General features: G+C 41.4%; 3 protein-coding genes across 3 annotated transcripts in view; all 3 read right to left on the reverse strand.

The window, feature by feature from the left end:
• The window catches only part of CDX2 (caudal type homeobox 2), a 20035-nt gene extending 13425 nt beyond the window's left edge, over nucleotides 1–6610 (reverse strand). The window contains exon 1 of the mRNA XM_089685840.1: nucleotides 6063–6610. Within this exon, the coding sequence (XP_089541966.1) occupies nucleotides 6063–6489 (427 nt within the window). The 5' untranslated portion in view covers nucleotides 6490–6610. The remainder of the gene's footprint in view (nucleotides 1–6062) is intronic.
• Nucleotides 6611–47828: 41218 nt separating this feature from the next.
• Nucleotides 47829–85063, reverse strand: URAD (ureidoimidazoline (2-oxo-4-hydroxy-4-carboxy-5-) decarboxylase). Its single transcript, XM_089685772.1, has 2 exons — nucleotides 84847–85063; nucleotides 47829–49002 (listed from the first exon to the last, which is right to left on the reverse strand). Exons 1-2 carry the CDS (start codon nucleotides 85019–85021, stop codon nucleotides 48650–48652), a joined length of 528 nt encoding a protein of 175 aa, XP_089541898.1. The 5' UTR covers nucleotides 85022–85063; the 3' UTR covers nucleotides 47829–48649.
• Nucleotides 85064–106689: 21626 nt separating this feature from the next.
• On the reverse strand, nucleotides 106690–227775 carry FLT3 (fms related receptor tyrosine kinase 3). The gene is given in 26 exon segments (XM_089685776.1): nucleotides 106690–106773; nucleotides 106776–106805; nucleotides 108767–108872; nucleotides 108959–109058; nucleotides 109141–109252; nucleotides 112573–112695; nucleotides 113900–114021; nucleotides 118240–118367; nucleotides 122049–122202; nucleotides 123441–123551; nucleotides 126714–126818; nucleotides 128296–128428; nucleotides 128528–128628; nucleotides 130114–130289; nucleotides 132717–132828; nucleotides 140124–140230; nucleotides 144196–144364; nucleotides 151879–152032; nucleotides 152618–152742; nucleotides 159406–159563; nucleotides 165833–165944; nucleotides 171341–171456; nucleotides 173944–174146; nucleotides 178337–178446; nucleotides 179914–179996; nucleotides 227747–227775. Coding segments are annotated over 26 exon segments (3063 nt in total).
• Between the last annotated feature and the right edge of the window lie 13991 nt (nucleotides 227776–241766).

A 241766-nucleotide genomic window follows, 5' to 3' on the forward strand; every position in this document is an offset into this window, starting at 1 on the left:
CCAATTAGCACCCAGGACATTTGAAAACCACAATTTACAGCACCTCTCAAGCATGCTGATAAATGGGATTGTACCTGCATGGCAGACCCTTATTTTTACCCAGAATCCAGCAGGATACTACAATTACCCAACGAGATTTTAAATAGATTTCCCCACATACATACAGATCTTAGGAGCCCAAAGGTTTCCTCCTCACCTGAATGGAGGCTGATTTACTAAAGTGTTTTAAAAATGTTCACACAATGTTGTGAGTCACTTCAATTATCAAATCATTTGAAAACAAAAAAGAAAAACTGTTTACTTATTTTTATCTGCGCATATAATTAACATGAACATTCACACAATTCAGTAATGAAATATTCTCAAATTCTTAATCAGCCATTTTGTTATAAAATGGGTTCTCTTGGAATAAATTCTCACCTATGGCCTTATAAAAGAGACAAATCTCTATTGCATTTTACTTATATTCATTTAGATATCTTTTTGTTACACGTTTTGTTTAGTCATTTGGATAATTTAGGTGTAATTTCGTTTTTTTACGAATGTTATTATATGATCAGGTTGTATACAATCTATTTGTCGATATTTTAGCAGTATTAGTTTATAGTTTATATATTATAATAGAATCCAAGTTATCAGCTGACTGTTGTTTTAGCTATGAAACAGTCAAATTCGTTTATCTGGTAGCAATTTTGTATTGTGTATGATCAACTCATGCATTTTTATATTACGGTGTCCGTTTATGAACCAGCAGTAATAGATCGCTGCTCAGTTCTCCGGCATTCTCGGAGAACACAGTTCTCCTGTGAATGCAGTTTATGAAGCAGTTCTCCGAACAAAGGGAGAGCGGTCTCCAAACGCTGGAGAACGGTCTACAAACTCTGAAAAACGGCTCATTTTACTATAATCTCGCGAGATTACAGTAAAAGATCAGTTTACTAAACAGAGGTAAATTATCGCTGCTTAGTTTGCGGTCCCTCCGATTCTCCAGCTCTGGGCTGGAGAATCTGGAGGGAGAACACAGATCTCCAGTGAAGGGCTGACATGATCTCCTGAGTGTCATAAACTGTGAATGACCAGAGAATAGCTGAGATCTGTTGAATCGCAGCTATTCTCTGTGTCATAAACGGAATCAATTAGGTATTTTCATTTTGTGTTGTTTATTGTATGTGTTGATATTTAGTAATGTACTATTGTATATATGTATTAGTAACTTTAATTATGTGTTGTTTATTGTATGTATTGATATTTAGTAATGCATTATTGTATATATTTATTAGTCATTTTAAATATGTGCAGTTTGTTGTATGGATTGATATTTACCCATGCACTATTGTATATATGTATTTGTCTTTTTAATTATGTGTTGTTTATTGTATGTATTGCTATTTACCAATGTGCTATTGCATATATTTGGTAGTCATTTTAATTATGTGCAGTTTGTTGTATGGCTTGATATTTACCCATTCACTATTGTATATATTTATTAGTCATTTTAAATATGTGCAGTTTGTTGTATGGATTGATATTTACCCATTCACTATTGTATATATGTATTTGTCTTTGTAATTTTGTGTTGTTTATTGTGTGTATTGCTATTTACCACTGCACTATTGCATATATGTATTGGTCGTTTTAATTACGTGTAGTTTGTTGTATGGATTGATATTTACCAGTGCACTATTGTATATATGTATTTGTCTTTGTAATTTTGTGTTGTTCATTGTATGTATTGGTATTTACTAATGCACTATTGTATATATGTAATAAACTTTGTAATTCTGTGTTGTTTATTGGATGTATTGATAATTCCCAATGCACCATTGTATATTGTAAGTATGTGTTGTTTATTCTATGTATTGGTATTTAGTAGTTCACTATTGTAAATATGTATAGTCTTTGTAAATACTGATTTTTAGCGATGCACTGTTGTACATATTTAAGTAATGAGTGTTTGTCAATACTTGTAGCTGCTTTTATTTTTATTTGGGATTGTGCTTGTTTTATGTATGTTGTGGTGCCAACGATGTTATTATGTGCAGCTGCATGGAAACACAAGTCACCCAAAGCTATATGTAGCTGTATCAGGTCTATATGGCATTTTGTACTGTTTTTTTGCCCTGTCGCAGCCATGTCAGCTATGTGGTGCTATCAGGAACTTCTAGTACCTGTCTTATCTGATCTAGAAGGTGTTTAATGCCTGCCAGGCTCTCTGATCACATAGATCTTAACAAAGCTCTACAAAGGCCCCCCGTGCAGAGACAAGCAGGATCAGAGGGAACTGGGCAGTGCTAATGAATGGAGGACACAGCCTCAGACAATGGATTACAAGCAGAGCTTATCAAAGAGGAGCCTTTAGAACATACATTCTGTTTGAATTACCTTCCACTGTCGGCCTCAGCTTTCATCCCCTGGCTTTTCACATTTACATAAGCAGCGAATTCTCAGGCACAGGTTTGAATAACCTCCCAACATATTCAAATGGAATGGCATGTAAAATGTCAGTGAAATATGGCTGATTTTCTTGTTGGCTTAATAATGCTCCTCTGTCTCAGACCCCCCTAGGGGAATTTACTGTCCCAACTTTCAGGAATCATATTAAAATACTTTTACAACCTGTGTAGCTCTAATTGTGACGTCACGACCTACCACATTTATAGATATTACATTGCTGATTGTATATTGAAATACATAAGAGATTATACTAAAGGACATAAACTCACTATGATTAATGTAAGGATGTGTTCACTTCATTTGTGCAAGACAGATTCCTGTACTTTTATCAAATTTCCTGCACATGATTAAGAACTGAATTGTATTCCCACATATTTACTAAAACTGGAGAGTGAAAAATCTGGTGCAGCTGTGCACGGTAGCCAATCAGCTTCTAACTTCAACCTGGAAGCTGATTGGCTACCATGCACAGCTGCAACAGATTTTTCACTCTCCAGTTTTAGTAAATCAACCCCACAGTGACCATTCTCTACTCCTTTAGTAAAGTGACACTATACTTACACCTATACAATCCGTGGATCCCTAGTATGGGGCCCTAGATACAGTACAGGTATTGAAATATATCCTCTAAAAATGTTTTGTTTTATTTAAATAAAAAATTAAGACAGCATTTTGCAAATAGTTTTTTACGGGTTTTTTTTCCAGCTGAGAGTAATTTGTAATCCAATCAACATAAAACATACATTATGAAATCTTATATTTCTGCTCTAAGAAAAGCAAAAAAAAAAAAAAAAACGAAAACCTATTGAAAAAAAAAAAATACAGATTAAAAAGAATAAAAATAATTAACACCGAGGTGTGAAGTGTGTTTCGTACACGGCAATACATTTTCCTCTACAGCCAACATAACCTCATTAGTTGATATACACATATATATATATATATATATATATATATATATATATATATATATATGAAAATAGTTCTGGAAATATATGGTATATGTAAAACTGAATAATTGCACAAACTGAACTTAGAAGCTGATTGGCTACCTTGCACACACACATATATATATATATATATATATATATATATATATATACCATATACCATATATTTCCAGTATAAAATATGTATATATAGGGAGAGAGATGAGGAGTGAGATCTTGTTAAATCTATCTCTCTCTATATAGATAGATAGATAGATAGATAGATAGATAGATAGATAGATAGATGGATAGATAGATATAGATATAACAAGATCTCACTCCTCTCTCTCTACATATTTTATACTGGAAATATATGGTATATATAGCTGTGTGTATATATATATATATATATATATATATATATATATATATATATATATGTGTGTGTGTGTGTTCAAGGTAGCCAATCAATTTCTAACTTAATTTTGTTCAATTATACAGTTATATATACCATATATTTCAAGAATTATTTCCAATTTTATATATATATTTAGAGAGAGAGATAACATAGTTGAAAGTGTTAAAATGTGTGAACTTCTTGCCCCTAACTGGTCTAACCAATCCTAAAAGATGGAAAAAGAGAGAAATCTTGTGATATATATATATATATATATATATATATATATATATATAAAGTATACTATATTAATATGAACTATATACTTTATATATATATAAAGTATACTTGTGGAAATAATCCTGGAAATGTATAGCATACACAACATTATATAAATAATGACATTGCTGTGATCAGGTTGCTCTTAGCTGGTCAATCCCTGTAGATAGGCGAATATTAGGAAGGCCTGCGCCACAAATCTTTCTTTACTGCCATGCTGTCTGTCCTTTTCCGGTCCCCAGGAAAGACAATGGGATGCAAGGTGTATATCAAAGCTATGCACACATGACAGATGGGTCTCCGGAGAATTACAGCCTGTCCACTCTTGTCTGCAATCAGCCTGCAGCTCCAAGGGGGCATTACCATGACAAGGGAGCGGGCGCCTGACTTTGTCGCCTCTTCAGAGGACATCAGAAAAGAAAAGTTTACACCGAGCCCTCAACTTTCCCTTCACCGCCCCTCGACCTCCACCCCCGACCCCCACCCATCACCATCAAACAGCCTCTTATCGCAGATGGGACAATGTGATCCCATTGTGGGGCAGGTTGCGAACACTTTTACATTTAATAGAAATTCTATATGGCCCAGATCCAATGTGTCCAAAGAAAGGGAAGCCTGGCACTGTTTACTGAAGTGTCCGGCACATCTCTATACTTTGTTCTCTTCTGTAAGACAATCAATGTTCTTATCGCCCCCACAGGTATCACCATTTATTCAGAATACAATCCACCTATTTATGTCATAGGCAGCTGATAAGATCACAGAGGTCCGCATTGCCCGGGGTAATTATATCCGCATCAGAAATATGGACTTTAGCCTGTTTGATGTGAGAGGCACCACATCAATCGTCCAGTCCCGGTCTGCCAGGATTGTGCAAATTGCAGACTGGAGGAAGCCGGCGGCTGGTGTATGGGGAGCGGGGGATACAAGTGGGGGGCTTGTCCCTGCAAATACCTGAGCGGACGTTATGGGTAACAGCACCATTCTGCTCTCTACATCACCTATAACATCAGCAATCACTAGAGCATGCTTGGCAGAGCCAGAAACCGAATCCTCCGGCTGATATCTGCTCTCAGCTTTATTGGCTCACATATCAGCTTAATGAGTCAGAAACGAATGTCAGCGGTGGGGGCCACGATTCATGACATTCTAATTGGTTATAAAATCTTTAAGTACCTTATAAGCACAGGACAAGAGATTTCTCAAGTGTTTTACTGGCCTGAAAAGACTGCTGAGCTGGAAAACCCTCACTGTGTGTTCAATACATGATATCATCCACCCATTACCTGCAGGAGGGATCTCATTACTACAACATAACATGACAGGTCTATCGACCTATCTATCTATCTATCTATCTATCTATCTATCTATCTATCTATCTATCTATCTATCTATCAATACAGCATATCCTCTCTCTTTCTTTCTTTCTTTCTTTCTTTCTTTCTTTCTTTCTTTCTTTCTTTCTTTCTTTCTTTCTTTCTTTCTTTCTTTCTTTCTATTAATAGCCCCAACAATACAGCATATCTATCTATCAATCTATCAATCTATCTATCTATCTATCTATCTATCTATCTATCTATCTATCTATCTATTAATAGCCCCAACAATACAGCATTATATATATATATCAGCAAGACTTCATATAGATTTATATATTTCAGCCTTATATTTTTAGATGATTTATGTCTATGTATCTCTCTATTTATGTATCGCTGAGATTTTAGCTTTATATATGTCAGCATTGTAAGCTATTTTCCTGTCAATGTTTCCTATATATGTGTTTGTCTTCGTCTGAATTACACGTGTAATAGTATAACTGATCCTTGGTCAGAATACATAAGAGTAAAATACAGGAGAAATACATCAATACAATAGTACGCCATTGATTCTGATTTGCATTATACTTGTGTCGGTAAATGGATTAATATGTATAAATACAAATACATTGATATGCAGAATCTATATATGAAATATATAATAGGAAGAGAAGAGCTGTGCCTTACCTGGGGTGCCCTGTGTGCCCGGCTTCCTCATCCACTCATAGTGGTGCCTCCTGTGGCCCTCTGCCACCCCTGGAGAGACTGGAGGCTGATGCCCAGCTGGTAGCACCCCAACACAGGGTGGCCCCTGGCCCTGTCCAGTTGGGTAGTCAGGCACAGGGCTGTAGCCCAGGCTGCCCCCTGGAGAAGGATTGATGGGAGTATGTCCTGTTGAGTAGGCAGTGTGGCACCAGTCCTCCCTGGGGGGCCCATAGGGTGTGATCCAAGGTGAGGCTCCAGAAGAAGGTGCTGCAGATTCTAAGCTCAGTCCGGGGTACCCCCCATAGTCAGGGTACTGGGGGGCAGTGGGGTAGTTCTGGATCCCAGGGTGGCCTCTCATAGATCCAGGGTACATGCCAACGTCCTTATCTCGGAGGTAACTGACATACATGATGGCAGCTGGTTGCCAGCTAGCTGCATACTGCACTCATCCCCTCTGCACTGTGCTCCTTCCCTGCTCTGCTCCTGGACGGCTCCGACTCAGACACTCCTAGACATGTCACTCCATTGGCCGACACTCACTGTCTACAAGGCTCTATTAGTAAGAGCACACCAATGGCAGGTGACGTCAGCGCCCCACGGAGCCCCCCTTGTCACCATTTGCATGTGGAGGGAGATAAGGAGAGGGCAGCGACCTGATCACACAGAATACTCCAGTCTTTATTGTTTAAGAGCTTCCTCCTTCCATGACAAACCTCTGCCCTTTACCCTCCAATCACGGGTTCAGAGAGCTCAACCTGTCCACAATCCCAGGGCTGGCCCCAAAAACAGTGCCAGGGGCCCAGGGAGGAGAACTACAGAGCCCAGCCTGCCCTGTGCCCCACTATGGGCATATAATTCATGGTATATATTTATATATGTATCTATAGATGGGACTGCAAGGCCTCGTCATAGTAGATTGTCACTGGAACTGCACATTACAAGAGGCACTTTACATCCACATGTCATATGCAGAAAGGGATGTATATATATATATATTATTTCTGTCTAAAATGTACATACAAGTTGTCTCTCTTTCTTTCTTTCTTTCTTTCTTTCTTTCTTTCTTTCTTTCTTTCTTTCTTTCTTTCTTTCTTTCTTTCTTTCTTTCTTTCTTTCTTTCTTTCTTTCTCTCTCTCTCTCTCTCTCTCTCTCTTTCTTTCTCTCTCTCTCTCTCTCTTTCTCTCTCTTTCTCTTTCTCTTTCTTTCTTTCTTTCTTTCTTTCTTTCTTTCTTTCTTTCTTTCTTTCTTTCTTTCTTTCTTTCTTTTCACCGTTAAACCATTTCTTTGCAAGTAGAGTTAAATATTTTTCATGGGGACAGATTTGGTTCTGGTGATACATATGAATGGTGATTCTATTACTTCCATCCTCAGCAGGCTTATAGATTTGCTGGGTTTCTATGTATTTCAATTGTCGGCAAATTAGAAATTCTTCGGAGATGTTACATACATCAGGGATGTAATGCTGATTGTACATATTGTTATAGACGGGTTCCCCTGAAATGTGTACCGGTGATATACAGAGATATGATTGTTTAGCCTGTCATGATTCATTTTCCTATCATAAATGCAAAGTGAAGGTCAATATTTTCTTATAGTAACAAATAACTGGGGCACATCTATATTTACTACTACTTGTAATTGATTTTTGTTAATATTATTATTATTATCATCATAATCGTCATCATGTATTTATTATTTCTTCTTCTTGTTTGTTTATTATTATTATTATTATTGTTACTACTACTATCATCATCATGTATTTATTGTTCCTTCTTCATGTTTGTTTGTTATTATTATCATCATGTATTTATTGTTTCTTCTTCTTCTTCATTTTGTTTTTTTATTATTATTATTATTATTATTATTATTATTATTATTATTACTACTATCATCATTATGTTTTTTTTATTGTTTCCTCTTCTTCATGTTTGTTTGTTTATTATTATTATTAATACTATCATCATCATGCATTTATTATTTCTTCTTCATGTTTGTTTATTATTAATATTATTATTATTGTTAATAATAATAATAATAATAATAATAATAATAATAATAATAATAATATTTTAACAATCACATAATTGAACCTTATCAGTGTTGTGTAATGCAGGGACAAGATCCTATATATATCTAGCCTGTTCGTCGTTAGCCATAATTTGGGATTTTACTTCGACGATCTATAGATATGTGACATTGTGACATTATTGAGACCTGGAAACAGCTAGTTTTGTTTCCTAGGGACGTTCCGAAGATTGGGAAACAGGTAAGTACTAGATATGAATAAATATTACAAGAGAGGCCAATACACACAATTTAAACCCGATCTTTCAGACATGTCACATACTTGATGATGAATCTTGAAGCTCCAGATATAAAGGATTACATCAAGCTATTGGGTGGAATCCCTCCATGCTTACCATAATCTTATCTCTCTTCCAGGACAGAAAGTGCCTAATGTTGCCTAAAAGTAATCGATTTATTATAGACAATCGGTCTAATTTTGCACATTACATTAGTGACTGGTATGAGAATATCAGCAATAAGACCCGCTATACACTTATCTGTAAGAACTATGCCCAATCTATTGCCAGTTATAATTCTGCCCTTCCTATATTACAGTCACTATTGTGCCAAATCAAATGTATTATTGACATATTATAGAGGTGTCTTTGATCCACGTTGCCCATAGCCCAGTGTAGTTTCCTCTAAGCAACAGTACCTAGAGGAAACTACACTGTGTATGTATAATAGGTATACGATATAATAGGTATAAGATATAAAAAAAATAACAAAATAATTATATATATATTTATTTAGAATATATACAATAATTATAGCTGATGGTGTATTATTTCAGAAAAAAGGGTGTTTATTTTATATAAATTCTCTTTCACATGATTTAGCACTCTCCATCAAATGCTTCTCATTCACATTCCCACCTGCAGCCAGAAGTACAACGATTAGTTATGTTCTACAATTATACATGGGAGACAATGATCATGACTGACACATATCGATTACTGAGACACACATTGATAGAATTCATCACAGAAATGTTCCAACATGCTAGAGATTAGGTGTTGTTTATCCATAACTATTTGTAAACTAAGCTATGAAAGCTATGCAAAATAGAAAATGTGATTTAAGTTAAAGCCAGATACTGATGGAATTTGTGAAATGTTCCTAGAGATGACCTTAAGATGTATTTTCTGGGCGGACCCAAGAATACTAAGAATAAAATTCAAGTGAGTACCGATAAAAATCTATTGGTATGTCTTGACTGAATTTGACATTGTACTGATCAGTACAAACATACTGACATTTGCTACGTAGCTGAGCACAGCCAGTAATATATTGTAACCAGCCATACTGACTAGAAGAAAAGTGAGAGCTTTAAACTATATTTAACCCCAATCACTGAAATCTATAAGCTGATAATAAATGTGAATGTCATTTTAAAAGTAATTTTCAATGTTTTTAAACCTGCAGTTTTCATTAAAATAATACCTGGCAATCCTGACGTGAAAGTTCAATATAGGCAATTCCTATTATAGGGTCCTGGTACAGGGTGACCACTTTCTGTCCTACCTCCTAATAGTGTTCCTGTGTTGTCACTTTGTTATTCTTTTGATGGAGTGTATGCAGGTATGAACTACTCTTGCCACCATCAGGAAATCTGCCCTGAGAAAGAGAGTGTATGTAAACCAGAGTTAGCTGTAAAGAGGCTGCAGGAGATCAACAGTTCTGAGATGCAACCAAGAATTATTATTATTATTATTATTATACAGTATTTATAAAGCGCCAATAGTTCGCTCAGCGCTGTACATTACAAAGGGAGACAGAACATGTGACAGAACAATACCAATACAATGCAAAACATGAGGGGATCGAGGGCCCTGCTCTTTCGAGCTTACAATCTAGGAGGGAGGGGGTGGTGGCACAGGAGGAGATAGCTGTGGGGGATGGAGTGGTTGGAAGAGTGGAGGAGGTCGGCAAGTTAGCAGGGGGTGGGGTAGGCTTCCCTGAAGAGATGGGTTTTCAGGGTGCGCCTAAAGGAGAGGAGAGTAGGTGATAATCTGATGGGTTGGGGCAGGGAGTTCCAGAGGATGGGTGACACCCTGGAGAAGTCCTGGAGGCGGGCATGGGAGGAGGAGACCAGGGAACTAGAGAGAAGGAGGTCTTGTGAGGAGCGGAGTGTGCGTGTTGGGCGGTACTTGGATATTAGGTCAGAGATGTAGTACGGGGCAGTATGGTGGACAGCTTTGTACGTCAGCGTTAGGATTTTGAATTTGATCCGTTGCGCAATCGGAAGCCAGTGGAGGGATTGGCAGAGGGGGGTGGCGGAGACAGAGCGGTTGGAAAGGTGAATGAGTCTGGCAGCCGTGTTCAGGATGGACTGAAGAGGGGATAGCCAGCGGCGAGGCAGGCCAGTGAGGAGGGAGTTGCAGTAGTCGAGTCGTGATATGATGAGGGAGTGGATGAGCTGTTTAGTGGTTTCTGGGGTTAGGAACGTGCGGATTTTGGCGATGTTGCGGAGGTGGAGTCTGCACGAGTTTGTTAAAGATTGGACTTGGGGCTGGAAGGATAGGTTGGAGTCCAGAATGACACCCAGTACTCTGGCCTGCGGGGCGGGTTTGATGGTAGCGTTGTTGGATGTGATGGAGAAATCAATGGGGGGTGGTGTCCGGGCTGGGGGGAAGACAAGAAACTCGGTTTTGGAGAGGTTCAATTTAAGGAAGTGGAGCGACATCCAGTCTGATATGTCGCTCAGTAGGTGTGTGATTCGGGCTGAGACCAAGGGGGTGAGGTGGGGGGTTGAGAGATAGATTTGTGTGTCGTCGGCATAGAGGTGGTAGTTGAAGCCGTGAGAGTGTATGAGTTGGCCAAGGGAGGAGGTATAGATGGAGAAGAGAAGGGGCCCGAGGACAGAGCCTTGAGGGACCCCAACAGAGAGGGGGAGTGAGGGGGAGGTGGTAGCATTATAGGTAACGCTGAAGGAGCGTTGTGACAGGTAGGATGAGAGCCAGGAGAGAGCAGAATCTCTGAGGCCAAGGGAGTGTAGTTTTTTGAGGAGGAGGGGGTGGTCGACTGTGTCGAAGGCCGCAGAGAGGTCAAGGAGTAGGAGCACTGAATAGTGGCCATTAGCTTTGGCGGTTAGCAGGTCGTTGGAGAGTTTGAGTAAGGCAGTTTCGGTGGAGTGTAGGGGACGGAAGCCGGACTGTAGGGGATCGAGGAGGTTGTTGTCGTTGAGGTGAGAGCATAGGCGGGTGTAGACTAGGCGCTCGAGGAGTTTAGATGTAAATGGGAGCAGGGAGATGGGTCTGAGGTTGTTCGGGTCATTGGGGTCCAGGGAGGGCTTTTTAAGTATGGGGGTGATGTGTGCATGTTTCAGAGGGGAGGGGAAAGTGCCTGAGGAGAGGGAGAGATTGAAGATGTGGGTGAGGGAGCGTAGGATGGAGGAGGAGGAAGGTCGTAGGAGTTGTGAGGGGATAGGGTCGAGGGGGCAGGTGGTGAGGCGGGCATCAGAGAGGATCTTGGAGACTTCCTCGATGGTAGTAAGGTCAAAGGTGCGGAGTGTTGGGGGAGCTTCAGTATGAGGAATGTAGGGTGGGGTGGAAGAGGAGGTCAGAGCAGTGGTGGGGCCGTGGGAGAGGGGTGATGAGGGGGTAGCTGAGTGAGGGTGAAGGGGGTTGGAGAGAGTTTGAGCAGCGACGAAATCCCTGCGGGTTAAGTCGAGGGGGAGTGGGGATAAGGGGGTAGCTGTGTGAGAGGGGACAGGTTGAGAGGGCGTGTGAGTTGCGGCAATGTCCTTGCGAATTGTGTCAATTTTGTTTTTGAAGTGATTGGCAATCTCAAGGGCAGTGAGTGAGGTGCTGGGTGGAGGTGGGGGTGGAGAGAGTAGAGAGTTGAAGGCAGAGAAGAGTCGGCGAGGATTGGAGGAGAGGGCCTTGATGAGGGTCAAGAAGTAGGCCTGTTTGGCAGCATGGAGGGAGGAGGTGTAGGTGCGGAAGGCAGATTTGTAGCGGGTGAAGGCTTGTTTGGATTTGGTTTTGCGCCATAGTCGCTCCAGGGCACGACTTTGTCGTTTGAGGGTTTTGGTGTGATCAGTCTGCCAGGGCTGGAGCGGTCGGGGTCTGATGTTGCGTGTGGTTAAAGGCGCTAGTGAGTCAAGGGCTGTTGAGAGCGCGTTGTTGTAGGCGGTCAAAGCCAAGTCGGGGCAGGACAGGGGGAGGATGCGGTCGTGGAGTTGATCAGCTGCAGAGTGGAGGGAGGCAGGATTAAGGTTGCGGAGGTTACGGCTGGTAGTAGTGTGACATTTGGAGGGGTAGGCGTTGGAGGACGAGGAGATAGAGAAGGTTATCAGGTTGTGGTCAGAGAGAGGGAAGGGGGTGTTAGTGAGGTTGTGGGGAGCGCATCGGTTGGAGAAGACAAGATCAAGGATATTTCCGTCGGAGTGGGTGGTGGATTGTATGCACTGTGCAAGTGCAAAGGAGGAGGTTAGGTGGAGGAGACGGGCTGTGTCCGGGTTGTCTAGGTTGACAGGGATGTTGAAATCCCCAAGAATTATGGTGGGTAGCTCAGAGGAGAGGAAGAAGGGTAGCCAGGAGGAGAAGTCATCTAGGAAGCGGGGTATGGATCCAGGAGGCCGGTATATCACAGCAATCTTCAGGGGGGTTGGGGAGAATAGTCGGAGGCAGTGGGCCTCGAAGGAGGAGAAGGATAGGGAGGGGGGGTTTGGAAGGACTCGGAAGGTGCTCTGCGGTGACAGGAGCAGACCAACCCCACCACCTTTACGACCGTTAGGCCTGGGTGAGTGGGTCCAGGTGAGACCTCCGTAGGAGAGTGCAGCAGGGGAGGTAGAATCAGTGGGCTGGATCCAGGTTTCCGTAATCGCTAAGAGGTTGAGGGAGCGGGAAACAAAGAGGTCGTGGATGGCGGTAAGCTTGTTGCACACCGAACGGGCGTTCAGGAGTGCACATGAAAATGGGGGGGAGATTTTAGGGAGCAGGGGGACAGATACTAAGTTGCGGGGGTTGCAGTAGGACGTGGAGGTGGGAGGGTGTTGAGCGGGTGAGGGAGGTGGAGGGCCAGGATTCGGGGAGATGTCCCCCGCGGCTAGGAGGAGGAGAAGGGTGAGAAAGGTGGCATGGGAGCAGGATGTGCAGGAGTGTGAGAAACTCCTAGTGGAGGTGTTGGGGTCAGTGGGAGAGAGGAGTAATAGGAGGAGGTGGTGGGTGCCATAGAGGGGTGAGGGAAGCAGTGAGGACACGATATACAAATGTTTGGGAGGGGCAGAGGGATATAGTGAATGGAATTTGGGAACGGAGGAGAGGAAAATGAGAAGGAGGAGTGGAGGAGACATTTTGGGGAGGTGAAGAGAGCAGTAGTAGGGAGATGATAGCAGTGAGGGGGAGATGTACAGGTTGTGGGGTGGAGCAGAGGGGTAGAGAAATGAGATTTGGGAACAGAGGGTAGTAATATGATGAGAAGAGGGGCGTATTATATAAAGGCACACAGAGTGGGTCTCAGGCATGTAAGAGGTTTCCCAGGGTGTTTGCTTGCAGTCTTCCAGCATGCAGTAGAGCTTCTTACTGTTGTTGTGTCTTCCTGCTGCTTGGGTTCTCCTGCTTTAGTTCAACTGCTGCGTTTAACTGCTTCTTCTATGCACTCGTTCGAAGCCGCACTCAATCTGAATGATAAAATGAGAAAACAGTATATATTTAGAATTGGCAATTGTTTGCAATGCACATTTTTTGGCTTTACATCTATAAGTGTGAATCCAGTCTATATCATTTTGTTTCCTGACTGTGATGTTTCTATACTTTCTGAATCAGTAACCTAGAACAATGATGCAGTCCAGAAAATATAGAGTCAGAAACCAAATATCAAAACTCTTTATCTGTGAACCTGTTCTAGGTCAAAGACACAAAGGGGTTGGTTTATTAAAACTAGTGAGTGTAACATCTGGTGCAGCTGTGTGTGGTAGCCAATCAGCGTCCTTAAAGTGTTACTAAACCCACAACAGTAAAATCAGTCTGTATATGCAGTAAAGCATGCTTGCTAAGGGGTTAATCCTCTGCAGTGTTTAAAAAGGATGTTTGATCCTGTCTTCTCTGATCCTCCCCTTCTTCTACTGTCCCCAATCCATCTGCTGATAGAACAGAACCTTGGGGGCAAGCTGCACATGCTCAATTTGGTGTGTATTATGAGAGAGTTTTTTTTTCCCTGGGAGAATGCATGTGATCAGCACAGAGTCAATCAGTGCTGTCCAGACAGAGGGTCAAGGGTTATGCAGCCTCATAGGATCAGGGAAGAATGAAAACTCCTCCTACAAGCTTTAACCAGTGCCCTGTTGGACACTGATAGACAACACAAGACTGCTCCAACTGCTGAAGAGAACAAACATTTAGCAGTTTATATGTACTCTTAATTGCATTTCCATGTCCTGTGTACTGTGCTAGACCAGATATAGTGAATGCAGGGTCCTGGGTTTAGTAACACTTTAAGCTTATTCAATTAAAGCGGAGCTCCACCCAAACAGGGAAGTTCCAGTTTAAGTCTTTGTCCCCCGCTCCTCATTAAGGTTTGGCATCTTTGGGAAGCAGGCACCCGAATTTAACTGGTACCCGCTCTCACTTCCACTGCGATCGCCTAGGTGATCGGAAGCGGAGGTTGTCCTCTACCCCTCCCTCCCTGTAGTCTTCTGGGACACGTGACAGGTCCCAGAAGACTACGGGGCCATTCACAATGAGCAGCACTTCTCGCGCATGTGCAGTGGGCACCCGGCTGTGAAGCAAAAGCTGTCACAGCCAAGTGCCCACGCTGAAGATGCCGGCACCAGGGAGAGAAGATGGCCGGTAAAATCAGTGGAGAAGACACCACTGGACCGAGGGACAGGTAAGTGGCTGTATTTTAAAAGTCAGCAGCTACAGTTTTTGTAGTTGCTGACTTTTTTTTTTTTCAGGTGGAACTCCGCTTTAAGCTTTGCCAATAAAACCTGGAAGCTGATTGGTTTCTATTCGGAGCTGCACCAGATTTTGCACTCTCCAGTTTAAGTAAATCAACCACAAAGTACTGGATAAGGATAAGGTCTGGGCCCACTGCCGCCCAATTAACAGTGACCAGGGCATTCTCTGCCCCACAGCTACACCTACACAAAGCGGCGGGGGTGATCATGTCATCATTGACCCAATATGTCTACAAGTTCGGACCAAACCCAAGCTCATCTTTAGGCAAGAGGATCCACATGACAGCCAGGCTATGAATATTTATAGAGACAATGGTAGTCTCCGGGGGCGGACTGACCATTTGGAAACTTGGGCACTGCCTGAGGGCTCGGGGTCAGTAGGGGGCCCCATGAGATGCCCCTGGTACCTTTTTCATAGGCTTTTTTGAGTTTGGGCAAGGACACAGGGGCCCCCTGATCCCCTATTTTCCCGGGGGCCCCATGAGTTGTCAGCCCGCCCCTGGTAGTCTCCATGGGGTTGATTTACTAAATGCAAAGAGACTATGCACTTTGCAAGTGCAGTTGCACTCTGAAAATGTATTTGCAGCAGATCTTACTACATGAAGTAAAATTTCACTTTACAACTTAGAACATCCAACTACATTCAAGGAATATGAGAAAAACAGTACTTTTGCTTGCACATGATTGGATAATAGAAGTTAGCAGTGCTCCCTCTCATTTACTAAGCTCTGGAGCAACTGTACTTGCAAAGTGTATGGTCTGTTTGCCTTTGGTGTATCAACCTCCATGTCTCCCTCATGGCAGGTAAGAAGTGTGAATTTAGATCATTTAGTAAAGCTAACTGTTTTCAGGTTAATGTACTCAGATAAGAAAATCTGTTACTATTATTTAACAAAAATATCAATGCACCTTAACAGCCAGAAAGTAACACTTTATAAAACCGAGCAGCACGGCACAAGATGGATGTCGCCAATTGTTCTTGGCTTGTTTTGTAGTTGAATCATTCAATTTCACTTCATTTTGATATGCTGGTAGTTTGGATATTGTCTAAATTAGCTCTAGTATGTGTATGTATGAATGTGAGTTATGCCTAGCACACACGGGCCGAATGTCAGGTGGCATCGGCTGGTTTAATAGAAATCAACCGACATTCGGCCATTGTGTATGTATGCCAGATGGTCCGACAGAACAACAAAACTAGTAGTGTGTACTAGGCTTTAGGGACCTTAGATTGTACGCTCCTTGAGGGTAGGGACTGATGTGAATGTACAATAAATATGTAAAGCTCTACGTAAATTGACAGCATTATAAAAGTACCTATAATATTATAGAACAGGGGACTCCAAACTTTATAAACAAAGGGCCAATTTACTGTCCTTCAGAATTTAGGGGGGCCAGACTGTGGCCACTGGGAGAAGAAAATGTCCTGGCATCAGTGCGAGTAAACAATGCCTCATCATTGTTATTAATGGGAAATATAGTGCCCCATCACTGGTATCAATGGGAGGAATAGTTTCCATTGTTGGTGTCAGTGTGAAGAATCGCGTCCCATTGTTGCCGTCAGTGGAAGGCATAGTGCTCCATCATTGGTGTCAATGGGAGGAATAGTGCCCCATCATTGGTGTCAGTGGGAGGAATAGTGCCCCATAATTGGTGTCAGTGGGAGGAATAGTGCCCCATCATTGGTGTCAGTAGGAGGAATAGTGCCCTATCATTGGTTTCAGTGGGAGTAATAATGACCCATTATTGGTGTCAGTGGAAGGAAAAGTGCCCCATTATTGGTGTCAGTGGGAGGAATAGTGTCCAATCATTGGTGTCAGTGGGAGGAATAGTGCCCTATCATTAGTGTCAGTAGAAGGAATAGTGTCCAATCATTGGTGTCAGTGGGAGGAATAGTGCCCTATCATTAGTGTCAGTAGAAGGAATAGTGCCCTATCATTGGTGTCAGCGGGAGGAATAATGCCCCATTATTGTTGTCAGTGGAAGGAATAGTGCCTCATCACTGGTGTTAGTGGGAGGAATAATGTGTCATTATTGGTGTCAGTAGAATAGTGCCCCATTGTTGGCATCAGTGGCGGGAACTATGCCCCACTGTTGCTTACAGTGGGGGGAACAATGCCCCAAGAGCCAGATAATAGCAAGCAAAGGGCCACAGTCAGCCCCCGGGCCACATTTTGGAGACTACGTTTATAGAACATTGAGAACCACTGGGCATATCTCTGCAGCTAAGAAAAGGACCTGATCAAATAAAGGGGGGAGTAATTATAAAGAACTACTTTCCCCTCACACATGGGTATGAAACTTTTGATCTCTGAGCTAATTAATGTTAACAAAATCCTTCTAGTGTAGCTGCTACATAAAAGTTAAAAAATAAATTGTTGCAAAGCTTATTTTAAACACTTTGTAGTGCAAATATGCACTACATTGCGGTGCTGCAATTTATTTATAATATTTGTATACAATTGACCTGATTGTCTTGCCAGCAGCTATTTTTCCACTTTTTCACTATTAGCGCAGATTTTTTTGTTTCTCTTTGATCCAAATAAAGTATTTCTAACAAATCTTGATATCTTTTATCATCAATTCTATCCTGTGTGATACACACATTGACACATCTGAACAATCAGAATGTGAACAAAACAAAGTCTTTTCAACAAATCTCTGAGCCTTCTTCCAATAATTCAACTCTATGTGCCAGCAACTCCTTCTATATTGAAAAACCATTTTATTTGCCCTTCTATTATGGAAAGGCAAATGCACTTGTGTATATATACTTCCCCAGATTAGAGATGAGCTCAGGCACCCTCTGAACTCATCAAAGAACTAAGGTGTCCGTTTATGAACCAGCGATAAATGATCGCTGCTCAGTTCTCTGGCATTCTCAGGAGAACACAGTTCTCCTGTGAATGCCTTTTATGAAGCAGTTCTCCAAACGAAGGTAGAACGGTCTACAAACGCTGGAGAACGGTCTACAAATGGTGGAAAACGGCTGATTTTACTATAATCTCGCGAGATTACAGTAAAAGATCAGTTTACTAAGCAGAGGTAAATTATCGCTGCTTAGTTTGCGGTCCCTCTGATTCTCCAGCTCTAGGCTGGAGAATCTGGAGGGAGAACACAGATCTCCAGTGAAGGGCTGAACATGTTCTCCGCTGATCTCCTGAGTGTCATAAACTGTGAATGACCAGAGAATAGCTGCGATCCTCTGAATCGCAGCTATTCTCTGTGTCATAAACGGACACCTAAATTCAGAGGATGGCCAAACTCATCTCTGCTCCAGATGGAACACTCTGTCTACCATTAATCAAAGGCTTGTATGCAATTAAAAGTGACCATGTATTTACTTTAGAGTGTTACTAAACCCACAACAGTAACATCAGTCTGTATATACACTAAAGCATGCTTGTTATACTCACTGTGGAACGTAAGGGCTTAATCCTCTGCATAGTGTAAAAAGGCTGTTTGATCCTGTCTTCTCTGATCCTCCCTTTCTTCTACTGTCCCCAATCCATATCCTGAGAGAAAAGAGCCTTGGGCAAGTTGCACATGCTTAGTTTGGTGTGTATTGCTACAGAGTTTTTTTTTTTTCTTGAGAGAGTGCATGTGATCAGCACAGGGCCAATCAGCACTGTCCAGATAGAGGTCAGGGGTCCTGCAGCCTCATTGGACAATCAGGGGAGAATTAAATTTCCTACAAGCTGTAACCAGTGCTCTCTTGGACACTGATAGGAGTCACAAGACTGCTCTAACTGCTGATGAGAAAAGCAATTTATATTTACTAAAATTGTTTCATTTCCATGTTGTGTGTACTGTGGGAGACCAGATATAGTGAATGCAGGCTCCTGGGTTTAGTAACACTTTAAATACTCTTTCTTTTGGAGTATTTCCTTCATTTAAAAAAAAACTAAACATCTGTGCACAAGATGAAAACAAAGGGAAAAAGCCTAAAAAAAGCTATTGCAGCCACCACATCTAAGAATTGGTAAGCAAGAATATAATAAATGTTTGCTTTTGGGTTTATTATCACTTTAGTAGCCCAGTACAGACATCTGCCTCTGCTGTATTTTTCTCAAAAAATTATGATCTACAATGCCCAACAGGACATAGAATAGTGATCCAGTCATCAAGAGCAGGAATGCTTGATGTGGAGCTGTCATTAAAATTTACACAAATCACATGGCGTATTGTATATACAGTACAGTATGTATACTGTGTATTTGTTCAGTTGTGTTCAACTCGCTGCGATTCTATAGGCCATCTTTCTGGGCACCATATCTGAAATGCTTAATAGCCTTTTCCATAAACTTTTCTTGGAAATTTTTTTTACAAGGTAGGTCACTATATCTTTCCTCAACCCTCCCCAATTGCTGGGCTTGGTAATGGCATGCAGAATGTGATAACACGTTATTACCCAATTTGTACACATATCATAGTGTCAAGTTCAGTCAGGAGCCCCTTATTCATGTCTTTGGAGTATGACAGTAAACCAGAACCCACTTGGACACAGAGAGAGAATGTGCAAATGTCAGATGCAAACTACGTACTGCGAGGCAGAAGTTCTAATCACTGAGCCAATGTACCTAGTGGTGTATTTAGGATTTGTGCTGCACTAGGCTGTCTAGGGTGGGCATTGCTTAGGGCAGGGGTCTCCAAACTTTCTAAATAGAGGGCCAGATTACCATCTTCCAAATTTTAGGGGGGCCGGACTGTGATCAATGGGATTAGAAAATATCCTGGTGTCAGTAAACAATGCCCCATTATTGGTATTAGGGGGAATCTCCTAGATTGTAAGCTCCCAAGATCAGGCCCTCCTATTCCTCTGGTATTGAACTGTACTGTTGCTGTATTGTCTCCCGTTATATTGTAAAGCGCTGAGCAACCTGTTGGCGCTATATAAATCCTGAATAATAATAATAATAATATTAATAATATTGGTGCCCCATTGTTGGAATCAATGAGAGGAATAGTGCCCCATTGTTGGTATCAATGGGAGGAATAGTGCCTCATTATTGGTGTCAGTGGGAGTAATAGTGTCCCATCATTGTTTTCAGTGGGAGGACTAGTGCTCCATCGTTGGTGTCAGTGGGAGGAATAGTGCCTCATTGTTGGTATAAATCTGAGGAATTGTGCCGTATCATTGTGATCAATGGAAGAATAGTGCTCCATAGTTGGCATCAATGGGAGGAATAGTATCCCATTGTTGGCATCAGTGGTATAAATAGTGTCTCATCGTTTTTGTCATTGAGAGGACTAGTGCCCTATTGTTGGTGTCAGTGGCAGGAACAAGAGCCAGATAAAAGCAAACAAAGGGCCGTATCTGGCCCAAGGGCTGCAGTTTGGAGACTATTGGTTTAGGGCAGTGGTCGGCAAGCCGTGGCTCGCGAGCCACATGCGGCTCTTTACAAACTTAAACGCGGCTCTTCTGTGTGCCGGGCACCCGCTCCCCTGCCTCCTCTCGGGCGGCCGCCCCAAAGACAGGACTCTGCAGCTGTCAGGATGTAGGCGGGGCAGCCAGGATGTAGGCGGGGCAGCGTGACGAACTCCTCTCCTCTCACAGTCCGCCCTGAAGACCAGAACGGCGCGGGAACACGGCGAGAGGAACGCGCGAAGCAAAGGTAAGTGAATTGAGACAATATGGGGAATGAATTACTATAGGGGGGATGAATTACTATAGGGGGGATGAATTACTATATGGGGGATGAATTACTATGGGGGATGAATTACTATGGGGGATGAATTACTATGGGGGATGAATTACTATATAGGGGATGAATTACTATGGGGGATGAATTACTATATGGGGGATGAATTACTATGGGGGATGAATTACTATATGGGGGATGAATTACTATATGGGGGATGAATTACTATGGGGGGGATGAATTACTATATGGGGGATGAATTACTATGGGGGATGAATTACTATATGGGGGATGAATTACTATGGGGGATGAATTACTATATGGGGGATGAATTACTATATGGGGGATGTATTTTCAGTTTTAAAAATGTGGCTCTCAAAATAAATTTCAATCGTGGTTTTGGCGAGATTTGGCTCAGTTGGAAAAAAAGGTTGCCCACCACTGACCTAAGGCTATGATTGTGATTATGACGATACACTGTGGCCCTGATTAGCCCTTTGCTTACTGGGCCCTTATACCCCCTTCATGACCAGAGCGCTTTTTGCAATATATGCAGTGTCGGATTTGTTTTAAATGTTGCAATGGTTTTGCGGCTCCCAGTCTTTTTTTCCCTCTCGGAAACGGGTCCAAGTGGCTCTTTATGTCTTAAAGGTTGCAGACCCCTGGTTTAGGGTAATGTGATCAAGCTCTTATCTGATTTATGTGGTATACATTCTGTGTGAGTTTTCAGTAAAAACAGTTCCTGTTTGCACCTAAGCTAGTGGGTTTTTTTAGCTCTTGGGTGTAATTCCCGCTATAATCCCTTGTTTCTGTGTTCCAGAGGTGAGGAAGCGACTCTCCAGCACAGACACCCAGTTAAGGTGTCAGGAGACCGTCACAGCATATACTCCTGCCAGCCAACATAATCAGGAGAGTATTCATTCACAATACTCACAAAGAGAAGGGGAAGCTGCACACTGTTTAAAAGCCTTGTACACATTTATTGACTGCAACAATATACAGACTGTTCCATTTGTTATCAGACCTCCCAACATGTTTTATTCCATACAGAGCTCACTCATAGAGCCTATTCATAATCAGGAGAGTGACACCACATTTTTCTATTTTTATTCAGCAGCTTCCTGTGTCACCTGCCAGCTCATTGGCCAGGAGGATTATTTTTTTTTTAAAGCAGTACCTTTTTCCCTTCACTTAGTGGGACTGTATTCAATTCAATCCTCCAATCACATCCAAGGAAATACTTTTAATTATTTTTTTTCATTTGTCCGCACATGAGTGGGTATTAAGAGTAAGCTTAGCCAAAAAGTACTAGTTTAGTAAATCACCCATGCAGAATCAGCAGTGTGAAGGTATTGATTTTTTGTGCAATGAACAGAAATGTAACTCAAGAAGTGGCAAAGTTGAAACAGAAAATAGTATCACCTGTCTGGTTATACGGTGTTAAAAGGGTGCAGGAATCTTAAGACTAGCTGAACAGAATTACATCAGGCAAAGCACTTCACATATATGTATTTTAACTGTGAATTTTGTTGTTTGGCTGGAGTCCAGGTGTAAGGGTTGTATCTCGTCTTTAGTGCATATATTCACTGCCTTTGCATATTTACCTAGAAGAAAAGTAGAGATGTCCGAAGGCAAAATGTACAACACTTGGTGAAATGGCCATGAAACTTGCAAAGTGATGCAAAATTAAAGTCATAAGATTTTTTTGCATGAAACATGCAAAGTATTCAAATCAGGTCTTGTAACAGACAGCAAGGACTTGTACTAGTACTAGCTAGTACTTGTCTGCTAGAGTGTTTTTACTTTTTACTATTTTTTTTTCTCAAATTTTTGTTTTTTTGCATAAATGCCCATACTAAACATCTATGCCAGTTAAGAAAGAAAAATATAAAAAACTGGCTTTTATTTGGATTGGGTGCTTAAAGTAAACTAAGCACATAAGATGAAAGTTGTCTGCACGACTGTGTTTTCAGATGAACTAATGATCTCTCTTCTGTGGTGCTGGCTGACTCCTGTAGGGGAACACTGATAGTAGAGGTTAGAAAATTGCTCAGGGCCATGTCACAGTCTTGGTGCTTTCGAAAAGTTAATGACAGCACAACTGATAGAGCTTGCACATAAAACTTTTAACTTGGAGAAAACAGAATGACAACATTGTATTATTATTATTATACAGTAGTTATATAGCACCAACAGTTTGTGCAGCACTTTAAAACATAAAGGGAGACAGTACAGTTACAATATAATACAATACAAGGGTAAATTAGGGCTCATGTACACTGCAGCTGATAAACTCACATGTAGGAGCTGTTCAGTGGTTTTTTCAGCAGCCCCTGAACTCACCCTAATGTTTTCCTATGTGTCCATGTACACATCTTCGTTTACAATAGTTTACCAGCATTTGAGTTTACAGTCGTTTTTTTTAACGCAGAAAACTTGCGTTCAGCAGTTGATTTTATCAGCGTTTCAAACGCTGAACGTGGCAAATCGTGTTTGTAAATGTTTGCATTTGAAATGTTTTTTTTAACTCTTCCAGCTCTAGATGCTGTCCAGAGCCTTTTTTCATCATTAAAAGTGCATGCAAAGTGGTTTCAAGGTACTCAAATGAACAAAACACTGAACACTGGACCTCTCCCACCCTTGGAAACAAAAGATATGTTAATGACTATTCACACCTCAAATTCCTCATGAAGACCCCCTGCATGGTGGCCTTAATGACTCACTCCAGCAGACACCTTTACCACCCTTGGAAACAAAAGAAATGTTAATGAGCAACTCACACCTAAGCTAATCTCAACACGTAGTGCTGTCTCTGCTTCTACGCTGTGTATTTCTCTGAAACAGTCTGAAATAGTTAATAATTTACCACTTTTCAGTGCATTTGGGAGGTTCTCCTGTGGTTATCTTTAAAAAACGCTTCTAAACGCAAATGCACATAAATGCGTTATGCAAACACAGCTAAATAGAGGTTTTTTAACCTACGTTTTCCAGCAGTCAGTTTCCATCGTGCAGAAGTGTCCCGTGTACATGGGGCCTTATTCATTTCAGGTTGAGTAGCATTTATTAATGCCCTGTATGATAAAGGGGTCAGTTAACTTTTACCAAAACATTGTGCAGGTAAGGGGTGCCTGTAGATAAAACAAACTGTCCAACTTTGGCCATTTATGCACCTCCCAAAGCCTGGATGAAAGACTCCCAGAGATGGCATCATCCCATCCTGCCTTGTTGCTAGGATGTTGCTAAGACATCCCAGTCTTTACTACTCACCCCCACCATCAGAGGAGTGAGCTGTTTCTCCATTTCAAACCCCCCTCACGTGCGCACTCTCTCCCCAATCATAGTAGCTCTGAACGCAGCGGTGCTGTGACAGAGGACGGGACCAAGCAAGTGTGGTGGTTTGAGAGCATTTTTTACACCTGCGATGATGAGGGTGAGCAGTAGCAGCTGGGAATGTCTTAGTAACATAATAGCAACATAGTAGGAGGGGGAATTACCATCTCTAGGAGTTTTTTGGCCAGACTTCTGGATGTACATAAATGGTCCAAACCCATAGCAAGGGCATTACCCATCTTTAGTGAAAGCTGCACAGTTTGTTTTTATTTACAGTTGTCCCTCACCTGCACTCAGTTTTTTGGTAAAGGTGAACTAACCCTTTAAGCTGTATTCAGTGACCTTACCTGCTCTGTGCAATGGTATTGCAAAGAGCAACCCCTTCCCTCCTCTTTTGGAGCTCCCCCATGACACTCTCAGCTACTCCTCTTCTGCGAGTGACCCCATAGCAAGCTGGCTGCTATGGGGGCACTAGTGTGGGCAAATTCCTGAGCTGGGCTGTGTGCGTCCATAGACACACACAATTTGGCTTGAACTCACCCCCTGCTCCCTCCTCACAGGATTTAATTGACAGCAGCAGGAACCAATGGCTCCTGCTGTTGCCTCTGTGCCTCTGATAGCAGGGAGAAAGACAGGTACTGCTGCAGATGGGCACAGCGCTGGATCAATACAGAACACAGGAAAGTAATTAGGGAGGGCGGGGGGTGGGGGGAAGAGATAGTGGAAGTTCCTTTACCTTAATGCAGGAAATGCATTAAGGTGAAAAACATTTTGCCTTTAGAACCACTTTAAGGCAATTTGCTGAATGGAAATATTATGTGTGCAATATACACCAGTTGTCCCATCATCCTTCCTTCAAGATTTTAAATGTGCAGCAGTGACAAGCTGCACCTGGTAGATGTGTGGAGGAATTGGTGGTATTTATGTGTGAGCAATTCTAGTGATAAGAGACCACTTACTTTTTCCAGTTGCTTTGGTGATCCTGCCAGTGTGACATGGCCCTAAGGTTCCACTGGGGTGGGCCATACAGGCAATGTGTGCCTACTATCTCCAACATAAATAGGAATGCTTGGGTGAGTCCAGTTTTGATGTGTATAGAGAACCCTCCCCCCCGGGCAGAAGTGCAAAAAGAAGGGCTAGATTGTGCCTGCAAACTTTTCTATGTTAATGGGGACCCTATGCGAAAATAAATAGCATTACCATTATTTTATAGATTTATGTGAAAATTAAGAAGTGATGTACTGGTAAAGTGTAATAAAGAGCTCTCTTTGGAGAGCTCTCTTTGCAGGTATGCAACAAGTCCCATGTGAATGAGCCCCCTTTCAATGCAGAGAATGTCTTTTCTCCTGGTTCAAGGAATCTTCATCTTCCTTTGACCTTTAGATTGTAAGCTTCATGAGCAGGGCCCTCCTATTCCTTCTGTACTGAAATGTATTATAATTGTACTGTCTCCCTTATATTGTAAAGCGCTGCACAAACTGTTGGCGCTATATAAATCCTGTATAATAATAAATAACTGTGAGGAATGCCCCTTGCTCAGTGACAAACAGTGCACAAAAGCTTTACCATAGATTTTTAACTCCATTCAGAATGTATGTTTCAGTTTTTAATGGTTACTACCAAGTTAAACCCCAACCTGGCTTTATGTATCTCATAGGTACGTCAGCACCATGATATCTCCACCACAATTTCTACTTCTGTTTAAGTGTTGCATCCTTTATAAAGCCAAATTATGGTGTTCTACTCCATGTGGATTTTACAGAATAGAATTCGGCTGTGAGAGTTTGGAACCACCATTATGGCTTTGGGGAAATTGATGAAGAGATGAACAATAGTGGAAAAAATCCAGTGGGTAACCACCCAAACATAAAGAGGTGGATTTACTAAATCAGTCTAAAAATTTCAGCACATAAGGCATTGGCCTTCAAATTTCACAGGCATCTCATACTCTGTCATATGGACACAGCATTATCGATATACGTTGCACTTTAATTTACCAATGGATATACAGATATTGGTTGGAGATTATCTACTTTTCATATGAAAAGTAGACTTTCATTTTAAAACAAAGTAGCTGTTAAAATACTTTTTCCTAATGTCACTTGTATTTATTGTCTTTGCATTGTACAGGGCACTTTATTACAAAGATATAGACCATTCCTGCAAATTTATTTTACAAAAACTGTTACTGTCCTTTTCAGCCCTTTGTGCTTCAATGGGTAAGGTGTCAACTTTTTCCACCTATGTTAGCTCACTGGAGGCTGGACCACTGATAAAAAGAGATACTGTATTGTACAGAATGTCAAGTGAACAGCTGGGTCTCCAGACATCAGGGGGTTGATTTACTAAAACTGGAGAGTGCAAAATCTGGTGCAGCTATGCATAGAAACCAATCACCTTCCAGTTATATTTTTCTGAAAGCCCAATTAAACAAGCTGACACTTAATTGACACCCCTGTGTGTCCATTGTCTTCTCAACCCCCTCTGTAGTCCTAGCCTAGAGTTGAAGGTCTTTGCTTGATCTTATTCTCATTGGACTGAAAGTCAGCATTTCTTCATTCCTGTCCTATAGGAAATTTCTTTTACTTTGAGTCTTTCTTCTTCCATGCCTGAGGCATTAAGCGTTATTCTGAAGGATTCAACTAAAATTACCATATCCAAATATTGCATGCTAATAAAAAGGAACTAGCACTCTGTCATTGACATTGTACATAGTCCTGCCTATTCATCCTTGTTCTTTCTTTCTGTCACTGAAAAATTTGACTGCAGCCATATAGCTTGATTAGGGTAGTGTGGGGGTTTAGGATTTAGCAATGTGACTACCAAAAACATGGAATTTGGAGAGCACCATAATGATCTTTCAAAGGGGCCTCATTAGTTAGCTTCCACTAATCATGCTCATTTAATCTCCTATCTCATAGAATAGAACTGTACTTGTTTTATTACAGCCAGCAATTCATTTAGATGTTTAATCTGCTTTTATGCTATTTTCAGTGCAGATCTAAATACATCACATCCACATAAATTTTCTCATACTGGCCTTACACACAAAAAAATAGAAATGATCAAATTCATCAAGGAAAACTATAGTAATCCCTGCTGTACAAACTACTGGTTTTAGGTTGCCACAATGTATCCAATTATTTTTGCCATTTTAAACTGGCTAAAAGTGGTTACACTTGAGGGAAAATTGTCTTTTGTACAGCCATAATACGTCTTCGGGTACCCCTAACATGATTGGTATATTGTTCTGTGAGCCCGGAGAGCCATCCGGTTGCAGTTCCTAGAACAACCTGGGCGTTCTCAACATTTCTGTTCTGTCATAACCTACCTATTGACCTTTTGGTAGCTTTATTTAGATAGTGGAATGATCTTTGGAAGTTCAGGTATAACCTGGCCAGCAAACAATAATGATGGCCTTATGTCTAGCGAACAAAAGTGATCTACAAGCTTGAGATGTGGCCTTGCATTGACCTCAAAACTGTTGCTCGAAGATCAGAGACTGGCCAAACCACAAGTGGACCTCTAGACTGTACTCCTTGAGATCCATCCTGATATATTGTGAGGGTTTGGAGTTTTAAACATCTCAATTGTCTTCCAGTCTCGTTGAACATGGCAACAATTATTTGATGTGTATGGAGTAAATAAGAAACTTATCTAAGTTTATTGATACCAAAATCTGTTTTTTGTAAACCTAGCTAAAAAAAATCACAAAAGGCTTAAGATCAGTTTATGAAAAAGAAGAGGGTTTATACTCACCTATACAGCTGCCTGTACCTCTGTTCAAGAGATACAGCTACAACTGAAGAATTTACACATTTGACACTTCGGATGTTTGCACCCCTTCTTGGTGCTCTCCACTGACCTCTGCGTCACTAATTTGTCCTGTACTGACATTGGGGCGTATGGGAGGAACCACAGAGAACCAGACATGTGACATTCTCAGTAGTGTGTTGGATATGAAGAGGCTGATGCAAGAAAGCAAAAATGAGCAATGTAGTAAGTGAGCACAAACCATCCTTTTTTGCAGGTCATGATTTTTTATATTATCTATCTATCTATCTATCTATCTATCTATCTATCTATCTATCTATCTATCCCTGCATCCATCATCCTATAATCTGAATATGAATGACCATACATTGTTTAGTATTTACAAATTAACTGATTTTAATATAATTTGTGATTATCAGGCAGAATTGGAGTAAAATCGATAGTAACAAGTCCACATGTAACCTCTTCAGTTTTGATATGAGACTAGTATGCAAAAAAAAACCCAGACTATGATTTGTCCAATATTCTCAACATGTGTATGGGGCTTTAGACCACATATACAAGTCTCTGTTGTCATTTTCTTTGATATAGAGAGAAGGTAATGAGCACTCAGCTACACATGTGCTCCATCATAAAATCATTCATAAGAGCAAAATTTCACTGGGTGCTAGTGATGGTGCAATTGCAATGATATGCAAGTTTTTATAGCATAGGGAATTGTTTGCATTACACATATATAATTGGGGGTAAAGGTTGATAGTGGTTTAAAGACAAATCTGAAAGTGCAGATGGGAATCCTGTGATCTATCTGAATATGTTCAAACCTATAGGTGAGAACCACAGACCAGCTTCCTAAGTTCTAACTTTGGATTATCAATCTACAAACAAATCAGTGATGCCCAATTTTCAGTTATATTTTCAGATGTTCCGACCCATAAGTAAATCACCAATTGTGGGCAGCACAGTGGCTAAATGGTTAGCACTTTGGCCTGGCAGTACTGGGCTCATTGGTTTGAATCTCAACCACAGCACCACCTGCCTGGAGTTTACATGTTCTCCTTGTCCCTGTGTGGGTTTCCTCCAACACTCCAAAGACATGCTGTTAGGTTAATTGGATCCTGTCTAAATTGGCCCTAGTGTATGAATGTGAGTTAGGGACCTTAGATTGTATGCCCCTTGAGGGTTAGGGACTGACATGGATGTACAATGTAAAGCGCTGTGTAAATTGACAGCACTATATAAGTACCTGAAATAAATAAATAAATAAAGAATTGTACTGGCTATTTGTTTAATTCTATACCATTAAGAGGTATTTATAACATAAACAAGGGAACTATGAGAACACTATATTTCAGAAGAGGTACATAGATTTATAATTAAATAAAAGCCTGCTTTAAAGTGAACCTGTCAGTACAAAACCAGACTGCACAAGTTGCTTGTACATACTACCTTCTTGTGGAGCTCCAGGCCTGGGCATACCAGATTAAACAGGAAATTGGAGCAATTGGAGCTCTAGCAAACCTAACATCTCATGATATAATGATATTGCTGATCAAATGGTCACTAAGGTACCCATAGTGGAACAGAATGGTGTGCCAGTCTGACTTGGAGTTGAGGTTAAAATTTGAATTTGAATTGCCCAGGTTTGGAAATCCCAGGGCATTTCAATTATATTTTTCTGCAGCACATGGCATTTAAAAGCATCTTTAAGTGCTTCCTTTAACTAAAATATGCCGGTTTGTTCTACTTATCATGCTACATAATGCCAACAGTGCTAAACTGTCATTACTTAACTCATTACTGCTATTCGTAGCCTGTTTCTGTGTTGCAATCAGAGACACTCCATGGTAAGGAAAAACCACTGCATATGCCTATATTACACCATTTGGTGGTCTATTAAGAATACTTTGTAACATGAAATGCGCTTCCATTGGTTTTCAGTGGTAACATCAGAACCACTGCAAATTGTATTACAGAATCAACCCCATATAGGTACTCTTAAAATTTCAGCATGGAATGTTCTATAGGAATCTGCTTCGGGATAGCAAATTACTTTGGACACTGTTAGTGCACACCAGATGCATCAATTTACATGTATATTATTATTAAGTATGAAGATGGAAAGACCCCGATAAAGTTGTGTTTTAAAGTAAACACCTCACCCATACCTTAATGGAAAATGGCAATGAGTTTTTTCAATGTTTGGCATAAATAAACACACAAGGCAACAAGTAAGCTAACAGAGAAAGGACGTATCTTGCTGAAGCTCCAGTTCTATACAAACATTGTGGAAAAATCCTTTCCTTGTTTATATTGCTGCAATCACATTTTCAACATTTTTTAAAGCAGCCATAAAATTGCCAGCAGTAACTTGTGTCTTGGGCCTGTCCTCAGTATATTTCTTAGGATTTGTTTGTTAGGTGATGTATGTGATAGAATGTACAACTGTGACTACATGAAGACACATTGCTATTGGAAGTGTGAGTGGATAATTATGTTTAGATTTTGGGAAAATAAGCGGATAATAAAAATGTTCATTGGGGTGTATTAGTTAAAGTAAGGTAGTCAGTTATATTGTCTCATTTATAATTCACCTATCAAAAAAATTGAACGATTGCTTAAAGCAGTATTAAACCCACAAACAAACATGAAATAAATTGCAGCTTACCTATTCCCAGAAGTAGTAGCTGTATTAATTTTCTGTTTTTGGACTTTCTACTTCATTTTCACCTGATGATCTAGCTAGTAAGCTGTTCAGCAAAAGTGTCGGTTAGAGGGAGGAGACAAACCATTTAACACTCACAGGAGTGCTTACAATGGTCAGCTTTTTTCATTTATGTAAATCCTTTATCCCAAAGGAAAAAAAATTGTTGCTGTAACTATACTCACCTTCACTTCAGCGCTGCAGTGTTGTGAAGCTCCCCAAGGCTGCTGACATCATCATCTGGTCTGCTTCTGGGTACCGATCCTAAAGTTTCACTTTGAAAAATGAAAATCGTCTTTAATTTGTTGACCCAGTCTATCTATCTCTGCTAGTGCATCTGTCAAACTCTCCCTAAACTGAAAATGCAAGGTGTCTCAGTTGCTCATCCTTCCAGATTGGAGACACCCCAAGACAGGAAGTGTGTTACTGTTCAGATCACCAGGTGAAATTAAGGAATACCACAGATGCCAAGTTCCCACATGATAGTATAGGAATAGTTTCTAGTTCTTACCGTTCAAAAGAAGTTGAGTGGTGATTGGTAGTAACAGCAATCATATTCAATATTGTAGCCCATTCCTCTTTAACAAATACTGATTTGCCATATGGTACCTGAGAGTTAAAATCAGACTTGCAGTGGAATGCTTGTTCTGTAAACTGATGGCTACTAGTGGAAGGTACATAGGCCGGCTTACAGGAGAGTTAAAGATTGGGTGTCACCATTTATTCAGTATGGCAATGTTCATGAGTAACAACACAGGAGGTAAGGCATTATCATGGAGTGACACTCCAGAAAAGCATTGTCACCCTCTTTATGCTATGCGGTCATACAGCAGTACATGGATCATAAAAGTTAATTCTGTTATGTTCCTCAGAGATAAAAAAAAATATAGAAAACTTAAAAGAATAGCAAAATCAGCTCCTAGTGCTGACATAATATAAAATAATTTATTATGGATTTACATATAAAAAAAAGAGCTGAGGAAAATATAATGAAACATAATAGAATGGTTAATTTATACTCTGATAAACGTTGTTCTTATCTGAACATATCCCTATGCAGTGATGACATAGAATGTACAGCAACCACTTAGATTTCATTTTGATGACATCAAATCAATGAAAGGCAAATTTTAGCTACAACTTTAGCCTTAAAGAATCAGTCCAGTATTCATAAAGTTATTCACTTTACAACTTTATTTTGTGGTGAGCATGTTCAGGGGTGTAGACCCTATGCCCAGTACATGTGCTGAGTGCTGAGTCTTTTCCTTAGTGCCAGGTTTTCCACTGAGGGCCATATCCTCCACTGCTTACTAGATCTTCTGCTAAGTACACAGTCTTCTACTGAGTAACAGGTCTGTGACTGAGTGCCAGGTCCTCTACTGAGTACAAGATCTTCTGCTGAGTGCTAGGTCCTCTAATGAGTCCCTGTCACGATCAGGGGTCAAGCTCAAAGACAAGTTGCTATAGCAGTGGAAAATCTTACCTGAAATCAGCAGAATAGGTACACAGGCAGGTCACCATGGCGGAGGAGTGGGATCACCCGAGGTGCAGAGTCTAAGTACCAACCGGTGTTCACCAGAGCTTCTAATGGCGGAGATGGATTTGGCTGTGTGTTAGCACCAGGTCACGGTCCTCGGGATTGCACCACCAGGAGGTGAGCAAGTGGAAGTCCAGTAGTGTATAAACAGGTAAAGATCAAATGGAAGCGTGCTCAGTAAACAAGCCGAGGTTGGTAAGGAGCAGTCGCAGGGTGGGATCAGGCAGAAGCATAGTCGAGAACAAGCCAAGGGTCAATAACGAGTGTAGCAAAAATACGGATAACAGCACAGATGATAAGGAGCACGATACTGGCTGAAGAGCACAATAATCTGGCAAACAGGATGTGCAGAGACATGGCTTATAGCAGGAAGTTCATGGGAGGAGCAAGGGGTTCAAGGTTCATGATAAACAAGGTCAAGGTAAGATCATCCAAATAATTGTCAAGGAAGCTGTCCAGCATACCAGGTGGCTCAGCAAGAAGAAACATTGCTACTCACCGCAGAAGGCCCAGGTTCGGACCCAGGCTTTGACAGCTAGGTCCTCTACTGAGTGCCAGATCTTCTACTAAATGCCAGGTCTTCTACTGAGTACCAGATATTCCTCTGAGTGATAGGTCCTCTACTAAGTACCAGATCTTCTACTGAGTGCCAAGTCCTCTACTGAGTACCAGATCTTCTACTGAGCAGGTCCTCTGTTGAGCATCAGATCTTCTGCTGAGTGCCAGGTCCCCTACTGAGTATCAAGTCTTCAACAAGCTGCTGAGTCTGCTACTGAGTACCACATCTTCCACTGAGTTTTCTATTGAGTGCCAGGTCCTCTATTGAGTAGCAGATCTTCTTATGAGTCGTAGATTTTCTATTCAGTATTAAGTCTTCTACTGAGTGCTGAGTTGTCTACTGAGTGCCAGGACTTCTACTGAGAAGTAGGTCCTTTACTGAGTAAAAGGTCTTCTACAGAGTGCTAAGTTTTCTATTGAGTGTCAGCTCTACTACTTAGCGTCATGTCCTCTACTGAGTACCAAATCTTCTAATGAGTAGTAGGTTCTCTGTTGAGTGGAGGCATGGAGGAGCTCAGCTATGAGGAAACATTAGTGGAACTGAATTCTCTCTTGAGAAGAGGAGATGAAGGGGGAATATGATCAACATGTATAAATACATCAGTGGTTCATATAGTGAACTCGGTGTAGAGTTATTCACCCTGAGGTCATCACAGAGGACAAGGGGGCACTCTTTACGTCTGGAGGAAAAGAAATTTAATCTCCAAACACGGACAGGTTTCTTCACAGTAAGAGCTGTGAAAATGTTGAATAGACTCCCTCAACAGTTGGTTCTGGCCAGCTCAGTGGATTGCTTTAAAAAAAGGCCTGAATTCTTTCTTGGATACACAGAATATAACTGGATACTAAAATTTATAAGTAAAGTTGATCCAGAGAATATCCGATTACCTCTCGGGTGATCAGGAAGGAATTTTTGGATCATGCTTTGCTGAGTTTTTTTGCCTTCCTCTTGATCAACTGTGGATGTAGGATTATAACTTTTTTTTTTTAATGGTTGAACTGGATGGACTTTTGTCTTTTTTCAGCCAGACTAACTATGTAACTATGTATGAGATCATCTACTAAGTGTCAGGTCTTCAAAGAAATGTTGGTTCTCCTTTGCATTAATTGCTGCCTTTTTTTCATATATGATCCTCTAAACAGAAATGTTTTCATTCTTAGCTGATCTTTGGTTTTTACATATAGTTCTGCCAAAATTTAAAATCAAGACTTGATTTTAAATTTTGGTGGTGTCCTTTCATCAGTCACTTCATACAGGGTCAGTATAGCATTTGCATATAGTCCATGGTGGTGTTGCATTTATGAAATAATATACTTACAGATGTATTTTCACTACAGGTAACTTGTTCTGTATCTAGGCACCTCTGAAGAAGAGATTCTATGTTTGTCTCGAAACGCTTCAGGTGCTCAGTTACTGTTGATTTGGACTCTGTTTCCAAAATTGTACATCTGATCTATGACTGATGTAAAAATATTTGACTGCCTATTCTTTGTTGTGTGATTTTATATCTTTTGTATATTAAAATGTATTTTACTATTTTATAATTTGTGCCTATATGTGCCTTGAAAGTCCCAAAGAAAGAGGGTTAGTTTTTGATCTTTCTTTAAATACAGTATATTAACCACATTTACTGTGTGCTAGTCCACGGATACTAAGTGTGTGATTAAAAGATACTGTAACTAACAAATAGACAGTTTAAAAAGTTATAAGCACCACAGTGATTTAGTTTGGATTTACAGGGTTGCTTTCATTGCTCATGAAATTAAAATGGAGAAGATCCACAGAACTTAAAATGGAGAAGATCCACACAACAGCTCCTAGTACTGTCAAAATATAAATTAATTTATTATGGGTATACAGATAAAAATCAAGATGAAAATTTAAAGAAACATAATAGAATTGTTCTGATAAACCTTTTTCTTAACTGAACAAATCCCTATGCAATGAGCAATAAAGACATACAATGCAGGGGCGAACTGACAACTCATGGGGCCCCCGGGCAATAGGGGATCATGGGGCCCCTGTGTCCTTGCCCAAACTCAAAAAGCCCATGAAAAAGGTACCAGGGGCATCTCATGGGGCCCCCTACTGACCCCGGGCCCTCGGGCAGTGCCCAAGTTTCCAAATGGTCAGTCCGCCCCTGCATACAAGGTACAGTACAGCAACCATTTAGATTTCACTTTATTATTTATTACAGGTACTTATATAGCGCTGTCAGTTTATGCAGTGTTTTTCATAAATATATTGTACATTCACATCAGTCCCTAACCCTCACAGGGTGTATAATCTAGGTTCCCTAACTTACATTCATACATACACATACCGGGGCCAATTTAGACAGATTCCAATCAATGTACCAGCATGTCTTTGGAGTGTGGGAGAAGACCGGAGTATCTCTGGAAGAATAATGGTGAGTGCCACACAATTTCTTTGTTAATACTTCTTTTGCCTCTGCCCAATTTTCCCTTGACAAGACTGGATCTTCAATTAGCCCAGTTGCATCATCAACAGATAACAGATGTCTGCAAAAATAATCATCATTAATGCAATTGTGTGTAAAAATAATCATCACGTGTCAATAGTATGAAAAAATGCATTTTTAAAAATTTACACCTGAGTACTTATTGCATATAGCTAAAAAAAAGAATCATCATTAGTATGGAATAATTTAGATTTTTGTTAATTTCAGACCTGAGTAAGTATTTCATATGAGATTTGGAGTGGAAGGATATATATATATATATATATATATATATATATATATATATATGATGTTATTGTTACTGTATTGTACTTAGAGATACGGCTTGATTCAGCTCTTCTGCATGCCCTCCCCATTAAACCTCTTCTACCTATTTAAGAACAGGACATTTTATTTTTTATTTATGCTGCTTCGTAAAAGGCTTCATAAAACAGACCTGGTTGTGAGTGGTGCTCCAGACATGCTGCAAGCCCTCCATGCCTCTGTTGCTACCTATCTCTGGAATGACTGATGCAGCACTTGCCATCACTGTGTGTCTAAAGGATGAGGATTTTTTACAGTAAATTTCACATTGCTGTTATATTTCTGCATCTAAGAATAGAATTTTATAGGCAATGCAATCTCCATATATTTGGTGTTAAAGTAAACTTGTTGTGACAAAGCAAATAACACTGCAGGTGTGAAGCAGACAGCCTACGGCGCCAAACCCTCTTTTTACAGTTTTGGCTCAGCTTACTAAAGTTCTGCTGGAACCCCCAGAACAACTGAAACTTTCAGGCAGGGGTAGATGTGCACACTCCTTCCCCTATCCCATAATGCAGTGCTTTGTGCCTACCTCTACCACTGGACCTGAGCACTGTCACATAGGGGGTTATTTACTAAAATGGGAGAGTGCAAAACCTGGTGCAGCTCTGCATAGAAACCAATCAACTTCCAGGTTTTATTGTCAAAGCTTAATTGAACAAGCTGAAATCAGAAGCTGATTGGCTACCATGTAAAGTTGTACCATATTCTGGGTGCTCCGGTTTTAGTAAATCTACCCCATAGAGTTTACATCATGCACTGTGCAAATGTCAACTTTCAAAAGAATGGCTCCAGCAGCACATTACAGAGATGGGTTTGGACTGTAAAAGTAATATGTGATGCCATGAGGTGAGTACTATACAGCCTAATATTACGTTGCTTGTCTTAAAGTAGACCTTGCAGTTTTAAATGAAAGAAAAAACAAGAACAGAAAAAGTAATTATAAATGCATACTCTACCCTCGGATTATGATCATGATGATTAGGCAAAGGTGATATTATTATCCTTCTAGGTAATGCTGAGTACCCCGAATCATGCGAGAAGATGATCCTGCACTGGTCAGCAAGGTTTGATAAAACACTCTACAAATCAAATTTAGTGTTGAACTGTAGGCAAGCAAATAAAGATTCTAAAGCTTAATTTTTTAAAATAATAAACATGTCATACTTACCTGCTCTGTGCAAAACAAAATGCCTTGATCCTTATTTTCTGGGGTCCCCCGCCAGTGTCCCTGACTCCTCCCCTTGGACGAGTGGCACTCATGCAGGCTCAATCCTGAGCTACGCTGCCTGTGTCCATAGATTATGGAGAGAGACGCAGGTCTTGGGCACAGCGCTAGATAGAGACTGGGCTCAGGTAAGTATAAGGTGGTGCTGGGGGGGGGGGGATTTTTATAACAGAAGCTGTTTTTACTTTAGAACCCTTTAGAACCTCTTGAAACAGAAAACTAAAACATACATTCTTCACTGTAGTGAAACAATATCGTTTGGTCACCAACCCACCGCCAATCTGCTAAATTGATGCTAACCTTTAGCAGTACAATGATGTCGTCAGTCTGCTCACGCTGCTCTCTCGTCTTGTCAAAACGCTCCCAATGTTGGAATGACAGCACTGTGCAATGTAGAAAAAGCAACCGAACTGCTAGGTACGGCTTGCACTGGCGGTCTTCGGCGCATGCGTGCTGCTTCTGTGGCACTGCGTGCGGCTAACATCATCTGTGCAGGCTCATTTAGGGTGAGCATATGCCGCGCCATCTTGGATTCGGCGCGGTGGGAGTTATCCAGTGCGGTGTGGCGTGCCTTTTGTATTCCCGGCAGGTATTTTGGAGTATTGTTTTTAGTTCCCCTCATGTGGGATGTGTCAGCTCTATCACTATACTGGCTTTTTATTGTTATTATTATCCTTCCTATAGATGATGCCTAGGAGTATCTGGGTGCAGACCTGCTGTGTTGTCGTATAAGGATACCATATTAGGGTTGAGTACTTTAACCTCCCTGGCGGTATTCCCGAGTGTAGCTCAGGGTAAAGTTTCAGTACCAAGAGCGGTAACCCCGAGCTACACTCAGGAATACCTTGCAGCGCTGCTTCAGGATCTGTTCTTCTCTTACCTTGTCCAGCGCTCCTGCGATGTCCCTCCTGCAGTGTCCCCTGCAATGTCCTCCAGCAGATGCCGGCATCTGTCTTCTGGGTTCCATCCCCTGCGACGTCGGGACGTACGGGGACGGAACGGCGGGAAATTTGAAAATGCAAAAAGTGACATTCACTAAATTCACTAAAATCACATAGTAAAACATTACTGTATCAAAGCATTTCACATACATTTTGTCCCTAGTGATTTGTCCTGTGCCCTGCCTGCATTATTACTGTTCTTTCTGCCTGGAAACTGAGAAACGTTCATGGTATCCAAAAAGCATCCCTTTAGGTCAAAAGCGGTTTTAGACCGGCTAGAGAACAGCGATAGTAAATTAGAATTACTTGCAGAATTGAGTGATGATTCGTGGGGAAATTTGTGATCAGACACTGAAAACGATTCTGCGACTTTGATCAGTGATGTGCGAACATGGCACTATATTTAAAATTTCAGTGTTTTTGGTTTGATTATATTATTGAATTAAATTTATTATTATTATATTATTATTTTTTATGATTATTTATTAAATTATAATTTATGATTTCGTGTTTCAAATTTTAACATACCTGGGATGTTTACTAGACTCTTGTTTGGACAGATTTCAGAGAGTTATTCCTAAAAATTACAGGCCTACAATAAAAAAAAAAACATATTTCCATGAAAAAAATTTACCGCTTTGAGCACAGAAATATGGACATAATCAGACCGCTAGGGAGGTTAATATATACTTTAATATATACTGATTTTGCTCTCCCTTTTCCCTCATCTGTTTGAGGCCAGCTACCCACTATTGCTTTGTGTTATAGGTAATACATCTTGATTGACTACTATTATCATTGGCCAGTCACTTTGCCATCTAATTTGGCTTTTCCAGTATATGGGTATACCTGGGACCCTGGTTGGACTGGTATAGTGTATGTTACTGTGTTACTCTTGCTGGCCAGATATGCAGGTGGGTTATATTCTTGATCCCGCTTGATATGGCAAGTACACCAATTTTGATTACTCGATCCCATTAATATTTGGCTATTTTGCAGGCCCACCAATGTCTTAGTCATCTGTGTTCCTCTCCATGTTTTTGTGGATATATGGTTGTTTTGTCCCTGCTGGAAGTAGACAATCTATAGAATTACCGTGAGTACTGGCCAACTCAAGCCATATTGGTCTTATTCATGTTATTTTGAGATACCCTTGTCATTCGGTGGTACAGTTTTATACACTTCCTATAAGAGGATTCCTTTATACTACAACTGGCTTTCGAGTTTTTGATTGGCTTGCTTCAAGCTCTGGTCTCCTATGTCCACCCTCCAAGCTTCTGTGCCGCTCATCTGTCCTCTCCACGTAAGCTCAGCCTTATTTTAAACATATTTTTTTCTTGTTGATCTTATGTATATTTATGTTTGTTTGTACATTCATTTTGTATTTTCTTTAAACATGCAGTAGCACTATTCAACCACATATTCAAGCTACGGTCCTGAAGAAGCCAAATGCACAGGTGAAATGCGCTGACCATATTTTAATGTATGCATATTGTTACTATGTGCTTAGTGTTAATTTTTTTTATATACATGAGGAGGGCATTGTGCTAATAACTACAACCTTTTTTGCTCTTGTTCCCTCTTTTGAGGGGTATGTCTGTACTATGTGTCCTATCATGAATATATGACTCTTTTATGTCAATAAATGGTTATATGTATTTTATTGTGTGGTCTCTTACTGCGCCCAAAGAATCCAATGCCTTTGTCGTACTTAGCAGTTTCTTTTTGTTCTGTATCAGTAGGATTTGGCACCAGGAAGCGTTTTTGGTATTTTTTTAATCACTGTGCAATGTAGTAGAGCTAGCTCACAAAACTGCACTTCTGTCCCAGTGCTGACAAAAACAAGAATACATGTTCCCTGGCTAACTCTGGTCTCAATACAGTTTGAGTCATAAACCAGAACAAGCATATAGCAAATACTGTATAGCTAAAACATGAATGAACTCCGGATCTGTGCACTTGTTCCAGGTCAGGTGTGGTCAGCAGTGCCATCAGAAATATTTCTCTTACTACATGTTTTCTATACAGAATACTAGCTTTCTGCCTCCCCCAACTGCTTATATTCCTCTTCTCCCACAGATGCTGAGATAATACACTGAACTGCACATAGTACGCCACAGGCAGTTGACAAAGAGAAAACTAGCTAGCACACGGGTGAAGGAGTTTTTTGGCAGAAGAATCATACAATTTTTGGGAGGCATTTTTTCTATAAGTTGAACTTAATGGACTTGTGTCTTTTTTCAACCAGACTAATTATGTAATTATGGAATCAACCGAAAAGCTCCTACCTAATAGCAGTTCATGTTCAGCTTTAACTTTCTCCAACTTGAACACTTAGAGCACTTTCACACTACTGTGGAGCAGTAATCATGCACTGAAGGTGCAGCGCTGCTTATCCATGTATTTGGAGTGGGTTAGCTGTGTCTCGCGTGTTTGGTGCATTTTCTGAAAGCGCATCAAAACTCCTGCATGCTGCATCTTTGGTGCACTTTTAGAAAGTTCACCAAACATGTGGGACATATTCAAACTATATGGGAAAGTGCTGGTAACCCACTCAACCAGCACTGCACCCGCAGTGTGGGAAAAACACACCTTGGTAGTATGAAAGGGATATTTAGCCACTTCCCAACTGCTCTATACCAGAAATACTGCTACACGGCGGCACGGGTGCGCAAAATTACGTACAGTATATATATATGTGATTTTGCATTTCCACCATTCGCGGCTGTGGCTGCCAATTACCGGATCCCAGCCGGTAATCACTCGCCGGCGCCCGGTGATTTCCAAAGATCTAACAGTTCTCCTCCCTGTCAGCTTGGGCCCACTGTCCTGGATGGCTGTGCACAGCACAGCCATCCAGGGCAGTGTGATTACAGTGTGATTACACTGACATCCCCAGTGACACCAAGTCAGTTCCTCGCAGTGTCAGAATGTCCACAGCAGTTCTGGTCCCACTATAAGTTGCTGATTGCTGCCATTACTAGTAAATGAAAAAAATAAATAAATATCCCAGCATATATACCGCCATTTGTAAACGCTATAACTTTCACTTAAACCAATTAATTTACACGTATCGGGATTTTTTTTAGCAAAGACATGTAGCAGAATACATTTTGGTCTACATTTATGACGAAATTTGATTTTTTACAGTTTTTTTACTGAACATGTTTAATAGCAAAAAGTGAAAAATATTGTTTTTTTTTCAAAGTTGTCGGTCTTTTTTTTTTATAGCGCAAAAAAATTAAAATGCACAGGTGATCATATATCAATTTGTGGGAAAAATCTCAATTTGTGGGAAAAAGAGGACATAAATTTAATTTGGGTGCAGAGTTGCATGACCGCGCAATTGTCAGTCAAAGTAACACAGTGCCATAACGCAAACAATGGCCTGGTCAGTAAGGGGGGTAAATCCTCTGGAGGGCAAGAGGTTAAGTGATTGTGAACCTTTATTATTCTTTTTTTAATAACATACTTGTTATACTTGTCTGCTCTGCTATACTTCTAGCAGTCCTGATCCTTCTCTTCTGGGGTCCCCCACCAGGGTTCCTCCTTGGCAAGTGCAACGTAGGAAGCAGCTTCCTATGTGGACACACATGCAGGCTCGATCCTAAGCCGTGCTTCCTGTGTACATAGGCACAGTCAGTGCAGCTTGGTCCCACACCCCACTTACTAGTCACAGAACCATGGCTCTCCAACACAACACTGGATCAAGATCAGACTCAGGTAAGTATAGGGAAGGGGGGGGGGCTGCAGCACAGAAGGGTTTTTACCTTAATTCAGAGAATGCATTTACCAAAACCCTAAAACAAATTATTATGAAATACCTTCTCTAAAGTTAGAGCTTAACACACAATCCCCTCCTACTCTAACACTTAGCCTAATGTCTAAATAAAATGGGGTTCATTTAATAAAACTGGAAAGTGCAAAATCTGGTGCACCTCTACATGGTAGCCAATCAGCTTCTAACTTCAGCTTATTCAGTTAAGCTTTGACAATAAAACCTGGAAGCTGATTGGTTACTATGCAGAGCTGCACCAGATATTGCAAACTCCAGTTTTAGTAAATCAACTCCACTGTGTCTAACATCTAAAATAATCCTCACCACTAATCCCTGGTCATTCCTTACCCACCTTGTCCTGTGCTAGTAGTCTATGCTGTGATAACAAGCTGTGCTGTGCACAGGGGCGGATTGACAACTCATGGGGCCCCCGGGCAATAGGGGATCATGGGGCCCCTGTGTCCTTGCCCAAACTCAAAAAAGCCAATGAAAAAGGTACCAGGGGATCTCATGGGGCTCCCTACTGACCCCGGGCCCTCGGGCAGTGCCCGAGTTTCCAAATGGTCAGTCCGCCCCTGTGCATTGTCAAGATAGCAGAGTAAAAATAAGCTGATCCCTTAGTGGCTAGATCCCTAGGTATACCAGTACCCATATGTATATAGTCCAACCCTGACATCAATTGACATGAATACCTGTTCTTCAAACAAATCTGATGTCCCTACTACAATCATGCCTACTATAGAATTAGTTTGTGCCGTAGCCAATTAACCAACCAGTATTTTTTGGGAGTGCAGATAGAAACCCATACAAACACAGAAAGAGCATACAAACTCCATGCAGATGTGTCCTTTGAAAGATATAACCCAGGCAGAAGTGGTAATTACAACCAAGAAGCTGATGGAACATCAATGTATAGACACGATTTTATTTGCTACAGGCGTTTTCAAGCCCTGACCTGGGTTGGTGCTCTTGATTCCAAACCAAAACTATCTGATTTATTTGGTTTCATTGCAGCACAGCAGCTAAGTGAGTTTGCATGTGAGTGAGTTTCTTGCCTTGCAGCTCTGGGCCTTTGGTTTGAATCCCATTTGGGATAATATCTAAATGCACTTTGTATGTTTTACCTGTATGCTTTCCTTTCCTCTGTGTGCACCAAGAATATTGATAAGTTCATTAGGTTCCTTCAGAAATCAGTCACATGCATGTGAATGCTGTAGGGTCATTAGATTGTGAAGTCCAGGGACCCACGTGAAAGGCGCCGACAGTTTGCTCAGCGCTTTACATTATGGTGGAAGACAGTACACAAGACAGTACAGTAACAATACAATTCAATACAAGAGCAGGAGGCCCTGCTCCTTGGAGCTTACAATCTAAGAGGGAGGGGATAGTGGTACAAGAGGTAATAACTGTGGGGGATGGAGTGGTTGGAAGAGTAGAGGATTCCAGTATTAGCTGAGGGCGGGGTAGGCTTCCCTGTAGAGATAGGTTTTCAGAGTGCGCCTAAAAGTGAGCAGAGAAGGCAATAGTCTGATGGATTGGGGTAGGGAGTTCCAGAGGATGGGGGAAGCCCTGGAGAAGTCTTGGAGATGAGCATGGGAGGAGGAGACAAGGGAGCTAGAGAGTAGGAGGTCTTGTGAGGAGTGGAGAGTACAGTTTCGGTGATAATTGGAGACAAGTTTGGTGATGTAGTTTGGGGCAGTGTTATGAACGGCTTTCTACGTCAGTGTTAGCGTTTTGAATTTTATCCATTAAGCAATTGGAAGCCAGTGGAGGGATTGGCAGAGAGGGGTGGCAGATTCAGAACGGTTAGTAAGGTGGATGAGTCTGGCAGAAGCATTCATGATAGACTGAAGTGGGGATAGCCTGAGGTGAGGTAGGCCAGTGAGGAGGGAGTTACAGTAGTTGAGGCGTGGTATAATAAGGGAGTGAATGAGTTGCTTAGTGGTTTCCGAAGTTAGGAACGGTTGTATCTTGGAGATGTTGCGGAGGTGAAGTCTACATGAGTTTGTCAGCGATTGGTCCTGGGGCTGAAAGGACAGACTGGAGTCTAGGATGACACCTAGTACCCTGGCTTGAGGGGAGGGACTGATGATAGTGTTCTTGGTCTTGATGGAGAAGTCGGGGGGGGGGGGTCGCGGGATGGGGGGAATACTAGGAGCTCAGTTTTGGAAAGATTGAGTTTGAGGAAGTGGAGTGACATCCAATCCGATATGTCACATAGTAGGCTTGTGATACGAGCGGAGACTGAAGGGGTGAGGTGAGGGGTAGAGAGATAGATTTGTATGTCGTCAGCATAGAGATGGTAATTGAAGCCATGGGAATTTATCAATTGACCAAGGGAGGAGGTGCAGATGGAGAAGAGAAGGGGTCTGAGGACAGAACCTTGAGGGACCCCAACAGAGAGAGGGAGTGAAGAGGAGGTGGCAGCGTTATAGGTAACACTGAAGGAGTGCTGCGATAGGTAGGAGGAGAGCCAGGAGAGAGCAGAGTCTCTGAGGCCAAGAGAGTGTAGTTTTTTGAGGAGGAGGGGGTGGTCAACTGTGTCAAAAGCCTCAGAGTGGTCGAGGAGTAGGAGTACTGTATAGTGGCCATTGGTTTTGGCGGTTAGTAGGTTGTTGAGTTTGAGTAGGGCAGTTTCGGTGGAGTGTAGGGGGTGGAAGCCAGACTGTTGAGGATCGAGGAGGTTGTTGTCGGCGAGGTGGGAGCTCAGGCGATTATAGACTAAGCGCTCTAGGAGTTTAGAGGTAAATGGCAGCAGGGAGATGGGTCTAAAGTTGTTCAAGTCGGTGGGGTCCAGGGAGGGTTTTTTAAGTATGGGAGTGATGTGCGCGTGCTTTAGAGGGGAGGGGAAGGTGCCAGTAGAGAGGGAAAGATTGAAGATGTGAGTAAGGGAGCGTAGGATGGAAGAAGAGGGTGACCGTAGGAGTTGTGAGGGGACAGGGTCCAGGGGGCAGGTAGTGAGGCGGGCTTCTGAGAAGACCTTAGTGACCTCTTCAGTAGTATCGAGTTTGAAGGGGCGAAGTGTTGAGGGGCTTTTGGTGTAAGGAATGCTAGGTGGGGTGGAAGTCTGAGCAGTGGCGATGTCCCTATGAATTGCGTAAATTTTGTTTTTGAAGTGGTTAGCAATCTCGTGGGTGGTGAGTGAGGTACTGAGTGGAGGTGGGGGCAGAGAAAGTAGAGAGTCAAAAGTAGAGAAGAGCCGACGAGGACTGGAGGAGAAGGTATTATTGAGGGTAACAAAGTAAGCTTGTTTGGCAGCGTGAAGGGAGGAAGTGTATGTTAGGAAGGCAGATTTATATCGGGTGAACGCTTGTTGGGATTTGGTTTTACGCTATAGTCGCTCCAGCGATTTATATGTTAGAGCAATTTAAATACAGGAAAAAAAATATAGGTTCACAGATCACAGAACAATAGGCAGTTGTTACATTCCTTTTTTTAATTCTTTATTTAAGATTATTGTAAAGGAACAACATATGATTACATTAAACTGTCTCTCAAGATGCAGCTGAGAATCAACTAAAACATACTCTTAGTCATAACAGGGATATGACAGAAGAAAATGTACAACATTACAGAACACGACATAGCATTGATACACTGTCATTTTGACTAAGACACATAAGGGGAGATTTACTAAAACTGGTGCACTCAGAATCTGGTGCATCTGTGCATAGTAACCAATCAGCTTCTAACTTCAGTTTATTCAATTAAGCTTTGACAATAAAACCTGGAAGCTGATTGGTTTCTGTGCAGAGCTGCACCAGATTTTGTACTCTCCACTTTTAGCAAATAACCCCCTCTGGTTGCACAATGGGAAACCTCTACGGCTCATATCGGTCATAGCACAACTCACACCTGTGCTGGACAGTTTCTTTCAAAAATTAAAAAAGTGTAGAAGTAGGAAGGATAGGAAAACAACCATCAGCCTTAGAAAAATGTAAAAACAATGAGAGGTACATTGGAGGACTATGGGGGAGGGGAAAGGGTATGTAGAGGTTCCAGTTTTTATAACAATCAGAAAGGTGAATTTGGAAATAGCAGTATCTTACTAACATTACCTTAATAGGGTAGACCCATTTATGCCAACAATTACTTCTTATCTAAGGCAGCCCATAGATGATACAGTTGTTTTCGTTCAACCTGCAGGTTGAAAAAAAATGACTCAGTTCCCCCATCTACACATTCAATGTAGATGGGGGAATCCTCTCTGTTGTAATCTGACTGATTGGCGAAAATCCAACAGGCTGATTGTACAGAAGCTGATTTGTATATCGACTTCTGTAAAACCATCCTGCCCATGCAAGGAATTCAATTTGGCTGGTCCTTGCTGAACCAGTTGAATTTTGATCCCTGTATGGCCAGTTTAAAATACAGAGATGAGTATTTATTTCTAATATATAGAAAGATGGAGAAGAATACATTTCTGTCTACATGCGTAAATAATAAAAAAAAAATCAGCTCTCCATTAAACAGCTACGTTGCTAAAATATAAGGTTATACGTTTGATCCTTAAAAGTGTTCATTTATCCAAAAATATTACTACCTTAAAACATACTGTATCTCCAGCCCATTAATCTAGCTCTTCTCTCCCTGAACCCACCCCCCAACTACACATTGTTTTTAAAAATGAATTAAGTGCATACTTGAAAGTAGAACAAAAGGCATTTTTCCTTTTGGATAGAGTAAGGAGGATTATAACCCATGCCAGAATTTTTAGCCATCTGTGTCCCATTGGGGAGATTTCCCTTCACTTCCTGTCCCATAGTCAAATTAGGATGTGAGAGGGTGAATCTCCCCAATGGGGATACAAACCTGACAGGGGTTCCAATCCCTCTCAATTCCCTTAAAAAAAAACAACAAAGCTTGGCCTTTAGTTATACTTCGATTTCAAAACTCTTCTGTCCAGTCTGAGATGTCAAGGGACATTTTTTCTTGTGGTGCTGGAGATCCTTACTACATCACTAAAGGGTGCTCATGCAGTGACATATATTTGCTGATTTTACAGTAAAGAATTTACAGGTTTTATTTCTCTGGTTTTTTTTTACCAGTTGTAAACACGTTTGCTGAGCTGGAATATAAAAGGGTGCAGCAAGGATAACAATATAAATGCACAGGAGAGGGTTAACTTAGGTATTTAAACATCCTGGCCAAACTGCAAACTTTGTCTAGCCTTGGCCCATTCATCTGGTGTTGTCCAGTCCCCTCTAAACAAATATGTATCTTCTAAGTAAGTTTCCTGTGTTTCATCTGAAATCTCTCACACCGCTGGTAAGATATACAGCTGGTTATTTTTTCCATTGGTTATATTCTTTCTATATTAACCTATAATTGTTTGAATAGTGATATTTCAGATGACAAAAAGTTCTCCAAAAAACTCAAGATTTGTAGAGCTCGCAGAAAGAAATATTGAAGATAAAAATTGGGTAAGAAGAATAAATGTATATTATCATTGAAATGACCATGGGACTTACTGGTATATAATTATAAAAAAGCAATATGCAAAGTACTGTTTTTTTTAGCAACCAATAAACAATCATCCTCAGTTTATCACCAGAATGCACTCATCAATGTAAATTTTCAAATACTGTATGTCGAGTTCAACATTTGAATGACCCAATTTCTTATTTATTTTGGGAAATAGTAAGAAAGGCTAAAATGATTATAATGCTTTTGTTTTTTTAATAACATATTTGTATACTTACCTTCTCTGTGCATAGGGTTCCCCAAGTCACAAGGGGACTTACCAGAGAGATGCTTTTTGTGGTAGACCATTTACCTGGATACTCATTTTTGAGTATTATGACATCCCAGGCACTGTATCAGAGCGTGTGAGTATCCAAATTTCTTTCTTATGCTGGCCATATACAGCATGGCTCTGATTTCAGCTTATTCCTGCAAAATCAGCTGAAATTAAACCTCGGGTGGCCCTGTAGGCACCACCTGGCTTGACAAAATTCAGTGTAAAAAGTTATGTTGCTGGGCATAAAATTCTTAGCTGAACATTGACTGCAGCCAATCAGATGTAGGCACTGTTCAGGTATTCTGACAACCACAGGAGAAGCAACAGTCAGAATACAATAGCCAGCAGGGAAGATTTATTCATTACAGCTATCTGTTTAGCATAGATGGGGGAATCTATTGATTTCCGTTGTTCAAACCGTAGACCATAAACTATTCTTTTTTTCATTCAGCCAGTGGGCAGAATGAAAAAAAAACACAAAAAAACTAACAGATTACTTCATCAAGGTGGATGGAGGAATTCCCCCTCCCAGCAAATTGGCTGCAGCCACCAATCAATGGAAAATTTTCCAACATGTCCCTTTGACAAAGGTCGATCAAATGGTCAAATTCTGTCAAGCAAAGACGGCCACACATTCCTGCTGAAATGGTAAATTTTCAATCAGTGTATAGCCAGCTTTAGACTCTCTGTATGTCTGAGTGCTGAAGACACCCTTACCTGCTCCTCATCAATCTGCCATAAATAAAAAAATACCATACATTTTCTTTTCTTTTTTAATATGTTTTATTGCTATTGTCTACAAATACAGAAAATACAGACATAATCAGAGAAGACTGCAGATATATAGTAGTCTACTATATATGCTTAGGATTAAATTTTAAAATTCAAAGACAAGGCAATTACACATAAGAGCATGTTAAATTGGAGAAGGGATTCCCATCTCACTGTTCTGCACTTTCCCATAAGATCTACTTAAAACATTTTGGAACACTTATTCACCTATAGGTAGGGAAACATACAGAACCAATTTTACCATACTTGTCCACTATTTAGGAATGTGCAACAGACCCCTGGTCATCAGATCTTAGCAACCTGGTAAAAAATGAAGTAAGCATTCCAGTTCCTCACTTCAGAGTTGAAAATAATATCATTTTTTCATTATGGGAGTAGCTGTTGAAGCTTCTATACTTAAGTGTGGCAGGATCTAAATAATGGCCAACATTAGAGGTCTGCTAAACAGGGGATTATTACATACATTATAAAGAAATCACTGTCCTTCAATACTTTAAATATATAAATGCTTTTCCCGACCTCCAGCTCAGCATTTAACACCGGAGAGAGAAAGATACAACCTATGTGAAACTACAATTCCCAGCATGCGTGAAAAGGGCAATAAAAAGTTGGGATAGGGCTCATCAAGTGACTACAACAGCTTTGATATACAAAACACATCCAGGTTTCAACATATGTTTCAGTGTAATTTTTTTTTTTTAATGAGTGTCATGTCTAAGTATTATATTTAAGTATGGATTACCAAAAAATTTATACTATTTGATTACACATCAAATAAAACAACAAAATTACAATTTTGTAGGTGGAAGAACACCTTTACTCAACTCTTGAACCCTCAAATGACAAATTTTTTTAACTTCTTCAATGCCCTTTTGAAGTTCTTGCGATGGATCATTTTGAAGGCGAGAGCGCAATGCCTCCATAATTTTATATTTATCTGACATCTTAGCACATATTACAAAGGGAAATCCAAACTTGGTCTTGTATTGAGAATTTAGGAGGCCAAGTGTTTCCCGTTCTCCACTTGTAAGGGTGGTGAGACCGGCTTGTCTTTGCTCCTGCTGGGATTCTATTGTTAATGATCCACTTGTTAATTCTCTCCCAGCCAAATCAGGATGACATCTCAGGATACCTTTTTTGCCTATATAAAAATAAAAAAATAATTGAAAAAATGGAAAAATCTGGTGCAACTTTTCACCTGATGAGAGATTTTTAGTAAATAGTGTCACAATAGCAAACAACAACAAAAAGGTTACACTTTATTGAGTGCTACCAGTAGGGCTTTTGTTGGCAAGGTTGTGATTATATGGCAATAAAAACATTTGGTCAGTACACTGGGTAACTAAGAGAATAATGTAATAAGCTTGTGGAATTTATGGCTTCCCTCAAGCAGGGACAAGATAAGAACTTTAGGATATTTCCAGTCTTTTCAAGCTGAACTCTGCAAGTCTTTGATGTGTCCCAGCCTACAGAGCTGGTCTATTCTTATGCCGGGGTGGTTGGTGGAAGTGTCCTGCAACCATTGTTAAATACAGAGAAATAATTTCTAAGGTGACTGTTGTTTTTTAACACTGTCCAAGCACACGGAGGGGGTGGGTTGTAAGCTGGATGTCTAATGGGAAAGCTCAACATTTCTATTCCAAAATGTTTTTTCCTCTCTCCATATATGTATTAGAACCCAATGGGTTAATTTACTAAAGGACATAGGCTGTCCACTTTGCAAGTGATATTGCAAGGAAAGTTGTACTTTGCATGGGAATTTTCCCAAAAGCTTAGTCAATGTTGTGAAATTTCACTGCTAAACTAATTTTTGCTTGAACATGATTGGATGATGGAAGTCAGCAGAGCTTGACTTCATTCACTAAACTCTGTGGAATATTCTCTTGCAATGTGCAACTTCCCCAACAAAGTGAACCGTCTATTTGCCTTTATTAAATCAACCCCAATAAGTGGAAAAAGTGGACTTATGCCAGCCATAGAAAGCTTGATATCTCAATTGACAGATAGATTTCTATAAATTTTTTAATCATCAGAGCTGCGGACCTCATTGTGTTATGCTGATAATGGCACACACTTGTTACTTCTGAGAAAAGGACAGGGATCCACTCAGGGAGATTTTATAAATGATGCCAGTGACTGCCTAATACAGTACGGTTCAACAATGGCTGGTAATTTATTTATTATAAGTACTTATATAGCGCTGTCAATTACACAGCACTTTTACATATATATATATTGTACATTCACATCAGTCCCTAACCCTCAAGGGGCGTACAATCTGAAGTCCCTAATTTATACATACTAGAGCCAGTTAACCTACCAGCATGTCTTTGGATTGTGGGAGGAAACTAAAGTACCCAGAGGAAACCCACACAGGCACAGGGAGAACATGCAAACTCCAGGCAGGTGGTGCTGTGGTTGGGATTCAAACCAACATCGCCAGTACTGCCATGGGGAAATGCTAACCACTTAGCCACTGTAATCACCATTGACACTCAAAATAAAGAGCTCTACTTGTGTTGGCTATCTATAGTCAGCTTTAAACCAAATACAAAAGGCAGACATGCCCAAAATGCAATTGTCAACTTTCCCATGTGCAGAACATATAAAAAATGATATTTACAAATAGGCCAAATTAAAAGGATCCAGACAGCAAATGCAACGAGAAGCCAGAAAACACCTCTCTAGGTCACTATAGGTATACTTCCTAAAGGATGTGCAGTGTAACCTATTACTTGTTTTTACTAGTTTCGTGTATCACCAATCACATTCAAATATCAAATAGACAAATCTGAAGCTGATTGGAGGCTTTGAGAAATAGTACTGGTGTTTTTTAGTTTTCTGTTTCAGAGACAGCTTATATGTTAACCCCTGTGTATACTTATATGATTGTAGTAAGGGCATTAAACTGTCAGCTCACCTGGGTTTTGAAGCAGTTTCAGGATTTGATGGTGCTACATAGGTTAATCAATTATGGATCATGTTCATTTGTGCATGTTAGGAAGATGTACTCATGTACACCACGTGAAACTCAGTTATATTAAAGTGATCCCTTTTTAAGACTGAAGAAGAACCCAGCAGGAACACCATATGACATTGGGATCATAGAGAATAGCTTAGATGTCACAGTAACAAGACTGAATGTGCTGTCCTATTCCCTAACCAAAATATATATGTGTCATTGGTACACCTTCACCAGCTTCAAAGCTATGTCCTATGTCACATAATATTCCACAAACATTACATTTGTTTGGGGACTGTTACCCTTCACAGGGTATCTTCATCATGGCATACATGACATATGCACCCCTTAGCATCACTTTAAATACTTCAGCCAGTCTAACCCAAGATTAGTTTAATATGGCTTTGACCTGCCCTGTCTGTGACTGGAGCAACAACACAATGTTGAGGTTATCTGCTCTCTCCTGCTGTCAGTAAGCTGTGTGCACAAACTCCATTTTTGAAGATTGGTGTCCGTTTGTGAACCAGCGGTAATAGATCGCTGCTCAGTTCTCCGGCATTCTCGGAGAACACAGTTCTCCTGTGAATGCAGTTTATGAAGCAGTTCTCCGAACGAAGGGAGAACGGTCTCCAAACGCTGGAGAACGGTCTACAAACTCTGAAAAACGGCTCATTTTACTATAATCTCTCCAGATTACAGTAAAAGATCAGTTTACTAAACAGAGGTAAACTATCTCTGCTTAGTTTTCGGTCCCTCCGATTCTCCAGCTCTGGGCTGGAGAATCTGGAGGGAGAACACAGATCTCCAGAGAAGGGCTGACATGATCTCCTGAGTGTCATAAACTGTGAATGACCAGAGAATAGCTGAGATCTGTTGAATCGCAGCTATTCTCTGTGTCCTAAACGGACACCTTAGTTTCTGTTTTAAAAAAACACCCTAATTTCGCCTTCCCCAATGACTCCAATACATTAACCCAATATGGCAACATACAGCTGAAATTTCCCAATTTTGCCAACATTTTAAGGAAATTAAACTTTTTGGTTTGTCTCTCTAGTTCTACTTAAAGAGAACTAGGGAGACAAACCAAGAGTTTTGTACTGAAACACGGCAGTTTTTTAATAACTGTAACACATACACAAGGTTTAGGGGTGGTTCTAGGGTCATCAAGAAGGTAAAATAAAGTGGCCTGTTGGGTTAAAACTCAATTTGGGCTGCCTGACAGTTTAAGCCAAAGGTCACCTTACCTTAGAATGCATGGCTAGCATATAGCAATGTGTATACCGTGTGATCCAGCAAGATTGTTCACAATTTTATGTTGCTAATTGGTTAACATTATTAAAATTATATACAAAGAAAAACACACAAACATAAAATACTGCTAAATAACTAATTGAAGGGTGATGTGAGGAGGAAATGGAAATGAAGGTTTCTCTGTCATTACATGCTGACTGTACAAGCTCAGGATTGTAGACACTGCAGGGCGATCATGATAAACAGGATGCCGGGACTGTAATGTGCCTGGAGCTGCCTCATGTTCCATGTAACTCTTTGATATTCATATACCCAGCAGCCCTTTACACACATTGTTCTACTATAAGATCCTTTCCCACACATACTCAGATATAAATTTCGAAAAAAGAACATATCCAATATAGAATGTAAAAACATTTGCCAGCATACGGAACCATATCTGTTCTAGACATCCAAGAGAGTGTATACGGATAGGCTGTGGATTAACGGTACACACGTTCCTGAAAAAATTTGGTTTTGAGGGTATAGTTATAGACTTGGAGGGTTGGTCTGTCATGGCCTAGGAAATGGAGTTCTAAAGAATTTGATAAACACTAGACCATTTCTGGTAACCAGGGAGGAAGATATGGTATTTGCAGGGGTGGACTGACCATTTGGAAACTTGGGCACTGCCCGAGGGCCCAGGGTCAGTAGGGGGCCCCATGAGATGCACCTGGTACCTTTTCCATAGGCTTTTTTGAGTTTGGGCAAGGACACAGGGTCCCCATGATCCCCTATTGCCTGGGGGCCCCATGAGTTGTCAGTCCGCCCCTGAGTAGTTGGTGAGTAGAGCTTCTAGATCAATGTAGACCTAGAGATGAAACACAAGCTATAGGAAGATATATACTGTATATTAAAACAATCACATTCTTGAAGAAGTCCCATGATCTGTGACGCACCGCGTCGGAGGATGGAGTCAGGTGATGTCACTTCCGGTCACGGCCGAGACCAGAAGGTGGTATTTTTTCTCAGCTTGGAATGCAGATAAGAAAGAATTTGTAATTTTACATGTGAGTGGAATATGTTTGCTCTGTTAGAGCACCTATTGAGCCATATGGAGGGTTGATAACTACTCGATTAAGAGGCATACAAGTGGGAAGAGAATGATATCCAGAGTGTGGGGTTATATTTTTAAAGCGCATTTGACCTTTATGTGAATATGGGTCTCAATTTGAAGTGAGCAGCCAATCTGCACATACGGTGGAGCACAATTTTATTTAACACAACGGTGACACCAATTGGGAATAAGGACTGAAACAACACAGATCTTTGCACACATGTGGATAATATATTTATTTGTGTGGACTGAATATATAAGCAGTTAAGTATTTACTTTGTCAGCACAGATTTCTTGTACATACACACAGACTGTATATTTGTGGTGTGGATTGCATATGATTTTTATATTTAAGAATTAATTATGAGCACAAATTTATTTATATGGGCCTATCAGGGGTGGACTGACAACTCATGGGGCCCCCGGGCAATAGGGGATCATGGAGCCCCTGTGTCCTTGCCCACACTGAAACCACACCCAAAAAAGCCTATAAAAGATACCAGGGGCATTTCATGGGGCCCCCTACTGACCCGGGGCCCTCGGGCAGTGCCCGAGTGCTCTAATGGTCAGTCCGCCCCTGAGGCCTATACACCACGGGGATGACGGTGTATGTGGGACATGTTTTTGTATGTGGTATATTTATGTTGTATTTATTAAGTGCTTATTTATGAGTTTATCTATATTATTTCCATGCACATTTATGTTATTTTTGCTCAGATGAAGTATGATTATGGCACTGAATTATCATATACACAGCTAGTGTTTTTTAGTATTGGTTAATATTAGATTTGCAGCACCAGGTTGTGGTGTCAATTTTACTTGAAATATTACACACATTTGGTTTGATTGCGCTGCACCAAAAAATTAGGTCTATATACTGTATATTACTTTTTAAGTTTTATTGATGAGTTTTTTTGGATCTGTTTAAGCGTGATTTCATCTTTTGGTCATAATCATAAATACAGCTGATTTTAAAAAAAGGGGAATTGATAGAAAAAATACATTGACACTATTGTTTAGCACCAAGTAGGACCTCCTTTTTTTGGGAACAACCTGAAATAATTGCTTCCTGTAGCTTCTGGTTAGACCTGTACAGCATTTGGGACATAGTTTAGTCTATTCATGTATACAAAACATGTTTGGGCTATATATATTTGGGATGTCTTGCTTGAATAACCTGCTTCACATTATTATGCCACCTTGCAAATGTATATTTTTTAGACCCATTAGATTTGGCAAAGCCTGGTGCCTAGAAGACGCTGGTGATGTGAGAGCCATTGTATTTGAGCCCCCCTCTCTGGGTACTACATATAGGCATTCATATGGCTTTCCATCAAAATAACCAAAGGCCCACATGCTCATTGCCCTTGGTAAATGTAAATGTAATGTAATGTAAATATCAATCCAAAAGTCCATTGAGCCTAACTGGTGTCTCTTTGGAGGAAGACATATTAAAAAAAGGGGCAGCCAATGGATTGACTGGAATTTGTGGATACATTCTATATGAGAATTATTAAATGAGACCAGTGTGGAAGTATACAAATCTCACACTAGGTGGATCAGCTCTAGACATAAATTACTAATACAATAGCTAACCTTCCCTAGGATTCTTTGATTAATCCAAAAGCCTTAGGTGCAATACATCTTCCTGGAACGACACCCAGGTCATCTGAATCCTAAAATTCTCTTTGTGAATATCTCAATGGTTTCCTAACAAAGACATCTATTAGTTTTTCATCTGTACAATAGCTACTAGTATATAATCTAGTAGAATAATTATATCATTACAACCATTTATTTTAAAGGAACAAAAGTTGAATTTGAGGGGTAATTTAAAGTAAATATAGATAAATTATTTGTTTTAGATTCTTACGTCAAGCTTTCCCCTTTGTACCTAAGCTTCTGACATTTTATCTGAGACCTATGCCTGTCTATGACTGGCTTAACCGCTTATACGCTGCCCTATAGCAGAAATACTGCTACAGGACAGCAAAGGTGAGCAAAATCACATATATATAAGTGATTTTGCATTCCCGTGCCGCCATTCATGGCCATGGCTGTCAATCACCAGGTCCTTGCCGGTGATTACTCGCCTGCATCGGGTGATTTCTGAGGATCTCTGACAGGGAGGAGAACTGTTTTGTTTACAGTTCTCATCCCTGTCAGCTCGGGCACACTGCTTTGGATGGCTCGCACAGCACAGCCATTCAAAGCAGTGTGATTACAGTGAAGCACACTGACACAGCCCCCTAGTAAAACACTCTCAGCACACAGTTAACCCTTTGATCACCCCTCAAGTTAACCCTTTCCTACCCAGTGCCATTAGTACAGTGTCAGTGCTTTTTTTTCTTTTTAGCACTGATCACTGTATTGTTGTCACTGGGGATGTCAGTGACACCAAGACAGTTCCCCCCAGTGTCAGAGTGTCTGCCGCAGTCCTGCAGTCCCACTATAAGTCGCTGATCACTGCAATTACTAGTAAAAATAAAATATTAAAAAAAAATCCCAGTATATATACCACTGTTTGTAAATGCTATAACTTTCACGTAAACCAATTAATTTACACGTATTGGGATTTTTTTTTAGCAAAGACATGTAGCAGAATACATTTTGGCATAAATTTATGATGAAATTTGATTTTTTAATTTTTTTTACTTGACATGTTTAATAGCAAAAAGTCAAAAATATTGCTTTTTCTCAAAATTGGCAGTCATTTTTTTTTATAGCGCGCAAAATTAAAAACGCACAGGTGATCAAATATCACCAAAAGAAAGCTCAATTTGTGGTAAAAAAGGACATAAATTTCACTTGGGTGCAGCTTTGCATGACCGCGCAATTGTCAGTTAAAATAACGCAGCGCCGTAACGTAAAAAATGGCCTGGCCAGGAAGGGGGGGGGGGGTAAATCCTCAGGAGGGCAAGTGGATAAAGTTGCCCATACAGAAAACTAAAAATCACACTAACCTAATCACTGCATTATTGCTCTTTCCACAAAGCTATTAAATAAAAAAATGAAAACTGCTTTTTGTAGCCCCCCTACACCTAAATGAGCATTTACCCAGGGGCAGACTGACCATTTGAAACTCAGGCACTGCCCGAGGGCCTGGGGTCAGTAGGGGGCCCCATGAGATGCCCCGGTACCTTTTTCATAGGCTTTTTTGAGTTTGGGCAAGGACACAGGGGCCCCATGATCCCCTATTGCCCGGGGGCCCCATGAGTTGTCAGTCCACCTCTGCATTTACCCCTTACTGTGTGGGCGAAATCCTACTACAAGGAAGCATTTTTCTTTCCCTGGTGTTCAGCTTTAAAGAGCCCTTGTCACAAACTTCACAAAGAGCTGAAAAGAATTGCAGAAAAAAGGCACATAAAAGGTAAGTATTTAAATTTCTTATTTACAGTGTTTTCCTTTCTATAAATTATTTTATTCACTTATAATATGCTCTGCACTTGCTAGAAAATATGACTACTCCAGAAGAGTCAATTCCCTAGTATAGCCCCTTCCTCTTAGCAGCACTATCTTTCATTCTGGAAATGTCTAATTACTCTATGTGCTGGCCCAGCTCCTCCATCCCTCCCTTCACCTGCCTACATAATCTTTTATGTAGCTGCTGTTGGAGGAATGGAGGGAAATACTATAGAGTGCCACTTGAATAACAGCTCTGAGTCTGCTGACATCCCATCCAAGATGGTGACATCCAGCAGTAGTCTCAGAGCTTTTGGATGTCTACACAGTGCAGGCTTGTATAGATAAATAACATGCATCAAACTTATTCAATCCACATATAATCATAAGGGAAGATATTTTTTTAAATGAATGGTCCAGGGACAACTGTTGTGAAAGGATTAGGTAGATTTCCATTGCTGACCTCTCCTGTTGAGAATTTGATCCCTGGCTGTCATGTGATGCTTTGGCTTCAATACTTTGAGACAATGAATGGTAACAAGCATAGGGATAGGAAATTCTGACACTTTTCTGACACTCCATCACAACGCCTTGTTCCAGGTCTGGGACTGAGTGATTTGAAACCAGAAAGATGCAGAGCACCCTCTTGGAGCCCTCTTCTCAGTTCTGGTGGATACATGTCCTGCTCAGATTGGCAGGAATGGTGAGATTTATTAGTGGTAACAGCACTTACAACCCACCTCAACATAAAAAGTGTGCCACCGCAGAGGATGATGCCTGAATTCACTGCAGGTGAAAGAGCTTACTCCCCCCATGGAAAAGGCAGAGTCACCAGATATTTATTTTAAAAAATGAATTAGCATTTGAGAAAACAAAACCTGGAAATTCCATTTACTTGTAAAGCAACTTTCCTATATTGATTTTTCCAGCTGTTATACTTTAAACTGTACATTCTATTGTGCTTAAACACACTTCAGACAAATTGACATATAATTATAGAATGTATAACTTTCCATATTTTTAAATAATATCATTAGTGACCTAATGAGCAGGTGCATCTATGTGTATTATTTGCACTGCTTTTTTCTGTTATACTCATGAGGGGCTGTTCACTTCTCAGTGCAAAGAGATCTACAGATTTCCATACTGTCCAGCCATCTCTTCTGCTCTTTTTGTTAGAAAAAAAAACCTAAAAAAAGGATATAGAGGATCTGATGACAGTATAAGCATAGTCTTACTATACACATTTTCTTTATCCACCTGTTTGGTAACCGTACCAGGGGTGATGGCTAACTCATTTTAAACACCATCAATTTATGCAGCACTTTACATATATATATATTCTTCATTCACATCAGTCCCTGCCTCCAAGGAGCTTACAATCGAAGTCTCTAACCAGGGGCGGACTGACAACTCACGGGGCCCCTGGGCAATAGGGGATCATGGAGCCCCTGTGTCCTTGCCCAAACTCAAAAAAGCCTATGAAAAAGGTACCAGGGGCATCTCATGGGGCCCCCTACTGACCCCGGGCAATGCCCGAGTTTCCAAATGGTCAGTCCACCCCTGTCCCTAACTCACATTCACACATACTAGGGCCAATTTAGACAGGAGTCAATTAACCTACAAGCATGTCTTTGGAGTGTGGGAGGACACCAGAGTACCCAGAGGAAACCATGCAGGCACAGGGAGAATATGCAAACTCCAGGCAGGTAGTACTGTGGTCGGGATTTGAACCGAAGAGCCTAGTGCTGCTAGGCAGAAGTACTAACCACTTAGCCAGTGTGCTAATCACCTTTCACTGATATGAACTTCCAGATCTAAGAAAACAAAGTGTGATTGTCGGGCCATCACTACAGTACAAAACATATAATTGATGCTATTCCGTTGTAATAAATAACAGCCATAAAAGATCAATAACAGATTTTAAAAAATACAAAATTAAAACTATTAATATGAAAAAGATCACATTTTTATTATTACGTCTTACTTTATTATATGATATACAATGTGTTTTGGAAAGTGGGGCATTTTAAGGTTTGTTAACTGAGCATATTGCACTTTGTGTTCCATGAGATTCTGTATTCCACCATCTGGAGCCAAAAGACTGGACTCATGAATTACAGACAGCACATTCCAGACTCTCTGGTACATTTGGGTCATTAATATGGAAGAAGAAGAGAACCTATCCTACAGGATGTTGTCTTTGCCTTTCTCCCCTTTCATCCTCCTCAATTCTCCTCCTCTTTTGTGTGGCAAGGTACTTTCTCTTCATTCTTGGCCCTCCTTGCTGCTCCTCCTCTTCCTAATCTGTGACTGATTCTTTGGAAACAAGGTCTTTGCTTTTGTGCATTCCTAATTTGTGTTATTCAACCTGCTGGGAACACCTTCCTGCAATTGATGGAGTGAATGGACAGGCAAGACAAAGTGAAAGAGATGTTGACCTAGAGTCAGGTTGGTTTAGTCAAGGTCTTCTCGGGAGATAACTGATTAACCATTTCAACACCGGGCAATTTTACACCTTCTTGCCCAGGCCATTTTTCACGTTTCAGCGCTCTCATACTTTGAATGACAATTGCGCGGTCAACAGCGTCATCATATAACTGGCATGGCGGTGAACAGGGACACTGACTGGTGATAGCATGAAAAAAATATATATATATATTTTTTTTTTTTTTAATTATTTTTTATTACATTTTGTTTTGTTTTTAAGATTTTTTTTTTCATATTTTACTATGACCAAAGTAGTACAATGTTACCATAGTAACATTGTACTACTTTGGGGAAGTGATCAGTATTTTTTTTTTTTTACACAATTTGCTTATAGCAAAGAATTACTTTGCTATAAGCAAGCATTTACCTGAATGACATCGATTCATTCAGGTTTTTTTTTTTTTTTTTGTGTGCTTAGCTGTGATTTGGCCACAGCTAATCACATGACATGTGCATGTGACCATTCACAGCTAGACACTACTATACAATGGATGGCATGAATGAAGCCATCCATTGTATACAACTGTCATGTGACCTGCTGTGATTGGTCACAGTAGGTCACATGGTACCAGCAACAGGGGCCGGTACTCAGATCTGTCATCGGCCGTGTCTGAGGTACACGGCCGGTGATAGATCACGCCGCTGCGCGGCTCTGCAACCGCGCAAACTGCGCATGTGCGGGAGGACGCCAAATGGCGTACACCCCGGAAAGCTAATGCATTTTTGCAGCCGCCAAACGGCTATAGGCCGGGCGGCTAATGGTTAAAATATAAATATTTATCTGCAGAAGGTTGTAAAGTATTTGCTGAGGAGAAAATGGTGAGAAAATAGGATGGTTTCCTTTGTTAACAACCAAAGATGGTTACAGACAATACAGAATGATCAGATGTTTTTGCAAAATCTGTCATCTCCTGATGTCTTCTGGTGCATCTTCATACCCAAAGTCAATGATCAAGTTGCATAATCGTTCCTATTTGGGATATGGGAGGGGAAGACATGGCTTCAACAAATACAGTGTCAGACAGTATTTAACCTGTCCGATCACTGTTTCTCCCAAGACCAGTCAGACAGGAATCCCTCAGGCTGCCCCAGAGACACAAAATTGCCACCCAATTGGGACAAAAAAAGAATTTGCATAGCTGAATGGGTTATGTGTGCATGGATGCAAAAATGGGGCACTTAGTGACTGGGGGCTGCAATGTCTGCCACAATTAATATTTCAGATTTTCTCACTTCTTGGACTTACTGTAGCTCTGAAGTTTGGATGAATGAAGAAATTCAAACATGAGCTTCAATTTTAGAATTCAGTGTTAATGTGTACAAGAGGATACGCACCCAGCCATTTTGGACATTTGTTTTATAATGCATGTAAGAGGTATGATGAGCTTAGGTTATAATAATACTATGACCAGCCAAACTAGTAAATTAAAAAATTATTATCATCTCAGTTTATGGTTTTCCAGCATGCAGCTGTGGTGAAAGGTGCCACATTCCATATTGTACAAAACATTGATAGATATTCCAAACTGTAACATGGATTTTTAACCAGTTCCCTATTGAGCCAATTTTGTAATTTCTCTCTTACATGTAAAAATCAGTATTTTTTGCTAGAAAATTACTTAAAACCCCCAAACATTATCTATAATTTTTAGCAGAGGCCTTAGAGAATCATTTGGTGGGTTTTGCAATTTTTTATGCCACATGGTATTTGCACGTTTTTTCAAATGCTATTTTGTTTTTAGAAAAAATACACATTAATGAATTTTATTTTACACAAACACTATATAATGCCTATTTTTTTTTGTCAAAATATAAAAGATAATGTTACGTTGAGTAAACAGATACCTAACATGTCATGCTTTGAAATTGCATACACCTGTGGAACCAGGCCAAACTATGATAACAAAAAAATCCTCATAGTTGACTCTTTAAAAGCCTTTACAGATTACCAGTTTAGAGTTACACAGAAGGTCTGGAGCGAAAATGATTGCTCTCGTTCTGACATTCGTGCCGATACTTCACAAGTGTGGTGTGACCACCGTTTACATATGCATGTGGCCAGGGGCGGACTGACAACTCATGGGGCCCCCTGGGCAATAGGGGATCATGGGGCCCCTGTGTCCTTGCCCAAACTCAAAAAAGCCTATGAAAAAGGTACCAGGGGCATCTCATGGGGCCCCCTACTGACCCCGGGCCCTCGGGCAGTGCCCGAGTTTCCAAATGGTCAGTCCGCCCCTGCATGTGGCACTTACGTATGCATTCGTATTTACATGTAAGCATGGGGGGAGGGGGCGCTGTAAAATTTTTAAAAATTATTTTCATTATTTATTTATTTCAAACTTTTTTTTTTACACTGTCTCTTTATTTGTTTTTATCAACTTTATTGCTTTCACAAGAAATGAACAACATTCCTTGTGAAAGTATGGGCCATGACAGATCCTCCTCTGGCGTCCAGTGCAGCCGATCAGACACAGATCTGTCTGATCAGCTGCTTAACAAAGAGTTGAAACCGGAACTGACAAAATCCTTGTCGCTTCCAGTTTTCGGGGTCACAGAGATGGAGGAACAGAGTCAGCGTAGTGCTGCCATCACAGCCAATTGGAGTGGTCCTGGGCTCTGTGATCGGACAGGAGACTCCGGGAAAGGTGGTGGGGGGGGAAAGGGGGTACACAATTTTGCCACTCGCACAAGTGATCAAGTGGCTGTTCAGCCAGTTAAATCACTTCTGCTGAACAGAGAATTATGAGCAGAACATTTTGAGACTGGGATGATGCCTGCAGGTGCAGGCTTCAATCCGGTATGTCCACATCAACCCGAAGACATCATATGATCTCCTAGGGGGGGAAGGTTGTCACAGGAGACAATTCAGTCAACATAAAAATAAATTTTACAGGTTCTTTTTACCTCTATTTAAAACTATTAAAAATGTATTTAAATCCATAAAAATAAAAGTCCTATACAAGAACTTTTCACTCTACGCTACCACATCACTATGTCAGACAGGTGTAAACATTACACATAGGTTCTTCAGTTCAGAGCCCACAATGTGGAGAGTGCGCACTCAATTCAGCTTTCTGAACAAAGTTGTAGTAAGATGTTTCTGATTTTATTAAGAGCATTTGCCTATATTATTATTATTATTATACAGTATTTTTATAGTGCTAAAAGGTTTGCTCAGCGCTGTACATTATAGTGGGGGACAGTACATGAGACAGTGCAGTAACAATACAATACACGAGGGGGTCAAGGGCCCTGCTCTTTGGAGCTTACAATCTATATCTTATAAAGTTCCAGTCTATATGGAACTGTACATATTTGAATATCATGTCTATGATATATCAATGTCATATCTATATCATGTTCAGGGGCGGACTGACAACTCATGGGGCCTCCGGGCAATAGGGGATCATGTGTCCTGGCCCACACTCAAAAAAGCCTATCAAAAAGGTACCAGGGGCATCTCATGGGGCCCCCTACTGACCCCGGGCCCTCGGGCAGCGCCCGAGTTTCCAAATGGTCAGTCTGCCCCTGATCATGTTTATTGTGATTGCTCATCCTATCTATATTGTATGTTTGCCATGGACTTCTCCCTTTCTCCACAATATACTCCTGAGGAATCAGCCATTAGTTGTGAAATGCGTTGAGTTAGCCACCTTGTGGTCTCTGAACTATGAAGCTATGTTCAATGTGTTCACACCTGTCATCACTGTTACACAATGACATAGTGGCATGGTAGTATGAAGTAAAAAGGTCTTGTATAGGACTTTTATTTTTATAGTTTTATATACAGTAAACATATATTGATTTTATATAGAGGTGCAGTAAACTTATGTAAAATTTAATTTTATGTTGATTGAGTTGTCACCTGTGGTGCCTTAAAAAAATATGTTACTGTATAGAACATCTATGTATTCCCAGTTAATGGTTATATATAAAAACTTCCATCTGACTACTCGCTAAAACTTTCATGCCTGGCAACATTCAAAAGAAGGAAAAGGTCATTTGCTAACATCTGTAACTTATGTATTGCTGAAAGAAACTCAAATGAACAGCTCAGTGACTTTGGATTAGAGGTATACAACCTTATCAAAATAATCTTCATGAGCAATTTGTCCCTTACGAGAGAACCTTAGTAACCCACATATTCACAGCTGCTGAGCAAATGATGCTTGGAAATCCACCAATCAGAGCTTTGCAGAGGTCAGGAACAGACTGAATGGTATAATGGCAAATAAATGTAGCAATTACAAAAAACTTCCCCCAGGTCCCATTTATTCAGCAGGGGGCCAGGAACAGGAACAGGACTATTTATTGTTTTTTAGGCACAGGCGGAGTAACTTATTAAAGTTCCAGCCTCCTCTTCTATGTCAATCCACCGGGGAAGGCCAGAACTTTAATTTACAGTAATTCTTGGGATCAGGATTTATCAGGAAAGGCGCATACATGTGCGCAGGAGCATTACTTTGAACTCTGCTCATGACCATAATGTATGAGCAAATGAGCGGGCGCATGCACATACGCAAGTGGGTGCGCATGCACATCTACAAGCGCGCACATGCACTAGGCATGCTATTGAAAGTGCATTAGTTGCCTGGATCATTGCCATTTGATCTACTACTTTTCCTGTGCATCTGCTACCTGTTTCAGTATTGACACTCTGCTGCCAACCTGATCTGCTCTTGACTCTGCCTGAACCCTGCCTGCACTGTTTCCTTGAAGAAGAAGATTTCTCAAAAATAGTATTCTCGGAATATGAGAAGACTATACCCAAGCTGTTGCTATGATCACTTATCATTTTAACATTTGTTTGTGTCATTTTTACCGGAAGTGATATAATATGTGACAATAAAAATTTTATTTTTATAAATGAATAGTCTGCATGCTTGTAAAATCCAGATTCACTATATATTACATTAAACATTGCCGACCCCTGAACTATGCACTTTACCCACCCCAACCCTTGCACTTTGTATGTTACCCACTCCTGACCCCTACATTATGTAAATTACCCACCCTGACCCCTGCACGCTGTATATTACCCACTCCTAACCCCTGCACTATTTACATTACCCACTCCCAACCCCTGTACTATGTACATTACACACTTGTGAACCCTGTACTATGTACTTTAAACACTGCTGACTCCTGCACTCTGTACATTCAACATTGCTGACCCCCCCTCGAACTATGTGCTTCACTCACCACTGACTCTTGCACATTGTACAGTACATGTTCCTGACACCAGCATTTTGTGCATTATATACACATATTTGACCTCTTCCTGTGATCTATACAAGACGTAACCTCTTCAGGACTGCCTGCCCGCATTGTTCTGTGGACGGCCAGCTCCTACAGGCACAGCAAAGTACCTGTACATTGCTGGCCTCTTCTGGGTACAGAGCACATGCACGCCCCCGCTTGTCATTTATATAATATATATATATTTTATAATATTTATATTTATATAATAAAAAATTAAAAACCCAGTGGTGATCAATTACCACCAAAAGAAAGCTCTATTTTTGTGAAAAAAAAATTATATACATTTCTTTTGGGTACAGTGTTGCATGACCGCGTGTGCTATTACCAGTTAAAGTAGTGCAGTGCTAAAAAGCATAAAATGCTAAAATGTCTTCCCAGTGCACTGACTGTGCACACCACCGCCTGCTTCTCCGTTGGCTGTCTGTGGGCTGGGGGGGTGGGGTTCATTCTCTAGCCCTGTCAGGTAGGCTGTACAGGGCCCCATGATTTCTAATAGTGGCCCTGGAAACGATACTGACATAGTGGTCAGCAGGTAACACCACAGCACACTGGGGGAAATGCAAGCAAAGGGAAGCAAGGTTGCAGTCTATGGTGGAGAAACTGGTAAATATTATTGTCTATTTATCGGATGCTTGCTTTCCTTTTTTAATCACTCGCCCCCCCAGAGGATTTACCCCCCTTCCTGAAAAGGACATTTTTTGCATCATGGCACTGTGTTACTTTAACTGACAATCACGCGGTCATGCAACGCTGCACCCAAATTAAATTTACGTCCTTTTTTCCCACAAATTGAGCTTTCATTTGGTGGCATTTGATTGCATGTGCTTTTTTATTTTTTGCGCTATAAAAAAAAGACCAACAATTTTGAGAAAAAAGCAACAATTTTTTTGACTTTTTGCTAGTAAACATTTTAAAAATCAAATTTCAGCATAAATTTAGGCTAAAATGTGTTCTTCTACATGTCTTTGCTAAAAAAAATCCCAATACATGTAAATTAATTGGTTTACGTGAAAGTTATAGCGTTTACAAATGGCGGTATATATACTGGGTTTTTTTTTCCATTTTTACTAGTAATGGCGGCAATCAGCGACTTATAGCGGGACTGCGGTGGGCATTCTTACACTGGAGGGAACTGACTTGGTGTCACTGACATCCCCAATGACAACAATACAGTGATCAGTGCTATTAAAAAGCACTGACACTGTACTAATGGCACTGGGCAGAAAGGGGTTAACATCTGGGGCCATCAAAGGGTTAACCATGTGCTGTGTGCTGTTTTACTGTGTGCTGTGTGTGTGTGCGCTTCACTGTAAGCACATTGCTTTGCATGGCTCTGCTATGCAAAGCCATGCATAGCAATGTATAGGAGCTGACAGGGGAGAGAACTGTATTGTGGACTTACAGTGCTCTCTTTCTCTGTTTGTAATGCTCCTTGATGATTGACAGCCGAGGCCACAAATAGCGGCTTGCGCGTGCCCCCTTCCCGGAAATGCAAACTCACGTATATATACACGTGATTTTGCGCACCCGTGCTGCCCTATAGCAGTATTACTATAGGGCGGACGGGAAGCGGTTAAAGTGAATTGCTTTAAAACCTCAATAAACTCTTTGTAAAAAAAAAACTCAAATAAACATCAAAAAAGGAACTTCACTAGGGTGTGCGAAAATTAAGTCAGCAGCTATAAATAATAAAGCTGACTTTTAAGACAAAGCTACTTACCAACCCATGACGTCCAATTCAGGTCCTCATACTGAAAAATACTTCCAATGTACCTGAGCTACAGGCGTTCTTGCAAAATGTTTCTTCCTCATTATGGGTATAGTAATTCTGGTCCTCATACCGAAAAATACTTCCAATGTACCTGAGCTACAGGCGTTCTTGCAAATGCGTAAAAAAATATCGTGATGAGTGATTATGGGTGGCAGAGGAAGTATATGTTAGGTGGAGGCCTTTAAGTGGTTTCTCCTTATTTTATTTAGTACTTGAGTTATGTATTTTCAGCAGTGGGGTAGATGAGTTGGTTAACATTCAGTTTCTAACAAGGCATGAGCTATGTTAATTACACCTGTGCATGTCTCTAGGTAACACACTACTTGATAACAGCTAGCAGTACAACCATTCCGGCGTCACTAAGCATAATCAGACTCTTATAGGTGACAGACAGAATTTTATTCATTTTATACAACACCAATAAATTCCTCTGCACTCCACTAGCACATAGATCATCCACAACAGTTCTATTCATGTGTCATACATTTCTGCTTCCTGAGCCTAATTTAAAGGGTAACTCCGCTTTCGTGGGAAAAATAATAGCAAATAAAAAAACATATGTATAGCTTATACAATTGTGACACAAATCATATTATAATTTAAAGCTATTAAAAATATCTTTCCTTTTCAATCGCAGAGCTGTCATTTTCTGTAAAATGTACTGCAATATGGCTACCTGGAGGCGTTCTGTACACAGATGGTGTACAGAACAGCCCCCAGAAATGTCATTTCTTTTATGTGTGATTGGCTCATCGATTTTCCCAGAAGTCTGCACTAAAATACAAGTCAGATTTTTTGCATCCTCTACAACAAAATGTCATTTTTGGGGAGATACTCCCTAAGGGAAATCACATCCAAAGGGATGCAGACCCTGCCACTTTCCTCATTATACAGGCGCATCAGCTGGTAGATGGTTATGAAATCACTCCCATTCACATTCTCTTTGCACACAGACACAGGCAAACAAACAGCTATTTCTTCAAAATAACAAAAAGTAGGAATATGCAACAAAGTTTGTAAAATCCTTACAATGTACATTGATGACCTAGAGAGGAAGGCTTTTTCTTAACAAAAGTGGAGTTACTCTTTAAGTCCAATACAATTAATTTTCTCAAGTGAGACCCATTAATGTACACATCCTTGCTGACGTAGTGGCACAGGGTCACACGGTCACAGGATCAGACAACCAAAGATACATACTGCAATTTTGTTAAAGCTGAATTCTGGGAATTACACAAAAAACACCATTGCAGTGGTACCCCCCCGCTTCCACCACACTGCAAGTACAAAGACATATTGGCAACACATATGTTCCTGGAAACGTCTGTAAAGTAAGTGGGTGCTGCAATGACCACTGGCTGGAGACTGGGAACGGCACAGAACAAGATATATGTTGCCAGCACTCCGAAAAAAAAATGTCCAATAGTTTTATAAAAGGGTCACATCACAGTGTACAAGAGTGCCATATTGGAGCCATGCAGGACCCCATGCAAGACCTCCACACTGCAAGGGTTAAATACTTGTTAAGTTTAGGGGTAAAAGCTGTAATATTTACCTTCCGCCATGCTGTGTGACCAGTCTCCTAAAGCCTCTTCTCTAAGGTGCTCTGTCCAGTGGTTGTACGGTGACATCACCATGTACAATGCAGGAGTGATAGTCCTTCATTGTATGTGGGGATGGAGCCTTGGAGAGAAGAGATGAGCACTTGAAGTCTGCCAGAGCGAGGAATAAGTGGAATTGTGCACAATTTTTCCTCTACTCTAAGACTTAACAAGCATTTAACCCTTGCAGTGCTTGGGCGGGGGCCCACTGCCATGATTTTCAGCTTTAACCATGATGTTCAGCTTCAGAAAGTTTTACCCCCTTCATGAACCGGGCATTTTTTTTGCTATTCAGCACTGCACTACTTTAACTGACAATTGCTTGGTTATGCAACACTGTAAGCAAATTAAATTTATATAATTTTTCCACACAAATAAATCTTTTGGTGTTATTTGATCGCCACTGGGCTCTTTATTTTTTGCAATATAAACAAAAAAAGACCACAAATTTTGAAAAAACAATATTGTCTACATTCTGTCATAAAAAATATCCAATAAAATCAACATTTTTTCATAAATTTAGACCAAAATATATTCTGCTACATATTTTCGGTAAGAAAAATCCCACAAAGTGTATATTAATAGGTTTGTGTGAAACGTCTACGTATAATGGTATATATATTAGAAAATTGATTGCCTTTTTTGAGGCCAGAAATGGCTGGGCAGTACAAATACCCCCAAATGACCCATTGTGGAAAGTGGACAGTCAGGTATTTAGTAAGAAGCATGGTGAGTTTTTTGAAGTTATAATTTTTTGTCACAATTTTTTTGAAAATGAGGAAATTTAGTAAAATTTGCTCTCTTTTTCACAATTTTTATTTAAACATACTATCACCAGTGCAGTACATCATCATCATATGACTGGTGTGGCAGTGATCAGGGACACTGACTGGTGACAGTATGTTTAAAAATTGAACAGAAAACTATTTAATTTTTTAACATTTTTATTTTTTTTCCCCTTTTCTTTATTTTACATACTTTCAGTAGTTTACTTACTTATCAGTAGTAACACTATACTACTCTGGGGGGATGATTAGGGATTTTTTTTACACTTTGCTCTTACAATGAAGATTGCAGCAACAATGTTTTCAACTATCATGAATGTGTTACATTTATGACAGCGGTGATCACTAGTGATATGTGATTGGCTACAGCTAATCACACGGTGCAGGGTGCTGTGATTGGCCCACGTATCACGTGATAGCTGTGGGCCAATCACAGCATAGGAAACACAGCTGTTATGAATGAATTAATCACATGATCACTGGGCCCTGAGTACCAGGATCTGCAATCTGCAGGGGGGTGGGGGGGCACGCAGCACCCCTGAACTGGAGCAGACAATATGACATACATGATTTTGCCTGCACGTTCTGCCTAGACGCAGTATATGTATTGAGGCTAGTCGGTAAAAAGAAATTATAGTCCTATTACCGTAACTTTATGATGTGAAAGTGAACAAGATCAGACTGTGATTTGGTCTAATTTCTGTAAATTTTTAATATGTCTGTTTCAACAGAAACACGCAATTTGCACCTAAAGCAGACCTCCACCCTTAAAAATACATTTTTCCTTCCCAGTTGCTCCCCCTTCCTCATCCATATTTGGAGATTGTCCCCTTGCTTCTGCAAAGTTATTTTAACCTTTTCAGTGCTGTGGTTCAACACATCCTCCTTTCTGGTGAGAATAATATATACCCCTCACTGCCCAGGAGGTAGTGTGTTACTAAGAAGCACCTGTGAACTGCAAGTTGCACACATGATCCTGTGCCCTACCAGGCATTGGGACTAGTATTGGAGGACCTGGCATCTTATCTGATCACGCATGCACATGGCTTAATGGATGTGACATGTTTCACCTGTTTTTAGGGTAGAATATGTAACACATTCCCACTCCTGCAGCAGCTCGGCGATCTGAGCCCTCTGTGTGACAGCAGTATAGGGAGAAGTTTCCCGTACCAGCTGTCATTTTTTATAAAGAGCCCAGCCAGGACTCTGCCCACACGGCAGTAACATTCATTCACAGAGTTCTGTAAATGAATCAACTACATCCTTTGCGGATGTCAGCTTTTAGTTCTCAATGAAAAAAAGATCTTAACTGTAAAAAATGTGTATTTTAAATTTTTTTTAAAGACAAACTTATCTTATAACCTCCTGCAAAACAACCTGACAAAATCAGCGGGCATGATTGCGCATGGGTGGGAATACCCGCTCATGTACAGATGTGCAGATGTGAATCAAAACTCCCTGATGAAGCTGCTTGATCTGCTGCGTAACGCGTAGGGGAGGGGCTACGACGTCACTCGGCACCCGTGGATGTCAAGTACACTCTGAGTGCGGCGCACATGCAGTTGAGTTACTGGATTTTAACCAAAAGCGCTTGTTTGTTTTATAAAATGTGAGTGCAAGTGGGCACACATTAAAGCTGTTAAATTTGTAAAGGATAAGGCACCATGTCTGTGTTTCTTTCTTGATGAGGAATATCTTGAGGAGGTGTTTGAGCAGCAGAAGGAGTGAAGGATCCCAGTGGGGATAGTGGCATGAGAGGAAAGCTGCATTGGAGAAGCAATTGGGAGATATCCACCACTACTGTTATAGTGCAATATACGGTTTAAAAGTTCCAATAGCGAACAAAAGATGGTTAAGCCTTTAAATAGGCTTTTAAGCAGGTGAGCACATAAGTAAAGCTTTATAAGAAGTCACCGGGAGTTTCAACTATTCACCTTGGATTTATTTGGGTGTAGTCACTTTCATCACCAGAGACTCATTTATTTATTTATAATTTTTTGGAATATTGTTTTTGATCACATTATCACATTATCACTTTGATTATCAGTAGAAATTGTTATATTTTTGTACCAATATAATTTTGTTTTATGTATTTGTAAACACGCATATAATTTGCAATTTTATCACTATTAATTAGGAGCGCGGCACATACTTTGTTTACTGTTGAATGGTTTATACACATTATTGGAGTATGTGTTTGGTGCTGGTGATCCTTCTTTTAATTTAAATTAGTGGCTCACAAGTTATTTAAATTATTTATTTTGACTTGTCAAAAACTGTTGTTTTGTTTTTCGTTCAATAAAAGATTTTTTCAAAAGTCTGACGTATTTATTTTTCCACAATTTAACCCTTCAGTGAATGGATAGGGGTTCAAGTACCCCTTATTCATTCACAAGGAGCAGCATCAGGGTGCCCCCTTATTTAAAGGGGTACCCTGATGCTAATGAGCTCCCTTGCCCACAGACCCCACAACCACCAGGCCAGGATTGTGGGGAAGAGGCAGTTGTCCCCATCGGCATGGGGACACTGTCCCCATGCTGAGGGCACGTAGCCTGGTAAGCCGCAGGGAGTGGGGGAAGCTCATTCACCCCCCCCCCTTTCCATGCCTGTGTTTGGATCAAGGGTCTGGTAGGAATTTAGGGAGGACCCCATGCTCCCCCACCTTTTTTGGTAAGTGGCCTGCTATGGCTTTTAGGGGGAACCCCACACACTTTACAAAAAAAAAAACAATTACTGTGGAGTCCCTCCTGACCTTCCTACCAGACCTAAAGGGTTGGTATGGATTAGAGGGGGGGACCCCACAATGTTTTTTTTTCTTTTAATGTCATTTAAAAAAACTAAAATTCTGTCCTGCTGCAGCAGCTTCTATACATTGTACAGATGTGCAACTTTGCAGGTAAAGGGTACCTTACCGGGTACCCCCCAGGCATGATATTTGAAGGATTTTTTTTTTTACTTTAAGCAATAAAAAATGACTGCCTCTTTCAAAATGGTACTTTTTGAAAATGTTTTTCACTGAATTATGTCCCTCAGGGCAGTACCCGAGTCCCCATACTCTTTTAATGGCCAATAACTGGCATATAAGTCTTTAAAATGGGCACTTTTGAATTTACAAGTTCAAGTCCCATAGACTTACATTAGATTTAACGTTTGCGATTGAACATTCATTAGGTTCAAATGTTCATCTGCGAACTGAACAGGAGGGTGTTCGGCCCATCACTACATATCAGCACACTTAGGAGGCACTCAAAGGATGAGGATGAGGGAGAAAAGGGTCAGGGCAACAATTTCAGAGGACAAGGTTTCTCTATATTGAACCAATGTAACTTAGTAAAGCTTTCTAGGTGACAGCTTTCCTCCTGTCCCATAAGTGTGGGGTGATTGATAATGCACTCAGAAAACCACTGTGCAGCACAGCATTTTTTTTTTATTTTTTTTTTAGATTACTTGCCCTTATGCAATAGTGGAAACTTTAGTGTTGTGCAAAGTCCAACAAGGGAGACTTCAAGCAACGATTCCTGGGAAAAGCATGCAAATAACCCTCTCCAAAAGGAAAAAGGACTTCTAGGAAAACACTATTTTTACATGGAGGAAATAATTTCCTACCTTCTTGGTTTTTAAAGCACAAAGTCCTGATTTACCATTGAGCAAAGCAGGCACCTACCTCTGAATACAGGCACCAGAGGCAAAGAGACAGATTTCCCTTTATAGTCATTGGCCACAAAACTGTTTTACAGCTCTGTTCTACTGGTGTTGCTGCCATCTTTCACCAAGCATTTTTGTCTACAGAGGCAAAGGTGTATTTTGCTGCCCCCCTCCATGTCCTCCCACCACCCCCCTTCCAACTTTAGAACTTGACAATGAAGGACACTTCAGGGAAAAGTGACCAGCGGCACACATAGGGTGCTGCTGTAAAAAGTAGGTGTGGCCACAGACTATAAGCATTGTCACTGTGCCCCCCCATCTCTGTGCTCCCCCTGTCACTGTGCCCCCCATCACTGTGCCCCCCATCACTGTGCTTGCACTATCACTGTGCGCCCATCATTGTATCCCCATCACTGTGCGATCCCTGTCACTGTGCGTCAAACACTATGCACCCATCATTGTATCCCCATAACTGTGCTATCCCTGTCACTGTGCGCCCATCATTGTATCCCCATCACTGTGCTAACCCTGTCACTGTGCGCCCATCACTGTGCGCCCATCATTGTATCCCCATCACTGTGCTCCCCCTGTCACTGTGCCCCCCATCACTGTGCCCCCCATCACTGTGCTTCCACTATCACTGTGCCCCGTCACTGTGCCCCATCACTGTGTGCCCATCATTGTATCCCCATCACTGTGCTCCCCCTGTCACTGTGTGCCCATCACTGTGTCCCCATCACTGTGCTATCCCTGTCACTGTGCGCCCATCACTGTGTCCCCATCACTGTGCTATCCCTGTCACTGTGCGCCCATCACTGTGTCCCCATCCCTGTGCTATCCCTGTCACTGTGCGCCCATCACTGTATCCCCATCACTGTGCTATCCCTGTCACTGTGTGCCCATCACTGTGTCCCCATCCCTGTGCTATCCCTGTCACTGTGTGCCCATCATTGTATCCCCATCACTGTGCTATCCCTGTCACTGTGCGCCCATCACTGTGCTATCCCTGTCACTGTGCGCCCATCACTGTGTCCCCATCACTGTGCTTTCCCTGTCACTGTGCGCCCATCACTGTGTCCCCATCACTGTGCTATCCCTGTCACTGTGAGCCCATCACTGTGCGCCCATCATTGTATCCCCATCACTGTGCGCCCATCATTGTATCCCCATCACTGTGCCCCATCACTGTGTCTTATAAATCTGAATCCCCAGCAAGTGGCTGAGGATTCGGATTTCACCGCCCCTTAATCCCAGTGCCCCAAGGTGGCTACGTTATGCTGGCACCGGCCCTGATCTCAGCTGCAAAGTCACTTGACACTCTCAGAACAGCCAGGACCTAGGTCCCTGCAGACTATACTACTGTTAACCAGCACAGCCTGGTCTGGGACCCACCCCAACCTGTGACAGGTCACTGAAAAATCAGCAGTACCCTGATGAGGTCATTACTGTGTTTCTCCCTCCCATGTCCTCCAACAGAGCTGTAAGGGATCTGAATATAATAAATGGTTGCTTTTGGGCTTAATACCGCTTTAAAATTGATCTAGCTCAAGCTGGACAGAGAATAGAATGGCTAAAACCTCCATCCGGGTTTTGTTTTTGCCATATTTGTCCTTTTGGTTTTGTTTTACTCCACTTGAACATGTCTTGAAGACACAACAGGAAGTGAGAGGAAATCTCTACAAAGTGAGGAGAAATTCACCTCTACTCCTGTTCTTCTAACGCAACATTTTGAATTTTCCATCACTTTCAGTGCTGACCACTTTCACCCAGACACATAAAGAGAGGAAAGCTGGCCGTAGATGATTCATTTATTTTTTTGCTCAGCCAGCAGGCTGTAGACATGTGCAATACATTTCATATCCAAATTCTGAATCACAATAGTAACAAATGTAAACAAATCCTTCAAAATAACAAAACTAAATTTGTCTGAAATAACAAAATTTTACTTCAATTCGAATTTGAAAACAAATATGAAATGCAAACACATTGCGATTCTTTGATATGAAAAATTCAGTACCTGCATTCAAATAAAAAAATTGCAATTCAAATAAAATTTTTCCTAATTTGGAAAATTTGAATCAAATTCGAAAATGAATAAACAAAATTAAACAATTCCGAAATTTTACAAATTTAACTAAAGTAAATTAATTAATTAATGAATCAAAACAAAACTAAGTTTTTTCATTTAGCACATGTCTAGTGGGCTAAAAAAAGGAAAAACTAACGGGCTCCTCCATCTACACAATCAAGGTGGATGGAGGAATCCCCCCCCACAGGGACATTGTATTCTGACAGCAGGACTCCCCACTCTTAAAATACACAGGTCAGTGGCTGCAGCTCCTGATTTACAAACGTTTTCCAACATTCTCGTTCCACAGAAGTTGATCTAAAGTTTGACTTCTGAAAAACAGGGACAGTCACACATGGATTAAAATTAGAGTCCCTGCTGAGTTGTTTATGAATGATTGAGAAACACAAAACCAAGCACAGTGGCTAAATGGTTAGCTCTTCTGCCTGGCAGTACTAGGGTCATTGGTTCAAATCCCAACCACGGCACCACCTGCCTGGAGTTTGCATATTCTCCCTGTGCCTGTGTGGGTTTCCTCCCACACTCCAAAGACATGCTGGTAGGTTAATTGGATCCTATCTAAAATGGCCTTAGTATATGAATGTAAGTTAGGGACTTTAGATTGTATGCTGCTTGAGGGATAGGGACTGATGTGAATGTACAACATATGCAAAGCACTGTGTAAACTGATGGTGCTACATAAGTACCTGCAATAAAATAAATAAATATTGCACCTTACCAACCATTTTTTTTTAGGTGTTTTCCCCTCTGCTTTCACCTGGTGATCTGGCCAGTAAAACACCTCCTGTGTTAGAGTGCCCCCATTCTGGATGAAGGAGCACAGGGGCACCTTTGGTCAGCAGCATGTACTAGCAGATTTGTATACATAACAAATTGAAGCTGAACTCCAGCTAATACTTTATAAAATGTTTGTTTTAAGGTTTTACACAGATAAATGAAAGCTAATCATTGTCAGTAGTATATGGCTTGTCTCAGCCCTCTAACTGCTACACCTGCAGGGCAGCTTGTTCTGTAAAAAAAACTAAAGACTTACTGGCTAGGCCACCAGGTTAAAACATAAGAGAACGCCTAATAAAGAAAACAAGTTCAGCCATCAAATCTAAGAACTGAAGAATTGGTAAGCTGCATTATAATAAATGTTTGCTTTTGGATTTAATAGTGCTCCAGTCTTGGCACCCATGGCATGCTGAGATTGTACACAAAGCTAGCAATAACTCCCATCACTGTCATACATAACAGGGAGAAATGGGGATTCATACCTTCATGTAATGTAATTATTGGGCTTCATTTGTGCAGAGAAAGAGCAGCCTGCTCCGGGGTAAAATCTGCTCTCAGTCAAATATTCAGTTCAAAGCAGCAAAAACAAATAGGACCCAGACAGATATTAGGCCACTTCACGCACAAAGGTTAATTGCTGTTTTTGGTGATCAGCAGAGCAGACTGGAGAGGCAGAGCAGTGTCTTATCTCTTTCAGATATTACATACAAGACATACATTCTACTTATCGATGTTTGAGAGGAAAAAAGAAAAATGGCTAAATATAGCTAAATTTATTATATTGGAAAACTAAAGAGTCTGTCCACCTAAACATGATATTTGTAGTTATAGCTGGAGTCTGGTCATCTGAGTTCACACTGGCAGTAAAGTTTACCACTCCTCTGAAGAATCATGTGGGGTGGATTGCTTTTCAGAGGTAGCTTTTCAGAGATTTATAGTTAAGGAGGCAATACTGCCACCTACTGAATGTTTTTTTTCTTACTCCATGTGGCACATGGTTACATTGCAGTCCCATTGACTTCAACAGGTGCCACTAGCATGCAGAATACCGGCCAAAAAAAGGAACATGCTGAGTTACAATCACCACACCACAAGGCACTACACCCACGGCAATATGGATGGACCTGAGAAAGCACTATATAAATCTGCAGGTAGGCAGTCAGGGGACAGAAAAATGCCGATCACCAGTGTGAATGAGGCTTAACTCTCTGACTTCCTACATGTTTTGTGTTCTCCAACAGTAACATTTCTTTGCCCAGAAATGTGATGTATATTGCAGCTTACCAATCATTAGATATGGGGGTGGCATTGTTTTTTTTTGGGGGGGGGTTTCCCCTCTATTTTCACCTGGTGATCTGGCCAGTAACCCACCTCCTGTATTAGAGTGCCCCCACTCTGGATGAAGGAACACAGGAGGCACCTTTGTACAGCAGCATTGTCAGATTTAAATATACTAACAAATAGAAGACAAACTCCTGTTCACACTTTATAAGCAATTACAGCAGTTTTTTTCCATTCAGAATAAAGGTTTTACATGAATAAATAAACAATGATCGTCATAAGCACCCCTATCAGTGGTCAATGGTTTGTCCCAACCCTGTAACTGCTATATCTGTAGAAAAACAACCGACTTACTGGCCAGATCGCAAGGCAAAACTAAAGGAAAGAAAGCATAAAAAAGAAAACTAATGCAGCCACCACATCTAAGAATTGGTAAGCTGCAATATAATAAATGTTTGCTTTTGGGTTTAATACTGCTTTAACGGCTTGCTTTCAGCCTATTGGCTGATATGCAATGCCAGGAGTGAGCTTCCTGATCATGTGATCTCTGTGATTGGCTATCACATGATTGGGAGTCTGTCCCCATATCCTGACTGTAACAGTAGCCATGAATTGTGGGTGACAGCTTGGTCATTGTGCTGAGAGCACCAAGTGAGCATGCTGCCAGTACAGATCAATGGATGCATATATGCAGCAGCCTGGCATTAAAGCCTACCTCTATGGTGCTGAATTTACAGTATGTGTAAGGCCACTGTCAAGAGGTGTTCATGCTCAGAAACGCGTCACACAATGGAGGTGACGTCATAATGCCAGAATGCTGCAATCCAGGGTGAGTTTCAGTGAATGCCACTGAGTGATAGAGGTGCAGGCCAGACTTCCTCGCCCCACACCTGCCACTCACCTAGTCTTCCCCAGCTTCTACTCTTGGAGATTTGGTGGTCACATCACCATTGGTTGTTTGATGAGCCTGTTATCATACTTTACCATGTGAGTTGCCTGGTTTTAGTTCCATTAAAGTTACTTAAAGTCTACACTTAGAGGTGCAGTTCTCTTCCAGTTCACTGTCAAGAGGGGGACTGTTTCTGTTCATGTGGCACCTGGGAGTTTTGAAGCTCCTCCTGTTTCATTTTACATAAAAAAGTCTAAAAAAAAAAAGTCACAACGCAGCAAATAAATCGGAAACTTCAGTCACAGAGGCACTAACTAAGTGGACACCAATAATTTGTCCTCTTTGAAGCTCGCTAAGCTCTGACATGACTCCCTATTACTAGCAGCACATGCAGTGAATGACAAAAGTGAGGCTTCCCATCTGTTAGCTAGGAGTCTCATCACACAGCGGAAGCAAAAGAATGTTACATCAGTTCTACTCTCAATGCGAAACGTCGTCACTTTCACATCTGCAAATCATGTAGTGTTTCCATTTTTTTAAGTCTAACCCCGTATACCAAGTGTAAGAAAAATAAAATGTCATATATTTTGCAGCTTACCAGTCCTTAGGTTTGGTGGCTCCAATTACTTTTCTTTTTTCATGATTTTTTCCCCTTTATTTTCACCAGGCACTTCTTTGAATAATACCTTCCTGTCCCTGGGCGACTACATTTTCATCTTTACTGTATCAATGGAGGCTGCCACAGTAGCCATCCAGGCTGAAGTACTTCAAACATGAAACCTGCCTTTATTTGTCTCCATTATGTTACAGTTGAAGGGAAAATTCTTTTTTTTTTGTTTTTGGGTTTAGATATGCTTTAAGACACATGGATATTCGTGATCGTATTTATTTGCGATTACTCTGAAAAATGTCACATTTCAAGGTGAACTGATGGATGCAAGCTCTGCTTCTGAACTAAACGGTTGTATCAAACCAAAAACCCTGCTTTTAAAAATATCACAAAAGTATAACAATACACTAGACTAGGTATGTCTCCCTGAGCCACTAGTGCCACCTAATGGAGAGTCAGTGCCTAATATGTGTTGTACTGGCTTGACAAATGTACTAAAAGTTACAGTACAGAAAATGTTGAATGTACATAGTTACATAGTTAGTCTGGTTGAAAAAAGACACTTGTCTATCTAGGTCAACCAATAAAAGGAGAAAAAAATTATACAATCCTATATACACAATCCTATATCCACAGTTGATCCAGAGAAAGGAAAAAAATACCCAGAAAAGCATGATCCAATTTGCTCCTGTTGGGAAAACATTCCTTTGTGATCCCCAGAAAGGCAATCGGATATTCCCTGGATCAATTTTACCTATAAATGTTAGTATCCAGTTATATTACGTGTATCTAGAAAAGAATCTAGGCCTAAAAGCAATCTACTGAGTGGCCAGAACCAGCTCTTGAGGGAGTCTTTTCCAAATTTTCACAGCTCTTACTGTGAAGAAGCCTTTCCATATTTGGAGAATAAATCTCTTTCCCTCCAGATGTAAAGAGCGCCCTATTGTCCTCTGTGATGACATTAAAATGAACATCTCTACAGGAAGTAGGCATGGATCCAAGGAAAGTAGCTGATGCCCGATCAGCGCAATGAATACTACAGTACATTTACAGCAAAACCAAGAAAAAACAGCCCAGGGCCTAGTGCTAGTATTTGTCAGCCCTGGTGATGATAACATCAGTGTTAATGATACTGATGGACTCTTTTCCAGGAATTCTTGGACATCTGGTATAAAATAATACAAAAAGGGCAGCTATCTTATCAGGGGGGGACTGACAACTCATGGGGCCTCTGGGCAATAGGGGATCATGGGGCCCCCGTGTCCTCACCTACACTCAAACCACACCCAAAAAAGCCTATGAAAGGTACCAGGGGCATCTCATGGGGCCCCCTACTGACCCTGGGCCCTCAGGCAGTGCCCGAGTTCCCAAATGGTCAGTCCGCCCCTGTATCCTTTTGATAATGGGGGTTGATTGGGTTCAAACCTGCAATTATTTATTGTACGATTCAACCAATGGACAGAAGCAGCATGCATGTAGCCATATCCTGTCATGCCCCTGCAATGGTTTTCCTCCCATCCATATTCAGTGGGATTAGACTAATTGGGGGAGATTTACTAAAACTGGAGAACTCAGAATCTGGTGCAGCCGTGCCTAGCAACCAATCAGCTTCTAACTTCACCTTGTTCAATTAAGCATTGACAATCAAACCTGGAAACTGATTGGTTTCTATCCAGAGCTTCACAAGATTTTGCATGCTCCAGGTTTAGCAAACCTCCCCCATTATTGTCCCTTACAGACAATCATTGGGTCAATGCAGTTTGGCCTATATTGAATGTGACCCACCTGCATAGACTAGTGACAGTGGGGTGGATTTACTAAAGACAAATAGACTTTGCAGTTGCACTCATTTTTCCCCAGAGTTTAGTAAACTTGGTATATATCTTCTGATTTCCATCATCCAATTATGCCCAAGCAAAAACATTGTTTTTTTTCCCCTTGCAGCTGATTCTTTACAAAGTGGAGCTTCACCACAAAGCCCTGAGGAAAATGAGTGCAACTGAACTTGCAAAGTGCACAGTCTATTTTCCTTTAGTAATTCTATCCCAGTGTGCATCATTTTATTTGTTTTAAGTTTTCTGTGTTCCAGCTTAACCCTAGGTTCACATCTGTGCGGGTGGTGCCGCTGCGGATCCACATGAAAATGCGTGCAGTCGCACCACCCGCACCACCCGCACAGAGAATTGTGGATCCGCGGGTGGGTGCCATTAGTTCTAATGACACGCCACCTGCACTGGGAAATGCAACCGTACTGGGAATCGAGGTTCCAAAGAAGTGCAGGGACTTCTTTCCCTGTGTGTCACGAGCACGGGAGTCCATTCCAATGAATGGGCTCTCGTGCCCGTGCAAAACGTGGCCCGCCCGGCCACATAGATGTGAACCGGGGGTAAGAGATTCCCCTCTCACCCTGTCCTGGAGACCATACAGGAAATGAAGGGACATCTTCTAAAGAAGAAAACAAATGTAAAAATCTGACAGAAGTTCTAACACTTCCAAACTGAAACCAAAACATGAAACAAACGTTCGGATGGAGTTACACTTTTATCATGTCATACAGGTGAATATCAGTGTTTTTTCCACAAAACTGCCCTGACAAAGAGTGCTAGTGAAGATTAGAACAACAGACAAAAAGATCTGAACCTTGTGACTCCCCAAAGACTGATTTTGAAACACAGATGCTCACAGTATAATTGTCTGTCACTGAGCTACAAAGGTGTCCATTTATGAACCAGCGGTAATAGATCGCTGCTCAGTTCTCCAGCATTCTCGGAGAACACAGTTCTCCTGTGAATGCCGTTTATGAAGCAGTTCTCCGAACGAAGGGAGAACGGTCTACAAACGCTGGAGAACGGTCTACAAACTCTGGAAAACGGCTCATTTTACTATAATCTCGTGAGATTACAGTAAAAGATCAGTTTACTAAGCAGAGGTAAATTATCTCTGCTTAGTTTGCGGTCCCTCTGATTCTCCAGCTCTGGGCTGGAGAATCTGGAGATAGAACACAGATCTCCAGTGAAGGGCTGACATGATCTCCTGAGTGTCATAAACTGTGAATGACCAGAGAATAGCTGAGATCAGTTGAATCGCAGCTATTCTGTGTCATAAAAAGACACCAAAGTTACAAGAATTTACAAAGTTGCCTACAAATGAGGATTTCTACACTTTATAAAATGAGGCAACAGTGACATCTTGTGTTCATTTTGGTGTATTACAGATATAGATCACACGTGTATTTTATGGCTGGCTACACACTGAGCTAGGTGTTGCTAACTTCCAGCAGTATTTTTTACTGGCAAAACATGGAAAATTTACTGATGGAGATAACCTGAAAAATGACAATAAAAACTAAGACAATCAATCTTTAAACAGTATAAACACAATATGGAAACACTGACAATACCCATAACAAGTAACTTGACCGGTTTACACTTACAAAAGTCAGCAGAGCATGACATGTTTTCAGCCACTGATATTTACAGATAGTTGTAAAAAACACAGATTTTTGCTGATGGTTGACAAGCCTGACTAAGGTGCAGATATACTGTGATGGGAGTTGGGTTGGAACTTGTTTGCCAGATCTGGTTCCTGAGTGTCTCCAGCAGTTGAGCTCCACCTCCAAGCTTGCACCTAAGAAAATCTCAGACCCATCTATGGGCAGCCCAGGAAACCCCAGATTTGACTTCAGGGCTGTGCCAACACCCCAGTTCTGATTCTAGTGCTGCGCCAACACCCCCAGCTCCAGGGCTGCCAACTCTGGCTTTAGAGCTGCTCAAATACCGCCAGCTATAGATCCAGAGCAATTCTGGCTCCAGAGCAACTCCAACACCCCCAGATCTGACTTAAGGGCTGCTCCAACACTCCTAGCCCCAGGGTTACTCCAACAACCCCAACATCAGTTCCAGACCTACTCCAGCGCCCCCAACATTGGCTCCAGAGCTGCTCCAAACCCCCCAGATCTGGCTCCAGCGCTGCTCCAACACCCCCAGCTCCAGATTCAAAGTTCCTCTAACATCCCCCAGCTCCAGGGATGTGCCAACACCCCCAGCTTTGGCTCTACAGCAGCTCCAACACCCCCAGCTCTGGCTCCAGAGCTGCTCTATCAATCTCAGTTTTAGATTCACAGCTGCTTCAATACCTGCAGCTCTGACTCCAGACCTGCTCCAACTACTCCAGCACTGACTCCATGGCTGCTCCAACACCCCCAGCTCCAGTGTAGCTTCAGCACCTCAAACTCCAGTTCCAGAGCAGCTCCAAAAACTCCAGTTCTGGCTCCAGAGCTGCTCCACCACCCCCAGCTCTGAATCCAAAGTTACTCCAACACCCCCAGCTCTGGATTCAGAGCTGCTCCAACAACCCCAGTTCTGGCTCCAGGGCTGTTCCACCACCCCCAGCTCTGAATCCAAAGTTACACTAACACCCCCAGCTCTAGATTCAGAGCTGCTCCAACAACCCCAGTTCTGGCTCCCGAGCTGCTCCACCACCCCAAGCTCTGAATCCAAAGTTACTCCAACACCCCCAGTTCTGGCTTCCAAAGCTGCTCCAGGGATGTCAACACCCACTGGTGTTCCAAAATGATTTAGAACAGCTCTGCTTAGCAGAGACAACAGAGACAATGCTCAGCAGTGCTCCAATATCCCCAGCTCCAAGTCCAGGGCTGCTTCATCACTCCTATTTCTGGATCCAGAGCTGCTCCACTACCCCGAGCTCTGAATCCAAAGTTACACCAACACCCCCAGCTCTGGATTCAGAGCTGCTCCAACACCCCCAGCTCTGGCTCCAGAGATGCTTCAGTGCTCCAAATAATTTAGAGCAGTTCTGTTCAGCTGCTGCTCCCAAAAGAAATAGAAGCTACATGCTTTTTTCTTGGTTTGTTTAAGAAAGAAACCTAAATTTGTATAGATGCTTCAGCAATACTTTGGGGTTCACCATATAAAAGTAAAGTCTTGCCCTGGCACCTTATGGCACTTGCTGTTCTGTAACAAAGTTATTTTATAATGTTTGACTTCACTACAGGTTTACTTTTATTGAATACAACTGTTTCATTTGTGTAAGTCAAAACTTTCTTCTTAAAGGGTTGCTTGCAGTGAAAGGCGATAAAGAAAGTATAGATTTCGCATAAAAGAGGGTTCCCACTCGAATTGGAGAATCATTTAGGATAAAGTAGGAGGAGATGTTATTGGCCAGTGCTGCCCAAGGGGTGTTGATTGGACTTCTACTTAAGTCTGGCTGAGGGGTTCCCAGTTCAGGGCTTACAGTTTGTCTGTGACTGGCACAAGTTTTGTTCAAATTATAAGGCTGCAGCACCTCTGAACGTCTTTTCTCCTGGTAAGAGAGGAGCTGCTTAAAAATGCAGTAAGAGCGCATACTACATACACATATTTGCACATTGGAACCCCGTTAATGGATTCTATTGGCCAGAATATTGGCGATGTTATTTTTTCTGCCTCTAAACAGACTACTAAGGCCTGCCAGACACCATTGATCGGACGAGAGAGTCCCATACACCCAATAACTAAGTGAACACTGACAATTTCATCACATCTGCTATCTACCTGCTGTCTACCTGCACATAGTTGCGGACATTACACATAGTCACCCCAGTTTGCGGCCTAGTTCATTGGAACATGTTTGCATTACAGTCTCATCATCCAAGCTGACCGCAGGACGCACAGCTGCAGGCCAGAATACAGCAGTGCCAGCTGAAACAACAATTTACCCTTCCCAGGTGAATGGGATTGCTACTACTGTTGCTTTTGGCCCTTGTCACCCAGAGAGAGTTGGTCTTGCTCACAGACCCTTTTACACTTCACCACTTTGAATCTGTCCTTGTTTAGTGCCTCAAAGGGGACCTTACATCAGTTCACTACCATTGAGAAGAAAAGTACTTTAATAACTATCATCTACACCTTAGAACATCTTCACACCAATTGGGACCCAACTAGCGTGCAGAAGACTACATATTGTTCTTAAAATGACATTAGTTGATTATAGACAAGAGCTTTCTCCATTTTAAATCTAGTCCTTGCCACTAGATTCAAAAGGACCTGCAGTGAGCTTATTTGTTTATTGATAGATGTTCTCTTGCTGTGGATTCAACAGTCACCTCAGATTGGAGGCAGTGGATTATTTCTGAAATTTGTTTTTAGAAAGAGGCTGAATAGCAGCCTGGGATGAGTCAGCCTGGGATGAGACAGCCAGGTTACTCTAGGTCAGGGACTGAGGGCTCTGCAGATCAGTTCCTTGATACCTCCCCCTGCTCTAGAAACTTGAGAAGCTTCTATAAGGCAATGGGTGGGGGTGAGGAGAGGCAGATCTACATGTCTGGGGGATCTTGACCGATTATCAAGCAGGAGGCTTGGCATGGGGTCAGGACAGCCCTCAGATATGATTGAGCCTGATCAACAGGAAGTGGTCAGTGTGTGTTGGGTGGAAGATGGAGTAGAGGCTGGAGTGTGGAGCCTGGGAGGGGGCCCAGGGAAGGGACCTACCTACAGGATGGTCCTGGATGAAGGGATCTCCACTGTTTCACCGTCTATTAGGAGGAATAGCCTGAGTAGCAGGAAAGGAGCCAGCTGAGCAGACATCCTGAAAGCAGCCACCAACCCATAACAGTCGGCAGCTTCTTAATTCCCTTACCCAGGGAATACCCTTAGTACTGCTGGGTGAGGAGGAGGATAAATCTGAGGTCTGAGGAGAGCTCACAAAGAACAGACAGATTTTGCTTCTTGTCCATAGACTTGTACATAGTTGATAAGGAGTTTGTCCTCACAGCTCTTAGTTCCTTGGGCATCCCATGCATCCCTCAACCCCATCCAAGTTCAATACCCCTTAATAAAATCACAAAAACAAGATTCAGAAGAAGTTGCGTGTTGCCTAGCTGTCCAAGACTGTAGGGGGACCCAAAAAACTTAGTGACTCCTGGGGATGTAGTGCTTACATAAAATTGGTGAATTTTAAACTCTGATATCAATGTTATGTTGGCTTACCCACAGATAGCAAGTATTAAATACCCCCTGCTCTAGTGTGAATAATCCCAAACATACATAAAGTGCAAAGTAAAGAGCACAATCTTACCAGATGAAGGTAGGGAGTCAATAAATTCATACACACACTCTTCTATCTCGTTAACACTGGAAAATGGATGATTAGACCACACAGCTGCTGTTATAAGTGGACACTTCTCTATGATGTTCCCAAATATATCCAAAAACTCCTCGTAATCCATGCCGTTTACAGCTTGTATATCCATTCTGGTAGTCCAGCACCAACAGAGAAGACAGATATGCAAGTACAAAACACTCCAGTAGAGACAGGTTTAGAAATGTAGTTAATAAGTTCACTTTTAACTGATTACTGAACCGTGAGGCCAGTGACCTCAAACTGAAATTTTTTGCATGTGAGCGAAGATTCGCATCCACTGAAAAAGTGTTTAGTACAAAAAAATTAGATGAACACAGCTTCAGGCTTTCCTCTGCCAAAGCCAAGAAAACAGTTATGTGGGAACTCTTGAGTAGGGATCAACTTAGCAGTCATTACTGGGCCAATGAGATGTGGGAGGAAGGTTCCTCACCCCAGAGCTGTATGTATAGAAAAGGTGATCCTGACATCATTGTGACATCATGTGCCTATCAAGTTCAATGATACCACAAGCATCCCTATCCCTTTGTGTATATGCACCTGCTGGGCAGAGAATCTTCTGTCCTCAGCTCATTGGCCTTCCAATGACAACTAACTTCCAGGTTCAACCAAAATTGGGTTAGGATTGGACCCAAGTCCTAACCCAAGCTCTTCCCTAATCCGTAATAGCAATGAGCTTTGGTTCAGGCTGACCCAGAAGTTAGCTGTCATTGCCAGGCCACCCACAGCTCATTGGCCTAGCGATGACCAGTTCCAGATTCAGCAAAACTTGGGTTTGGACCTAATCCAGGCTCGAACCCAAGCTCATTACTGCTCCTGAGAGGACAGCTGTAAGCTTGATCTGTTAGTTCTGAGGTGCTGCTAGGTGTAGTTATCAGAGTGTTATTATACTGATTATTTTTAAAGGTGAAATAGCTGTATGTGAAATGTTTGATGCACTTTTGTTCTTGTATTGTTTTTTTTGTTCCTATATACAGTAAGCATGTTCAATGGTTTAGTTCTCTATGCACCATGATCATTGTGAATGTAACTGAGACAGTCCCTCATTCTCTGTTTACATTTAGCATGTTTATTCCAGCTTGTTGTGTTTACCTTTTTTTACTAAAAAAAATCCAGTTTGTTGTGTTTGCCTATTTTTTACCAAATATTTTCCAGTTTGTTGTGTTTGCCTTTTTTTTACCAAAAATTTGGCATCTACTTCTAGCAATACGGCAGTTTTACTCAAACGTTTCAAAGAGTAGTTCACCATTTTTCCAACATATCAGTTAATTCTTTGTTGCAACAAAAGGATGATGAACAGACTTTCAAAAGTGGTGTGAGAAGAAATGGCATATTAATTTCTTTATATCACGTGATATTTCTGTTATGGCTAACACTAAGGTGTCCATTCATAAAACAGAGAAAAGTCATGATAGCATTTAATGTGGCTTATTAAAACTGTGATGAGGACATGCTGTTCTCCACTTCTCATTCCAGCACAATGAGAAGCGGCCAGTGAATGTCATGCAAACGCACCCATATTAAAAAGGTGCGATGTATGGATCTGACTGGCCGTTTGTGCAAATTTTCTCCCTTTTCTGCTTCTCCACTTCAGAGGTGGTAAATAACAGTGAGAGAAGAGATGTGATGGGGAAGCATATGAATGAATTTCTCTGCCTCTTCTCTCACTGCTCGGTAATCCCAGAAGAAGATAGAGCAGGATATATATGCACATACAGTATAATACATATAGTAAAGAACTATTAATGAATGACCATTTGTGAATAGCTAGTTAAGCTTTTATTAATATGAAGATATTTCTGTAATACTTATACCTGAGTGTTTTAGCCAGTATTATTATTAACTTTAATTTTGATATTTTTAACTGTTAGGCCTCGGTCATACATGTGTACTTAAGCAAACACCCAGGTGAGGGCCATGTTTTCTTGCACTGGGGTGCACAGATGTTCCATGCATCACTGCACAGGCAGCCCAGTGCATTTCAGTTTGGATAAAGCCACTGCATGGACACAGCCACTGCTTCAAATTTAAGAGTGGGGTGGGCGTGAGTACAGGTGCATGTATGTGTGGGTTCCTGTGTGTTCGGGGATTTGCATCCGCACCCACATGGATGTCAAATTGGGAGCAGCAGCTGTGTCTGTGCAACCACTGTGTTTAAATTGAATGTGAAGGGGACTGCCTGCATGGGAATACATGGAACACCTGTGCACCCCAGTACAGAAAAAAAAGCCCTTGGACGGGCATATGCTGAAATACACCTAAGTGAATGAGGCCTTCATTTTCCTATCTCTATAGTTTAATTTTCATTGAGGAGTTTAGCTGCCTATAAACTGCCCATAATCTTACAAGATCTATTATTATTATTATTATACAGTATTTATAAAGCGCCAATAGTTCGCTCAGCGCTGTACATTATAAAGGGGGACAGAACATGTGACAGAACAATACCAATACAATGCAAAACATGAGGGGATCGAGGGCCCTGCTCTTTCAAGCTTACAATCTAGGAGGGAGGGGATGGTGGCACAGGAGGAGATAGCTGTGGGGGATGGAGTGGTAGGAAGAGTGGAGGAGGTCGGCAAGTTAGCAGGGGGCGGGGTAGGCTTCCCTGAAGAGATGGGTTTTCAGGGTGCGCCTAAAGGAGAGGAGAGTAGGTGATAATCTGATGGGTTGGGGCAGGGAGTTCCAGAGGATGGGTGACACCCTGGAGAAGTCCTGGAGGCGGGCATGGGAGGAGGAGACCAGGGAACTAGAGAGAAGGAGGTCTTGTGAGGAGCGGAGTGTGCGTGTTGGGCGGTACTTGGATATTAGGTCAGAGATGTAGTTCGGGGCAGTATGGTGGACAGCTTTGTACGTCAGCGTTAGGATTTTGAATTTGATCCGTTGCGCAATCGGAAGCCAGTGGAGGGATTGGCAGAGGGGGGTGGCGGAAACGGAGCAGTTGGAAAGGTGAATGAGTCTGGCAGCCGTATTCAGGATGGACTGAAGCGGGGATAGCCAGCAGCGAGGCAGGCCAGTGAGGAGGGAGTTGCAGTAGTCGAGTCGTGATATGATGAGGGAGTGGATGAGCTGTTTAGTGGTTTTTGGAGTTAGGAACGTGCGGATTTTGGCGATGTTGCGGAGGTGGAGTCTGCACGAGTTTGTTAAAGAGTGGACTTGGGGCTGGAAGGATAGGTTGGAGTCCAAAATGACACCAAGTACTCTGGCCTGTGGGGCGGGTTTGATGGTGGCGTTGTTGGACATGATGGAGAAGTCAATGGGGGGTGGTGTCCGGGCTGGAGGGAAGACAAGAAACTCGGTTTTGGAGAGGTTCAGTTTAAGGAAGTGGAGCGACATCCAGTCTGATATGTCGCTCAACAGGTGTGTGATTCGGGTGGAGACCGAGGGGGTGAGGTGGGGGGTTGAGAGATAGATTTGTGTGTCGTCGGCATAGAGGTGGTAGTTGAAGCCGTGAGAGTGTATGAGTTGGCCAAGGGAGGAGGTGTAGATGGAGAAGAGAAGGGGCCCGAGGACAGAGCCTTGAGGGACCCCAACAGAGAGGGGGAGTGAGAGGGAGGTGGTGGCATTATAGGTAACGCTGAAAGAGCGTTGTGACAGGTAGGATGAGAGCCAGGAGAGAGCAGAATCTCTGAGGCCGAGGGAGTGTAGTTTTTTGAGGAGGAGGGGGTGGTCGACTGTGTTGAAGGCCGCAGAGAGGTCAAGGAGTAGGAGCACTGAATAGTGGCCATTAGCTTTGGCGGTTAGCAGGTCGTTGGAGAGTTTGAGTAAGGCAGTTTCGGTGGAGTGTAGGGGACGGAAGCCGGACTGTAGGGGATCGAGGAGGTTGTTGTCGTTGAGGTGAGAGCATAGGCGGGTGTAGACTAGGCGCTCGAGGAGTTTAGATGTAAATGGGAGCAGGGAGATGGGTCTGAGGTTGTTCGGGTCATTGGGGTCCAGGGAGGGCTTTTTAAGTATGGGGGTGATGTGTGCATGTTTCAGAGGGGAAGGGAAAGTGCCGGAGGAGAGGGAGAGATTGAAGATGTAAGTGAGGGAGCGTAGGATGGAGGGGGAGGGAGGTTGTAGGAGTTGTGAGGGGATAGGGTCAAGGGGGCAGGTGGTGAGGCGGGCATCAGAGAGGATCTTGGAGACTTCTTCGATGGTAGTAAGGTCAAAGGTGCGGAGTGTTGGGGGAGCTTCAGTATGAGGAATGTAGGGTGGGGTGGGAGAGGAGGTCAGAGCAGTGGTGGGGCCGTGGGAGAGGGGTGTAGATGGGGTAGCTGAGTGAGGGGGAAGGGGGTTGGAGGGAGTTTGAGCAGCGACGAAGTCCCTGTGGGTTATGTCGAGGGGGAGGGGGGATGAGGGGGTAGCTGTGTGAGAGGGGACGGGTTGAGAAGGCGTGTGAGTTGCGGCACTGTCCTTGCGAATTGTGTCAATCTTGTTTTTGAAGTGATTGGCAATCTCAAGGGCAGTGAGTGAGGTGCTGGGTGGAGGTGGGGGTGGCGAGAGTAGAGAGTTGAAGGTGGAGAAGAGTCGGCGAGGATTGGAGGAGAGGGCCTTGATGAGGGTCAGGAAGTAGGCTTGTTTGGCAGTATGGAGGGAGGAGGTGTAGGTGTGGAAGGCAGATTTGTATCGGGTGAAGGCTTGTTGGGATTTGGTTTTGCGCCATAGTCGCTCCAGGGCACGACTGTGTCGTTTGAGGGTTTTGGTGTGATCAGTCTGCCAGGGCTGGAGCGGTCGGGGTCTGATGTTGCGTGTGGTTAAAGGCGCTAGTGAGTCAAGGGCTGTTGACAGCGCATTGTTGTAGGCGGTCATAGCCAAGTCGGGGCAGGACAGGGGGAGGATGCGGTCATGGAGTTGATCAACTGCGGAGTGGAGGGAGGCAGGGTTAAGGTTGCGGAGGTTACGGCTGGTAGTAGTGTGACATTTGGAGGGGTAGGCATTGGAGGATGAGAAGATAGAGAAGGTAATCAGGTTGTGGTCAGAGAGAGGGAAGGGGGTGTTAGTGAGGTTGTGGGGAGCGCAGCGGTTGGAGAAGACAAGATCAAGGATATTACCGTCGGAGTGGGTGGTGGATTGTATGCACTGTGCAAGTGCAAAGGAGGAGGTTAAGTGGAGGAGACGGGCTGTGTCCGGGTTGTCGAGGTTGACAGGGATGTTGAAATCCCCAAGGATGATAGTGGGTAGCTCAGAGGAGAGGAAGAAGGGTAGCCAGGAGGAGAAGTCTTCCAGGAAGCGGGGTATGGATCCAGGAGGCCGGTATATCACAGCAATCTTTAGGGGGGTTGGGGAGAATAGTCGGACGCAGTGGGCCTCGAAGGAGGAGAAGGATAGGGAGGGGGGGTTTGGGAGGACTCGGAAGGTGCTCAGCGGTGACAGGAGCAGGCCAACCCCACCACCTTTACGACCATTGGGCCTGGGTGAGTGGGTCCAGGTGAGACCGCCGTAGGAGAGTGCAGCAGGGGAGGTAGAGTCAGTGGGCTGGATCCAGGTTTCCGTAATCGCCAGGAGGTTGAGGGAGCGGGAAACAAAGAGGTCGTGGATGGCGGTAAGCTTGTTGCACACCGATCGGGCGTTCAGGAGTGCACATGAAAACGGGGGGCAGATTTTAGGGAGCAGGGGGACAGATACTAAGTTGCGGGGGTTGCGGCAGGACGTGGAGGCGGGAGGGTTTTGTGCGGGTGAGGGAGGTGGTGGAGGGCCAGGATTCGGGGAGATGTCCCCCGCGGTTATGAGGAGGAGAAGGGTGAGAAAGGTGGCATGGGAGCGGGATGTGCAGGAGCGTGAGAAACTACTAGTGGAGGTAAAAATGGTAAAAATGTAACTTCTAAACATTTCTACTGCACATCTTCTGAACAGAATGAGACCCTAGGACAGAACCCCAGGTAAAAAAAGCAGTCTATCTCTCCCCATGTGGCTTTAAGCCAACCAGAATCAAACATTTTTGATTCAGGATGGCTTAAAGTGATATTAAAGGCAGATTTTTTTTTTGTTTAAAAATTACAAACATGTCATACTTTCTTGCTCTGTGCAGTGATTTTGCACAGAGAAGCCCCTATACTCCTCTTCTCAGGTCCCCCTGAGGCACTCCTGGGCCCCTCCCCCTGCCTAGTGTCTCCATACCAAGTAGCTTGCTATGGGGGTACCTGAGCAGGCTTGCTCCTGAGCTGCTGCACTGTGTGTCCATGAGCGTGCCTTGAGGGAGACCTGAATGAGCCAAGGCTCTCATGCACATTGCTGGATTGAGATGGGGGTGCTCAGGTAAGTTTTTTTTTTGGGGGGGGGGGCTGTTGCACACAGAAAGTTTTTTACTTTCATGGTTAGAATGCATGAAGGTAAAATCATTCTGACATTAACAAGGCCTTTGACACTTTGTCCTGGCCTTATCTCATGTCGGTCCTTCACCATTTTGACTTTGGTCCCTTGTTCTTGCATTGTATTTCTTCGCTATATACTGTACGTCCCCCCCAAGCAAAACTCAAATATTACGGTTTTGAGTCCCCAAAGTTCCCGATTGGCAGGGGAACTAGACAAGGGTGCCCACTTTCCCCCATACTATTTATTTAGCTTTAGAACCCTTGGCAGAAGCCATTTGTATGCATCCTGATATTAAGGGAATGGATGTAGCTGGTTCTCAGCATAAGTTATTTCTGTTCGCTGACGATATATTCTTGTCAGTTACGAATCCAGGGGTTACTTTGCCAAACCTACTTGCGGTTTTGGATTCCTTTGCAGTTCTCTCAGGCCTCCATGTCAACCCGGCCAAATCTAAGGCTGTGTCGATTACCCTCTCACCATCAATGTTGGTGACTCTGAAACATTCATTCCCTTTTCAATGGCTTTCGGCCTTGCTGTATTTAGGAATCAAGCTCACTCCGACTTACGATGGACTTTATCAGGCTAATTTCCCCGCTGTCTTTAATGATTTGACAGAGATGTTGTCCTCTTGGTCTCACTATCCGCTTTCATGGTTCAGTAGAATCAATGCATGACTTATCTTCCCAAATTATTGTACATGTTTTGAGTTCTACCAGTTCCTGTTCCCTCACTGTCACAAGTTAGCTTGCAGCCTCTTGTGCATTTATTTTTACCTCCTTGCTGCTCTTGATTTCTTCACATGTGTTTGTCTGTGCTCACTGTGGGTGTCCTCTGCTATTCCCTGGGTTTTATGTCCTTCCCTTTCATCACTTCGTGGGCCTCCTCCTAACTGACTTGTCTATAAAAGACATGCTCAGTATGTCCTACTTTGCCTGAGCAACTTCGTGTTGTTGGAGCTCCCGCTGTGAATCCTATATTGTCTATCTGTGTACTGACCCCAGCTTCGTTCCCCCGGCTGACCTTGCTAGTTTTCCGCCTGTCCTGACCTCGGCTTGCCTATTGGATTCCCTGTGCCTTCTCCCTTGCACCCTGCTCCCGCTAGCGGTCTCCTCCACCTCAGCTGGGTGTACCTGGGGGCCGCGACCTGGTCCCAGCCTGCTGGGGCTTATATTCCATGCCCTGGGGAACCCCAGGCTGTGGATCTATAGAGCTCACTACCATAGGCATTGACAGTTTGCTCAGGCCATGAACTCTTCGGAGACACCACAGCCTGTCTTGGAATAACTTCAGGCTTTGGCGCTGAGAGTCGAGGTCTAGCAGGCCTTCCAAGAACAAATCATACACTGTCTGCAGTAACTCTCCTCCCGGTTGGATCAGCTACAGGTTGTGTCCACTTCCTCACCCTCTGTTTTGGCCCCGGCTCCGGCTGCTCCACCTTCCGCTGTTTCCCCAGTGGAACACTGTCCTTCGAGATTCCAGCTGCCTCCACCGCCTTACTTCTCTGGTGATCCCAAGGCTTGTCAGGGCTTTATCAATCAGTGGTAAATTCTCTTCAAGCTAGCAGCCCACCATTTTTCTACTGATCGTGCTAAGGTGGCGTATATGATTTTTCCTCCTATCTGGTGAAGCACTGGCTTGGGTCTTGCCACTGTGGGAGCGACAAGATCCAACTATTTGCAGCCTCCCAGTCTTCCTGCAAGCTTTCTGTAACACATTTGATGTGCCCGGCAGAAGTTCATCTTCCGCAGGAGCTCTTCTTCGGCTTCGTCAAGGTAGCAGGACTGTTGGACAATATGCAGTTCTGTTTTGCACCTTAGCCTCGGAACAGGCATGGAAAAATGAGGCCCTCTCTGCAACCTTTTGGCAGGGTCTAGCAGACCATATTAAGGATGAACTAGCTGGAAGAACCATACCCACCTTCCTGGATGACTTGATTGGTCTTAGCATCCAGATTGATATCCGCTTCCAGGAGCAAGATCTGGAAAGGGCTCTTCCACGTCACCCTCCAGTGGGTTCTTTTGCTCCTGTTTTCCAGAAAGTGCCTGATCAACTTACCTCTGCAACCATACCAATGTCTGAAGAGCCTATGCAGTTAGGCCGAACACACCTTACTCCACAAGAGCGATCGCATCGCCTAAGATTTGGTTTTTGCCTTTACTATGGGGCTGAAGGTCATATAATTAAGTCTTGTTCTGTCCGCCCACATTGCACTGTGGCTGAGGCCACCACCTCTTCGATGCTTCCTCAACATTGCTAAACCTTACAAAATGTTTCTTGTAGTAAGGCTGCTCCCCTGCCTACTCCTATTGCGGGCCCCCTTCCGGTGCTGTCCGCCTCTAGTTCCTTACCCTCTTTGCTGCCCAAACCTTCAGTCCCTTTACATAATGTGCAGCTTAGAGCTCCTATGTTGCTACCTTCTGGATGGGTGGAGGTCCCAACATCTGTGACCTCTGTACCATCTGAGTTTCCAGATTCATGTGCTCTGCCTGTGGAGACCCCAAAACTCCCTTCAGCTGCTTTGGATCAAGCCGTGGTTTCCACATTAGTATCTACTGTGCCTTCTGTCCCCTGTCCTGCCCCCATACACCCTACTGTGTCCTCTGTCCCCTGTACTGCCCCCATACACCCTACTGTGCCCTCCCTGGCAGCCTCCTCACCAGACCCTTCATTCTGGTTATTGGTGTCTGCTCCAGCCCAGTTTCCTGGCGTGTGTTCTCCTATTCTTACTCCTTCTGAGGCAAATATTTCCAAGAGCTTACATCTGTCAGCTTCTAAGTCCTCATCATCATTCTTCCCCAATAGCAAGTACTTTGGATCAGTATGAAGTCAAGCAAATCTTGGATTCTAAATTCATCAGAGGGAAGCTCTTGTATCTAATTGACTGGAAGGGATATGGTCCTGAGGAGAGGTGTTGAATTCCTTCTACTGATGTTTCTGCACCCTGTCTGGTGGAATTTTTTCATCAGAAGTTTACCCTTAAGCCTGACCTTAAAACAGTGGGGAGACCTTGTATGAGGGGGGGTACTATTACAAGTTAGCTTGCAGCCTCTTGTGTGTTTATTCTTACCTCTTTGCTGCTCTTGATTCCTTCAAAAGCTCACTACCATAGGCATTGACACTCACATATCCTGTGTAGTCATCAGCGAAAACTCCTGTCTTTTATTCGGGGTTCCACTTATCTCAGAATTAGCAAACAAATCTTATTTGCCTATAAGACTGAGGGTGGGTTATCTGTCCCGAATCTTCAGGCTTACTATTTAGCGGCCAATATTGCCCCCTCAGCCCATCTTCATGCATCTCTCAAAATCCCCTTGTGGGCTACTATAGACTTGATGGATTCCCACCCGATACCACTCCCTTCTTTGCCGTGGCTTCCTCCTATTCATCGCCCTTCATTCCTTAGTCCGACGTTGATGCTTACCCTTCGACTTTGGGACTCTATTAAATATTCCGCTGGTCTAATTTCTGCCCACCTGCTGTTACTACGTTTGCTACATAATCCATTATTTCCCCCGGGTTGTGACAATTCCAGACAGTTTGCTTGGTGGCTAGCCCATGGCTTCTACGATGTACATTCCTTGCTCTCTCCCAGTCGGATACTTACCTTTGAAACTCTGCACTCCTCTTATGATATCCCATTGCGGGAACATTTTGGCTACTTTCAGCTCCGTCACTTTATTAACACATTAATACAGGCGCATTCAGGACTCCACAGGTTGACCCCTTTTGAAAGTTATGCAGACATAGACCCCATGCTCCGGGCTTAATCTCTCTGGTCTACTCTGCCATTATCTCTTATAGAACGCCTCCGATTTGTTCTTATCATCAGCATTGGCAGTCGGAACTTGGGGTCACTCTGGATCGGCAGGATTGGTGGATTATGACCCAAGCATTATCTAAATGTTCTAGAAATGTTACCATTCTAGAAAATGCCTATAAGGTTCTTTAAAGATGGTATTACACACCTGCTCGTCTGACTCGTTTTATCCCCACATACTCTCTGACTTGCTTTCGGGGTTGTCAACAAATAGGCACCATGGTCCATATTTGGCAGACTTGCCCCAAGGTTTGCAGATTGTGGATCAGGGTTTATGCCCTTCTCTGCACTATGTTTCACACAGACATTAAGCTCAACCCATATGAAGCGCTCTTATTTAAACCATTAGTGGGTCTACTTCGTCCTGAACGGCAGCTGACATCGCATCTATTCATGGCTACCAAACTGATGATCGCGAGGGCTTGGAAGACCCCCCTCCTCAGCTTCGGGGCTGTCAAAAATTGGATGAACTTTATAATGGTTAATGAAAAGCTGACGGCTATACTGTTAGACACCCATACAAAGTTTCTCGCCAGACTAAGTGCAGTAGGAATATAACAGTTTATTGCACACAAGATTATAAAAACTCACAAGAAGCGGGTAGATATCAGGCATCAATATATAAGGAGGAGGATGTCATCTGTGCTGCACCTCACAAATGGATGGCTGCAATGCCAAGGTGTTTTACGGCGGTGATGCGTTTCTAGGCAACCTGCCTTTTCATCAGACCTGGTCTGATGAAAAGGCAGGTTGCCTAGAAACGCATCACCGCCCCCTTGGAGGATTCCCAGCAACGTCCTGAAGTCATTTCCTGCCCGGCGGTCATCTTGGATGTGCCTCAAGCTGGCTCCTATACCCACGCTGATGTGAGAGATCAGCAGTGCCTGCCCTGGATCCCGGTTCTTATCTGCGCCGCGACTCCCGGTTACTGCGCCTGCCACCTCGCTTCCTCCTGTGGGACCCGCCTACAGCGCCAGCCGTGCAACACCTTGGCATTGCAGCCATCCATTTGTGAGGTGCAGCACAGATGACATCCTCCTCCTTATATATTGATGCCTGATATCTACCCACTTCTTGTGAGTTTTTATAATCTTGTGTGCAATAAGCTGTTATATTCATACTGCACTTAGTCTGGCGCACTTCTCTTTCTTCTCCATTTACCACAGAGTCCGGTTTACTCTAGAAAGTGCAAGCCTCACGACGGTGTCTACATTGCAGCTTTGTATATATATGTATACATATATATATATATACCATCTATCTCAATCCAGTACTGTTTGCATTACAAGTCTTTTTTCCCCTCCTTTCCCTCCCCCCCTCCCCCCTTCCCTTTCCTCACCACTAAAGCTGCATCATTTACTTGTTGTCCTTTTATTACTAGCATATATGATTATATATCTTAATTTCTGTTTACTGGATTATTTTGTTTAAGATTTGCTGAGTGAACGTTATATCCACTACAAATTCTCTTGCGCCAATTGCATTTTTATTTTTGTCTTCCATACAAAGTTTCTGCAGACCTGGCGTCCCTGGCTCGATGTAGCCCAACCGTCAAGATTTGACCAGTCCCGTTTGTTGATATAAGATTTACTTATTTTTTTCTCTTCTTCCGTCACGGTCCCCCTGGAGGCCTTTATTTGTTTTATTGTCCTTTGTCTCCTTTCTCATTGTTCCTCTGTTTCTTTCTGCTTAGCCTGTTCTTATGATATTTGTGCTGATTGTAATTTTTGTCTTAAGTGCCGTACCAGCAATACTATATCAACATGTCGGACTCCATTGGGAGTCCTGAGTATAGAGTACCAATATGCATTCAGCGAGGCTCCATATTCCATCTTCCCCGCCTTCTGTATGCAGATTCAGTGATAATCTTTTCTTATAGTTTTTTATCTGATTGGTCTCTAAATGTCTACCATTTTTGCAACTTATTGTTTTGTTTTCCCTTTTTATATAATGGCACTTGTGTACTAAGTTTATTTTCATTTCTATCCATCAGTACATACTCTGTATTATTCCTCAGAAAACTTGTATGTTTTATTCCTGTTGGTCAGTGCATCTGTTTTTGACTGACTCTCTGATGTTATCTATTCTGCAATAAAATTCATTGTAAAAGAAGGTGAAATCCTTCAGCCTTTACAACCACTTTAATGCCCCATGGGGACATACTATATAGAACACTTTATTAACTTGGGGTTCTTTTCTAAGGGTCTCATTCATTTGTTATTGGTGTTTTTGGTCATATCCACCACACCTTGAATTCAGGTGAGCTGGTGGCAAGCCATTACATACTTGAAATGTTGTATCATTTGAAATGTGTAAATGTGGGCCAGTTTGGACCTTAATAAACGGACACCTAAATAATTAGACCCTTTCCATATGGGCCTGTTCACATCATTGCAGTGCGTTACATTGCACATCACAGCAGATCAAAACTCATGCATGCACATTGTGCTGTATGCATAGCAGTGATGTGTTGAGCAGCCCATTCAAATGATTTAGGATCCTGCTATAAAACAACCTGTACCTGGGTATGGAGGTTGGGTGAGGGAAATTACAATGGCAGACCAATAGGAAGGCTCCACAAATTTGGTCTGTAGGTTATATCCTGAATTGCAAGCCCTATCTCTGAAGGCTGTCCCTATGGGAAGAAGATGGACCATTGCTCATTGCATCCAATAAAGAAAACCTCTGAGTCTGTGGGCAGGTGCTGACCTTTTTTTTTTATCAGACATGTGATGTGCTATGCTCTCTGCTCATCCTTTAAAAAATATAAATCATGATTCTTTGCTGTTAGATGAAAAAAAAGTTTGGATTTTGTGTCTAGCAGGAGAGACTTCTACAACATAGGCCGTATGTAAGAAAGTCACAGCAACCATGGGGATTTAATAAGGCATTATATTTATTGCAAAATGCAGTAAAACATGTACAAAGTTCTGGTTTAGCTTATTATTACTTTAAGTGCAATACATGGTAAATTATAGCAGTGCATAACAAGGAGAATGTAAAGCAGTATTTCCCAGACAGTGCTTTCCACATTGGAAATAAAGTAACAGGTTCTCTTTAATCATTTCTAGAGAATTATTACCTTTCCTTCACAATCTGATACTTTATTCAGCCACCAGAGGCTACGAAAGCATCCCTGTGTAAGCCCCAACTTGCTCCAGTTAGAGCTTACACAGGGCTAAGGACTCTTTCCCTACCACCATGTGACAGGGCTGGGCCAATCACTAAGCACTGTCAGATGAGAGAATAGGGAGCGAGTGACATGCTTCTCCATAGCTGAATGTACTCGGTGTTTTCTTCATTCTGAGATGCTGAATGAAGAGACTGGGAAGTGAGAAAAAGGAGGGTGTGTTCTGCAGGAGAGGGGACTGTTGGTTTGCCCTTAGCAGATGCCATTACTCAATCCCATAAAAGAGCAACTACAAGCAAACATACACAACTGAAATGTTAACATATAGATAGAGATGTGTTATAACCTGCTGATAGGCCAGAAGGTGTCAGTGTGCTCCTTCCATGGTCCCTGCCTCTTTCACATTGGTGATGACACTCCCTAGTATGAGCCATCTGAACCCACCAGCACATAGAGCAGACTAGCCTATTGCAAGTCTGATTTCAATCTACGAACTGAGCTCTGTTTATATATGCAGACTCCAGGTTTGTCAAGCTCATCCTTGCTTCAAATATAAAGTTCAGTCACAGATGGGATAAATAGGCATTTGGTAACTTTGGAACTCCCCTTTTGCATACTTGCAGGGATTTCACTGAATCCTGAAACGGCAAAGCATATATGAGGAGTCTCAGAGCTTGAACCTTCCTTCAAAGACAAGCTGGCAGTGGCAGCATTTCTATTGTTAACCTGAGAGGTACCCTTTGAGGTCACAAGGGTATGTTGGCATACTTAGTATATAGGAAACACAAACAGAGAGGGCGCAAATGCCTAGAGCATTATCTTTAACACTTTATTAAGTAAAGGAAGATAACAATATATACTCACAAGCCCAATAGGCTGATAGTGTGTAGAACACACAAAGCACTAAATACAAGCGTCCACTATTCAACTCCAACTCCAACTGGTGGATGGATGACTGAGCTAGTTGACGCGTTTAGGGGAAATGGCCCCCTTCCTCACATCTATGGCCTCAGAGCTATGAGGAAGGGGACCAGTTCCCCAAAACACATCAGCTGGCTCAGTCATCCATTCACCAGTTGGAGTCTGATAGCGGACACTTGTATTTCGTGCTTTGTGTGTTCTACATGCTATTCAGCCTATTAGGCCTATGAGTATGAATTTTTATCTTCCTTTACTAAATAAAGTGCTAAAGATAATGCAGTAGGTGTTTGGCTGTATTTTAAAAGTATTTTAAAAGTCAGCAGATACAGCACTTACCTGTCCCTCAGTCCAGCGGTGTCCTCACCATGGCTGGTTTCACCGGCCATCTTCTCTCCCTGGCACTAGCATTTTCAGTGTGGGCACCTGGCTGTGACAGCTTTCGGCTTCACAGCCGGGTGCCCACTGCGCATGCTTAAGAAGCGATGCACTTTGTGAATGGCCCCGTAGTCTTCTGGGACCTGTCATGTGTCCCAGAAGACTACAGGGAGGGAGGGGGGAGGACAACTTCTGCTTCTGATCGCCTAGGCACTCGCAGTGGAAGTGGGAGCAGGTACCTGTCAAATTCCGGTTACCCATTCCCCCCCCCCGGGGGGACAAAGGCTCAAAGCGGAACTACCCCTTTTGGGTGCAGCTCCACTTTAAGCTTGCTATGGTGGCCACTCTGGGCCATAGAAACTGTGCACATGCTCTCTTCTTCTCCAAATGAGCACAGTAGTGGGCTCTCTAGACTGTTTAAACTCCATGCATGCACAGTGTGCTCGCTTCTTCTCTAGTTGAGCTCTTGTAATGTCCAGTCTGCTTTTCAAATGGCAGAAAGAAGGAAGAATGAGGGGCCCCCCACAGCTGCATGTGTAATGGAAAGGGGTGCAGCATTTAAAAGAGGAGCAGGTATGAATTATTCCAAAGATATGGACTTGAATACGGAGATTTTTTGAAAATCTTGCTGAAGATGAACCTACACTTCAAAGCCCAATTCCAGCCAAAATGTTTTTTTTAAGTAAAGACTGATCCTCTGTCAAGTTTTTATTGCTGTCATCCTGCACACATTCCTCCAATGCTGATAAGTAATTAGGCTCCTGGCCTACAGTGGTGGCACAATAGACTGAGTAATGGAACCTTAAAGTATAATTAGAGACAACACTTTTGTTTGTAGTTTTGGATAGAGCGAAGAGGGGTTAGAACATCTGTCAGTTTTAACCCTTTGAGGACCATAAGATTACGGAATGCCAAAAGAATCAATTTTTTGTTTTTAAAGTTCGCACATTTCAGTTGCTGTAACTAAGCCATTGGCAAAAAGCTAGATCCATTTGTTGATAAGAACTAATATTTTGACTCAAACCAAAAAAAAAAAAGTATTTTAAGTTCTTAATCAGATGATACAGGCAATTAAAAACATGGGACAAATACGTCCCTTGGTCCTCAAAGGGTTTTAATTGCTGTCTGTGCCCCTGTTAAAGAGATTAATCCTCTCTATTTGTCCTGTTTATTCATTACCATTGAAAGTGAAAGTAAAAGAAAATCCAGAATCATGGTTTGTCTCCAGGAGAGTAATAGAGAGTATATCTTCCAATAAGGACACTGGTTCTGCTGACCTGGGGGTCCCCAAGTAATTTTCTTAATTTGCAGGGATTTCCTCTCACTTCCTGTTTAGCTATGGGACAGTAAGTGAAGGGAAATGTCCGCAATTGCACACAGATGGCAAAAAAAAAATCAGACAGTGCTTATAACCCTTCCTTGTTCTATCCAAAATGAAAAAAAAAAAGTTTTGCTCTAAATTCTACTTTAATACATCCAGATCTAGGAAATTTCACTTACCCAAAAATGCATAGTACACACAAGTGAGTCAGACATTGCCTGTCTGCTAGACATCCATCTTGTGTTTACTACGCATCTTTAGGTATATAGAAATTTTCTTACTGGATTCTGAGCATTCTGACAATTTTCTGCTATTGTCTATTGCAGAAATTCCCTCTTGCTTTCTGTCCTGGAGATAACCTGGCACACAGGATTGGAAGTGAGGGGAAAGTCCCCAAAGGGAATACTAAAGGTAATAACCCGCTGCAAAAGGTTAAAATAATATTCTTATTGCTGTTTGTGCTTCTATTGGCAAAATTTCCCCTTACTGTACAGGGCAATAAAAAACCCAGAGCTTTATTAGAAAAGTGTGTCCCTCCTTTTGAGCTACATTGGTAATGAAAAATGTTCTCCCGGAGCAGGAACACTCTGAGAAGTCAGCTTCCCAAAACTGCTACATGAGTATGGCATGAGTTTGGTGAATATATACAGGTGTACCAGAAGATGAGACATCTAATTTTGAAGTAGTAAAAATACATACAATATAAGTAGCAACATCAAAATGCTTCATTCAATGAGAATTATCAAGCATCCTAAATATGACACAAATGATACACAGTAAACATATTCTTTCAGTTCTTATCAATAAAATCATTAGGCAGAATTATCATACAGATACATGGTATGTATTGGGTCTATTGTGCAGTGCATACAAGGGGTCCATACCATGGCTGCATCTAATACAAGGTCTATTGGCAGTCATTGTAATGGACCTTTAAAGCAGAACTGCAGGCTAAAGAAATACTGTTCACCCACTTTAGTACCAGCCAGTGGTGTATTTTGTTCATGTTCTGCCCTAGGTAACACTAACAATGGGCTCCCCTCCCTCCCAGGGCCCACGGCCCACGCCGCTGCTACCACAGTCCATCGCCGCAATCCTCCCTCCATCCCCACACCGCCCCCACCACCCAACACACATCCACCTCCACCCCTGCCGTGACCACCCGATCCACCAGACTAACCTTTAGATACAAAATGAAATAAGCAGCCAGCCATTCCTGCACCCTCCAGCAGAGTGCAGCCTCCTCAGGATCTCAAGGCGGAGCTGACAAGGTCCCCATCCCTCCCACTCGCTTCCCTTCTTCTGTGGGGCAGTACCACCCCCCACCCCCTGAAAATGTCCGCCCTAGGCAAACACCTTGATTGCCTTGTGGTAAATACACTGCTGGTACCAGCCTGTATATACCTCTTCATTTCCAGGCCATTTATCAATTTTCAGTACTGTGATAGTTTGGTTGCCAATTACTAGGTCATGCAACACTTGGTCCAACTGCATTTTATATCATTTTTTTTAGATGGATAGAGCTTTCTTTTGGTGATATTTAATCTACATTTTTTTTTATTAAATATAGAAAAAAAGATTAAAAAATCTTTTAAAAAAACTTATCTTACTTACTATAAAAACATATTGAATAAAAATGCCAGGGAACAGTACAAACACTCCACAAATTACCCTTTTTTGGAAAGTAGACACCCCAAGGTGATCTAATTTTTTGGCACAATTTTCCTTCCCTTCCTCTGTTGTGAGAGGATGGGGAGGACTCTCAATTATAAACACTATTGGTCATCACAGTGATCACAAGGTAAAGAGCCACTCTGATCAGCTCTGTGCATTGTGTCTGTGATCTGAGCCTTAGATCACAGCTGTTCACAGGCACACTGTCCAACCATGTGTGTTTTTTTAAGTGCCATTTATAAGCGGCACTCCAGAAATATACATCCACTACTCTACTACCTCTGTATGTATTAAAACAGCAAAGTTGTTGAATACATATTTCCTCCAGGTTTGTGCACTAATCCAGAGCAAAACAAATCCTGTATTTTACCTCTATGCAGAAGTTTTATGTAACACAGACTGGTTACAATCCTACTTTTGAAAGCCTTTAGTGGGTGGATCTGCTGGGTCCCTCCCTCAGATCTGCTCTGTGCACAGGCCATATGCAGCTTAGTGATAATGTCAACATTTCTTTTACAATTTTATTAACATTTATAAAGTTTGTAGCTAATGAGCATATTTAAATCAAAGGTTTTGTGCCCACGGTTCTCTTTTGTGTATTCATGATGTCATGTGTCCATGATTCAGCAAATAGTTGGCACAAACATTTTGATGCAATTAAAAAGAATCACTTTGTAATCAATGTGTATTATCACATTATCTAAACACTGATAGTGGACCTTTACTCTCTCAATCAACATTAACTATGTTTAATACTGGAGACTGGCTGAAGACTGTACTGTCTACAGTTAACTCCTGCCTTTGAAAACCGGACATTCAGGGAATAAGCAAAGAGAAAGCAGGAACCAGAAGCAATGAAAGTTGTAAACTAGATGTGCTATGGTTAGAATTTTAACAAATGGTTTACTTGGGAATAGTTATATTATTGAGCTCATTGTTTTAGGCTAAAAAATGCCTAAAATAATCATAATAATAATATAATAATAATAATACTAAAAAATGCCATTAAAGTAATACTACTTTAATGGTAAAACATCCATAATAAAAGTGTGTGGATATGGTCAGAGGGTAGGGTTTAATATGTTGTTAAAGAGGATGTGTCACATTCAGAATACCTTATTTATCAATCAGTTTTATGTAGATTATTTATTTTTCTATATTTTTCCTTACTCTTTTTATATAGAGATATGGCCTGGCTTACGGCTAAGGGTCTGGGTTTTGTGTCTGTTTAAAAATTCCCTGCCACATGTTTTCCACAAAAGCCATCTTCTTTCTACTTGGCGTCTGGTAGGTCGGTGCAACAAATGGGCTACGCTCACTTACTGTACCGCGAAGGCTGCTGTTCTGCCATTCTCGCCCTCTCTTCTATGAGATGTGCTGTTTCTAGGCAGATGTCTGCTGATGAAACATGAAACACAGGCATTTAGATGTCTCAGTTTAAAGGATGTTATGCTAAAGCCTGAGCAAAACGTTTTCTGCTGTTTTGCTGAACTTCTTCCAATTTCTGAAAATTGTACCTAGTCTGCTGTTATCCTACTTTGCTGATTCTGCTGACATGTCTTCTTGATCCAACCTCACTCTTCTAGCTACGCATGGTGGTGTCATTTTGGGTAATCAGCCTTGCTGATTAAGTTGAGATTGGTGACATCTGTCCTGTTTCCAGCCTCTCTTTTCCTGGAACACCTGGTGGTGCTTCTAATATATTCAGCCTCCCTGTTCCAGTTGTGCTTCCTATATCTGGCCTCTCTGTTCCAGGTACACCAAGCAGTGTTTCTTCTGTATCCAGCCCCTTTGTTGCAGTTGTGTTTGGTGGTGCCTTTCCTCTGTCAAGTCTTTCTGTTCTAGTTGTGCTTGGTGGTATCTTTCCTGTATCTAGCCTTTCTGTTCCAGTTGTTCTTTGGTGGTATCTTTCCTGTGTCCAGACTCTTTGTTTTTGCTGGACTTGGTGGTGTCTTTCCTGTATCCAGTCTCTGTGTTTTCTTGTTGCACTTGGTGGTGTCTTTCCTGTATCCAGTACCTATGTTCTAGTTGCACTTGGTGGTGTCTTTCCTGTATCCAGTCTCTGTGTTCTAGTTGCACTTGGTGGTATCTTTCCTGTATCAAGCCTCTCTGTTCCATTTGCATTGGTGGTGTTTTTTCTGTACCCAGTTTCTGTGTTTCAACCGCGCCTGATCATGTCTTTCCTGCGTCAAGCATCTGTCTTCCAGTTGCACTTGGTGATGTCTTTCCTGTGTCCGGCCTCACTGTTCAAGTTGCAAAGACCATCCCACAGTCTCCATCTTAGGACATCCCTCCTGCATAATCTTCTTTTTATTAGTCTTTGTTTTGACTTCCATCACCTCTGTCTTGGGAGGGTTCTGTCTGTTACCAGTAGTAGAACAAACTTTCTCACCCACATTTTGAGTCCAGAAGCACCCTGATCTCTAGAGTGCATGAGGACTAAATGCAAGTGTTTCTACTGTATCCTGCTTGCTACTCCAAATACACCTTGCGGCCTCTTCTGCTCCCAGCTTGTAGCATTTGTTAAGGCTAAATTTGTTCACTCCAGTAATTCCAGCAGGTTTTCCTCAATTCCAGCTCTTCCTGTTTCACATCTACCTAACCTGTCTGTCAGCTGTTACTACTGGGACAATCACACAGTTAAGTTCCAATACTTTTTTAAGGAGGATATTAGTGAAGATCAGGGTGCTAGTGGACTCAAAACATGGGCGAGAAAGTTTGTTTTACTACTGGTAACAGACAAAACCCTCCTAAAACAGAGGTGATGGAAGTCAAAACAAAGACTTATAAAAAGAAGGTTATGCAGGAGGGATGTCCTAACATGGACACTGTGGGACAGACTTCAGTGTTACAAAAGAACTCAAATGTACTTTGATAAAAAGTACATTCTCCAAATATCTGTAATAGTGCCTATCCATTAATTTAACTACTCTTGGACTGGGAAACCACCATATAGCAGAACCCCAGTTTGGAACAGCCCACACATTGTTCCCCCACACCTGTACATAGACAAATATTTCTGGGAGTCACATGTCTATTATTTATTACAGGTATGTCAGTCCCTAACCCCGAAGGAGCATACAATCTAAGGTCCCTAACTCATTCATACATACACATACCAGGGCAAATTTAGATAGGTGCCAATTAACCTATCAGCATGTCTTTGCAGTGTGGGAGAAAATCGGAGTACTTTGAGGAAACAAACATAGGGAGAACATTCAGACTCCAAGCAGGTAGTGCCATGGTTGGAATTTGAACCAACGACCCTGGTGTTGCTAAACAAAAGTGCTAACCATTTAGCCACTGGGCTGCCCATATTTACACCATTAGCCATAAGTCAAAGATACTATGGGGTTGATTTACTAAAACAGGAGAGTACGCAATCTGGTGCAGCTGTGCATGTTAGTTTCTAAATTCAGCTTGTTAAATTAAGCTTTCACAAAAAAACCTAGAAGCTGATTGGTTTCGTTGCACCAGATTTTGCACTCTCCAGCTATAGTAAATTAACCACTACAAGACACTGCTGAGGCTAACCAAGCTCTAGTCATTTCTTGACCATGAATTATGGATGGCCACAGGAATAAGTGCACTTTTAACATGCATCAGCCCTATCAATACAGCCATGCAAATCAAGCAAGAAAAATCATCAGTCTGTTACTTTTCCACCAATCTCTGATTACTATTATCACAAATATTCTGCCAGTCCAAGTTTATCAGACTCTGCCAAGTTAAAGAAAACTCTAGAGGTCCTCAAACACAGGAAACAAGTTGTCTTTGCTACTGCATAATGTGCACACCATTGCATTACTCCTTTTTTTTTTTTAGAAAGAAGTAACCGTACTTGAGGAATGTCTAGGATGCCCTTCTGGAACAATGAAACTGCAAGCTCTGTGCTTCCTATTGCAATCTCAATGTGTAATTTTATCAACATCCTTATAAAAAATAAATCATCATGTCATATCTTCTGATTTCAATATTCAGTTAAAGGGACACTATCACCCAGTTAAGAAAAAAAAGCTGTTCAATTTCATATTCCCCATAGTTGTTGTTTTTTCATATCCAACCATCTGTTACAAAGAGAAAAATGTATATGATTTAGATCCTGGTGAATGTGTTCTTAGTTTTTCATTTATCAGTGCCAAAAAATAAATTAACAATCCATGAGAAATGAACAATGAAAACAAATATAAAATTGATAGTGTCCCTTTAATGAAAAATTTGTTAAAAACAAAACGGTAATGAATGTTCTCATTTGCTATAAGTTATATAAGAGGTGTGAGCATAGAATGAGGATCCATGTTCTTTTCGCTGGCTGTTATCTTGTCACAAACTGTGTCAGTGATGTTCTTCATGTTTTGATAAAGCTACATCCAAAAAAAAGAAGAAATATAAATTAAAAAAGGACTGGATAGCTAGTAAGTCTGCTATGCTCAACTCACTAGGTTGTGCCTACTTTTTTTTTATTACACTGTGTGGTAGCAGGAGTGGTAAGCTGGGTGGCGGGATAATGTAGCTCCATCCTGCATGTGTAGAAGTTACATCAGTAGTTGCCCAATGGCAGAAGAAAAAAAGATATGGGCACTGAATCAACACAGATCTTTCATAACTGGAGGAGGTAACTTTGCCATAATGTGCAAGTATACTGTGCATGGGGAAATGAGTAGGACTTAGCTTATTGTATGTAGCACCCTCTAGTACGCTACTAGAATAGTGTAGTGTATAGTAGGTAAAATCATTGTGTATCACTCATGGCAACTGTGTTAGTCTGTGAATGAGGTCGGGTTATTGCAGGTCAGCTGGATGACTTAACAGGTTGTGGCTCTATCGCCTCCTTCTGACTCTGGAGGACCATAGAACCTTCTAAGAATCAGTAAGCAGGAAGGGGTGGAGACCTAATCTGCATATTCTGCATGGGAGTCAGGCTAATCCTAGGTTTGGAGGCCCTGATAGAGTGGTGGACTGGCCCATAAATATGGGAGAGTCAGGCTGATGGATGAGCCTGGTGGAAAATGGAGTGCTGAGCAGGGGTCTCCTAGGTCTAGGGGGGGGGGGGGCTGGTCTCCTGGCTGAGCTCAGGCTAGCTCAGGAGGATACATTCAGCAGTGAGGGATCGAGACCTGGAGCAGCAAGGAGCAAAGAGGACAGAATGAGCACAGCAGCACTCTCTGGGATCTAAAAGGGGAAAGACTGCCATATGTAGCAAGCTTTCTAAGGATAGCGCTGGACTCAATCCTTTATCCTTGTCCAGAGAGATTTTCCGAGAAGCCAGGAGTTCTGGTAGTGTTTGCAGGCTGTGGCGTTCGGAGCAGCTCTACAGGGGGAGAGAGAATATCCCTGCATGTAATTATGAGAAGTTAAGCTGATTTTGAAGGGCTGCCAGTTCCTTGTCCATAAAGGGTTGTTGCTACTGATCCGCAAGCACCGATGGCTTTCAAGAAAAGAACAGTCCAGGATCTGCCTTTGTACATAGGAAGGAAGTGTCCCCCCTTTCATTGATTCAAGCCACCTGGACATCCCATAATCCCTATTAGCCTATCCAAGTTGATTTCTCCCAAATAAAACAACAAAACCAAGCCCATGGACTGGTCACTGTCTTTTGGATGCAAGTCTGTGTGAGAAATACCTGTTGCCTTGCTGTGCAGAGAAAGGCTTAGGGGTACTCACAACACTGCGGCCCTCACAAGGGTAGCACTACATGTATGGAAAGATTGTTTGCTTCCAGCAGCTTGTGATGCTCAATAATTACATAAATGCATTGCAGCATAGGCATACTAATTGAAGACAACAAAATAATATATCGCAAAGTTGCTTGGTATTCCAGGAATCAATAAAAGAGCTTATGGGGAGATTTACTAAAAATGAAGCACTCAAAATCTAGTGCCCCTGGAAGCTGGTTAGTTTCTATGCAGAGCTGCACCAGATTTTGAAAAGTAAATCCACCCCCCCATGTCTTTTAAAGGGACAGTTAACCTTTCTAGTTCCAATAATTAAAGTCTTAATATTAATTAAAAGTTTGGAGTTCATAGTGTGTTCTAGTCATGTGTATCTTTATACTACTATCTGCCTTTACAGTTTACAAGCCTATACTGTTTATCCTGTGGAAGTGCAGGTAGTCTGTACAATACTTTGTGATTCAGCAACTCAAAACGTAAGAAAAAGTAGGGACAAATTATGAAAAGAACAGATTAACTAGCAAGGGAACCCTTTACCTATTCTAAAATCAATAACCTTCATAAGTAGAAAAGAAAATAAAGCAAAGGTGGTGATGACCATCACCAACCACAGATAACGGCAGATACTACACTTCTGTGAAAATGTGACATACCACAGATTGGGTGTTAGAAATTTGATATCCCAAAAAAGAAACCAGTTCTATAAATGATGGTCGCTTCTTAGGATTGAAAGCCCAGCAGGACTGCATCAGGAAATATCTGCAAGGAAATGTTTAAAATGAATATCTCAAGAAAACAGATGTTGATAGCAAAAGGCCTCAGGGTGATAAGCATTATTCACTCACATTTCATCTGTAGCATAGTATGGCTGGTCCATTTTAAATCCACTTTGTAGGAGCTTGTAAAAGTTTGCATTGACTGGCATGCCTGGATATGGATTTACCCCTATTGAAGATGGAAATATGAAACTTAAGAGTGGAACACAAGGATGGTATAACCTAGAATTATCTCTGAATAATTGTCATACCAAGTGAGAATATCTCCCAAAGCAATATGCCATATGACCAAACATCACTCTTAATGGTATAAATTCCATCGAAAATGCTCTCAGGAGACATCCATTTAACTGGTAGGCGAGCCTGGTGGAACAAAAACATTGATATAACCTGAGTTACATTGGTCTGATGAATGGGTTAGGTTAAAGCCAAACTCCAGTCAAAACATTTCAGTTCATTTTGTATAGAGCAGGGATGAGTTAGAGCCTCTGTCAGGTTTCCTGTTGGGGAGATTTCATGCACACTTTCTGAAACCATATAAAACCACAAATAAACAAATGTAAAATTCATGCAAATTTATACACTTGTAGAATCCTCCTAGACAGGTGCTAGATTAGGTCAATTTCATTCTGTAGCTCTTCTGTAATCAGTGGAGCTGCTTGTGATTTCACCAGTCTGCTTTGAGGTTCACTGGTTGTGGGTTTGACTGCTTTCCCCTGCCTTCTGGATAATTCTAGAAAGTAGTGGGTTGAATGAAGCAAATCAATATATGAATATTTATGTTGTCTCAGCCAATCCCTGGGGGAGAGTGCCCAGATGGTGGGTAGGAGTGAGCATAAATAGTCTGAAGCCTGGAGCTGCCCTGTCTTGTCCAGGAGGAGAAGATCTCAGCCTGAATAGCTGCTGTCCTTCTGGACAGTCCAGCTGAAGATTCTGCTAGTCTCATTGAGGTACCAGCTGAGGTACCAGCTGTGCATAGCTGGGGGGCCTATTCAGCTGCTAATTCTTTGAGAGCTAGAAGAGGGGTTACACCAAGCATCCAGTCTGGAAGCTCTAGTCTGCCCGAGTCTGGAGGGAGACATCCAAACACCCAAGGACACTGAGTACAGACCTGAGAGAAGGATTCTAGTGACTTGACTGTTGCTGCTGTCAACCTCTGGTGCACTAATATTAAGGCTTGCCTGGCCTGGGACATTGCTGATGGTGTCCCAGTGCTGTCCACTTTATGTCCTATTGCTGAAGGGACTGTTTTAAGGAGTAACTGCAAAGGGAAGAGTGTCCTCACATTCATGTTCAGGCTCCATGCACGCTAGCAGCTGAAAAAAAACACTGGAAAAACACTGTATAAAAAACGCCCAATATTAGTGGGTTTTTTTAGGCGTTTTTTCCTTTTATGTGCTGGTGTTTACCAGTTTAGCTGCTTGGTAAGGAGCAGGTCTGCAAGCAGGCCGCCGCGTACTTAACAACCGATGATTTATCAGCTGTCAACAGGGTTCTTCGCTGACAGCTGAATTTAAAGAATTACCAGCAATTAAAATTTGAGAAAAAAAAACAGCATGGGGATCCTCCCTAACCCCATACCAGGCTGTTTGGTTATCATATGGATTTTAAGGGGAACACCATGCCAACATTTCTTTTTTTAAATGGCTTGGGGATACCCCCCCAAAAATCCAGACCCTTAGGCCTTTTGTTAATGAATACAAGGCATTCTCTGATTGCACGAGGTGGTGAGGCAGAGAGGTGACATCACCATCTCCAAATCGTCCAATCAAAGAATGTCTCGCATTCATTGAAAACGTAAAAGTGCCAGTAGTGTTGAGCAAGTGATCCCCATTGGTCACTATGCAAATACAAAAGTCCCTTGACACAGGACCCAGAAGACAGAAGCTCTTGCTGTAGTAGTGGCGACTACTACAATGATTGTCACCTTCCACAGTGATCCCTCTGGTATGAGAGATGCAAGCTGGATCAATGTAAGCAGACAATAAAGATCATACCTAGACTTCAGCTTTAAAGACATAAAATATTCACATTTTCAAAAAGGCCTTGGGGTAAGCAATGCATGGGCAGATTTCACATCGATAATGACAGGTTGTCAGAGACCCCACCTTGATCTTGTCTCTGCATCATGTGGACCCCTGGAATTTATATCTCTAACTGGTACCTAGCTGCATATGAGCAGTAAAAATTGTTCTCATATATGGAGAAGAGGAATCAATCACTACAAATATCAAATTGCCATCTTGAGCTAGTGAGAAAGATAACATCATGTTCCCCTAAGGCCTATAGATGGCGCCAATATCATGTTCAATCCCTCACCACCACTCATATCCACAGAGCCGGCGAGCGTTCCACGTACCTGGAGGTGGCCCCCTTCTGTTTTTTTTTTATTTGTTTATCTCTGGTGAATGAGAACCATTAGTGAATCCTAGGCAAAAGATTGGTATAAGTCTCTCCATGGTCTGGATTTAGTTGTTTGAACGCTTGCAGGCTGCTTTGGCGGCCGCATTGGTCTGGTGAGTGTGTAACACATTTGCACGTGGTGGAGCACCTTTGTGGCACTTAAAGAAGATTAATGCCACTGAACACTGTGATTTGGACATGGTGATTGGAAATATTTAGTTGCACATTTGGACTTTTTTCATTTGCACATACAGTATCAAGTTTATGCATATTTATATTGTGTGTATTTTAGTTCTCATTAATTCACCATTTATGTTTCACAGTTTAAAGGGCCAGAGCCGATCTTTGTTTTATTTTGTATATTTTGTAATGTTGTTTGCACTTTAAAGGTTCAGTTGCCTTGCTAATGGATATATGGTTTGGCACCCTCTTATATTGTTTTTATATCTGCAAAAGGTGACTATTTTGACAAGTCAAAAATTTAGAGTACATTTTGATAAAGAAAACAATTCCATGAAATACAGCACCTATATACACTCACTGGCCACTAACACAAATTGCTAATCAGCCAATCACATGGCAGCAACTCAATGCATTTAGATATCTAGACATAGTAAAGACGACATGCTGAAGTTCAAACTGAGCATCAGAATAGAGAAGAAAGGGGATTTGGGTGATTTTGAACTTGGCATGGTTGTTGGTGCTAGAAAGGCTGGTCTGAGTATTTCAAAAACTGCTGATCTACTGGGATTTTCAAGCACAGCCATCTTTAGGGTTTACAGAGAATGGTCCAAAAAAAGAAAATATCCGGTACACGGCAGTTGTGTGGATGAAAATGCCTTTTTGATGTCCAAGGTCAGAGGAGAATGTGCAGACTGGTTTGAGATGATAGAAAGGCAACACTAATTCATGTCAATATGGACCAAAATCTCTGAAGAGTGTTTCTAACACCTTGTTGAATCTATGTCAGGAAGAATTAAGGCAGTTCTGAAGGCAAAAGGAGGTCCGACCTGGTACTAGCAAGGTGTACCTAATAAAGTGGCCGGTAAGTGTATGTATTTCAGTGGCGTATTTAGCTGTTTACGTGAAGTTCAGTTTAATTTGTTGTGCATGAATTATGACTGAGGGAATTGCCAATTGTGAAAGGGGTTTTGATGGCAAACGTTGTGCCATGGTTTATTGAGGAAAATAAATATTTTATTCTTGTGGTCCTGACAATCCACTTTCACTGCCACAATGTAACAACACAAAAAGCGAGAAGAGACAACCATTAGACTTACATTGCCTTTAACCACATAATTTGAGTCATTTTCTACATCTCTGGCAAGTCCAAAGTCACATATCTTGGCTATCTTCCCACCAGTTATGAGTATATTTCTGGCTGCTAGGTCTCTGTGTATGCACTAATAAAAAAAAAACAGAATTATCAGTTGTCATTACATATAATGGGTAACATGAATATAGCAAAATCTAAACTATTTTTTTTTTAGTCATTTTTGGGGTTCAGATTTGTAAAGACTGAAAGAGAGCCTCTGCCTGGGTCTATGACCTCTTGTAAATCAATGTGTACTATTAACACCATATGTTTTATCAATATATATATATATAGATATATAAAAAACATATGTTATGTAAACAGGTGTTGGAAGTTCTGGATCCAAAAGCGAAGAGCACAGGGAGACAGCTCACTGATATGTGGGATATCCCTGAGGATCCTCTGGAAAGACCAAACAAAGTGTAAAAAGATGAGAATGCCATAGGTTAGTTCAAGTCCAGTAAGCATTTATTATTCTTGATAAAAAGTCAGTTGGAGATTACACTGTTGTCATTATAAGTTGCATTGCCTTACATTTATATATCTGGTCCCCTATTACAGCCTGCTTCCAAGCCCTATTGAAGGGGGAGCCTTGAGCCCCTGACAATCATTTGCTTTGTCTTCTAAACTTTTACTGGACTTGAACAAGCCTGTTGTGCTTATCTGTTTACACTTCCCCTGCCTTTACCCTTTGGATATAGGGCACCATTATTTTGGTTTTCATTAGATAGTTCCGAATGATTTACCTGTAAAACCAGAGGCTCAGAATCAGGTGTTCACTGAACGCCAAGTCAGTGGTCACTAATGACTACAAGGTTTTGCACAGTGGAGCTGCCTAATTGTACTCAAGCATTGCTAATAAGAAACCCTAATTGGGTAGGCTGTGCATATTACCAAAATAAATCTGCCATACTGACTGGCGTATATCTTTTGCCCAATTACGTGCAGTGCCTGAGGCAGCTACGATTAAAAATACAGCTGTGTTAATTTGTGCACATTGTTTATGAAAAGTAACCTACAGCATCTGAACAGAGGAAGTTTCCATGTAAATGGAGGCAGAACAAGTAGAAAACCTAATTATAAACATGAAAGGGTGACATCATTTCTCCAAGCCATCACAGCTCCTGTCACCCCTCCCGTTTCTCTAGAGTTTCTAATTATCCCACAGTAATCAGACATGTCCATTTTTAGCTGTGCTATAAAAACAGTGACTGGGGTGGTGACTGGGTCATACCAGTTCAAAGGTTTGAAAGTTCAAGAACAATCCCATCTATTTATAGCAACAAACTCACCATTTTTGATTCAAGGAACTCCATTCCCTTTGCCACTTGATAGGAGAAGGACAGCAGATCTTCCAGCGTGAGAATGTTTAGGTCCTCCTCATCATACTTCCTGGTGTTTTGGTACTTCATTTCTTTACAAGAAGACAAAACTTTTATTACTCTTTTTAAGCTGTCATTGTAAAGAGGAGGTTTTAAAAGCTCTCGAGTGTACACATCATGCAATGTTCTAATTTTATTTTACCCATCACTGTTTGTCACATAAGATGACTGCAAGAGTCAGGTCATTGCTCAGACACAATAACTTCTATTTCAGACCTTTACAGTAGACTCCTTTCCTAGAAACATTATTAGGATCTTCATATGTGGGTGCCACAAGATCTCACATGACAGATTACCATAGCTAGAAATATGTAACCTTCTCTTAACAGGAGACAAATTGGGTAAGACAAAATCACAGATGGGCCAAAGATCAGAGCCAAAAGAATGGGCCAAAAAAAAGCAGATGGGCAGGTGCATCGCAAGCTGCGTCACAGGAAAAACCTGGGGTGAAATCCAGAATGTAAGTCACGCCAATGCGATAGAACCAACTCAAATGAGAGGAGCAGCTCGGAGTAAACTAAGGTTAAGAAAGGTGGAATAAGTCATAAATTAAGGTAGGTCAGTAAAGAAGATCTCAACTAATATAGCATACATATACAGCACTCTGAGGGTATTGGCGCATGTTAGAATGCATGAATAGCATATATTCAAAAGGAAATAGCACAGGACTTATGAAAAGTAGTTGGTTGAAGATTCAATTAAGCATTTGCAAGACATGGTCACATTTCCTAGCAAAATCAATACCAAGTGTAGCACCCTCCTAGCCTAGGATGCTAAACAAATTTTGTTTTTGGCTTCTTTTGTAGTTAAGGGAGCTGTAGTTATTTGCTCTGGTCTCTTCAGGGTTTCACAGACTGATAGTTTGACTGCTTCCCCCTGCTTCTGGAAGAAGTTTCCTTAATATAGGACTAGGAGAGTCAAATGACCAGCCTGAATATTTATCATGCCCTATCCAAACCCTGGAGGGGAGTGTCAAGAAGGTGGCTCAGGAGCAGGGGCAGACTGACAATTTAGGCACTCGAGCACTGCCCGGTCAGTAGGGGGCCCCATGAGATGCCTCTGGCACCTTTCATAGGCTTTTTTGGGTGTGGCTTGAATGTGGGCGAGGACGCAGGGGCCCCAAGATTTCCTATTGCCCAGGGGCCCCATGAGTTGTCAGTCCACCCCTGCTCAGGAGTTAATATATAGTTTGTTGCCTTGGAGAGATTGTTATTTCCTTGTCAGGGAGGTTTCCAAAGCCTCTAGGGCTACTGCCCCTTTGATGCAGCTTGTGGACTGTGTAGCTGTTCTTTGCAGTCTCAGCTGTGGCAGAGCTAAGAACCTGAAGCAATCTGTTTGAGAAGCTGATAGTGGAACTTCACCCTATGAGATCTGGTTATTGGGAAGTGTCTGAAGGAAGCTGAAAGGTATGCAGCTGTCCTGGGTACTGACCCTGAATTGTGACACCCTAGTGATTGTGAGCGATTTTGGGATGTGTCAGAGGTAACTATGGACTAAGACTATGCCCTAACCCCTCTCCTGTTAAAAGTTCTTTAAGTAATACATTTCAAAAAGACATTCCCTAGGCTGAGTTATTGGAGCTGGAGTGCATGGACTGGTGCTTGTGGGGGCAGGCAGCCTCTGTACTATTTGGAAAGAACTAGATATTAGCGGTGGCCCCTACGGGGGTAGCGCTACACAGGAAAGAAGATTTGGATAGTTAAGATACAGTCATAACTTATGATCATAAATTATTCATCACATTTCTGTTTCCACCATGTAATCTCATAATCTGATGAATATATTTATGAACAAAGTATCTCGGTTCTGCCAACTGATGCTAAATGATCAATAATATTGCACTGGCCAAACGGCTCAGTTTGATCAAGTCTGATTGAAATTGAGTCTAAATAGATCAGAAGGGAAAGTTAAGGCTATTCAACTGTAGGGATTATCATTTTGATTGAATCGCACATTGAGCAGATAAGAAAAAATCAAAGCATGTGATGATTAGGCTAACCGTATATATGACATTTCAATCAGATGGGTATTTGTGATTAAACATCTGAAAGATTATTTTATTGTATTTTTTTTATTAACTGATGAATAAATGTATGTTATACTCTTATTGCCCCAAAATGGGGCCAAATCCAACCTAGGCATTAGTTTTTATAGTTTTAACCTCCAAAGAACAGTAATTCAGGGGCATCAAGGATCAGAATAAAATAAAGAAGTCTACACTGCACTGAAGAAAATAAAACATCACATAAAATCAGGTCTCTTGACCAAAGTCAGTAAGGTTACAGCACAGAATCTCCTTGTCAAGAGTAGAGTAGTTGTGTTCTTTTCCTTTTCTTAAATCTCCAGTATTCAAATGAATGGGCTGCCGTGCAAACAAGGGCCGCAGGATCTGCACTTGTGTGAACTTAGCCTTAATGTAGGTCTCTTATTTTCTTTAAGGATATATCCACATTTCTGTGACCAGTATAAATACACAAGAAATATCTGTATAGAAAAAACTTATTACCCATTTGTCTAATTTGTGCATAACAATTACTTTGGATGGCCCATTGGTCCTTTTTGTTGGGTTTTTTTAATTTTTTTTTATAGACCCACAGACAGTTAACCAACAGTTTATGAGATCAAGTTCTTTCCTAGGGCCTCATTCACACTTGGAATTTAGTCCCGGTGCCTTAGACTCTGGCAGTTAAGTACAGGTATAAGGTACAAGTGTACCGTTCAGCCTCACTACCGAAAGCCTGTTAAACTCTATGAAAGGCTGACAGTTGCTGCAGCTGGATGGGGTTGGGCAGTGCATTGAGTGGTACTTACATTTAATGCAGTATGCGCCCAGAGATGAATTTCTGCAAGGCAGACTGCTTGCTTTCTGAGAATTCATACCTGGGTGCATACTGCACTGCAAACATACAGTAAGTACCATTCAGCCACAGCAGTTTTAAGCCTCTCATAGATTTTGACAGGCATCCAGCAGTGGGGCTGGATGGGACATCAGTACCTTCCAACTGTATCTAAACTCCAAAGCCTGATGAGAAAACAAAATATGACTGTGCAGCGCTACACATCAAATATAAATAAATATGTGAATACTATAAATAAAATCATAAGAAAAGTCCCAATACATTTCTTCTGAACAAATATCCTCCCTCCTATGACCACCGGTGCTCCAAAACACAGAGAGAGAATTCCTCCACCAGATGTCTGCTCACCTCCAGCAGTGTGACCTCACATCATATAATGCTTGGTCTAACCGCACTTTTGGTCCCAATTTGGACTCTGAAGATCAAGTTGATGAATAATGGATCCCAATGGCTCACTCCAGAGAACCCCCTTCACCGGTAGTAATCCAGCCAGCTTGTGAAATGACCAATTTAGCCCTGTTTAACAGTATGCGTTAAAAACAGAGGGTTTTGTTTGCACACATTTGCAAATACATGCGTTTTAGTTAGGTCCACAGTATACAGAGGACTCTTGACGTGGGACTGTGGCTTATGCATGTATTTGCAAATGTGTGCAAACAAAACCCTCTGTTTTTAACGCATACTGTTAGACAGGGCCAAATTGGTTGTTTTGCAAGCTAGCTGGATTAATATCGGTGAAGGGGGTTCTGTGGAGTTAGCCATTGGGATCCATTATTCATCCAGTTGATCTTCAGAGTCCAAATTGGGACCAAAAGTGCGGTTAGACCAAGCATTATATGATGTGAGGTCACACTGCTGGAGGTGAGCAGACATCTGGTGGAGGAATTGTGTACTCTCTCTGTTTTTTGGAGCACCAGTGATCATATTTGTTCAGAAGAAATTTATTGGGACTTTTCCTATGATATTTTTTATAGTATTCACATATTTATTTATATTTAATGTGTAGCGCTGCACAGTCATATTTTTATTTTCTCATCTTGATTTTGCCCTCATATGAGGCAAGGTTTCTTGTGTTGTAGCAGCTACTTATATAGTTTTGGGGGGTGACATTATATTTCATTTTGACCCATAGTAGCGTATAAGTTTTTTCACTACATTCAACTCCAAAGCCTCATGCAGCGGGGCTAAACACCAAGTTTGTATGGGGCATTAAGCTTGTTTTATATTTGTCACTGAAAAACACTAGAGAAACTCAGCCACTTCACAGCTGGGGCTATCTGGTGCCTTTGTGCCCTAATTGGTTCCAGTTAGAAAATTTTAATTAGTTATTCTTGCAGGCCTTTACTTATTCCTTTTATCATAATCCCTTCAAACATAAAACTCTTATTATACCTTCAGCTTGGAGGAGCTCAGTATGTCCGGAAGACATGTCCCAGTTGTACTGGTTTTTGTCACATGTGCTGTGTGAAGGAGTTAGTCCACTGTAGGAGCAGTTGCTTATTGACGTCACAAGTCTTTCTCTACAAGAGCACATACAAGAGAAAGGGATAAAAGATACTATTTGTATTATTATTTATTTTGGGAAAATGCAATAATGTCAGGTTCACACTCATTAACACTGAATATATATATTATTATTTTCAGTCAAAAGTATAAAGCATAAACATAAACAGGGTACAGCAAAATGGATATGGGCTTGATCCATAAGAGTCCTATATTTAGCAAGACAACATATAAGACTAATATATGGCAATACACTAAAGTAAATGATGGGCTATATGCATGAACAGGGTCTTCCACAAATTGTATATATAAAAAAGGGGAATACAAAGGGTAGAACATCTCTGGAGAACATCTCCAATGGATAAATGTAATAACAATGAAGGAATCAATATTCCATTGGAAGGGGATATATGGAAAAAGCAGTAGACTAAAAAGAGAAAGAAAGGGGAAAGCAAAAGAGAGGAGAAAGAGAAAAAGATAAGGGAGAAGAGAAGGAAGAAAATGGTCCAGACTGGGGCCGACACAATACAATATCAAGGTAAAATTTGAGTAAAAAGGAACAGAAATAAAATTTGAGAGAATTTAAATCCTTCAGTGGGAGGTAACAAGACTGCTCGCTAAGGCAGGTCATAGATGATGCATATTTTTTTCAATCAACCAGTGGGACCAGTTTATCCCTGCAGAACCAGCTGAATTTTGATCGGTCTGTGGCTGGCTTAAGACTATAACACATGGAATGAGTGTTTCACAGCATCCAAAGAAGAATATGAGATCCATATGGACCATTGAAGGAGAAACGTATCTTGATCAAGGTTTGCATCCATTAATAAGCATTGTTTATTTACATTCTTTGTTAATGATGCTGTTAAGGACCCTACTTCTCATTCACATGTGCAATAAAACTACAAAAACCTTAAAGTGTCTCTCAAGGAAAAACTTTTTTTAAATTCTGGATATAGTAAGGGTTGGTTATAAGCTCTGTGTACCTTTGGGGAGATTTCCTTTCACTTCCTAGTAGCAGAGTCAAAACAGGAAGTGAGAGGAAATCCCTCCAAAGTGAGGGAATTCTGGGCTGTCACCAGGGTCACCAGAACTAGTGTCTCCATTCAAAGATTTCCCTTCTATTTCCGTTCTAATGTCAATCCCAATTTTTTTTTTTTTTTCACTTTGAATGATTTTGGTAAACAGGACAATTAAAGGGATCACAGACAGCAATACATCCTGACAAGAGTTCTAATCTCCCTCTAGTCTATCCAAAATTTTAAAACATTTTTCTTTAACTAAAGTAACCCATCATTTTCAACATGCTAAGAAGAATCGCTCCCTGAGATGAATGTCATAAAATAAATATGCAGCGCTAGGAAAATGATAAACCAGTATGGCTCATAAAACTCTAATATATGTGAAACTTTCTTTTGAAAACGTGCTGGTCGCACGAAACATGTCAGGGGAATCCATCAGATTGACGCCTTAAGCCACCATTGAGCCTGTGAGGAAGGCCTGGTGGCCATGTGATACTTCATGTTAGTTTCATTATTGTTTATCTGGATCTTCTCTGTATTAATAAAACATACTACACTATTAGCACTATTTTGCCCCCTGGCTCATTTTTTGCAAGCCTCACAAGGTGGAGCCTTCTGGAGAGTGCAATTAGGAATCTGAACTGCGTTGGACTTACCGGTGAGCCTGAGGTGACCCCCGAGTGTGTGTCATATCATTCCTGAGTGTCTACCATAGTGCCGGATGTCATCAACACCGCTGACCAGACCTAGATGTCGCTACGGATATGCTATACATATAATGCCCTGAGTATATGTACTTCTGGTAAGTGCATTATTGTACCAGATTTTTACACCAGCAAGTTGAAGTCACGGAACACCGAGCACTATTTGTTCTATCCAGTTTTATTGACTTATCACCATTGTCACTTTTGGAACAACATCTGTATTAGCAGCAGTTGCTATAACGTGGACATTATCACGCCGCTTTGGCACCTTCTATAGTGATCACATTTGTTCACATATATTAGAGTTTTATGCATATTTATTTTATGACTTATTGCTGAGGTGTTGAGGATTGCCTTTTTATGCTAGCTGCTCCCTATTACACTTTCAGGTTGCGTTCACTTATCTATTTGACAACCTGAGATGAATGTGCCTGGGACCTTATTGCCAAGCAAATTGACTTAGGACATTCATAATGCAGTTACTGGTGATCTAAAGATCAATATTTAGGAATAATTATTGAAAGTGCATCATCCCAACATTACAAGAGTATATGTGTTAGGATCTTATAACCACATGTCACCCTCCCACAGTACTTTTACTGCAAGCGGGAGGCAGATACAGGCTCAGTGATGTACTGTTACGTCACTGAGCACATTAGCACTGGCAGGCCCCCTGGGGCCCACAGCCGCGTGATCATGACGCTTGGTATCCGGCCACTGTGAGCAGTCGGGGTATCTTGTGATCGCTTTGACCAATCATAGCAATTTCATTCATGACTGCTTGCTTACTGTTGTGAAACTGTGATTGGTCCACAGCTAACACATAGTACCTGGAATTCTGTACCATGCGATTAGCTGCACCCAATCACAGCCTGCTATCATGAATGGAAAGTCAGTATAAGCAATACAAGTGTAAAAAAATCACCCCCTTGAGTAGCACAGTGTCACTAAAAATTAAAAAATAATAAAATAATGTTTAAAAGATTGAATAATTAAATTTTTTTTACATACTGTGCACAGTCAGTATCCCTGATCAACGGCAAACATATAATAACACTGTACTGTACTGGTGACAGTATGTAAAAAAAAGTGAAAAAAAAACATGTTTTATTTAATTTCTTTCAAAAAATTGTGACAAAAAAGTACAAAATTATTTTTAAAAAAATCTAAAAAAATTATTTTACTAAATAACGTGGACTGTCTCCTTTTCAAAAAGGGGTCATTTGGGGGGTATTTGTCGTGTACAGGCATTTTAAGCCTCAAAAAATTAGATCAGTACATCAGGGTTGATCAACTTTCTTATATATATATATATATATATATATATATATATATAATAGTTTGTAGACTCTATACCTTTCCCACAGACTAAATAATATGCACCGATTTGGGTTATCTTTAGCAAAGAAATGTAGCAGACTGCATTTTGGCCTAAATTTATGAAGAATGATTATTTGTTTGCAAAGTATTATACCAGAAACAACAAAAAACGTGTTTTTCTTTCACAATGTTGGGTATTTTTTTGTTTATATAGCAAAAAATGTAAAACCCAGTGATGAATAAATACCACCAAAAGAAAGCTCTGTTTATGTGAAAAAAATTTATAAAATTTATTTTACATGACAGAGCAATTGCCAGTTAAAGCAGCACAGCACTGAATAACAAAAAAAATGCCTTGGTCATGAAGGGGGTAAAACCTTCTTGTGATGAAGTGGTTAATATTGTAAAAATACTTGATGAGTTTTCCATATCTAACACAAAAATGTTAAAGTTATCATTCTTAAAGGCAAATATAGGAAATATTTGACTCGGGCAATTGACTGCTTTTAGGTGTCAAAAAGGATATTTTTTTTCTTGTATGAGTTCAAGTGGATATGTTTTGACTTAAATTTGCTGGTATTAAAAAAATGAGAAGTCTTTTAAATTATAAAAAGCAGCACATATTAACATACCTAAAAGCAAAAACATTTACCTGAACTTTTCCTCCTGGTTAAAATTATGGTAAAAAGTGAAGGTGTTGTCTTTAATGATATCTGACCATGTCTTGTGAAATGTCTCTCTGTTAGACTTCAAGTAGTTGAGAAGATCACCATAGGGGCAGTATTCAAAAATGAGATACACTGGACCTGGAATATTGTTGGATACAAAGACAAAAAATCATGTGCACTTATATCAAAGCAAAATATATAACATGAAACATTGCTTGTTATTGGATATAAACAGTAAGTGCTGGTTCACATATATGCAGATTGGATGCAGTTTGAACCACATCCAATCGGCATGACATGTGAAATAACATTGCTTCCTATGGTGCCTGTTCACATATGTCCGGTGCACTGACTGTGTGGATTCTGTAAGGATTGAAAAAGAGTCATGTCTGATTTCTGAGCAGTGAGGGCTGGTTCATGTGCGGATTATAGGCTATTGACTTCTATGGGAACCATTTCTATATATATATATCACAAATCATCAGTTGTGAACAGGATATAATCCTGACCTGAATCTCACCTGGAATACGCAGTTCAGTTTTGGGCACCAATTCACAAAAAGAACATTGGGGAACTTGAGAAAGTACAGAGAAGGGCAACCAAACTGATACGAGGCATGGAGGAGATCAACTATGAGGAAAGATTAGAGGAACTGAATTTATTCTCTCTTGAGAAGAGGAGATTAAGGGGGGATATGATCAACATGTATAAATACATCAGTGGTTCATATAGTGAACCCAGTGTAGAGTTATTCACCCTCAGGTCATCACAGAGGACAGGGGGGCACTCTTTACATCTGGAGGAAAAGAAATTTAATCTCCAAACATGGAAAGGTTTCTTCACAGTGAGAGCTGTGAAAATGTAGAATAGACTTCCTCAAGAGTTGGTTCTGGCCAGGTCAGTGGATTGCTTTAAAAAAGGCCTGGATTGTTTCCTAGATACACACAATATAACTGGATACTAACATTTATAGGTAACGTTGATCCAGGGAATATCCAATTGCCTCTCGGGGATCAGGAAGAAATTTTTTTTCCCTGCAGGAGCAAATTAATTCATGCTTTGCTGGGGTTTTTTTTACCTTCCTCTGCATCAACTGTGGGTATAGGATTATAACTTTTTTTTTTTTAATGGTTGAACTGGATGAACTTTTGTCTTTTTTTTAGCCAAACTAACTATGTAACTATGAACCTGATCTAAACACTGTCCTGAATCTGATGTAAACCAGACCTGAACCACTGAACAACTACTCTACCAATTAACTGTGAAACCTGTGTTTCAGTCTACACTGTACATGTGTGAATCAGCTCTAAAGGTTTTAATTGCAGTATACCATATGCAGTATAAGTAAACAAAACATTGAAAGAATAGAAGTTTACCCGATGTAGTACATGCTCCCAACAAATTCACTACATTCTCATGATGTCCAATCTGAGTCATCATTTTTAGTTCTGACATTAAGGCCTCTTTTTCTGAAGCATCAGGACTTTCTGCAATAAAAGATTGATAAATAAATTCATGAAAAGCTGTAATGCTGCAAGGACACATTGGGCACCTCTATTCAAATGAGGGTTAGTTACTTACCAGCTAGGGTACATCAGAAATGAGCAACCTAGAGTGCATATTACCAATTATAAGAGTCTTATGGAAGACTGCATAATCACAATGGTTCAGTAATGAAGGTATTGTTCATTTTTTTCTACTGTAAAGTAACTTAAAGGCAGGGGTGGACTGACCATTTGGAAACTCAGGCACTGCCCGAGGGCCCGGGGTCAGTAGGGGGCCCCATGAGATGCCCCTGGTACCTTTTTCATAGGCTTTTTTGAGTTTGGGGAAGGACACAGGGGCCCCATGATCCCCTATTGCCCGGGGGCCCCATGAGTTGTCAGTCCGCCCCTGCTTAAAGGAACATTTTAATTGGTCCGGAGCTGGCATTTATACGTTCATCTCATCTTAGTGGGCCTTGGAACACTAAATGCACAAGTATTACATGTTTACAGATATGAACAAAATATACTGGTTGCTAAACCTAATGTACATTTCAAGAGCTTTTTTCTTTGTAGATAGTTAGAAGTTTAAAATGGTATTTTAAAGAGACAAAATATAACATTTTGCAGAAGAGTTGCGACCGGTCAGAGAGGAATGCAACTGATGCAGTTGGCCAGCTTGACAATGTGTTGCAATATATTTTTATGCAAAAATTTGCTAGAAATATAAATCGTTGTTTAAGAAAGGGTCTGTTTAAAATCTTCAGTGTGAACATGGTCACACCTCTCCAGCACCCTTGAGCACAATATATATATATATGGCTTTTTTTTCAGCAGGAATGCGGGGGAACGCGGGCGAGCGCAGTTCCAGCACCTCCAGTACTGAATGTATGTAATGGCAAGGGGTGCTGGGGTGTGCTGGAGGGTCTATTGATGCCGGTTGCTGGGGGATCTATTGTCATTGGTGGGGATGTTTTTGTGTGAGGGTCTAGTATTGCTGGTGGGGATTTATTGCTCCCTGCAGCAGAAATTACTTTGTACTACTGCCCACCAGTTCCTGCTATCACATTTTGGCCACTTCTCCATGCAAAATTCCTTCATTTACAGGATGTTTGTGGGTTCCATGTCATAATCCTCTTCCACAATTTCAAGGGGAATCAAATTGGGGCCTTGACTAGAGTTGTCCGTAATCCTCTATTTCTTCTTTGTGAGCTATTCCTTGGATTTCCTTGTCTGCGTTGATTCATCATCTTGTTGAAAGACTAATTTTTAGTTCAAATTCAACTTCTGGACAGATGGTATTATATTCTCATCAAGTACACTTTGATATGATGCAAAAAGTATAGCAGACTCAATGAAAGCAAGCTGTCCAGACCCTAAAGCAACAAAGCAACCTCAAAATCTAACATTTGTACCACAATGCTTTAGAGTTGTTATGAGTTTCTTCTCCTGATATGTTTTATTACTTTTAGTTTGCGGCAAACAAAGTTTCTTTTACTGTGACCAAACAGCTCTAAGTTTTAGCACATTGCTCCAGAAGGGCTGGTATTTGCCTATATGTTCAATGGCAGACTGTAATATTGCTCTAATGTTCTTTTTGGAAAGGAAAGATTTTTTTCAAACACAACTCTCATGCAGGTTGGATTGGTGCAATCTCTTTGTGATTGTAGATGCATGCACCGCTTGCAAGGTTTGCAAGAGTAACCTGAACACCCTGCAATGACATTTTGAGAATCTTAGAGACTAGCTTTAAAAGGTCAGCTCTTGAACTACATTTCCTGGGCTGGCCCATCCTGGACAAATTAGTGATTGTTTGAAATCTACAATACTTGCAAATTATTTTCCTCACAGTGGAATGATTGATTTCAAATAATTTGGTGATAGCTCTAGGCATCCACAACTTTCTTTCTGAGGTCCTTAGAGAACTCAGTAGATCTTGGCATGATGACACCACAAATGTCAATAGCAAAGAGAACACCAAGTCCTAAATGTGTGAGGTTTAAAAAGGACAGGTTCCACGTGCACACTCCCTAATGAGGTTCTTACTACTGTACTGTCACCTAATTTGGAACTTGGGAATCTAATTTTATGGATTTGAAGCAGCGGTAAAAGTAGGGGTGTACATGTTCCAATATGAAATATCTAGGTATTTGTTTATTTAGACCATTAAAATGAATACACCGTGTCACTTTTTTTTGTCATGTTCAAGTACATCACCTTTATCTGTAGGCACTGTTTGATATAGGTTCTAATATTTATCTGTTCAAATATGTTTTTAAAAATCAACAATTTTTATGGTTACAAAAACAAAAAGAGAGAGGAAAGTGCATCTATCTGGCACAGTAAAATTCTTTATTAACAATCAAAAAAGGTAACTGTTGCACTCCCTTGGTTCCTGTCAGTCCATAGCATTTTGCACATGGCCACAACAAACAGAGATAAAATTGACACCGGGGCCAGAGGTGCGTCTCTATGTGATTTAGTCCTTTGCTCCAACTCTGAGTTGCAGTCAGGTTGGGCTAAAATGGAGCATGTCTGCATCTGCCAGAATTTCACACCGAAGCACCCCACTGACAGCAGACTGCGTTCACCTGAACCATATACCACCCACAGGTAATAATATAACTTATATCAAAGTTACATTGTTATGAAGAGTGGTATGTTATGGCATGTCATGATGCGTTTTGCAAGGATTGCTTAATCATAAGAACCTGATGTACAATTGGGAACTATATTGTCCTTATGTGAGCCAGTGGTATCCATAACACAGCTTTATATTATGTAGACAAGAACATTATTCACACATAACTGTACAGATTTATGTATAGTTCAAAACAAAAATTAGACAAATCTCCCTGGAAAATTGAAGAGGAATATTTTCCTTTTCCTATATACTGTATATATCAGACTGCAATAAAAGCAATTTGTATGTAACAGATAGCTATGTATTCTGCCAAAACTAATTATAGCTAAAACCAACTAAAATTAGTAATTGTGAAATATAAAGACAATAGGAATAAGTGCATCAACTTTGAAATCAGGCAAATCGACCAGCCATAAATTCACTAGATTTGTAGACTGGCCCAATCTGTGGGCGAATCATAGTTATCTGGACTTTTAAATTGCATGAATTTTCTTCTAAGCTGCGTTTTATCCTTTACCTACCTTTCAGCATTTTGACAGCCACCTGCAGTGAGACCCCTGGTTTGCTGATTCCATGTGCTGTAGCAGTGACCACTTTTCCAAATGCTCCAGAACCGATTGTTTTTCCTTAAGTTTATAAAGTAAAGAATTATTGTCTGTGTGTTCTGTGAGCATATATCACTGTATCGCTAGATTGATATATAATCTTAACATCAAGTAGCTTGCACAAAATTATCATATTATATTGGATTGAACTAGAGCCAAGAAGAGAATTCACAGTGCAATAGTCTTACTACAGAACCACAAAATTAGCAGAAGCTACTACAACCAATCTAGTGATATATTAAGCTTCTGGACTGCCTTCCAGATTTAGAAAACTAAAATAAAGCTGCTGAGCTATTGTTTTTAATGTCCAAGACACAAAGGTCTGTTGTGAGGGGCTCTTTGATGGAACAAATGTCATTGTGACTATCAAAATGAACAGCCTACTATGATGTCTGCATGTTTAGGCCCTTAATGAGATCAGAGACCAGAGACTGCTATTTTTTGTAACCTGTCATCTGTTATCAGTTACAAAAATATTTTTTATTCTTTTTATTTGTGTGAATATATCAAACTGGTATTATGTTAAGAGACTTTGGATTTATAATCAGATTCCTTGGGGTCATTGCAAATCACTTTAAGAATGTTATTTTACAGGATTGTTATAGCGCCAAGAGATTGCGCAGTAGTTTACAATATAAAAGGAGTCAGTACAGTTACAATATAGTAAAATGCAAGAGGGTTAAGAGGGCCATGCTCATAAGAGCTTGCAATCTATGAGGGTGGGGCAAGTGATAGAAAAGGGATCACCTAAAGGTGACCACAGTAGGAGATAGCCTGACAGATTGAGGTAGAGAGTTCCAGAGTATAGGAGAGGCTCTGCAGAAGTCCTGGATATGAGCATGGGAGGAGGAGACAAGAGAGCTTGAGAGCAAGAGGTCTTTGGAGGAGCAGAGAGGATAGTTTGGGTGATATTTTGGTGAACAGGTCCAGACAGTTGCATATCAATTCAAGATCTAATCATTAAATTAGAAGCCTATGCACCAGGTATACTATCCCAAACAAAATTACTTAAAATTTAGCTATCACAAAAGGTATTTCAGCCTGACAACACATGAGTAATTTAAGGAAATTATGAGCATCAACCACTGATAACTGCTACTTCAGGTCACAAGAAGCTTTATTAAGACAAGGTGTTTTGATAACATCAATGCTGGACCCCAGCATCAGGAGAATATTACTCCACATCAGCAAAGCTGGCCATACATTAATCAAAATTTGGTTGGTTCAGCAGGCACCTTCCAAATTTTGATTAGTGTTTGAGTGTCCCCTATAAAGAAGTTGTTCATTTGAGCCACTTCTGTGTATGTGGCATGTTGACAAATTTTTATCAATCTGCTACGGGTGATGGTGTCAGAACACAATGTCCTCTATTGACCTAATTTGTGTGGATTTAGGAATCTGCTCATCCAGAAAATAGAAATTGTATGGCCAGCTAAAATTATGAATTCTGATTGATTGCTGTGTTACTGTTTTGCAGAGTAGATAGCTATCATCTCACCGATTTCCAGATACTCTCTTGGAAATTCCCATTTTAAGTCATACTCTAATACAGTGAAGTCAATATAGATGTATTCATTGTCTGAAGGACCAATGTACTGGATCATCAGAAATTGGCTTTCATACTTGTATTGCTTTTTAAGAAAACAAAACAACAATGCATTAGATCAAGAACCAGCATAAGGTACACAAATATTTAAATATTTTTCTTTTAAAAAAAGAATATGTGTTACCTTCTTGAACTTACACAGCACCACCATAAATACAATGGTTACAATAATTAAACAGAGGCCACAAGTTCCACTTGCAATTGAAAAAAGGAAATTATTTTGTTCTAAAAAAAAAATAAAAAAGGAACATGTAAAATAAATCAATATAATATTACTGGGATAATACTAAGAAAGCTAAGAGGTATATACAGTATGGTAATACAAACAGTTTGCTCTAATAAACTGATAAAAACTGGCTTGGTCGCCTTTCCTTAATCTGTTATTCAGGCTCAGGAAATCAGCTAAAGGCACAGCCCCCCCTAAACTCAGAAGAATCTCTAAACTGCAATATGCAACACAAATAGTGACATTTTCTATACAATGTTTAAATATATATATATATATATATATATTTGTGCTCAAAGGTTTGCACACCCTGACAGAAATTGTGAAATGTTGGCTTTGATATTGAAAATATTACTGGTCATGCCAAAAAATGCTCTTTTATTGAAGGATAATGATCATATGAAGCCATTTATTATCAAATAGTTGTTTGGTTCCTTTTTAAATCATAATGATAACAGAAATCACCCAAATGGCCCGGATCAAAAGTTTGCATATCCTGGAATGTTTGGCCTTGGTACAGACACACAAGGTGACACACACGGGTTAAAATGACAATTAGAGGTTAATGTCCCACATCTGTGGCTTTTTAAATTCAATTAGTGTCAGTGTATAAATAGTCACTGAGTTTGTTAGCTCTTACGTGGGTTTCCCTTTGCATCCCTAACAATATTTCTGCTGGTGTGGCTGCAATCTTTCTTGGTCTACCTGACTTTGGCTTGGTATCAAGAGATCCCCGAACTTTCCACTTCTTAATAGGTGATTTAACAGTAGTGATTGGCATATTCAAGGCTTTAGGCATCTTTTTATGTTATTTTCCACCTTTATAAAGTTCCATTACCTTTTTACGCAGGACTTTTGACAGTTCTTTTCTGATCCCCATGGCTCAGTATCTAGCCTAGTCAGTGCTTCCATGTAAGAGCTAACAAACTCATTGACTATTTATACACTGACACTAATTGCAAGCCACAGATGTGGGACATTAACCTCTAATTGGCATTTTAACCCATGTGTGACACCTTGTGTGTCTGTACCAAGGCCAAACATTCCAGGGTATGCAAACTTTTGATCATGGCCATTTGGGTAATTTCTGTTATCATTATGATTGAAAAAGGAGCCACACAACTATTTGATAATAAATGGCTTCATATGATCATCATCCTTCAATAAAAGAGCATTTTTTGGCATGATCAGTCATATTTTCAATATCAATGCCAAAATTTCACAATTTCTGCTAGGGTATGCAAACTTTTGAGCACAACTGTGTAAATATATATATACATACACACACAGTATATATTACTTGGAGAATATAGCAGTTTCAATTTAAATAAGAAAAGTTCTTTTTTTCCATTTCCTGAACCATCTATCTAAACACAATGATCGATAAAGTTGTACCCATTACTATGTGACTTCTACCTTCTTGTTGGAAAGTTACCTAACTTGTTAAACTGGCAGACAGAATGATGCTGTAGAGCTGAACATACCTTGGCGATCGTATAATGTCTGAGTGCATGTTGACCCAACAGAATTGTTTGCACAGCTACAGATGATAAATGTTCCCCCATCGTTGTCCAGAATCAGGGAGCTAGTGGATTTCCAGGCCTTTGCAGATCTTTGTGGTGATCCATATGTAATCCCCTCTGTGATCACTTCTGTGCAGCTTTTAAGAAAATAACCTCATTAAAGTTGAACTTCAGGTAAATGTAGAAGATGTAAAATAATGCAGCGCTGTATTCATTATTACATTCTTAGGGAAAAACTTACTATACTATTTTATACTATATACAGTATACAGTATATATTTATATACACAGTTATCCAAGCTTTTTTGCTTATGAAGCCAAAATGCAATACATGGTGTGGTGTTTTCATACCTCTGTCTAACAAAAAAACGCATTGGCATTGCACAGCCTAAGGGTCACAATACAACTATACAATCCGATTGTATAATCTTCTTTACATCTACCATCTAAATAAAGTAAGGGCCTGCCTGACTTGATACAAAGTGAATGGGTTGTTTTGTGTATCTTCCTACTGTATATAGTTTTGGTTAATCTAAAGGAGATTGTACAATCAGATTGTATAGTGTATGGCCAGCTTAATGAAACTTTTAAAATTGCAGAATATATGGAGTCAGCAGTACAATCTGCTGACTACAAGTGGTAAATATTTATATGCAATGTTTTTAATTCACCTTACTAAAAAAGAAATAAAATAAGTAGTTATATACTGTATATATTTTTTTATTGGAAACCTTCCAAATTAATGGAAGAATAAATAACTCTTGATGTAAGAAGATGCTGTATATATGTATGTTCCAGTATTGTAATGAGCAGTGATGGACTTATTTTTTCTGAAACTGGAATCTGCAGAATGAAGATGTGAGGGAGTTCAATCAATTACAGTATGTTCCTAGATGTGGTTATATAAAAGAACCTTGATACAAGCTGGGGAAGACTGAAGAACAACTTGGATTATTACCATTTTACTGGGACACTAGAGGTACGCGGTCCATCAATGCTGGGCCTGTGTGTTGATTGACGTATCAACAGTGAAAGGTGTATAAAGCTCAATTTTTTTTTTTTGGGGGGGGGTTACAAGGTTTTTTAATTTAAAAAATCTTTTTGAACCAGGGAATGCAGTGTTTGGCCTCGCTTGCAAGGTCTCAGATCTGTGTTTTGGTGTCCAGTGTCCACAGACTCAAAATGACTGTTCTGTCGCCTTGCTACTCTATATACAGTAAGAGTAATTCATAAAGGGTGTTGTAGCCGCCCTCGAGAATTCCATCAGGAAGTAGCACCGCAAGGGGCAGTGCTTGCACTTGATTCATGATGTCCCTGTCAGTACATGAATCTGATGGTACCTACGCTCAGGGCTGGTGCTAGACTATTTTGCGCCATAGGCAAGACCAGCTACTTCTGCCCCCCCCAAAGAAAACCAATAAATAATTTTTAAAAACAGTAGAAAGTATTAAATAAACAAAACTGCTTAATTTCTTTTAATTTGCAAAAATAAGTGCCATAAGACAAAATCAGTGTCACAGACGCACTGTTTCTGTGGCTGGCAGTGGCAGGGTGACAGTTGCAGTGAGTGGAAGATGATGGATCCACAGGATGCAGGCTGGAATTCCCCAGGCAATGGAGAGAGATAAAACGCTGTGACAGCAGGCACCCCAGTCCAGACATACACAGAGAACACCTGAACTCAGTGATCCCACACAGTGACAGATCCGACACAACACACCACCACCAACACTGACACAGATCAGCAGGCACTATAAGAGCAGGTAGTGGGATTGTGTTGTCATTACTCACTGACACATTGCACATGTGTTGGATGGCCAGCCGGGTCACACTCACACAGACAGGAGACACCAGAGTCAAACATTACCTTCCTCCGCAGGCACAGCTCCTCCTCCCCTGATGAATAGGAAGAGAAGGGCTGGAACTCCACAGTGATTAGCCGCCGCCAGTTGGCTTGCAGTAAGGGACGGAGTCTGAGAGGAACACTAGAAGAATCGGCAACTCAGCTGCTACAATGGACCCAGAAACAGGGCATCTTTCTCTGTCCTTCTCTGTACTCTCCTCCTCTCTGCTGCACTTCCTCTCAGCTGGAGGATTATTTGTGACGTGGCGGAGTCCCACACAGAGAGAGTGTCGGCCTATGCTGCTCCCAGGTGCCCCCAGGTGACAGTGCGCCCCAGGTGGATGCCTAGTTTGCCTAGTGAAAGCACCGGCCCTACCTACACTGATGTCGAAGTGTTCATGCAGTACCCTCCTTCCACAGTTGGGTAGACCCATAGCAGCTATTTGGTGAAATATCAAGTTTCAAATCTGCCCATTGCAGTGTGCTGTTAATCAAAATTAAATGCACCTGATGGGGAACTAGTCTCTCAGTTGCCCATCAGGCTCCACCCACCCAGTGACAAGTCATTCCCCAAATTTGAGCATTGCGCCAGTTTCGCTAATGTTACCGACACTGGTGCAAATACTTGCCTGAATTAGCAGGTAGTTATTAAGAGAACTAACACCAGAAAATTGCAATGCACCTACCGTAGCACTGATTTTCTTCAATATAATATACTTACTTATGAGAGTTATTATAGCTTCTTAGCCATTTCCAGTCTGACAATGGATAGCCCCATGACTGACATGTAATGTTTTTCATCTTGGATATTTTACATTGCACCTCGGGCTTTTCTAGTAAAAATTAAAGAAGTGACTTCAAATGTATGTTATGCAATTGTTAATCAAATTTCAGTTTCAAACATATAGAATAGCTCTAGCTCTCACCAAGATCTATAGATGTTGGCGCTGGCTGAAGTGTAAGTGTGTATCGAAACCTTGCAACAGAACATGTGTAGATGTCCATTGTATGTTCACAGAAGGATCGGTGGCCTTGATACGTGTAGAATCTCAGCTCCACCAGTCTTGCCATATTGCCTGATTCACCTGGAAGGCCGCATCTTACTCCAACTTGGGGTATTTTTAGGACTGCTAGGAAATGTACACTATACACTATGTCACCGCCACTTTACTACTCCATTATTATTTTTCTTATGTATCTTTGATATTATTATTATACAGTATTTATATAGCGCCAAAGGGTTTGCTCAGCGCTGTACAGTAGCAAGGGATATTAGTCATTAACTGTATTCAGTATGGGACATGAGTCATACTAGCACTGGTTGTGTATTAAATCCCCTGATGCTGGATCATTTGATTTACTAATACTGGTGGATTAGCATATTTCATTGTTTTGTTATTTGTTTTAAATGCTCCGTACATCTTACATGTGCTACTGCATTGCTCTTGATATTACAAGTATTATCTTTCTAATAAAGGTTTTTATATATATTTGCATATTTTAGTGTGCAGGCATTTTCTAATGGGGGGTAGTATTTTTGTTGCCGTAGTGTGTATATCCCTGTGTGGCTCGGTATATGTAAGGCTTCATTCACATGGAGGTACTTATGCGTACATCTGTGCGAAGGGCTGTGTTTGTCTGTGTCCCAATAGATATGAATGGGACTGCCTGCACCTATGCATCACGTGCAGGCAAACATGGCTCTTAGCTTGGATGTACGCTTCAGTACACCTGTGTGAATGAGGCCTAAGGCCTAAGAAACTTTGAAGACTTATACCAAAAACAGACTGAGTGGTCACTCAAGTCTGTCCTTTGGTTTGTTTATAACATTTTGTCGAAGGATGGACCTACTGTATGTTTATCCAAAGCATGTTTAAATCGAACTTTATCACAGCATTGCTGTCATTTGTAGTCATCCTATCTTCCTATTTATTACTCCGCCTACTCACAGCCATCAAGCATGCTTCTTTGGATAGACCTGATATATTGCCCCATATTGGGCTGCCTTTCACATCTCAATCCTGATTTTTATCAGGTCATCAACACTGATATTCCTTGTGGTCATCGATTCGCACTCATACACTGCCCTATCAGTATCATTTTTGCCTGAGATATATGGGAAATCCCTGGCTGTGTTCACATAACAATTTGTTCTTAATATGTCCTGGCGGTTTTTACCTCACATGGAATCATACACCATGCCTTCTTGAGCACTTCTGAAGAAGAGATTTTTGTTGATCTCGAAACGCGTCAAGTGCGAACCATGCATGATCCATGATTAGATTTGTAATAGCATCTCTGATAAAACCACTGTAATATGTATTGTAGCTTTATATTTATTTTTGAAGATTGTATAAATAAAATTTCAGACTGTTTTTATAAAAAATCTCTTTTGAATTGTTGAAATTTATCATACAAGTAAATTGTGCCTTTAAAGTCCCACCAAAAAAGAGGACTTTCCCCCCCCCCCCTTGTATTCGTTAGGGATGTTGGCACTTTGTATATTATATACCTTCCTCTCTCTGTTCTCAGCTGTGTGCCTTCCCACAGGGCTGTTTGAATCCTTGAGCAATTCCTTCAATACAAGTTTTGTTAACCATTTCCAGTTCACCCTATAGCAGATATACTGCTACAGGGCAGCACGGGTGCGCAAAATTACGTATATATACGTGATTTTACATTTCCGGGTAGGGGGAATGCACAAGCCGCACGTGCGCCCTACCCACGCCACCATTGGAGGCTGATTTCCGAAATCACCGACAGGGAGGAGAACTTTTTTGTTTACAAACAGTTCTCCTCCCTATCAGCTCGTGCACACTGCTCTGGATGGCTGTGCACAGCACAGCCATTCAAAGCAGTGTGCTTACAGTGAAGCACACTGACACAGCCCCCTAGTAAAACACTCCCAGCGCACAGTTAAGCCTTTGATTGCCCCTCACATTAACCCCTTCTTGCCCAGTGCCATTAGTACAGTGTCAGTGCTTTTTATTGGCACTGATCACTGTATTGGTGTCACTGGGTATGTCAGTGACACCAAGTCAGTTCCCCCAGTGTCAGAATACCTGCCACAGTCCCACTATAAGTCACTGATCGCCACCCTTATTAGTTAAAAAAAAAAATATTCCGGTATCTATACCGCCATTTGTAAACGTTAAAACGTTCAGGTAAACCATTTAATTTACACGTATTGGGATTTTTTTTTGGCAAAGACATGGAGCAGAATACATTTTGGCCTACATTTATGACAAAATTAGATGTTTTAAATCTATTTACTGGACATGTTTGATAGCAAAAAGTCAAAAATATTGTTTTTTACTCAAAATTGTCAGTCTTTTTTTTTTATAGCGCAAAAAATAAAAAAAACACACAGGTGATCAAATACCACAGAAAGAAAGCTCAATTAGTGGGAAAAAAAGACGTAAATTTCATTTGGGTGCAGCGTTGCATGACTGTGCAATTGGCAGTTAAAGTAACGCAGCTCCGTAATGCAAAAAATAGCCTGGTCAGGAAGGGGGGTAAATCCTCAGAAGGGCAAGTGGTTAATTACAACCGGACTGTATTTACTGCTGTCGCACTACGCTGCACCCACACACAACTTGTGTACTTTTACTATAAGTACCCTCTGATTATTTTTCTAACAACCTTTGATGCTTTCAAAATTAATTACTGTATGTTTTATATATGAAATATTATTTGCTAGAATGTCAAACTGTTATACTGAATTTATTTTAACACGATAATTTACCCCCTGGGCACATCAAAAGTACCTCATTAGGTAACATATACCACTAGTTGGGAATAGAACAATACACCTGATATCACCAAATTTAAGAGGATGGCTGGTACAATGACCCTACAGCAATGGAATCTTCCTATATTTCCGAATACATTCCAAAAGGGTATTAGCTGACTAATCAGATTATGCCAAAAAATTAATACTGATGTGGTCAGGATACCTAGTACGAGATCCAGGCGCTCGTCGGCCCGGCTGTGCAGTGATTTGTTAAAGCACACGCTGATCTGTCATTGTAAATAATACAGAGCTGTGTTCACTGACAGGGGATCTTGTTGTTTTTTCATTCCCTGCTGAGCAGGGAATAAAGACAACAAGATCCTTAGTAAAAGCACCACATATTACACACATTACACATAGGTGTCCTTTTATGAAACAGAGATCAGCGGCTGAGGATCGTTGCTGATCTCCGATCATTAGTGGTTTAGGAGCAGAGATGATCAGTAGAGAACATGTTCTCCACTGATCATCTCAGCACACATATGGCCAATGTATGAAGGAGCGATGTCAGCCCTTCACTGGAGATCTGTGTTCTCCCTGCAGATTCTCCAGCTCAGAGCTCCAGAATCGGAGGAACAGCAAACGAAGCAGCGATAATTTACTGCTGCTTAGTAAATGGTGTTTGACTGCTCTCTAACTGTAACCTCGGGAGATTATAGTAACAGAAGCCTTTTTCCAGCGTTCAAAGCCTTTGTAGAACGCTTCTCTCTTCATTCGGAGAAGCGATCTACACCACTTCATAAAAAGGCATTCAGAGGAGAACTCTCTCCTCTGAGAATGCCAGAGAACTGAGCTAAGGTCATTTACCACTGTATGATAAAAGGACACCATAGTTAGGCACACAGTTAACTCCTTGATCACCCTAGATGTTAACCCCTTCCTACCCAGTGTCATTAGTACAGTGACAATGCATTTTACTAGCACTGATTACTGTGATAATGTCACTGGTGATGTCAGTAGCAGTTAGTCAGTTACCCCCAGGCATCAGTTAGTGTCAAATTGCCCCCTCACTATCGCAGTTGCTGATCAGTGAGATTGAGAGTTGAGATTAGTAGTATAAAAAAAAAATTCTAGTATATACACACATACCGTATTTGCCGGCGTATAAGACGACTGGGCGTATAAGACGACCCCCCTACTTTTCCTGCTAAAATGTAGTGTTTGGGCTATACTCGCCGTATAAGACTACCCCTCTTCCAATGCACACCAGTGGGAGGAATAGTGCCCCATCATTGATGTCAGTGGGAGGAATAGTGCCCCATCATTGGTGTCAGTGGGAGGAATAGTGCCCCATCATTGGTATCAGTGGGAGGAATAGTGCCCTATCATTGGTATCAGTGGGAGGAATAGTGTCCCATCATTGGTATCAGTGGGGGGAATAGTGCCCCATCATTGGTGTCAGTGGGAGGAATAGTGCCCCATCATTGATGTCAGTGGGAGGAATGGTGTCCCATCATTGGTGTCAGTGAGGGGTGGAATAGTGCCCCATCATTGGTGTCAGTGGGGGGTGGAATAGTGCCCCATCGTTGGTGTCAGTGGGGGGGGGGGAATAGTGCCCCATCGTTGGTGTCAGTGGGGGGGAGGAATAGTGCCCCATCGTTGGTGTCAGTGGGAGGAATAGTGCCCCATCGTTGGTATCAGTGGGAGGAATAGGGTCCCATCATTGGTATCAGTGACACCAATGATGGGGCACTATTCCTCCCACTGAGACTTGCTGACCCTGTTCTCGTATGGTGCTGCTGCAGCCAGCATATGTGGTTGCAGCAGCACCTCTACACAGAACACTTACCTGCTGCTCCGGCACTCAATTTTCGCGGGGCCGCTCGGCTCCGCCCCCTCGCCGGTGATTGGCCGCCTGTGTGCCTTTCCTGAGCTACAGTTCTGGAGGCCAATCACCGGTGAGGAGGCGGAGCCGAGCAGCCGCACGAACATCCAGTGGCCGAACTGAAGGAGACGCCGCGCTTCCTGGACCGGATCGTCGTGGGACTGGATCCAGGTAAGAGACATCAGCCCCTGCAAACCCCTGTACTTAATGCCGCAGCCCCCCTAACATGTGTACCGGCGTATAAGATGACCCCCGACTTTTGAGAAGATTTTCAAGGGTCAAAAAGTCGTCTTATACGCCGGCAAATACGGTATATATATATATATATATATATATATATATATATATATATATATATATGATATACAGTTGTGTTCAAAATAATAGCAGTGTGTTGAAAAAAGTGAATAAAGCTCAAAATCCTTCTAATAGCTTTTATTTCCATTCACACAAATGCATTGGGAACACTACACATTCTATTCCAAATCAAAACATGAAGAAAAATATATCAAATTTGTGTTGTTCCTCTAAAAAAAATTGAAGAAAAGTGAATATTAGACTGTTCAAAAAAATAGCAGTGTTTGTATTCTTCTTTACAAACTCAAACATTCACTATATAAACTGAAAAATGTTTGAAGATTTTGCTTTCCTTTGAATCACTTAATTAATATTTAGTTGTATAAGCACTGTTTCTGAGAACTGCTGTACATCTGTGTTGCATGGAGTCAACCAACTTCTGGCACCTGTGAACAGGTATTCCAGCCCAGGATGATTGGACTACATTCCACAGTTCTTCTCTATTTCTTGGTTTTGCCTCAGAAACGGCATTTTTGATGTCACCCCACAAGTTTTCTATTGGATTAAGATCCGGAGATTGGGCTGGCCACTCCATAACGTCAATCTTGTTGGTCTGGAACCAAGATGTTGCACGTTTACTGGTGTGTTTGGGGTCGTTGTCTTGTTGGAACACCCATTTCAAGGGCATTTCCTCTTCAGCATAAGGCAGCATGACCTCTTCAAGTATTCTGATGTATTCAAACTGATCCATGATCCCTGGTATGCAATAAATAGGCCCAACACCGTAGTATGAGAAGCATCCCCATATCATGATGCTTGCGCAACCATGCTTCACTGTCTTCACAGTGTACTGTGGCTTGAATTCAGTGTTTGGGGGTCGTCTGACAAACTGTCTCCGGCCACTAGATCCAAAAAGAACAATCTTACTTTCATCAGTTCACAAAATGTTGCGCCATTTCTCTTTAGGCCAGTCAATGTGCTCTTTGGCAAATTGTAACCTCTTCAGCACGTCTTTTATTCAACAGTGGGACTTTGCGGGGGCTTCTTGCAGATAGCTTGGCTTCACATAGGCGTCTTCTAATTGTAACAGTACTCACAGGTAACTTTATACCTTCTTTGATCTTCCTGGAGCTGATTGTTGGCTGAGTCCTTGCCATTTTGGCTATTCTTCTATCCATTCGAATGGTAGTTTTTCGCTTTCTTCCACGTCTTTCAGGTTTTGGTTGCCATTTTAAAGCATTTGCGATCACTTTAGCTGAGCAGCCTATCATTTTCTGCACTTCTTTATATGTTTTCCCCTCTCCAATCAACTTTTTAATCAAGGTACGCTGTTCTTCTGAACAATGTCTGGAACGACCCATTTTCCTCAGAATTTCAGAGAGAAATGCACTGTAACCAGCATGTACAACATTTGCTGCCTTCCTTCCTTAAATAAGGGCAATAATTGCCACCTGTTTTTCAAAGAATGAATGACCTCACTAATAGAACTCCACACTGCTATTATTTTGAACATGCCCCTTTCAATTAGTGATTCAATTACACAGAATCAGCAGCATGCATGTCATGACTGTTGGGTCTGTTGGATTTCTATTACTCTACTACACCTGCTAGTAAATTATTTGCCATGTAGAAATATCATTTCTACCAAAAACAGTGATTGATCAGGTTAGTGATGTCTGACTGCTATTATTTTGAACACAACTGTATATATATATATATATATAAATAAATATATATACACTGTATATATCCCATAGTTTGTAGATGCTATAACTGTCAAACTAACCAAATCAATATACACTTTTCAGTATTTTTTCTCCTGAAGACATATAGCAGAATACATTTTACAAAGATTGATATTTTAAATTTTTTTGTACATTTTTCAAAATTGAGGGTTTTTTTTCGTTTAAATTGCAAAAAATAAAAAACAGGTGATCAAATACCACCAAAGGAAAGCTCTATTTGTGTGAAACAAATTATATAAATTTTGTTTGGGTACAGCATTGCATGGGCACGCAATTGCCAGTAAAAGTAACACAGAAACAAATAGCAAAAAATGGCCTGGTCAGGACAGGGGTAAATCCTTCCGGAGAGCAAGTGGTTAAACTGTGAACTCAGGGGACTGGAGCCAAAGTTTATCTTTCTATGTTCTTTGTACAGATCTATTACATGTTCTGGAACCATATTAATGAATAATATAAGATAAAACTCACGGAGTAAATTCACAATAAAGGTTTTCATGAGCTGGACATCATCATTGTCTATATAGAATACAACAGAGTCTCCGGGCTCATAGTTATGGCTGCAGTATTTAGATGTGCTGAAAAGAAACACAAAATTAAAGGATTAACAATGGACTGGTCTGTTTCCATTACAGAGGCACATCAGACTAAACCGAGAATAAACCTATCATAAGAGATATAAATTACATTGCGGTTTTCTTCGGAAAATGCTGGTTCCTTCTATGGCTGGTACAACTTCACTGACTGAGAACAAGTATGCATATGAAGAACATTGGAGAAAAGACAGGTAAGGGACTAAGAAAGTGTAAAAGTAAAATGGTCAGCGTGACAGCTAGGGAATCAGCGATATTTGAAGGAGTCAGCAATGACACCGTCCTTCTGTGACTCAGGACAGACTTTCTCTAAAACAAGTTAAGAATGCAAGCTGTTAATGCATATATAATTTAGCAGTAAAACACACACCAAAACTTTCACCTATAAAAAATAAATCATGAAAGTACAATAAAACCCTCTTCTGAAATAAGGCCACATGATCTGGGTGTCTTTTTTAGGATCACCATACACATTACAATCTGACCATACAACATCGGTATAATCAATTATAGATCAATGTAAAATGTGGACCTACCTATTCTATCAAAGTATATCCAATCAGGCATGTCCTTGCACTACATACTTGTTGGTATATCTATAGTGGATTGCACAATCAGATTGTATTAGACATGTGCCGTTCATTTTGTTACGAATTTGGATGACTTTGCGTTATCTAGATATTCCGATGTCTCCAAATTTCCAAATTACAATAGTAATGAATCCGAAATAACGAAATGAAATTCAGACAAAATTCGAAAAAAATAGAATAGAACATAAAAGAATAGCATAGAATAGATTAGATTAGAAGTGAATAGACAATAAAATAATAGAATAGAAAAACAATAAAATAGAATAGAAAATAATAGAATAGAAGAGAATGGATTAGATTAGAATAGAATAGAAAATAGAATATAATAGAACAGAATAGAAAAAAAAACCAAAAGAATAAAATAGAATATAACTGTCTTCTGAAATTCAAATTTGGAATATAATAAATTTGATTTTGGACAGAATAGATTAGAATACAGTAGAAAAGAATAGAACAGAAAAAAACAATATAATAGAAAAAAATAGAAAGAATATAGCTACTTACGAAATTTGAATTAGATTAGAAAATAATAGAAGAGAATAGATCAGAATAGAATGAAAAATAATAAAATAGAATAGAAAATAATAGAATAGACTAAAATAGAAAAAATATATATGTCTTCTGAAATTAGATTTTTTAATAGAATATATTTGCATTCCAATAGAATAGATTCAAATAGGATAGAAAAGAAGAGAATACATTTTAAAAGAATAGAATGGATTAGAAAGCAATAGAATAGAAAATAATAGAATATAATAGAACAGAATAGAAAAAACAAACCAACAGAATAGAATAAAAAAGAATATAACTGTCTTCTGAAATTAAAATTTTGAATAGAATAAATTTGAATTCGAATAGAATAGATTAGAATAGAAAAGAATAGAATAGAAAAACAATAGAATAGAATAAAATAGAAAGAATATAACTGTCTTCCTAAATTCAAATTTCAAATAGAATAAATTTGAATTAGAATAGAATAAACAAAAAATAGAATAAAAAAGAATATAACTGTCTTCTGAAATTCAAATTTCAAATAGAATACACTAGAATAGAAAATAATAGAATAGATAAATAAGAATAGAATATAGCTGTCTTCTGAAAATTGAATTTCAAATATGATGCATTTGCATTCAAATAGAATAGATTAGAATAGAAAAGAATAGAATAGAGAAAACAATAGAGTAGAATAAAATAGAAAGAATATAACTGTCTTCCGAAATTTGAATTTCAAATAGAAATTTTTTTGAATTTGAATAGAATAGAAAAGAATAAAAATAACAATAGAATGAAATAGAATATAACTGTCTTCCAAAATTCGAATTTCAAATTAAATAATTTTGAGATCGAATAGAATAGATTAGATTAGACTAGAATAGAATAGAAAATAATAGAATAAAATAGAATAGAACAGAATAGAAAAAACAATGAATTCAAATAAAATAGAATATAACCATCTTCCGAAATAGGAATTTCGAATAGAATGAATTCGAATTGGAATGCCAGTTGAAAATTGAATTGATGCTAAATCCAGCTTGTCCTTGCTGAAGGACAATCTATAGCCAGCTTAACTCTAGATCTAAAACAAGTGTTAATGTCTGATATATGAAGACTGAAATCTTTAGGACAGGAAATGAGCAGAAACGGCAAACACACTGCAGTAAAGGTCCTGACACCTCCCCACTCTATTTCAGACAAAAATGTTGTTTAAATGTACAGCAGCTAAGCTGTAAAGTGGAACTTTAGTCAGAAAAGTAAATACTAAACCCAGGACCCTGCATTCACTACATCTGATCTCCCACAGTACACACTACATGGAAATGCAATTATTTTAGTAAATATAAACTGCTAAATACCTTTTCTCAGCAGCAGTATATAGCAGTCTTGGGACTTCTATCAGTGTCTGGCTGAGCACTGGGTAAATTTGTAGGAGGAGTTTTCATTCTCCTCCGATTGTTCTATGAGGCTGCATGACCTCTGACCCTCTGTATGGACAGCGCTGATTGGCTCTTTGCCAATCACATGCACCCCCCCCCCCAAAAAAAAAAAACACAAAAAAAACTCTCTAGCAATGCACACCAAACTGAACAAGTGCAGTGTGTCCTCTAGGGCTCTGTACTATCAGCAGATGGATTTGGGACTGTGGAAGAAGGGGAGGACAGGATCAAACAGCCTTTTTACACAATGTGGAGGATTAACCCCTGAGGTTCCACAGTGAGTATAACAAGCATTCTTTACTGCATATAAAGACTGATGTTACTGTTGTGGGTTTAGTAACACATTAAGTCCTTCTTGATAATTTCAGGCTGCCCCCTTTTGCAGGTATATCATATGTAAAACATTAAAATAAGAGCCTACACTGTTTAAAATCCAGTAATACACTGTCTCACCAAGGGGCTGACTGACAACTCATGGGGCCCCCAGACAATAGGGGATCATGGGGCCCCTGTGTCCATGCCCAAACTCAAAAAAGCCTATGAAAAAGGTCCCAGGGGCATCTCATGGGGCCCCCTACTGACCCCCGGGCCCTCGGACAGTGCCGAGTTTCCAAATGGTCAGTCCGCCCCTGGTCTCACCCTACTCTGCACATGCTCAGTTGCTCTATAGTTTTTGGCACTGTGCCGAAAATGTAGAGGTCGACCTGCTGACAACCTAAAGATTTACTGCTGCTCATGGGCTCTGGGCTTCAGCAAAATGGCAACCTCCAGCAAGAAGAAACAGGAACAATGTTGGAGGCAATTTACAGCACACACTCATTTTGCTAGCATTATTATTCATGTGAAATGTAAGTTTCTTGCTAAGAACATTATTTTTAATCAAATTGTTATGAGTAAAGTTCCGCTTTAAGTACCAGGTTGTACTGTTGCTAAACAGAAAGCACAGCAAGCATACTGCATGTAGACAACAAATATGTTTAGGATTCGGAGAAAATACATTTACATATTATCAGGGGGATATTTTTACATCCCCCCGCACATACTAACACATGCTTCGGCAGCCCATACATTAATCATTGTTTCTTTTGTTCAACAAGCAGGTTAAACAAAAAATGTTTTTTATTTATCCGATTCCACCATACACACATTCAAGGTGAACAGAGGAATCATTCATGCTGTGTCGTATTCTGACAGTGGGGACACTTCCCCGCCATCAGAATACAATGATTAGTGCTGTCGGCTATAGTGTGCAGCACTAATCAATTATGAAAAACCCAACATGCTGGGTATACAGAAGCCAATCAGTAGATTGACTTCTGTACAGCCAGGGTGCCCATACAATGATTTACATTTGTCCGGTTCCTGCTGAACCTGCCAGATTTCAGTCCATGTATGATTGGCTATTCTGTAGTTCTTTATCGTATACCTTATTCCATTCTTTCCACGGGTAACATCACATTTGGAGAGTTTAGTTTGATGAAACCATGCACATCTTCCAGGTGGAAATGCTTTAAACTCTACAACAAAACAATGTTCTTCGCGGCTGTCTACATTCTGCTCTTCGCTTGTCACGTCCATGTCAATAACCCCTTTATCTAAAATGGAATTAGAAAAGTACATTGTTATTAACACAACAGTAGATTACATCTATTGTGTGGGCTGTCATGGCTGACTCATACTAATACATGAAGTACAGGGTGCAGCAACAAAAAAACTCCTTTTTTCAAAACACAATAAAACCCATTTTATGAATCAGAATTGTTTTTATTGTCTTTAATAATGTAGGTACATATCTAAAGTTCTGTTTTACACAGTTTTGAAAATCATATCAGGTAGGTGACGCCCCCCATTGTCCATACACTGAATAAGCCGATTTCTGGCGTTTTTCATGACCCTTACCAGCATAGCAGCGGGTATGTTGGCAATTTCTGCGCGGATGTTGGCCTTCAGGTCTTGTAGGGTCCTTGGACGGTTTACATAAACGCGGGATTTAAAAAAACCCCACAAAAAAAAGTCACAAGGGGCCAAATCAGGGGAGCGGGCTGGCCACTCCAAATTGCCCCTTATTGAGATGAGGCGCTCCGGGAAGTGTTCCCTTAAAACAGCCATTGATGCTCTTGAAGTGTGAGCCGTTGCTCCGTCCTGTTGGAACCAAATGTCCCCTAAGTCCAATTCATCAAGTCGTGGAAAAACAAATTCCTCCAACATGTTCACATACCGGTCTGAATTCACTTATTCAGTGTATGGACAATGGGGGGCGTCACCTACCTGATATGATTTTCAAAACTGTGTAAAACAGAACTTTAGAAATGTACCTACATTAGTAAAGACAATAAAAACAATTCTGATTCATAAAATGGGTTTTATTGCGTTTTGAAAAAAGGAAGTTATGTTGCTGCACCCTGTAGAACTAAAGCCTAATTTTTTTTTTCCCATTTTGGATAGAGTAAGTCCCCAGTCACACTGGAAGGGAATTGGCATGTGATTTGTATGCCATGCGACTTGCAAATCGCACTGATTTCTAAAGTATTACATGCACTACTTTGGGTGCGATTTGCATAGACATCTGACAAACGTAAAGCAAAATTGAAAGCACCACTTCACCCAGTTATTTGTGTAATATGCACACAGAACGTTTTGCAAACTCTCCTAGAAGTCTTTCCTTTTCTCAGCAGCGTTTTGGCATAAAAAGAAGCCTGACGCTTGTAAAAGTGTATAAAGTGTTTACAAGCTTTTAGGTGCATTTAAAGGCATCAAGAGCTTGGGTGTTAATTAATTTAATTGGCTAGAGTAATAATTTATTCTGGCTATTAAAATGAATACACCTTCAAGTGATAAATGTGGCTAGCGTTTAGATGCCTTTAGGCGCGTTTAGCAGCGTCAAACGTTTTTTCTGCCAAAACTCTGCTGCTGCTGGACGCACAGGTAGTGCTTCTTTTTTTTTTACTGTCTCCAAAAGCTCCTGCCACTAAATGCTACTAAAGCCTTTATGTGCATGGACACATAGGCTAATATGCAGGAAAACGCCTGACACCCCTAGAAGCAGCTGCAAAAATGTCCAGTGTGCATGAGGCCTTCAAGTCATAAAATAGTATTGTACCTACAACTAGTATGTGTACGTGATACTACTTTGAACCCAGATTCCTTTAATCTTCTGTACAGAAGTTCTGCATGACTGCACTCTGAGCCAGCCAGATTTTTACAGTACTTAATAATGAACATGCTTACTGGAGGTTTCTTCACAGTGAGAGCTGTGAAAATGTGGAATAGACTCCCTCAAGAGTTGGTTCTGGCCAGCTCAGTGGATTGCTTCTAAAAAGGCCTGGATTGTTTCTTAGGCTACGTTCACACTAGCCTTGTTAGCAAGCGGCAGACAGGCGTTTGGGAAGCGTTTTTACCGTTTCCCAAACACCTGGGAAAATTCTGCACATTGCAGCACATAGTGCTGTTCAAACGAGAGCGTTAGCGTCACGTCACATTGCGTCCCGCCATGGAAAAACAGACGCCTCTGGTCGAGTCAGGAGGAGTTGAAGCCTCCTATTCAAGTCTATGGTGCCGCTCGGCCGGACGTTTGCAGTGTGGTTGCGACGCGGTTGCGAGGCATTTGCGAGGCATTTGTGGAGTGGTAACACCATTCAAACTTCATTATAGGCATTTGTGGGGCGTCTTTAACGCTTGGCAAATGCCTAGCAACTGCCGCTAAACCATGCATGCGGCGTTTGCGGAGCATATGCGCAGCATTAAAAACGCTGCGCAAACACCGGACCAACGCTTGTCAAACGCTATAGAGGCATTTGGCAAGAGTTGGAAAAACAGTCAAGTGTGAACGAGCCCTTAGATACACAGAATATAACTGGATACTAACATTTATAGGTAAAGTTGATCCAGGGAATATCCGATTGCCTCTCGGGGGATCAGGAAGGAATTTTTTCCCTGTAGGAGCAAATTGGATTATGCTTTGCTGGGGGTTTTTTGCCTTCCTCTGGATCAACTGTGGGTATAGGATTATAACTTTTTTTTTTTTTTTTCTGTGGTTGACCTGGATGGACTTTTGTCTTTTTTCAGCCAGACTAACTATGTCACTATGTAACTATGAGGTGAGAAACAAGGATGAGCACATCAATGTGCATGATGCTCCTTTATTGTAAAATCAACAAGCAGGGGCAAAGTGACACTGGAAGCAAATGTTTAGCAGCCATTTTTCTTCTATAGTCACCTAGCAGATAACATTATTGTATATGATTCACTGTACAGTGTATATGGGCGCAAATACAGTAACTGAGATCTGTAGGTTATAATTTTGTCATTCTACTTTAACAGGCAAGTAAAGATGGCCAATGAAGACTCAAATTTTGACCAATACCTGTTGATTCCGTTCATTTTGAAATCAACCTTATTTCAGCCAGGTAGAACATTATCAGCCAAACAGTAACTTCAAGTCGGCTGCAGACACTTTTCAGCAGCTCTATTTTATTCATACCTTCATCCATGTTGTTAGAGTGGATGGGGGATACAATTGATTCTCTGTTGTTTAGTCCATGGGTTGAATGAATGAAAGTTGTCAGAAGGCTAGTACAGGCTACTAGGACTATGTGATATAAAAGTTCTGCACATTATATTATTTAAAGCATTCACAGAATTGATTTGCAGTAATGCTTACTGGCAACATTTAGTAATTTAACATACTGTATATGTTCTTTATTTATTACAGTCAGAACTAAGACGTAACATTTGAAAAAAAACCCCGGATATTTCAGGTAAATAAGAAATATTACCTAAGAAAATTTTATGATTTCATTTTAATTCAGGGAGTGGGGCTTTAAAGTGGTTGTAAACCTCAGATATGAAATATACTATATTGTCAAAAGTATTGGGACCCCCCTCAGAATCATTGGATTCAGGTTTTCCAATCACCTCCATGGCCACACGTGTATAAAATCAAGCACCCAGGCATGCTTCTACAAACATTTGTGAAAGAATGGGTCGCTCTCAGGAGCTCAGTGAATTCAAGCGTGGCACCGTGATAGGTTGGCACCTGTGCAATAAGTCCACCCTTGAAATTTCCTTGCTACTAAATATTCCACGCTCAACTGTTAGTGGTATTATAACAACGTGGAAGCAACTGGGAACAACAGCAACTCAGCCGCGAAGTGGTAGGCCACGTAAAAGGACAGAGCGGGGTCAGCGCATGCTGAAGCGCACAGTGCGCAGAAGTCGCCAACTGTCTGCAGAGTCAATAGCGAAAAACCTCCAAATTTCATATGGCCTTCAGATTAGCACAACTGTGCACAGAGAGCTCTATGGAATGGGTTTCCATGGGCGAGCAGCTGCATCCAAGCCTTACATCACCAAGTGCAATGCAAAGTGTCAGATGCAGTGGTGTAAAGCACGCCGCCACTGGACTCTAGAGCAGTGGAGGCGTGTTCTCTGGAGTGACAAATCACTCTTCCCTGTCTGGCAATCTGATGGATGTGTCTGGGTTTGATGGTTGCCAGCAGAACGACACTTGCCTGACTGCATTGTGCCAAGTTTAAAGTTTGGTGGAGGGGGGATTATGGTGTGGGGTTGTTTTTCAAGAGCTAAGCTTGGCCTTTTAGTTCCAGTGATGGGAACTCTTAAGTCGCCAGCATGCCAAGACATTTTGGACAATTTCATGCTCCCAAATTTGTGGGAACGGTTTGGGGATGGCCCCTTCCTGTTCCAATATGACTGTGCACCAGTGCACAAAGCAAGGTCCATAGAGACATGAGCAAGTTTGGGATGAAGGAACTTGACTGGCCTGCACAGAGTCCGGGCCCTAACCCGATAGAACACCTTTGGGATGAATTAGAGCGGAGACTGCAAGCCAGGCCTTCTCGTCCGATATCAGTGCCTGACCTCACAAATGCGCTTCTGGAAGAATGGTCAAACATTCCCACAGACACACTCCTAAACCTCGTGGATGGCCTTCCCAGAAGAGTTGAAGCTGTTTTGGCTGCAAAGGGTGGGCCAACTCAATAATGAATCCTACAGACTAAGACTGGTATGCTATTAAAGTTCATGTGCATGCAAAGGCAGGAGTCCCAATACATTTGGAAATATAGTGTATGAACAAGGCATATTTCTCTATAGTGTGTAATTGTCTCAATTAAGAGAACTTAGTGTCATTTATTTCTCCTGCTTCCTTCCTTAGCTCTCTGCATGAATCACTTCTGACACGTTTTCTTGACATCAAGAGAAAAAGACCACATAAAAGGGATCTCCAGCACACAGCCTGTGATTAACAACTTTAGCTCTGTTCCTAGGTGCTGTGTGGAGGGGTGTGTGTCCCTTCTCTCAAATAAGCTCTCAGAGCTCTGCTCACTGAGCTCTGCTGTGTTATTTCAGCTCTCTGCCCCCTGTATGATGGAAACTCAGACAAGAAATATAAATTCTGAACTTTGAATGAATAAATAGAAGAAGAGTGCAGATAAACAGGTACAACTTATGTAGAGGGTTATTTTTTTAGGCCAGTCACTTCACTGGGTATATGTAAGGGTTTACAACCATTTTAAGCTGGCCATACACTGAATGTTTTGTTGCATTTAGTCTAAGGACTAAGCGGAATAAAACAGAATCCTCCATCCATGTTATACAGTGCAGATGGAGGAATCTCTTGCTTTGACTAATGTATTTTGACAAACATTTTCCAGCAGATGCCTTCTGCAAAAATCAGCTGAAGAAGTGACTTTTGTCAAATGTAGTGGGGCCAGTAGAGACACCCACTGGTTCTCTAGGAACAAGCAGAATTTTGCAGTGTATGGCCAGCTTTTAGAGTCCTTTTCATTTGTTTTTCTGTCTGTCATTAGTTTTTTTGTTGAAAAAGTCTGTTATTTACAGAGTTAAGCAGGTCAAGCTAAAGTTCGGATATACATGTAAATAAGTCAGAGCAGTGACTGTACCAGTGATTTAGTGACCAGCAGTTAATCCCAACCATCAGTGACCTCCCAATTAAGACCACTTTGAAAGAAAAAAACATTAATGCTACAATCTGGTCAGCTGATAAAAATCTATTTTGGTACCTCCAACCTGTATGGTTAGGCTCTGATGTTCATTTAGTCTAGGGAGCATATAATAGACACAATTACTTTCCTTAATCCTTGTGCCCACAGGCTTCTTCCCCATGAGATGACTGTTCCTGCAAAGTTGAACCTCTTCGTTGGGCATGCTACCTTCCCAACATCAAGGGTCTGCCCATATTCTGGGCCTGGAGCCAGAGCGAAACACAGCTGCCACAGTAGTGAAGAGAAAGGTAAATATTCCTGTGATGGAAGCATAGGCAGGACATAACACACAAAGAAGATGGTAAACACACAAAGCTTTATTGAACTATGGAAGGCACGCAATAAGGGCAGGAAGGTAGCGTCCAGGTACCCAAAAAGGAGAAGAGAGGGGAGGAGCCCAACATAATTGTAATCCAGCCCACGATAGGGCACTCTAGATAGCGATGGCCCGAGCACTTGGGGGGCAGTCCAGGTAGCAGTAATCTGGGCACACAATAGGGGCAGTTCAGGCAAGGGTAATCTGGGACCACCATAGGGGCAGTCCAGGGCACTCTGCAACATGCGGCTTGTAGGGACATCATGGTAGGCGGCTTGCAGACACGCAGCAGCAGGCAGCTTGTAGGGACACTCACGGGAGGCGGCTTGCAGACACTCAGCAGCAGGCAGCTTGTAGGGACACTCACGGGAGGCGGCTTGCAGACACTCAGCAGCAGCCAGCTTGTAGGGACACTCACCGGAGGCGGCTTGCAGACAATCAGCAGCAGGCGGCTTGTAGGGACACTCAAGGGAGGCGGCTTGCAGACACTCAGCAGCAGGCGGCTTGTAGGGACACGCAGCAACGGACAGCTTCCAGGGACACTCAGCAACGGACAGCTTCCAGGGACACTCAGCAATGGACAGCTTCCGGGGACACTCAGCAACGGACAGCGGCCCTCACAGCGGTCAGCTTTCCAGGGACAGCAGCGGTCAGCGGACCGAGATCCTCGCAGGGCTCAGCTTTCCAGGGACAAAGCAGTCAGCTTTCCAGGGACAGCAGTGGTCAGCGGACTGAGATCCTCGCAGGGCTCAGCTTTCCAGGAACAAAGCGATCAGCAGACAGGGAACCTCATGGCACTCGGCGTTCCAGGGACAACCAGTGATCAGCAGACAGGAACCCAGCAGGCTTCCGCAGGTAGGTACACAGCAGGTTTCAGCAGGTAGGGACACAGCAGGCTTGCAGGTAGGGACACAGCAGGCTTCAACAGGTAGGGACACAGCAGGCTTGCAGATAGGGACACAGCAGGCTTGCAGGGGCTCGGCAGGGTCTTGGCTATGGGGTCTGGCCTCAGCGCAGACCCTGCACAGCACCCTGTCCTGAGCAGTAATTGAGCACACATGCACCCACCGGGGTCCCGCTTCAGCCTTCTTAAGCCAGCGCAGGACACTTCCCAGTTGCCCCGTAAACAGCTGGCCCAGCGTCAGGTTGCCGAGGAAACGAGGCACGCCACTTTGACACGGGCTGCACCCTCGAGAGCGCAGCCTTTGTCTCTGGCGCAGGAAATCTTGTGCCCACACTGCAGGCCCTGCTCTGGAACCTCCCGGCAGGAGGTCACCCCTCTCTGGCTTGTATGGCCGGAGAAGTGTGAATGCTGCCACGGGGGGTCATCTTCCTCCCATCCGGCTGCTCAGGATGGGAGGAAGTGACAGCGGCAGGGGGGAGACCTGACACTTCTCATCCTGTGCAGCTCAACTTCAAAGGCCACTACAGGATGAGAAGGGGGGGGTTGTGTGAGTGGACACAGGCACCAGGAGGGGGGTGGAGGTATTCCTATGGAGGAGCAGGCACGCCGTGACAATTCCCATTATGCTTAAATGGGCATTAAAGACTAAGTATACTGCCAAAAAGAGATTTTTATCAGCTTTAAATGGAATTTGTCCCTACAGAATGTACGTATGGTAAGCAGCTACTTTCTGACACAACCATACCCTTCAGAGACATTTAAGTCTAGAGGCTAAAATTGTTTTCTACAGTCAGAGGCTTCTCACATGGATTTCCTTCTGGTCAGATTCCTTTGATAATGTTATAATGAAGTAGTCCATATTCTTACCAAATAGTGTAAGTGGCACGGTATTGTTCTTATGAACGTTTGATGAGCAGGAGATCGAAATGTTGCTTCCTCCAATCATCTTTGCAGTTGATGCAAATAACACTTGTATCATTTCATTCTGAAAATTATAGCAATTTTGGAAATTCCATTTCATCTATATAGACAAAGACATATTTTATGGTCAATCACATGCTGAAGTTATAGCTGCAACAGAAATTTCCATAACAACATTTTTTATTTCCCTCAGTTTTTGTCAGTTAAGTGCATACAAGGGTATGTTCCCACTTTCTCTTCACGTTATAGATAAGTTGTTCCAAGTCAGACCTTAAAAGCTGAATATCTATGAAGATCCAGTAAAAGCTGAAGAAAAGAAATGGGAACAAAAGTGGATCTGTTTCTGTTCCAGATTTATTCCTTTTCTCCATTGGTTTTCACTCCTGAAGTGCTGGGAGTGAGCATCCAATGGTTTTCACGTCCTGGCAACAAGTCAGGATGTGACAGTTGCTAACTGGGATTTGTTTAGCCAGGCTTCTAAGAGGACCCAAATGGCCTACAGGTAAAACAAAAAATTAATGATCATTTTACTAAGTTGCATATATTTTTCATATCTAGCCCTTAGACTGCATAGCTTATTTTCTGGAAAAGGTGAACTTAGCCTTTAGAGCACATATGTCAAACACAAGGTCCGTGGGCTGAATTCGGCCCACCAGCATTATTAATATATTAAAAAAATGTTTACCTGAGTTTGGCTTTCCGAACCCACAACTGTATACTTATACGTTTCATAGATAGCCCAGCACCGTATCACAATGGGATCACCAATTTTAACAAGAATTTCAGGTTGACTTTGTGCAGGTGTAAGATCTTGAAAATAAATACATAAATAAATGGAAAGTTAACCTCGTTTCTAAAGTGATAGCAGAATGCAAGAGGTAAAAGTGCAATGCATACTGTCATGGAAGCTCATGCTACATTTGGACACTAAGAAGGAATGCACTCTTGCCAGGAACAAACCAACTGTCTTAAGATTCCCTGTAGTGTGCTGAAGTTCCTCCTGCTGACCACTTCAATACTACAGGACACAGTGGCAGGAAAATCAACTCAGCACTGTAGGGGAAACGGGATCAAAACTTCCAGAAGTGTTGGTTTCAGAAGAACCTTCATCTGGGGATCTCTCTGGAGGTGTGGGTGGCAGGAGAGGTAAGTGTAGCGCTACTCCCTTGAGAGCCACTAGTTTTTGGTCCCCTTATCCCTGCACAACCAGGCAACACACATTTTCCAACTTCCATTCAAAGTCCTTAACCAGTCTATGGACTTGTTTTTGTTATTTTATTTGGGGTAAACAACTTTGGTAGGGGCTAGAGGTATATGGAATGCCCAACTTGACTTGATACAATAACTCTGAGAACAAACCTTCATAAATTCTGTACAAAACAGATGGAGCCTGGACTTTCTGCTCCCTCCGGAGTGGCATCAGTCTATTGAACGATCAGTGACATGGTCTCTGCAAGGAGCACTTGGTCTCCTCTCTATATGAACTTCTTCAGAGCTCAGCTAGAAACTGGCTGTCTTTGAAGAGTATCCCAGAGCAATAGATTCTAGAACAGACTTGTAGCACTGTCCCAGGGAGAACTGGTTGGGAATAGTACCTAGCAGTCCTCTCTCATGTAGGCCCTGGGGGCATACAGGTGTGAGATTGGGAAACAGCTCTCATTGTTTCAACACTGTTTGTGTGGAGTAAATTAAATGTTTTGACTGAAATTCTGCGGTTTAGCCACAAGATGTCACTGTTTTTCTAACAGCCTCAGACTGCATAGATATTTCTATATTCATGAAGAGGTGGGGTTTTCACACAGAGTTTAGAGAGAACAGGAAGAAGAGAGAGAAGCCATGTTTAGAGGATGGTGACTGAAGGAGCCATGTGAGCAGAGAATCTGATGGCATCCAGGTGTGAGAACATCCCTCAGTAACCAGAGCTGCAGCGAAGTGAAGCTGATCGTGTCCAAGACCCTGATCCTGTTCAGAGAAAGGAAGATTGCTGCCAGGAATGCTGATGAGAGCAGAGGAACTAAGCAGCATATACTGCGATACCGCATGCCTGTTGGAGAGACATTTGTTCTATTCAGAGTCACCAGCGGATGCAAAGCAGACCCGGGTCGGTAAGATCGTGCACACATCTCAATTCAGTGTTGGCGCCTTGAGACTGAGTCCAGGCCTATAGTTAGTCAGTTACGGTCTCTGTTTGTGTCAGGCCACAAGTGTTACTGATTATTGGAACGACTCCACAACTTAAAGTGACATTTCACATTGGAGAGCTGATAAAATCCCACAAACTCAAGCCAGACTGGCGTTTTGCTCAGAAGGAATACTCAGGCACGTGCTACAGGACCAGTTATGGGAGGGGGAATACTGTAGATTTGTGTAAGATTGTAAGCTGTTGTGCTGCAGCGCAGGCTAGCCCATACCATACACCCATACACCGATTCTTGCTCTTTTGGGGTAATAACAGGTAAGGTGTGGCATCTTAGTTGTGTCCGCCAGTAGGTAAATTACTACACTTTCTACCTTCATCCATCAGAAGGCGCCGTGCTGTGCAGCCTTTGGGCTGGGTGTATGTAAATTTATTGTATGTTCCCAGCATTTGTGGTTGTGTTTATTTGCCACATCTAAGTAAAATTCTGTTGTTGCAAAAGCTGGTGTTGGGGTTGCCTTCCTCATTTGTGAGTTCACTGTATCCTGGGGAGCCCACCCCGGTACACGACTTACACAGGTACTCACACTGTCCTTGTGTCCTGTTGCTTTGCATAAACTGCTTTCAGGCCTTTCACTGAGCTATTTATTTCCCAGCTTCCAGGCTGTCCTTCCTCAGTGGACTACAGGGCAGTGGAGCTCCCTCTGTCAACTTCCTTCTCCCATTCTTCCAACCTCCAGAACCCAACTTCTTGGGGGTCCCCTCCCAGGCTACACAGCAGCACAACTCAGCACTCCATCTTCCACCCGATTTCTCTGCTGGCCAGAATCTCTCATATTTATGGGCTGCTTAGACCACCTTGCCAGGCCTTCTGCCTGGGGATCGGCCATATTCCCATAACTATGCACATCTGCAATATGTTGCCTCCTCATCACCTGTTTCAACAACCCCAACATCACCATGATGCAGTACACATGGTTGAAAGGCAACTGCAGCGCAGCCTCATTCACATGCGGATATACTGTACTTCCTGCCGCAACCACATCATGTATACCACCCTGGCTGCTGCCACCTTTACAGCCCAAAAATCCCGGCCCTTATGGTAAAATGCAGCATTCTACTGTGTGGGCACTTGTTAATGTGAGGTCCAGGAACTGGTGTGGCGGTGCTCATTAAGCGCTTCAAACTGTGCCCTTTTCTTCTTTCAACTTTATTGAAGTGTCAGAATTATATTTCATTCATTTGTATGCACTGCAGCTCAGTTGTAGTGCATAGAAACAGACTGTACATGGAGCCTTCAGGTGAGCTTCAGTCTGTTGCAGAAAAATGCACACAGTATGCATTTCTCAACGCACTGCTCAGCACTCAGTGGCACTGTTTCAGTGTGAACAATTGTTTTCTAGTGCCCTTTCAGAGACTTGTGTTTTTCTAGAGCAGAAAAACATAGATCTCTGCACAAGTGTGACTAAGCCCTTATTTCAGTGTCTTCAGGCTCCTCTTCACATCACAGTCCCTCCTTCACATCCTTCCTAGAAGCCCCTTCACATCACATCCCCTCCTTTTACATCATAGACCCATAGACCGCCCCATCACAGACCTCCCCATCAAAGACCTCCCCTCCGTCACAGACCTCCCATCACAGCCTGCCCCATCAAAGACCCCTCCATCACAGACCAACCCATCACAGGCCAACTCATCCCAGACCGCCCCATCCCAGACCCCTTTTATACCATTGCCCCCTTCACATCACAGCCCCCCCCAATCCTTATACCACAGTGCCCTTTACATCATAGCCCCCCCTTCTTTACATCACAGTTTACCTTTCATATTACCACCCCCTTACTTCAGTCACCCTTTGCACTACAGACCCCCCATTATATCATAGTTTCTCCCTCCCCATCACAGTCCTCCCTTAATATTACAGACTCCTGACCCTTTCACATCGCAGCACTAGCCTTCTTTCTCCCCCCTATCCACTTCCTTTACTGTCCTACCTTATTCACAAAAGATGGGAGGCGCGGCAGTTCTGAACAAAGGGTGTAACTTTTTATGTTAAAGGTGGGTGAATGATTGCTTGGACACCCCCAGAGCCTATAAACCAATCACCTGCTTCTTACCTTAAAAGGTCCCTCCCCCTATCAATACCTGCCGCACTTCCCATGTTGTGCCCTTCTTTGAAGAGGATAGAGGCAGCAGCGGGCAGGCGAGAAGACAACTGAAAAAAATAGTGTTGCGCTGTCAGGAAAACTTCTAATGCAATATATAGTGTGTAAAAAACAAAGTCCTATAAACAAAACATCAAAGTTCACCAAAAGTGTGCAAAATCTTCATGCAGCAGTGAAGTGCCATTTAAAAATATTAATAAACCAAGTGGGTACTCACACTTCGTCCACACAACTGCCACTCACTGGATATTTTCTTTTTTTAGACCATACTTTGTAAACCCTAGAGATGGTTGTGTGTGAAAATCCCAGGAATTAAGCAGAAAATACTCAGACCAGCCGGTCTGGCACCAACAACCATGCCACATTCAAAGTTATTTAAATCCTGTTTCTTCCCCATTGTGATGCTCGGTTTGAACTTCAGCAAGTTGTCTTCACCACATCTCCCATGATGCTCCCATGTGATTGGCTGATTAGCAATTTATGTGACCAAGCAATTGAACAGATGTACCTAATAAAGTGACTGGTGAGTGCAGGGGTGGACTTACCATTTGGGCATTGCTCGAGGGCCCGGGGTCAGTAGGGGGCACAATGAGAGGTTCACTGGGCACAATTCACTATGTGGTATCTTACCGCATCAGAGTATGCGGTAGGATACTGCATAGCATTTTAAAAAAACATTTGAATTCACCAAGTAGTGTATTTTAGTAGTGAAAAGCATGCATTAATGTTTCAGCTGTCCTCGGGGTTTCCCACTGACAGCTGAATGTAAAAGAAAGAATTGCCAGAAATTAAACAAATAATTTAAAAAACAGCATGGATTCCCCTCTCCATCCAGACCAAGACCTTTGGGGACAAGGGGACAAGGGCCTCTTCCCCACAGCCCTGGCCAGTGGTCGTGGGGGTCTGCGAGTGGAGGGCTTATCGGAATCTGGAAGCCCCCTTTAGCAAGAGGCCCCCCAGATCCCGGCCCCCCCTATGTGAATGAGTATGGGGTACATGGTACTGCTACCCATTCACAAAAGAAAAAAAGTATAGTGTGAAAAGAGACAGGAGACAACCATTTACAAGTCCTTTAATAAAAGAAGAAAAATAAAAGAATGTTCCTCGAAGTAGATCCAACATCAATCACTATGCCAGCCGCCACCACTACCCAAAAAAATTAAATAAAAAAAGGCTGCGCTCCCGACGCTGGCTCCCTGCCATCTGCCTGCTCCGCTGGCTTGACAGTTCTTAAATATGTAAGGGGCAGGGTTACCCAGTGAAATCACGTGTGTGGCCTCACCTCCTTGTGACATCATCGACCCAGCATGCCCCGGTTGTTGATGCCACAAGGGACGGGGTCACACATGTGATGTCCCTGCCCCTTACATATTTAAGAACTGTCAAGCCAGTGGAGCAGGCAGACGGCCGGGAGCCAGTGTTGGCAGCGAAGCCTTTTTTAAATTCTTTTTTTGGGTAGCGGTGGCGGGCATCATGATTGACGTTGGATCTACTTCAGGGGACATTCTTTTATTTTTCACATGGGGGGGTGGGATTCCGATAAGCCCCCTGCCCGCAGACCCCCACAACCACAGGCTAGGGTTGTGAGGAAGAGACTCTTGTCCCCATCAACATGACCTGCCGGGCTGCATGCTAGGATAAGGGTCTGGTATGGATCTTGGGGGGGACCCCATGCCATTTTTTCTTAATTTTGGCGTGAGGGTTCCTCTCAAAACCCATACCAGACCAGAAGGGCTTGGTATGAATGGAGGAACGCACAACGTTGTTTTATTATTTTTTTATTATTTTTAATGCCCTTTCTATGCAGCTGAGCTTCAATATGTAGGTGGGGTGTTGTGTGGGTGTGGCTTTGGCTTTAGTGTAGGCAGAGACATAGGGGGCCCTATTATCTCTTATTGCCCGGGGGGCCCCATGAGTTGTCAGTCCACCCCTGGGTGAGTTAAAGTAAAGATACAATACATACAAACCACAGTACTTTCATTAATATTGATGTTTTCAGGTAAGGTATAGTATTTGGACCTTGTATTAATGGGTTGCTAAACCCAGGAGTCTGCATTCACTATATCTGGTCTCCCACAGTACACAGAACATGGAAATGCATTTATTTTAGTGAATATATACTGCTAAATACCTTTTCTCATCAGCAGTTAGAGCAGTCTTGTGACTTCTATCAGTGTTCAGCTGAGTCCTGGTTAAAGGTTGTAGAAGTTTTCATTCTCCCCTGATTGTCTATGAGGCTGCATAACCCCTGAACCTCTGTCTGGACAGTGCTGATTGGCCCTGTGCTGATCACATGCACTTTCCCAAGAAAAAAAAAAAACTCTCTAGCAATACACACCAAATTGAGCATATGCAGCTTGCTCCCAAGGCTCTGTTCTATCAGTGGATAGATTGGGGACAGTAGAAGAAAGGGAGGATCAGAGAAGACAAGATCAAACATAATTTTTACACAATGAGAAGGATTAACCCCTTAGGTTCCTCAGTGAGTATAACAAGCATGCTTTACTGCATATACACTGATTTTACTGTTGTGGGTTTACTTACACAAGTTTATAGTAGTATAGCATGAACATTATTTCAAGGCTTGGAGTCACAATGTACTGTATGGTTTGTTCTTGTGAAAGTGTCTAAGAATCTCTGTGGAAATAATAGACTGGAGATGGGGGAAGAAAGGTTATGGTAAACGATAGAAGGAATGTATAGGGGAAGAGGGGTCAGGAAAGAAGACAGAAGACATTTCATTCTCCTGTGGAGCTACACTCACACTTGGAATTTTCAGTGACCAACACCTCTAGTTTTGTTGGATGTCTGCATGTCCCCAGTGTTGATCCACCCCTGGAAGCTACTTTATTGCAGCGTCCCTCCAGAGCTGCAGGGACAAAACGGGCCATGTGAAGATACAGGCATCCAACACACCTGAAAATACCAGATGCTGAAGATTCTTACTCTGTGAGAAAGTGAAGAATGGTTGCAACTGAGGCACCAGTGGTATTATACATATCATTTTCAGTGTTGTAGTTAGAGTATATTTTTAGGTTAATGGTGGTGAAATGCAATAAATCACAGGTTACATGATACTTAAAAGACTGAAAGCACAACCAGGTCTCATTCCTATGTTCATCCACAGCCCCGTTTGTCATATACTCATGTAGACTGATGTATTAACATTACCTATTGTGTATAGTTGGGCACACTCTGTACCATATGCATTGGTAGCACAGCATGTATCATTGTGACCCATAACACATATGGCTTCTACTTCCCGTTGTACTTGCATAATTCTGTAGTTATCTGTTTTGAACTTTGACACCGAGCCTTCATTTTCACACCTGGATTAATGAGAACCAGAACAGCAAAAAGTATAAATGAGCTGGAGGCTGGACTAGGGCTATTTTCATTATAAGCTGGCATCTTTTCCTTCTTATTTTAACAAATATAATAATGTATGGAGGAGATGGCAACCTTTTTTATCAGACAACTTTGTAAAATCTTTACAATGCCATTGTTCATTATTGAATGATAGAAAGCATACACAATGTCTAACTGAAAGCGGAGTTCCACTCAAAAGTGGAAACTCCGCTTATTTGCCTTCTCCCCCTCCTCCAGTAAAATATTTGGCACCTTTTGGGGGGGGAGAGGGGAGCGAATAACTGTTTTTGACAGGTACCTGCTGCCACTTCCAGCTCAGTTTGCTGTGGCGAAGTGAGCCAGAAGTTCGGCCCCCTCCTCCCTCCTGCAGTCTCCTGGAAACTTTCAAAGGTCTCAGAAGACTGCCGGACCAATTAGGAGGTGCAGCGCGACTTGCACATGCGCAATGGGCACCAGGCTGTGAAGCTGCAAGCTGTCACACCCTGGTGCCCACAGTTAAGATGCTGGCGCCGTGGAGGAGAGAAGAGGAGAAGGGAAGGCAAGGGTGAGAACATCGCTGGACTCTGGGACAGGTAAGTGTGCGTTTATTAAAAGTCAACAGCTACAGTTTTTGTAGCTGCTGACTTTAATAAAGACAAAAATGGCTGGAACTCCACTTTAATTTACTTTTTAGCAGTCCCATAAAAGCGCTTCATCTCTGAAGCCAGTCATCAGGTAGGTGTATAAGTCAGTGCTGCAGCCCAGGGTGCTGATCCCCAACAGGCGATACTGATCCAAGGGTACTTGCCCAACATATGTCCTTAGTAAAACATAGCTTTTCTTAGCACAACCAGCAAAAATACAGCAAGAGAAGCTTACAGGTTTTGGCAAATAGCCTTAGTTACAGCATAGCATTATTTTACTTATGTTTTGTTTCCACATATTTCTAAAACAGGATGAAGAGGAGTGTTATTGTTGATATATGGGATCCTGTTCCTGAGTTTTGATATGGTTTTGCATTTATGTAATTTTGTATGGAAAAAATTTAAAGAAATAAAACAAAATACAAAAAAAAGTAACAGTTAAAGGCAAATTCAGCTTCATAACCAACCAATGACATATTTGTTGTATATTCTGCTGCTGCTGCTGCTGCCAGACTCATCCACCATACCAACCATTCAGTGTCTGCTACTCCTCTCTGCCAATCCATCCACTGGCTTCTGCTCACCCAACAAATTAAATTCAAAATACTGACAACAACTTACAAAGCCATCCACAATTTTCTTGATTTGTTAGGTTTCCATATGTGATCACTCTACATCTAAGGGAGAATGTCACCAGCACACCAAGGATCACCAATATGGGTCCAAAAGTTGTAGTCAACTAACACATAGTTACATCAAGGTAGCGTTTCGGAGTCTCGCAGGACCCCTTCATCAAGCATGTGACAAATTGTGACAGAAACTGGAAAACTATTTAAGAAAACCATCCACCAATCAGAGTGAAGTAAAATGAGCCCGGCCCTGCCCAATGATGTCATGTTCCCTCCAAAAAATGCATTCAAATCAATGTAAACAGAAACATTATAAACTGGGAGAATAAATAAACCATAAAACAATAATCAGATGTGCATAACCTGCATTCCAGGGGACAGAAACATTGTGGTCACATGTGTATCATAGTACTCCCCGGCTTGTAATAAAGTGTCAGCTGAAAGCATTGCTGTATTCTGGAAACAATGATCAGCAGCATATATGTCCCTGACAGAAGATAAAAGCTGTTGCCTAGAAATGTGGGGGTGTGTCTCCTATTGTCAGGTGAGCTGCAATGAGGACACACCTACAGTGGTCCTATTTTTGCAGCGGCCGACACTGTCATGGCAACGAATGTCACCTGCGCATGCACCATGCGAGTTTATTACTCACGCATGAGGTCAAAGTCATTCCTTCACTGGCCTCCGTTATTATGGAAACCCATGACGTTGGCGCCAGGCAGGACGAGGTGGAGGCAGGTCGCCTGTGTCACAGAAACACATGACGCCGGCGCCACACAAGCCAATGGGCGGGCAGGGTTGCAGAGATGAGCTGTGGAGAAAAAAGAACAGAAAGGAAACACATTCAGGGCCAGTTCACACCACATGCATTTTAGTTGCTTTCTTTCTGCATCCAAAACGCACAGGAAGTAGGTTATATAGTTGTCGATGTCATAGTTCACATCAGTGCTTGCAGTTCCCGTGTGTTCCAGTTGCAGAAAAAAAGCAGAACATGCTGCCTCTTTTCTGCACAGAACTGGACTGGAACACGATAAGACACATCACAAATCCACCAAAACGCACCAAAAATGCACTGGAACACACATGTCCCTATTTAAATTGAAGAAAAAGAGATGGGAAAATTGAACAGGAATGCATAAAAACGCATCGGAACGTGTTAAAAACGCATCAAGAACGCACCAAAAATGCATATAAAATGCGCATGCAAAAACGCATCAGGAACCATTTGGACTGCATTTCTATTGTGTGAACTAGCCCTGAGACCGATGATAATTGGTCCGTGAATGAAGCTGAGGAGAAGTGGAAGAAAAGGGAGTGATAATAAATTGAAAAGAGGCTGGAAATGAAAAAACAATAGCGGGAAAAAGGAAAAAAACCTAAATGAAAGCAAAAAAAGTAGAGCTAAAAAAATATTAAAAAATAATAAATAATAATAGAAAATAAACAGGAAACAAAAAAAAAATGTGTAGGGGTGGCACAGCTCACCTGCTTGCAGAAAGAGAGAAACCACTGTGAATAGTGTGAATGTGAAAAATTGAAACCAAATGTTATGTACAAAGCTATATATACTTCAGTCATGAGGAATCATCCTAACCAAAGTTCATCTGCTATCCAAAAAGCACAAATATGAGGTATGGATATTAAGTCCCCTTGGTTGTGTCGTGTTGAGGGTATGGATCCAATAAGCTTCACAACAGAGGGGGAAGTTGTTACGATCTCCTCTTGCCAATCAACTGACATGTTCGATGGTCATTCCCCTGAATTCATGTACCTGGTGTTCTGCAGAAATAAAATGGACTGCTACAGGTTTGCTCAAATCAATAGGTTCACCTTTGATACTCTTGACTAGAGCTGTTCTAATCTCACTCCTGTGTTTCTGAAGCCTACGCTTAAAGGGACCTTTTGTTTTGCACACATAAACTAGTGAGCGGGAGCATTTCAGAATATAAATGCAGTAATCAGTGTTACAGTTCAGGTAACCCTGTATCTGGTGACGTTTCCCACTGTGCGGATGTGTGAAATATTTCCCACAGATCAGTGAGTTACATAAATTACAATTGTAACAGTTGTAACAACCCTGTCTTTTGGTGAACTTGAACACTGCCTTAGCGTACTTCATCCTAGGGTCCACTTGAAGTAATAAGTCATGTAAGGATCTACCTCGCTTATGTACCAACAATGGTGGATTCTTTAAGTCGGGTGATAGCGTGTCATCAGCTCTAAGGATGTACATATTACGCATGACCACTTGTTTAATACGCTCAGATTCCTGATTGAAGCTGTGTATAAATAGCGACCTGTTGACGGCCCTAGGGCTGCCTTCAAAATCTGCTGTAGCTCTGGCTAATGCCTGGTCAAATACTCGAGTAGGATAACCTCATTCCACAAATTTTATACATATGGCCTCAAGTTGTTCTATCTTGTCATTCATACAGGAGCAAATGTGTAACACCCACTTGAACTGTGAAATAGGCAGGCTATCACGGAGATGCTTGGGATGTGCGCTCTGGTAATGTAGTAGGGTGTTCCTGTTTGTTGGTTTTGAGAACACAGATGTCTGGCATGTAGCCTGGTTATTAATGATCCTCACATCAAGATATATAATGCTGTCAGGGGATATCTCAGGGTTGAAAATGATAGATGCTGTTAAGCGTATCGACAAACTCGTAAAATATAGATGTTTCCCCTTCCCAAATAAGGAAGATATCGTCAATATATCTTAGCCATCATTTGCCATGATCAATGCATGGGATAAATGTTGTGCTCCTCTATATACCCAACAAACAAATTTGCAAAGGAAGGGGCAGCAGAAATGGTATTCACACGGGAGATTCTGGGCCATCGATCCTGACCAGAAATGTTTAACCGCCACCAAACCTGCTTCATTAGGTATGCTTGTATATAAGGATGAAATGTCCATTGTTGGTAATTTTCAATTTACATTGAATGCTGAGAATCCCCCAAGTTTATCCACAAAAATCCCCTTTATCCCTGACATATGCCGGCAGGTTCTGAACCAATGGTTTGAGATGAAAGTCCAGTAGCTGAGCCAAAAGTCTAAATTTTATAGGGTTTGTACCCTTGTGAATTTTAGGCAACCCATACATCAGAGGTAGTTTTGGGGATTCATCCATCAAGAATTCAGCTGTCACATTGGAGATCCAGCCCTTGGCTTGGCCGATGGTAATGAGAGAATTTACAGTGTTCATAATGCCTTGTGTAGGATCTGCAGTGAGTTGTAGGTAACTAGTAGTATCAGCTAACGTTGATAACATGCCAGCCCTATAGTTTTTATTGTCCATATTGTCACAATAGCACCGCCCTTATCCATGGGCTTGATGATAATGTTTTTATTGTCCCTGAGTGTCCTTAGGGCTTTAAATTTCTCAGGACTAAGATTAGTGTATCTCTTCATGGGAATTCCAGAGAGAACATCATGTTTCAGAGTGCGTATGTAGCAATCAACGGATTGGTACTGCCCAGGGGGCATGAATTTGCTTTTAAGCTTGAACGAATGACCTATGGACAAAGCCATAGTTCGTGGTTGTGTATTAAGTACTATGATACACATGTGACCACAATGTTTATATCCCCGGGAATGCAGTTTATGCACATCTGATTATTGGTTTATGGTTTATTTATTTTCCCAGTTTATGTTTCTGTTTACATTGATTTGAATGCATTTTTGGAGGGAACATGACATCATGGGGCAGGGCCAGGCTCATTTTACTTCACTCTGATTGGTGGATGGTTTTCTTAAATAGTTTTCCAGTTTCTGTCACAATTTGTCACATGCCTGATGAAGGGGTCCTGCGAGACTCCAAAACGCGGCCTTGCTGTAAACCTTTGGACCCATATTGCTGATCATCGGTGTGCTGGTGACATTCTCCCTTGCTGATTCTGTTTGGTTCCAGCTGACGGTCGCTGCAGCACCCTCTTATGCACACAGCCATTTTTAACACAGGAACGTGGGAGTTTGGATTGTACACTTGCATTTTCCATCTAAAGTTAATTTATTAAAAGACAAAATGGCTTCTGGGATCACATGATTATAATTACTAGTCATGCACATTCAACCACAGTGTAGGTCACATAAATCTCAGGAGTGAAGTAGTGCATTATGCAATTTATGTTATATGAAGCCTAACCACACAATAACTGAATAAGAAAATTGTAGACAACATCTAAGCCTTTGCAACAAACAGGTCAAGAATTATATTTTCTGTCCCCTAGGCCAACGGTTCTGTGCTGCTCCTCCTCTAACCCTATCAACTTGCAAGCTTGGTAATATACCTGCACAAGCAAGTTGGGGTTGGTGGTAGAGAGGCTGAGAAAGAAAGTTTGCCCACTCTGCCAGCATCTAATAAATTAGGGCAAAGCTTTACTCTACTCTGACAGCAGTTGGTTCTAGTTGTACCCAGGGGCGGACTAACCATTCGAGCACTCGGGCACTGCCCGAGGGCCCGGGGTCAGTAGAGGACCCCATGAAATGCCCCTTGTACCTTTTTTATAGGCTTTTTTGAGTGTGGGCAAGGACACAGGGGCCCCATGATCCCCTATTGCTCGGGGCCCCATGAGTTGTCAGTCCGCCCCTGGTTGTACCATTGTGGGCAAAGTGTAAAATCTGTGTAAGTACACTATTTCGCTAATGGGAATTCACTAGTTGCCACAATGAGATCCACATAGGGTGGAACTGACAGGCAGATCTGTAGCCTGGAACCAAATGATTACACATAAGAGTGTGATACCAGCCGTGTGGGCAACTGGGCGCTGCTCTTTGGCCTTGCCACTACAGCCACAGCCTATATGTCCAATGTAAGAATTAAACCACAGTCTATTGTCACTAACTAATGCAATGCTCATGCAATCTATATGTAAGAGTTTTATTACACTTAATCTTAGCTTTGACCGCAGTATTGATGGTACAGTTTTAAGTGTTATAAAACAGGTCTATGTTCTGTCAACAATTTTTTTTACCTGTGTTTACATGGGGTGCTGAATTCCCATCGGACCTCAGGATCAGGGAACCCCTCTGATATACATCTCACCTTTCCTCCCTCTGCAGTGAAATAGGGCTTCCTTGGCTTACCTAGAACAAAACGTAAAATATAGTTGAGTCTCTATATGAGGAATGTATTGTGGTTACAGTAACCAGCCTCTGCTTATGGTTTATTGGCAAAGCCCTGAACAAAACTATCCTCTGGATAAGTTAAAGCTCTTTACTGCAGTTTATTGCTCACAGCCAGAAACTTAACAAGTCTTGAGATCCAGCTAGGACTGTATTAATATTATTATTATTCATATTATTACTCACAGTCAGTAATGTTTCCAATAATGAGATGCTGTCTTACACTCAAAATAGAAGGAACATCTAAGACTGTATTAAAGGAAAGTCCTACTTTTTATATGAGCCTCATTCATAAGTACCTTTTGGTGCAAAATGTGTCCAGAATTTAACTGTGATCTCATTTCTGTATGGGTTGTGATTTTAATTATTTTTAAAAAATCCCTTAGATTAATCAAGATACTTCAGGGGTATTTTTCCTTACTTACATTTTTGCCTTATTTTTGTCATGTTGATTTCAAAGAAGACAAATGTGCTAAAATTATTTCTTTATAATGTTATTGTGCTCTATAGAAATCCATACTCTTTTTAGAGGTTTATATATACTTTGATATTTGAAAAAAAATATATATTTTTGTTTATTGTTTGAAATGACTATATACAACAATATGCATGATGGAGTAATTTCTGTTTATAACTGCTTCATGATTATTGAGTGTTATTGTTCCCCCTCTGGTAGCTCCAAGCAGCGCAATCATCAACCAAGCACTATTCTTGGTATGGTCATTGGAGAAAATATTAGGTGTGGTCAAGTTAACACCTCATAAATTATATATATATATATATATACACATACATACACACACACACTGCATATATATTTATATATATATATATATATATATATATATATATATATATACATACATATACACACACATATATACATACACAGTATGTGTGTATATATATATACATATACACACATACATACACATACACAGTATGTGTGTGTATATATATATATATATATACACACACATACACACTGTATGTATATATATATATATATATATATATATATATATATATATATATACACTGCTCAAAAAAATTAAAGGAACACTTTGTATTCAGAGAATAGCATCAAGTCAGTCTTGATTGTTAATCAGTTTCAGCTGCTTTGGTGTTAATAAAATTGACAACAGGTGCACTACATAGGCAACAATGAGACGACTCCCAAAACAGGAATGGTTTTACAGGTGGAGGCCACTGACATTTTTTTCCCTACATTTTAATTTCCATCAAACGATATGGCATCCTTACGTTCCTAACACGTTATCCAGTCCATATCAGTACAGATATCCAGCATGATATTTTTCCCCACTGAAATCTGATGTTTTCAATGTGTTACTTTAATTTTTTTGAGCAGTGAGTATATATATATATATATATATATATATATATATATATATATATATATAAAAATACTGATGTCGGATGGGAAGGCCTTGCTCTCAGTCTCCGCTCTAATTTATCCCAAAGGTGTTCTACCGGGTTGAGGTCAGGACTCTGTACAAGTCAGTCAAGTTCCTCCACCCCAAGCTCACTCATCCATGTCTTTATTGGCCTTGCTTTGTGCATTGGTGCACAGTCATGTTGGAACAGGAAGGGGCCATCCACAAACTGTTCCCACAAAGTTGGGAGCATGAAATTGTCCAAAATGTCTTGGTATGCTGACACCTTAAGTGTTCCCTTCACTGGAACTAAGTGGCCAAGCCCAACCCTTGAAAAACAACCCCACACCATAATCCCCTCTGCACCAAACTTTATATTTGGCACAATGCAGTCAGGCAAGTGCCATTCTCCTGGCAATCGGCAAACCCAGACACATCCATCAGATTGCCTGAGAGGGGCTTACCTACAGGCAGTGGAGCTTGGAAGGAGGAAAACTCAGACCTTCGCTGGCCCCCAGAGTGAGGACCAGTTGTGTAGCAGGGAAGGAGCGGCCCAGCTAGAAGGTCTAGAAGCAGGCACTGACCCACCAGCAGCACAGGAGAAGGACTGAGTGAGTAAATTTGCACCCCCCATGTCAGAATTTATATATCTATATATATATATATATACACACTGTATACACATACATAGGGCCATCATTGGACCCTGGGGAAGCATTTTCTCCACCCCCCCCCATGCAATTTCGCTCTCCACCACCTGCTCTGAGACAAACAATAAATAGTAGCTAGACTCAAAATCAGTTTACTGCAGCAGATCAGGCAGTGATTGTGACTGGTTGCCAGAGGTTACAGCATATCATTACTGCTCACTGACTGGTTGCTATAATTTACAGCACACACTACAGCTCACTGATTAGTTGCTAGAGGTTACTGCACATTCTTACCATCCACAGAGTGATTGCTACAGGTTACTGCACATCATTACCACTCACTGAATGGCTGCTATAGGTTACTGTGCATCATTATCACTTACTTATTGGTTGCTAAAGGTTATGGCACATCATTATGATTCACTTAATGATACCTCTGAACCCCAACCTTCCCCAAACCTCTCCACTCCAACCTCCCCACCTTAACTCTACATGCCTGCGTTGCTCATCTATGCGCCCACCTTCCTTACCTCTATACATCCCCTCCTTGCTCACCTGTGCAACCCAAACTATAAATCCTTCTCTGCCTACCTCTGTACACCCCACCAACACCACTTTACTTACCTTTGTAGAACAGGATGATGGTAGGCTCATTGACCACAGTTGCAGGCAGGACTTTCAGGCATGCCCCTGTTTACCTCTCTAGTGGGCAGCATTCAGCAGAGGTGATGGTGGATGCAACCTCAGGGGGGCATGATATACATATGAATGCCATTACTATTTCTATATGAATGTTGTTGCTATATACATGTGAATGCTGCTTTATTTACATATCAATGCTGGTTATTTACATGTGAATGCTGACATGATCTGATTTACCTGTACACTGCAATAGGGCAGAGTTGGGCAGTATAAGTGACAGCATTTCACACTGAGGTATTGGGACATAATGCAGGAGGAAGACTTCAAGGGATAAAGGAATGTAAACAGGGACAATGTGGACAAATGTGTGGCAAATATGGGGCACCTGCTTTGAGCCCCACAAAAATGGTTGGGCCCAGGGCAGCTGCCCCTTTTACCCTGCCTTAAAGATTGTCCTACCCACACACAACCCCTTTTTTATTATTTTTTTCAGTTGTTTTTATGACCACATCTACATACAATCTTTCCTATTACAGTGCATGTCTTACCTCCTCTCCGATGGCTACAAATAATGAAAAATGTGTACTTCTTCTCTGAGCAGCCATTCATTAGGTTTGCTAACTGCAATAAATCTGTAAGATACAAGGCTTCTTTTTATATTGCTATAAGTAACACTGAAGGGGTCTACTCTGACCTTTAAATTAAGCCATCCAAAAAGTAATTAAAATCAAATTAATAGAGATACACTGTCTGTATGCAAGAGATGATGACAAGAATTAGTAGGCTATTTCAGCCTATAAATTCTCAGGATATAAGCAGAAGAAATGTTGGGCTGTCCACCCAACAATGCATAGGTTAAATCTATACAATGGGAGGGGGGTTCGGTATGGAGGGTTCAGGGGGTGCAGTAAGTGAAAAGTATAAAATCAGCATTCTGTATTACATGAAACTTTTGTTTTGTCAGGAGATGACTAGATACGCCTTCAGGTATTAAAGATTGTAGTCAGATATGTTTATAATATTAATTAAGAACATGCCCATCTATTTATAAATGTGCCTATCATTGAGTGCAGGGATATTCATGTAGGTCACTTTTTGTCTACAAAGCATTTACATTTAAAAATTCTAGAGGAAAACCCATTCACCTTCTGAAAAGCCAGGATTTGGGGAGAGGCTCAAAATAAAATGTAGGTAGTCTCAATTATAATGTCAATAGAAGTTTAGGTGCTGCCATTGCTGACTTGGTAGGAGATGCAGGCTCTGAGGTTGTCATTCAGATCTTGGCCTGACTAAACTGGAGATACACTATATTGCCAAAAGTATTGGGACACCCCACCGAATCATTGTATTCAGGTGTTCCAATCACCTCCATGGCCAAAGGTGTATAAAATGAAGCACCTAGGCATGCAAACTGCTTCTACAAACATTTGTGAAAGAATGAGTCGCTCTCAAGAACTCAGTGAATTCAAGCTTGGTATCGTGATAGGTTGCCACCTGTGAAATAAGTCCATCTGTGAAATTTCCTTGCTACTAAATTTTCCATGGTCAACTGTTAGTGGTATTATGACAAAGTGGAAGCAACTGAAAACAACAGCAACTCAGCCACAAAGTGGTAGTCCATGTAAAATGACAGAGCAGGATCAGAGCATGCGGAAGTGCACAGAAGTCACCAACTGTCTGCAGAATCAATAGCTAAAGACCTCCAAGCTTCATGTAAGCTTCAGATTATCACAGCAACAGTGCACAGAGAGCTTCATGGAATGGGTTTCCATGGCCGAGCAGCTGCATCCAAGCCTTACATCACCAAGTGCACTGCAAAGCGTAAGATGCAGTGGCATAAAGCACGCCACCACTGGACTCTAGAGCAGCTGAGACATGTTCTCTGGAGTGACACCTCATGATTCTCATTCTGGCAATCCGATGGACGTGTCTGAGTTTGGCAGTTGCCAGGAGAGCATTACTTGCTTGACTGCATTGTGCCAAGTGTAACGTTTGGTGGAGGGGGGATTGTGGTGTGTGGGGTTGTTTTTCAGGGGTTGGGCTTGGTCCCTTAGTTCCAGTGAAGGGAACTCTTAAGGTGTCAGCATACCAAGACATTTTGAACATTTTCATGCTTCTAGCTTTGTGGGAAAAATTTGGGAATGGCCCCTTCCTGTTCCAACATGACAGTACACCAGTGCACAAGCAAGGTCCATAAGGACATCGGTGAGTGAGTTTGGAGTGGAGGAACTTGACTGACCTGCACAGACTCCTGAACTCAACCTGAAAGAACACCTTTGGGATGAATTAGAGCAGAGACTAAGAGCCAGGCGTTCTTGTCCGACATCAGTGCCTGACCTCACAAATAAGCTTCTGGAAGGATCAAACATTTCCATAGACACACTCCTAAACCTTGCGGACAGCCTCCCAGAAGAGCTGAAGCTGTTATAGCTGCAAAGGGTGGGCCACCTCAATATTGAACCCTACAGCCTAAGACTGGGAAGCCATTAAAGTTCATGTGCGTGTAAAGGCAGGAGTCCCAATACGTTTGTCAATATAGTGTATGTAGGATGGGAGTACATTAGGTGGTATAGGCAAAACCGGATAACAGCCTTCACGCATTTGAAAGCAAAAAGTGGAATCTCCCATATTTCTTTTCTCATAGTTTCCCCTTAAACAGATATAACCTCACCTCTTACTACAACTTCAAAGTGTATGGTGTGATTGATGTTTTTATGTTGTATCAATAGCTTGTATCTTCCAGCTTGCTTTTCGGTGACTCTTCCCAAATCCAAACTAAGTATACTACTGCAGAAAAAAAAAAATAACAGTTAATAGTTCTTTCTGGTGATGTTTCTTTCTATCAGCATAACAGATTTGTTTTCAATTTTATTTAGATATAGAAAGGTAATGTACATGCATAGGAACCCAATACAACGCAGAAAGCAAGTCACAAACATCTGCAAATCTTATACTAAGATTCATTTTCCAGGATCAGAGGTAAGATACCCTTCAGAGGTGAGGAGTTACTGCAGATTTACTGGTATAACATTAATTTTTAAAGTTGGCAATATGCTTTTTCAGTAAATTCCCTACTTATTTTTCCCACATTTATGTAGAACTGATATTTTGCAGCAGTCTACAAAAAAGCTAAAACCCTCTAGGTATAACGCTTAGAGCCGGTTCACTCCATAGAAACGCAGTTCGTATGTGTTCCGGATATGTTTCCATATGATAATTTTTATGTGTTCCGGTGCAATTGTATGCATTTTGGATGCGTTACTGTGTGTTTTTTCCCCTCTTTTTTTTCATCCTAAACAGAGACGTGCATTTTTGGTGCATTTAGCTGCATTCCAGTGCGTTTTTTTTATGTGTTTTGCCATGTTCCATTACAGTTCAGTACAGAAAAAAATGCAGTATGTTCTACTTATTTTTTGGAACACACTGGAACTGATGACACTGGTGTGATCTAGGCCACTGGAAACAATATAACCTACTGATGCATTTTTGATGCAGAAAAAAAGCACTGGACTGCATCTAGTATGAACCAGACCTTAATGTGGTTGTACAAATACCCACTGAAGTGAAAAGCCTGAGGTGATACACATAAACAGTATGAAGGAAATCCTCCTACATAAGTTGTACCAGTTTATCTGAGCGCTTTCTTCTCTCCAGCCAAGGTACAGAATTTACACCACATTTCTTTCAGCTCCAGGAGGGGGTAGGGATCTGATGTCACACGTTGTCCAGTATAGAGCAGAGAGCTGATTGTAATCTGAGACCTGAGTGGAGGAAAAAGGACCCTCTACACAGTCTCTTTGGCAAACATGCACAGTAGAGGCTGTCAGTCACCTGCTGTGTGCTGGGTAGTGGGTGTCTCCCGAGACTGTCTGGTGTCCCATGCAGATAACAGAAGAATGAGAGAGCAGCCAGAAATCATGCTAGGTGCTTTGGACAGAGGCAAGTGCACAATATAGAATGATATGCTTTGTTTACACCCACTTTAAAGAGAAATGGAGAACATAGGATCACTGGATCCTATTTGGCTTCCTGATGACTATACAAGGTTAAATATATATATATATATATATATATATATATATATATATAGTGATTTTCAGTTATGAAAACAATTATGCAAAAGGGTATAACAATGAGTTTCAAATGTCTGCATACATGAACCTTGAGAAAGTTGTCAGAGCTGATCTGGGACTTCTTCTTCTGCTTCAGCCTGGTCTACAATTTGTACACATGGTACAGTTTATTTTCAAAAGAATTCTGGTTGTTTTTTTTTTTGTTTTTTTTTTGCTGCTTCCCATAAAACAACACTATAACAATAAGCTTGTAACCACGTATCATTGTAATTTATGTTCTCATTTATTGGTGTATATGTGGAATTTCAAATCATAATCATGGATGTACCCTTTTGGATAATCTATTTTGTAATAGATTTGTTTGAAATGGACTTTGGTTTGGGTGTGCTTATTCATGCAGCTTCTTAGTCCCAGTTTATGTTATATTTCAGCAGTTTTTGCAGGGTTTGGGGCTGTAACTAAATACAGTCAGGGGTAGTAGAGGAACTGTCCTAGTCCTAGACCTAGTCAGAGGAGAGGAACTGAAATTAAAAAAGATAAGAAGCCAGCGGGTGAGTATACTTTGGGTGGACATGGTCTTGGATAACTTGAGTGTGGGTTTATAATTTATGATTACCAGTTAATGTGACACTGTTGCCAAATTAAGCATCTGAAAAGGAGGTTCCCTTGTAAAAAAAGATATTATATTTTCCTGTCTGCCCACCCAATGTGCGTTTGTACGCTGCAGTGCCTGAAAAATAATGTTCTTCAGCAACACTTGTAGCAGCTTCTTGGTTCTTGGCCCCTGGTAGGGGTTGGTGGTTTCTTCCATCAGCCTCTATGTTACTACGTTCTGCACAGAACAGTAACAAAGGGGCTGGTGGAAGGAACCACACACTTTTCAGGGGGCTGAAAATCCCAAACTCTTGGAAGTGTGCCAGATGGAGATTCTCTGGCCATTGTTTTTGAAAAGAATGAAAATCAGGACAGGTAAGTATTATTATTATTATTATTATACAGGATTTATATAGCGCCAACAGTTTGCTCAGTGCTTTACAATATAACTGGAGACAATACAGCAATACAGTTCAATGCAAGAGGGATAGGAGGGTCCTGCTCCTTGGAGCAAGTATAATATATCTTTATACAGTAGAACCTCTTTTTTCACTTTTTACTGTTGTGACAGGTTTGCCTTAAGCCAGTGTTAATAAAATAGTCTTACCTGAAATTTGATGTCTTTATGATGTGAGAGTAATTTTTTTTCTCCAGCAACCAGACAAATGGCTTTGTCTCATTTATATTGTGTTGTATCTTCAGTTTTACTAACTCAAATATATTGGCTTTCACCGTTAAGGCTGCTTTGTATGTGTAGTTTGAGATTTTCAAACAGTTCAAGTCTGTACTTTGGTTCATGGAGCTGGAAACCTGGAGCAGTAAAATTATACAAATGATAGGAATTATATTGCTTTGTAAGACAGATATATTAAATGATCTCATAGTTTCTCCTAGAGGTTTATGGAATAGTAACAATATTTGTAAAAGAGACGAGGCTTAGGATGTTGACTCTCAGGCTAATACATAGAGGGCTGAGCAACAGATGTGCACATTACCCCTTCTTCTGCAATACTGTTGCCCTGCTCACCAGTGACAGTTTTTGCCAATGACAGAACTGTTAGTATTACATGGACCTAAGGGCTTGTGTATAAGGGGGTTATTTTTCTGCACTTAATATGTGTTTGAAACACATCAAATCAATGTGGATGACAATTCTGAGGCTGTGTTTGACCTGAGTTGTGTTTCTCTGGACATACACTACATTGCCAAAAGTATTGCGACACCTGTCTTTACACGCACATGAACTATAATGGCATCCCAGTCTTAGTCCGTAGGGTTCAATATTGCGTTGGCCCACCCTTTGCAGCTATAACAGCTTCAACGTTTCTGGGAAGGCTGTCCACAAGGTTTAGGAGTGTACCTATGGGAATGTTTGACCATTCTTCCAGAAGCGCATTTGTGAGGTCAGGCACTGATATCAGAAGAGAAGGCCTGGCTCACAGTCTCTGCTCTAATTCATCCCAAAGGTGTTCTATCGGGTTGAGGTCAGGACAGTGAAGTTCCTCCACCCCAGACTCCTTCATCCATGTCTTTATGTAATGCATGTATACAAGGCTTGGATGCAGTTGCTTGGCCATGGAAACCTATTTCATGAAGCTCTCTATGCATTGTTGTTGTGTTAATCTGAAGGCTACATGAAGTTTGGAGGTCTTTAGCTATTGACTGTGCAGACCCCGCTCTGTCATCTTACGTGGCCTACCACTTCATGGTTGAGTTGCTGCTGTTCCCAGTTGCCTCCACTTTGTTATAACACCACTAACAGTTGACCATGTAATATTTAGTAACAAGGAAATTTCACAGATGGACTCATTGCACAGGTGGCAACCTATCACGGTACCACGCTTGAATTCACTGAGCTCCTGAAAGCGACCCATTCTTTCATGAATGTTTGTAGAAGCAGTCTGCATGCCTAGGTGCTTGATTTTATACACCTGTGGCCATGGAGGTGATTGGAACACCTGAATCCAATGGTTTGGAGGGGTGTCCCAATGCTTTTGGCAATATAGTGTATGTCTTAGTGAGAAGCATTTACATTTTGTTATATTTTGTTTTAGGAAGCATGTGTTTTCTTTTGAAGACTAGTAGTTAAACCTCAGGGAGACAGAGTGAGAATGCCTACATTCTACTGATGCTGATGGTCCTTATGTCTGCTCAGAGATGCTGGATAAGAGTTCAAAACTTTTTTCCCTTTCCTTCCTACCCCTTTTTTTTCCATCCCACCCCTCCCCCTCAATAATCATTAAAAATCTGCCACACTGCCTATATGGGAACATCATTAACCCCCATTAACATCACTCACTCTGGATGTGGGTTTTTTGTTATAATCTGTCTACGTCTCAGTAGCTAATATTTTTTTATCACTATCCAGAATTTGCCTTTCGCTTACTGCTTGCTTGTGACAAGATTTCACCTACTGGTTATGTCATGTTTTGCCTTGGAATGTACTTTTTTTCTTTCAATGTGAATTGAATAAATAAAGACTTAAAAGAAAGAAAGCATGTATTTTGTTGTTGCTGTGTTTGAATGCAAAAGCCAGTGTTACATAACAACATCCAAGTGTACAAGTATTGAAGATGGTGGACATTTTGTGGAGATGCTTCAAAATAACTTTGTAAAACAGGTAAGAGGCACACACTTACTATAATTTTTAGACATTATATTATTTATAAACAGTGGTGTTATTGTGAGGGAATTTTTGTTTAAAAAATAAGCTTTACAGTGATTTACAGGGGAAACCCAGAACTGGTCCAATGCATGGCATCAAGTGTCCACAACATACACCACAGGCCATAATCTCACAGATAACCCACATCTAATTCTCAGGCCGAGACTTGCTATATGATAGACTCTATGCTCTCTAAAGGTTACCCAAAAGTAATATTTTATTTAGTTGTGAAGCCTGGTGGGCTTAATTATTATATTTCTTACGATACCTCAACAGAAAGAATCCCCTGCCATTTGTCCTGATTGTGTTCCTGTCCACTATGGAGTTTGGGCTGTTTTCTACGTGTTCCAGCACTTACTGCATCCTTCTCCATAACAGTGAATGAAATAGATTAAAAAACTTTAAACAATATGTTCATCTTTGTAAAAAAATTATTCATGTACATCTTTTGGCAGGTAAAAAAAAGTGCATTTATTTATTTTCTTTTGTTTTATAGGAGCCTGTAAAGCATTGCACCCACAATCAGCAGGTTGTAGGTGCAATCTCAGGCTCCTGTAGACTGTCAGTATATCTGTTTGCTTGTACCTTGTACAGGCAGGCAGTTACTGAGTGACAGGAAGCATCAATGAACTACCTAGAGCGCTCATCAGCCCCCTGGTGATTCATTGAGAATTGCAAGCGATCAGCCTCAATGGCTGATGGTAGTTGTAGTTTTCCCATTCACAAAACTTTGTGAATGAAGGACGCGGGTGGGTGGGCAAAGCCCACCCAGCCACATTTCTTTTAAATTGTGACAGTAGGTGCGGTGAGAAGATCCCATGCCCACTGTAACAATGGGGGATCGAAGGGGGTATGGGGGCTGCTGCAACAGTAACATGTTTAATGTTACACCCTGAACAGGCCTAGTGTACTTGAGAGCTGATGTGCCTGTGCCTGACTGAGGGCCTGAAGGAATCTGGATAAATAATATTTTCTGGAGGGCATCACCTGTGGAGGCTGACCTAAGGAGGACCCTTTTCTTCCTCACTAGAGAGTGTCTCATGGAGGCTGGGTGGCAGATAATTGTCCTTGGACTTTGCAAGTAATATTTTGAATATGGATCCCAAGTATGCATATGCTTGGTGGTGTAAGTGCCATAGATTGCTATAGGACTTGGATGGGTCGCATAAGGTTCCAGATTTCCTGGCCATCTCTTCTACCCATAAGAAAGGATTCTGCCAAGAGTTTGACCTCCTACTAATTTATTTTAATATTTTGGAGTATCCTGCACCCTTATCCTTCCACTGTTTGTGTTTTTTGCAATAAATTCACAAAAAGACATCCCTAAGACCAGGGGTAGGCAATCTTAAAGAGGTGGAGACCTACCTGAACAACATGGGAGAAGTCAAAGATCACCGGGCACGGTGTCAGCCAGTGTCACCTCCTAACACCTGATTTAAACCTCTAATTGCCGTACTGCCATGTCACAATCGCGTGCATTGCACGGTAATCATATGTTTAACTCAGGTGATGAGGACGCAACATGTCGCCTCCTTGCCACCTGTTAAGAACACTTGGAATGCTTTGTAGAGGAGCAGCAGTGCCTGCCACTCTTGTGAATGAGCCCTTAGTTACATCTGGCAGCGGAACTCTTAGGGTTCATTCACATGTAAAGTTGGGGGGTGGTAAAACCCTGCAGTTGAGTCACAGTTTTCCCGCCCGCAATCCCTACCCTCTTTATCTGCTGAGGTAGCAGCCAAAGATGTACACATGCTGCAGAAGGAATTAAGCCCCATGTTGCTTTTGGTGGGTGCTACTGCCTGTCAATCGAGACCCATTCATGTAAATAGGGTCACTCTACATGTCCCCACAACTGCATGCTTCTGCGGGTTTCAAGGGGTTAAAACAGTTGGTGAGAATACAACACAACCCTGCCTATTTAACTCCTCATTTGCTGTACTGCACAAAGTTGCAGGGCCTTGCAGAGTGACCTCATTCACTTGAATGGGTCATGCTTGGCAGGTGCTTCACCCACCAACGATGACAGGGCGTAGGAGCCATCATTACAGAGGAGACATCAACATATACGGCTCTTGCTCCCTACTACAGCTCCAACTTTACAAGTAGTCCCTCTGCATTGCACTCTGTTTAATGCTCTGGGATGGCGGGTCAGCAAGCCCTGACCGTGATCTACTAGTCTCCTGGCCGAGGTCTACTGGTAGCTGACCCCCGCCTTAGACTAAGTCTACATTTGTCAGTGTGCTTGGAACTGTGTCTGGGTCTGGCAGACTCTGTACTTTACCAAAAGAAACCTGGTCACTCTCAGCGGCCCCTCCAGGGGTAGTGCTACACTAACCTCCAAATCAGTCTCTGTGTCTTCTTTTTCTTCATAGTTCGTCATTAAATAACATTTGATGACTGCCGAGTTTTGGATAGTGACTGCAAAGATGCTAAAAAAGATAGCAGCTAGAAAAAAAAAAATTAAAATAAGTTTATATCACCTTATTTTATAATTTTCATTCTTCAAATGTCACCCTTACAAATGTCAATTTTCCTAAGCTTTTACGTGCACTGGCTTCACCCCTTCTCCACCGGCCTCTAGGTACCTGAAAATTAAAGTAGTCAATATCTGCTTACCTGTGTCTGCATTTCTGCTTAAAGCAGCACTAAACTCTGGTTTAATAAGAAAAAAATCTACTCAAGTATGTATTCAGAGATTAGAACTGATATAAACAAGATGAATATCATAAACTCAGAAAATGACAACAATGTTAAGCTTGATAGTGACAGAATAGAAGTTGTAAATCATTTAACCTCCTAGACTCTCTCAAAAGTAAGGAAGCAACCAGCAGTGGTTAAATATTCCACAAAATTGTATTCACAGCAAATTATTATTATTGAAGCATCCTGGTCTTCCATAACACCTCAGCAGTGCCACAGGCTGATAGCTTCCATGCCACGCCACATTGAGGCAGTAATTGCTGCAAAAGGGGCCCAAACCAAGAACTGAGTACATATGCATGCTTATACTTTTCAGAGGTCCGATATTGTTCTATGTACAATCCTTGTTTTATTGATTGCATGTAATATTCTAATTTTCTGAGATTGTAGATTTGGGGTTTTCATGAGCTGTAAGCCATAATCATCACAATTATGACAAATCACGGCTTGAACTATCTTGCTTTGCATTTAATGAGGCTATCTCATATATTAGTTTCACCTTTTAAGTTGCATTACTGAAATAAATGAACTTTTGCACGATATTCAAATTTTTCGAGTTTCACCTGTATATCAGGAGTCCCTAGATACCAAACCAATGAGAAACTACCAAAAAAAGACTAGTTGTGGACTCAACCAGAGTGGGGAATTTGTAAGTACTTAAGGATAATGATTCAAACAAAGGAGAAGGTGATCAATGGCACACAAAAACTTCTTTATTAGCACAGACAAAATTAAAAGTATAAATCAAAACACAAAAATATTATCGTACCACACTCCACAGGTCCCATGTATGTAAATCCCCATAAGGGGAAGCCCATTGATTATGAGGTAATAGTTTGGATGACTCACTTGTAAGCTATAACATATTCTATACAGGAAAAAATATAATTGGTATATAAACAAATAGCTCCTACACCCAGACTTGATCAGCCAAGAGCGCCAGGATAAACCCAGCACCAGACCAATCATACATATGTGTAAATTAGTGTAATACAGGGAAGGATGCAGACAAGGGTAACAAAACTTCCCTCATACACTAAACAACGCTCTGAGGCACCTCACAGCTTGGCACCTGAGGGGGTCACAGGCTTTCATACATCATTATTTACATCCTCCTCTGGACTACATGTGGTCACTCATTTAGGACAGGATGCTGTCGTGACCTTTACGCTTTCCAGAGTGGGGGGGGGGGGGGGCGATTTCTTGGTTTACCTCGTTTTCCCTCTATGTGCAGGTATCTGCCCTCAGGGCATTGTTTAGAGTATGAGGGAGGTTTTTGATCCAAGTCACTACAGCTGAAATATCAATATTAACATATGTACAAAATAATCAAAATTGTTCATATTGTCTGACAGCATGACTCCTCTTACTGGTACCTTAGCTATGCGCCAGGAGTGCTTCTGCTCTTTTTCATCACTGAACACTCTCATGACATTACAAGACATCAATTTTAAGGAAGGCAAATATTTAATGCACGAACCTGTGATGGAATCAGGGATTGAATAGGAGGCCTCATAATTCTTTGCAGGTTTTCAATCACTTATCAGTTATCTGCTTTGTGAGCATTCCTGTCTGACCACTCTTGTGATCAAATACCACCCGGAATCATGCTAAAATAAAACCACCTACTCCTCCAAATGTTACCTGTGCTGATTCTGCTGCATTCTATCACTCTGTATTTGTTTTAAGTTTTGTTTCAATACACTGCTCAAATAAATTAAAGGAACACTTTGAAAACACATCAGATCTCAATGGGGAAAAATATCATGCCGGATATCTATACTGAAATGGACTGGGTAGTGTGTTAGGAACGTAAGGATGCCCCACTGTTTGATGGATATGAAAATCATCAACCTACAGAGGACTGAATTCAAAGCCACCCCAAAAATTATAGTGAAAAAAAATGATGCATCAGGCTAGTCCATTTTTCTGAAATTTCATTGCAGCAACTCAAAATGGTACTCAGTAGTTTATATGGTTCCCATGTGCTTGTATGCATGCCTGAAAATGTCGGGGCATGCTCCTACTGAGATGACGGATGGTGTCCTGGGGTATTTCCTCCCAGATATGGACCAGGGCATCACTGAGCTCCTGGACAGCCTGAGGTGCAACCTGGCGGCATCGGATGGACCGAAACATGATATCCTAGAGGTGTTATATTGGATTTAGGGCAGGCGAGCATGGGGGCCATTCAATGGCATCAATTCCTTCATTCTCCAGGAACTGCCTGCATACTCTTGCCACATGAGGCTGGGCATTGTCGTGCACCAGGAGGAACCCAGCACCCACTACACCAGTGTAGGGTCTGACAATGGGTCCAAGGATTTCATCCCAATACCTAATGGCAGTCAGGGTGCAATTGTCTAGCCTGTAGAGGTCTGTGTGTCCCTCCATGGATATGCCTCCCCAGACTATCACTGACCCACCACCAAAACAGTCATGCTGAACAATGTTACAGGCAGCATAATGTTCTCCATAGCTTCTCCATACCCTTTCACGTCTGTCACATATGCTCAGGGTGAACCTGCTCTCATCTGTGAAAAGCGCAGGGCACCAGTGGTGGACCTGCCAATTCTGGTGTTCATTGGAAAATGCCAATCGAGTTCTATGGTGCCAGGCAGTGAGCACAGGGCCCACTAGAGGACATCAGGTCCTCAGGCCACCCTTATGAAGTCTGTTTCTGATTGTTTGGTCAGAGACCTTCACACCAGTGGTCTGCTGGAGGTCATTTTGTCAGGCTCTGGCAGCGCTTATCCTGTTCCTCCTTACACAAAGGAGAAGATACCAGTTCTGCTGATGGTTTAAGGACCTTCTACGGCCCTGTCCATCTCTCTTAGAGTAACTGCCTGTCTCCTGGGATCTCCTCCATGCTCTTGAGACTGTGCTGGGAGACACAGCAAACCTTCTGGCAATACCTTCTGGAGGAGTTGGACTGCCTCTGCAACCTCTGTAGGGTCCAGGTAGCACCTCATGCTACCAGTAGTGACACTGACCCTAGCCTAATGCAAAACTAATGAAAAAGAAAAGAGGAGTAGGGAATGGACTCCACCTATAAAACCATTCCTGTTTTGGGGGTTGTCTCATTGTTGTCCATCTAATGCAGCTGTTGTTAATTTCATTAACACCAAAGTAGCTGAAACTGATAAACAACCCCCTCTGCAATTTAACTGACCAGATCAGTATCCCAGGAGTTTAATTGACTTGATGCTATACTCTGATTTAAAAGTGTTCCTTTAATTTTTTCTGAGCAGTGTACTCTCTGAGCCTTATCTGCTTCACATAGGCTCTAGGAGGACAAAATAAACCACCTGTAGGGTGCAGGGGTAACTAAATTGGAGAGGGGTGATCAGAATGTGATGGGATTCTACATAATTTGTCATCTTGGTCCATCTGTAGAGGAATTGGTTTCTAATAAGGATATCCAGTTGTACAAAGGCCACAGATAGTAAGACCATGGGTGCCTGTAGAGCCAGCAGCAGGAGCGAGTGGGGTAGGTTAAGGAAAATAGTTGTAAAAAAAGGCAAAATATGCAGCTGCTCTTTAAAGTACATAATACTATAGATGATCCATTTCAGTCAGATGGCACCAGCACATGACCGTCACAATTACCCATACCCACTTGGAGCAACAGTAGAGTGCATCAGGGATTCAACTGAACTGTCCTTCTGCACAGTTCCAGTATAACATCATGAGGAAGCCCACATCCTATTTTTTGACACCCAGTTATGCTTGGCATAAGCATCATAAATCAAGTGTAACCATAAAAGCTGGCTGGCTTCCCTTCTAGAGCTATTTAGAGAATCTGCTTCAACAGTCAAAGCATCAAGCTGTTGTTGGGCAGATCATCTTTCCTGTGTTAGATATGTTTCTTCCTGTGGATGCTACAGGCTGGGAGATTGGGTTGGAAAAATCTGTATCTGATCTATAAAGTTAATTATACTAATAGAGTGCCTGACCCCATTCTCTAATAATAACCAACACTCTCCATAATAACAAACACAACAAGGGCACCTTAAAAAAGCACAAGTGTTTTATAGGAACACTTATATTTTTCTCTCTTACACAAAACCAAAACATCAGTTGAAAAAAGAAGGCTGTACGTATCATTACAGGGAACCTGTCACGGTGACTGTAGGTACTTTTCATTTTCTACAAATCATTTTCTCTGTGCCCCTGTACCAAGCACACATATCAGATAAACCTTGACTGTAATTACATCTTGAAGCTTGCCCCCCCTCCTTGCACGGCAATCCTAGAAATCAATGACCGCTCCTCTGAGGAAATGTTGGTAAGCTAACTGAATTGTGGAGCTGAACTTATTGAAGTCAAACATGTTCATCCTTATTTTGCAAAGAACAATATTATAACCTGTAAAAACCAGAGCAGTACTGCACATTTCAGTTTCATGTGTAGGTTTTTAAAATACAACATCTGACTGTTGGCCTTAGTCATTTATAAAGTGTTAGATGCAGTGTTAGCAGCAGTTTGGCTTCAATTTGTTAGTGTATTTAAATCTGTTAGCACATCTAACACTCCCCCCCTAGACTGACAATGCTGCTGTCCAAATGTGCTTCTATGCTTCTTCATCCAGAGTGGGGGAATTCTAATATAGGATGGTTGTTACTAGCCAGATCACCAGGTGAAAGCCTAAAAAATTAAAACTAATGCAGCCACCACATCTAAGGATTGGTAAACTGAAATATATTACATTTGTGGTTATGGGTTTAATACTGCTTTAACTATTTTTAATGCTAGCATTAGTGAATAGATAGAAAATAATATTATATTTGCTTGTTTTAACCTATGTTTTTTGTATGTTTTTTTCAGTTGCTTCCTAGTTTCTGGCCTAGGCCAAAATGATGTCATACATACTAGGAGTCTTCATGGGTATTTTTTTTCCTTTCATCTGGAGAAGGGATGTAGGGGTTTACTCAGCTAAACACACCCAGTTTAAAGTGATTTCTCACCAAGATAAAGCATGGAGACCTTGAAGGATTTGTAAGTTTGATTTGAAAATTAAAAATGTATTAAATAGTGTTTTCAATTTGTGGTGCTCAGATACTGAGTACCGTAGTTCCACTTATATATGCAAATGCATGCAAATACGTGTATATGAGAAGAATTATTAATGGATTTACATAGGAATGTATTGTATGCATTGATGTGTATAAGTTTAAATAAATATACATAAATATGCGCAAAGACACTCAAAACAAATGTCTGAAATTATGTCCAGAAATGCCTGGACTTAGAAGATCGTGACTTGACTAGGATGTAAAGGAGAAGGAAAACATTTGGGTTTAACCTGCTGGCCACTGAAGAACTGAAACAACTATTCAACTTCCTCAGGGCCATTATATATTTAGTGACAGCCTGTGCTGAGACGGGAAGGAAATATGGAGTTGTGTTCCATTCTAGCATGTAAATCATTTTAGGCAGCCAGCAACGTGTCATCCTACCAGAAACACATGCACAAACACATCATTGTGGCCACTTCACAACTGAGGATGTTGTTGTTTTAGGAAGTGCCACTTCTTCACAAAATGCTCACAACTGGTTTATAAAAGTCATTCAAAAGTAGGGAAACTATAATAGTTATGGGTATGCTTAAACTGTATGTAAACCCAAGTGCTAAAGTTGTATAAACAGCTCCCTTTTTGCTTTATCAGTGTAGCTGTGCAAGGTTTTTTATATAGGCATGAATAATGTTTTATAGAAATGTATTTATTAATATATATAATGAACAAATTATCACTGCATTAGTACACATGGCAAAAGTCCATGAGAGTTGTTATATTTTGTTCCAAATCAGTCTACCTGTTTTGTTTGCATTAGACACTGTTCATGAATCCCTCATATATCAAATGTCATCACCATTGCAGTGTTTTTCATTGCTCATGTCCTTTTTAATCTCCTTTTTTAGACTTCTGTCTTTGTCTGATCTCTTTATTTAGAGTCTTTTTTTTTATCAATAATGTGAGCCCCAGCTTCCAATTCTGCAGGACGGTACCCTCCCTGTGCTTTCATCCAATCTGCTGCAGTTAATGCCTCCTGCTGGTTGATTGACAACTCCTCTGACCATTTAGCAGCTGAGACAGCAGTTTCTTGTAAAAGTAAATGCCCCTCTTCACGGACAGCTTAGTGGAAAAATAATAGCTCTATGGATTAACAGGTAATAAAACTATGTTTCAGGAGGACTTGTAAAAACAAATATCACTGCGTTGATGCTAGTGACAATAACGCCAAGTTTACAAGCGCACAAGCACATAACACTTCTTTCATAAAAGCGCCTCTCTGCACTACGAAGCACTAAAATCACAAATGCTTAACCAGTCATTTCCCTTTTGGATGTATGTTCAACGAAGACACTTTTTTCACTACCCAAACACCTTAGGTGACTGGTCCAGACCCCATACCCTGTTTGCAGCCATCTGCTCCAGAACAACACCCCAATGACATGTGATCTCTATGATATGCTCCCTTCTTTTTTCCAAACATACACCAAAAACCAGTAAACCAAGCCATCATTGGAAACAACAACACTCCTTAGACCTCTCTGATGAAGAATGGGAAAGAATCTTTATCCATTTACAAAAGGGATCTGTAAATGTATCCACACAAGAAACGGGCTATAAATTATTTTCTGGCTGGTACAGAACCCCTGTATTGCTTCACAAATTCTCCTAACTCCTTTCTCCTCTTTGCTGGAGATGTGGCTCTGAACCTGGCTCCCTACTACGCATCTGGTGGGCCTGCCCCAAAATACAAGAATTCTGTAAAGGAGTACATGAAATTATCACTAGAATTACCACATACATGCTGGATTTTACCCCCACACAGTACCTTCTACACCATTCATCTCTTCCCAGAGCTGTGTATCACAGATCTCTGGCAATGCACCTAGTTAATGCGGCCCCAAAATGGAACACTGAAAATCCCCCTACCATTACAGAATGGTTCCAACCCATCCAGCAAAATGGACAAAGTGGAGGAGCTTTATAACATTGCACATGATACACCAACAAAACTTACCAGCACATTTCCAGGATACAGTAGACTACTTTCTCCTTAAAGCTACCCCTACATAGATGGTACAAGGTATGAACAACTAACAAGTTAAACTGATTTAACCCCATTGGAGATGGAAGACTCTTCTCTCCCTAACCCCCTCCCCCCCGCCACACACTTTTTTCCCTCTCCCCCCCCCCCTTCCCTCTCTCCCTTTACACATCCACCATAGACACAAAGGCCATTACACAGACCAGTTGTTAAAAATACAGCGGAACCCTGTTCTTGCTGGGGTTATCACACAAAATTAGTTAGTTTGAATGATTATTAGAGATACTATATGAGACAACCTATATGTTCCAATATTCTTTTTCTGATTTGTGATCAACATAGCCATTATTGTACTTTGTAGTGTCTTCCCCCCTCGGGTTGTTCCTTCTAGTTACCGGAGAGGGCAGGCTATGACACCCCCTGTTTGACTATCCATATGGTCATTTGTACTTCACTGTTATTATGTTTACTCCTCTGTAAGAGGTATATGCCTCTTTCCTCCTCTGTTAATACATATTTTAATTATTTTGTTCTAAAAAAAGGAAAGAAAAGAGAGAAAAGAGAGAAAGAAAGAAAGAAAGAAAGAAAGAAAGAAAGAAAGAAAGAAAGAAAGAAAGAAAGAAAGAAAGAAAGAAAAAGAAAGAAAGAAAGAAAGAAAGACCTAATTTAATACGCTGGTGTCACATAGCATAGCAAAAGCTGTTTGCATTTACATTGTTTCTATCTAATTGAACCTTCATATGACCCTGTATAAACAGAGCAGTCAGGGAGGAAGGTTGCGTAACTTCTCTGACTCATTCAGGTATTGTATATAAATTTAAGCTTGAGTTATTGACTTCTGTATACAGCAGGTTGTTTTTTTTTCAGCAAAAGTAGTCAAGATTAGCCTTAGGAAAAGGAACAGATCTCTACCTGCTGGCTGCAAATGTAGATATTCATATGTAACATTTCATGTAGTTGCCTGACTAAAAAAAAAAATAATGAAAACATTAAATATTATTTTTTAGATCTGATAAATTTTAAATATTTAAATGTGCTGTATATTTTCTGATACAGCATTATAGTACACTGATAGTAGAAAATAAACTGCAAGAACATTTACCACACCTGCGGTCAGCAGGAATAGACTTTTTTTTAAAAAATCCAAAATGGCCATTTGCAAGTTTAATTAAAAATTATAAAGGAAAACAAGTTATAAAATAAATATGAATTGTGTAATGTATTTGCATTAAAGCCAAACTCCAAGAAAATTAAAAAAAAAAAAAAACACCCTTGCACTGTAATTGTCCCTTACTGATAACTAACCTGTCTAGCATGGTCCAGGGAGGAGATACTAAATATCTCCAGAGAATTAGAAGATGTAGAAGTTGTTTCTACTATATAGCAACAAGTAACAGATACGCTGCCAATCAGATAACAGGAAATTTGGTATAGAACAGCACCTGGTAATCTTGCCATCAAGGTTCATATTCAGCCACCTCTTCTTGTATAGTGACAATCAGTCTTGATCAATAACTTTATCTTGAATGCTGAAATGTACAATAGTGCAGCCTTCTTTTGTGTATGTGCAGGATATGTTTAAGTGTTTAAAATAAATCCTATTTAAGGTGTACTTTGCACATTTAACCACTTTAGCTCCGGAAGATTTTACCCCCTTCATGACCAGGCCATTTTGTGCTGTTACACACTGCACTACCTTAACTGGCAACTGCACAATCATGAAACGCTGTACACAAACAAAACTTATAGTATTTTTTTCACACAAATAGAGCTTTCTTTTGGTGGTATTTGATCACCACTGGGGTTTTTGTTTTGTAATATAAATTAAAAAAGACCCATAGTTTTGAAAAAAAAAAATATTTTCTACTTTCTGCTTTAAAATATTTTTTTTTTTTAAATCAAATTTCTTCCTAAATTTTGGCCAAAATGTATTCTGCTACATATCTTTGGTAGAAAAAATCCCAATAAGGGTATATTGATTGGTTTGTGTGAAAGTTCTAGCATCTGCAAACTTTGGTATGGATACTGGAATTTTTATTTATTTATTTAATACTAGTAATGGCAGCAATCAGTGACTTATAGTAGGACTGCGGTAGTGCAGCGGGAAGTCTGACACTAGCTGACTATGGGGGGGAATTGACTAATTTCCAGTGACAATAATACAGTGATCAGTGCTAATAATATACACTGTCATTATTAATGACACTGGTTGGGAAAGGGTTAACATATTGGACGATCAAGGGGTTACATTTGTGCCTAACAATGATTAGTATGAGTGCTGTTTTTACTAAGCAATGTGCCCGTTTTCACGCCTGCTTTGCAGAGAGAAAAAAAGTGGCACATAACCACTGTTTGAAGAGAACTCTGTGTTGTTTACTAACACACAGCTCTCTCCTTTCATTCCCTAAGATGGGTTCCAGCCTAAATTATTGCCTGGGATCTGCTGATCGGCTTGTGCTGCAGCAGAAGACAACACATTCTTCCAGGCTCATGTGCACATGGGAAAGCAGACACATAAGAAATCTTTGACATACAGGTACATGATTGTGCCTGGGGTAAATCCTCTGGAGGGCAAGTGGTTAAACTCAAAAACAAAAATGTATTATACTGCAGCTTACATAGATACATAGAAAAGTGATGGCAGAAAAAAGATTAAGTGGTCCATTGAGTCTGTCCTTTTTTTTTTATTTATCCATGATTTTGTATTTTGTTTGTTTTTGCATCTTTTTTTGTTAACTTTTCATGTCTGAGTATAGATCTGTTTGTTCCAAGCATATTTGAATCAGCTTACTGTTGATTAACTCACTATCTCTGCTGGAAGTCTATTCCAAGCATCAACTTCCCTTTCAGTAATCCCTTACTAATCATTAGATGTGGTGGCTGCATCAGTTTTCTTTTCTTTGGCTTTTTCCCTCTGTTTCACCTGGTGATCTGGCCAGTAACACACTTCCTGTATTAGTGAGACACCACTTTAGAGGAGCAGACAGCAGCATTGTCAGTCTGGGGGGTGGGGGGTATAAATGTATTCGCAGATCTGAGTACAATAACAAATTGAAGGCAAACTCCATCTAACACTTTATAAACAGTTACAGTAAACCCTTTTTTTCTCCCTTTTAGGATAAAAGTTTTACATGTATGAATATAAGCTGATCATTTTTATCACCCCTGTCAGTGGTAAATGGATGGTCTCATTCCTGTACGCTGATACATTCTACTGGAGAGCTTGAACTTCTGAAAAACAGCAGAGTTGCTGGCTGAATCAACAGATGCAAATAGAGGAAAGAAAATCTTAAAAGGAAACTAATACAACCATTACATCTATTAATTGGTAAGACGTAATATAATAAATGTTTGATTTATCGCTGGTCGATAGTTCTGGTTTCATATTGTCTATTTGAGGTTGCTCGTTCCATAGCTATTGAACCTAGAGAGATTCAGACAACTGGCATTTTTGGAAGGAAGTCTGCAATGACAGCCTCCATTTAACAAGGTATACATATGTCCTCCACAAGATGGCAGTCTAGTCATTTTACACCGCAACCCAGAGGATGTAGAGCGAAATGTTAGCATGTACATGAGTGTTGCATAACATGAATTAAAAGAGTAATTATGTTAAATGATTGCAACATTTATATTCACTGATAACAAGCGCCATTGCAACATACAGCCTAGATGCTTGATCTGCAGCCTGAGAAGTGTGTGTGGGGAAGTGAAGGGGGAACATGCCATCTTGTGGCCCTTGGGGTTCATGCAAACAGGAGTCTGTTTTCCTTACCTAGGTGCTTACTTAAAGTGTTACTAAACCCACAACAGTAAAATCAGCCTGTATATGCAGTAAGGCATGCGTTTTATACTTACTGTGGAACCTAAGGGGTGCATTGTGTAAAAAGCCCGTTTGATCCTGACTTCTCTGCTCCTCCTCTTGTTCAAATGTCCATGTCTTATCTCCTGATAAGACAGACTGAACTGTAGCCATTTGCACATGCTCAGTCTGGAGTGTATTGCTAGAGGGTTTTTTTTTTTCTTGGGCGAGTGCATGTGATCAGCACAGGGTCAATCAGCACTGTCCAGACAGAGGTCAGAGGTTATGCATCCCCCTATAGCAGAAAGAAAACTCCTCCTACAAACTTTAACCAGTTGCTGAACACTGATAGAAGTCACAAGACTGCTCTAACTGCTGAGAAAAGGTATTTAGAAGTTTATATATACTAAAATAATTGCACTTCCATGTTCTATGTACTGTGGGAGACCAGATATAGTGAATGCAGGGTCCTGGGTTTAGTAACACTTTAAGTCAGTGAAAGAAAAATGTTCTTTAGACTGTCTTCTAGTTGTTAAATGGTTTGGTTTATTTTTTCACACAATCTTACTATTCTCTGTGCTGTCCATTTAATTTCTCTTGTTAAAGCAGAACTGAAGGAAACAAATAAAGAATTGCAAACAAGCTGGCTCTTTATTGCAGAAGAAATGCAATGTCTCTTCTGCAATTAAATGAACTTTCCTCTACAATTCTCTGCAGACTGTACATGGAGCTGCACATATGCAGCTCCATTGACAAATCTAGCACAGTGCCAGTGCGCCGAATGAATGACTCTTGTTCTGTGCATGTGCGGGACTGAAGTCATCCCACAATGTTCCAATCAAAACGGCTGAAGGCCAGCCCCCAGAAGAAGCCAGTGAGTAGATGCTGACCTTGTGGGCGTTAGACCATTGAAGCATCGATGAGAGTTCATGAATTTAGTTCTGCTTTAAGCTTTAAGCATTCTGTGATTGGAGGATGGGTAGATGAATGAAAGGCCCGCCTCCTCCAATCATGGAACACTTTGTATAGTGGTAACGCATATTACGAGTTCTATGATTGGGGCACAAGAGTCCAAAGGGCGGGTGGACTTTTGACAAGTGCATGTCACAAGCACAACTGCTGAGAAGACCACTGCTGCAGGGGTATCTGGGGGCAGAGGACTGAGGATTTCTCTTGTAAGCAGCAGCCACCAGCACACAGGTTACACTTCATTACTGATAAGCAGCATCCCTGGTGCAAGAAAAAAAAAAATAACTAACCTTCAGCTTTCATGTAAAAGTTTATTTAAATTTGACCTGCATGGAGTTTGCATGTTCTCCCTGTGCCTAAGTGGGTACTCCGATTTCCTCCAACATTCCAAAGACATTCTGGTAGGTTCACTGACTCATGCCTAAATTGCTGCTATTATATGTATGTATGAAAGTGACTTAGGGACCTTAGATTGAAAGCTCCTTGAGGGCAGGAACTGATGTGAATGGACAATATACAGTATATATAAAGTGCTGCATAAATTGACAGCGTTATATACACTCACCAGCCACTTTATTAGATACACCTGTTCAATTGCTTGGTAATACAAATTGCCAATCAGCCAATCATATGGCAACAACTCAATGCATTTTGGCATGTAGACGTGGTGAAGAGGACTTGCTGAAGTTCAAACCGAGCATCAGAATGGGGAAGAAAGGGGACTTAGGTGACTTTGAACCTGGCATGGTTGTTGATGCCAGATGGGCTGCTCTAAGTTATTTCAAAAACTTCTGATCTACTGGGATTTTCATGCACAACCATCTCTAGGGTTTACAGAGAATGGTCCAAAAAAGAGAAAATATCCCAGTGATCAGCAGTTGTGTGTACAAAAATGCCTTGTCGATGTCAGAGGTCAGAAGAGAATGGGCAGACTGGTTGACGTGACATTCAGTTGGCAGGGTCAGAATTTGGCGTAAACAACATGAAATCATGGATCCATCCTGCCTTATATCAATGGTTCAGGCTGCTGGTGGTGGTGTAATGGTATGGGGGAAATTTTCTTGGCACTAGCAAGGTGTACCTAATAAAGTGTCCGGTGAGTGTAAGTACCTGTAATACTGAAAATAATAAAAATGTATTGTGGAATTAAAGTCCTTAAATATTGATTAGGAGTAGAGTTTTTGGGCAGACGAGACATGCAGGGTCCCTTCTACCTAAAAATAATTTCCCTTGCTGCTAGCAAATTTTTATTTTGTGTACTTCTCCACTCATTACCAAGTCTGTAAAATAATATTAATATTAATGAGGCTAATGTAATTCCAGTTCATTTGTGCAAGAGTTACATTATCAGTCCCTGGTAGACCCAGAAGATACTATTGGAAGAAAAGTGACATAAGGGGGTTTATTTACTAAAGCTGGAGAGTGCAAAATCAAGCTCACTTCTGCATAGAAACCAATCAGCTTCTAACTTCAGCTTGTTCAGTTAACTACCTGCCGACCGCAGATAGCCGAATAACGGCTGCACTGCGGCCGGCCAGTTCTGGGTGGACGTCATATGACGTCCCCCCAGAACGCGCTCTCCTGCGCGCCCCAGGGGGCGCGCACCTAGCGATCTCCGTGATCGCTGTGTCTTACGGACACAGCTGATCACGAGATGTAGTAAAAGGCCGATCTTACCGGCGTTTTACCACGTGATCAGCGGTGTCCAATGACACGCTGATCACAGGGAAATGCAAGTGCCGGTTCTCGGCTGCACTTTCCTCACGCTGTCAGATCGTGAGGAAAGTACTGCCGAGAACCGGCAGTTGTCAGAGCGGGGATCGGCACCGATCATCAGGGCACTGATGATCAGTGCCCTGATGATCGGTGCCCAGCAGTGAGACTCGCAGGTTCCGCCCAGCAGTGCGCCCACTAGCTCCGCCCACCCGTGCCCAGCAGTGCACCCACCTGTGCCCAGCAGTGCCCCCACCTGTGCCCAGCAGTGCACCCACCTGTGCCCAGCAGTGCACCCACCTGTGCCACTCTGCAGTGCCACCTACCTGTGCCCAGAAGTGCCACCTACCTGTGCCCAGAAGTGCCACCTACATGTGCCCAGCAGTGCCACCCACCTGTGCCCACCCACCTGTGCCCACCAGTGCCACCCACCTGTGCCCACCAGTGCAGCCCAGCAGTGCTGCCAGTCAGTGCCACCAGTCAGTGCCCAGGGGTTGTGCCAGTCAGTGCCACCAGTCAGTGCCCAGAAGTGATGCCAGTCAGTGCCGTCTATCAGTACCCATAATCAGTGTCACCTATCAGTGCCGCCTATCAGTGCTGCATATCAGTGCCGCCTATCCGTGACCCCTAATTAGTGCTGTCTATCAGTGCCGCCTATCCGTGCCACCTCATTAGTACTGCCTATCAGTGCCCTTTAGTGCTGCCTATCAGTGCCGCCTATCAGTGCTGCCTCATCAACGCACATCAGTGAAGGAGAAAAAATACCTGTTTGAAAAATTTTATAAAAGAAACAAATAAACTTTTTTTTTCAAATTTTTTGCACTTTTTTTTTTTATAGCGCAAAAAGTAAAGTGCCCAGTGGCGATTAAATACCACCAAAAGAAAGCTCTATTTGTGAGAAAAAAATGATCAAAATTTCATATGGGTACAATGTTGCATGACCGCGCAATTGTCAATCAAAGTGCGGCAGCGCTGAAAGCTGAAAATTGGCCTGGTAAGGAAGGGGGTATAAGTGCCTGGTAGGCAAGTGGTTAAGCTTTGGCAATAAAACCTGGAAGCTGATTGGTTCCTATGCAGAAGTCAGCCTGATTTTTGCACTCTCTAGCTTTGGTAAATAAACCCCATGGCGTCAACTGCTATATACTGAGCATGAACATAGCATCTCTGGAGGAGGGCATACTAGAAGGTAACATGATGTGCAAGTATGCTTTCACATTATAGCAAGAGCTCACACACCCTAAAATCAGTACAATTCGACCTTACAGTTTAATTTGAATGTATAAACAGATACAGCAACATGATATTCCGGTCCATAAATGGATAGCCTTAGAATCCAAATGTCTGAATCTGACTGGTGGCCAATCTATACATCTTAACTGGCTGATAAGGAGATGTATGGAAACCCACTATGAGTTCTCCATGATCCTGCTTTTCAGCTGCCTTATTAAACTGGTTATTAGAAGTTATTAGGTTTACAATGTCTTATTTGAAACATTGACTTTTTGTGGCCAGCCATGCACCTAGAAATTTTTCCTTAAAGTGGTTCTGAAGGTTGAAGGTTTTTTTTATCTTCATGTAGTCTCTGCATGAAGGTAAAAGAAGCATTAGGATGCTGCTCACCCTGCAGTTCCCCCAATACTTATCCAAGCCTGATCGTGATCCAACAATGTGCGATCCAGCGATGTGCATGAGAGCGGCTGCTCTCCCGGGTCCCTGCCTCCTCATTGGTTGGGCCATGGGCTCCTGCTGCTGTCAATCACATCCAGTGAAGAGGGAGTGGGGGTGGGGCCAAGCCCTGTTTTGTGAGTCTTCTGGGCAAACAGAGTGGGACTCGTGAGAGAGCACGCATGATTGCCCCAATAGCAAGTGGCTTGCTATGGGGGCACTCAGAGAACAGGAGGAACCAGGAGTGCTCTGTGCAAAACCATTACACAGAGCAGGTAACTATAAGATGTTTGTTTGTTTTTTTAACCACTTGCCTTCCAGAGGATTTACCCCCCTTCCTAACCAGGCCATTTTTTGCGTTACGGCGCTGCGTTACTTTAACTGACATTTGCACGGTCATGAAAAACTGCACCCAAATGAAATTTATGTAATTGTTTCCCCACAAATAGAGCTTTTTTTCTGTGGTATTTGATCGCCAGTGTGGTTTTTATTTTTTTTGCACTATAAACAAAAAAAGATCGACAATTTTGAGAAAAAAACAATATGTTTTAGTTTTTGCAATTAAACACATCCAATAAAAATGTATTCTGCTACAAGTCTTTGCTAAAAATATATCCCAATACGTGTAAATTATTTGTTTTACGTGAAAGTTATAGCATTTACAAATGATGGTATATATACTGGAATTTTAAAAAACATTTGTTTTCACTAGTCATGGCAGCGATCAGCGACTTATAACGGGACTGCGGCGGACATTCTGACACTGGGGGGAGCTGACTTGGTGTCACTGACATCCCCAGTAACACCAATACAGTGGTCAGTGCTAATAAAAAGCATTGACACTCTACTAATGGCACTGTGCAGGAAGGGGTTTACATCTGGGGTGATCAAAGGGTTAATCTGTTCTGTGTGCTGTTACACAATACGCTGTGTGTGTGTTCTCCACTGTAAGCACACATACATACATCCAGTGCTGGAGGTGCCAGAACTCTGTTCCCCCACATTCCCGCTGAAAAGTGTGTATTTTTTTTTTGCAAAGACATGTAGCAGAATACATTTTGGCCTGAATTTATGACGAAATTTAAAAATTTTTTTACTAGACATGTTTAATAGCAAAAAGTCAAAAATTTTGTTTTTTCCTCAAAATTGTCAATCTTTTTTTTTCATAGCACAAAAAAATAAAAAACCCACAGGCTATCAAATACCACCAAAAGAAAGCTCAATTTACGGGAAAAAAAAGGATGTAAATTTCATTTGGGTTCAGCATTGCATGACTGCGCAATTGACAGTTAAATAACGCAGCACCGTAACGCAAAAATGGCCTGGTCAGGAAGGGGGGTAAATCCTCAGGAGGGCAAGTGGTTAATTGATGCTGGCTGCGGTGAGATCTGTTGTTACTTCTGGGGCCTATTGTTGATGGAGTGGTATTTTGTTGTGGGGGTCCATTGTTGCTGGGGGAATCTATTGTTGCTGGGGGGGGGGCTCTATTGCTGCTGTCTGCAGGGGACCTGTTTTATTGCTTTTTTTGTTATCATTATCAAATCCCATGCCAATTATTTAGCACCACAAAATAATACTTGGCTCTGTACTCTCTAAAAGGAGTGGTGCTGGATGGTTGGTAGGGGGTGGAACCAAGGGACGGTGCTTGGAGGTGAGTAGTGGGGCAGAGACTCACAAGGGGGGAGTTCCTGCACCTATTCGCTGAGAAAAAAAAGTCCTGTAAACAATATATATATATATATATATATATATATATATATATATATATATAGTATATACACACACACACACAGTATATATATGTATATACTATATATATATATATATATATATATATATATATATATATATATATATATATATATATAATTAGATTATATTTCATATGTAGTACTCTCCATCTCTCTATTGGAAGATCTTCTAGATGTAAGCATGATACTAAAAGAAGACACCAAACAGTTGCATGGGCATACAGATACTGGCACAAAAAAGCTAGACAGTTTGTCTAAAAGCTAGACACACAGTAAACTAAAATCAATAGATAAACTCTAACCCCCAAAAAAACAGTATACTCTCAGGAGGATGCAGTGTGTAGACCACAAGCCAGTGAAACTGGGAGGTTCTCTTTGCAGCAAACGAAGACGTAACAAGAACCCTCTAAGACAGTCTAATCCATATCCCAATGTCATGACAACAAATCGATTTATTTGGACTAATTGCTGTCTACTATATTGTAAACCTTATTTTTTTGTTATGATATGCTGTCCTGTATTATTACTATTATGTTTTTTACTGTAAGGAACTATATTTGATAGTTAATATATTGTAAATATAGTGTTGATATTTGCTAGAACATGCATTTACTATTGTTTTACATTTACATTGTTTCAAGTGGTTTGTTTCACAAGGTATATTAACTAAATATGTTGTCATTTTTATGATGCACCCAGTATACTCTGTTTCGCTGTTTTGGTTACTAAATAAATACTCTATCTATGCAGTAATTGCATTCATTTTGGTACTATGAAAATGAAGGGGAAATCCCCATTACTAATTTATTTCTGTTCTGTGTGAGTGAACCCTTGGGGAAAAACATTTTTTTTCCTATTGCATGTTTTGTTTATCGTATATGTTGTTGCACAGTTGCTAGTATAGAGAAATGTGTATTACGTGATACAGGGAAGCTATAGGATTCTTTGTGATGGTGGAAATGTATTTAAAGCAGAACTCTAAGTATATATAAAAGACAGCAAGTAATGTGGTTATATATGTATTAGAAAATATTAATTAAATGAATTAATGAATGAAATGAAACCAGTATAATTCGGCATTCCACTCTGCAGCAGTGCTCAGACTGAGAGAGGGGGCGATAACCCTAGGACCCAATCAAGCATTCTGCAGGACACATGTGATGACAATGAACACGCTGACTGGAGAAAAGAGCAGAGTGAGTAGATGGATGAGTTCATCAGTTTGTTATTGCTGCAGCAGAGAATGTCAGGTCACGAGGCAGGCTGTACTGTGTGGGAGGGCTGTGTAAACCTCAGGAATGGTTGGACAGAAATATGAATTCTTTTTCAGGTTAAACATATCCCATATATGTTTTTCAACCATCACACTAGCTGTTCGCTTGATTTTTAATTTTGCAGCGTGTGCTAAGTCTATGCACAAATAGGTATTCTTCCCACTTTTCAGCCCTCCATAATGTGACTGACAATAGGAAACAGTAGTCAGAAGCATTTCTTTTGTGTATTCTCACTGCTTAGCTAATCTACAAGCAGAAAAAAATGCTTATTTCTGGGATTATACAAAAACAGAGGGGCAGGCAACATTAAGCTCATACTGAAGACACGTGTTTCACACAGTCTGTCACGTCTGTCTATGTGACATTGGTGGTCTAAACCACAAAACATACAACAAGGATAAAAACCTTTTTTTTTTTTTTTTTAGCCATGTGACTATAATTGTCAAATATCATTGGCCTCCTTTTTTTTTAGCTTTGTGAATTGAACCTTATGTGATGCCCTGCACACAATTCACCAATCTTTAACAACCAGCCTAAGGCACTATTTTCGGCCACATGACTGTAATTTTTCACATTTCATTTGTCAGCTGAAAATAACTTTTTAGGTAACAAGAAAATATATAAAATTAATGTCCCACCCCAGGAGATTGCCTACATAGTCTTACTCTGCTGGCATAAGAACCCGGCACAACTAGCTAAATTTACACCATTTATTTCTCCTTTGTGTTTCCATGGTTGCAATTTGCCTGGAATACTTCTTTAAGCAGAGCTCCACCCAAAAGGGGAGTTCTGCTTTAAGTCTTTGTCCCCCACTCCCCATTAAGGATTGGCACCTTTGGGGAGCAGGTACCTGAATTTGACAGGTACCCCCTCCCACTTCTGTTGCGATCGCCTAAGGCAATCGGAAGCAGAAGTTGTCCTCCCCACTCCCTCCCCGTAGTCTTCTGGGACATGTGACAGGTCGCAGAAGACTACGGGACCATTCACAAAGCGCAGCGCTGTCACAACTGGGTGCCCACACTGAAGATGCCGGCGCCAAGGAAAGAAGACGACCGGTGAAACTAGCGGTGCTGAGGACACAGCTGGACCAAGGGACAGGTAAGTGACTGTATTTTAAAAGTCAGCAGCTACAGTTTTTGTAGCTGCTGACTTTTATTTTTTTTTTCAGCTGGAACTCCGCTTTCATATATGGTGGCCATGCCCCATAGTTCAAAGGTTAAGGATGGGCACATATAATTTAATTCACAATATCTTTAACAAAACCCTGACTTGTGATCCATGGAATGCTCTTCTTCATAGACCAACCTCTGGCTTTTCCAAATAAGAGAGAAAATTGATATCCTTTATATTTCTGGCTAATCACCAGGTAATCACAAAGGCTTGGAGGGGACCATTTGAGTTTTGTAGAAGTCAAACAACAAATTAAGGGGACTGTAACAAGCGTACACACAGTGAAAGACGCAGCCCTCCATTTTGTTAAGAAATCTCCATTTTGTCCCCTCATTCTCCCCCCTTCCTCTCTGTTCATACACATTGACATATGGCCTGTGTATTAAAAAGTGTCAAAGGCCACAGCCCAGCAGGGAACCCAGAGCTATACACCTCTCTGAGCGAAGTGTCTGGTTGTCTATGAGAGCTGTGCAATCTAACACATTGTAAAAGATAACGCAAGCCTTCCCAGGAGTTCAAAGACATTCCAAGACCCACGAACCAGATAACACTTTTAAAATCCATTTTTCCCCCTATGTCTCATATCTTGGAATATGAGAGACTTACACAAAAAACAGGCATATCTTCAAATTGGCCACGAGGAGACAAACAGTTTGATAAGTCACTCTCCTTGGCTGTAATACATAGGAAAGCAGAAAAGTAGAAAAGTAGTGAACCATTCAGTGTAGAATATCATATTTCATATCTAATCAATCCTCAGACGTGTCTGCATAATAATCTACCCTTGGGTGGAGTGTCACTTGTGCACATGGAAAGTTATGAGCCAAAATATGAACTAGAAGAGATTTTGGCTCTAGTTTAGGTCTACGCCCAGACCTTCCCGCCCTAAACGGGGTATTGGTCCTTGACTTCAGAGACACCCCCTGCTGGGGAACTACAAAATGAGCTGTCAGGCCTAAGAAAGTGAAGTTGAAGAATTCTCCCTTTTAACATCAGGACCACCTGGGAGACCCGTACCCTTTCACTCTGAAACTTGATCTGCTAACCCAGGATTTTGGCAAGTACTTTAACCCTCTAACCTCTCTGTTATCTCTTTGCTGTGCTGCTGTTCTCTGTATATTTATATATATATATATATATATATATATATATATATATATATATATTGGTTACATCTTTTTTCTTTAAATATTTTTATTGCATCCGTTTGACCTTTTAGTAATAAATCTTTCCTTCTTAAAGTGTTGAACTGTTTCTATAGCTCTTTATTGCAATTTATGAATTCCTGCCTCTAAAAGAGCGCTACTGTGTTTGTTTAACCCTCTGTATAACCGGCCTGTGGTGACCGTGTTATACAGATGAGTACCTCAACCATTATAGTGTTATAGCTGATATCGCAGAGTTTCCTCTTTCTCTGTACAAAAAGGAGGTGGTGGCGGTGTGAAGTGTTAATTGCGTAATTAACCTGACCCAGTAACAATCGCATTCAGGCTGCCGGTACATAGATTGTGGTCCAATTAGCTTGAAAATTGTTGTGCAGGGTGCAGCTGGGTGCGGCATTGTTACGCACGTGACATCGCGGTTTTAGATTGGCTAGTCCTTCGGTCACGAGTTTGGTGAGAAGGGCTGGGGTCTGACGCCGTATTCGTCACATATTGGTGGCAGCGATCGTGGGATCATCACATATCGGTGGCAGCGATCCTGGGATTGTCACAGGGACCATGGTTCATGAAAAGCTTACTTCTATTTTAACAGATTTGCCTCCCAAATTTTTTTAAATAAGGGCTCCATGGTTAAACTACAATGGCGCTCTTAACCTAGATTGCTCATTGCTCTCGGTTTGATATATTATGTGTATACGCAGTTGTGATGCCCAGCCGGAAGAATCCTGCTGTCCGTACCCCTTTCTTCTTTCTACAACCCCCACCACCTTTCTCTGCTTTTATTTTGCGTCTTTTTACTTTTCTATTTTAGTTTAATATCGCACACATATATTCAATCTCAATACGTTCAACAAACCTACTTAAAGCGGAGCTCCAGTCAAAATGAAAAAGAAATAAAAGTCAGCAGCTACAAAAACTGTAGCTGCTGACTTTTAACCTTTTCATGCCGAACATACACAAATATGTGGCTGGGCCTTGACGACGAGCGGCCGCATATTTGCCCTATTTGCATATTTGTCTTGAGAGCACACGCCCTGCGCGTGCTCATGAAAAGGTCCCGATCTCTCCTTGCGATCGGGACCTTTCAGATCATGTGATTGCCGTGACAACCAATCGCGGTGGTCAAATGACCCTAAACCTCTCCCCGCCTCCCGGCGTCAGAAACCCCTTAAAGGACCGTGAGGTAAAGGGGTCACTGCAGCCGGTGAAACCTCATCCTTGCTCCCCGGCGCCGGCAGCTTGCAACTTCACAGCTGGGTGCTGACTGCGCATGCACGAGTAGTGCTATGCCTTGTGAATGTTATCGTAGTCTTCTGGGACCTGTCACATGTCCCAGAAGACTACAAGAAAGGGGGAGGACAACTTCTGCTTTCGATCGCCTAGGCGATCACAGCGGAAGTGGGAGCAGGTACCTGTCAAAATCAGGTACACGCTCCCCAAAAGGTGCCAATTCCTCACTGGGAATGGGGAACCAATACTTGAAGCGGAACTTTCCCTTTTGGGTGGAGCTCTACTTCAAAGTTAAGTTTCATCACTTATACAGTCATAACAATGTGTTTCATCACCTCCTTTATCTTCCCTTGAACTTTTGATTTAATTATTTTGATATTTTTTCCTCTTCTTTTTAATGCTTATCACCTGATGTTTTATATTAAAAGGACTTTTTTTTTCCTGGTACCAAAAGATTTTATTGAACATGGTAAAGAGGCACACAAAAATAATGTAACTCGCAAGGTACAGAGTAGCACAAGCAAACAGAGGACAAGGAAATATCGTACACGGATACATAAATACACAGATGAGACCCACGCAGGGGCCTAAATGATGCACAACAAAGCAGAAGGCTGTGAAACCTTCAATCATGCTAATGGAAACATGGAAAAACGCTCAACATAAACATCAGAAGCATAAGGAACCTTGCTAATCTGAAAAATCATTCTTCATAAAATCATAAGACTATTGGGTATCTACAACAAATGATGACCACTAGGTCTTAACTAAATAAACCATGTAGAAGGAAAGGTAAGAAAGAAGTAAGGTGAAGTCCAGAGAGCTCAGAGGGGCCGGGAAAAGAAAGCCCCCCAACTCCGAAGGAGACCGAAAAAAAGAGTAAAGTGCAGGAAAAGAGCAAAAATGTCAAGGTCCTACCTTTCCTCAGGGATTGTGCTGCTCCATGTGCTGGCATCCATCTTAGGTGTTTGCAAAGCATTGTGGGATCCTTTATGTTTTCAGCCCTCTGCGGCTCCTCCCCCAGGAGGTGGCGGCTTATCACATTTAAGTCTGCTGTTTGTAGCTGTCCATTGCATTTGTGTCCTGTCTGTTGCACAGCAGCAAGCTCCTGTTTAGTTTCTCATTGCTCTCCTGGATACCGACTAGGCTTTGGCAAGACTCCTTCCTGGCTTCTGACCCCGACTCTGGTGACCATCCTTCCTGGCTTCTGACCCCGGCTCTGGCGACCATCGTTCCTGGCTTCTGACCCCGGCTCTGGCGACCATCCTTCCTGGCTACTGTTCTACCAAGTCATCCGCTGATGCTGTTGGACTTGCATAGACTCTGTCTTGTTTTTGTATAATAAATCTACCTTTAATTGCTCCTCGCTCCCTGACAAAAAAGGCCAGAAGAGGAGAGCAAATAGACCAGGAGAAGAAAAGAAGTTCGCCTATGAGGAATGCAAGAAGACGCAACCCTCAGAAAGGGGGAGTGGAGGGGCAAATCCCAATATACTAGAGATTGGAGAGTTTCGTGTTGAAGCGTGAGATCGGATGATAGTCCACCCAGGGTTGCCAGACTGAAAGGAACCTATCATTGTTGTCTTCCAGCACCGCTGTCAGTTTTTCGTTGATAGAGAAGCCTTGGATTCTAGACCTGACTTCCTCAAAATTGTAGAGTAGGGGACTTCAAAGAGTTGGCTATAGTTTATTTGGTGGCCATAAAAAAAAAAAAAACCTTACGAGCATATGAAGTTTATGAGGTAGGTCACGGAGAGGTCTAAAAAGTAATGCTTCAATGGGATCTTTTTTTAAGGTTAACATGCGTAACTGAATATATAAGGTTATAAACCCTGGTTCATAAACGATGAGCCATTGGACAGGCCCACCATCTACTGTATGGAGCATTGTACCATCTAGAGAGCATCCCCGAAAACATCTAGAGACGTAACCCGGTATAAAATTTAGCTAGTCGAACTGGCGTGAAATACCATCTCATGAGTTCTCCAGTGCCGGTATGTTGTGACAGCACCGAGAAACTGCTTGCCATATAGGCATCCAATCATCGGTAGAAAACTCCTACTGAAGCTCTTCACCCCACTGTACACAATAGGTAGGTAAAGGTTCTGCTATATGATTCTGGATTGATAAATAGACGCAAGAGAGGCTGCCTTTGGTGGGAGCCGACGCCTTACAAAAGCAATTCGAAACTTAAGGTTCTGGGGGAATCTTTTTTACGAACCAGAGGATCGACAAAATGACGTATTTGTAAATATCTAAAAACCACTGAGGGTGGAATATCATGACTCTTGTGGAACTGAACAAATGTACGTAAACCTCAAGTGAGTGAAGAGTCAAGAAACCATGGTTTATTCACCATCGAAAAGCCAGCTTATCAGATTCACCCAGAGGAAAAAGCGGACAATTGAATAATTGATGAAGAGGTAGGTGGGGAGACATTAGGCCCGCAGAATACTTACACGAATCCCAAATTTTTAAGGAGTGAGCCAGAACTGGGTTCAGCGGTTTAAGCCTGGAAGATGGATGAAGCCATAGCAAATCAGAAGGCAAGAGAGGGTGTGTGTCCAAGTTATCTATCAGTGCCCACAGGGGTAGATCTCTGTTAGAAAAAAGCTGGATAAGGGGAGTGATTTGGGCTGCAATGTAATAGTGGTGACCGTTTGGGAGACCAAGACCGCCTCGGAGGCACGGTCGATAAAGCAATTGTCTAGACAACCGAGGTCATCCCAAAGCCCAAACAAACTGAAGGATTTGACATTGTAAGATACATAGTATATGAGGTGGAAGACGAATAGGAAGCACTCAGAAAGGGTAAAGCAATTTGGGGAGGTAGATCATTTTAATCGTGTGAGTCCTACCGAACCAAGATAAAGGTCATGAATTGCCAAGAAGAGATTAACTTAGTTAACTGAGGGAGTAATGGAGGAATATTTGCTTGATAATGCAAATCATGAGAGGGCCTAAGTATAACGCCCAGATAAGGAAGTGTGGAAGTCCACTGAAATGGGTACTGAGATTGAAGATGTGTCAGGATCGATAAAGGAAGAGAAATATTCATAGCCACCAACTTAGTTGGGTTTACGTGCAAACCAGAGATATGCGCAAACTGAGTTAGGAGTGACAGGAGGTTAGGAAGAGAAACATGCAGGGAAGAAAGATATACCAGAATGCCATCCGCAAAAAGTGCAATCTTGGAGCCGAATACGAACAGCTAGGGGTTCTAGGGCCATAATGAAGAGGAGAGGAGACAGGGGACAGCCTTGACCTGTGCCGCCCCGTATTTGAAATTGAGAAGATTCAACCCCATGATAATGGACTTTGGCTAATGGAATGCTTTAAAGTCTGTAAATCCACTGTAGAAAATCCTCTCCAATGCCCTAACGCTGCAAGGCCATCTGTAAATAGGTCCAAGAAAGAGTATCAAAGGCTTTGGAAATATCTAGTTACAGAAACATCTCGGGAGCGTGTTCGTCCAAAATGAAAAATTAAGACAGAGCACCGGATGTTGTCAGCCGCTTGATGCCGAAGTACAAAACCCACCTGATCTTTGTCGATTAGGATAGGGATTAGCGTGTTCAGTCTAGTAGCTAGGATTTTAGTCAGACTTTTTGGGGCTTATTTACTAAAGCTGGAGAGTCCAAAATCAGACTCCCTTCTGCATAGAAACCAATCAGCTTCCAGGTTTCATTGCCAAAGCTTCATTGAACAAGCTGAGGTTAGAAGCTGATTGGTTTCTATGCAGAAGGGAGTCTGATTTTGGACTCTCCAGCTTTAGTAAATAAACCCCTTTATGTCCACATTCAGCAAAGAAATAAGGCAGTAATTTGACCAAGATTGATGGTCCTTCCCCGGTTTAGGAATCATCACTATATGGACCTTTAACATTTCTGAGCTCAACTGACCATCTCGCTTAAGTTGGTTGAATACTTGGGTTAAAATAGGGACTATTATATCGCTAAATTTCTTATAAAAGAGAGCTGTGAAACCATCAGGGCCCAAGCGCTTGTGCACTTTTAACGAGTGAATTGTCTGTCTAAGTTCATCTTGCGTGAAATCTGCACCTAACATATCCCTCTAAATGTCTGTTATCTTGGGAAGAGGAGTCTCACGAAGGACCGGATCGATGGCGTCCATCAGGACATCTTTTATACCGGCATAAAGTTTCGAAAGATGATGCGTAAACTTGACAACTATATGCATTGGGTTAGAAGTTCTCAGACATTTTCTAGTTTTCAAAGTATAATGATGCAGTTTGGGAGCGAACAAGCGTAATTTATTAGCTAGCATAGTCCCTATTTTATTCCCGTTCGCATAGAATTTCTGTCGCGAGCAATGCAGCTGACGCTCTGCCTCATCAGTCAAGCATAGGTTTAGCAATGAAAACCAGCGCAAACCCACATGATCAATTACATTACTCAGTTTAAAAAAACATTAATGTGCTAATAAAGATATATATAATAAATTATATATAAAATATATTGATATAAAAACATATATAAAAATTAAAATTATAAGTCCAGTGACAAAAAAGCAAAGTGACAAAAAATAAAAAAAAAAAAACAATAAAAAAAAAAAAAAAAACCCCAGAAAATATATATATAAATATAATTACAGTCCCGTGACAAAATTAAATCAAATTAAATTGTAATATATTTTCCATCTGATTCTTCCGTGTTATTGATCCCTTCACCATCCACCAGTGCAGAAATCAACATTAACCGCACTCACCAGATAATGGTGAGTCACACGCCTTTCAGGATTGTTAAGGGCTCCTGGACCCCCTTTACTTTGTCTGGGACCTCCAAGTGCTCTTTCCTCTTATGTCTAGGTACCTCTTCTGCTTACTCCTCTCACCGAATCCCCCAAAGGAAAATCAGGAAGAAGAAAAGACCATAGCGTGATACCGCAGTAACTTCTCCTCAAATTAATCTCTCCAGACCACTCACATTCTTTTGCGGGATATAGCCCACTTTTTATTCAAAACAACATCGATTCTCTTCAGAAATGGTCCACTTTTCATGTACACCGATTATACAAGGACCTCACAGTTTAGTGTGCAGCAGGATGGCAGACCTCAGCTACAGACTCTTCTACTTAGGCTAAGATGGCCCCTTGGAACGCACCGCTCGGCGTGCGCTCCACTCACCGGAAATGACGTCAGACGACGGACCAGGCAACCGGAAGTGCGTCAACGCGTTTCGCCCCACCCACAGGGCGTTATCAAGACGCTCATTACCACTTCCCAGCCGCTTATAAAGCTTTGGGAGGTCCCTCCCACTAATTCCTCTGGCACAAAAACCTGGATACAAGCATGTCAATCACCGCCATCCATCTGCACACCCATGTGGGGTCCCCTTACATCAGAAACCATTACAAGAAATATATTACTTAAAGAATACATTACTTCAAAAACATACTTTACTTAAAAAACATCCGAAAATCTCTAACAATTGTTGTGTAGAAACGTTTAAAAAAATGGTGGAACATGATCTGGAGGATTTAGCCATTCCCTTTATGAGAAAGAAACAAGATTTAGAAATTGGTATAAAAAGGCTGGAGGAAAATAAAAATATTGTTATAAGGCCAGCCGATAAGGGTGGTGGCCTGGTGGTACTAAACAAGGTGGATTACTATACAGAACTAAGTAGATTGGTAGATGATGTTGAAACATATGAGTTGTTAAGGGGTAACCCTATCAATAAATATAAGAGTCTGTTAGTAAAACATGTTAAAGAAGGGGGTAGAAAAGGTATACTTAATAAAAAAGAGATTAAATATCTGGTACCCTCTGCTCCAATAACACCTGTGATCTACCAATTACCAAAAATTCACAAAGATCTTAAAAAACCCCCCGGGAGACCCATTGTTAGTGGGATAGATTCATTGTTTTGTAGACTGGGTGAATATGTGGATAAATTTCTACAACCTCTAGTTCCAATGTTTCCAGCGTACCTGAGGGATAGTGGTGATCTGATTAATCTGATTAAGGGAATAAGGGAAGAGGGGAAATGTGTGATGGCGAGTGTGGATGTTAATTCCCTGTACACTAACATAAGGCATACGGATGCATTAGGATCTGTTAGATGGGCCTTGGAGGCTAAGGCAGGCTTAAAACCACAACAAACTGAATTTTTACTTAATAGTTTAAATTTAGCTATGTCACATAACTACTTTTGGTACTCTGGGAAATATTATAGGCAAGCAAGAGGTGTGGCCATGGGGGCTAAGTATGCACCATCAGTGGCTAACTTGTTCATGAGTAGGTGGGAAAATGAAGCTATTTTTAAGAAACAAACCACAGAGTTGCTGGTGTATAGAAGATTTATCGATGACATCTTTATAATCTGGAGAGGTACAAGAGAGACACTGGAGGAGTTTATCCAAGAAATGGGGATTAATTCTTATAACATATCATTTACTAAAAATATTAGTGAGGTGGCAGTTGATTTTTTGGATTTGACAATTTACAAGAAATATGACAGGTTCTACACTAAGACATATTTCAAGCAAGTAGATAGGAATGGATATATCCCAAGTTTTAGTTGTCACCATAAAAATTGGCTAAAATCCATCCCTAAGAGTCAGCTTATTAGGATTAAACGTAATTGTGATGATGAAGGTGTTTTTTTGGAACAGGCTGAGGTGTTATTGCAAAGGTTTAGGGAGAAAGGATATAGAGAAGAAAATTTGGCTGCTTCATTAGAACAGGTTAAAAAGATTAGTAGAGATGAACTTCTTAAGAAAAAAGCAAGTAAAAATAAGTTGGGTGATGTGGCTTTTATCACAGGATATTCTAAACATTACAAATTAGTTGAAAACATAATTAAAAAATATTGGTCTATTTTGATGAGGGATGAAACGCTTGGGAAAGTGTTACCTAGTAAACCCTTGTTTATATATAGAAAACCGACTACTTTAAGGTCTAGACTTGTTAAAAATGTTCCAGATGTACCTAAAAAATTGGTTACTTTCTTGGATAGGGCTGGTTTTTTCAAATGTGGGAGGTGTTTGGTTTGTAGAACCCTGAAAGGGGATAAAAAGAAGCAAATAAAGGTTTTTCAATCCTGTTATAATGGAGGATCCCATAAGATCAATAAATTAATATCATGTGATAGTACGCATGTGACCTATCTGCTGGAGTGTCCTTGCAAGCTCCAGTATATAGGGAGAACAACTAGGAAACTTGCCACCAGATTGGGAGAACATATTAGGAATATAAAGAAGGGATTTAAACATCATAGTTTATCATATCATTTTAGAAGATATCATAATAGAGATCCGGCATCGTTGAAATTTTGTGGGATAGATAGAATAGAAGCCCCATGGAGGGGAGGTAATATGCTAATAAATGTGTCCCAAAATGAAACGAAGTGGATTTATCAAATGGGTACATTGTATCCTAATGGGTTGAATGTAGATATTGATATAAACTGTTTCTTGTCGAATTGGTAATATCCAGTTATAGGTCCGTAGTGCGTGTTCATGATTAGGTTTTTATTTTTATTTTAATTAGGTTACTTTATTTCTTTTAATTTTAAATCTAATTTTTTATTATTTAATTTTTATTTATTTTTTATTTATTCTTTATTTTTAATTTTATTTTTATTATTATTTATATTTATTTTTATTTTTATTTATTATTTTTTATTTTTATTTTTATTTTTATTTTTATTTATTTTTTATTTTTGATTTATATTTATTTTATTTTATTTTTATTTTTATTTATTTTTATTTTTATTTATTTTTTATTTTATTTCTATTTTTATTTTTATTTTTATTATCATTTATTTTTATTTTTATTTTTTATTTTTATTTTTATTTTTAGTTTTAGTTTTATTTATTTATTTATTTATTTTTATTTTTATTTTTATTTGTATTTATTTTTATTGGTCTTCTCCCTTGTGTGTGGGGTTGAAGACTTAGGATTAAAAGTATTATTATTTATATTTTTTATCTAAAGAATGTTTTTTAAGTAAAGTATGTTTTTGAAGTAATGTATTCTTTAAGTAATATATTTCTTGTAATGGTTTCTGATGTAAGGGGACCCCACATGGGTGTGCAGATGGATGGCGGTGATTGACATGCTTGTATCCAGGTTTTTGTGCCAGAGGAATTAGTGGGAGGGACCTCCCAAAGCTTTATAAGCGGCTGGGAAGTGGTAATGAGCGTCTTGATAACGCCCTGTGGGTGGGGCGAAACGCGTTGACGCACTTCCGGTTGCCTGGTCCGTCGTCTGACGTCATTTCCGGTGAGTGGAGCGCATGCCGAGCGGTGCGTTCCAAGGGGCCATCTTAGCCTAAGTAGAAGAGTCTGTAGCTGAGGTCTGCCATCCTGCTGCACACTAAACTGTGAGGTCCTTGTATAATCGGTGTACATGAAAAGTGGACCATTTCTGAAGAGAATCGATGTTGTTTTGAATAAAAAGTGGGCTATATCCCGCAAAAGAATGTGAGTGGTCTGGAGAGATTAATTTGAGGAGAAGTTACTGCGGTATCACGCTATGGTCTTTTCTTCTTCCTGATTTTCCTTTGGGGGATTCGGTGAGAGGAGTAAGCAGAAGAGGTACCTAGACATAAGAGGAAAGAGCACTTGGAGGTCCCAGACAAAGTAAAGGGGGTCCAGGAGCCCTTAACAATCCTGAAAGGCGTGTGACTCACCATTATCTGGTGAGTGCGGTTAATGTTGATTTCTGCACTGGTGGATGGTGAAGGGATCAATAACACGGAAGAATCAGATGGAAAATATATTACAATTTAATTTGATTTAATTTTGTCACGGGACTGTAATTATATTTATATATATATTTTCTGGGGTTTTTTTTTTTATTTTTTGTCACTTTGCTTTTTTTGTCACTGGACTTATAATTTTAATTTTTATATATGTTTTTATATCAATATATTTTATATATAATTTATTATATATATCTTTATTAGCACATTAATGTTTTTTTAAACTGAGTAATGTAATTGATCATGTGGGTTTGCGCTGGTTTTCATTGTTAAAAGTTTTTGGTCTTTTGTACCTGTGCACAGCAGCATCTCACGGGGATTTGTATGGTAAATAGGAAGTCCTGAGCGCTGAGGTTTTGTTTTTTTTAAGCATAGGTTTAGGTTTGTACTTTTTGTACAGACCTAAACCTATGCTTGACTGATGAGGCTGAGCGTCAGCTGCATTGGTCGCGACAGAAATTCTATGCGAACGGGAATAAAATAGAGACTATGCTAGTTAATAAATGTGTTCTACTTTCTGTCGAAGCACAGCTGTTGAAGTCTGCTTAAAAAGTGTTGTGGCCCGCTCAAGTTCACTTTCTAAAGCTTGTCTGTGTCAATCCCGTTCCTTACGCCGCCTGGAGGTCACCTGTATTATGTGGCCCTGGATAACCGCTTTTTAGGCTTCCCAAGCAGTGACTGGAGAGGACACCGAGCCCATATTATTCTGAAAATATTCCAACTAATGAATTTTAACGTGTTCAACTACAGAGGAAAAAGAGGAGGGAATCATTAAGGCACCAGGTGGGAGCTCTAGGGCGTTGAAACGGCACTGAACATTGTGTTAGTATGGGATCATGGCCGGACCAAGGGACCGTGGGAATCCCGATAGAAAATAACTGTGGGAGAGAAGAAGGGGTCACAAAAACGTGATCAATATGAGAATGGCTAGAATGAGGATTGGAATAAAAAGGTATAATCTCTAGATGTGGGGTGAAGTTTTCTCCAGGCATTGACGAGGTTATGAGACAGAAGAATATTTGCGAACTCCACAGACAGCGGAGAGGAGGCTAATGAACCTTAAGGAGATTTATCCAGTTTAGGACTGAGGACCAAGTTAAAGTCTCCCGAAAGCATAAGATGACCTTTCTGATAAGCCTGAAGAACTGATAAAAGGTGCATGAAAAAATGGGTTTGTCTCTGGTTAGGTGGCAATACGTGCATATTGTAACATCTACATCTTGCAGGGTCCCCACCACTATCAGATAGCGGCTCTGGGGATCTGCAACTACTTTATGTTCCTGAAAGGGCAAGGAGTTGCAAATTGCTAAGAGGACACCACTTTTTTTGCCCGGGGCCGAGGTGAAAAAAACCCGAGAGTATCCACCATCTAAAAACTGTGGGGTATAAGAGGAACTCAGATGAGTTTCCTGCAGGCAGGCTATATCAACTTTCGAAGAACAAAGATATTTAAAAACTTTGGTTCTTTTCTGGGATGAATTGAGACCCTGAACATTAAGTGTCAACCAGTTGAAAGTCATGGTGACACACAGAGGTCACTTATCACTGAGGATGCCCCAAGGACAGGTCCCATACACCCCTCCAGGCAAACAGAAAAAATAAAAAGAGAGAAAGAATGGAAAAGGCTTGCCCAAAAGAAAGAGAGAAACTCAAGGAAAGAAGAAAAACAGTTTTCACTAATGGGCATGCCGCCAAGGAAGAAGCGGGAATACCCATGAAATGCAACAGAAAGCAACCGCGGTGCACAATGTGCATCCAAATGAACTCACAGAGCATGGGGAACAGTACCCCACATCAGGGAACAAAAGAGGGTGGCATGTACCACCCCAGACACCCACCCTTTCAAAACATTATGCAAAGTTATCATGGAATGGGGGGTTGACCATCCACAACAAACTATAGAACTCTAGCATAGATCAAAGAGAGCAATACTGGATTATAACAGTAACATTAATCAAATCCTTATAGAAAATAAGGACATTCAATTAGCGGGGGTTGCCCAGTATCGCCCAGCCCCAGACGCACGTGGTGAGAAGCATGCGGATGAGTGGGCAGGGGACAACCCCCCCCCCAATGCAGAGAGGGGAGGACAGCCCACTCCCACAAGCCGGTCTCATAATTAAATGGTTTTGTAATTAAATGGGTTGCCAGGCACAGGCTGCGAGCCCCTCAAAACACTGGGAATATAATACATTCATGAGGCAAAGAAGCAAGAGGCAGCATACCCGATTAGGCTCAATGCGTCCGTCAACTCTAGGATGCCTAGTTCAGAATAGACAAGTACAATATTAAACCGGATTGCCCTCATAAAGGGCAATAACCCATAAAACAACTGACAGAGTTAGAGTCACAAAAAAAAATTGAGCTCACGACAATGACATCCTAGCTTCAGAGTGGTGGGAAAGGCAGATAAGTCCTCTGTGATGACAGTCTCAGGGGATCATCAGGATACTTTTGCAGAAAAAGACCTAGACCTCATCTCAAGGGCAACGGGAAAGGCCAACCCAAAAGGTAAATACTGCAAATGAGCCACTGGGGTGGCAAAGAGAGGAATAAACCAACTTCAGATGATAATCAGGGTCATCCTGTCCCCACTGGATGAAAGTTCTGGGAATGATGAAAGGTCTGAGAATGATGCTTGATGCAGCTTAGAAGGAGGTCAGATGTGCAGTAGGTCAGGCAAACATCAGATGCACCCGTCAGAGAACTCAAAATGGTCTCAAAAGCACCTCAAACTGATTTCAAATGCAGTCAGAATATACATCTGAAAGCATGCTCTATATGTCCATGAGCACAAGCTTTAAATAAGGTGTTGGTGCTGTGCTTGGGCCTCTCCAAACCCTACTGAACCCTCTAATACACATATTTTAATATTAACAGAAATCAAAGTTTTCTGTGCCGATTAAGGCTGCTTTCACACTGATCCGTAGCAAAAACAGTTTGCTGCATCTTTGTCGTGTTTTTACCACGTTTGCAGTGTGTTTTTTAAAGGACATGTGACTCAAAAACTGCACCAAAAACGCCACGCTGGTGTGTTTTTGATGTATTTTTGCTGCGTTTTCCATTCATTTCAATGGGGAGGTAGCGTTTTTTGTTTGTTTTTTTACCATACCAAACCTGCATCAAAAATGCAGCAAGCAGAATTGCAGCAGACCTGCAACGGATCAAAGTGAAGAGTTCAATAGGAATACATGGTTTTTCTTCCACTTTTTGTAACGCAAAAGCGAAAGAAGAACAGATCAGTGTGAAAGCAGCCTAATGGCTAACAAATCCTCATGGAGGAAAAGAAAGCTGAGCCATGCTTTGCAAGTTCACAATACTAGAGGAATGGAAGCCTATGCATCACCCATAATGCTGCTTTAAGAAAAAAACGTTTTTCTGCAATCAATGGCAGTAACAAACAGTACAGTGAAAATGTGTTATAATATATTTGAACAATATAATAAAATACCCTATTCAAGAGTTAATCTGCCTTTACTATAAGATAAAAGCCGGAGAGGAACAGGCCGGCGTAACGAGTAGCTTTCAACTTCCTCATACTGCATATTGGACATGATCAAGTACATGGTATTTTCAGATTGAAAAGATTACCAATTAAAATCAGAAGTGCCAAAGGGGAAGTTAAAAACCCCAGTTTGTGGACATAACTACCAATACATAGCCTGTACTGAAACAATAAGACCATAACACATTTTATTTCCAAAAATCTGCATTTTTAGACTCGAAGATTCTGCACAGCTTTTTGCTTAGCCAAAGTGGACCTCCAGTGTAAATGTTTTTTTTTAGTTTTAAATGGAATAGGGAAATGTGTTAGGACCCCTATCAGGTTTTTACTTCTCTCCAAAATTCAGTTTGAGATGTACCCTCATTTTTTTGTCCTGCTGATGTTTTATCAGATTGGAATTGAGGGAAACTCTCCAGCAGCATCACAGATTAAAGTAAAAATATTTGTCTTTTTTGCAGGGGAAGGCTAGGACCCCTGTTAGCGTTTTATTTCTGTCTGGGTCTCTGCTGTAGATTTCCCCCCACTGGTGAAACTGTCGTCAGTGGAACAGAAGTTTACGATAGATCTATCTAACAAAGCCCCGAACAGTAGTAAAAACCTGAAATTAGTCTCAATCTTTCATGACTATTCAGAACTAGAAAAAAAAACTTTTGACTTGACATACGCTTTAGGCCCCCTATTAAAAGTAGTCTGTCACCAACTACAATTGTGCTTGCTTATACAGCAGTTCACAAATGCAGCCATAAAGTAACGTGGTTTCCTTGCGTCTATCCCTCTTGAAATGATGTAATGCTTAGGGTGCAGACACTTGAAAATAATTACTGGTCTAGGTACAGAGTAGTCTAGAGAGTTCATGACACCACAAAGCACTCTGCTATCGAATCAAAATACATACAGTAAAAGGTGCAAAGAACAATTCCACTGCTAAACACTCAATGGCAATTGCAGCTTGAAGTAGTATCCACTAAGTCTACAAATCTGCAATCCTGCTTCCTATTATACTATGGCTCCGTGTGCTGTATGTGTTTTACTGTGTAAACATGCTGCTTTGTATTGCTCTGCTGTGTAGAGCAATACAAAGTAGCCTGTTTGTGCTGACAGGGGAGAGATCTGTGTTGTTTACACACAGACCTCTCCCCTGTCAGCTCTGCCGACGATCGCCGAGTCCCGGACGAGAATCGGTGGCTGGAACCTAGCGATTGACATGCCGAGGAGCCAATAGCAGTGCAGGTAGGGAGCTACTGCATGTGCACCCGCAGCAGTGTATAATTCAAGTTTATTATACATCACTGCGGGTGAACATGCATTAGTTCCAATTGGTCCTGCCCCTTGCCACTGTCTTCCCTGGCCAGCAATGTATAAATGCCGGTTGTTTGTCTACGCAGTGCTTGCTTGACAAAGGGGGCGGAGCCCCTGCAATGAATATCGACCCCGCCCATCCTCAACACCGCAGGTTGGAGTTGACAGCTGCACACTCTCACATATTGTGACTGCAAGTCCCGCTGGCTTGCCCGCCAATCCCTGGCTGTGCTAGATGTGCACACTGTTCACACTGCTGCAGGTCCTTCTTGGCTGAATTTAGTATATAAAGAATAGATAGAGTAATGCGGAACAAAGCTCCTGTACACTGGGACAGCTGGGAGGTATGAATATATAGTCCAAACTTTACTTTTAGTTTTGGAGAATAGTAGCAAAGGGTTTTAACCCCTATAATATTTTTTTTTTTTTGCTCTTGGGGAGTTTTTTTTTCACCTTCTATGCCAGAGATACAACAAGGAAAGAAAAGAAATCTCCTCAAAGCGAAGGGAATTTTTATCTTATACAGTTGTCATTAGAACATTGATGTCATTGATTGATTAAAGTGATACTTGCTATGGGGACACTTGTGCATACTCGCTCACGAGCCCCACTCTGTGTGTCCATGGCAGAGTTCAGCTCAGTCCCACTCCCTGCTCCCTCCCCACTGGCTGTAATTGACAGCAGCAAGAGCCAATGGCTCCCACTGCTGCGTCTGAGCAATGAGGAGGAAGAGTCTGAAGAGCTGCTGCTCTGGTGCACATCGCTGGATCGGGATTGGGCTTTGGTAAGCATTGAGGGGGGCTGGGGGGAGCTGCATACAGAAGATTTTAGAACCACTTTAACGCTCACCACTTGTACTGGTAACAATGTTAACCCCTTGACGCCGACGTCACACAAATATGCGGCCTCACGGAACTGGGCTTTATTCCGTGGGGCCGCATATTTGTGTACCTGTCTTTGTGCTCGGAGCGCACCCAGCACAAAGACCGTAGTGTCACTGAGAGCCCCGGGTCCCGTTCTAACGATCGGGACCCAGGACTCCTGATTCCAGGTCACATGATTGCTGTGATAGCCTTTGATTGGCTATCACAGTGATCAGTCACTGTGTAGCCTGGCTCCCTTGCTTTTTTCTCTCTCTATGAATGGAGAAGATACATTGTATCTCTTTAACTCTTGGCATAGAGAGAAAAAAAAATGTTTGTTAAAAAAACAAAAAAAAAAAAGGAAGAAGAAGAAAAATAAATATTAAAAAAGAACAGAAAAAATAAAGAAAAATACCTAGATCAAGGTTTGATCTAGTTCAGTGCCAGGGTTAGTGTTTGGGTCAAGGTCAGGGTCAAAGGTCAGGATTAAAAAAAAAAATGGTATCAGTGTCAGTTAGTGTCAGTGTCAGGGTGTTTTCACTAAAAAATAAAAAGACAAACAAAATGCACACTATTGTTTCTGGGCTGTACTACGGGTACAAACAACAAATAACATACACATATATGGTATCGCTGCGATCGTCAAGAGCTGTAGAATTTATTTTGGGTTGTTCTTTGGTGGTAGGTTATGGTAGTAATAAGAAACACACAGCTAAATAAAAAAAGCAAGGTATAATCCACCTGGATGTACAAAGTAGTTGTGATGATATGTACGGCTTTACTATCACATGTCAACGTTGCAGAATTGTGCTTAGGTATATATATTTGTTTTACCCTTAGGTGTGAAGGGGTTAACAATTTAGACTTAAACAGGCTTTCTGTCTATGTGACAATGGTCCCCAGAACAAATAGAAGGGGGATTTTCCAGGCAGGAGAAGACAGAGGAACAGAAGGTGCATTTCTGAGTTACAAATACATACTTGAAAAGATTTTTTTTCAAATCAGAGTTTAGTGTCACTTTAAAAAAGATGTGACATGGTTTCATTCTCTTTTTAAACAATTGTTTTTATATACAGCCCCATTCACACCTGAGCATTTTGTAGCTCAGAGCTCCAAGACGCACAACAATCAAAATCCCATGTATTCCAATGGCCCTTGTTCACATCTGAGCATTTTGTGCCCTGTAGCAAAATGCCTGTCACTCAAATAAAAATATGAACTTTTTAGATCGGTTGTGTAAACGAGCATTCCCGTTAGCAACATTTTAAGCTCAATTTATATGTATTTCCACATGACGCGCATAGGGCAGTGCATTCATTTCAGTAGGCTCCCCTGTGCGCATTTGTCGCTTAAAATAAGTTCCTGCACCTTTTTGTAGGACAAGCTTTGCACAATTTGTAGTCTCCCTAGCGGTCTGATTATGTCAGTATTTCTGTGTTCAAAGCGGTACATTTTTGTGCATGGAAATATGTTGTTTTTTTATTGTAGGCCTGTAATTTTTAGGAATAACTCACTGAAATCTGTCCAAACAAGAATCTAGTAAACATCCCAGGTATGATAAAATTTGAAACACGAAATCATAAATTATAATTTAATAAATAATCATAAAAAATAATAATACATTTAATTCAATAATGTAATCAAACCAAAAACACTGAAATGTGAAATAGAGCGCCAAGTTCGCACATCACTGAGCAAAGTCGCAATATCATTTTCAGTTTCTGATGATGAATTTCCCCACGAACCATTATCACTCAATTCTGCAAGTGGTTCTAATTTACTATCGCTGTTCTATAGCTGGTCTAAAACCGCTTTTGACCTAAAGGGACGCTTTTTGGACGCCATGGACGTTTCTCAGTTTCCAGGCAGAAAGAATGGTAAAAATTAAGGCAGGGCACAGGACAAAGCACTAGGGACAAAATGTATGTGAAATGGTTTGATACAGTGATGTTTTACTATGTGATTTTAGTGTATTTAGTGAATGTCACTTTTTCAAATTTTTAAATTTCCCGCTGGTTATGTCCCCCCTCCTGATGTCACAGGGAACAGAACCCGGAAGACAGATGCCGGCATCGGCCGGAGGAGATGGCCTGGGACGCTGCAGGGGGGATATCACGGGAGCGAAGGACAAGGTAAGTGAAGAAGGGATCCCGGAGCAGCGCTGAAAGGTATTCCCGAGTGTAGCTCGGGGTTACCGCTTGTGGTGCTGAAACTTTACCCCGAGCTACACTCAGGAATACCTCCAGGGAGGTTAAAGGAACATTTTTCCACGATTTCCGCACAATTCTGCTGTGCAACAATCGCGGCAAAATAGCACCACATTTGGGGTGCTATGAAGAATGAATGACACCCAAACGCGTGTCACGTGTTTAGCTGTGATTTTACCACAATTGGAATCGCAGGCAGAGTTGAGGTTTCTTCCAGCGATTTGAAATTGCAAAGTAGGAATGGAGACTTAGGCAGATTGGAGTATTTATGGCCCCATAGACTTCTATGGGAATGCCTGAAAAACACTGGACATGAGCATTTTACTTGCGTTTTGTCGCTCGTTTTCTGGCCAAACAGCAGCTCTCCACCCCTAATCTCCTCCCCCTAGTGCTTTCTATTGGCTAAAATAAAAACACCTGAAGCTTGAATACACTTCTAAAACTCTCGTATGCGCTTGCAAAACTCTCAAAATAAAAATCTGCTGAGGTGTGAATGCAGTCTAAAATACACATTATAGATAATGCAGAACAATGCATGATTAGGCAAACAACTTTACCTGTAGGAAAAGCGCAGACCTAAACACATATACTTTATTTGCAAGCCTGCCTCTTACATGAAGACATATAAATACGTGAACAGTGACTGCACAGTCACTCTTCAGGTATTTAGGCAGCCGTGGTTGCCATGCCATCAGAATACAAGAGTGGTCAGTGTAGATTCCACCATTCACGCTGTTTAGTGTGGATGGGGGGAACCACGTGATTTCTCTCATTTATGCCACGGGGCTGAACAAGAGAAATCTAAGCATGTATATCTAATCTTAGAGAACCTTGTCTCATTGGGGCTGTGTTTATCCTGAGGTGTCAGCAATGGATGTGTCTGTGGTGAGGTTTTCCTGCCCCTCTGCATACACCGAAAAATCCTGTTTGGAACCTCTGACACAAATAGTTAAAGCGGAGTTCCACCTAAAAACAATAAATAAAAGTCAGCGGCTACAAAAACTGTAGCCGCTGACTTTTAAAATACAGACACTTACCTGTCACTCGGTCCAGCGGTGTCCTCACCATGGCTGGTTTCACCGGCAGTCTTCTCTCCCTGGCGCTGGCATCTTCAGTGTGGGCACCCGGCTGTGACAACTTGTGGCTTCACAGCCGGGTGCCCACTGCGCATGTGCAAGAAGCGCTGCACTTTGTGAATGGCACCGTAGTCTTCTGGGACCTGTCACGTGTCTCAGAAGACTACGGAGAGGGAGGGGGGGACAACGTCCACTTCTGATCACCTAGTGGGACCGGGTACCTGTCAAATTCCGGTACCCATTCCCCCCCCCCCCTAATGGTGCCAATCCTTAATGGGGAGCGAAGGACAAAGACTTAAAGCGGAACTTCCCCTTTTGGGTGGAGCTCCGCTTTAAAGCCTAGCATACATGTCTTAAATTGCAGCCAGTTTCAGCTGTTTTTTCAATCAACTTTTGTCAAAGAAGCCGGGTGGAAAATTATTGTCTAAAAGCTCCAGTCACTGTTCAGGAATTCTGGCAGCCGCGGGTGCTAACTGCACCTGTAGAGGAGATTCACAGAAGATAGGGGAGGTTCCTTCATTCCCATTCCTTAGCAGGGAAGGGGGACCTATTAGACTTTTTCAGCCCACTGAGCAAGAGAAATACTGTACATACTGTATGTGCATTGTCAGCCTAAATCTGGCCATACACATATAGGCTGAATCTCACAGATCCCTCCATCCATGCTACCAGCATGAGTGGACAAATCCCTTCTGCTGGCTCTCAGAATGCTTGAACAGTGTCTGCATTTGACTGAATGCAGGCACTATTCAGTCAACAATTTTCCAACTGTCTCCTTCGAGAAAAAGTAAATTGAAAAATCACTGAATGGGAAATGAGCAATGTTGCAAGCATATACTGTAGACTTTTGAAAATGTTTAGGCAAGTAGTTACAATAAGTTAAAAATTTCCAAAAATGTTGTATTTTCGTCTAAGGCTTCATTCACACTTGTATGACTCCAAAGTCAAACAATTTCCAGTGGGACTTTGGAATGTAACTTTGATCCAACTTTACACTCTCTGGCACTAAGTTGCATCAAAGTAGTGCAGGAACCTTTTCATAGTGGTGATACTTCAAGTTGGATAGATCCGAACGAGTGTCATTGAAAACAAAAGGCTGTGACTTGTCATGCTACTTTGTGTCCAAAGGTGCATGACAAGTCGCACAAGTGTAAATGTGGGCTAAGTCTTAGTTCCTGCTCGACAGAAATAGTTCTATGATCAACTTTGGCCAAATGGAAATGTTGGAAAACTTTTCTTGATCAGCCAACTGCAGGCAGTTGGCTGCAGCCACTGATCAGTGTCTTGTAGCCAGTTTGATTGTTGTACGACTTGGGTACAGCCTGTGCTGGTGGGGGATTTGAGAATACATCGAAGAGAATTCCTCCATCCACCTTGGATGAGGAAATTATTCCTTTTTTTTTTTTTTTTATCAGCCTGCTGGCTGATCAAAGAATAAAAACAATTTGTCTATGGCCCGCCTTAGTATGCTATCCCTCAGTCATCAAACAGCAACAATATTTAAGCTGGACATAGATGATGCGATTTTCTTTCCTGCAACCACTGCAATCACTCGATTCCCCCATCAACACAATCAGTGTTGATGGGGAAATACCTCCCATGGAGCCACTATGTTCTCCCGTCATGGAGGTGCAGGGGGGTGGGGGAGAGCCATCCCTGCCCAGAGAACACAGTGATTATTGCTAGTGGCTATAGCCACTGGCAATAATCATATGAAATATCCGACAGGCTGGTTGTACCCAGGTGGTACACAATCAAATTGGCTACAATCAGCCTGCTCACAGATAGTTTGAATCTTGGCCGGTCCTTGCTAAACTGACTGGGATTCGAACCATCTATGGCAGGCTTTAGCATGCATGCACTATAAAATTAAAAAATATATTTATTTATTTAAAGGTACTTATATAGCGCCATCAATTTACACAGCACTTTCACATATATTGTACATTCACATCAGTCCCTAACCCTCAAGGAGTGTACAATCTAAGGTCCCTAACTCACATTTATACATACACATACTAGGGGCAATTTAGACAGGAGCCAATTCACCTACCAGCATGTCTTTGGAGTACCCAGAGGAAACTCACGCAGGCAGAGGGAGAACATGCAAACTCCAGGCAGGTGGTGCCATGGTTGGGATATATCCAATAATTACATTTTAAGCTTACTATGATGGTAGACTGCTTGGGACATAGACATGCATGCCTAAAAAATAATTCTGCATGGATTCAATCATTTGAGGCTTTTTCAAAGATGCAGTTAAGGGCAGTAAAAGCAGGCGGTTGAGGGTTCACACACCCCAACCACCCACCTAAACTAGGGCATGCAGCCATCCTGGGACCAGTACTGCTGGTAAATGTGACCCATTCAAGTGAATGGGGCTTTGCCACAATTGCCCTGCTCTACATGCGGGTGTCACATGGTGAGTTGTCATTTTCAGAGTTTTAACAGGCGGTGATGAAATGACATATTGACTCCTCACTGCCTGTCAAGCCAGCCTACCTGCGGATCACTTTTCAGAGGGGTGGCAAGGGCTGCCGCCTGCAAGCATGAACTGCTAGAAGAAACCTTTTCTATTGATATCAACAAAATGACATTTTTCTTAAAAATAGATTGGACTAGCTGACATTGAACACTACTGTATTATCTCAAGATTTAGAGCAAAGCTTTCCAAACTACAGTCTGTTGTGATGCTCGAAGAGTTATCAAATGATTCCCTTTCCCAAATATGTACAATGCACTTCACTGTACGATATCAGTTTCACAATGTACAGTATATAGCGTACCAACTACTGGTGAAGCCGACACTTCTATGAAACTGATGCAAAATAAATAGACTTTTTTTTACCTTGCAGCCAGGGGCTTGGCGTAGAAGCGTATGAGCCCCTGAGTTCTTGCATAATGCTCTCTCCTTCATAGACAATACCGAAGTTACAGCCTTTGTTACTTCGTTCTCTATTAGTAAATGGAGCAGCTGCACACCTAGAGCCACCCCCTTACAAACCACAAAACTTCTCCATTTTCTAAACCTGCAAGTTCTGGAAGATACATGTCATATATGTGTGCTTCACTTTTCTGCAGCAATACATTTACATATATTCCTTACCTCAAGGGTCACCGACTTTTAAGAGCCACATTTAAATGTACCAAATGGCGGTGAGCCGCAGTTTACGAAAAGAGAAAACTGTATTACTGAGTAATCATTTTACATAGTTTAGTATAATTATATAATTTATTACTTGGAGAAATGAGGCTGTGTGAAGCCAATGCTCTAGTTACTGTCTGTTATGCCAGTTGGGTCAGAAGCCATATAATCTGTCTACGTTCACTAATTTCAAGGGTCAGTATTGGATTTTGTAGATGTGTTCCTGGAAAACTGTCAAGGAAGATGCTCATGAATTTTATTTAGAAAAAATGCATATTTAATTAATTATAAAAAAAAAAACATTTTATTGAAAAAATGTACGATTGAGTCCATTAGTAGGAACATACAGTAAAATATTAGGTGATCTTCTATATTTATGAAGAGATAAAAGCTTGGGTTAGACATACACCACGGACAAATATGGTAACTTCATATCAATTGTAGGTTCACTTAGCCCTGGTTCACATATATGCGGCCTCGTGGGCCGCGTTTTGTGTGGGCACGAGAACCCATTCATTTGAATGGACTCCCGTGCTCCGTGACACACAGGGAAGAAGCCCCTGCACTTCTTCTAAAAACGCAGCCCGCATAGGAACCTCGGTTCCCAGTACAGTTGCACTTTCCAGTGCGGGCTGATTGCTATTAGAATTGATGGCTCCAGCCTGCAAGTCTGCGGTCCTCTGTGCGGGTGGTGCGGCTGCACGGATTTTCGTGCGGATCCGCAGCGGCACACCTAGCCTATCCTTAGAGTACGGTGGTTAAAGCCATATTAACCCTTTTGCTGCCAGGTCCATACGCCAGTGAAAATGCATTTATTTTAGTAAATGTAAACTGCTAAATACCTTTTCTCATCAGCAGTTAGAGCAGTCTTATAACTTCTATCAGTGTCCGGCTGAGCACTGATTAAAGCTTGTAGGGGGAATTTTCATTCTGCTCTAACTGTCCTATGAGGCTGCATAATCCCTGACCCTCTATCTAGACAGCACTGATTGGTCCTGTACTGATCACATGCACCCTCCCAAAGAAAAACAAACTCTCTAGCAATACACTCCAAACTGAGTATGTGCAGAGTGACTCCTAGAGCTCTGTTCTATCAGCAGATGGATTGGGGACAGTAGAAGAAAGGGAGGATCAAAGAAGAGGATAAAACAGCCTTTTCACACAATGTGGTGGATTAAGTCCTTAGGTTCCACAGTGAATATGTCAAGCATGCTTTACTGAATATACTGACAGATTTTACTGTTGTGGGTTTAGTAACAATTTAGTAGGAAAGCAAAGGGACTGGCAGGAACACCAGGGATTTCACACAAAGAAAGCAATGCAAAGAGAACAGGATACATTTTCTTACAAGTACACGGTACAGCAGGCACATACCAGGAATATGAAATGTTGGGTTTACATATTCTTCTTTCACTGGCAGGAGCGATTGAAATGATCTTTTATTTATTCATGTAAAACCTTTATCTGAAAGGGGAAAAAAAACAACGGTTTGCTGTAAATGATTATTATGTGAGAAGGAGTTTGGCTTCAGTTTTCTTAATTTATATAAATCTGCTAATGTATTTAGCATTAACTTGTTCCCCAGACTGACAATGCAGCTGTCTGCTGTGCCTCCTGTGCTCATTTGTCCAGATCTGTGTCTCGCTAATACATAATAAAGGAGGTGTGTTACTGGCCAGATCACTAGGTGAAAACAGAGGGGAAAGAATCCAAATAAAAGAAAACTAATGCAGCCACCACCTCTAATAATTGGTAAGCTGCAATGTAATACATTTTTGGTTTTGGGTTTATTACTTACGTTACTCATAACAATTAATGTTCTTTCACAAAAGATTATTAATTATCTTACCAAAATTAGTGTGTGCTGTACATTACCTCTAGTTTGCTTCCTGTTTCCTCTTGCTGGAAGCTGCTATTTTGTTGAAGCTCAGAACAGTCACTTCCTTATTGGAAACTCTCCCCCTCTCTTTGGTCTCAAAAACTATATGTCACTTGCTTTAATTAAAATATGTACATTTCCAGCCTTGTTTATATGTCTTAGTAGAGAGAGAGGAAGGCTTTAGGCTACGTTCACACTAGCTTTGTCAGCAGGCATCAAAAAGGCCTTTGGGAAGTGTTTTTAACGCTTCTCAAACGCCTATAAAAATTCTGCACATGGCAGCACGCAGTGCTGTTCACACTGAAGCGTTAGCGTCGTGAGAAAACTGACACCTCATCTCAAGTCAGGAGTTGAAGCCTCCTATTCAAGTCTATGGTGCAGCGCCTCAAACGCCTGGAAGGCGTTTGCGACGCGGTTACGAGACGGTTGCAGAGCGTTAATACCATTTAACTCCATTATAGGCCTTTGTGGTGCGGTTTTAATGCTTGGCAAACGCCTATCAACCGCCTCAAAACTTTGCATAGGGCATTTGGGGAGCGTCTGAGGAGCACTAAAAACGCTTCCCAAATGCCTGTCAACGCTATAGGGGCGTTTGGTAAGAGTTAGAAATAAAATCAAGTGTGAACGAGCCCGTACAGTGCTGAAGTTCACAGGCTGCCCCCTCTGCACAGTTCTTATCACTCCTGTTGCTTTCTTCCCCCTTTAGCAACAGTAACTATTAAAGCTGTCAGCTGATCGGCCTCTGGTTGCTCTGATTTTAGGCACAGTGCTGAGCAGGGGCGGACTGACAACTCATGGGGCCCCCGGGCAATAGGGGATCATGAGGCCCCTGTGTCCTTGCGAAACTCAAAAAAGGCTATGAAAAAAGGTACCAGGGGCATCTCATGGGGCCCCCTACTGACCCCGGGCCCTCGGGCAGTGCCCGAGTTTCCATATGGTCAGTCCGCCCCTGGTGCTGAGAATAAACAGCAACTGAGCATGTGCAGAGCAGGGTGAGTCCATGCATTACTGGATTTTAAACAGTATAGACACTTATATTTCATGTTTTACTTAGTTCCACTTTACGCATATTCTCATGTACCCTTATTAGAGCACAAATTCTATTGCGGTGACAAGATAGTCTCATGTTCTGCTAAATGGACAAAAAGAAATAGGAACAGAAAAAGACAAGTGTAGGAATAGAAGAAGGAAAGAGGGGCATTATGCACACACAACGTACTCGCTTTACCAGAATGCATTTTATTAATTTAGTTCTTACCATGGGATAGCATTTTCTTAAACATTAACTCCACTTTGGTTGAGAAAAACACATTCTGCTCTGGGTGATCTATGTAGAGTGGATATAAAAGGTCTACACACCCCTATTAAAATGTCAGGTTTCTGTGATGTAAAAAATGAGACAAAGATAAATAATTTAAAAACCTTTTCCAGCTTTAATGTGACCTATAAACTGTACAACTCAATTTAAAAACAAACTGAAATATTTTAGGGGGGAAGTAAACATAAAAAAATAAAATAATGTTGTTGCATAAGTGTGCACACCCTCTTATAACTGGGGATGTAGCTGTGTCCAGAATTACGCAATCACATTCAAAATCATGTTAAATAGGAGTCAGTACACACCTGCCATCATTTAAAGTGCCTCTGATTAGCGCCAAATAAAGTTCATCTGTTCTAGTAGGTCTTTCCTGACATTTTCTTAGTTGCATCCTACAGCAAAAGTCATAGTCCGTAGACAGCTTCTAAAGCATCAGAAGGATCTCACTGTTAAAAGGTACCAGTCAGTAGAAGGGTACAAAAGAATTTCCAAGGCATTAGATGAAAATATGGCGCAACAGTGATATTACCAAGAACTGGATGTCCCTCCAAAATTGATGAAAAGACAATAAGTAAACTGGTCTGAGAGACTGCCAAGAGGCCTACAGCAACATTAAAGGAGCTGCAGGAATATCTGGCAAGTACTGGCTGTGTGGTACATGTGACAACAATCTCCCGTATTCTTCATGTCTGGGCTATGAGGTAGAGTGGCAAGACTGAAGCCTTTTCTTACTGAAGAAAAACATCCAAGCCCAGCTAAATTTTGCAAAAACACATCTGAAGTCTCCCTAAAGCCTGTAGGAAAATGTGTTGTGGTCTGATGAAACCAAGGTTGAACTTTTTGGCCATAATTCCAAAAGATATGTTTAGTGCAAAAACAACACTGCAGATCACCAAATGAACACCATACCCACAGTGAAGCATGGTGGTGACAGCATCATGCTTTGGGGCCATTTTTCTTCAGCTGGAACTGGGGCCTTAGTCAAGGTAGAGGGAATTATGAACAGTTCCAAATACCAGTCAATATTGGCACAAAACATTCAGGCTTCTGCTAGAAAGCTGAACATGAAGAGGAACTTCATCTTTCAGCATGACAACGACCCAAAGCATACATCCATATCAACAAAGGAATGGCTTCACCAGAAGATTAAAGTTTTGGAATGGCCCAGCCAGAGCCCAGACCTGAATCCGATTGAAAATCTGTGGGGTGATCTGAAGAGGGCTGTGCACAGGAGATGCCCTCGAAATCTGACAGATTTGGAGTGTTTTTGCAAGGAAGAGTGGGCAAATATTGCCAAGTCAAGATGTGCCATGCTGAAGGACTCATCCTCAAAAAGACTGAGTGCTGGAATAAAATCAAAAGGTGCTTTAACAAAGTATTAGCTTAAGGGTGTGCACACTTATGCAACCATATTATTTTAGTTTTTTATTTTTACTTCCCTCCATCTAAAAGATTTAAATTTGTTGTTCAGTTTATAGGTCACATTAAAAGTGGAAAAAGTTCTGAAATGATTTATCTTTGTCTCATTTTTTTTACATCACAGAAACCTGACATTTTAACAGGGGTGTGTAGACTTTTTAAATCCACTGTACGTTGTATGGACTGTAACAAACTGTTGCAGATTCCTACCTGTTTCTGCTTTGAAGTAAATGCTGTTTGTTTCTCTGTGTCTTTTGGGTATTGGTTCTGAACTGGGAGTGACTTTTTCATTGTTGGTCAGCTGATGCACCTGTAGTGTTCTAATGTGGAAAGCTACAAGGTCTGTGACCCTTTAGAAGTGATTAACCTTTAGGAGCATCTCACCAAACATTTTTTGTTGTTGCAGAGGATGCTTAAAATGTGACTTGTATTATAGCGCAGAAAATCAGTGAGCCAATCACACAAGCAGGAAATTACATTTCTGGGGAAGTTCTGTACACCAACCATGTACCGAATGCCTTCAGAATTGCTGTATTACATTGAATTTTACAGCACTGCAGACTGAAACAGAAAAGTGATTTTTAATAACATTCAACTACAATATAATTGCTGTCACAATTGTATATACTATATATATTTTTTAATTTGCTCTATTTTCCCATGAAAGTGGAGTTATCTTTTAAATTGTGGAATAGTACAGAAATATTTCCAAGGACTTCATTCATACCTGTTGTATAGATTTGTGGTCAATTCCTCCATCCTTTTCAGAAACTATATTTCATCTTCATTCATGTATTAATGGTGGCGTTGTAGATTTTCATTGACCGGGGATGACCGATTTGGCAGCTATTAAGTGAAAGTCCAGTTCAGATCTAACTAAACTTAAAACTGCTCCCACCACCACCTAACTCCTACTTTCACTACCCTGTAAAACGAAGATGCTTATACTTACCTATTGTCAGGGAGCTCTGGTCCGGTCACGTGATCTCCTCGGCATCTGGGTTAAGGGGAGAGGAGAGAGTGCGCATAGGCTTACTATGAGGTATCAGTTGTTGGCTGTCCCTCCTCTCCCCGAAGCCAGCCGCTGGGAGACGATTATGTGACTGCACTGGAGCTCCTTAGAATAGGTACATACATGCAGTTTTAATCTTAGATATAAAGTAGACTTCTACTTTGAGAAATAATTATTTTTTTTTACTTTTTTCATTTGCATTTTAACAAAATGCAAATGTACACATAGACGTGATGATCATCATTGGCCAGCAATCAACATTGTACTTTGTAGCAAGACATAAAGTGAAATGCTTCACAGTAGTCTGATCTGTGTCAGATATTTGTGAACACAAAGAACTGCAGAGACATCAGGATTTTACTGACTGTGCCATCTCTGATCTGTCCAGGAATTGGATTTTACTGTGGAAAGTGCCTGAACAAAGATGGTGCCATGCTGCTGGAGGGAAAGCAGATGATGGCATTACCTGGGGATGGGGTTCTTATTTTAATTGCAAGAAGTGTTTTATTTTCCATAGTATTAACCCTTAAAATAGCAGAGTCTCATAAGGTGGATAAAACTGCTTGCTGTCTCCTTGAGCAGATATCCTTTAATTACCAACCCTGATCAACCTCAGCCAGACTTTTCAATATCACATTTCACAGACTAGTGGCTTAAATTGAAAGCATGGCCTCGCATTTAAAAAAAAGTGCAGGGGCGCATGCGCGGCCGGCTACGGGATGGACGCGCTCTGAACACAGATCCGTCCACCCGCCACCTACAACGCGGCACACACCGGCCCCGGGGGGAATAACTCACCCCACAGTGATACATACCTCTGCCCGCATCCCGACAACCATGCCCCGCAGGAGGAGAGTCCCTGAACATCCAGGGAAATTGACAAAATTCTTCCCTGCTATTGTGCAGGGAATCCAAGATGGCCGCCGCAGCACAGACATACAGGGAGACAGCAGCCACGAGGAGGACTACAGGGCTCAGCACAGGGATCCGAGGCTGCAGGAATCGTTATACCCAGGGGACCCTGGTGAGTTATCACCCCCTCTGTCACCCACAACTAGCAGCCCTGCCAAATCTAGGCCACGATTGGACCAGGACCCTAATAATCCCTACCAAGCCCTACATATCACGCCTCCACCCGCCACTTTAAACCTGCCAGATATAGACGCATTCCCAGCAGCAGATCAGCCGCTAACGGAGGTGTCCATGAAACACCTGCTGACGTCACTCCGTCAATCTCTGCAAAATGACATTTTTGCGTCTTTAAACCAAATAACTAATGTGGTACAGCACCAAGAACGTAGAATTTGCCATATTGAATGCAGTCTAGGCGACATCATAACAGCGCATAATGATTTGATTGACGCTCATGCAGATCACTCTTCTGATATCGAGCAAATCAATTTAAAATTAGCAGACTTAGAAGATCGCTCGCGTCGCAACAACATTAAATTCAGAGGGATCCCTGAATCAGTGCCGAGCGAAAATCTGCTACTCTACATACAGCAGTACTTCAAACTACTCCTACCAACACTTCCAGATCTAGAGCTTGCGATTGACCGAGCCCACCGACTGCCCAAACCTGCGTTTTTGCCGGCTTCTATTCCAAGAGATGTACTGATACGGGCGCATTTTTACCACGTTAAAGAAAAAATTATGATTGCGGCAAGAAACCCACCACCTCTCCCGCCATCACATGCAAATCTACGCCTCTATGCGGACCTATCCAAAGCCACGCTCCTTAATAGAAAAAAAATGATTTCCATCACTAAGGCCCTAAGGAATCATGGCATAGCCTACCAATGGGGCTTCCCAACTAAATTAATAGTGCGACGACAAGGCAGAATATTCACCGTCAGGAACCTGGAAGCAGGCTTAGACCTGCTCAGGACATGGAACATTCTCCCTGCAGATACACATGACACCACCTCTAACTCTACCCAACGCATGGAGACATCTCAAGCTGTCACATAGAGCATTCCAGGGACTGACATCCTTCCTCCCCCCCCCCCCCCCCCCCCCGGGGAGAAAAAAAAAAAAAATTTCTCAACGCTTACACTTCTGGCGATCGGCCTACATTTAATGAAGTTCGCTCTCCAAGTTTACGGATGGCATGACCCTCTCCGCGGTCAAAACCTGTTTGCACCCCCCAGCGCTAAAGTAGCGATGTTGGCTACTTGGTCTATTTGCATTTTTTGCAAAACTATTTTTAGTATCCTTTCCGTTTCCTCTCATTTTTTCCTACGGCACCATCAGTTAACCCTCCTTACTTCCATTCGTGCTGACCTTGAGGCTACATGGTCTACCTTCTCTAATCCTCCATTCGAGCCTTACTGGTACCATGACTATGCTATTACTATCCTTTCTCAGGAGATTACCGAAACAACAATCCGACATTATATTTCCAGCGAAGAAACTTATATAAATGATTAATATAACATCTCTTAACGTTAGAGGCCTAAACTCTCCTTTCAAGAGATCGCTGCTCCTTAAAGAAACCCGGAAATCCCGAGCCGACATTTTCTTTATACAAGAGACTCACTTCGCCACGGAAAAAACGCCTAAACTACATCTGCACCACTTCTCACAAATATTTATGGCGACCAATCCCAAAAAGAAAAATGGAGTAATTATAGCCATTAGTGACTCTCTCCCTTTCCAATTCATCTCGAAAATAGCCGACCCACATGGACGCTTTTATATCCTCATTTGCCAGATAAATGACATAACCCACACATTGGTGAATGTATACGGCCCAAACAACAACCAAATGCAATTTTATCGAATGCTCTATAAGACCATCTCGGATCATAAACAAGGCAAACTCATAATTGGCGGAGACCTCAACGTCATGAGCAACCCACTCATGGACTCACCTTCTAAGAAGCCACCCACTAAATATACCTTCAATCAATTTCTACATGATCATGATTTGTATGATATATGGAGATGCCAACATGGCTCTGAGAGAGACTATACCTACTACTCCCCAGCACATCTTTCATACTCCAGAATAGATATGTTTATCACTGATAAATGGACATTACAACAAGTGACTTCCTCAAACATTGGAACCATTTCCTGGTCAGACCACGCACCAATCAGTATATCCTTGGATGACGACCGATGTTCGGCGCTCCCACCGATTTGGAGACTCAACTCTTCACTCCTGAAACTCCCGGATAATCAAAAACATATTTTAGAAGCCCACAAATTGTTTTTTGCTACCAACTCCACTCCGGATATCTCAATTACTACTCTTTGGCAAACCTACAAGGCCTACATGAGAGGTATCCTCATACAATTAAACTCCCGTATAAATAGACAGCGCTCTCAACAAATTGACCAGCTTCTAACCTCCATTAACCTAAATGAAGAAATTAACAAAAAATACCCTAACCCTGCTACTTCAGCAATTCTAAACCAAGATAGAAATAAATTACGCACCCTTTTACTCCACTCTTATGACACCAACCTCCAAAAAACAAAGACCAAATTTTATGCGCTCGGTAATAAAGCAAGCTCTCTTCTTGCTAAGACCATTAAACAAAAGCGACTTAAAACCAAAATATCTATGATCCAACATCCAATTACACGCTCTCCTCTTACAAATCCACTGGATATTGCTAATGCTTTTGCAACATATTATCAGAAGCTATATAACATAAAAGACGACTCTAATACAACCCAACCAACGATTCCCTCCATCGAACGCTTCCTACATAACACCAATCTCGCCCACATCACCCCTTCCCAACTCGAATCTCTATCGGTACCAATCTCAACCTTAGAAATTGAAAAAGTCATAACCACTCTACCTTTAAATAAATCACCGGGGAATGATGGCTTCACTAATGAATATTACAAAACATTTACATCTGATCTTAAATCACACCTAGCTGCCCTCTACAACCACGTGGCATCTGACGGGGAATTCCCCCCTGATATGCTACAATCGATAATCACAACCATTCCGAAACCGGGCAAAGACCCCCAACTCGCTCAAAATTACAGACCAATTTCGCTACTTAATACAGACATAAAAATATACGCCAAGATAATTGCCCAAAGATTACTCCCATACCTACCTACTTTGATCCACCCAGACCAGGTGGGTTTTATTCCTGGTAGACAGGCTCCTGATGCCACCAGGCGAATTATATCTCTACTTCATCACCTTGAAACTGACAAACGTCCCTCCCTTTTCTTATCACTAGACGCGGAAAAGGCTTTTGACCGAATTCATTGGAAATTTATGACACTTACATTACAGAAGTTTGGCATTACGGATTGGATCTTGTCAGCGATCCTCGCCCTCTACTCTAAACCTTCTGCTAGAGTCCTAACTAATGGCACGCTCTCACAGCCCTTTGGTATATCCAATGGAACCAGACAAGGTTGCTCCCTGTCCCCCATAATATTTGCATTACTTATAGAACCACTAGCGACTAACCTTAGAAACGACCCAAGCTTCACGGGAGTCGAATACCTCACCACTGAACACAAAATCAGTCTCTTCGCAGATGATATTATACTGATGATCACAAATCCATATAAATCACTCCAGACGATCCGTACGCACATTCAAAGTTATTCAGCGGTCTCCTATTACAAACTTAATGAATCCAAATCATCAATATTAAATTTATATACGCCTTCTATTACCCAGGACGTACTCTCTAAACAGTTCCCCTTTACCTGGGAAACACACAGCATTCCTTACTTGGGGATTAGACTCACCCCTAATACTACTCAGCTCTACCCAACTAATTACAGATCGCTACTTGAAACTATCCCACGGGATCTCAAGAGCTTTTGCACCTCTACTCTATCGACATTAGGTAGAATAGCAACCCTAAAAATGTGCATACTTCCTAAGATACTATACATTTTCGGAACACTCCCCATCCCAGTCCCATGCTCTTTCTTCACTAAACTCCAGGCCATATTAAACAAATTCCTATGGAATTCAAAAAAACCCAGATGTACCACGAATCTCCTAATACGTCCAACCTCCAGAGGTGGAGCGGGCCTCCCACATATGAAATCCTACTACCAGGCTGTTCTATTAGATCAGCTCTTCTTCTGGTGGCACCCCTCTCCGGAAAAAATATGGACCACCTTAGAAACTTCTTTGTATCTTCCATACGCGATAACGGACATATTATGTCTGCCTCGAGCGGCTCAGATTCAAACGCTTCACAAACACCCATGCATACAGGCCTCCTTAACGGCATGGCATGATTTTGTCGACAACAATAAATTTGGGAAAGACAATGTTCAAACCCCTTCTCCACTTTCGTCCTTGCATTACATCATACCTCATCTAACTTTAACAAAGTGGAAGGCCCTTGGCATACTTTACATTCAAGACATATTCACCTCCAGCAAATTGGACTCCTTCTACACCATTCAAAGCAAGTTTCACCTTCCTAGCAATGAACAATTTACATATATGCGCATAGCCCATGCACTCCATAAAACAAATATCCCGCACACAACAGAAATTCCTGCAACTGCGCATCATTTCTTTTATAGAACCAAATACCCAAGAAAAGGAATCTCTGTCTTTTATACACTTATAACTGAAAGGCAATTTACAACATACACTTCCTCCTTAACCAACTGGGAGAAAAATTTCCATCAAACAATACCCCCAAGCATATGGGAAAAAACATTCACCATTACGTACAAGGCCTCGAAATGTTCCCCCCACTGGGAAACATACTTAAAAATATTACATGAATGGTATCTAACCCCCACTAAACTATCGATATTTTACCCACAACACTCGCGAACCTGCTGGAGACACTGCGGAGAGTATGGTACACTACTATATATACTCTGGAATTGTAAATCAATTAAATCCTACTGGAACAAAGTTTTTCAAATAATTTCTTCATTTACAGAAACGTTAGTAACACCAAACCCCGCTTTAGCTCTCCTGCATATTGGCATAGATAATTTTCCTACAAATACACGTACTATTGTTATACATACTTTAGCAGCAGCAAAAACCAATATCACCAGACTATGGCGCTCTACTACCACTCCCCCTTTGTCTCGCCTCTTCTCCGATCTCAATCTCCAATGTGAAATGGAAAGAAGGATTGCCTTACAAAATTCCACCTCTCACAAATTTAATTCCCAATGGTCTCGATGGCTAAAAAACCCAAACTGTTCTGTAAAATGATTACTAATTCTACCCATTGTATTACATGTCACTCGTCCCCCGATGGTGCCCTCTCCCCTCTTTTCCTTTCCCCCCCATTTTCTACTCCCCCCCCCCTATTCATAATCTTTCGTTCTCTAGACTGGTTCACATGACAATGAGCATACCTCTCATGTATACAATTGGAATCTAAAGTATCCCCGGCCTGTTGGTGGGGATCTTCCACTCCTACTTCTCTACTCATGCAGTATAATCCTTCGAGTGAACCCTTCTAGTTTCATGTTAAAATGTTAATATGTTTACCCTATTGTATGTTGAAAACTTTTCTTTTTCAATAAAAACCATTTGAATATAAAAAAAAGTGCATCTCTCCAATGTGAAGGTCTTTGAGAACTATTCACACATTTGGCCATAAAAAAGGTTTTGCAAACTCCATTTGTTTTGCACTGAGGAGAGTCTAGCCACTCTGCCGTAAATCCAAGATCGGTGGAGGGCTGCAGTGATGATTGTCCTTCTGGAACTTTGTCCCATCTCCACACAAGATCTCTAGAGCTCAGTTAGAGTGACCATCAGGTTCTTGGTTACCTCTCTTGCTAAGGACCTTCTTCCCAATTACTCAGATTGGCCGGGTGACCAGCTCTTTGAAGAGTCCTGGTTGTGCCAAACTACTTCCATTTCAGAATTATGGAGGCCTCTGTGCTCTTGGGAACCTTCAGTGCAGCAGAAAGTTTTTTTTTGGCCTTCCCCAGATCTGTACCTTACAATATTCCTGTCTCTGAGCTCTGCAGGCAGTTCTTTTGACCTCACGGCTTTTGCTCTGATACAGCATGTGTTGTCAGCTGTGAGAACTGTTATAGAGAGGTGTGTGCCTTTCCAAATCATGTTGAATCAATTTAACTACCACAGGTAGACTCCAATCAAGGTGTAGAAACATCTCAGCAGTAATCAAGAGAAATGGTAAGCACCTGAGCGAAATTTCAAGCGTTCTTGCAAAGGGTCTGAATACTTATGCCAATGTGATATTTCAGTTTTTTATTGTTAATAAATTCAGGCATGAGAAAAAATGAATTTAAACAACTGTACTATCAGGATGCAACTTAACAAAGTTGAAAAAAGTGGAGGTCTGAATACTTGCTGAATGCACTGTAATAATAAGCCTCAATCAATTGAAATTAAACCTGAAATATGGCCAAAGATGATTTATGGCAAATTTCACAAAGAAAATAAATTAACACTAAAGCCGACCATACATGCGTCAAATTCCAAAATAATTAAAAAAGTAAAACCATTTATTTACATTTTTTTTTACTGCTTATTTTTGACCTAGGCCAGAATGTCGTAAGACTCCCCACACATTTGCAGACATGCCTCGGGACTCCCGTGGCATTTGTGCTTATGTGCTTGTAAATGGATCCTGGGATGACTATATTACACATCACGGAAATCATGTGAGATGTCACGCATGTGCGCATACAATGCGGGATCCATCGCGTGTGCATACACAGTGTAGTCATCTCTGCTGCATCCTGTATACCTGGCAGAAACTTGTGGCCTGTCTGCGCATGCACTGGATCTCAATGGAAGTGCTGAAGAAGAGGGGTGAAGGGAGAGCTTTTGCTTCAAACAAGACAACACTGGACTCCATGGTCTAGTAACTATGCTTTGTTTCTTTTTTTTTACAAAACACTGACAAGTATTGTTTCTTTTTTTTAGAGGAGGGTTTAGGCAGAGTGTAGTTTCCCTTTAACTCTCACATTTAAATGATATATTTGTAATACTCGTTCTTCTATGCTGTGATGATAAATAGCAACATAGTTTTTCACCTGGGCAGCACAGTGGCTAAATGGTTAGCACTTCCGCCTGGCAGTACTGGGGTCGTTGGTTCGAATCCCAACCACGGCACCACCTGCCTGAAGTTTGCATGTTCTCCCTGTGTCTGTGTGGGTTTCCTCCGGGTACTCCGGATTCCTCCCACACTCCAAAGACATTCTGGTAGGTGAACTGGATCCTGTCTAAATTGGCCCTAGTACGTGTATGAATGTAAGTTAGGGACCTTAGATTGTACGCCTCTTGAGGGTTAGGGACTGATGTGAATGTACAATATATATGTAAAGCGCTGTGTAAATTGATGGCACTATATAAGTACCTGAATAAATAAATAAATCTGCTTTTTAAATTTCTCAAGTTACTTCCACATTCTTCACCTAGGACAAAATGACATCGCTGCTCCAGCCTCCAGATATCATTGTCATACATCTAAGGAATCTTTAATTCCCTCTTTTATTAACCTCCCTGGCAGTATTCCCGAGTGTTGCTTGGGGTAAAGTTTCAGTACCACAAGCGGTAACCCCGAGCTACACTCGGGCTTACCATGCGGCGCTGCTCCGCGATCCCTCGATCACTTATCTTGTCCTGGGCTCCCGCGATGTCCCTCCTGCAGTGTCCCCGGCAATGTAATCCGGCGGATGCCGGCATCTGTCATCTGGGTTCCATCCCCTGCGAGCGTCGGGACGTACAGGGGATGGAACGGCGGAAAATTTGAAATTGACAAAAAGTGACATTCACTAAAAACACTAAAATCACATAGTAAAACATTACTGTATCAAACCATTTCACATACATTTTGTCCCTAGTGCTTTGTCCTGTGTCCTGCCTGCATTTTTACTGTTCTTTCTGCCTGGAAGCTGAGAAACGTCCATGGCGTCCAGAAAGCGTCCCTTTAGGTCAAAAGTGGTTTTAGACCAGCTAGAGAACAGTGATAGTAAATCAGAACCACTTGCAGAATTGAGTGATAATGATTCGTGGGGAAATTCATCATCAGACACTGAAAACGATTTTGAGACTTTGCTCAGTGATGTGGCGCTATATTTCAAATTTCAGTGTTTTTGGTTTGATTATATTATTGAATTAAATTTATTATATCATTATTTTTTATGATTATTTATTAAATTATAATTTATGATTTCGTGTTTCAAGTTTTATGCTACCTGGGATGTTTACTAGACTCTTGTTCGGACAGATTTCAGTGAGTTTTTCCTAAACATTACAGGCTTACAATAAAAAAAATACATATTTCAATGCAAAAAAATGTACCGCTTTGAGCACAGAAATATGAACATAATCAGACCGCTAGGGAGGTTAACTTGTGAGATTATGGCACAGTAATAGGAGGGCCACGGAGCCAACATAAACTATTATACAATGCCATTTCTTTTGCAGATGTAAACAAAGAGGAAGTTACAGTCGAGTGTTCTGTGTATATGTGAGATGTTCACACACATCATTAGAATTGGGGCTGATGAATTCACTGAAGAAATACAAAGACTGAATCATCTGCCATTACTAAACATGGACAGGGGAAGAGATTGGGGCATGTTCAGAAAACCAAATTAAAGCAGTGTTTCTCAACCAGGGTGCAACTGTTGGAAAACATCACCCAGTTTGCCCTGATCAGTATCACGAGTTGCCATGAGCCAGGTGCCAGCACAATGACAATCAATGACTCCTTTAGACCTCCTCCACCTCCCATCCTCTGCCACAATACTGGAGCCAAAAGGTAAGGCTCTCTGGTGTGAGGGGGGTTTCTGATGTGAAGGGGCAACTCTGATGCGAAGGGGGACTCGGATGTGATGGGGAACCTCTGATGTAAAGGGGGTGGGCTCTTATGTGAAGGGAGTGTTCCACCTCACTGATATTTGATTGACACTTGTCCAATACAATTCGTAAATGCTACTGACATGTTTATGGCGCCGTACCATAGACTGGAATGAAAGGAAATGACAAGCTTCAACACCCCCAGATTCAACATGTAGCTTCATTTTTGCTGCACAGTGACGTGAAGCGACCCAAACGCTGTTTTTTTTAAATATGAACAGCTCTATCTGCTGTCCAAATTGTTAATTTTAGGCCACTTTACTAGGTGTTTGAGGAGCAGCAAACATGCACCCCAGAAGCCTGTTTTTAATTCCATTGTGAACAGGGTCTAAATACTGGACAACCATGCTGTAGGTGCGTGCATTGTGTGTGGCTATGCGGCGGTTGCAGTGTGGCGTATTTGCTTGAAAGTGGCACTGTCTGCCGAGTGTGAGGTATAATTCCTGGCCGTGGCAGCAACAAGGGGAGTAGTTTAGGGGCAGTAAAAATGTGTCTCAACTGTGCGGTTTTACCACCCCTCAAATGCAAGTGTAAAGGAGTCCTTACTGCTTCCTAGACACTTTCATTGACAGCAATGTAAATGTGCTGCAAATTGGCCAAAAACACCATACGGCATTCACATTGCGTTTACAAAGTGTGACCAGCTAAAACGATAGTACAAGAATCTATAAACGTGCGTCGCACATAGGGCAGCTCATTCACTTGAATGTGCGACAAATGCCCCAAAGTAGCTCTAGAATGTGTTCAGTCGTGGCGTGTTATATTTTTTTCAGTGCGTATTTTGTTGCACGGCAAAACTTTGCTGTGTTTGGGGTGTCATTAAACATTAAGCTAGATTTACATGTTTCCGAATGCAGAGCAACCAGTACAGAAAATGTGTGCTTTGCCACGCTTTTCAGAAATGCGCAGTAAGTCTGCATTGCGTTTGCGTCACTATAATGATAAAGCAATTGCAATGATCGTTTCCAAAATGTGCAGCAAAGCACATGCTTTCTGTGTGGGTTACCGCATGTTCACAAATGTGCAAATGTGGATGCAGCCTAAATGGCAATTCAATGCACGTGTTTTAAATGCACTGTAAAGTGTGCATCTTCTTGCGGGTTGCCATGTGTTCGGAAATGTGCAGATGCAAACAAATGGTAACGCACATACATTTCTTGTGAAGCTTAAAATGTGTTTGAAAACATATAAATGCGAATGCAGCCCAAATGGTAATGCAATGCACGTGTTCGAAAAGCATGGCAAAGTGTGCGTTTTCTTGCAGGTTGCCATGCATTTGGAAATGCACAGATACAAATGAATGGTAACGCACATACATTTCCTGTGAGAGTTGCCATGTGTTTGAAAACGTATAAATGTGAATGCAGCCTAAATGGTAATGCAATGCGTGTTCAAAATGCATGGCAAAGTGTGCGTTTTCTTGCGGGTTGCCATGCACTCGGAAATGCGCAGATGCAAACGAATGGTAACGCACATACATTTCTTGTGAAGGTTGCCATGTGTTTGAAAACATATACAGTGAGGAACAGAAGTATTTGAACACCCTGCGATTTTGCAGTTCTCCCACTTAGAAATCATGGAGGGGTCTGAAATTCACATTGTAGGTGCATTCCCAATCTGAGAGACAGAATTTAAAAAAAATTTCAGGAAATCACATTGTATGATTTTTAAAGAATGTATTTGTCTTGCACTGCTGAATATAAGTATTTGAACACCTGAGAAAATCAGTGTTAATATTTGGTACAGAAGCCTTTGTTTGCAATTACAGAGGTCAAACGTTTCCTGTAGTTCTTGACCAGGTTTGCACACACTGCAACAGGGATTTTGGCCCACTCCTCCACACAGATCTCCTCTAGATCTGTCAGGTTTCGGGGCTGTCGCTGAGCAACACGGAGTTTCAGCTCCCTCCAAAGATGTTCTATTGGATTTAGGTCTGGAGACTGGCTAGGCCACTCCAGAACCTTGATATGCTTCTTACGGAGCCACTCCTTGGTTATCCTGGCTGTGTGCTTAGGGTTGTTGTCATGTTGGAAGACCCAGCCACGACCCATCTTCAATGCTCTGACTGAGGGAAGGAGGTTGTTGCTCAAAATCTCACAATAAATGGCCCCATTCATCCTCTCCTTAATACAGTGCAGTCGTCCTGTCCCCTTTGCAGAAAAGCACCCCCAAAGCATGATGTTACCACCCCCATGCTTCACAGTAGGGATGGTGTTCTTGGGATGCAACTCATCCTTTTTCCTCCAAACACGACGAGTGAAGTTTAGATCAAAAAGTTCTACTTTGGTCTCATCTGACCACATGACTTTCTCCCATGCCTCCTCTGGATCATCCAGATGGTCATTGGCAAACTTCAGACGGGCCTGGACATGTGATGACATGAGCAGGGGAACCTTCCATGCAATGCATGATTTGAAACCATGACAGCGTAGTGTTCTACCAACAGTGACCTTTGAAACTGTGGTCCCAGCTCTCTTCATGAAATTGACCAGCTCCTCCCTTGTAGTTCTGGTCTGATTCCTCACCTTTCTTATCAATAGTGATACCCCACGAGGTGAGATCTTGCATGGAGCCCCAGTCCGAGGGAGACTGACAGTCGTCTTTAGCTTCTTCCATTTTCTAACAATTGCTCCAACAGTTGATCTATTTTCACCAAGCTGCTTGGCAATTGCCCCGTAGCCCTTTCCAGCCTTGTGGAGGTCCACAATTTTGTCTATGGTGTCTTTTGACAGCTCTTTGGTCTTGCCCATGGTAGTAGTTGGCGTCTGACTGACTGTGGGCTGGACAGGTGTCTTTAAAGAGCTCAGACAGGTGCTACTAAGTTAGATTAATGAGTGGAGTAGAGGTGGACTTTTTAAAGGCACAGTAACAGGTCTTTGAGAGCCAGAATTTTTGCTGTTTCTTAGGTGTTCAAATACTTATGTTCAGCAGTGCAAGACAAATAAATTCTTTAAAAATCATACAATGTGATTTCCTGAATTTTTTTTTTTAATTCTGTCCCTCAGAGTGGGAATGCACCTACAATGTGAATTTCAGACCCCCCCATGATTTCTAAGTGGGAGAACTTGCAAAATCGCAGGGTGTTCAAATACTTCTGTTCCTCACTGTAAATGTGAATGCAGCCTAAATGGTAATGCAATGCGCGTGTTTGAAAAGCATGGCAAAGTGTGCGTTTTCTTGCGGGTTGCCATGCATTCGGAAATGCGCATATACAAACGAATGGTAACGCACATACATTTCCTGTGAGGGTTGCCGTGTGTTTGAAAATGTATAAATCTAAATGCAGCATAAATGGTAATGCAATGGACATGTTCGAAATGCATGGCAAAGTGTGCGTTTTCTTGCGGGTTGCCATGCGTTCGGAACTGCGCAGATACAAACGAATGGTAATGCACATACATTTCCTGTGAGGGTTGCCGTGTGTTTGAAAACGTATAAATGTGAATGCAGCCTAAATGGTAACACCAGCGTGACTCATATTGCCAGACGTTTTCGAAACATACGGCAAAGCATGCATTTTCTTGCGGGTTGCCGTGAGTTCAGAAAGGCGTAGATGTAAACGAATGATAACGCAAGCATGATGTATGTTGCAGCTCATTTCTGAAACGCATGGCAAAGCATGCAGTTGCCGGGCGTGCGGAACCAAACAGAAGCGAATGAATGGTAATGTGTGTGCGTTTTCTATGAGTTCTGAATGTGCAGACGCAAAGGCAGCCTAACTGGTATTGCAAGTGTGATGCACATTGCCACACATTTTCTAAGTACACTAGAATCTAGATGTGAACAGATAGTAATCGAAGCGTGATGCATGTTGCCATGTGTTTACTTGCGGGTTTGCCATGCGTTCAGAAATACGCAGAGCCGAATGAAACAAATAATGCAGGTGTGGTGCATGTTGCTATGCATTTTTGAAACAAAAGGCGTGTTTTCTGTGCAGGTTGCCACGTGTTTGGAAACAAGATGAGAATGCAGCCTAAATGGTAACGCAAGCATGATGTGCATTACTGAGAGTTTTCAAAATGCATGGCAAGGCGTGCATTTCTGGCCGGATTGCCGTGTATTCAGAAATACAGAGATGCAACCGCAGTCTAAATGGCACCAAGAGCGCATTACTGCAAGTTTTCCCAAACGCCCAGCAAACCGCGTGTCTTCTGTGCAGGTTGCGCAGATGCAAAGGCTGCCTAAATGGCAACACAACGCACCTTTGCCACATTTCCTAAACACTGCTTGCCCTGCATTTGGAAGAACGCAGATGTAAATGCAGGCTGATTGTTAGTGACGCCCCAACTGTGGTTAGAAGCATGTTTTGCTGCCAAAATACATGACGCTCCATGACTGAAAGGTTCTTAGGCTACTTTGGCGCGTTTGTTGCGCATAGGGCATCCCATTCAAGTGAATAGGCTGCTGTTTACACAACGTGTTCATATGTGAAAAACACCCACAATGAGGAATGTGCGTTTCCGCCATGCTCAGGTGTGAATTGGATATGCTGTGGAATTTTTTAGGAAGCAAGAATGACCAGGGAGGAGAGGTGAGGGTAAAAAAATAAAAATAAACTCTGCCTCTGAAGTAGCAGCAAAGTTGCAGCAATTAAGACAAATGTACGACTTGCTGGCGATTTCACACTGAAGTCTTTGGGAGTCATGCCGCACAAGAATCGCCCAAAAGTAGTTCAAAACGATTTGTTTTGTTGCAGCGACAAGAAGACAGCACCCATTAAAATCGATGTTTTTACCTGACCTGCGACTTTACATGTCACCAGAATGTTGCTGGGAAATCGCTGGAGTGGGAGCCAGGCCTTATTCTACACATGTATGAAACCCACTGGAGACCCGAGCAGCTGTGCATGGCATCCAATCAGCTTTTAGCTTTCATCTTCAAACCTAAACTGAACTATCTGGCATTAGAAGCTGATTGGTTCATCTCCGCAGCTGCTCTAGTTTTGATAAATCCCTCCAGTTGTTGACCAGACTTCGGCTTTAACCCCTTCTCTCC

Source organism: Staurois parvus, unplaced genomic scaffold, assembly GCF_062004578.1.
Source record: "Staurois parvus isolate SC_StPar_1 unplaced genomic scaffold, SC_StPar_1.0 ptg000387l, whole genome shotgun sequence".
NCBI classification, from domain to species: Eukaryota; Metazoa; Chordata; class Amphibia; order Anura; family Ranidae; genus Staurois; species Staurois parvus.

Bases quoted from the DNA above. Each gene is read 5' to 3' on its own strand.
- URAD (XM_089685772.1), bottom strand. From the start codon at position 85,021: ATGGATATACAAGCTGTAAACGGCATGGATTACGAGGAGTTTTTGGAT. The intron at 49,003-84,846 runs GTAAGATTGTGC...ATTTTTATATAG, and splicing joins TGACTCCCTACCTTCATCTG to GCAAAAAAGGTATCCTGAGA.